This window comes from Xiphias gladius, chromosome 20, assembly GCF_016859285.1.
Source record: "Xiphias gladius isolate SHS-SW01 ecotype Sanya breed wild chromosome 20, ASM1685928v1, whole genome shotgun sequence".
Lineage (NCBI taxonomy): Eukaryota > Metazoa > Chordata > Actinopteri > Istiophoriformes > Xiphiidae > Xiphias > Xiphias gladius.
The window spans coordinates 20559883-20848240 of NC_053419.1; the positions used below are offsets into that span (position 1 = coordinate 20559883).

At 40.6% G+C, this 288358-nt stretch overlaps 6 protein-coding genes and 1 long non-coding RNA gene across 20 annotated transcripts in view; 5 read left to right on the forward strand and 2 right to left on the reverse strand.

Annotated features, from left to right (window-relative positions):
- Positions 1-24846: 24846 nt before the first annotated feature.
- On the reverse strand, positions 24847-32899 carry LOC120806417. 2 transcript variants are annotated; one of them, XR_005709697.1, is made up of 3 exons: positions 32752-32899; positions 27348-27581; positions 24847-25270 (listed from the first exon to the last, which is right to left on the reverse strand). It is a non-coding gene; the product is annotated as an uncharacterized LOC120806417 (long non-coding RNA). The 2 variants fall into 2 exon arrangements; XR_005709696.1 differs by lacking the exon at positions 24847-25270 and adding an exon at positions 27000-27224.
- unc5da (unc-5 netrin receptor Da) lies at positions 31750-182175 on the forward strand. Of its 7 annotated transcripts, XM_040157592.1 has the most exons (20): positions 31750-32097; positions 111986-112099; positions 120139-120345; positions 139629-139772; positions 140007-140110; positions 152156-152330; positions 153492-153659; positions 155627-155791; positions 156089-156121; positions 158197-158382; positions 160679-160828; positions 161753-161971; positions 162998-163082; positions 166544-166621; positions 168347-168518; positions 172667-172897; positions 176343-176492; positions 177947-178111; positions 178366-178544; positions 180702-182175. In XM_040157592.1, the coding sequence occupies exons 1-20, from the start codon at positions 31986-31988 to the stop codon at positions 180898-180900; spliced, it is 3036 nt and encodes a 1011-aa protein (XP_040013526.1). In that variant the 5' UTR covers positions 31750-31985; the 3' UTR covers positions 180901-182175. The 7 variants fall into 7 exon arrangements, with proteins under 7 accessions (XP_040013526.1, XP_040013528.1, XP_040013527.1 ...); XM_040157594.1 differs by lacking the exon at positions 166544-166621; XM_040157593.1 differs by lacking the exon at positions 156089-156121.
- Positions 182176-194956: 12781 nt separating this feature from the next.
- Positions 194957-218493, forward strand: tnfrsfa (tumor necrosis factor receptor superfamily, member a). The gene is made up of 10 exons (XM_040157891.1): positions 194957-195235; positions 206368-206536; positions 208330-208461; positions 213412-213523; positions 214280-214416; positions 214513-214605; positions 214695-214741; positions 214894-215172; positions 215301-215337; positions 215940-218493. Exons 1-10 carry the CDS (start codon positions 195203-195205, stop codon positions 216239-216241), a joined length of 1341 nt encoding a protein of 446 aa, XP_040013825.1. The 5' UTR covers positions 194957-195202; the 3' UTR covers positions 216242-218493.
- Positions 218494-229324: 10831 nt separating this feature from the next.
- Positions 229325-239570, forward strand: trappc13 (trafficking protein particle complex subunit 13). 2 transcript variants are annotated; one of them, XM_040158215.1, is made up of 13 exons: positions 229325-229481; positions 231065-231133; positions 233786-233885; positions 234010-234094; positions 234200-234327; positions 234556-234628; positions 234986-235030; positions 235505-235522; positions 238147-238280; positions 238384-238582; positions 238694-238794; positions 238929-239076; positions 239174-239570. In XM_040158215.1, exons 1-13 carry the CDS (start codon positions 229436-229438, stop codon positions 239279-239281), a joined length of 1254 nt encoding a protein of 417 aa, XP_040014149.1. In that variant the 5' UTR covers positions 229325-229435; the 3' UTR covers positions 239282-239570. The 2 variants fall into 2 exon arrangements, with proteins under 2 accessions (XP_040014149.1, XP_040014150.1); XM_040158216.1 differs by lacking the exon at positions 235505-235522.
- An 811-nt stretch (positions 239571-240381) lies between these two features.
- sgtb (small glutamine rich tetratricopeptide repeat co-chaperone beta) lies at positions 240382-248185 on the reverse strand. Of its 4 annotated transcripts, none has more exons than XM_040156597.1 (12): positions 248053-248185; positions 245501-245613; positions 244970-245073; positions 244280-244355; positions 243677-243776; positions 243322-243426; positions 243096-243234; positions 242898-242960; positions 242337-242374; positions 242130-242213; positions 241334-241454; positions 241104-241237 (listed from the first exon to the last, which is right to left on the reverse strand). In XM_040156597.1, the coding sequence occupies exons 2-11, from the start codon at positions 245598-245600 to the stop codon at positions 241343-241345; spliced, it is 921 nt and encodes a 306-aa protein (XP_040012531.1). In that variant the 5' UTR covers positions 245601-245613; positions 248053-248185; the 3' UTR covers positions 241104-241237; positions 241334-241342. The 4 variants fall into 4 exon arrangements, with proteins under 4 accessions (XP_040012530.1, XP_040012531.1, XP_040012532.1 ...); XM_040156598.1 differs by having other exon boundaries at positions 241113-241212; XM_040156596.1 differs by lacking the exon at positions 241334-241454 and having other exon boundaries at positions 240382-241212.
- Positions 248186-248278: 93 nt separating this feature from the next.
- On the forward strand, positions 248279-255880 carry nln (neurolysin (metallopeptidase M3 family)). 3 transcript variants are annotated; one of them, XM_040156531.1, is made up of 13 exons: positions 248279-248305; positions 248953-249188; positions 249833-249981; positions 250427-250531; positions 250837-250939; positions 251032-251192; positions 252115-252250; positions 252872-253238; positions 253466-253667; positions 253777-253963; positions 254096-254224; positions 254452-254588; positions 254687-255880. In XM_040156531.1, the coding sequence occupies exons 2-13, from the start codon at positions 248960-248962 to the stop codon at positions 254837-254839; spliced, it is 2058 nt and encodes a 685-aa protein (XP_040012465.1). In that variant the 5' UTR covers positions 248279-248305; positions 248953-248959; the 3' UTR covers positions 254840-255880. The 3 variants fall into 3 exon arrangements, with proteins under 3 accessions (XP_040012465.1, XP_040012463.1, XP_040012464.1); XM_040156529.1 differs by lacking the exon at positions 248279-248305 and adding an exon at positions 248323-248442; XM_040156530.1 differs by lacking the exon at positions 248279-248305 and adding an exon at positions 248464-248514.
- A 575-nt stretch (positions 255881-256455) lies between these two features.
- The window catches only part of erbin (erbb2 interacting protein), a 47865-nt gene continuing 15962 nt past the window's right edge, over positions 256456-288358 (forward strand). The window contains exons 1-7 of the mRNA XM_040158091.1: positions 256456-256773; positions 266386-266460; positions 282169-282363; positions 282668-282785; positions 284508-284586; positions 284749-284838; positions 286134-286190. Coding sequence (XP_040014025.1) covers positions 282178-282363; positions 282668-282785; positions 284508-284586; positions 284749-284838; positions 286134-286190 — 530 coding nt within the window. The 5' untranslated portion in view covers positions 256456-256773; positions 266386-266460; positions 282169-282177. The remainder of the gene's footprint in view (positions 256774-266385; positions 266461-282168; positions 282364-282667; positions 282786-284507; positions 284587-284748; positions 284839-286133; positions 286191-288358) is intronic.

The following is a 288358-nucleotide window of genomic DNA, read 5'->3' on the forward strand; positions in this document are numbered from 1 at the left end:
AATCTAAATCATATTAATACCACAGCATTAATATGAATGTAATGGCAGAATAGTTTAAGGTACATTTCACGATATAATGTAACTCATTACTCTTATCCCCCGTCAGGATTATCATTGTTCAGATGAGAACAAATGTGCAGAGTTCATTCTCACTTTTATCACGAAATTTGAGTCGACGGCTGTGTAATCAAGAAATCTGGATGTGCAGCGTCTAACGCAATCAAGTCAAAACTGAAGATTAAGATAATGATTATCTGAAATGTTCTTCTGGGTGCCTTCCTGAGTAAATAAACAAACTTCAAAAAAAGTTACCCACCAACACCATTAGACTCATTATTGACACTGTGATAAATTGTTCACCACCACCACTAACCTTTTCTTCGCCCTCTTCATTTTTTCTTCCCTTCCTTGCTTTTCATTCTTGCTCTGTCTTTTCCGTCTCTTTCTACAGGCAATTTTCCCAATTCACTTTTCCTCTCGTCCTCATGACTCAAGTCACGAGTCATTAGAAAAGCCTGACCTTCTGGGAGAGGTCTTGGGTAAGCAGTGATAAAGTAGGGCTGGCCCATTCAAGAAAGCTATGCTGTAGCACTATAATAGGTGCAGCTATAGTCCAGGGAGCAGACTAATGGTCCTTAACCTCCATGTGCCATTAGCCTGAAATAAAGACTGGAGGGAAGAATACAGACTAGAGGGAGGACAAAAAGTCGTGGCCATCTCCTTTACCCTGTCTGACATGGAGAAACATGGATGATGTGAACGATAAATGTGCCATTGTATTGACATTTCTTTTGATAGTCACCTCATCCTCTGAGGAGGCAGTCAGTGCTAGCTTGAATGACGAGTGTGATACTGTATTGTGAAGATGCAGAACATGATTTGTGTTTATCTCATAGTTAGAGTTGTCAAACTGAGACAGTACATCACAGACACTGACACCTGTATTACCATGGGAATATGAAAAAAATGATATACACAATTTAAGGGGTGCTCAAGCGATTAAGTATTCCATTCCATAAAGTTGGGGGTCAAAATTGAGAGGCCGAGATATCTTGACTTTAATCATTAGTATGGGTCAGGCTCCAAAAACAGTCTTACATTTCTAATAATGCAATTGAATGGTGTCCTTGATTAGGATCTTCTTGCCTGGAGAAAGTTCATTTCAGGTCCACGGAAGAATTATACAACGGTCTTTATGTCTAAAACCGGTGAAGTGCCTCTTTAAATTTGCATAAAAAAATCTGTCTTTATCTGCACACGGATAATGTGATGAGATTTCTTACTAATATAATATTCACTAATGCTTGGAGCAGCAATTCGAATGTGTGAAACACACCCAACTGCATTTGGAAACCCTGAAATAATAAACAGTGCTTCATTGGTCAGATAGCTCAGTAATGACTCATATTGATTTCAGCATAAAAGAAAAATGATAGTCAGTACTTTGCAAAGCAGGCCAAAATCTTGTGAGCACAGAATCTGCTGCAGGATTTTCGTCTAGAAACAATCCACTGACCAAGCAGCTGGAAGCTGGACCAATCAGTGAGCTACGGAGGAGTGGTTTAGGTGATCTAATGACACATCTTCGATGTAACCTAGTCACTGTAGACTTGAGGCGAAGCATAACTCCTTGTATTTATTCAAAGGACACATACAGCAGATTCATTTATTAGAAAAGCTTCCAGGAGAGTCTCCATCTTTCTCCATTGACAGCCAGATAACAAGTTTCTGGTTGCAGGTTTCTTAACATGCTAAACTTGACTACCAGTACTTTTTTTTAACCTAGGTTTCCTAAATGGGCCTAGATACAGCTCCTGAACTATTGCTTCCTGCTATTGTTCTTTAATGAGTCAGTGTGAGCATAAGTCCAGCTATGATGAAGTCAAGATCTGCTTCTGTTCTCCTCAGGCCCTGTCCCCAGATTCTGTTTCTCCCCTCATTTCCCCAGACCTGCCTTCCTCTACTCACCCACCAGATGACCTCAGACTTTCCTACTAGTGCCTATTCACCTTTCTGCCCCACCTATCCACACACCTGTTCTCATTTCCTCAATGAGCCCTGCAGTCACCTGATCTCTACCCCACCTGTTCCTCATTCCCAATCAGCCCTGCACTACTGACTACAGCCTTCTGTTTCTTTGTCAAATTGTCTCTTTTTGTTCCTGGTTTAGTTCCCTAGTGTTCCTCATGCAAAATATCCTGTTGCCCGTTCCTGTTTGTTTACCTGTCAGTTCTTCTATTCATCTGCCTGCTTGTTCTTCCATCCACCTGTAAGCCTGTAATTTTTTCATTAAAAGTTACTTCACTGCATCAGCCTGCCTTCGTGTGTCTGCGATTGGGTCCTTTCCCCTGTGTTCCTGGCTTCAGGCGTGACAGATGAATCACACCAGTGCGTGCTGTGTTCCCCAAAAGGTGCGTGCTCAGGTGCCTATGAATGAGATCATCTGCAGTTAGTGTATATACAAAGAACTTGTATAATATTCTTGGGACAGTGTGAATGAAATTACAGCTGCACAAGGCGAACAAAATAACAGTGCTGGTAGATGTTTGTGCATTCATGTATCTGATTCAAAAGATGAGTTTCATCCCAAGTTGCCTGGAACTAATACACGCTGGTATCACAATCTGCCTATCTATCCAAGGGTAAATATGAGAGGGAGGTGCAAATAAACAAACAAACTGCATATGTGTGTCATACAAGGCCATGCACTAAGTGCACAAAATAATCATAATCACATGACTTTGTTATTAAGTTGAAGGGGGCCATGAATCAGTCTGGAGTGAGCAAGACAGCAAAAATTTCACCAACATCTGACCTGAGGCCTGCATACACTGCAGCCAGTGAAAACGGGACTTTGTATTTCTTTTGTAAAACTGCCATCTGTATGTTGGACTGCATTCCACATGTGAGTAGCTGGACATGAGTAATTGATTTACATGCTGCTGTCCCCTGCACGCGCATTAAGGAGCCACACGCATCGACCTCAGGATGTCACTGTGTACTAACACTGACCTGGAGAGCACAGCAAAAAAAAAAAAAAAAAAAGACTTTCAGCTGGTGTTAAGTTGCCCTTTTAATAAAGATATTCAACTTAATCAATTAGAAATACTCAGTTTCAAAACGTGCAGTAGATACTTTTTAATCCCAAAATAATAGGTAATCACGAATCTGGACGCGCCTGTGAATTCGTAGAGAGTAAAACAGCTACACTCTACAGTGCTGATAGTAAACTGCCAAATAGAAACCTGCTATGACAAACAAAAAGCAAAACGGCTTAAAAATATACGCCAAAGCTGTCTGTTTTGCATCTTATCTCTTCTCACTTTCATCCGAGAGAAGCTGCTGTAAGCTGAATTTGTATCACTGCATATATATTTAATAATTTGCTCTTTTACCCAGTCAAAATAAACACATTTATGTTGTTTAAAACCATCAGTTATGAGTTTATTTCAAGGGATTTTCTGTGGGAATGCCTATGTGGATGGAGAGAGATGTGCTTATATCTGCGCTTCAATTCAGTCAATTCTTTCAAATGAATCGCAGCCCAAATCCCTTTCTAAACAACTGTCATGGCACAGGCAGTCTGTTTAGCATACTACGACTAAGCAATTAACTGCTGTGTTGATTAATTGAAGTCTAAGTCAAACCTAGCAGACCAGAAGTGGATGTTAGAGGCCTGCTCCTCTGACTCCTATTGATCGAATGAGGGTCAACGAACATCCTGCGGGAGCATAATGTGTCACGGTACCGTTCATGGTGGGAGAAAGCACCTTCGTGTGCTGGCCTGCATGCTCTTATTTTGAGGTGGATTATTGAATAGCTGTCCATCATAACAGTGCTGGAGTAGACAGATATCCTGTGCAGAGCACTGGCACAGGCAGTGAGCAGATGGTGCCATTTTTTATTAATGACTAACATCAACATTATGCTGTGTATACATCAAAACAAGATGCACATACCAAATATCAAACCAGTGGGTGGACACAGGGTGGACGCATGCAGTGCAGCCACTGTGCATGAACTATACATACATCAGCTTTCGTGTGCATTACATAGAATCTGAAATGCATGCTGAAAGATATCGAGTCCTTTCCCTAGAACCTTTGAATTTTTACTTTGGGTGTTGGTCTCCAAAATTTACTGCAGAAGATCAAACCCAAAACCTCAAACCTCCAGAGTAGTCCTCTTACTCCCTCTACAATTTGAACAGAGGCACTTAAGCTTTTTTTTTCTTGGAGATTTGGACTCTTTCCATTGGAAATTGGACTTCAAAATTCAATGCACCTCACAGGGATGAAACCCACAGCCCTAAAGCCATAAACCCTCAGGGTTAGGTATTTATATTTGATGTTTACGGCAAGGGGTAAGGAGCTAGGGAATGCAGTGTGTCAATGAGTGTCTTCACAAAGACGTGTGTGTGGAAAATTTGAGTAGACTAAAGAGAGTAGCACTTCTGAGTTTCTCAATCTCTGCTCTGATGTTCCATTCACTGCTGCGAAACAATATGCAGTCTCGTCATCCCGCATTCTCTTTCAGCAGTCACTTGGCAAATCCCATCAAATATTTGGTGGAATGGGAGTCCACTGGCTAGAAGTTGAGATGACTGTCTGTTAATAAACATGGTCACTGCAGCTTGGCTCTGCAAGGGTTTGTTGCTGATAGGATCAGTAAATAGAGAAAAACCCCAGAGAAGCACACTAAGCTTTGACTCTGAAAAGTAACGCACTACTATACTGCTCTATGTGAGAATAATAAGTAGAAGTCTAATCATAATGGTCACAGATTACAGTGTATTTTGAATGGTGAAAGGGGAGAAATGGAATAATTTAGTTTGCTTCCTTTTGCCTCCCACAGAAGAATTTATGAATTTCATGGCAGATTACTTTCTTTGTTGCTTTGTATTACTGATGTGCAGTTAGCTATTGACTGTAGCACTAGCATTTTATTTTTGTGGCAATAATATATCTACTATTACTAGTAGAAGTATTACCATTAATATGTCTTTCATATCATAAATGTAATATGTAAATGTAGAATTATATTGGAAAGCTAAAATGTTTCTTAAACTTACAAAGCTCAGCAGGTAGAGTACTGAGAACTGAGAACACATTGTTGTGAGAATTCAAATTTTTTATTAATTACCTTCTTCTGATAGACAATGGTAAAATCAGTAAGGAAATGTACCAGACTGAATTACTTTTAAGTGATTTGTCTTCATGTGATGAGCAGGCCTACACCAAACAAAAGTGAGACTTTTGAGATTGCAGTCAAAATTTAAGGTACCAAATCCCAGTTGACAAAATCACAATCCCAGTAATCATGTACAAAAATTTATGAAAATGTTGATTCAGAACAACATAATATATTCAGATACAGAAAAATCCATATCTCTTGAATCGATCATTACAACACCCAAAAACACAAAAACTCAAGGCCTGCTCCCATAAATTCGGGTTTAGACAATTTCCAGCAATATCAGGCACCGACTCATCTGTAACAATGACATGTCACACAGAATAGGTCCAATATGTGTTAACTAGTGCAATCTTGGTGACACAAAATTGCTAACAGCAGTAAGCAATGACAGTAAAATTACGTGCCTAAGGTACAGACTGCAAAGCATCTATTAGACTGCCTCTATTAGCAATGTCAAGGCAACTCAAATATGTATCAAATGTCCATAGTTGAATATTTTAACAGATGAATATCTACATGAGTCCAGTTTACCATTTCTTTTCATAAAATGCATTAGCTTGTGAAAAATGCAACACTGGAGTCCAGAGTTATGGAAATGCAAGATCTCACCCCTGCTCTATCAACAAGTCTTATTCTCACAACCCCATAATAACCTTCATTTATGTTTTAACTTTCTGATTTCTTACTATCCAGGCTGACAGCTAAGGCAGTAAGCCTAAAAGTAAATCTCCTATTTATAAAAATAGACATGTTCATGTAAAATCATTTATCTAGATCAAATAAGGAAAGGCGAGGCAAAGGTATTTGCAAAAAGGAATGGAATTAGGACAAGCCATATTCCTGTGGAGGTATAATATGTATGATGTAAGTTTTATCACATAAATGAACTGAAGATCTGTTGACAGACCCACTAACCACCTCATGCCACACATGAAACTAAAAGGAAAGAGGTGACCCCTTTGACTCAATATTTTAATGACCTTTCTTCCTTCCAGTATAGCTGCTAGAGTTAAACAAGACTAAACAGTCATGCTAGTGGCTTTGCAAAGCTGAATTTTTGGTCCGTTGAGACAAAGGCTAAAGCTTACATGCCATCATGCTCACAATGACAATGCTAACATGCTGACGTTTACCAGGCACTGTATAATGTTTCCCATGTTCACCGTCTTAGTGTGTTAGCGTGCTAGCATTTGCTAATTAGCACTAAACAAAAAATACAGCTGAGGCTGACAATGTCATTAGTTTAGCTAAATGAAAAGCAAAGGTATCACTAAATTTCGTATGGTTAATCCTGTTCGGAACATGCAGTGTGTAGACCAACATGTTGGACCAATCTCATGGTGTCACTGGAAGACATTCGGGGGATCACCACAGTTGATAGGGTAGACACAAATATTAAAGCATATAAAGCACTGATTCTTAAATACATGTATATATAAAATAATCCTTATTAGCCTGTTGTCCCTCGAGCTGGATAACAAATGCATCTCTTCCTCCGGACTATAGTTGATAATGTTAAATATTTGAAAAAGAAAATCATTAATCATTTTATCCAAAATGGGACATTGTTAATTAGAACATATAAGGTCTTAATGAAAATTACTGATCAAATGTTGGAGGTCGGTTAATTAGAGCACACATGAAAGAATCTCGATTCTCAGGAGAGAAGCTTCACATCACCATGTAGTTGACACATGGTGGTTCTCAAAACATATCATATAGATCAACCTTATCTCAGATCAACCTTATTTCACTTAAACCCCCAAGATGCAAACCAGTATCCTGCAGAGCAAAATGTTTTCATAAAAGCATGAATGTTTATGACAGTGGATAACCCAATATATCATATTGTGCTCATTCTCTCTTGTCCTGATTTGATAGAATTCCAAGAATGTCACCAGCAGCTTTGCACTGACATTACAGGCAGACATAATGAGTGAAGTTTGCCAACATACAGCAGAATGCAGTACTTTTATAAACAAAAATACTGTAGGTGCTTTCTGCATCAGTGATCAATCTAATGAAAACAAGGTACCTCTTCTCCCCACATGGTTGCCACAAGAATTTATGTAAACTCCATTAAAACAGCAAAAAAGTAATTAGTGTTAGGCATCACTAAGCATCAGCTCAGCACTAATTCACTCCTTTTCTCTTTCTTTCTTTCCCTCCTTCTTCCTTCCCAAATATTCAGAATAAGGAGGGAAGAAATTTCCCAGGGATCCAAGAAAACCATACAATGGACTACACAGGAAACACATAGCTTCTAGCAGTAAGTGAGGCTTACGTTTCAATGCAGCATGTATATATATCCCTCCCTGGTGTTTTGAAGACCAGAATTATAGTAATAAAATATGCACCCCATTGTGCAGTGGTCCTTTAATATATTGTAGCTCTCACAGTGCTTGTGAACAATTTCATTAAGGTAGCTAATATGCAACTGGCAGTCATCAGTATAAAAAGCTTGAATTAATCTTACCGTGTCTCTCACATTGACTGATTGCCTATTCTTCTATAAACTAAGTGAATTAATTTCAAAGCCTCATGTCAGCTTAAGCACCTGAGAGGAGAAAAGGAATTAAGACAACTTATAAAGATGCGTTGTTTACTGTCCATTAGAGTCAAATCAGATTCCCATGATTTCAATTCTATGATTAATATGCATGCTCGTGAACACAGAAATATAAAGGAATATGAGATTCAGTTTTAGGACCTGTGGTGTGTGCCACGTGAATATCAACTAATGACGATCAAACGTTTGGTTGGCAGGACCAAGCTGGTGAAGGTTTTTTGGCATGTGCGTAAACGCATCCTTGCACTCTTTGAAATTCATGACGGTGTTAAGGAACCTGGACTTAATTAAATCAATTCAGGCGCATTGGAAAACTGGATTGGTTTATGCATTGCTGTGGAACAAGGAGAGGCAAACTGGGAGGTCATAGCAGCAGAGAAACCTGTGCTGCTGAAGCACTGAAAAAAAGCATAGTTGATGGAGTTGTGGCACAATGAGAACATGAGAGCAAATGGCACTGAATGTTGCCAGGGAAGGTAAATTTCTAAGGAACAATCTTTGCATATGAAGTAACTGAGTAGTCATTTTGATATATATCACTCTCATTGCTGCATACTCGCACAGTATTTGCACTTTATCAAGTTCCAGCTTTTGTGAAATATTCCCACCAATTCTCAGCCATGCTTAGGTATCCATTAACTCGGCAAGTGTGATCTTACGAATTCACAGGGACACAATTTGGTCATCTTGTCACTCACACAAATGCATACAAAAAATGCTGTCTCTAGCAGCCTTTTTTATTGTTTCCACCTGTCTCGCTTTTAGAATTGGGGGTCCTAAATATGAAGGCTACATACATGACATCTTTTTACTGTAAACTGTAACCCCACAAACTAATGTAGTTAGTAAATAATGTGTTCCTTGGCAGTGCCTAGTTAGTACTGTAAGTAGTAAGCTAGTTAGCCAGGCAACGGTTGCAGTTTATGTTAGAAGAGATAAAGAACCTTTCAATCCATTCCTTGCACTTTTTCTCTTGTGTTTTTGGTTTTGGAAAAGCTAAGGAAAAAAGACACCACCCTGGGCACACTGCTTCAATAGCCTTTTTTTTCACAGCAGACATTTTGACTTGTCATAGCAGGGAAAGCACAGGTAAAACAAATTTTGTTAGCAATGACTTAGTTCCGTCAAGCGTCCCAGTAAGCCATGACAGTGACCCACGAACTAACCCCCCTTAATGAAATGCAGCCTGTCATCATTAACAACTGTGTTTTTCCTAGTGTGACAAGCCAAAAATGTCCGCTGTGAAAACAGTCTATATACAGAGAAATCCGAAGCTTGACTGGCCTATTGTGCTTGGTTATGATAGCTAAGCTCATTGGACAATCACTGTGCAGGGGAAGAGGTTTAGCAAAAAGCTAATTACAATCATTTAACAATCCTGATGTTATGAACTGAACTAACTATGAAAATGTCAGCAGCCACCCTGCAAAATCATGATGAGATTATGGAAAAGCATTAGTTATATCAGCTTTTTTTTTTATTGATCAATTTTGAAGCTTGTCAGAAATTTTGAGAACAGAGATAATTATTACAGTTAGTTATAAGTTTAGAGAACTCACTCCTGCAGCACTGCAGTCTGAAACTTACCTAGAACACCTCTGCTGCCTGAAATTCTGTGGAGACACCCATCAGCACCCGATCATGTCATGTCTGTTTTTACTGCCTTACTGCCATTAACAGTCTTAGACATTAAGTACTGTGGCAGAGAGGTAGTTGATACGAAACATTGCACAGTAGTACACTGATGCAATTTACAGTAATTGCCAGTGACATAATCTGACACAAAACACTGTTTAGCTCCAAACCATTTCAACAGATGTTTCACTGGAGTTCTGCATTCCTCACTTCCCAGTGAAACCTGCCAACTTTATCAAATTACAGAAGGTCATGGCAGGCAGTAAAGGGGTGATTAGAGAAGGTACAGACAGTGCACCGAGGAGTGTTTTTGGGTGAGAATTAAAGTCTTTAAAACCTGTAACTGTCATCATAGGCATGCAGGTTTACATGCACTAACTGTTGCATGACATTGTCTGCAAAATACAGATGTCTTCCCTGCCCAGAGAGTTGAAACCAATCCACAGTCAAAACGAAGGATTTCAGGAATAACTTTCTCATGTTTAAGTTAATGCTTCCCTTATTTTTGGAACACATAAGCCTGAAGATTGCCAATGGCCTGCCACAACAACAACAGCTTATCTCATCCTATAAGGACAGGAGTGAATACTCCGGTCATGAACTCCAACATCCCCAGTTTGAGTCCCGACAGGCACCTTTGTCGTATCTCTCTCTCCCTCATTCATGCCTTCTCTCTATGGTCTGTCATGCCCAGATGGCTTGATGAGCAGCAAACCCAGTGTGCACTTTAGCGATTAGCCAGCATTATTGTACATTATTATTGGAATGGTAAAGGGTTGGCTTCATTAGTGAAGTCAATTGGTTTCTTTTCCAGCTCCTCGAAAAAGCATGTCTGACAGATGTTTTTTATTATTTTGTCCACCCCATTTATAACACTGAGGGCAGGCTAAATAACAGAAACCCCTCTCTGTATAATGCAATACACTTCAACAGCACCACAAACCAAGGCAGATCCTCCAAAATGATCATACAGTTGAATCAGCACCTCTCTGAAACAGATACAATAAAAACTAACATTAAGATTTTAGGCAAGATTTATTGGAGGACTGTTGAATTAGACTGCATTAGTTTCAGCTAGGTGTATCTAATAAACTGCCAACTGAGTGTATGTCTCAGCTGTCAATGGATGTTACTGTTTTCACTGAAGAACACAAAGATAGTAAACTGCTAATTTAGTTAATCTTCTATAGATGCAGGCATGCTGTCATTGTGACAGTTGTTGAAATGCTGTAATATACTGTACGTCTTATATTAAGTGTGTGCTCTATTATTATCTTTCATGTGATGTTACTTTGCTTTAGATAGTTTGATGTGTACATACGCACTCAACAACCTTTTTGATTAGGTACTTAATTTATCTTATTTACTTTATTTATTTCTAACTACAGCAACAGCCATGTCCACAAGATGATGAACATGGCTACTTCTTAACTCTTATTTTTTTAAATCTCATATAATATAGTTCTACAGTTACCTTCAATAATAGTTCTACGGTTTTATGTACATGTGAGATGTATAGATTTTTTTAGTAGGTCTCAGAGGCAATGGGAGATATCCTCTGCAACCTTGGTCCATACAGTACCCGTGCTCGGTTACAGCCTTCCCCGTGACAGGTGAGAGGCATTGCTGAGTGTACAATTTGCATCCTCAAAATGAAATTGTTTTGGCACACGAGGGGCTGGACTCTCCTTCATGCCATAAAGGTGTGCAACGTTGTGGCGGCATTTTTCAAAACAATGCCATTAGTCATTGGATGCCCGGATGACTAATGCTTATGGGCTTGATCTGATTCTTAAATCAGATAAAAGAGGGAAAATGTGACTGGATTTTTTTCATACGGGTTTAAACAAACAATTTTTCTTTTTTTAACTTGTCTATTGTAGCCATGTCAGATTTTGCTTAATCTTTTTTAACTGCTATGCTTTTAATATATTAATGTATTTTGGTATTTGATTTTAGTTGTATAATTGATTATTGAAATATGGATATTATATTAAAATACAATATAGAGGAATGCGTAGGCCTCATGTTCAAAATAAACCGTTATTTTTCTTATTCATTTGGTTAAAAAATTAACTGAGAATCATGTTTCGTGTCGTAAATCTGACCCTCAGTGTGCCTTGTCTGGTGGCAGCATGGGTTTCCAAATATCAGTTGAGAGTGAGCACTAAGTCAATTTTTCCACTGCAGCTGTTGCCTAACACAGACTGATGAGTGTCAGATATGCAGAAGCGAAAGGCGGTGGTCTCATTGCTGCCGGATCCTTATCCTTCCTTCAAAGCCTTGGCTTGATTTCTTTGGCTCAGCTTACATCTCCTACTGGTAACAGCTGTTTTATCATGGGTCTTAGATTCAACTACTTTTCTATTAGCCACCCGCTCTGCATATCAGTGAACAGCAAAAGCTTGCATACTTTATCTGCTGCAGCTGGACAAGTGATGAGAAGTAAATCTATGTGAAAAAGTAGAAAAAAAAAAGTACTGGATACAAGAGAAAATATGCCACGCTTCATTTCAGACTTCATTATTTAATCACCGCTTCTTGCACGTACAGATTTTCATAAATAATGTACATAATTGATTCTTACATTTGATCTGTAGATACAAGAGCGAAGTAGAGGTTTGACAGTTTGAGGCTTTATAGTTTGTAGCTATAATATTCGCATCGGACATGAACACGAACAGTAGCTCACATTGATAGAGCAGAAGGTTTCCCGGCTCCTCCTTACAGCATGTCCAAATGGCCTTGATAAGACAAGGCCATCTCAGTCCAGTATACTGAAGCTATATTGGAGCTCATCCCAATCACAGGCCATTTTCTGCAATGTGAAGATGCTGTAGCCAGTAAAGTCTTGTCTCCAGTGAAGCAAAAAACTTGATTCTTTGCCAAACGTATTGATTTATGTCGTCCAGCACTCTCCCTTGTTCATGTGTAAAATGATAATATGTAATTAATTTGTTTAGGGGGAAAGTGATAATGCTGGGACTGTGTCTTCTGATTTCCTATTTTCCCTTGTTGGGCTTTTGGTAACTGGGATGCCAAGATATTACAAAGCACAATGTATTTCAAAAAGGCATAAAGCATTCACTTGAGTTCCCTTAATTGTTTAATCAACTATTTTAGGTCACTCTAACCTTTAAGCATAACTTCATTTAACTGAGTTGAGCCAGAAACCATTGACACTGGCTAATTAAGCAACCCCTTGACTCTGTGTTGTGTTGTGTTGGGTGGCGGAATGGCGCACGCTTGGCCTGCGTCTAGTTCTGTGCTGCCCTTTATTTCTATGGATAGGAGCAGAATATTTGTGCTGGTCAGGCAAACACTACAGTGCACAGCCAGCTTGTTTGCCAAGTGCACCAATCCACATTACACGACCAATTTAGCACTGTAAAATGCATTACATTCACTTGTTGGATTTCTTACCAGCATTTCAATAAGTCACAGTGCTAGCATGTTCATACAGAGGACATATTGCTCTGAGTAATTCATGAACTGGCAAAGTTATACAGCTACTAGTTTGTTTATATGCCTACTAAGAAATGACACCCATGAATCACTAAACCTGAATCCACTACAGGATAGATATCAAGTGGAATCACACACTATACAGACTCTACTTAAGTCAAATCCTCAAGTGGGCACAGTGTACAGAGTCAGTGGAAGCTGGTGATTACTTACCGGTATGGGACTACAGATGCTGAATATAACGATGTATCTTCCAGAAAAGTGTGGAGCAAAGTCATAGACTGGGAACATTCCCTCTAACAATGTAAGTCTGTTACATTACTCACACACAAATTTCATGTGACAAGGAAACACACTCCCTCTGTCAAGCTGAAATGGAGTCTAGCAAGAGTAACTTACAACTCTAAAAGAAACTACACCATTTGGCCTTAGCTACATCTATCACTACACCTGTGCCAACATTTAACTGTTGGTGCAACTGGTTCAATTCCAGTTTTATATACAGTATTTCTTCTTGATTCTTGATTGGCTGCTTCGCATGTTATTCAGGACTCACTACTCATCATTTGGTTTTAACTCTCTCCATCTTTATGTCAAACATAGATTTTAATCATTTCAACTGTTCACGTTCTGAATTTGCTTTATATGAATATTTTTTTAGAAAAAAGCTGCTGCTAATGAAGAGTTACCTGGTTACTTGGTCATCCAGTATTTTTAACTTCTCATTAGATTGTTGTTAGGTTGTCTCATCTTTCTTTCAACTTATTATTATTACATGCTGAGGACTCACGATGACAGCTAATAAAAAAAGTTAATATTTTCTTAATATATTCTCTTCCTGCACATTACGACGTGGAGAGGTTCCACCACAAAAGGCATTACTGGAATTTGAATTGTCCCTATATGTTAAATAACCTTGACACATTATCTGCCAAATACCATAGTTTGTCAATGCATGGTATAGATACTAAATAGATCAAACAACTCAGTAAATATTCATGTATTCAAATATTCAAGTATCTAATTCAGCATAAGTGAATTCAGCTTGGACACAGATGGAGTTGTTAAACCTCATTTGATCACACTATCTTTTTGATGCAACCTGGCAAAAGTTACTCACTTCAAGGAAAAACTAACAGGATCTGGCAGTGTTTATGTCCTCACCGACAGCATGTCAAGGAAACGTGATGAGCGATTGGGGATCTGCTTTCACTGCTGTTACATACAGTGTGTCAGTCTTTTTTACAAATACATTTTTTTAAACATTTAGGCCAGGGCTAATGAAGTGGAGAACTAGCGGCTGGACACAGAAACGTATTCAAACAATTAAACCTAAATATACTCTCTTTTTCTCTCTCTTTCCCTGTCCCCATCTCTTTCACACACGCACATATACACATATACACTGTACACTCTGGAGCATATGGAAGACAAAGGAGCAAGCCCCATTTTTAAGGTGGAATGCCAGTTGATGTGAGCAGATCCATCAGTGTCTGCCACTGAGATACTAAGATGATGGATGGATCTAATGCATTGATTTAAGCCTCGGCTCCTTGACTGACTGAATAACCGAGTGAATGCTCGCGCAAACTTCAGCCGGTGGGGAATGCATTTATCCGGCACACTTCCTCCACAGTAGAGTTCTTCCATTACTCCGGCTGATAGTCATGCTAGGCTCTCTTAAGGTTATCGTGTGTGCTTATTATTTCCTAATAAAGAATGTATTTGCCTACAATATCAGGGTATCGCTTTGTTCATGTTAACTTCAATATTATAAAGAATTTTCAGAGTTCCTGTTACGGTGACTGATTACGAAGCTGATCATGGAGTATGTGTTGTTTTACAGTCTTACAGCTATGATGGTGTCTGTAAGGGATGGACAGATAAATGCCACAGTAAGCCACACTTCAGTATATTGATACCTATGAGAAAGGTATTAACCATTTATTGTGATTGCACAGTTCTCGAAGTCATGAAATGCAGCTTTTGAACCGTAGTGTATACTTCTCACTTATGTGAAATAAAAGGAATAAGAGGCCATCATGAGACCAGAGTTGTACGTCTTGATCCACCATAAATGTATAAAGCACATTCTGATAGTTGAAACTCAAACTCTGTGCCAATGCAGGTTACACCAAGTACAGTTTCCTGCAATTAGCAATTTCGTGCAGTGCTTATGGCGGTGGGCTAATTATTACCCATGACTCTTTGGCACTGTATCATATCGTGGGAAAAATCAGAGACAAAAGATTTGAAAGAACATTTTCAGTTTCAAAACTACAATTGGATTATGCAGGTTTGGCTGAAACTGACCTGCCTTAAAAGCAATTCTGAAAACTTTGTACATAACACATTTCACCTTTAGTCGGTGGTAGCACTTACATTCCAGCTTGGTAACGGCAATGTTATAAGGGGCTAATATCTTGAGAAAAAAAATTAATAGCGGGATAATACCACGGTAATTACACGAGTAATAGCCAGTAATATGTTGGTAATTACAGATATGTTACTACTTTTAGTAATATTAGGGGTTTTTTTTCTTTGATAGAGTAGTAGCATGGCAATTTGGTAATAACTTGGAAAAAACAGGTAATGCTGGGATAGTACTAAGCATAATTACAAAGGCATGATCGTATTTAGGTAATACCAATAAGAATACCTGCTTCTTGGTAATGTTAAGATTTACAGGACACAGACATGAGAGTACTACTGGAAAGAACATCTCGGTAGGACAGAAATCTAAGTAATAACTGGGCAACAATAGGCTAATCTCACAATCTCTCTCTCTCTCTCTCTCTCTCTCTACATATATATATATATATATATATATATATATATATATATATATGTAGAGATCAGGGGATCAGATAAACTAAACGTGACCAAGAAAATCATCAGATGAGTGAACAAACAAACATGTGAGCTGTGGATCCATGAAGTTTATTACATCTAAACACTGTAGATATTTCACACAAAATACAGGCAGATTAGCTCTGACCTAGAGTTACCTGAGGAGCTCACATGATTTAATCCCATATATGTTCTGTGTTGTGCATCCTGTTCTGGATAGCCTAGCCTTCTTGCTAAGGAGTCTAGGTTTGTATCAGGGAAAGCAACTGGTTGTCTACAACCTCCTAAAACCAACAATGTGGGATTAATGCCAGACCATATTGGACTTATTTCTGACCTGTAAACAGCATTCAACATATAGGTTTTACTTCTGCCTAAGAAACTTGGAATTTTACAAAAGTTTTGATATTCTGACCTGGAACCTGATCATTTGTAAGTACCTGAGAACTATGCAAACATGGATGTCTCATGTCAGCCACAGTCTGTCAGACAGGGTAATTAAAGCCAAATCTAATGAATGTAGTGATATATTGTCAATGCAAACCCCCTTGAGCTGTTCAATGACGGGCAACACTTGCAAGCTGTCATTCTAGAAATCGTTTCAGTCTCAACCATCCATACAATTTAATGGAAACACGGCATAAGCAACAGGTTCTGCAGTGCAAGGGCAACTGGCCATTCCAGGTTGGACAGGTTGATTTGTTGAAAATATCGACAAATCTGACAAAGTACGTATGTTGGTTCCAGATGCAGTGTTTAGAAAAATCAGCCGTTTGCCAAGAGCTAAAATATACTGTCGAAAATAGTAACTTTATTTTCGTAGAGAATCATTTTTTTATTCTGTTAAAGGTATTATTTTGTAGCTGGTATTCTTATATGACTTTTTTATTAATATATGAACACTTCTTCGCTGTGGCTCAGGAGGCAGAGCAGGTCATCCACTGACCGAAAGGTAAGTGGTTCAAAAATCATCAGATGAGTGAAAAAACAAACATGTGAGTCGTGAGGATCCATGAGGTTTGCTACATCTAAACACTGCAGATATTTCCCTCAGAGTTACCTGAGGAGCTCACATGATTTAATCCCATATATTTTCTGCGTGGTGCATTCTGGTCTGTGTTCTGTGTGGACCATATCTTTGGATAGAATAGATTCGTAGCTAGTTTTGAATTTGCACCCAAAATACTATCAAAGGTCTAATCCGTATTTTCCATGGCACCCTTAGTATTTCTTTTCGAGTAAGAGACAAAACATTTTCAAGATGTACTACTTTACTCTCACTTAGCAGTTTCTAGTACTTCATACAAATACTAGTATTAAAATAAATATATGGTAAAGGTATTTGTATAATACGGTATATTGTTGCATACTGTATGCTGGAGATTTTAGTATTTCATTCACGGCATCAGATATATATATATATACATATATATGAACCTGTACAGCTCATAACGTGTGTTGTTTCTGAATTGTGCTTGATATATTCAGTAGAAGCACCATATTATTCTTTAGTAATTTACAATTTGACTTGTAACCTGAGGGTGACGACTTTACATGCAAGATTAAAACTGTGTTAATTGATTTTTTGCCCATTCTGGGAGCAGCACAACAAGCTGCAAACACGACACTGACATTTACCACCTTACAAAGTTGATTACGGCAAAGACTAGCAGTTTATCTATTTATGTGCCCCGCAGACACACAGGGCAAAATTGGCATTCATCTAGAGTCAAAGCTGTGTCCTGAAGAATAAAAGTGCAACAACTCTCCTTTTATCTCTGTTTTGGTCTCCACCAACTAATGAGAGAAATAACTGGCTCATTAGCTGCTAAACCCTCCATTTTCTTCATCAGCTAGTTAGTTAGATTATTAATTTTGTCTCTCTGCTGTTTGTTGCACAGCTGCGCGCTGCATCTGGAAACAACGATAATGCGGTCAGAGAGAAACCAAAACAATAAAGCTGCTTGGCGGCAAAATCAAAACAATGAGCAGAGAGACAATGAAACACTCTGTAGAGCTGATGGGAAATATAGAGTTTGTGATATTATCTGTGGATTTGTCACTACAAGTAACACCTTTCACTTTCCCCACAGTAATTTTCCTCCAGATGTAGATTTTTCGAATTGAATAGAGGCATGGGGTTGGGGCAGTTAGCAGGTGCATAATTGAGGGCCACATGTAGATTTGACTGACATCAGAACAGACCTGCACATCACTTAAGTGCTGCTAGACTCCTGCAGAGTCTGAAATTGCTATCTACATCTCTACAATACCAAAGAATTCTTTCTCACACTGATCACCCACTGTCATTGATAGCTAACACAACCATTATTTCATATCTCAACATGTGTTCAGGAACAACATTTATCTCTCCAGGGACGGTGCATCCAACAAGGGCAGAGGCTTCCTTTAAACCCCTGGAGTTTTTTGGTAAAATCAGCTTCCCTTTTGCTTTGCACTGACACCTGTGCTTTACACGTGTATAAAAACACCTGTATTCACTCGGTACTTTGCCCTTGTTTTAAGAGAGAAAGGCTGACTGATTGGGGAGGACAGATGACTATTCAAGTTTGGGCTGGAGCCAATCCCAATCCCTCCTCTGGTTTTTCCACACGAGGTCGATGGTGGAAGGAGGGTAAAGGGTGTCATTCCATCTCCCAGAGGCACAATTCACAGTGGCAGACGAGCAAAACACCTGAGCTATCGAGCGCTGATTTAAGACCTTGCAATGTACTTGCCATACTTTTTCACAACTTTTTTATTCAGGAGTATTAGTTGGATATTAGTTGATGTGCAGGCTCCTAACCTTTTTGTACTCCAGGGATCATGCAGTATGACAAAACACGTGACAAGATCACTTACGATGTGTATTTTTTGTTTTGGCATAAAAAGAGCAAAGAGGAAGCAGAGAGAGAAAGTATGCATGCATCTTCCATGATTGCGTCAACAATGCTAGTCATGCGCTTTCCAAAGAAACAAGGACTTTTTTCATCACAACTGATTGATTGCAGAATGACACTCCACGAGTCGTACAAAATCCAGCTTCGAGGGTGTGATTGATATTTCTTTGATCATGTGGAAATAAATGTTATGTTTGAAAGAACAGTTAAAACAATTTCATTATAAAGTTTTTTGTACATTTTACTGTCAACACTTCTCAAATATTACATTTCAAAACAAGGAAAGTCCCTAGATGCCTGACATAAAAATCCACTCATCTCCTCACACAATTTCTAACGGTTTTTGTTTTTTTTTTTAATAAAAAAGAAAGGAAATTGAGAGTTGTTCGGTTAAGAAGGAAAAACAGATAATTGGTCTCGGAGGATGTGATAGATGATCTGAACTATGGTTTGAGATACCTTTATGCTGTTTAAAGATGTAAACCGCCAGTGGTGCAGCTGGCAGTGAGCCCAGTTTGATATTCCTTTTTCTTTTCCCACACACACACTTTACTTTTATAACAACCAGTTAAAAAACTCAAAAATACCCAAATATGTCAAAACTTAAGTACATCATAAAAAGTATAATATTTACCAGAAATGTAGCTCTTCTCCACTGTCTTCTCTTAGTGTGTCTGTACCACGTATACATGTGTAATGTATGTTCATGCAATACATGTTAAGAGCTTAATTCTTATAATTATACACATTTGAAGAATTTTAGAACATTTCATCAGTATGGTTTATTTGAGTACAGGTAGTGCAGGAATACAGATTATTTTAATCTGAGTTCTATTTATCTTAACTGCCACAAGAGAGCAAACACCCTTAGTGCAGAAATTTCAGTTTATTTCAGTTTATTTCATGTCAGTTATAGGACTTTATCCCTCACCAACATTATTAACCACATATCTGTGGGCATGTTCTGCAGCATTTTTCCAATCCTGTTTAGATAAAATGAACATATGAATATTATAAGAATTTCATACCTACCACGAAATATGATATAGAATGTTTTGATTTTGGTCTAGATGCATGTATTCATTCCTATTCTGAATTTAGCCTCTTGCTTTTTTCCCTTCCTCTGGTTCCTGAGATCAAAACACACTCGACGGAGAAAATCTGGATCAGAATCCTAGCTGTGCTGCAAGACCGCTGATTGGCAGTTGCTCTAACCCTGAGGGCAATATTGCACCAATCACCATAGACAGTTTGTCTTCACCTTTGCATGAATGTCAGAAGCTTCTGGGCAAGATTACTGGAGAGGCTTTGAGGGAATCCAGTTAGTCAATTTTGACATTTGATTTCCATAAAACACAAGAAGTGCCATATCTTTGCAGACCGACCCGAGTGGAAATGTTTCCGATCACATTCTGGTGTGAGGAACATTATAGCAGTGGGAAGATGTGGTGTGTTTTTATCTGGCCATGGTGGTGTGATTCTTGAGGTGAGTGAAAAGCACCAATCGTAAGATATGTGCTGGTTGTATGTATGTATACACACACACACACACACACACACACACACACACACACACACACACACACACACACACACACATTTACATATATATATATATATATATATACATACATACACATATTTTTAATAATTTTTCATTCAGTGAAATGCTGAACACAATTAAGGTGTATTTAGGGGGAAAACAATGAATCATTCTGGTTCACAACTCTCATTTAAGGGTGGGTGATATGATGATATGCCATATGTTTTTCAATGGAGATTTTTATATTACCTTTTATACTGAGGTACTGTAGCTCTGGATTTTAATCAGATTTCTGCTCCAGTTTGATTAAATACGTTGATTTGTCAGTCATTTAATTCACTTGATTAACCAAAAACAGACATGTCTATCTTGTTGTTATATCCATAAACTATTTCCCAATTGATTGTTCTAAAAAGGTACTATACCACAACATAGTGAATGAATAAATTAATGAATATGGTTGGAAATAAACGATACATGGATACACGAGGTGCCTAGCATCGAAAACTAATCAGGCCCTTTTCCTGTGGCTCTAATATTAACTCTCCAAATAGGAAATTCATTTATTCAGAGTATCCCATATAATAACAGTCAGAAAATGCAGTGTCATTTATGACATAACACATTGAACAAATTTATTACACAGTGTGATACAGGATGAAACATACAGTGTCTCTGGTATGAGGTTTTAGTTCACATGATGCACTGCCAGTCCTTTGACTCATTATCAGGACTTCAGTAATGGAAAAATAACACCGAGGTATAATATTGCTGTAATTATATGAACAAATATTGCAAAAATTACAAAGTTATTATTTTATTATTTAGAGACTGTTGCCTTCCTTTCTCCCAGTTCTGTATTTAAAAATCAGACACTAAATTACCTTAAATCAGTTATAAAATGGAAGGCCACATTCCATTAGCAGTGTACTGCCAATAGTGCTTGTATTAGCATATATACTATAATAATTCACTGTTTTGTCCGCATTCAAATATAGCCAATAATCTGGGGAAAGAGAGAGACCTTCAGACTGACTATATCCCTCTGTGTCTTTGTGTGTCAAGAATCTCCAAGTATCAGCAATAGAAACTGTTGCCTGAGAGCATGTCCCAGAGGTCTGGTTCTCTGGTTTTGAATAGCAATGATGCTGTTACATGATTGTCCAGTTTCCAAACGGTACCAATACTGTACTCCAAAACTTTCTGTGAGCTTTTATTTTATTAGAGTGATATTTCCTTTAATTACAATACAGTGATATGGATTTTTTAATCAATGGATTCAATAGGTAAGTGAAAATATTGCTTGCATGGAATTAGTAGCCAGTTTTTTCAGCATGTTGCATCATGCATGTGACAAAATGCCGAGATAATTAGTACAGAGAAGTGAGATTATTTGCAATTAAGAGAAAACTACCAGCATATGAATTCACCCTTGTCCAGAAGCCAGCTCTCACCCAAAGGTGGATGATGAGCGGGGGGAGAGAAAGACCTTCAGTCTGACTTTATCCCTCTTTGTCCTTATGTGTAGAGAATCCCCAAGTATCAACAACAAAAACTGCTGCCTTAGAGCATGTCCCAGGGGCCTGATTAGTTCCATGGACCCCCGGCCCTGTCATTGGGATGGCTCTCTAACGCTTGAGCCCATTGCTCGAGGGCAATGGCTCTTTGTATTGTACCGAGAGTGTCCTGGTTCCAGCGCAACACTAAGCCACGCACGCGGAGACACATACAGTAAAATACGTGTCTGCATGCATGCGCAGACCTTGAAACTGATGCACGTGACCAGATACTCAGTTACAGGGTACACTATCTGCTCAAGGTCTGAGCAGATACATTTGAGAGGCAGTACGCAACGCAATACAAGGATGCAAATACGGTTTTGATTGAACTCATTTCTTTGAGAGGAGGCTGACAAAAAGTGAGCGCCCTCCGGCATTTTCTTCAGATTTGAACAGACAAAGATGAAGATATGGATGGAAACTCAAAGCAGAATGTTAGCCTTGTTTTCTGTATTATATACTGCATGGTAATAATTTAACAATGGTCAACCAGATGTAAAACCAGATATTACAAACGAGGGAAAATGTTGATGTAAAAGGCTTAGAATTAATTTAAATAATCAATGTTCTTAAAACAGTTAACAAAAAAAAGGTCCAATAGAGTTGTGAAATGGGAAGGGCTATTTTGGGCTCTGTCCTATTCATTTTCCTATAGACAATGTTACATGACTCCCGGTTGGAGCACTTCTACGGCTTGGATCAGCATGAAACTTTCCTGGTTAAATAATCAGTACAAAAGTTTAACAACTGCATTAGAAAATATCTGGGTTTTTTTTATAAAAATTGAAAGGTACAAAACATAAATATTTTGGGTTAGAAGTTCCATTTGAGGAAGAAATTTTCAATCATCAAGTTTAAAATTGTGTTCTGTTTGTGCAGCGCTAAAGATGGGCGGCTGAAATCAATTGACTTTCAGGTTCTGGATCTATTTTGGAAGAATTCTGCAACTATGTTGACTCGTTTTGTTTTAACCTTCAACAACAAAACAACTTTTAATTCACTGGTGATTTGTGCCTGTGACTGGCCTCTTCTCCATAGCAACAGCGGTCAAGGCTCCTGGATAGTGTAGTGTTTAGACCTGTCTTCCATACCCACCTTGTGGACAAAGCATGATTTCTCAGATACAAAGTTGAACTGATCCACACTGATGAACACAAACATAAAATAAATATGACATTACTCTGTTGGGTTCTGTGTTTCTATGTTAAGTAACCGTGAGGATATTGTTTAAAGGAAACATTACAGGGTTACACACTGGGGTAAAACAATAGAACAAAATTGTTTTTATAGAACAGAATGAAAATAATGATTCATGTCGAATGATAATTTTTTGCTGGTAGTTTTGCTGTTTCTTTCTGAATGGTTTGGCAAGTCATGGATGTTGTATAATCTCCATTAGTGTTACAAGACTGAGCCAGTTTGCACTCAGAGCTTATTTACCACACATGAAAGGCAAAACTCCCTTTCAGTAAAACCTCCCACACAATGCCTGTGTGCAATTTTGTATCTATTATTTTGTCCAGCTCCTTTTGCCTGGAAGGCTGGCTGAGCATCGCGGAGAGAGGCAAGGACATGTTGGTTAAATGTTTCTATCACGTCTTCAGCATAATCGCTTTGTGTTTATAAGGACGCAGCGGTCACAGATAACCTGCTGTGCTCTATGTGTGTTTGCTGCCTCATCAAAATAGGACTGGTCTCCCTCCCTCCTTAGCATAGCAAGAGAAATGTCAGAGCTGTTTTATTGGTGCAGAATATTTAGACTAAATGTGGCAACATCTGTTTGAAAAACAATAGTTGCATTCATAGTATGTTTTATCTGTGAGTTAAAGGGATGTTTTGTTTTTAAATGTTTTTGATTTTTTAAATTTAAGGATACCAAATTGAATTGCTAAAAGGGTACAGCACTGTTTGCAATTTGCTCCTTGCCTGTTTGGGTTGCGTCCCCGATGAAAGGGATTGCAAAGAGACCCTGGGTGCTCTCTACATTGGATTAGGATATGCATTCAATATGCATTCAGTGTTCTAACTGCATTTTGGCAAACACGCCACTGCTTGACCATCAGCCAATAGAAACTCTCCACAATACCTGCTGTCAGCTGCACGCTAGTCTCTCGTCATGTGGCAGGCCAGACAGAGCACGGCGATTGGGATCTTGAGAGGCAATAAGCGGTTCTTCTACTGTGAATATGACAGGACAGCCTTGCTGCACCATGTAGAATGCCAACAGTATTACGGAAATGGGTAGGAAAAGTTAACCTTTTAATACTGAGTTCATAATAAGCCCTTATCCCAGTTTTGAGATAACTGAATATTTTAGCTGGAGTACAATAGAAACTGGGATATTGTGGCATTTAAACTCCTCCGTGTGTGACTGTTTCATCAGCTCAAGTTACATAGTAGTTAGTCTCTGAAAGAAATAAAAGAATACGATAGTTAATGATGTAATGATGATCAACACACTGAAATAAAGAGTCTGACTTTGGTAATGCAGATGATTAACCTGTATTGTCACTGTTTTGTTTTTAATTTTTTCATTACTGGGGATCAGATGCAGAGACTAAAACGAGCAGAGCGGTAGCTGAGTTCAGACTGGTTCGCGTGTTCCATGTTGACAGGAATACCCAGAACAAGTCTCAAAAAGCAGTCATGGCATGCAAACGTACAACCACAATCACGCAGTTACAGTCAAGATGCCAGTGTTTTAAACCACTAAAATTAGCCCACACAAAATCTGCACTATCCATGCACTGATCTGTGCATGTTCAAACTGATCCATGCCGGTGCTATCAAAACGGATCATAACAAAGCGTAGGCCCCCTGCGATAAACAGCTGGAAGCCGTCATTCAGACTGCAAAATTCTTCACTTCAGTCAACTGAGTAATGTATCGACAATTTAGTGTGCGTGAAACCCATACGTATTACAACTGACGCCCCGAGAGAGCATCAGCAGATCACCACTGGACATCACTGAAGTTTTTCACTTAGCCAAGTACGAAGTAAGTACTTTAGTCGTGTAAAGAGGATTATATAACAGTCAACATTTACAGAGATGTAAATTCAGCCTTGACAGGAACAGAATCTGCCCTCTGCAAACCTATCTGGGGTGTTGTGTATCCATATTGGGGGCATGCATTCACATTTATGGTGTCATCCTGTATATTTGTGTATGGGGGGGACTCCCATACAGAAACATGGTTTACCTCTCAGGAGAATCTGGTGTCGAATCTCCTTTCCATTACGCCCTGGTGGGAGGGGCACTGCTTTTCCAATGGATGAAAAGTCATGATTTTACTGTCCAGCTCCCTACCACATCCACTGTTGTTGTTGTATACCTCCTCATAGAACTTCCTTACTCTTCACTGGAGGTGGTCATCCTTTGCCCTTGGTGCTGAAATTACCAGTGCTCGTTGACGTCCAAATCAGCTTGTACCGTGTTCTGTGTGTATGCCTTGAGGGAGAGGGCCTTATCTAATCTTGAATTGATTACTGCACATGTTTGCTTCTCTCATCAGTAAAGTTCAGAATGCCCACAGCAAGATTTATAAGAAGAACCTAGAGAAGAAATCATAAAACTTACTTTTAGCTTTGGTGTCGTGACTTCCACTTGAAAAATGACATATACTGTAGAATTTCCTTAGGGTAAATATGCACTATATGAGGAATTTTGCTCAATAAACAGTGCTATGTTTTTGTCTTGGCTCTTCCATTATTGATTTCAGTGACCATTATATGAATAGTGAGCACTGTGCTATTGAATTAGATATACATCCAATGCATTGATTTTCTTCTTGTCTTTTGAAACACAATTGGATCTTTTGACTATTCACATGTTCATAGCTCCTAAACAACAAAGAACAATGGTGAATTGAAAAGTGAAGCCCATTATGGCAGTATCAGTCCACACATGCTGTGTGTTGAATAAGCATTGCAGGACTGCTTAGCCCCGAGAATGTTGGAATTGTGGGCTTATGACTGTTGGGTTCAAAAACTCCCGTTTACTGGAAGGGAAGGCAGATACGTAACTACTATTCAAGTGATGCACTTTGAGGAGTTTTCATTTTACATCTGTATTCAGAATTACCCACCAGAACACGTTGTATCCCTGAGGTCTAAAAAGAGGTTGAATGCATTTCCTACCTCATAAAAGATTTGCAAAGCAGCCGTCTTCTTCTCTTCCTTTTACATTGACGTACTCATACATACCTATTTTAGCACATTACCACCAAAGCTAACACCCTCTTTAGCCTGCAGAAAATGTGGAACACATCCTCTCCTTGCTCATACACATACTCAAGTACAGTTGCCGAACAGAACATAAATATTGGCTGCCTCACCAAAACCTTGGGATACGAATCCATGACATTGCTGTGTGCAATATCCGCGCATGGCACATAAACAGCGGTTAAAGGGAAATTTGTTGTAAAGACATTTGGGGAAATACACAAACTCATTCTCTTGCTTAAAGTTAGACGAGAAGATCGATTCTCTCATATCTGTACACTAAATACAGTATGAAGCTGCCATCTGGCACACAAGCTTAAGTACAACAGAGAGCTGTCATTCATACATTTTGGTTTTTGTACAGAATAAATAAGTGAGATATTATTTGTTAATAAGTGACCTTCAGAGGTGCTGGTGGACAGATTTTGTAGCCTTTTGAGTAACCCAGGTAAGTAGTTTCCCCCTTTTTACAGTCTTTCTACTAAACTACTAAGTTAGATGGCCGCTGGTAGTAGCTTCATATTTAGCATACACACATGAGGATGGCATTGATCTTCTCATCTACTTTAACTCTCAGTGAGAAAGCAAGACAGCACATCTTGTCCTTTAAGGCATGGTTAAGATTAGGCCAATAATACACTTGGTTATGGAAAAATCATTGTTATGGTTACTAAAAATGTAAACGATAATCACGGGTCTGTGACAGGACGTAAACTGCTGCAATCAGACTTGCTGCACACCCACCCATCTGTCCGTCTACATGAAGCAAACATCATTTCCTGTATTGTCACTTAACATTAGCATTATCTGTAAACACCGAGGTGTGGATTTGTTCTATATGGACACAAAAAAAGGGATACTGGGCTCGTCTGTGCATGTGCTGGTACAAAGCAATACAAGGGACCTGGTCATCAGGTCAGGTCAAGTCACATTTATAGAGCACATTTATGAACAACGAATGTTCACCAAGGTGCTTTACAGAGAAACTGGAAATACAGTTGCATAATTAAACATACAATAAAGTATTCAAATATTAAAACATTGCTCTACAGTCCCCATGGTGGCGAAACAAAATCAACAAGATGCCTTTAACCTTCACTTGCTACAAGTCTGACTTTGTGTATCACTACAATTGTGAAGTATTGGGGGTGATGCTGCAAAAGACATGCACACTCAGCAAAACATTGCATGGATTAAAAAAACAATATCATTATCATAGGCAGAGCTTCTATGAGGACAGATTCAGCTGACTGAGTAAATGAGTGACATTTCCCCAGTGGAGGCCCTGCAAAGTTGTGAGAAGACTGTAAATGATCTGACAAACACTGGCAAGACACAGTGAGGAAAATTTGAGGAGTTCCATGATACACACCCAATTCAATATACAGAAGACAATAGGGTGGATTACCTGTGCTTGTCATTCATTGCCGTTCTGAGCCGATTCTGCCGCAGCTTGGTTGCAATGATTTTTTCCGCCTTGTTCATTTAAATGCTTTATGCAAGAAACTGCTTGTTTTGCATGTTTCCACCAGAGACTTTCCATGAAAACGACTCACACTCCGGGTACACCTCCATCAGATGGATAAAGCAAGAAAATCTTTCCGGCAGCAATGAAGACTGTGGATACGCCTTTGGAATGTATCTGTAAGAAAACATGTCAGTTCATCACCATTAGCATGCATTTGAAGGATATTTCCCTACATCTTATTTACAAATTAGAAGGCACAAACCATGCTCTCATCCTCACTCATGTCAAATGAGGACATAAAAATGTTTTAACAAGGGTTTTCTTGCACATAGTATGTTTTCGGTCTTGATTTTTTGACAGAATTTTGACTGAATACTGTACAGTATTTTAGATTTGTAACACATTTTCATAAGAAGTGGACAAAAATCATAATTAATACCCAGATACTCTCCAGTATTGCATTGACTTGTGAATAGCGACGGCCCAAAGACATTGTTACACTGATAAATGAAATAGTCTTGATCTAGAAATTACAAAAACCAACTACAGTAAAGTGTTACTTTTTGGACCATGCCTGCTTTGTACACTGGATGTAGCCTATAAATCATTAAAAGCTGAAAACACCCTGTCTCCCTGACTTCACAGAAAATTGAATTTTTTTATGTATTTTTTTATGTATGTCATTTTTGTCACGAGCTTTTTATTGCTTTGGATTACAGTGACACTTATCTGAACCGTATAGGAACTGCCAATTTTTTGGGTCCTGTGGGTTGATTACAAACCTGCCATTTTAGTAGTCCCACACTAATATGACCCGCAACATTATTTCCCATGATGGAGCACTTGCTAATTCCCATGAGCAATTCTGGGACACTATAACAATGTGAAGCACTATCGAGCTGCCAAGGGGCATTTCGTTACTCATATTTCATTGGCAATCACCGACTTGTGGTTTTCATAACATACACCCAAGGAGAGAGAAAAAGTTACCAATGTTTTTCTGCTGTCTGTCCCAAATCCTGCCAATTCTGTCATCCCAGGGAGAAATTACAACAACAATCAGTTCAAATAGAGTTTACAGTGTACTAGCAAGTAAATGTGTCATTTTGCGACGCTTGATGTCCTCAAAATAATAACACAGACATATTCATTCAACAGAGGGAGAGTATTTGCAGTGTTTTTCTGTTGTTTGTGGTCTGTCAGGTGGCTCAATAGCCTTAAGGCTGTCCCATATTTTTTAATGCACGGTTTATGGCTCCCTTTAGAAATATTATCAAGTAGTTAACCTTGCCTGACAGGCTGACCCCTGGCTACGACTCCGGGAAATGAACCACTGAATTTCTGGTCAATAGGGTAATTATGTCAGAGACGGTCAGACTGTAGTGATTTACATAAAAAATGAATATAGGGAGCCATTCTGAGGGGCATATCCTAACTTTTACTACAGATAAGCTCTGATTTAAAAAAAATAAATACATTTTTGTAACATGACAAGGCTGTATTATCCCTAATACATTTCAATAGCAGCTGATAACAGTGAGACTCATCACGATATTCTCACAGCAAGTTAGGACAGTAGCTCACAAAAGTGGAATTTACTGTAAAAGTACATGAAAGTACTCTACTTAAGGACAATTTTGAGGTACTTAAATTGAGTATTAACTCTTCTGGTTACTTTATACTTCTACCCCACTGCATTTCAGATGAAAATATTGCACTTCACTACACTCCATCACATTCATCTGACAACTGCTAGTTACCCTTCAGAATAAAGTCTTTCAAAATATATCATCAGTTCACACAATACCATGAATTGTTACTGATACCCAACTGTAGCTTATATGCAAAATTGTAAAAAGCTAAGTACATTTACTCAAGTACTATGCCTTAGTACAATTCTGAGGTACATGTACTTTAGCTGAGTCTTTTAATGTTTAATGCTACTTTGTACTTCTAGTACATTTCAGAGGAAAATATTGCACTTTTTACTCCTCTACATTTAGTTGACAGTTGTTATTTACTTTATAGATTTAGATTTTGAAAAGCTGCAAATGAATAAAATAAAATACAATACATTGTTGTACAGTAAATTGACTCACCCAATAGTATGTAAAATAGCTAGAATCAGCATCACTTCAGCCACCTATCACATTAAAATGCCACTTACATGTTAATGCGTCAGAAACAATGATTCAGTATTATAATATATAATGTAATATATGCATAGTGGGTATTACTACATACATTTTGCAAATTAGCCTACACACTTTTACTTTAGCACAGTTTTGAATTCAAGACTTTTACTTGTAATGGAGGACTTCTTCGGGGTGGTATTGGTTCTTCTGTTGAAGCGAATGATCTGAATGCCCTTGCACCGCTGCCTCTAGCTACAGGATAAGGCTGCTCACATTACTGCCTCAGTAATAATAATACTGATATAATGTAGAGTAATGTAACGTTCTGAAAGGGACCATTCAGTTAGTACTTTAAAATACATTTCGCTGATAAAACTGCTGTAGTTTTACTCGTGGTTCCACATGCACTGCTGCTTCTATGTAAACGGACAAACTAAATATTTCTCGCACCACTGCTCATATATTCCCTCGAAGACGAAAATGTTACAGGCTGATCACTTCAATATAAACAATGAGATGAGTTAAACCATTTGAAAGTGGACATTTGGGAAGCAGTAGTCCAGTTTAACTAAGATAATGTCTGCTTAATTGGCAATGGGACAGCAATCAGAGGCCATGTGCTCATAGGCCGAGGATAGGCATTAATTAGTAAAGGGGTAATTATCCAGACAACGCCACTGGCAACAAGAGCTCTAAGGCAAAGATGTCGATTTCAGTGACCAGAAAACATGCTAGGGTGTCGCTGAAAATGTAAAGGAAAAGAAAAAAACCAGGGGGAAGAGGAGCTAATTTTCTTTCAATTCTCTTTCATCCAGTCATTACAGGCGCGTGCACACGTACGCGCGCACATTTGCAGTTTCTCAACAGGTCCACGAGGGTTTGGAAAAAACCTCAGTTACTCTCTCCCCCTCTCTCACCCCCCCCCCCCTCTCTCACCCCCCTCTCTCGCTCTCCCTCTCTCTCTCCCTCCCCCCCCTCCCCCTCTCTCACTCCCACTCTCTCCCCTCTCCTCTCTCTCCCCCTCTCTCCCCCTCTCCCCCACTCTCGCCCCCTCTCTCACTCCCCCCCCTCTCTCACCCCCCCTCTCACTCTCTCTCCCCCTCTCCCCCACTCTCGCCCCCCTCTCTCTCCCCCTCTCTAGCTCTCTCACCCCCCCACTCTCTCTCTCCCTCTCTCTCTCTCCCCCTATCTCGCTCTCCCTCTCTCTCTCCCTCTCTCTCTCCCCCCCTCTCTCTCTCTCTCTCTCTCTCTCACTCCCCCCCTCTCTCTATCGCTCTCTCTCTCTCACTCTCCCCCCCTCTCCCTCTCTCTCTCCCACTCTCTCACCCCCCCATCTCTCTCACTCTCTCTCTCTCTCTCTCTCACTCTCTCTCTCTCCTCTCTCCCCCTCTGTCCTCTCTCTCCCCCCTCCCCCCCTCTCTCCCCCCTCTCTCCCCCCTCTCTCTCTCTCTCTCCCCCCTCTCTCTCCTCTCTCTCTCCCCCCTCTCTCTATCGCTCTCTCTCTCACTATCTCTCTCTCTCTCTCTCTCACTCTCTCTCTCTCTCTCCCCCTCTCTCTCACTCTCTCTCTCTCTCTCCCCCTCTGTCGCTCTCCCTAGCTCTCCCTCCGATCTCGCCCCCCTCTCTCACCCCCCTCTCTCGCTCTCTCTCCCCCCCCCCTCTCTCCCCCTCTCCCCCACTCTCGCCCCCCTCTCTCCCCCTCTCTCTCTCTCTCACCCCCCCACTCTCTCTCTCTCCCTCTCTCTCTCCCCTCTCTCGCTCTCCCTCTCTCTCTCCCCCTCTCTCTCTCCCCCCCCCCCTCTCTCTCTCTCTCTCTCTCTCTCTCACCCCTCTCTCCTCCTCTCTCTCTCTCTCTCTCTCCCCCCTCTCTCTCTCCCCCCTCCCCCCCTCTCTCCCCCCTCTCTCACTCTCTCTCTCTCCCCTCTCTCTCTCCCCCCTCTCTCTCCTCTCTCTCTCCCCCCTCTCTCTCCTCTCTCTCTCCCCTCTCTCTCACTCCCCCCGCCTTCACTCTCTCTCACTCTCTCTCTCCCCCTCTCTCTCTGTCTCTCACTCTCTCTCTCTCCCCCCCTCTCTCTATCGCTCTCTCACTCTCTCTCCCCCTCTCTCTCTCCCCCTCTCTCTCACTCTCTCTCTCTCTCTCCCCCTCTGTCGCTCTCCCTAGCTCTCCCTCCGAAAACCGGAAGGCTGTCGGCTCGCGCGCGCTCCGTCTAATGATTCCACTCTCGCGCAGCGGAGCGCCGACTGCCGAGACCTCCGCGCCACTTTCCACCTCCTCCCTCCGCACTGCGATTCCGCGAGGTGACGGCTCTCCTGGCGGAAACTAACCTGCCCCGAAAACACCTGGAGGGAGCTTTTGGCCAGGGCACGGAGGCGTGTTTTGGAGAGACGCCTCAAGCAATAAACAACAAATGCTCGAGACCCGCGTCCGGTGCCCCCAGACCCGATGGGGAGGGAGACAGGCAGAGCAGTGATGGGACAGTTCTCGGGCGGATGCTACCTGAGTTTTGCCACCCTCGCGCTCCTCGGTTCGCAGGTCCCGGCCACGTTAGCGAGAGGTAAGCCCGGCACAGGCACACACTCACACTCACACTCACTCACACACTCACACACACACACACACACACACAGACACAGACACACACACACTTTCCCTCTCTCGCGCTGTGATGGGCGGATTGTTATGTTGTTTGTTTGTTTTTTTTGTGTCAGTCCTCGAGGAGAAACTCGAGGGGGGGGGGGTGCGTGTGCCTCGACGGTGTTTGTAGTTGGTTTGGGTTCTGAAAAGTGAAACACCAACTGGTGCGAGCAGTTGGTGTTGGCGTGTGTGTGACTGCAGGAAAAAAAAGAAAAGAGGGAAAAAGTAAGGCTTTTTTTTCAGACTGCATTTGAATCGTGCCAAGTTCTTCTTCATTCGTGATGCCCCAAGCGCTGCCCGAGTTGTGCGTGAGAAATGTGTTTTTTGTTTTTCTTTGAAGGCTTTTAAATGAAGCTAATATTCAATTCAAAATGAATTCGAGGATCGGTTCCGCTCGGGCATCGCCGCAACTCCAAGATAACATTTCTGCTCTCTTGTCCTTTGCCATGATTTAGCTGTAACGGAAAGGGGGAGGTCATATTATTCCGCAGAGAAATGTTTGGCAATTCAAATTAAGTTTTATGTTTGTTTGTTTCCTTCGTCCCCACGTTTGCACCTGCTGAACACGCCATACCTGCCTCTGGACCACCGCCCGGGAGCCACACTTCATTCCATGAGCCGTTTCACTGAGAAAGTGTCCTTTTTGAGGAAATATCGGCCGAACTGGGGGAAGCCGGTAGCTTGGCTGTCTGTCATATGTGGCTCGCTTCTGTGGCCTAAGCTATTGCTTCTCCCAGAATAAAAGTGCATCCCCGAGCTTGGTGATACATGGAGATGAATGCTGGAGAGCTGTGCTCACTTGCGCAACTTTTTAAATTGGTCGTTTTTGGTGGTTGCTCTGTTGTCGTGGATGCGATTTTTTTTTTTATTCCGATTTCTCGGCACATGCAAAAATTTCATTGTAAAAAAAAAAACAAGACAGAGGCTGGTTGATCCAGTGGGTGTACGAGTTGCGTTGTTTTAATGGAGGAAACCCCCACTACCAGTTTTATCAAAATGTAACTGTGCTGTAAAAACCCCAAGTCTTTCTTTATGGTAATTCACAAATGTGTGGCTTATTTACCTGATAACAGTTTGTCATGTAAGCCAGGGAGAGTACGGGGATGTCACGCACTGTCTTAAAATGCTTCCATTTGGTCAGTGATTTCTTTTCTTTTTCTTTTCCTCCCCCTCTGGTGAATCTGTCCTGACCTATTGACATCCATCTAGCTCACACGGCAGTGTAACAAAGATGCATTTGCAATTCAATTAGTTAACTAGCCCCAAGGTTTTCATTTTTTTGCATTCCAAGTTTTGAAATTAGCTTCAACTTGGAAATTTGCATGGCATAAATATTAGATCAAGCATATGTATCTTCAGGGCAATTTTGCATGTAGGGATCAGGAAGGTTTTTGTCATTCTTTTAAAGTTAGCCTGAAAGGTATTGAATATAACCTTTCAAAACTGGCTGTGCATTGTATTTACATGACAAGCATTTCCAGAGGCTGCATTTCCATGTGACGGTAATAATGTTGCGAGTGCATAAAAGTAAAATGTGCCTGTGCGTCCGGGATGAAGTTTTCATAAGCTGCATAGGTAAATCTTGTAATACATCTGCCAGGTTTAAAGTGGTGTCTGTGTTCGTGATGGCTCTCTGGCGGGCTGTAAAATAAATATTTATGTTGTGCAATAATATGGATGTCAACAGCCGAATAACTTGACTGTAACTTTACCTGACTAAATAATGTAAAACCTGCAGGCGATGCTAAGTTGTGGAGCACGGCTGAAATAAAAATTCAGTTCTCTAGCCGCACACTGTAGATGTGTAGCCTTTCCTGTAGATGCTAAGTTATCTGTCAATTAGAAGCTAAGCTATAATTCAGAGATCCAAATCATTCTTTATGTCTTCGAGGAGGGGATTCACCGCGCATCTGCAAGCATGCAGTTGAAAGCTCGGCGCACTGAGGGAGTGGAGGGAGCACTGAGTGACAACAAGTGATTGCAAACTAACCGTAAAGGAGAACCCTAGAATCTGTGCCCCGCAGGTGGATTCAGGGAGGAGACAAGGCTGATGAAATGCTGAGCAGCGGCAATGAATATAACTGCGGGTGTTTGCAGCGAGCCCAGTGAAGCGGCAGTGTAAACAGTGACAGAGTGAGCTGGTGCACCACACCTTTGGTATGTTCACACGTAAGAGGAGTGCGTCACATGTGAGTGTAGCCACGCAACCTGAGTCACCCATGTGAGGAACTGCGGCCTCATAGGCTTTTCCTCATGATTTCCTCATGACTGTAAATTCATCTCTTTGTTGAATTATTCCGTTTTTCAGAAAACAATGACTGTGTTGATCCATTGTTGAAAATAGTCCCTTACAAATGCGGTTTTTGATCGTGTCTCAATGTTTGCTTAAAACTACACCGCCCAGCTTTTTAAGTAAATTAATTAATTATTAATTTTTTAATTAATTAATTTATTTATTTATTTTAAATGACACCATTTATGTGTGACCTATTTTTTTTAAGGATTTACATCCTCAGTGGCCTAATAAAAGGGCTCGGGGCTAAGTGCCACAGACAGGGTAGTGGAGTCGGAAATTATGAGGAGAGGCAGTAACATGTTGTTGGTTTTGGTCTTGTTGTAGGATTTGTCAGCAATAAGAAAAATATAGAACAATAGCAATCTTATCCTTTAAGATTGTTTGCTTGAATGACATAAACGAATTGAATAGACTGCTCGACTTAATTAAAATTAAAATATGATTAAAATATCAGCTAGGCCCTGGTGGGCTATATGAGGTTATCAGGGTGAAATCACCAAATGTACCCCCTGACATGACAGAATTGTTAAGACGTGTAACTGGTAAGCCTGAAGCAAGCCGCCAATCTCTGCTCAAATGCAAAGAAGCAACAGCCTGTCATGGTGCATGAAAGACGCCTGGCTGAACTTAGATCAGCATACAGAAGGTTATGTAGGGTGCCTGCCGCTCCAGCCTTCCTGCACCCAGAATGCCACGCAAACAAACACAGGCTAGTTCCCGACGACAGTAAGTGGTGGAAGTGAAAAAACTCGAGAGAGAAACAGACAGAGAGACAGCGAGAAGGGGATAAAGGGCAATGGAGTCATCTCTGCCATGTTTTATTTACCCCCCCCCCAAAAAAAAAAAAAGACTGCCAGACTCTTTCTCAAGCTGCAGCTTTGATTTAAGTGACATTTCACATGAGCTGAATTCATGAGCACAGTTGGGCTGGTATCCACAGTTGTGTCTATTCTGTAGGAGATTGCATGGTGGTCATTGCCCAGTTTAAATCTTGCATTATTCATAGGGAAACCATTTCTCTATCCAACTCACCAACCCCCTCTCTCATCACTTCTTCTTCACATTCAAAGGGAACTAAGCTCACCAGCAGCTTAAAAAAGGGCAGGAATTATTGTCTGCAGTGAAAGCAGAAAGCTATGACAGCAAATATGGGGAATTATTGGGAATGTTATTCAAAGAGAATAAATTTGGCTTGGAAGCAAATATACACACGCTCATTACAATGATAAACTTATGAGAGTCTGGGTTGGAAAGAGCTACAGTAGTAATTAAATAGCTATTGTTTTTTGTCTATGGGATATCGAGACTTTGGAATCTGGTCAATAAATGAGCTTGTGTACATGATATTCCCCAGAGGGGCGGGATTGATTGGAAGAGAATCCCTTTGTTTGCTCCAATAAAAAACAATGCCTTCATTATAAATCTCTTGATGTAACTCCATATTTCTGCTCAATTCCATTGTGGCTATGTATACTGTAGGTGTACGGAGGTCCTCTCTCCCCTTTGCAGTCAAGTTTGGATGCAGTTATTTCTGGCATTATATTGTTTTATAATGAATTTATCAGGGATGTCCCGATCAAGTTTCTGGGCCCTGATCCCGATCCTTTTATATTGCATATCTGCCGACACAGAATCCAATCTGATACTTATGACACAGCTGCCCAGTGCGCACTCAAGCTACAACCTGAAAATGAGATAAAATGGAACTTAATCCATGCTTAACTCCCCCCTCTGTTGAAGTTGTTGGAACTATAAAAAAAAAAACCCAGTCCACTTGTGATTCCAAAGCAGTGGAGTTTCTTACCTCAGCAATGTTTTTTGTTTTTTTTAAATCACTTTTACATTGCGAGACAGGGCATTTTGTGACAATTTTGTCCACATTTGCCCCTTGGAGCATACAGTATGTAGCAAAATGCTTGCACTGCTGCAAAGAAGTGCCGCCCCGCAACACGAGCAGGCAGGTGGACAAAATTCAGTAGAACAAAGTTAAAAAAGGATCGGCGTTTGATCAATTAGCTGATACAGATCCAATAAAATGTGCCCGGATTGGCCCCAATAGCGATTCTGAGGATCGGGCTCAGGACATCTCTAGCATTTATACATAGTTACGTACTCCACAGTGATTATTCTTCCATCATCCGGTAAAATTTATACATTTTTCATTCGTACTCAATATTTGCAAGCATGCAGGAACTGTGATACTGTACATGTTCTTTATGGCCCCTCCCTCCCCCTCTCTCTCTCTCTCTCTTAGTTCCCAGTTTGTACCTATAAGTCGCGGTTTTTGTTTCCTTTAAAACGCTTATTTCATAAATACCCCGTCCCTTCATCCTTTACTGTTGTCCACTCCTCCCTTGCAGTACCTTTTTCGATGAAATTTAGTTAAAGTGGATTGTTGCTTTGACAAATGTTTCGGTTCCGGTATCATTTCTCAACTCACCTGGCTGAAGGTGAAAGGAGAGCTTGAGCTTGGAGAGGCAGAACGAGGGAGCGGGGAATGTTAGAAGGAAAAAAACAGAGGGAGAGAGAGACAGACAGGAGGGTTGCAGTGCGGAATACTTATTAGTATCTCATGTTATCAGTAACTGCCACAGTAGTTAGTCAGTAACAGCGAGCACCTGTCACTGCTCTCCCTGATGAATTCATTTCAAGAGTAATCAAAAGCAAATACATATTTAATGACTTTGGACTAAAGTAGGGTTTCAATGTTTTATGTGTATTGTGTGTTCAGTGTGTCTTCTACAGTGTTTTAACATGCAGAAGCTCACGTGTTCAAACAGCAGTTCAGGTTTCAAGTAAGAAAATACGATGAAAGTAACTTTGAAAGAACACAATTAGACATCAATGTTTTTCCCCTCTTTTTTTTTTTTTTTTTTGATAGTGTTTCCCAAAGGATCTGCCAGTTTCTGAGTAGTACCCCCACCACCATAGTATATGACAATTCTGATGTGAAATTGAAACATATCAACATGAAACATATCAAAAATAAGTGTAAGAAATCCATAGAGATGAACATGTGATTCATTTCCTTTTTTAGTTTGCTTCAGAACCAATATTGCCTGTAGTTCATAGAACATATGCTGTCGTGGTTGTATATACAGTAGTCATCAACCATGTTAGTTTTCACATTATCCATCTCTAATGGTACAGGACCAGTAAGTCATGGCGGTAAATGTCTGAGTAATGGATAGTGCAAGATTGACACAAAAGTGTGCAAAAACACACAGTTTGTTTGAATGCTTGCACTTTCCAGATTGTTGGCATTTACAGTGAGACGAGAAGAAATCTCATTTCATGTGCTGGCCCTGGTTTTTGCTTTGTCTTTGTCCTGTTTCTGTCTTATGAACTCAGTATGCTTGAAATGTTGGTTAGTGGTTGGGAAGCTGTTTGGCTGTCTTATCCACATTTCTTATATCTAGAAAATATATCCCAGGTTCCCATGAGGCTAGCTCTTTCCCTTTCCATCTAGCAAAAAAATTCAGATGACACCCCAAGCTACAGAAAAGGACTATGCCTGACTATATTTCATGCAGCCCTGTCTGTCCTCAATGGCTCTTTGGTGCTTTTGTGACTGTCAGAGATGCAGGATGGGATTTCAGAGTCCCTGTTGGCATTTGAAACCTTCATAATACCTCTGTATTCTTTTATAACTGTATGTTGTACAACCAACAAAGCTCTTTCATTCATAAAATAAAACAGAAAGTCTAATTCCATTGCCCTTTGAAGATGTCTTATGTGTTTTTCCGAAGAAATCCTCAGTCCTGCAGACATGGGGGGGGATTCAGAAGCACTGTCTTGGAGTGTCTAAGAGTGCTGAGCTGAAACACATCAAATGTGAAGATGAACTCGGAGATGGCAAAAATGATTATTCACATACTTTGTACCGCAGTGAACTCACAGCAAACGGACTATATAAAGACAAATGCATTTCCTTTAATCTGGATTTCATGTGTCTAAAATAACAAGAAAAGTCAAAGTCAAAACTAATTGTCAAACTGACATAAATAGCAAGTAAAACTATACATAAACTGCAAAATAATTGGTAATCTTTGCTTATCTCCGAAATGGTCTGTCAAAAGCATCCATCAAGAAAAGAGAGATTTTTATCGTGTGTGGGATTCAAAAATGTCTGATTAGCCCCCCCCCTCCAATTAGGTATTAGCAAAAACAGCATTGTGGCAGACAGCAGGATCTGATTTGAAAGAGACTACAATAATATTTAAAATCTATACATATAAGACTAATAAAAATTACGGTGTATATAGTATAGTTCCTGCTTCTCACTGCCAGAGATTTCAATAATCACGAGTTCAAAGTTCACTGAACAGTGCAGCTCATCTCCCAGCTTGACTGCTATATTGTCCCCCTTTGCTGGCCTTCCTCCATCACCTCTTAGACCTTTACAGCCAACACTAGTCAGCTGTCCTTCCCTTCCTTGGCAATCACTGTGTCTGTTCCAGCTCTTTTCCCTCCTGGCCTGCCCAGTGGTGAAATGTCACTCTTCACTCAGAATTGCAGAGTTTCTTTGCCCTTTCTAATGCTCGAGCTCCGCCTTACTGCAGCCCTCCCTCGCCCCTTAAGGCTCAGACTAGGTTTGGTAACGCTACTGATTGCTTGTTTTTTCTTGTTTATATGTGAACCGGAGTCATGTTTTCATCTTCATGTAGTATGTTTTGCTCTTTTTGTTTCCATAGAAAGGAGTCGGTCCGTTTTATGCTGTTGATTGTTGCGCCTTTTTTCAGTTACATATTGCCCTTGCCCACATTCTTCTGGGTGTATTTGTAGCTGTGTATCCTCGGGGTGGTCTTTGGCTGCTGGTCGGTCACATTTGTTTAATATGAATTTGAGTGAGGAACTCAAAAATCTATTTGCTCTAACGATTTACATTTAAATGAGAGTGAATTAAGCATTTTAAAACAAAAAGTGAAAAAATATGGACATTAAAGAATATATTTACATTCTTTCTGGCCTGTGTTGAATTGGTTTCCTCTTGCATATTGACAATGCTTAATAATTTGAAAATATGAATTTAAATGTTTATCCATACGTAAAGTTGTGTGTTTTCTTCTGCTCTCCGAGTGCTGTCGCGAGGTTATTCATAAGCAACTTAGGTTCCGCTGTAGCCAAGGACTCCCCTTTTGTCATTAAGGTACTGGAGATAACATTTATTCTGTGCATCAGTGTGGTTACAGTCATTTAAAGACTTTTGTTTCACCTCATGTGCAGCGGAATCAATAAATAGCTTTGCCCGTTTCTGCTTCATCTCATCTTGGCTGGTTTAGAACAACTCAACCACTGAGCTAAAGGCAATACAGTAAATTATAAAGTCCAATATACAGTACATGTATTATTTAGGATTTTAAATAATTAATTTTTTTTATTATTATTAACAGTTCCCCTGAAGACACCAAAACCAACAATGCATTTATCCTGACACGTATTTCTGTAGAGACTCAGTCTGAATACTGTACTCTATGCCTCCAAGCTATGGAACTCCACTGTTGTTCGAAAACTGTTAAAAACACGTTAAACAGCCATACTGGCGCACCGGCTGATATGTTACTTTATTGCTATCAACATGGGGAGGGTAGTTTATTCTGAAGCAACTCCACGACCTGTGTAGCTTGGTGTTGGGCAGACGTCATGCTGGTGCCCCCAGTTCCATATTGAAACGGCACCGTTCGCTCGACAAGCCGAGAGGAATAAATGCATCTGGTCCAACATGTCAAGAGACTGAGCAACAGCACCACTTTGTTGTCAAAAGTCACAGCAGAAATAGGTTTGAAACACTGCTTATTAGACAATAAGATATCTAAAGTATTTCTGCCGGATGACTGCAGCAATTGTCAGCCTGTCGCGGTCTCCAACAAGAGCGCGTACACATGTACTGACAAGACCCATATTCAAAGCACTGAATGGTAGAAGGGTCTGAAATTGAAATGTCAGGTTGAAACGAACATGCCTTGAATTAGAATGTGGAAATAGAAAAGACCAGCTATTGTGCCTCAGCATCTCATGTTGACATTTGTGTGCACTGTGTTTACTGACTGTGTCCAATACCTTGATGCTAGATTTGCTTAGAGTGAAAAGCCCCACATTTTCCGCAGAAAATGGTCCAGCTTTTCTTCTGTGGAGTATCGTAATGAGACCTCAGCAACGGTCGCATTCTCCCACGCCTAATCAATTGTCCTGAAATCTGCTAATGTCTATCCTTCTCTTTTTCCTGTGTAGGTGTGTGTTGTATAGCTTTAATCCAAAACAAGGCCTGATGAAATGAGAGGATAAAGTCCAATTACCCAGTTGGCAGTCCTGAGTCATCTCCCATTTGTTCCAGCCATTTTCTGCTCTGTGTACTCCTTTTTATCTCGACCTATATGGTTTACTCAAAGACCACCCCAGCTGATTGTAATCTGTACGTGCAAAGAAATGAGATAATAAAAATGTGAAGAAGAAACTGAGGTGATAGAGTGAGCTAATCGATGCCAAACGGCTTGCACACGTGGATTCTCTTTTCCCTCCAGTATAATCTTCCAGTGTGATTGTGAGGTTTGTGTGCAGGCTTCTTATGGGACCAATTAAGGAATGGAAGGGAAGGAGCCTGAACTTCTGGCGCTCCTAATAGCCTATAGGCTGGAGTGGTCCTGATCCATAGTCAGTCGATAACACAGGCCTCCCTAGTCTCAACAAATGAAGGCTAACAATCAAACTCAAAATGGCAAAGATGAATAAAAAAAAAAAAATGGAAAAAACCCCAACTTTTTGTACCCCAATGCTGAACAAACGCATTTTATCCCAGGAAAGAGTGCAAGACAGCCCACATCTGGCTCTCTCTCTTCTGACCTACAGGTTGTATGATGACCTATAGGAACCGCAGGTTTGTTTGTTTTTTTTGTTTTTTTCCAAGGCTAGGGGAGAACTCTCCCAGGACCTAACATAAACCACTGATGTTATAACCAATCTCAAAGGGGTTCTGTTCACTCGTAAATCTTAGCATTCCCCCCAGATAGGGTAGAGTCAGTTAGTCCATAATGTAATGTGACTGCTTCAATTTAATCAATAGCCATAGATATCTTTTACCAAGTTCTTCAAACACATTAGACTTTGAATAATAGCTCTACGTATGTTCCTTCGGTGGATGTGCTGGACTACATTACATGGATAACTTGGATAACTGCATAATACTCTACTAGACGGCTGCTTGAGAATGATTACCGTTGTTCCTTCCTCTCATCAACCTCAAAATTTCCGTAGCAGCTTCTTAGTCCACCTGCTAGTGATGTTCGATTGCTTTTCAATGACTCGGAACAAGAAATGATGAATGAAAAGGGCTTACTACTCCTGTAATACAGAGAAGAGTACAAAAAGAACAATTGACATGGAAGACATTTATTTTTCAATTTTTTTTTTGTCAATTGAAGGAACAAATTTTGTTATGCCTGTTCAAGCCTAAGGATAGCAATATCACACTATTGGTCTATCCTTTCAACATTTTGGTGTAGAGCAACATATCTCAAAAACTGTGATTAAATTTTGTATGCTCCGTGGCCTTGCAATCTTAATTTCAGAACATGTTGTTTTTACTACCATCCTGTTTTTATTCTACAAGTTTATTACTTGGGATTTTACAGATGAATACAGATAGATTAAATTGTAAAACTTTATTATTTTTTCTATCATTAATTTTTTGCCATTGCTTCTTCTGTTAAGCCAACCTCCACAAAAATTTGCAAACAACTTACATGGATATAAGGTGTTGTGATAATGCTGACCTCAAGACAAAATAGCATTTTTTTTTCTCCCCCCATGGCACTATGTAAGGACCTAAACTTGTCATCAGTGTCAAATCTTTTAATATAAAATAATATGATATGATATGATATGATATATATAAGGAAGTTTTGGAAGCTCTGGTTTCATTGTGCTTGTGAGAAGTACTGATTTGATATTTATGTCTGGTTTCATATTATTTCCATCTGCCCTTTTTCTTTCTTTTCACCAAGACGAATATGCGCACATTTTTGCATGTCCATTCTTCTTTCCACTGGCATTTCATTACAGCCGCCCATTAACTCCCTCTGGAAAACATTGCCTATACGACTTGACCATGCTGTTTTGATAACTAGCAGGAGAAACTGTCCACCTTACTCCAACATATACTGAAATTGTGACCACCAGCTCCTTTGTGAAATCCCGTGCCAGTCTGAAAGAGGGAGCAACAGACAGAAATGCACATTGTAGAAAGGCTACCTTGTTCGTGGTGTTAATGCAGTTCAGAGTAAACATACAGCATAAAGTACTGCAGTGCACAGGCGTTCTCCTCTTTATGCCTTAAATTAAAGTAGCGGCACAGTGGTGCAGTGGTTAGAACTGTCGCCTCTCAGCAAGAGGGTTTCGAGATCTGAACCCTGCTGGCCGGCTGCAGCCTTGCTGTGTTGAGTTTGCATGTTCTCCCTGTGTCTGCATCTGTTTCTTCCAGATACTCCGCCTTCTTCTTCCTGCAGTTCAAACACATGCAGGTTAAGTTAATTGGTGACTCTAAATTGCCCATAGGTGTGAATGTGAGTGTGAATGGTTGTCTGCCTCTGCGTCAGCCCTGTGATAGACCTGCCCCCTGTCCTGGATGTACGCCACCTGTTGCCCAAAGTCAGCTGGGATTGGCTCCAGCACCCCCGTGACCCTCAAGGATAAGCGGGTATAGCTAATGGATGAATGGTGCTTCATTCATCTCTACAAAATTGTTTCACACATAATAGTTTTTTGATCCTTTCTCATTTCATGATTTGTACCTGCTACAGAACCGTGTTTACCAGCATAAAGCAGAAGAAACATGAAGCAATTATTAGTGTTCATCAGGGATGTATGCACCTGTGCAATGTAAATTTTCTGAGTCTGCAGGTTTTTTCAGTGTATATACAAAGTAAGCGCACGCAATTGTCGAATGGACACCAAATTATTTGTTCACCATCATTCCATACATATTTTGACTCTTCGTCCTTCTGTTCTCCACTTGCTCTCTCTGTGTTTTTCGCAGTCATTCCCTTATTTGTTTATTCACTACTTATGACGTATTACGGCTTACCTGCTTTGAAATAGAGCTGCACTTTTGTATGTGCTCTGTATGATGCAAGTGGTGATGACCCCAGATGGGTGTCATGTTGTAGCAGTAAGCATTTTCTGATCCACCACTCAAACTCAGAGCTACGGCTATGTTATGCCGAATAAAAAAACGTTTGTTTCAGGCATTTCAACAAATGACCAATGCTGTCGTTTTTGTAGTGAGGACGGTCTCCTTGGAATAGTTGTCAGATTTAAAATTAATCCAAGACACACAAGGTTTCCATCAAAGATTTATTTGACCTACAATATGTTCCTGAGCTGCGATTGGAGCGCTCCAATATCATGGAATATTGGGATATGAATAGATATATAGAGCATGGATATATGCGCCTTTTATATAGCCATTTCTGTCAACTCTGTCTCGTAGAAATTACATTTATATAACATAGTTTATAATGTCCTAAAATGACATGTTAGCACTTGTACTATTAATGAGCCAAACCAGGCAAACAAATGTTTACTAAAACGGCACACTAAACATGAACAATGGGAGATTAGATTGGTTAGGTTAATAGACCTTTTTCACGACAAACATTTTAACTTCAGAGTACAGGCATAATTAATTGCGTTCAATTCAGGTGTCCCAGTAAGAAAACCAGCATGCGCATGCTAGAACCTTGGAATTGGCAGAATAAAAACGCATCATTAATGTTAGTAATTATACCTGAGTTTTTCCTGCTGTTTGACATGTCAAAATATCTCCAATGAAATAGGTCTGGAGGTGACTGTCAACAGCCACAATGTTAAGGCTGCTTAGCCAATCCGACAACAACACATCTTGTCTCTATTTGTAATTGAACTTTTATGATGGAAAAAATATATCAGAGCCAAATTATTATTATTAAAAGCAGAGTATTTCTTTGTGTCTTTTAAAATATGTCGGAAAAATGGAAAATTAATTAGAGCATTTATTCAGAGCTGTAATTAGTCTGATGACTTTAGCTCAAAGCTGGGTATGTAAGCTTGTGAAAAAATACCACTGCACTTGGTCCTAGACCATTATGTTCACCCGTGGAGTTTGCCACAATGCAGCAGACTTATCAAGTGCATCATAAAAATGCAAGAACACAAAACATATTGTGAATATAAGTAAATATATAATAAAATATTTATTGTTATTTCAACTGCCAAAACTTTTATCTAGTCATCATTTATGCCATGACAGTAAAATGGTAATGCACATTTTGCTATTTTATTAAACTGACAAAATTACCTCTTAAATTAGACAGTTTCCTGAAACGTCCTTGTTCTCTCTGCATCTGCCAAGAGCTCTGTGCAGCTCGGAGGCTCATGCAGATGCTGTTAAGGACAGGTGGCAGTAGCGGATGTGAAACTGAAAACCCGCTGTCAACCGTCAAACCTGGCCGTGGGCATGAGCTGCTAGCAAGTCAAACAGCAAAAAAGGTGGCTCAATCTTTTTCTAAACCAACTGGATCTTTCCTTATTTAACCTCCTCAATTGAGGACAGTGCTTCATTTATGCATTATGGGGGGGCGGCATTGATTACAAGCAGCATAGAGCAGAGGCAAGGCAGCCATTAAGTATTCTTTTTCATCATGGTCACACCTCCTTTGGCATAGTTTGAGCTTTGACAGGTTTATCAGAGATGAAGGAGCTACTCTGTTAGCCGAATTAACAAAATGCTTTGTCAGACTCTAGTATTGTGGAGTCTGTGTCGTCTCAGTCAACTGAGAGCAAGTCATCAAGTAACTCAAATTCACAAAAACTGTTCCATAAAATATCGAGTGTTAACAGTTGCACTTCCTCATTTATATGCGTGTGTCTGTGATATCAGAGGAAAAGTCCCTGTATATCATCTTTTGAAGGAGTAGCCTCTGTACGTAACATGAATCTGTCGGTCCTCAGGGCTGCTGAGCTGCTACACCAAAAAGGGGATACACGTATTTTTAATTATGTAGATGAACAGGTTCTCACGGCCCAGTCAAGAGTGACGGTTATGTTCCTGTCTGCCTAAGAGTAGCAGTGTTTTTACAAAGTTTTCCAGTCAAGTTACCGGTGCTCTGGGACAGACAATGATTGTGGAAGGTTTATGACCATCCAACAAGAGGTTCTGATGGAGTACACTGACCCCTTAAGACTAACCACAGCAATTTTGGGGACCACCAGCCTACGGTGAGGGGAACACCATTGAGCCAAATCATCTTCTGTCTTTTGGTTTGAGGTTTTTTATATGTAGGAAAATGATAATGTGTCTTATTTGCAAAAGGTGAAACATAAAATGTCTGCTGTGGCTCTTGCTGACATCCCTGCTGTCCTCTCTTGTGGGTCAAAGATAATGACATACGCTCTCCTACACTCCCAACCTCGGTGTCAGTCATTTAGTTTATTCAGGACCCTTTTGTAAAAAAGAACAAGAACAAAAGAACTGAGGGGCCAACACATTTTTAACACTTTGACCAATGGCAAACAGGAAAAGGAGTCATGTAGGCAGAAGAAGTGTACAGACGTTTTAGTGGGAAAATTACAATGAGTTACAGGCTTACAGTCAGTCTGGCAGAGAGACAGTATCAGAAATCAGGCAAACTGAATACTGCCAAGAACCTATAGTAGCAGTAGTTAACAGGGCCCTAATAGGGAAATGAGGAGCAGGTGTGCAAGCAGGTGGCCGAATCCGAAGACTGCCAGGCTGGGAAAACAGAACAGGGGTGACAAGTGGGAAAGTGAGGAATGACAGGGTCCAAGGGGACAGCGCAGGCGTCAACATGAAACACTTCTGAACAGGACACACTAACATACACAGCCCTGTCTGACGATGCAGGACAGGTTATCCAAAGCAAGCTGTCAATGGATGCAGGGGACACGAACCTAACCTGACTCACTGCTGTTTTTTTACTTCATCCTAAATATGACATTTTTGTTAAAGTTCCTAAAATTTGGATTTGCAATTATATTAAAAACCTAGTTAATATGGAGGAGGACCTCAAGGAAATTCACTTCATTTCTAAAATTTGTGTAATTTTATGTTTCCTCCATAGCCTTCTTTGCAGTTCAAAAGAGTATTCATGATAAATACTTGTTTCTTAATTATATATCTATAGATAGATAGATATAGATATAAAAAATAAAACAAAACAGCAGACCTGCAGAGCAATCTGCTTGTACTCTCAATATACCCATATCCCAAAGTTGTTTAATTGATAAATCGTCTTTGATTAGATTTTCTACTAGAGTAAACTATATATTTCATAAATGTTTTAATTTGGGAACTGCACTTTTCATTCTGTGTTTACATGTCCTGAAGAAATTTTAGGGTAGAAGCATTAAAAAAGATTATTAGACAGTGTGCCACTGTGTTCACATTCTTTTGTGCTAATTCTGCCAGACCCAGTCTGGTTAGATCAGATATTATTTTCCAAACATGCTGTATATGAATTTTAAATTCCCAGAAATGCATGCCTAAAAGCTTTGATCCCCCTGCTCTATTTTCTTCTCCCTCCCTCTCCTCTGCAGGTAGCGGAGCATTAACCTTTAGCCAGCGCTTCTAAAATGAGGGCTGGGGCAGTGGGAGTCTGGTACCCTTACAGCACACCCCCAGTCTCCAACCTCTCCACTTGTCGCCACTGTGAACCACCTCATTCATGTAAAAATGAGGGCTCAGGAATTGTGGCTTGCTTTGATCAGGAGCCCTCTCTCCTCTGCATGTGCTTTGTGAGCACAACAAAGAAAGTGAAACTTGGATGTAGTGTCAGGGATTTCAGATGAAGGCTTGCTGTCTGGACCTTAAACGCAGAGAGCTCAAACACGTAGTGTACATTGTGTCATCCCTTTTCAAGATCATGAATTTCTTCTTTTTCAGACTTATTTTCCCTTGAATTTCAGATGGTTTGATTAAGTAAAGGAAGTTAAGTTATACTAGATTGAATCCAGGCTATAAGCTTCTATCTTCAGTAGCTTGGGATATGGAACGTGTCAAGCCTTCATGATTTTAAGCCTGAGGTGTCTTCCATAGTTGCTGAAAGTGACGTTGTGCAGCAGGCTGTTGTCTCTCCGTCTACTGTTGGCACTGGCACCTTAATGAAAAGGCTTATTGGGGCTTGAGCCCTGAGTCTCGGACTAGCCACTGGCCTCACTGGAAAATAAAAAAAATTTAAATTGAATTAAAATTTTTATTTGTTGCTTTATTTGTCACGTGAGGCCCCTGCTTGGTTGGAGACACCTCCGTGACAGGCTTGTCGTCATCCTACAAAATGCTCTGCAGTACCCATAGTCCGCGTTTAAATTAGTGGCACCCCTGAATTTTAAGTACCGACTTTAGAATATCTTCAGAAATAAATGCAAATATAGGTCAGGACTCATTGCTGGCCAATTTAAAACAGTCCATCTTTTCCTTTTCAACAATTCTTTTGTGCTGCTGGTTGTGTGCTTTGGGTCGGACCCAAGACCTTTGCCTCAAACTTAGTTTTCTGACACTAGGCAACACATTTCGCTCTAAAATGCCTTGGTAATCTTCTGATTTTGTCATTCCTTTGATACATTCACTGCCTCCAGGACCAGAGGCAGCAAGGCAGCCCCATAGCTATAAACAACTTGATGCACATTAGTTTAGCCTTTTTCTGCCTTTCTTTCAGTAGAGGTGTCCTCATTGGCCTTTGTCCATGGAGCCATACTTGGTTTAGTGTGCGGCGTACGGTACAGGCCGAAACACCACTCGTGGTTGCTCCAGATCAGGCTGAAGCTCTTTAAAGGTCTTGCGTCATGGTTTTTTTCCACAATCGGCATCAACCTTCGTAGACTTCTCTGGTTGAGTTTCTTCTAAGCACCACGTCCTGGAAGCCTCTTACCAGTTTTATGACTGGGAAGCTTCTCGATGATATTACGAACTGTTGAAACAGGGATTTCAAGATCTTCGGCATTTGCCTTGTAGCTGTTGGAATTGTTGTTTGATGTTTTTTGATAATAACATTTCTGATGCTCTCAGACAGCTCTCTTGACTTTGCCACTGTGAAAAAGAAACTGGAAACAATTAGCCCCTTTTTATGCAGTAAAACCAGCGTTCATTGGTTAATTCAGGTCATGTGAACACGTGAAATTAAGCACAGGTGAATTTTATTTATTTTTTTATTTTTATTTTTAATATTGTTCGAGGAACAAGTGTGTGCCAATAATTGTGTCGAGTGTACATTTTATGCCTGAATTTTTTGTTTCACTATATGAAAGCATTTTGTTGGGCATTTTATTAAATATTCTGATTATATAAAATTGGTTAATTTTTATCCATTCATGAACAGATTCAAAATTCTGTACTTAAAATTCAGTGGTGCCAATAATTTCAGTTGAAATTTAAAGTTGAAATCGTTAGAGTAAAAACGAGAGTCACATGATGAAGTTAAGATTGACCAAATGAGTCAAATGAGCACATGCAGCAGCAATAATTTCCAATCATTAAAGTGAGGCTAAGGATATACTGTTAATTAATGCAGGAATTATTATGAAGTTTCTTACTGAGTGAGTGTTTTTGCTCATTTATCTGACGACAAACAAACTATTTAGGATTATGTGTGGCAGATGAAAAATTTTAAAAAATTAATGGTTTCTGCTGCCAAAGTGGAGAGGAGAGAGGAAAAGTAGTTCATGTCTGATGAGGTCAATCTGACTGAAATGTTCATTTATAATCATGGGAAATATTTAACAGTGAGTGGATAATTTTCCTAATAAAAGACATCAGAGGGTTTAGTTTTTATTTCCAATTATCTCTTCGTGTTATTCTGAGCTGTAACCAACAGAATAAGAGTGTAAAAGCATAATCGCGGTCAGGAATCCTGGTGTGAATCAAAAGAATCTTTTGTTCAACTAAAATGAAGCTATAATAGTTATTATGCAGTTATTTAGTGTGATAAGCTCTCCCTCTGTTTGTTGGAAAGCTCTGTTTTAGAACCAGAGTGGACACATGGAAAGCCTCAGACAACAAAACGATTCAAGTGATCTATAAAAATATCAGTTGCTCTTTATTATTTGTCACTCCACTGTGAACTCTTTTATTGCTGTTGGGATCCTGTAGGAATGATTAGCGTTCCAGTGATCTGATTGATAAGCATTTTGGCTGTTGACAGGTTTTGATCTGATCCTCTGACTTTGACCTGGTTAGGTGTGCAGCATAAGGGCGATGTACCCTGGTAAGAGGTGAACCACCGTCCAAACCCTGAAAAACCAGGGTTAAACCTGAAGTTACCTCGCTAACCACAAATCCTGCTTCGTAGTACAGTCCCCTGAGCGACTGATCGGACTGGTTATATTTTGCATTGTTAACTCGGAGAAGTTGACTTTAGAGCAGATCGTGGAGGACTTTGCAGTGCACAAGACTCTCAGACTGATGTTCAGACAGATGAGTGCATCAAATGACTGATTATCGTAACTCACTGTACAGCGAAGAGCATCAACAACTGCTGCGCTGCCTAGCAATGTAGCGCTATATCTGTGTGTATCGGCTGCAGATCCTAAGGAGTTTGTTTATATATTTCCACCTTTTAAAAATGTACTCAGAGTAAATTTTAACTGACCTGCTTTGTACTTTTACCTGAGCACATTTTTTCATAAATACTTGTACTTGAGTAAAATTTCTTTCAAGTGGCAGGACTTTTACTTGAGTACAATGCCAATAACCATGTACCAAGTATCATTTGTAATGATTTAAAACACAGTTTAACTTAAACTTATGTCCATGAACACATCCAAAATGTCTGTAGCCCAGGGACCTACAGTAATGTTGAGGCATCCCTTACTGCACGCTCAGTGTCAGAGAGACTTACATGCTGAACTTGGTATATGTCGAGTACTGAGCGGATCCGAGTTTTCATTTTTTTTTCTCTTTTTTCCCCTAAATTTAAAATCTTTATAACACTCCCTCATTTCTTGAAAAGTCTTAACCCAAAACACTGATCTTTTCTCAAACCTAAACAAGCTGTTTTCTGTGCGTTAACCTAACCAAACCTGAACCAGAGTGTTGTCACATCATAAAACATATCATATTTTTCAGCTTTGATTTCTGACGGTTTTGTAGGGCCACACACATGATGTCGTCCTGCCAACAGTAGCATCAGATCACAAAACACTTCTGTGTGTTTCTCTAAAGGGCATGGACAAACAGTTAATTTTATTGTGTAATCTGGGAGAGTTATTTTGATCTGGACAGTTTATTAGATTGTGTCGTTATGATGCATCAATCTCAGTTTAAAAAAAAAAAATCACATATTATCAACTAAGGGCAGACACTGTCACTTTCAACCTGTCTAATACATGTAACCTGCATAGTTAACCTACAAGTTTCATTTCTGCTTGCCTTGCTTTGTAGTTCAGGTCGTAATTTCCGAACATGCCATCCAGCAACCTTCAGAGAATGTACTAAAGTTGTTGCATCGACCCAGTCCTGGTACAAAAATTTTAATGATAGCAAGAGCAAAACGGTGAGTTGTTCTTGTTAAGAGTAAGTAAGAACTGTGTAAATGTCCTGCGGCTGCATTACAGTATGGTCTATTGAGCCACCGCTAGTGAAGAAAGAGATATCCGTTGCCTTACTTAATGCGTTCCCGGTTTCTTCATGATTCTGCATAAACTTGACCGAGCAAGGGCTGGTATAAAATATTCGAACTCTTGGTAAGAGTGAAAGTAATGCCGCTGCAGTGAGACCGTCTCAGTAGTTTCATATCAGTGTATTTTACTGGCCACAGGAGACCGTGTGCTATTTAATGAAAACTAGCATGGTTCAAATTTAGGATGAGTGTCCCATTGCTGGGTAATTGCCTCTGAAACCCTGATGAACCACCACAGAATTAAATGCAGCAATAAAGTCTCATTCGGAATAGAACTAAAGGAAAGTGGGATCATAACTGTCGCGGGTGGATGACAGCCCACTAATATTTTATCTGAGATAAAAAGAGAATGATGAAATTATGAATCTAGCTCATCTGCCATCTGCTCTCTCTTGTTTCATTGTAAGCCTATGTAACTCTGTGACACATATTAGAAAGCTGATGGGTTGTGAGTGTGAGAGCACAGTCTAACCTTTGGGGAAAGGCTAAGAATAAACACTTCAATAAACCATTTTTGATGGCTGGTAGCTGTTGCTACCTGGACACTCAGACAGTGCACCAGCATGGAAAGGTCACTTGTCCCAAACATATGGGTAATTGGGCCTAAAATCTCACCTGGCATGTTTTCTTACCCACAGGTGTACTGGTTTCCGTCAGCCTTTACAGACACTCTTATATGTCTTGTATCATATAGAATGGCAATGAAGTTCTGTCGATCTACATAGCGATAGTTCAATGTATGCCTGGCTTTTTAAATTTTTTTATTTATAAATTTAGCGGAGATTTTGAGTGTTGATAAATGTGGCCCCTAAGCACTAACACTTGTATAATTTTTGCTACAAGGTTGTGACTCTGGAAAAGACATTTAGGGCTTACATTTTTTATAGCCTTTATATTCAGTGAGGAAAAAGCTAATTTTGCTGGTATGTCCCTTTTAAGATTTAACAGACAAGCTATTACTCACAACTAATGCTGCATTTCTATCTTTGCTAAAGATAAACTTACCACCGTAAAACTAAATTTGCATAATAAGACAGACAATGAAAATAAAATATAAGTAGTTCTGTCTAGTGGTTGACTGATAAACTGGTTTATTATTGTTTTTAGTCTACTTTAGTCTACGATAGATTATTTTTAGTAATCTAGTTTATTATTTCTGGAATATTGGAATCTTTTACAGACACAGACGGGCACAGGGAAACGCGTTTGCAGACTGGAGCAGCTCCGGTGAGCGAGCGGAGCTGTGTGTCGAAGGTATGTCCGAGCCTCAAGGAAGCAGACGTCGCTGAAGTTGCAATAAACATCGCAGTCCTCTACGCTGAAGTTGCAAAAAAACACCACCCTGAGAAATTCGCTAAAAGGAGGAGAGTGTTTGAGCAGAACTAGTGCAATTAGCCACTCTAAAGAAGATAATAGCAAAATTAGCTGGGTTGAGATGGATCAGCAAAAAATGCTAACGGTAACGAAGAAACACTGGCAACCGGAAATGAGACGATGCGCTTACCGGAGCTTGTCAGCACGTGTATGGCCACTCACTACTGTTACTTAAAAGAAATTTTACTCAAGTAGAAGTAAAAATGTACTGAGATAAAAGTACAAAGTCAGTTAGTTAAATTGTACTCTGAGTAAATGTTACTAAATTACATTTTTAAAAGGAAGGGAAGGTGAAGAAAATGAAATATGGTGATGATAGAGAACATTTTTATGCTACCAGGCGTTAATGCATTGATATTTTTCCCTGGTGAAAAACCGCACTAAAGCAATGAATAAATTCCAGTCAGGCAGCCTGTGCATACAACTGATAATTAGAAATATACACTCAACTGGCAGTTTATTAGCTAAACCTAGCTAAAGCTAATGCCATCTAATACAACAGTCCTGCAGTAAATCCTCCATTCATGACGGTTATAATGTTGTTTTAGAGCTGTTGAATCAACTGTGTTATCATTTTGGAGGATGGTGCTTTTGAGCTGTATTGCATGATACAGAGAGGCGTTTCTGTTATTTAGCCTACCTTCATTGGTATAAATGGGGTGGACGAAAATAATAGAAACGCCTGGACACCACAGCGGGTGTCCATAGACTTTATGTGGCAGTAGTTTAGTGTTATAGTTTGTGTTATTCTTAATTTTGATCTATTTTTAAGAATCGGTATCGGAATCGGCCCTGAAAAAAACATATCGGCCGACCCCTGGTTCTGTCATGTGCAGCTTGTCATGAAAAACTGTCTTTGCTTTTTGTTGTTTTTTTTTTTTAAATTGCTGTTGTTATGTTTTGAATATTCCCAAACCTTTACAATATGAAAACCAATAGGTTTCTGAAACCTAAGAGATGTGCATTCATAGCAAGAGACACGGCATATCAAAAGATCATCACGTAGCAAAGAAATTAATGTCACTACGCTAAGGGATCGTTTCATGATTGAACACTTCTGACAGATGGAATCATGTTCTGTTTTTGTCCTTGTACTTATTGTGGTCAGTTCTCAGAAAACTGTCCTTAATTTCAGCGCATTTACCCCAACGTCAGGGCTTTACTGGGAGGTTCCTATGTTTGCAGAGTGAATGATTTCATTTTTGTCACAAGAGAAGGCCGTCAATACGTGAGTCATAGTGGTTTCTAATGCTAAGAACAGAATTGGCCTTGGAGGTGTGGATAGAAAAGGAGGATTTTCACTCTTATGTTTCGTTGTGTGCTCTGTTTTTTTTTTTTTTTGGGTTAAATCAACAGTGGAGCACAAACCGATGGTGCCTTTTGATTTCTGGTTGTAGGTAAAATACAAAATATACTGTAGTTTACGCCAAAATACATTTGAAGCCTTCAATCAACAAATGACAGTTTACTGTTTGTTTGATCTCCAGCGTCTCACTCTCCTGTACTGCAATATAGTAAATGTAATGTGAGTAGGTATATAGTTGTTGAAGCTGCACTGCATATACTGTATATTCCTTATGGATCAGAAATTAGATAAATGCAACTGACATAAGCAAAAACCACCACCGCATGACCACATTGCATAATGTTAAATTTATCAAGATTTTGATATGTTTATTGTCCTTTTTTAATTTCCTTTTATGTCATCATGTCTCATTAGCTGAATTCCCAAAGCACTATATTGGAGGGTTTTTATTTATTTATTTTTAACCTTTTGGATTAATTATTGTCTCCAGATCCTCATTTACAACAAAGCTTTCGAGTTCCATTAGTTTTGATGCTATTCACTTGTGTGGAGGTGGGAAAATGCTGTTCACACAGAAATGCCAACGCCAAGGGGAGTTGTCAAGCTCTGATCTGCGTTAAGGGCGTACATCGATCTGACCTGTGCTTGAGAGTCCCCCTGGACTAACCACACGCAACCCCGCTTCCCACTGCTAGCTGATGGGTGTGGGAGACCATGAGGTGCCCTCTTCAGCTTTCTCCAACTACTACTTGTCTTTCTGTTGCAAGGATGAGTAAGGGCTCTGTCCTGGAGGCATTTCACTCCTAGCGCTCTACACCTCTCTGCTTGTTCTCTCTGCCTGCTTCTCTCAAGCTGTTCTGTTTTTAAAAACTCAAGTGTCAAAGTTCCAAGCTCTCCTCTCTAGACTGGTTTGCACTTTGTCTTAATTTGAGCGGTGCTTTTTTCATCCTGCCATTTGAGGAGCTGCAGAGAGCAAAGGGCAGCTTTGTAGATTTCTGTGCTGTACACCTACACCACAGAGCAACTAATTCCTGTTGTTTGAAGTCTTTTTTATTGGTTACAGTTGGTACAGGAACATGTAGAGGGAGACAGAGGATGAAGTGTGATTGGGTAGCTTTTCAAAGCTCTCTCTCAGCACCCTTTTTTTGAAATAGAAAACTGTGGAATTGAAGTGGTTGCTTGGTCACTTCAGGACCTGAATAAGTGGATACTCACTTTTATTTATGTTCATTAATGTTCTGGCTCTATCTTGTCGTCTTGCGGTATTTAAAACATGCTGAATGAGAGTTCAATTATGTTTCCAATCATAAAGCTGATTTTGATAAGGCCGGTAAAACTAAGTCTCAGTGAACTCAAGTAATGGATAAAGTGAGAGAAATCCTAGCGTGTATCTGCACCATAGGCTCTGAATAGATAATATATATATATTTTTTTTAACTCCCACTAGACTCACGGATAGGTTCTCAGAGATGGAGAGTATCACTTTACTTACTTTTTTAACTTACTTACATTAACAACTGCAAAAGCAGCAACTCATTTTTGTTTTTGTGTACTAATTACATATTTCTAATGCTACAAAATATACGTGATGTGGTCATTTTGACAATACTTGGTTATTTTACTAGAAATGCAAGAATAGGGTTAGAATGATTTATTGAAAAATATGTTAACCTACAATACAGATATAAAGGCCATGCGGTATAACGATCAGAAAATGCACTGTGGGTTTGTTGCATAACTTGGCTGCTTTGTGCTCAAGGCAGGTGAGCGCTGCCTTGCGTTGCTCACTGGGTCAATCTCCAGATCCAACATTTCTGAGTAATAAAATCACATGTATATGATATCTCTATCCTCATGTATGAATAAAGAATGTAGGGCCTGGCATTTAATTGTTGACACTTTTCGAAGTCAGATCCATGTGGTCTCAGGCTGATGCTGAAAAACTGGTTCGTGCATTCATCTCCTCAAGGTTACTCGACTACTGTAAAGCCCTTTTTGCCGGTCTTCCCAAAGAGACAGTTGGACCAAAATGCTGCAGCCAGAGTTCTCACTGGTACAAGAAAAACTGAAAATATTACTCCTATACTTAGATGTCTTCAGTGGCTTCCAATAAAATACAGAATGGATTTCAAAGTACTGTTCACTGTCTACAAATCACTTAGTGGTCTAGCTCCTAACTACCCCTCTGACCCTCTCACTGCTTACAAACCTTCCAGAACCCTCAGAGCATCAAACACTAGTCCCCTAACTGTACCCAAGATCAGAAGTAAATCTGGAGAAGGTGCATTCAGTCACTATGGCCTCACTCTGTGGAACAAACTGCCTGATCATATAAGATGTACCACAGCTGTCTTGTCTTTTAAAGGCAAGCTAAAGACCCACCTGTTCTCTCGGGCACTATGGCTAGCTAGTGCCTACATCCCTTGGTCTGTCTGTCTCTCGCTTTTTCTCGTCGGGTGTATGAGAGTAGGTGAGACATTTGTCTGACTTATAATATGTGATTTTAATTCATTTTCATTTTTCAAGTGCATTGAGATGACTTTGTATGAAATACGCCATACAAATAAATTAGATTGAGTTTGACTAGTTGAGTACAGTGGCCATCCTGAAGGTACCTCATGACCATGTAGTTACTAGATCTTTAGCCAAAGCAGAGTTGCCAATATAGGCTTTTTTTTTTTTTTTTTTTCAACTAAAGTTCTGTGGTTCCTTCTTTTTACGAGCTGTAGATTTATTTTAATTTTATAAATACATTACTGATGTTTTTTTTTTCAATATATCTCACCTGTGATTATGAGAAATATATTATTTACTACCACTGCCAAGTCAGAGTCCACACCTTCAGAGGAGCTGCCCCACACTAAACTCCTATAACAGCCTACATGTCAACTCTCAGGTTTCCCTACAAAACTTATGTTTTAGTGTTTTTGACCATCATCAGTGATTATGAAAACACACGTTCAAAGGAAAAAAAAAAAAAAAAATTTGTGTCCTTGTCATATTGATTTAAGTAATAAAACCCTAGTGCACCAGTGGGTGTGGAAATCATACAAGCTATGCGGCACTAGACATCGAGCAAACTGCAGCTGCTACTGAGGAAGATTTTGAGAAAGAGATTTTTTTTTTCTTAGTTTTACAGTGGCATATTGTTTAATGCCAACATTAAACATTTAAGAGTTTAATGTAAGAGATTAAGCCCCCATGTTTTCCCGCATATATTTCAAGGGGGTTGCCAAGAGTCCTGTTGGAAAATATGTAGACGTTTAGTACCTCCCACAAATAACTTCTTCTCATGAAGTGAAATTGTAATGGCAGTTTTGGAATGGAGTATGGGCAGAGAGAGAGAGAGAGTAGTTTTCTAAGGAGTAGCGGAGCTGAGTCGGAGTAGTGCAGCAATACTCTACCATACTCTAACTATGCAGCATATGTCTTAAATCCTGATAATGACATTGTTAGTGTGTAAGAATTTCTATGCCTGGATAATAATTAACTTGGATCTATTTAATTCTCCGTCTTCTTCCTTACAGTGAGATATAATGAGGCTAGCTGATTTGTTTTTTAGCTTCATTGTCCCAGTTGTAATTTTTCATTGTGGAAACAGTTTGAGCTAATGTAGAAAAACTGCTTCTGTGATGAATGAGGTACTGGCAGGAGATAAAGAGAGCAATGCGCTGACATTTGTTAGTTTCAGATTCGCCATGGAAAGGCTCATTTCCATCTGACCGACAAAGGACCTAGTCAACCTAAATCTCGATTAGATTTAAAAGGGGGCCCTTTGACTTATTCACAGTCTGATTGAGATCGTCATTCAGCTATGGAGCAGGAAGTATGACAAAAATTTAAGACACTTTGCTGCAAAATTAGGAATACAAAAGCTGACAGAAACTGTTTGCACACATTGGCTTATTTCATTTTTTCCCTGACATAGTGTGGAGAGAGAAATCAAGTGAAACACATTGATTCATTCATTGTATAACACTAACCTCAGTAATGTTACCAACTATTAGTTATTTCTATAATTATTATTATTGGGAGAAGTGCTATTAAAGCCATTATTTTTCAGGTAGACTGTGAAACATTCAGGGCCCCAAACAGTATGCTTCAGTGCTGCGCTCCCCCCCCCACTGTTTTCTGTTTTCCTGTTTTTTTACTGATGCTAGATGGTAATATAATGCATGCATATAAATATAGACATAGCAGAAAATTCACTTTTGTTGTTGTATGAAAATTAAGTAACTCTGTTTGGAAAAATATGGATTCACCTAATGCTGTAGTCGAACAGTCCAAGCTTCAGACACAGCAGGATTGCCCAGTGAATTGGCAACTCCTCCTTTGGAACCTCAAATGAATCCAGGGTAGCAGCAATCAAATACTTCACTGTGTGTATTCTCCCTGTTATTTTGTTGTTTTCTGGTAGATGAATTAGAATATGCTGTAATTACAGTCTGTCAGAATAAGGGAAATGCCAAGTCTCCAAATGGAATGAAAATTCAATAATTCCTTTGTGCAACCATTAGTTCAGCTCCAAAAAATCTCTTAGAGTTCACTTAAGTGATTAATTACAACAACAAGAAAGTGTTCAGCCTTGGAGAACACCAGCCTGCAGTAATTGTATTGTACACACTCAACAAAAACTCATTCGGTCAAATCTGCTAATCTTTACTAGTTACACAGTGTTTTTTTTGCGCTAAAATTGTCGGCTGTGCGGCTTCATAGCAAGCCCACGCAGAGTAACCTTCCTGTTTTAAGTCTGATAAAATGCTGATCGTAGCAGACACACTTTATGATGGAGAAATACTGCTTTCATTTCATATTTCAGTAATTTCGTCCATATTAGCCTGTAGGGTTCCCAATAAAACAGACAGTGTTTTCTGCTGACAGCACTGCTCTGCAAAGGCTTTACAAAATGCCAAAAAGAACATCCCATCTTAAGTCTTCTGATCTTCAATCTGCTGAAAGTAATTTCATTCTAACATGTCAGTTTTCTTTTATGCTGTTCAATTAGATTTCATTTTTCTTCTTGTAATTACTTTATTTTCAGGTATTTCCCTCTTGTGTAACTGTGCGTACTACCATATTCTGCCCAGTGTATTTACTGTCACAGATTTCAGAACTTAAAAAAATTACACCAATTATTGAAATTTGTCCAAAAAAACTTGTGCTACCGCTAATAGTTTTTAAATGTCAAGCCAGTTATCTTGTTGTAGCTTCATATCACATTAGACCTCCTTGCGCTTCACCCTAGAGGGTCAACCATTCCTTAGACACTTTCAACATCACAGACTTCTTATCACTTGTTGTAGATGTGTTTTTGGCATGGTGTGCATGCCTCCTTCCTAGTGCTGTCTTGTTATCTCTATGCTTGTGGGAGTGTCATGGCCTTTCATCATCACGACCACCCACTCTTCCATCTACCAGACTGACTCTGATATGTATCGGCACAAAACCTGCTTTTAAATAAATTCAGTCGCCCACATTGGTCACACCTCTGAACCAGTGCAGATGTTCTCCTAATACCAACTGCACTTCAGCATCTCACATGTTGCAAAGTTTTATAAATTGATTATTTGCTTTGGCTTTGGCATTTTGAGTTACGTTTTTTTAATGTCAGGCAATTTAATGTTGCCTTATATTCAAACAAGAACAAGAGGCTACAGCCATGCTATCGGCTTTGTGAGGCTGTACTTGGGCACAGTGGTGCTTAGAGCTAAGTGCTAGTGTCCGTATGCTAACATGCTCACAATGACAATTCTAAAATGCTAATAATGTTAACCAAGTTCATCATCTTAGAGTATTTGGTAGCTTGTTACCATTTGCTAATTATCACTAAACACAAAGTACAAGCTGAGGTTGATGGGAATGTCATTAGTTTTGGTATTTGGTCGTAATCCAAAGTATTGGACAAGTTAACATCTTGACCGGATGATGACGCTAGAGGAAAAGATGGGGATCACCAAAGTCAGTAGGATTCATCCTGTGGGGACTGGGAAGGTCTTTACAAAGTCCATGGCAAATCCACCCAAGAGTTGTTGAGATATTTCCCTCAGCTTAATACTGCCATCCCCAGAACCACATCACTAGTGTGACATTCGTTCATGTGTGACATGTATCAGGGCTTTGCTACAGCTGCATCTGTTAATGCTACATCTGCAACCATTTGCGTGTGTGTGTTTGTTTGTTTTTTTTTACTTAAGTAACCCTTTAAAGTATTTATGTCCAAAAAAAGATTACACCACAGTCTTAAAAGGATTGGCTTCACTGCCTTTGTTTCCCACCAGGAAAAAAAAAGGATTTAGATCTTTGGAGAGTCTGTAAACAAAAAGAAGAATGATAAGCAGAGCAATTAAAGGAGAATAAACATTAGCACTGCCTAAATTCAGCAGAAAGACCTCAGGGAGCTGCAAGGCAGCAGATCTGATGGAGCAACAGAAATAGCTTTTCAGAGGAGGGGTAAAGACTCGTTTTAAAGTTTAAAATTTGATATTCAGTCATTGTTAACAATGTGATTAATCGTTGCCTTGTTAGTGGATATAACACACAGGATGCATAAATTATTCATACAAACCCAACAGCCTCAGCGAGCAGATCATCCTACCTGATGCGTGAAGGAGTGCTTAGACACTCCTTTGCACCCACCGCTGCTGAGCACATTTACTGTCAGCAATGCGGTGTTAAAAATCTATGCTAAAGCTTGAGTAATAGAGAAAAAATGATAAACAACAGTCCAGTTGTAAATCTGTGGAGTTATGTTAAGTCAACTCCCAGAGGTTTTGATATAATTCTACACAACTTTCAGAAGAGCATCATTAACATGTTAGAAAACAACAAACAACATGCAGGCAAGGATTCACTGAGTGTAAGGGTAACGACTTGTTTGTGACTTTACCTCTGCCGCTTACAGTGCAGTGCTGCAGACAGTGAAACAAAAACGCACAGAAAATCTGGTGCTTTTCTGATATTTAAGCGGAACAAAGTGTTATCGCGTTAATGGAGTTTGAGTCACATCTTACGTTTAAGAGAGATGTTGGATATCAAAATGTTTGGAGGGAAAGTTGTTCCTGTAAGAGAGGAATTAAAGCTCAGGTGTTTGAGGTTTCATGCAAAGTTTCTTGGTAATTGGGGTGTCAGTACAGAAAGAAGTCACATGAAACACACATTTGAGTCTGTTTCTCCCACATACTTCAGTGAAGGGAAGGAGGCAGAGCATCAAAACTTAATTACATTTCGGTATCAAAGAGCAGGCAACAGTTAGAGCTTTAGGCCTAAAAAATACAGTCCAAGCTATTCCTTGTTACTTCAGAGGACAGGGGTGGAAGGGTTCCTTTTCATTTTGTGAGTGTGTGTAACGCTGTCTGTCTGTAGGGTGTGTAGTATTCTGTGTTCATGTGTTTATTACGGGCCAGGACTGTACATTTGTGTTTGCATCTTGTTTGTTGACTTGTCTTTGGCAGGAGCCTTTTATGCTTCAGAGAACAAAGGCAATGTTTCCCGTTGTAGTGGATTTCATTTGGTTGATGCATTGTCATGGCTGCAGAGTTGGACAGGTGTTGTTAGTTATAAAATGTATGCGTTAGCTCCCACGTCTTTTTCAATACTGGGACGGCAGCAGTCGGGAGGAGGGGAGGACGGAAGGGATTCTTAGAGGGTTTTACTGGCCTGGGGAACAGCTGTAGCTCACTGTGTTTTTTATTCATCACACAGTAGAAAAACCATCAGTACTCTGTCCTCTAGGGAGTGTTCTGTTCGGGGCTGCTACGGCCTTCAATGAATGTCTGGCATGCTTGTTTGAATATTAAAATACCGAGAGTAAATTGCAGTTGCTGGAATTGTTTCTCTGTGATACAGAGAAGTAAGATGATGGATATCAAATGGAAATTAGCATTCTGGGCCCGGTGTAATGATGACGGTGAGGACTATGCAGACGGCGAAAATATTGATGACTGAAAGTGGTGATAATAATTAAAGGTGTTTAGGACCCTGCTGCTAATAACGATGTAGGTTTTGATGAGGCTGATGGGACCAGTGATGGAGGTCACGGGGGCTCACGAACAAGAACACCCAACCATTCTGTATATATAATTAATCAGAAGCCTCATCGCTTCAGAGGTAAGACCGAGACTTCAAAACTAGATCATAATTGTGTCCTTCTATATTTGACCACTCGTGTATAGAGGCCCAATAACCTTCATTGGCAGGAGCGCTGTTCAAGCAGTGTCAGGGGTAATCAAGCGTTCTATTTTCCCACTCTCATCAGTTACTGAAAGTGGGCCACCTTCTCCCTGACTGGACCCCTGACAGACAGACACACACACACACACACACACACACAGACTGCAGCCTGTACAATTATCATAAGCATTACATAAGGTCACTTCTGCTCTCAGTGGTACCTGAGGTGGAAATTAAAGTTATTGACAAACCTCATATAAGGACATAAACAAAAGAACTAAAGAGGTTCAAGTGAATCTGGTGTTCATTTTTTTTTTTTTAGCTCTATCAATTTATAACAATATAATCTAAGATATTTATTAGACTGCTGCTTTGATATTAAAATGAAGCGAGCACAAGAAAACATTTTTGGACAAAGGGGTAGAGGTGTTGTGAAATTTAAATGACATATCTAGGTTCAAATGAGGTCCAATCTAGTGTTGAATAGTCAGTACCCTACAGACCACAGTACCTTTAGTCTTGGAGAAGAATATTGAGAAGGCTAAAAAGAACCGCACGAGAGAACGAAATCAGTTGGTGACGGTGGCAGAGGAGCGAATTAAAGAATTCTCTAGACATGTCATTTGAGTTTTAGCTATCTTCTTTTTTCCCTCCACTCTATTCGCGTGCTTTCTTTTATTGTCCTCAACAAGGCTTGAAACTGCTCCCCACATTCCTCGAGGCTTCCTATCCCTTTCTTGTGAAAGGGAACGTGTGCAATAATTAAATAAATAAAAGCCGGCGTAATGTTTTATGAATGTTGTACCCAATCCTCTTCGCAGCGGTGCACATGAGTTCTCATTGAAAGCCTCTCGTTAAAATGTGAAGATGGCGGCTTACTTACCAGGTGAACTGATTAGTAGTTATAACGTCCGATAAAACTGCGCAAAGTCTACCAGTCCCATATGCGAATCATGTGTGTTTTTGTTTCGGCATTATTTTTTCATCTGAGTACATCGTGTGTTTTTCATCGAAATTGCGCTGTGAGTCAGTCTGTGTTTACAGGCTCTGTACTTTGTGTTCTCTCATCATGACTGTGTTCTTTGCTTCCCTGCATTGTCTGCCTCACCATAGTGTTTGTACCACCTCCATGTTTCCACCATACGGCTACACCCTCACAGTCTAATTAGTCAGCCGAGAATCTCCACTAGTTCAGGAGTGCGTGGCTTGCCAGTTCCTATCCTATCAACTGTGCATCGTGACCTTGGGAAGTTGCAAAGAATCACTACTCAATCAATGTGATTAATTAATCACGTTTCCTGCAGGAGCACTACAGAGGTGCAGGAACTAGGCAGTAGCCAAACACACTTAACTGCATATGTGAAGTGCTAGGTAACTGATGTCTTGGGCTAAAAGTTGGAGCTATGGCCTATAGCACATCAAGCTGCCAGTCATTAATGTCTGAGTGCCTGTTGAACTCTCCCCTCACTCTTGTTGGTCTGCCAGTTCTTTCTGATGAGGAAGTATTGAGTGGAGAACCACAAACCCCAGGGTTGTATCTCAGCAGCCTGCTGATGTGCTTGAACTGTGAAAACGAGAGAGGAGGGGGAAGAAGAGGAGGAGGAGAAGGAGGAGGAGGAGAAGGTGTTGTGGTAAAGGTGGGAGAGGGGGCATGGAGTTCTCATGCAGGTGGAATTGTTTTCCATCTGCTGAACTGGAAAACATTTCAGACAAAATGTGTGGGAGTATTTTTAGAGGATTGCCAAACCACTGTGCTGCATAGTAAAGCTTCGAAATGCAGCACTGAAATGACTTTGGTGAAATGTGCATTACCTGTGGTTTTTTTTTTTTTTTCATCAATATGAGCAAAGTGTGCATACTGGATATATCACTGGGACTGCAACTAATGAGTGTTTTCAATATCCCTTAAATATTTATTAGTGTTAATAGTGACAAATGCAAGTTCTCAGAGCCCAAGGTGGTGTCAACAGTCTAAAACCCAAAGGCATCCAGTTCAGCTAAGATAACACACAGATCTGTTTTTTAGTTCAATGAAAAATTACAAACATACGCTATGCCCCGAAAGACGGCACCGGGGACTTTGAGAAAGCCTTGATTGAGGCATAGAGCTGGCGTTCTTTAAGACATATCACACAAATGCAGAATTTAACAATGAGCATCAAAATCTTTCAATGTGAAATGTCCTAGAACAAGATGAGTAACTGCATTAAAGTGGGGTATCACCAATAGGGATTATGGACATGAATTCAAAGATGATTGTGTGAGAAATTAGTGAGCGCTTTAACAGCAGTAGACACTGTAAGAGAGGTAAAACATTATAGCCAAGTCATGTAATACACCACTCACTAGCTTGAAAATGAAAATTTCTCATTGGACAGTGCAGCTGAATACAAGCATAGTAACTTGCAGCCGTATGGTGAATTTTGTTTGCTCATGGTGTCTTATTTTCTTCTTTTCACTTCTTTTCACCATCATTTTCACCTTACCGTTTTACTTGCTGTCACTTTTCACCCCCCCTCCCGTCTTAGTCTGTTTTATGTTCCTCTCTCACGTCGGAAACATCTACTCTTTTATGTTCTGTTTGTCTCTTCAAACTGTTTTGGGTAGTGCAGCATATCGGTGGTAATTATAGCGCCTTCCAAAGAGCTAGGATTAAGGTGACTTCATTCAGAACAAAAGATGAGACAAAGTCTTAAAATTGGGTTGCAGAAATTGTATTTTCCCTTGATAGAGGGTGTCAGGGAGAAGAGTGTTTTGTACTTGCTTGTGATTTTTTTTTTTTTATGACTTTGGTGTAGCACTAACCATAGTAGAGATGTTATCGCATGAAATGTTGCATGCCAGCAGTAATTAGCCTCCACGATTGAGGACTCCGACATATGTGACATACGGTGGGGAGTGTATATTTTAAAAAGTAAAAAGGTCAGTAAGCCTTTAACAGAGCTCATTTCCTCAGGCACGCTGTACTGTATGCTCTAATAAATTGTTTAGGTTGCAACCTAAAAGTCTTGTAATCCTACAGGGTTTATGTGTAAACAATTACTGCATTCAATTATTGAGTCAGTGCGTGTAATAACCTCTGCTGTCGGCCCATACAATTCTTCAGGCTTTATGTAGTTAATATAAGTGTATACACAATGCAGAATGAAAACAGCCTACCTCAGGGCTGCCTCAGTAAACTGCTGCAGCTGCCCTTGGAGAGAGTCACCTCCAGCAACACGACGGTTCTGCTGGGCTTTCCAACAATATTTGTATAAACAGCTATTGATCCTACAGGAAGGACTGGCACAAGTCAGCAACTTTATCAACAGCTGAAAAGAAATGAAATTACATTTTTGTGATGGATGCTCCTGTCAGACAAAAAAGAAAAACAAATGCCCACAGCATGAGGGGCTGTAATCTTGGCCAAACAATGACTGTGCAGGTAAAACCAGGCTGTACTGTAAGTTAATGTAATGCCTTTTAGATCCAACACAGTTCTTATTATTTATTTATATGAATAGAGCACCTCTGACCCTCTTGGAGGTTACTAATTTCTCTCTTTCTGCCTGTTGCACCTTCACATTCCTTTAATGTTGCCTTGTTAACTCTAGCCCTGGTGATCGAAATGTAATTCCCCTGAGCGAGGTAGGCTTGAGCAGCAGCCCTTAGACTAAGAGCGCTAATGAGATCCCAGCGAGCTCTTTAATAATGAAACATCTTTGAGGCCAATTGTCCATCACTAATAATCATATGGTAATAACCACTGCAAAAACCGGCACTGAGGAATAGAGTTACACTCATTTACTCTTTTAAGTGCAGGCCTCTCTTCGGCAAGGAAGGGAGATGGAGTGAGAGAAAAAAGAGGTGATAAAAGTTTAAATGGCAGAAGACGACAGTAACAAAGAAGGGAGGTATAAGTGCAAATAAAAAGTGTTTTTTATTTATATGTAGGAGGGACAATATGGAGGTGGAAAATGAAAAGGCAAGGGGGGAAACGGCAAAGCAGTGAAAGGCAACAATCCCACATAATTAATAATGAAAGTGCAAATGACGATTACAAATGTTAAGGTAAATAAGTGATCAATTAAATCAGTTGTTGGTGCGTGTGTGTGTGTTATGGTTTGGGCGGGGTTGCAGGCGGTGTTGGCTAATGTTGGTTTAATGTAGTTGCTAGCAAATGGGCCATTCATCACACATATACACATCCTAATGCTCCTTCCTCACTTTCAACTGGTGCAGGTTGGGATGACTGCATTAGCGCCACCACTGGGACTGGCAAGCAGAGAACGTAATGGAATCTAAATTGATGCCATCCAAAATCACAGTGTGTGCAAGCTGTAATTAGGGATTCAGAGATAGACAGAGAGCAGTTTTGCATGTCATTATAGGTTTGTTCAGTCGAGGCAACAAAGTTCAAAAAAAAAAAAAAAAAACGGTAACGATTGGAATGTGGGCATAGCAATTTTTCTTAAATGCGTTAAACAACCGTAAGAAAATTTTGTCTTCAAAGGATGATCAAAGTCACAGACATTGCATCATTTTAGCAACTCCGAAAGAATAATGAATATGCAGCCACAGACTGAATATTATTACATTTTTTGAATTTTTTTTTTTTTTTTTTTTTTGAAAATACCAAGGACAAGGTCGTCGAAGGTGTGTTTTATAATTCTATCTCCATGGTTACAAGGACAAGTCATGTGACTGGTTTTGAGCAGAAGGCAAATCTCTCTGATGTCCTCTATGATATTTTATTTTTGTATTCCTTTTTCATCAGGGTCAAAATTGCACATGGAATAAATGGAAATCCTGTACAAAAAGCTTTATTTTTTTCAATAACTTTTCTGTTCTGGTCATAACACTATTCAACTGAAACATTAAAAATGAAAACCTTAGTGGAACATGTTGGAAATAGGTACATTAGTGGTATAATAACAGCTCAGCGGAGATGCATAAACCTGGGTTTCCAGAAAAAGCCATTATCTGTGTAGTGTCAGGGAGTGAGGGCCAGCCCGCACTGGACTCAGTGATGGGTCAATAAGAGAGAGAAGAGATGAGCCAGGATAAACAAATTCTGCCTGGCACTGGCACTGGTCACACTGGCCTTACAAGCACACAGTCACACAAACATACACATTTTCTTACAGACAAATAAACATACAAATGCTGGACCACTGGACTGTGACAGACTGTTGTTCTACTGCTGCTGAGGCTAAAAAACAGAAAATAGATATGGCTTGTTGCCCAGCAAACCCAAGACTCTCAATTAAACTCAATGGTATGCAGTGATATACTTTTTTTTTTTTTTTTAAGAAATCAACTCAATTCACTCTGTATTAAGTTACGTTGAAGTGCAACTACACATCAGTTGCACAGTGTGTGTTATACAGTGTCATTTGTTGCCTACACAGTGTAACAAAAGCAGGGACTCAGTACTGATAAAAGAAAAAGATGGTGTTCAAAACTAAATAAGTTATTTCTTTAACAAGAATGTTAATGCATGACACCTAATCCAAAATGTACTTTAGTGTTACACAGCATAGCTTGAATTGCAGATTTATAAAAAAGCAACATTTAAAAAGGAATATGTTTGCAAATTAAAATTTGCTCTAGAAAGATGCTCATTGATTGATGACAAATATTGCAAACATAAATTGTTGAACAAGGGAGAAATAATTATGTTTGTGAATTAACCTAATCTTAGTACAGGTCCAGCCCTCAATTAACAGGGCCAAATCTAATCAAGAAACAAAAGAATTGTAATTAACTTTCCACCTTTGGGTTAATAATAATGAGCACATTACGTAATGTCAAACTGGCAAAGATATTGACACTGGTACTGACTTATATATGCGCCTACTAGATACAGTGTTTACATCTCTACCTCCCAGCGTCCTAATTTACATTTATCAATAGAGATCCACACATAATCAGAATTCTCTAAAGTATTGCCTTTGCCTCTGGGTAGTACCCTCTGGCCGTAATTGAGGCGTTCTTTACCAGGGATGTCTTGCAATTATACAGATACGGTACTTGTTACCTGCTTAAAATAAAACACAGAATGAATGATGCAGCTGATGCGTTGTCTGAACACAGCTACATTGATCTGTTATGTCTGTCTCTAAAGGTTCATTTCAGGTCATTTTAAATTATGTTGTTTGTTTGCCAGACAGGGCTCAGATTTTCCTCTCGTTTGACAAACAAAGTTAAACTCAGTTGAAGTTTTTTCTGGATCGATGTATCCAAATAGTGAGGATACTGAGGCTGTGCAGTGTAGGACCTTCATGGGGAAATAATCAGGAAAGGCTCACAAATGCAAAAACACAGAGGCAAAAGCTTTAGGTAGCATTGGAGATAGACTGGATGGAACAGATAAAGAAAATCGAGGACGACACTATAAAAGCCCCCCTTGTATAGGTCCCACCATTTAACAACACACAGACTGTATATGCATTATAAATAACTGGCATATACCACTGAAAATGGCCCAAAAAAGTCACTGGGCCAGCTTAGCCAGCAAAGCACTCAACACTAATCCAGGCAAACTGTTAAACTACTCACTTAAATAAGCAGTAAACACTATTCTAGAACCTGGTAACAGAGCTGTCTGACCTTGAAGCTTTTGTGTTTTTTACCTCACTGTCTCTGGGCAAAGGAATTCACCACATCATTAAAATCCAGGGCTCTGACCAGACCTGATTCAATTGCCATCAGCGGTGAAAAAGCTGGGAGCCCTTGGGCTCATATTGCATCTTAGTTCATTTTTTATATGAGCTAAAAAGCACTCTCATGTTCTTCATAGTTTGTCAGTGGCTTAACACATACCATAGACCTTAGGCAATGTGTATTTTTAAACTTGCATCAATATGTCTGATAATAATTTTACATCAAATAACTGTGTAATGTGAAAGGGTGGAATACTGTCTCACCCAGTGCAGCTTTTTATCTCTTTCAGCTCATTGTTTTGGTTTTGTGGCTGGCAAATTTACTGTGGTTCAGTCATTCTCATCAATCCTATTGTTTTTAATTAGAAAATTTCTGATAAATCCCCTGTTTGTTGTTCTACATGCACCAAAAACCAGATAGATAAAGAAGCTCAAAACGTACAGACTTTTCCTGGGGTTGGGGGAGACCAAAGCAGAGATAAATGGAGAGTGAATATCTGGCTAAAAAGTGTGAGGCAGTTGGTTACGTAAGCATTGGGTAGAACAAATTAATAACGTTACTCAGGGCTTTGTGCTTGCTTGTTTTGATGTTTTTCTGCCCCTGCCGCAGCCAAAAATAAAGGTTTAAAATTATGGGATTGGAAACATTAGAAATGTTAGGCCCAAAAGCCAAGTCACCATAGCAGTCAGCCCTGTTTCTCACAAATTCTTGCTAGCAGCTGTGGATGAAGTTATTGTCAAAGGACTGGTGGGAGCAGGCAGTGACAAGAGTAAAGTGAAGTGAAAATAAAAAATGCTGTCAAGGGCACAGTTTATTCTCACAACAGTGATAAAGCATTCCTGGTTTTTTAGACAGAACATACTGTTTCCTTGTGCAAACAGAACAGATGCTCTGACAGTCCTGTGACCCAGTTAGCGCATTTACTGTACATTACACGAAGATAAGAATTTGTATATTGTATATATAATTTGTTCATTTTACTTCACTGAATGAATTTCCAACTTCAGATATACACTACTGCCTGGCTGCTTGCAAGTATACAGGTGCAATTTCAGGCACAGGATATATTTTCTTTACATCAAAGTGAAGAATAATGAATCACAGCAATGTACTACCTCATTAAACTTATTGGTAAAACTGCTTAACCCGGTATTGGCACTCACCAGCCATCAATCTGTTCTTTAATTAACCAAAATACTTACTCAATGTACAAGAGATTTCCTTCAGAGAACCACTCTAGTATGCTTATTCCAGAACTTTTTTTGTTTGACCTCCACAACTTTGATGGTTGGAATTTACTCATCTGTATCTTGTTGGACACAATGTAATTTTTACAGATCTTTATCACAAGTGTGCGTCTCACTGAAGGACGATTACTTTGTGGCTTGCATATCTGTAAAGTGCTCTGTGCCGCATTAAGACCAATAAATCATTTTCCTAATATAAACATGTTACAGTAGGTGCATTTGAAGTCAAATGGGAAGAGGAGCACAAACCTTAGCAGGTGACTAAAAAGCAAAATTAAATTTGAGGCCAAATAACGGAGACATGATGCTTGAATATTGCTGACGTACATTGATGGTTATGGTTTAGATCACATGGGAGTTACATTTGCCAATTGAAACAAATTCACGACCACACACAGCACACCCCACATACAAAATGTAAACAAGAGTGGATTATTTGTTTAAGGATTGGCATGCATGGACCCAGGTCTACTTCTAGCCGTTAATCACGGTAAACCCATCTTAATTAGAAACTTTACCTAAATGGGTATACATCGAGATCAATTATATTCAGAGATGCACAGTGAGGGAGCACTGGCAAAATTAACCATCATTTAAAAGCCTTCTGGTTTTATCAGAAATATCTGTCTTTGCAGCATATTGTCTATAACTGTCTCTACAAAAATACACCCGCATCACTTCTTCATGCAAATAAATGCATTTCACACTGCAGCACAGTTTGTTACTTTACTCCCTGTCTGTATCAGGTGAAAAATTGCACTTACACACAGCACATTCACACACACACACACACACACACGCACACATGCACACAGCCTGAGCACAAAAGGTGCGTACCAACTTTGGCATTGCAGCCTAAATGAAAGTAAGCAAGCATACGTAGCTGACCAGTTCGTTTTGATGAGATAATTGGCTAGGAATCATCAGGCTGCGAGATGGCAGGCTGCAACCTTGTTGTACACTAGTGTGCATATGTGCAAGTGTAATATGGAGGGAGTTGTGTGTGTCGCTCGCCAATGCCCTTCTCTCTTAGAGCCAGTAAACTAACCAACCTCGCAGAGCATTACAATAACCATTCACTTCAATTATACAAGGTAAGTTAATGTGGTGATATATTCAAAAATGGAGTATAGGCTACCAATAGATGTTCACATCTTGTTTCCAGATGGTATCATGGTGGTTCATATCTGATGGTTCATATACTGCAGTATGCTGGAAAAATAAGTACAGATGTAGGCAGTGATATTCTGGTCTGAGCTCTGGCAAAACTTCATACCAAATTCATGATTTAGCCAAGACCCCCCCGCCCCAAGTCTGTCCAGCGGTCATTTCCAGGGCAAGTCGCCATCATGCCTCCTACGGATATCCCACAAGAGTGCCCGAGCTCATCATCCACTGTAATGTGAAGTCCCAGGTTAGTGATGGGAACGTCTCCACAATCACGTGCTGGAGGCTGGGAGCCGAGGCCGTAGCAAGGCTACCAGCTGAGGATTGACTCAGGGAGGCAGCACTAAATCCCATACGCTGTGACTGTCACGATGACCAGTGGAACAGCAAACTGCTGTTTTCTGAATGTGAAGACAAGTCTCACTGGTCTCTGGACTGACACATTATCTGGTCAAAATATTTTTGTAGCTCTTATGATGGATATGATAAACTTTATCTGATTATCACATTGATTTTTCTGTGGGATGCCCTTAACCTGAATCAATTCCATGCAACTATGCATCAGTCTTTTTATATTTAACGGGCTTTGATTATCCTCTCAGTAATAAATGATGTGGTAAATAAATCTGAAATGATGGTGCCAGCCTTCAAAACTTTGTTCTACAACTTTATAAACGATTTATTCTTAAGCAATCAATTTTAATTTAAAGACGTCATAAATCAAATTCAATGTCAGTGTTATTATTGTAAAAGATGACAGTAAAAATTCTGCCTCACTGTCAGATATGTTTTACCCAAATTTAATTTATGATCTTGTTTCCTTATTGGAGGATATGTCAATACTGCTTTTAAATACAAGATTAAGCCATGATATAATGACACTCAATAATCCGTTGTTAATGTCACCATCCAGTATAGTTTCAGAATAATAAACTGATTCAAAATATATTTATCAATGCTATGTTTTGATTCAGATAAAAAATCCAACGTACCTTTTATACCTTTTAACATAACATTTATTTAACTCTATTCTATCTATCTGTATTATCTGGAGAGAAAAAGTCAGTCTGATAATTCCAGCCAGTTGGACTATTGTATAATAAATTCTGTACATAGGTTTTTTTCAGGGTGCAAGATGGGTAAGCTTATTCATATACCATAGTTCTGCATTTGAGTTTATGATTGTGTATGATGTATGGGATCTTAATGCTGAAGCAAGTGAAATTATTAATAAAGGAAGATCAACGACAACGTGAAAAGAAAAAAATGGAGGCAAAAAAATACTTAGAAACAGAAAGAGATGGCAAATTGAAGCACAGAGTTAGAGATGGGGGGGTTTCAGAATATGAATCAGGGGTCTTAACAGTGACAGGGCCCCTAAGGCTGCATGACACCTGACATGTTTCATCTCCAGCCGTGTCACTTTCCCCTGCCACAGTCCTCGAGCCATGGATTCCACAGCTACAAACAGAAATAGAAATGACAATACGCAGCAAAGAAAGGAATTATACAAAACCAGAAGCCTCAACACGGGCTGTTTGCAAAAAGAGACTGGAAAGCGGCCGTTTTGCTTCGGATCTATCCATATCACTGATGCAAAGACGACCCCAAATCCATTACAAGCCAATTATATGTGCTGGGCCAAGGCTAGGGCTGGGCACTCACTCGTGAACTGCAGTGCTTAATCCACAAAGAGGAACTAATAGGAAATTTGAAAATAGAATCCACACTTGAGTAACTTTGGAGGGATTTGGTTGGATTAATGAACTGTCGGGCTCACTGTCAACATGCTGGGGAGTGCAATCCTTTACCAGCCTTTGCTAGTCTCTTAATAGTCTCCGTCTTTCTAGTCTCTCTCTCCATTTCTCTCTTACACATCGAATTTTTAAACTGGCATGTTCTCTTCCTCATGAGCAGGATGCAAACAAGAATGAAAATGACTGGTACACCACCTGTGTATAATCTGTCTGCACTAATGTCTCCGTGCTTTTAACTGTGTCTACATCTCATCTATCACACACACACACACACACACTCAGATATATAGGACAGACCACTGTTCCCTCATGAGTGAAGAGCCTAAATGAGCTTCCCCTCCTGGAGCAAAGGCAGCCTCTGCTTTATTCCAAGGGGACACACACTGCAATCACAGGAGCTACTAGTCACACTCCAAAGGCTTAAAGACAGTGGAGGAGGACAGTAGAAGTGGGCTGAAAGCCAGAGGCGGAGAGGTAAAAGCGACAAAGTGTGGCTCACATTTGGTTGACAGCTACACTCACAAACAGATGGGAAAAACACTTGGAGAAGAAGTGAAAGAGGGCTATACAACAGAGCCAGTATGAGATCATGACAAGGATGCGCAGTGAAAATTAGTGAAGCAGAGATACTTATTCAGACATACCCAATCCAAAGCTGTGGCTGTCACATTATTTTGGAGAGCCTTGATGAAAAAGGCCAATGCAGTACCTCTCCACGTGAGTGACGGTAATATCTGAGGCAGTTGGAAGTTTGTGTCATGGCAGAGTATTAAAAGATAATTCCGTCTGAGTACACGATCCGGCCACAAAGGCAGGTAACATAACAAAGTAAATTATCGCTGATGATCCCATTTCAAACAAATTTAACAGGAGACGCAACAACAACACAATAGGTCCTGTGGCTACCCTGAGGCATAATGCTGTAGAGCTGTTTCTGTGGGACCGTGTGTCCAAGCAGACAGTACCACGCAGGAAATCCTCCCACTAAACTGGACGCATAAGCAGAATTGATGGATGAAAGTGGGCTGAATGAAAGAGGAACGACCAGGGTAGATGAGGTGTGGCTTTACGATGTAACGTAAAGCCAGACCTCATCTTGCAAACATGGATTGCAACATTACAGGTTCATAAGGAGACACTAGGTTTACCATAGAATTTTCTCACTTTTAGCTCTGACTTTATGTTTTGATACACTTTTTTTTCCCGTTCCGATTTTTCCATTATTTAGCAGTTAAAGTCAATTCTACCAGGGCTAGTTCAGCATTGGAGTTACAGGAATACTTCACTGATTTTCAACCTTAATTTTGATGTCTTTATCAAAGGAGCAAAGGCCCCACCACACCAGAATGCTGAACCCCAGCCAATAAGCTACAATAGCTTTCTCTGTTTTGGACCCCCCCGACTCTGTTACATTATCCAAAGTCACCCAATGTTTTCTTTATCCCAAACAACCCCAGCTTGCCCGCATGCTTCACGGTTATAAAAAAAAAAAAAAAAAATTCTCAACTACTCTGGAACAAGAGGCAATGGACAAACTGAGAGCGGGGCTTGTGGCTATAGCCATAGTCAAAGAGAGAAATACTATTGTCATGGCAAATATTTTAGTGTGATAACAGTTCTGTCAGAGTTGGGCTTGTCTGATAAATACACTACGTACTTTGCATTACGTTACACTGCCTTGTTCGTCTTTTTACTGGCACTAGTGCCAGCAGAGGAAGATGGAGCAATAAGTAGCAGAGCCTGGCAGCCACCCATGCCAAAACAACAGCGCTTTGCTAGATGAATGTTGCACGGTTTGTTTTGAATGGAGCTCATGCAAAAAAACTCCTTATAGTGACACAGAAAATACCTTAGCAATGATGGTAATCCTTGCCCTTGAGAGCAAACTGTAGTAATACTACAATGGAAAAGCCAATTCACTTTCTGTCTAATTCTGTTGCCAGCACCTTTCGGTGCTGAGGCACAAGAATGCACGACACGAACGCACCAGATAAACAGAAAATTACAGACAATGATGACAGCAACTAGAGAGCAGCATTTTACTGTGTGTTTGCTGGTTGGCTTGTTGTTTGTAATAAATACTGAGTATTGTAGGAACAAATAAAGCAAATGGGAGCTGGATTAGCAGAAAAAATAGATTTTTTTTTTTTTTTTTTTCTCTCTCCTCGACATTACTGAATGTATTTGAATAATTCATCATTGGCTGGACATCCACAGTGGAGCAAAACAACAGTGGAGCATTATTTAAATGGCGGTGAGGAACGCTGCTCTTTATGGTAGAAATGAACACTTGTCACCTCTCCTCCATTATCACTTGCCTCCACCGCCATAAAAAGTCCTCCCCTCACTCAATCCCACTTTTTCTTCTCTGTGGCTGTTCTTCAGTCAGCTCTTCTCCTCATCTACATCTATTCTCTCCAACGTCCACCTCAAACCCCATAATCACCTTTCCCATCCCACTCCTTTTTCTCCATCCTCTTCCTCTTTCATTTCTCTTAAGGTTAGTTCAGTGTGTAGGTGGGTGTGCAGAAAGCAGTCTTGCCCTCCTCTCACACTGTTTTACTTGATTGCCTTGCATCTGGACCACATCTGTCTGCACAATAGGGAGCAAAGTATGTCTTAAATCCAATTAGACTGTCAATCTATCAGTACAGTGTATAGTACAAGTATAGAGAGGAGACGGGCTAGAAGGAATGTGGTTTTGCTATGTGTATGTGTGCGTGAGAACAAGAGACCAATTATGTTTCTGTGTATGTGCGAGTCGTTTATTTTATACATGGTGGATCATGGCTCTATTAAAGCAATAAGAAATGTGTAGTGATAATCTGCCAGCAGAGACGAGACACAAAGCCTGCTGCATCCACACAACAATGGCCGCTACATCCTAGTCTTTATTATTGATTTTTTTCTCAGACATGATCCATGTTTTTCCATTTACTTGTCAGATTTTATGTTCTCAGACACAATAGTGATCTAATAAAAGGCAGTCTCAGATCCATTCCTGCGATTCGCCACCAGCTAACAAAAATGTATTGGTCCATCCCTGTCGGATGTACGGAGCAGTGTGGCAGTATAAAGTACGGCGGTCTTTGGCATTTTGTTTGCATTTGTACGTCCAAGAGACAGCGATGGCGTGGCACTGGAGGTGGTGTGCGTGTGTGTTTTGTGTGGGTGAGATTGTGTTGCGGCGCTGAATGGCCCCTGTTTTCCCCCGGTAACAAAGACGAGTTGCTAAACTTTCGCATTCAAACGAAGTTAAACGTGAAAGTGCAACAGTCCTTTGTTAATACCAACCTTCTCCAATTCAGTAGACAAATGAAACTGCATTTCAGTCAATAAGATACCTTTTTAAAAGTCTGAATGTATGCCCCGGGGAGCTTTATGCATCTTGACACTTCCACCCTGAATGTATATACTGTGCCAGGATGGTATGAGGAGGGTTTGAGGAGGCTGCTGTTTGCAATGAGATGACAGTGGAAAAACAAACAAGTCAATTTGTCTGGGTATTAGTCCAGTACAGGGTAAAGCCTGATTGATGCAGTCATTACAGTTCCTGGGCTGGAAGCAGAATGCTTGAAACCTGTTTAATCTTGATAAAATACAATGTAGAAGGAGAAAAAATAAAATAAGATGAAAAGATATCTGTCGGGGTGGATTATGACTGGTGGAATCAGGTATCAGGAATCAGATGTAAAATATGTTATGCCTCAAAACGTAAACTAGTGAATTCATTTGTTGCTTTTTTTGTTTTGTTTTTTTAATATAAAAATAATTGAGACCAAGTGGTACATGTGGCGTGTTTTCTGTGTGGTCAGTGCAGTTGGGGAAGTATCCGTCCCTTTGCTTCTCTTGTATTCAAGGGAGGATGCATTGCCCTGCGCTCACTGAAGTTTCCTGACATTGCTCCAAAAAGAGATAAATATGAAATATGAGGGCTTTCAGTACTGCTTAGGCCTGCAAAATAAGTCAATTAGTCACGGCAGACAGCAGTCAAATGGAGATTCTGTGTGATGGTCTTAACGAGGGCCGCATAGGACAAGCGTCCGACAGCTCGTTAAATTAATCCTTTGGGTCTGCTGCAAGTGGAATGAGGCATGTGTCTGTGTGACCTGCTTATGTCCTCGGCATTACATTACAGGAAAATGCGCACACGCACTCTCAAACAACAGGCTCTTTGCTCCACATGGACTGCAGAAAGTATTTTCTGATCAAAGTTTCTTTCTGGCCCCATGGTTTCTCAGATTACATGAAAACCCCAGCGAGCGGGAAACTTGGGATTCTCTCTCTGTCTCTCTCTCTCTCTCTCTCTCTTCCCCTCTCTCTTACTCTGTCAGTTTCTCTCAGGTTCATTTTTTTTTTTTTCCCTGTGTTATTATATTTTTCCTTGTCTCTGACTCATTACATCTTATATACATAGTCCCCTGCAAACACAAGGGCTCTCATGTAAGATCTAATGACTATGTTACGTGACAGCTTGATTCGGGAAGCCTGTACTTTCTTGCCTGGTTTATGTGCGATTCATGAACTACACTAACAAAGTCTGACGTTTTTGTAATGTGTGCGTCAGTAAATGTGCATGTATGTGCTCTATGCATGTCTGTAACACTATAGAATGGCAACTTCTTTCTCTCTGTGTGGCTTTCCCTCCTTTCCCTTTCTCTCTTTTTCATCTCTTGCAGTTAACAAAATCCCAGGCCGTTTACCAACTCACATCACACCTCTGTCGTATATCACAGATACCACCTTACTCCCCAGCCTTCTCAAAACAGCCTAATGAATATCAAAGCCACCAACAGGCTCTATATTTGAAAAAGGATATTCAGCTGCCCTGGTCAGCGATCAGCTTTGTCCAATCCATCTCAATCTACCCAGCTTCTCAGACTCTGTTTACCCAACTGGAGGAGCAGGCTTTGGGATCTTGAACAGAATGTGAGGCTTTCTCATACTCGGTACAAACAGTCTTGCAATTTACTCCTCTGTTCTCATTTCCCAACCGTAACAGAGGCCTATAAATTGCCCAAGGGAACTATTCTTGACCCCCCCCATGTTCTTCTGCTTTCAAGGCGCCTCCACCTAAATCACAGTCTCACCCTCTTTGACACCTGTGTGTCTGTGGCACAATTTAAACATCCTTCATGAACTACCCTCATATAGACATGCACAAATACACACACATCCACTGTACCTCAATAGCGCCCTGCAGATAATAAGAGTTTTAACATAATTGGAGGTGGTGTTAAAATTAGGGACTGTATTAATGGGTATTATTAAGGAATGTTTTAACGGATGCAATAATATAGGGCAAAGTACAACTTTGTTAGTGACTAAAACAAGAGATTGAGAATATCTCCACAGTAAATGAACAGGATGAATATGTGAGACAGGCTATTGGAGCTAGCTAGCTATCATTTGTTTTTCCCGGGTGCAGAGATTATCTGGTTGAGTGATGGAGGTGGCCTTGATCAGCCCTCTGCCTGCATACAGCCGTATATCAGACGTCACATTGCTGCAAAACCATCAACCCTTCACTGGCCTGGGACGCACATATTTACCATGGTAAATGGCACACCTACTCAGTAAACACACACCTGTTTTTCACCAACCGTCAGCATGCAGGAAAGGATGATGCATCGCTCGCTGTACATTCTCTGTAATTGCTCACTGGGTGATATCTGGGGGAAAAAATGACAAGGAGTAGTTCCTTGAATGAAATGTTCTGGAGGCAAAGATGGGTTTGAAAAGTTGACCCCCCCCCCTTCAATTATTATTATTAATTTTTTTTAAATAATTATAGTTTGACCTAATTAAGCTGCCGGCATTTGAATTGTACAAATTTATCAAGTCAATCAGAATTAGCTGCAGGTCTTATTTTGTAAAAAGCAGTAAAGGCCTGTCATGATAGAGAGAATGAATCAGTTCACTGAGCAGAGAATGGACCTAGGAAGCTGATTGCAAGGATGGAGGGGAGCGGGAAATATGTTCACCCATTAATTAATCTAATAGTTTTCATGGGACAAAGAGTGCATATCTCTGCTGCCTGCATAATGAGAGCATCGAACGAAGTCACTGACTGTATCCCATTTAAAATTATGTGAGTGTGGGCTAAAGACCGGGAGAAGAGGCAGAATACGAGGCTCTGAAAATCAAAAGGCTTTACCATGCCCTTACCTCTTGATGCTGTTTATTCAATGGAATGTTTATTAAAGACTTTACATGCTAAATCACTGGAGAAAAGAAAATGCTGTTTTGGCTGTGGAAACAAATGTACACTTTTCATCCAAAAAAGGTTACTCTACATAGCTCTAGTCATTAATCAGTTATGAGTGTTTCACATTGTAAATCAACAAATTAATTTTTAGCTATTTTAATTGGTTGAAATAGCACATGAGAGAGTGGCACCAGGATTTGATTGGAGAGTAGGGGTGATATCACAGCTCACTGGTGCAAAACGGTTTGGGAAACAGCCTAGATCTTATTGAATTTTAATTCAGTGGATCTGTGATGCGTAGGATACGGGGGGGGGGGGGGGCTTCTGGGCATCGTAATTTACCTTTCTCGTTCTCAGAGATTTCATATGATATCAGTTTAATCTTGGGTATTTTTTTTCACACCCACAGGCACACACATAGTGTACAGATACGGACACACATGGAAAAGAGGGGTTTATATCGGCTGTGTTGTTTTTCCCTCTCTAGGGACCATTTCTGACTTTCCCATGGAGGTGAGAAGTGTGTGCATTTACCGATAGAATGGAAAGGACAGCTCAACTAATTAATGCTTGACGACGTGCTAAAGGTCTTGAGAGATTTGATTATAATACTTCATTCAGCTGTTTTTGCACATTCACATAGGTATGCTGCCCTTAAGTGGGCTCTTGGACTGACAGATGTAATTATCTCACCCACACATGATGTGGTATTTTGTGTAAGTGGACTGAATATTGATTTGACAGTTGGAATTGGAGCATAGAAGTTGAAAGGTATTCAACTAATTATATCACTAAATATGTTGACTTTTGCTATCTGTAGTTAACTTTTGTATTCCACAATGTTGAGTGAAGAAATTGTCTTTAGTTAAAGGGGAACACCGGCAATGTATAGAAACCCGAAGGTGACACGCGAGCAGCCCGTCGGGAGCACCTTGACATTTCCCGGTGGCCTGAGGGTCGTTTTGGCCCTCCGTGAACAGTCAACTTGACCGGTCGTCACGGTCAGAGGGAAAGGAAGGGCGAAGCAGAGAGGGAGAGGATGAAAGAGAGAGAGAGAGACCCTCGTCATAGACGCAGCTAAATGTTGCAAAGTAGGCGACATGTTCGCCAGTAAGGGACCAGGTCAGTCAAGAACACTAGCTAAAACACAGTTTGCATGTTTTACGTCTTTGTGGAGGAATTTCAGTGAATGTGTGTGTTTTTTGGTACTTTTGATATGCTTGTTGTTTGATTATGAAGATAATCATTCGAACATTTGAGCTAACTCTGTATCTCATTCTCTTTTTAGATAGTGTAGGCTAATTTACATACATTTGCTACGACTGGTGTATTCCTAGTGAGTTTTTGTGGGTTCACCCATAGCCATAGCATACGTTGAAAACTCAGTATGCAGACAGGCTACTTGTGGGTCAGTCCCAAGTTTTTGTATTTTGTAGTCTGGAAAACTTTCCTCCCAGATGAACATAGTGGCCAAATTTATAATTAGCCTGTACCCGTTACATCAACAAATAGGGTTAGCCTGCAAACTTAGTGGTCTGGGGGGTTTGCGTGATCAGGGTGGCCTGGGATGGAGTCTAATTCCCGGTCTTAATTATTGTTTCAGTCCGCCATCATATAAAGTAGTTTATTATAGTTACTGATAAAATTCATTTGGCTGACCTGTTTGAAAGGATCGTTTACCCTATTTAAAATAAGGAAAGGGCTAAAATAAGAGGAAAATATGCTTACATTTGGACAAATAAAGACATCAGATGGCAAACGAGCAAGAAAAAGTATAGAACAAGAAGGAAAGTTTAGCAAAGATGTTTTAAAAAGAGATTTAAGATACCGGGGGGACAGTCTAACTTTCTGAACTAAATCATTCAACACGGGTCCCAACAGAGAGGGTTCACTCACCCTCAGCTGTCACGCTCTCTCAGCTCTCACAACACTTTCATGAACCAGTGCGCACCCTGTCATCCTCTCACAGGAGATGAAAGGTGACGCCAGGGGATAATGGGCTCACTAGTAAAATCAGGACCTAAAATCATTACTTCAGGTTCCTCAGCATTTAACTGAAAGAAGTTACATTTGATGCAGATTTTTAAGTTTGTGAAGGGTTTTTCAAAAGTGCGTCAACCAGTTCTCCGTCATTTACATTAACAGATAGATATAGCTGTGTCATTTGCATGAAAATGACAAGTGATGCCATGACTACGAATATTTTGCTACAGGGGCAGCATATAAATCAAAAAGAAAGCTGGTCTAAGAAAAAAAAAAAAATTCAGTACCCCACTGGACAAACTCGCATGGGAGAAACTGAAATTACCACCAGATAAAATTACCATAAATTACCGCACACAAATAAAACTGCTGAACCATAAATGTAACCCACAGTTTAAGACCTTCCAGCTGAATATAGTGATGGACATTATCAAATGTACCAATGCGTAAAAGAACAAAGACCAAGGACTTTCCACCGTCAGCTGCTGAAAGCGGGTTCCTTCAACACTTTGATCAATATTCATGTAAATGTAGGCTTCAACAGAGCCAGTAATTAATGGGAGACTGAAGCCAGATAAGATATTTGGACCAAATCAAGTTCTCTTGGAGAACTGTCGTGGGTAGAGCACCGGAGGAAGGTTTCATCGTAGAAATTAGCTTTCTGAGGGAGTCCGAGCAGATGGGATTAGAAGAGCAACCGATCAGTAGTCTTTAGAAAGTCTTGTTGGAGGAGTTAGAGGAACAATCTGCAACCATGTTTAGAAAATAGCTGAAAAAGTCTTCATTCGGAGTAGTCAACGCTGACATTTGGGGAAGGATATAGGATCTATAGCTTGGGCAGTAAATAGGATCCCGTAGGAATGTGACAGTTTCATTCAATAATGCCAGAGAGAGACTGAGCCCTCACAGCCTCAACTTCTGCAATTAGACCTTTGACTAAGTCTTAGGTCACAGGTGCAGAGCAGTTACAGCTTGAAGATTTTTCATTGCTGCTCTGCTGTCGACAACATCTCTCTAAGGCCACAGATGTTATTCAGGGCATAGAGGAAAGGTGCTGCTTGGTCCAAAATAAACATTTTTTTTTTTTTATTGCAGAAGGGATGTGACGCAGAACTACACTGTGCTGCGGTTTGTGGCAGATTAAGGCTGTAGTGTCAAATAAATAAACATACAGTACAATATTAAATCCAGTGCATGTGCTAAATGAAGAGCATGGAAGCTGGAACAATGTCAAAATCGAAAACCCAGCTGTAAAAACATAATGAAAATCTTGTGAAAATAAACGTTTTCCTGTGAGGAAGAGATGGACTTAGACCATGGTAATGAAGTTGGCCATTGTATTTCTCAGGACGTTGGATGAATGTGCAAGCTTGAGCACCTGGCAGGGTTTCATCGGTCATATTTAATCTTGGAATAAGATTAAATTAATCAATATATAATTGCTTTTTAACATGTACAGTTTTTAATTGATTTGCCCAGACTGTACATTCTGACTGAAAGTTAATCATAGACACGTAGAAAAAAAACAAAATAAACCAAAGGAGATTTTCAGGTTATTATGCTGATGAGCTCGGTCTCCCGTGAGTCTGAAATGATCAGTTTACTCTGCACTCTATGTACTCGAGAGCAGTTAGCTGGTTTTTGTTTCTTTTTGTTTGTTTGTTTGTTTTTTGAAATGGGATAAAGAAAGAGACATGGCTCAAAACAGGTGGGAGAGTGTCGCTGGAATGATGACGTTGGCATTGAAGGTTACAACTGAGTCAGGGAAATAAGCCGTGAATCTGATTCAAATCAATTGTAAAGTGAAACAACATGACACATGGCAGGTAATTTCTAAAAATGTTATTATGAGCACATTTCCATTATGCTCAACGTCTTCTATACAGTACATTTCCTTCATAGAATTTTTAACCTTTTCACAGCCTGAATATTCTTTCCTCCCAAACAAAGATGGTAATCAGAGATGAAACTTGCTAACTCATCTCGTTCCCATCTTTGTACTAAATAAAAGCTATTTTTCAGCGACTTTTCGTTGCAAATGTTGGATAGCATCATTAATTGCAGTGTCTTTAAATTCACTTAGCTGCTTTATGTGAAATCTTGGGCACACACTGTTTTAATTTAGCTAATTGCTCTGCAGCTTGTGAATGTGGAGGTGGTAAAGTGTGGTCATATTTACATTAGTTCCTCATCACTGCAACCTAAACATTTCCCACTGAGAAACCATAGCAAACCCTGTATTTCAGTTGGATGTGGGGAAAACAGAAATATTTATCTTGACTCTGCCTCCATCCGTTTAGTGGTAGCTTTATATGGACCTATGGTACAGAAGCTCTCGGAGCCCTGGACGGTGCTCAGAGGGACGTGGACCCTGAGCCTTTCCCGAACAGGGATGACAAACCTAAGGTGGCAAGTAGAAAGTAAACCAGTCAGTCTGAATGAATCTCCAGTAGAACTTATGTGGAAAGGGGAGATAAAATAGAGAAAAAGCACTATTGTAACACTGGATTGAAGGCAGTTCCAGGGAGAGGTTCAACATAGCAGGATTTCTTGGCAACAGGGATTTGTCACGAAACCCTCTTTAGGTGCAAAGACGAGCTATGTTTATTGGATATATTGCCCTCCATAATTCCAGCAGTTATTGGATTATTTTTTTCAGGGGGCAAAGAATCTGCACAAATTGCTTGATGCCAAGTCGAACATTTCTGAACTTCAACCCACATATTTGTGCCATTGACTAAAAAGAAGCTACTGACCTTAAAGGGAACTGAGGTCTGGAGAGTCCAAAATTGAGGAGGCTGTTATGAGACAGGAAACGATGGACTTTTGAATAAACAGCGTTAGTGCGTAACGCTTGAGGCCTTGAGTGTATATTCCTCAAAAGCTCTTGTGCTGGGATCACCAGTTGATATATATTTTTGGAAATCGTATGAATATGGGCAGTTGCATGCTGGGCGGCTTGGAGTCTTTTCTTATCATTTCAGTATAAAATAATTATTTCAAAATGATTTAATATTTCTATGTTTATTTATATTTCATATAGGCTAATAAGACTGCCAGGTAGAGTGCACTCAGCGTACTGTGGCCAATTTAGTCAAAGTAGAGATAACGTGCAGTTTTTTTTTTTTCCCCAAAACCGATCAGCTGGTCAAAGATTTGTTTCACTTTGGCACTTTCTGTTGGGACCAAAGTTTAATACGAGAAACATGAAATTAAGGAAACCTGTGATTTTGCATGTCTGGTTCTCATTCTTACGGCTTACTACGAAAGACCATAATGTTCTGTAATTTTTGTTTGGGATTTGAGGAATATTTTGCTGGGAGACATAGCTTGACACCACAGTGATCTGAGATTTACGGTTAGGAATGTATCTTGCTCATCTGTCCATTGATTTTTCTATTATCCTTTATCCTCTCATGCTTGGGTGGGGGTGGGGTCGGAGCACAGTGATCAAAAGGCAGGTAACACCCTGCAGAGCACCTGGAGAAAACCTGCAGAGAACATACCCTTGTTCTATTCCTTGGAGGACAAACTATAACCTTTCCTTCAAGTATCAGTTGGTTCAATGATCTCTAAAACTGATTTTCTTTATCTTTGTAGAGAAAATTTCCTCAAGTGTCTTGAAATCCAAAGCCATTTGAGGTAATGTCAGTCAAACAAAGCATCATGGGAGCACTGTTAGTTCTCCATCTATGTACACTCTTCATTTATTTGCTTGTCCCATGACTGCATAATTTCCATTTGTCACATTCCGACCTTTCTGAGAGATTGAATATTCCAAACACAGGCTTCACTTGATAATCTAGGCACAGCTGATCCTTTGGTAAACCAGGAGGTACAGTAATTGCACTATTTCAACAGACTAACCAACAGTGATTTCACAGATCGAAAGGGTGAACACAGTATAAAGAAAAGCCAGAGAAAAGACCAAGAAAGGAAGTTGGAATGTGGCACAGTGAGCCAGTGGAAAGCGGAAGAGTGTGGGAGAAAGAGAGTGAGTGAGAGGTAATGAATAGCAAATCAGCTCCTTTATAAAACTCCTGCTTCCAGTGTTCAATCAGAGTAGCCTGGATTGGCAATTTTCCACCGGCACAATAGAGCAGGCCCAAGAGTACCCCGGCCTCGGTTCAGAGAGGGAGAAAGAGAGAGAGAAACAAGAGAGAAAGATAAAGAGAGAAAGAGAGACCTTGCTAGTACCCAACCCCACCAACCCAGTGCTCTGTCAAGTTTGGCAGGAACAGTACAGACAACAGGAGATACTCAGTAGTGACTTGCTCTTTGACCCTTGCTGTTTTTTCATACATATTCCTTCTCTTCATTGACGTATGCGGTAATGACCGTGAGCCTTCCGAAGGAGCAGCAGTTTCTCTCCTCCCCACGGTCATTTGCATAGAGGAACTCCCCGTTTCCTCCTGTGATAGGAAATGGCCTCGGGGATGAGACTATAAGGCAAGAATGACAGTCTCTTCACAGTCTGCTCTCCGCTGGGTCAATGGCACACCTTTTTACTAGCAATTTTAACTGCTTGGATGACCTACCTGTGCATTTGCGCACACATCCCCCCGTCTTTACGCCTTTCTGCTTGGATTAGATGTACATAAACGTGTGGGCAGTATGCAGACCGCTGAGGAGGGTGATGATTACAATGATGAAATGGAGAATTTGGAGGAACTGCGAACTGTGGATTTTACTTGTTTTTACCCCCGAAAGAGATGCAGTTAGGTCACTGTACACCGTATTATTCTGTGGAGTGTATTTTCTAGATTTAGCAGCCCATTGAGGGGAGCTGCAGTTTTTTTTTTTTTTTTTAAGATAATTGTTATTGTATGACATGCCAACTGAAATTGGAATAGAAATGCTTGTTAAAAGTGAACTGAGCATGAAAGAAAAAAAGTCAAACATAACTAATTTAGTCCAGCCTAATAAGACCACTTGAGCATTTATGCTATTCATTTGCCAGGCACAATTTTCACTTCTTTTAAACTGTGGTGGTTACATAAAAGAGGGGAAACAAAAACGTCCTAATTGCCACTATAAATTGAGATGAAGTGCTGCATGGAGCGCCAAAGAGTTGAATATCTCTGTTCACTCAGTGCAACCTGAAATCAAAAACAAACACCCATGTGCTCAAATGCACACACACACACACACAAACAAACTACCTGACTTCCAATTACATTCACCTACATAGAGCTGCTTTCACACGTATCACCACTTTGTATGTTGAGCAGGGTGGCAAACATTAGAGGCAACTCTCAGGGGAAATAATTACTTTGGACAGTGGTGGGGCTGAATCCAGATGGACTTGGCAGAGCCATGCGGAAACCGGCTGCCAGTGTACACATCTCGTACCTGCATCACAACGCTCATTGCTAGGCCACCCAGCCCCTCCTCAAACCGAATATTTCCCCCTGCATTAAGTCTCCTCTGGCGGGCCAGCAATCTAGAGAGAGAGCGCAGCCCACAAATGCTAACACTGCCCTGGGCACAGCAGTGTAAAAGTCAGCATTACTAGAAAATGGAGCAAGTTGAAATAAAGAAAGAAAGGAATGCAACAAGAGTATTCAGAAAATAATAACTGACATTGTACTGTAATGGTTATGGATGTGTTTTCATCCATGAATTCTGTGTCCTCCGTGTTTTAGTGTTGAAGTAACCTGAAAAGTGTATATTTACTGTTTTTCCGTGTTTAAGTGTGAGATTCAAGATTTCCTCTACTTTTACTTTTTTTTGTTCAAGACTTTTTCTTACCTTCCTTTAAAGTGCCCTGGTTTCGTGTCATATTTGATGCTGTACACTGCATAAGGCTGTTGGACAGAAGGAGCACTTCTGACATCGATGTCTGATTAAGTGACGCCTGTTTTTTATCGTATTTGTTTTTTAATATTAGTGCACTAATGTGGGTAGATTTTCTAAAGTATTTGCTTAAATAATTATTTAATACTATGATTTTCTCTCTAGTACGTTATGTCATCTTTGTTTTCTCCTATCATATTATATGGACAATAAATAGGTAAAAAGGGAGTATCTCAGCGTCAAATGTTTGGTTGCAACCCCTTGTTTCTACTGGATGTGGCTGTGTTGCATTTCCAGCTGCGGCTATGTCACGGTTGCTGGACACAGTTCCCTGCCATTCTAGCCAGTGTGCGCTGGAAACTGTATCCTCTTGCTCGTTGTTTTAGATCTATTTTTTTTTCCCAGACTTGCTCACCTCTCTGAAGCATAAATTTCACTCTTGAATGTCTGTAAACGTAGATATTTGTTGATATTTGACTGAAAAATTAATGTCGCTGACATTTTATGTACAAATATAAAACAAAAAATTAATTCTGAGGTATGTGAAGCAAGAAAAGGAATGCTACAGTCTTCCTTCAGCTAATATACACTGTCAAGACAATGGAGATACAGATAAGTCACCATGCTGTGTACAGTAAAAGCAAAGTACAACCACTACGTATTCCTTGCCACATCAATTACAAATGAGCTACCAATGTTTGTTTAACATGCTTGTAAAACAAACAGAAATTATGGAAAAGCAACTCAAAACAATATTGGAAGTTTGGGTGCTGGAGAACAGAAGATGCTTCACTTCTGAACTGCCTCTGTCTCCTAGAAATTACGTTTCTGTGCAACTAAAATGCAACAGAAAATACGTTTTGTAGGAAACGTCATCACTGGCTGGATTATGTTCAGAGATTTTTTTTGTTTGTTTGTTTTTGTTTTGTTTTTTTTGAACGAATGAAGCGCTACATTTATTAACGGTAGCAGAGTAACCAGGAGGTGGATACGGTGGATGGCGGGCATGTAAAGCACATGACTGTCACATCAGAGACTGGGTTTGACATCCAGAGTCCTGTCTATGTTTAGGTGTAGGTAACAAAAGCACTTTGGTTATGATTAAGGGAAGATTGTGGATTTGCTTAAATGTAAATAACAGGTCATTTCTGAAGTCACATGGAACTTTTTCTGTATAAAACCAGACCATAATCTTTCCCTAACTTTAACCAAGTGCTCTGAGAGTCTAACAATAATCATTAAAAAGTTTAATAATGCTGTCGTCACTACAAGTGGCTATTGCACTGCAAGATCAGATATTTGTGGTGGAAAACAAAATATATTGTCTGTGAACATTTGACTGATATGTTCAGTATCAACGTGATCCAGTTGTAAAACATAGTTGCTGTTGCAGTTTAGTTGTATACAAACGTAATTATTAAGAGAAAGGGTTGTCTGAAGGCCTCTGGGGGACGTTGGAACGCGGCAAAGCCGCATCCAGTGGACATCCAATTTCAGTAAGCAGAGACTACACAAAACCACCAATACAGTCAAGCTGCTGTTGTTGACTGCCATCAGTTGACTGATTAGAAATATTCAAAGGAAATGGCGCAAATGATGAGCATAATGCTTCCAAGTGGTGAATTTTAGTACCTAAAGTTCACAGGGATTTTTCAAGGGCGTCGACGAGCAAAATATTCATCAGCCTTCTCTATGGAAAGAAGGTAAAAAGTTTCCCCGAGTCTGCACAGTACTGAGCCAAACGCCATCATCCCTTTCTTAGAATACAAGGCAGCAAACAGATGGGATGGATGTAGGGATGTGAGGTTATTGATGATGCTGCGAACTGTCCTCACACACCTGCTATGGATGTCCTTTGAAAGAGAGTATAGGAGCCAGGACCAAGGAGAGAGAGGCAACAAAAACAGGAAGTTACTACTACTGAAAAATGCCTAAGGTGATAATGTCCTCATATCTTGTTTTGTTAAACCAACAGTCTCTAATCCGAAGATATTAATTTTACAGTCACATAACAAAAAGAAAAGCAGTGCAAAGCAAATGTTTGGCATCTTTGTTTGATAATTGACTCAAGATTAACTGGTTATCCCAATTCTTAGATAAATTTTCATCAACTAATTGTCTCAACAATTGTTTTTATTTTTTCCTCACCACTTTTTTGTATTAGGTTTGAAAAGTTATACTTTCTCGTTTGTTTTGTCTTGCTCATCTCACTGCACCTCAAGTCCTTTACGTCTTAACTCGTAGCCCTGGGACTGTGTTCATGTTTTTTTTTTTTTTCAACAAACGAGGTTCAATGCACTGCACCCTGGTTCCTCTAGGTGCAGTGCCTCCTCGTTCATGTTTTGACCACATGTAGCTGTCCCCTTTCTGCTATCAGTGAGGCCCATACGGATCCCTGCAGGGCGGACACGCAGATGGACACAGTGGGGATCCACGGCCAGCCTGGCTGACACGCCAGCGGCTGACCGTCTCATCGAGGCCCCCCCACAGAATGGTAGCACATCACAGGGTCACATCAGGAGGAATTCCGATTTATCCATTAGCATTGAACTGATTTAAATGCTAATTTGCCTTAGCCTCGTATTTGCTCCGGTTGTGTGCTTTTCAGACTAATTAACATCCAGAGTTGGTTGACTAAGTTATCATTCACCCATGGAAGAGGACATAAGTAATGTTCCCAGAGTTACACATAAATAATTTAAAAAGCTACATAATAAAGGGCAACATCATTACATTGTCATATACTCAGAGGTAAACACTCAATGTATTTGTTGAGTTAGTTTGCATTATTTAAGATTTATTCATTTTACAAAATACGTCCACAGAGTCCCAGGATCTTTGTGTGGTGAATTATTGAGCCCCCCTGGTTTTGTATAACACTTTGGCACTGAGAAATTAAAAAGATGAAAGATTAGAAAAGTAAGAAATGCATTAAACTTCCAGCTCTTGTGTGCTGATAATTACTAAGGAATCCAATTCCATCTCAAACAGACTGTTTGAAGATCAAAGCTGTGACTCTATCTCCAAACTAAGTTGAAAGGGTCCAGAAAGAGGGCAGGCAAAGCCAAGACTCTCTACATGCTCCCTGCTTTTCCAGGCGTTCTTTAACCATATTGAGCTGGACTTGAATTTCGCTGAATATATGTGGATTATGACTCTTTACAAGCTCCAAATTAACCATAAAATGTTTGCATTTCCTGCAGAAAAAAGAACGAGTCCCTTTCTGATAACCCAGGCATTATCAGAAGAGTTAATTCATTTTTTGGATAATAACTGTTATTGATTGTAGCGCAAAATTCAGTCACTGCAGTGGATGTCAAATCTGTGGCATCTTATATTGGCCTGACCTACCAAGTAAATGTCATAAAAAAAGTTTGTGGAGTAAATGTTCTCCATTGCTTCCTGCAATACACAGGCTTTGCTGCTATCATTCCATCTTTTGATTTTTGTTTATTAGCTGACGTGTCACTGGATGTCACTTCCCCAATAATAGTCTACAGAACCACGAGGAAGCCAAAAAACAAAGTCATACAGATGGAGCAGAGAACATTAACAGAGAGGGGAAATGACACTGTAAATGATTTTCTCTATGCAATATGAAGGATGGGGTGGAATAAGAGTGTATCCGAAGCACAAATCTGGCTGACGTCAAGTGCTGCATGTTAATGGATGCGATGAGACCGTGTCAACAGAGTTTCGAGAGCTAACAAGTTACTCACATAAGCAAACTAAACCCAATAACAGAATGAGTAGCCTTGGAGTTGATTGTTTTCAAAATATGAGCCTTAGATACAAAATTTTAAAAAAAAGTTATGTTTTAGTAAACTTGACAAAGTGTGTTTCAATATCACAAAGAAGAAGTCTGAAGATATTTAATCAGTCCAACAGAATAACGCTTTTTTTTTTTCTTTTTTTTTCTTTTTTTTAGTGCACTGATACAGGAAGCAGTTTTTGGTATAGTACCATTTGGGACTGTCTCATCCAATGATTGGGAGACGGTCCTGAGTTTCCCATGTTAAAGCTTAACAAAGCTTTTTTTACTGAGGCTTGGGAAGGTAACCAGGCGTACAGTACATTTGCCAAACCATGCATTTAATCCTCATCCGTGAAGTCTTTTCTCCTGTAAAACCAAAACATACTGTTTGAAAACACGTCCGATAAAGCATAAGTCTCACCTTTACTTGGTTAGTCCATGGCCAAGCTTGGCAAAAATATGGTTTTGACGACGCAGAAAAACCGCCCTGCATCATTTTGGAAAGCATTGTGTCTTTTTCTATGTAAACGATCAAGGTGATTGCCTCGCATCAATTTCAGACAGGTGGCAAGCAAGTTTATTTCCGTCGTCGTTGAGCAAATCAAAGCTGGTGAACAGAGTTGTTGGAGTCTCTCAGACAAATATTTAAACATCAATCATCATACTTAGCTAATCACCTTAAAGGTTCTGCATCGGGAGCTGCAGGATTCAGAGCCATGAAGCTGCTGGTTGCCGTCAGTCACTCAAGCAAATGTTAACGTTAGCTTGAGCAACTAAAATTCAGAGCTGTCAAATGTATCATTAGTGCTTGTCAGTCATGTGCCAAATATTGTTAGATGTGACATACAAGCAGTTTGTCATTATAACCATAAAAGGTCAACTCTATGTTATAGGGTATTGTCAAGTATAGCACCAATAAAATAGTAATAATAAAATAAATCCGAGCTATATTGCCATTTTTCTTCCGTGGAAAACTAGTCGGGTCTCCTTAGAGTTGACTTTTCTCAGTTTGTGATAACTCCTGGTACAATCATTCCTTGTTTACTACTATGCAGACTGCCGGTACAGTCCTGGAGTTTGACTTATGCAAAATAATCACAATTTAAATTGCATTTGCAGTATACGTTATTACTCTTAACATATCGTATAAAGTTACTTTACAACACCGTATCCTCACTTGAATAAGTTTCCTTTTAATATGCATCCATGTGGGGCTTCTTTTTTTCCATCTCCTTCCAATCCTTAGCATACTAATTTGCATTTTATACAGTGAGACTCCTGGGGGACAAAGACCTGAAACTTCTTGTAGTTATAGTAGAACTATTTGTTGGAGCAAATTGTTTAAAAAAATCACAATGAGGTGTTTCTTAACGTGGCTGAAATTGTTTTGTTGCCTGAAGGAGGGCATATTGTGTGCTTGTTCTCCTTTTCTCAGAACTTATGTTGGCATTGTGATTAAACATTTGTTGCCATATGCTGTACACCTCTTCCGTGCTTCATTAGGAGTCCAATTTATTGCATGTTTTAGGTGAAAAAGCACACTTGAGATTAATTTTGAGAAGTGTTGTGAAACCTTAATCATTTATTTATTTTAATGGCCCGAGGCTCAGAATATTCATCGGTGTTTTGATGTATAGGTGTATTAATTTACTTCCATTTTAATTGTTGGGAGGCCAGACGTTTATGAATATTTTGTGTGCAATTAGCATTCCAGGCAGTGTTGATGAAACATTTCACTAAATTACAGAGGATGGATCATGTTTTAATTATCTCTCAATTAATCCGAACAATGCTGAGAAAAATGTGTTCTGGGTTATGGCCCCGGCATTATTCAGAAAACGAAGTCCGCGAGTGGTGACAGAGGACTCCTCTCGTCTGTCCACACCTGGGGTCTGTACGAGAGGGTTACCATCAAATTCACTGTCCAAATCAAAACCCCCCGTGATCTCTGCAATTCTAGGTGTGCACCAACTTCAGCTCTTTGTCTAAAAAGCGAAGATCTCCAGTTGGAGCCACCGTCCCTTGGTAATCCCATTAAAAAAAGCCCAGCGTTTGGCTCTTGAGCTGAACTTTTCCCCAGTGGGAAGGAGAGAGGGAGCAGACCTGTGACTTTCATGATAATTGGCAAAGGCACCTGGATCACACAGCAGGAATGACAGACTGACATTCATTACCTTTTAATAATATTTTGCTCCATCACTCTGTCACACTCCCTCCTTTTCTCTCTCACGCGCACTCGCGTACACACTCTCACTATTTATTTTATTTTATTTTTTTTTCCATTTTGTTTGTGTCTCCGCTGTCATCAGCAGTCCCACCATCACGCCGTGGGTCACCATCCAATGTCTCTCTGGTGTTGTTATCCTTGGCACCCGAGAGACAGAGAGTCACTCCCGATGACTGATGAACACAGGTCCATGCAGAGATGAGCTGCAATTTGTAATGCAGATACAGATATGCTTGCGTGCCTTTCATGCGGTCCTCAAGGCTGTGTCTGTACAGCCGTGTCAGGTCACAGGCTGGATCAGCAGTAGCATAATGAAGTACATCATAAAAGTCCTTGTAAGTAAAGCAAATGTTCTTTCAACCAGCACCCACAGCGTGGGCCTTGAAATAGCCAAGTCCTTAAGATGAATAAATGGGAGTTTCATCAACCCTTTGCCTGGACACAGCAGAGGGCTACCTGATTGAGCTTTGAGGGCCTTTTTGAAGAGCTGATTATGATTCTGCAGTGACTGGAGCAGATAATGACCAGCTGTGGGCATCACTCACTGAGCTTCTCGGGGACCTCATTGGCACACTAAAAGATCTCATTATGACACTTTACAGATGTCACCTCTGCTACTTATGAGGTTTGCCTCTTGGCCTCTCATGATATGTGGGTCCTGGCAATCTGGCCATGGTCAGGCTCTGGTTGTGGACCTCTGGGCTGCTGGGCGGGGGAGAAACAAGGTCGCCAGCCAAGTTTGTACTGTGTGAACAGTGAGCGAGCTGCTGCTTATATTTTCTTTTTTAACTGAATTATTCTGCAGCTCTCTTTTAACTTTCTCTTCCCTCAGGGTTTTTTTATTTTATTTTATTTTTTTTTGTGGAAAGGACGGGTAGTGAAATAAGAAATGACTTGAATATAACACACCGTGTTGTATATTTTTAAAGTTAATTACAGTTACAAGAAAAATTACACAATCACAATTTCATATTTGCTTTTTGCTTTGTTTTTCTTAATTAAAAGCGCTGTGTACCTCTACGCAGGGTTTAAGGTGCGTTATATCCAAAAGTTAGTCGAATGTAAATGCAGCTGACTTTAACCACAGAGGTCAACTTGTAAAACCACTCGAATGGAAGAAAATTATCCAAAGTGCAATTTTAATCATATAGCGCTTTTAATCACAAGTAAACTCAATGTGCTTTACATTGAAATATACAGAACAAATTGTGTCTAGAAATATAATAAATACAATACAAAAAAAGGGCAACAAGAAAAAACCACTCACCTACCAAAACACATTAACGACTACTTTATCGCCTGATTTGCGTAGAGGCTTAGTGATGCTGAAGATGGGAGATTGGGGTTGTTATAACCTAAAACATTTTGCCGGCGTTGTCGCCGCCGCTCGAATGTTGTTATATCCACGACCGTGGGTTCATTATTGTAACCATGACGACAAAGGTCTTCTAATCTCAAGGCAGTACTTGTTTTAACCCAAACAATCTCTCGGCGAACCCTTACCACAGCGTGACCGCTCCATGGCGACGCAGGATCGGTAAGCCTGCCGCTGGCACACTCCAAGCGTCGGTATCCTAGGATGGGGACAGGGGACCTACTTTCAAGTAGCCACAAGTAGCAGACTACCAACCAATATTCAGCATGTAGAAGCCAGGAGTAAACAAGGTCGCAGCTGAACTGCAACTGCTGCAAAATGACAAACACTTAACACTAACAAATCCTGTTCTGTGCATGATTGTTTTCTACTGTACCATGGGCTGTTCAGATTCTACCTTGGTATCAGAGTAACACTGGAGAGCCTCTTCACAATATTAGCCTTGTTAAGTGTTTATCTGCAGCCCCATTAGTCACACAAGAAAGACACATTAGTACAGGCAGTTAATGAACTGCCTCAAGCTTTTAATTTGACTGCACGTAAAAATTTGCTACTTTTGATCACCATCATTGTGGTAGCATTGATCAGTATGATTGCACGTTGGACTGCAGCCTGCTAGATGAAAAAGAACAAGCTGCTGTTCATTACAAATGGACTGTAGAATTTGGTCATCGGCCAGAACACACAATTTAGTATTCGGTGTTAAAAGAGAGTGTAGTTTTTTTTTCTGTAATATTAATGTAAACATTTTGAAGGCAGAAATCGTACGCACTTAATTCCTCGACAGCACTTGATCATATACTGTACCACGCCTCTAAGACCGAGGCCTTGGTCACATTTTTGAAGTAATTATGCAATTGTACTGAAAATAATTGAAGTTCGGGGTTATAACCTTGCAATCTGCAGAGATAGTTATAGAAGATGGGACATGCTCTCACATTAAAAGCAATTTTCTTTGACATTTCCAAGAAATCAGACTGTTACTCATCTTCCTGACAAACCATATTGACTCATAGCAGCATCAGGAATTCACTCTGTGGCGAAATTAGAAATAATGCATACATTTGCATAAATGTTTCCTTAAAATCTTTTTGTTTGGACTTTCCCTCCAGTGAATGATGGTCCATATTCCTCTTATGATTGCAATCTGAGCTAACTGCTACACTGAAAGTGTTAATGGATAGTCTTTAATTCACTATGTTAATTCAGTCAGGTTTTGATTTGTAAGTACTCAGCATGGGCAAACACTAATAAGTATATTAACTGACAGTGTTATTGACAGTATTATTAAAATGTCAATATGCTGTGAATATCATTATAGCCTTTAACCACAATTAGAAGCACTACTCAGTTGAATGGCAGCAACTTTGCTACAGTGTCAGACAGAGGCTTCTTATTAACTTATTTCAGATTAATAAAAGTAGCACATTTTTGTTCAATATTTAACCATTGCCTGTCATTCACAAACTTTGAAACCCTTTTTTCTCAAAAGACTCATAAGTGTGTTTTTCTTGCTCTTGTATTGATTTGGATCTAACATAATTGATCCATCTGGGAAACGCTTAAGACTCCGCTGTCTTTCTACTTCTACAGGCAATTCAACGGCATCTCCCCGTTTTTTTTTAGTTTTTTTTATTTTTAATAATTACAAACAAGATTCACCCTCGGGGGATTGTCCATAATAGAGAAACGCAGATGAAAAAGATAAACACTGAAATCTTGGGCTGCATAGAACTGTTGGAAACTTCAATGCAAAGAAAATCAACAGATGAAAGGATTTGAGGGATTAGAGCAAGAAGAAAATACTGTAAGCATGATCCATCCCTCTTGTAATGTACAACTTGAATTTAATGTGTTTATGCATGCATAGCCCTTTCACATAATTAGTATTTTGTTTCATTTCAGTAATGTTGGAAATCATGTTGATTCTATAATGCTCTATTTTTCTGCTACACTCATACTGTAATGATCAAAAGCTCTACATCTTTGCATAAAATCACTCCAGATATATCACTGTGTGTGTGTGTTCATGTGTGTGTGAGAACTTGTAAAACTTTTCACATAACTGGATTGCTCAGGGCTTATATCTGTACATACATAAAGAAAAAAACCTCTTCAAACTGCGCAATTAAACTACAATTATACCCCTGAACAGCCGTGACTGTGTAGCCAGAAATACATTAGGAGTGTTTGGCAGCAGCTTCTGATCAGAGATAAGTGTTTCCTGTACTGTTACTCAACGGTCATGTTTCTTTAATGCGCTGGAAACATTTGTTCACGTGCACAAACAATTAAATACATTTTGACTCAGCTTTGTTTGCCGCCTTCCAGTACACCTTTTTTTTTTTTTTGTTACATTAAATCCCATTTTCCTCTGTTCATTTCCAATGTTTACATATTTGATGCTTTACATGCTTAAGTTGCGTCAGAAAATGTGCATACATATGGTTGTCCAAGTCAGAACACATGATGGCCAGATTTAAGCCCCATTTGCACTGTGCAGTTTTGAGCTTTGGCGACCAAAGAAAGCCTGAGGCAAAACTCAGTTGTGTGTATATATATATTTGTGTGTGTGTGTGTGTGTGTGTGTGTGTGTGTGTGTGTGTGTGTGTGTGTGTCATTTTGCTGAGTATTTGCACATGCAGTGTGCTTACCAAAGAGCCCCAACAGGCAGAATTTGCAAGGTGTGTCTGTGTCTGTATATACATACAGACACACCTTGCAAATTCTGCCTGTTGGGGCTCTTTGGTAAGCACACTGCATGTGTTTGGGGCAGGATGCGTCAAATCTGTGTCTGAAAGACAGACTCAAAAGCCTCGGTAAATCTGGCCCTGAGTGTCTCCTCTTAACTCATTGTTACCTGTGGGGGAATATTCCTAAAGGACAATTCCCCGACAGTGAACAATGAGACGTTAACCACCAGTTTTCAAGCCGTTCCTTTGGCTGTGGGGAATCATGCGACTTCGCCGAGTTTGCTCAGTTGTAGCGGGCATCCTGTCTGATAGTATGTCAAATCTTTGCAGGTTCGTTTCCAGCATAATACCAGCTGTGGGGAGAATGGATGTTCCTCAACTTTTAGACCAAATCCAGGTCATTAAACCGAAGAATGGTGTCTGTCTGCTGCTTCTGTATAAGAACGACATACCTGACCTCTGAGTTTAAGTACTGCTCCCTGAACACACTTTGTGTTAGTTAAAAGGCAGGCGAGGGAGAAGGGGCTGGGCTTTCGCAGCGCCTCTGTCTTACTTAAAGCGTCCAGCCAATTAAAGCACACTGGATATGAAATATAGTTTTCTATATGAAAAGCCATTAATAGACAAAGCCTGGACATTGTCAATGGAAAAATCTCATGACCCCGATGACCCAGAGTGTGGACAAACAAAAGGGCTCCCAGAGGAGAACATCAGGCCAGTGACACAGCCGCAGAGGAGAATTATGATGAAGGGGAAACTGATGGACTTGAAGTGTTTTTGTTCAGGAGGATTGTAATTACAGCCCAGAGAGCAAGGGAATAATTACGTGTGCTCTGTCAGTGAGTGATAGAGGGGTAGGGGAGGAAAATGAAAATCAGAGTTATCGTCCACCTCTCAAGAAAGAGGAACGGGATAAAAGGGGAACATTACTATTTTTCCCTGTGTTGGAAATCAAAAGAAACAAAGAGCCAGGCACTTCTTTCTTCCCCTATCTCTGAGCTGCTTTAATCTTTTCCTGTTCATTTGTCCTCTTCTCCCCCTTTTTTTCTACTTTGACTCTCGGACTTTTCGATCATTCTGTCTCTCCACACTGGTCTGTCTGCCCTCCTCCTCCCTCCTCTCCCTCCTCCCTCTCTGACAGTGTTCCAGGCTACTCAGGGCAATTACAATTTAAAATGACAAAATGAAGATCAGCACCATGTCACAAGATCAAGTGAAATGAAATGGCCCGTGAAAAAAGCCTGCGTATGCTGTCTGTGTGTATGCGCCCGTGTGCGCTGTCCGCTGTGTGCGTCACGGGTGCGTGCTTGCTGTGCGTTTGCCGCGCTTCTAAGGTTGTATGACATCTGCCCACCATAGTGCGTTCTGCATCAGTTTCTGAGTGAATCACCCTCAGATGAAGTCAGGGGTAATGTAGTGTAACAGAAGGAGGGTTGTCCTGGTCTCCTCATTTTCTCATCACCATTACTCCCAACATTCACCTGCACTCATGATAGCAGCTGCATCCCTCTTTTAGTGAGGTCAGCATTTTTATTTATTTTTTTATTTTTTTTAAGCCAGTAAAATATTTCTAAATCCTGCATGTGCTGCTCCTTGATAGCCATGATCCCTAAGTGGGATTTTATTTTGCATCCTGCGAAACTTTGACTCTCTTCAGAGGCTTTTGAAGGAGCAAAGAGAATCGGAGCTAGTCATAAAACACACGTGCACGCACGCACACACACACACACACACTCTCCAGTGGCTTCTACTGTATTCACAATCAGTTTTCCCTCTCTGGCTTTCCTGGAACAGATGGTCTTATGAACTTTAACACGAGTTTCTGGAAAGCAAAAGAGACACTCGGAGGGCATCAAATCCAATTTTCGTTTATTATTTAAATCCGGTTTTCACTGCAGTTTAGTGCTGCCTGAAAACTGCTTATGTTTTAAAATGTGTACCCCTCCACCCAGTTGATACTAAATGTCACATTAAAACCTGAAGTGTTCCCATTTCTACCTGTACACCCAAAGCCCCAGTTCGATCACGCTGAGCTGTAGCTTTTCCTCGAGCATTGTCAGTCCTCTGCTTCCTTTTCCTCAGCTTTAATTACACTATAGTCAGACAAGCCATACAGGCAGCCGCCCCTTCTAGTCGCCATGCTGATCAATATGTGGACGGACTCCAAAGCCATTGCTGTGTGTGAGGAATATGACCAGGGAAAGAGGAAAGATCTTGGCAGTGGAAAGAAGAAATATGAGAAAATTGTCTTGATGGCTTGTCACTGTGCACAGAAATCCTCCCTTTATTCATTACTCAATTTGTTTCATTACCTTTTAAATCAAATTTGTTCCTGGGTGTTGATTTTAAAACATCTGATTAGTGGAATATGGCTTTGTTGCCTTGTGTTGGGCAGCAAATTAACATAAATAGAGCTTTTTTTTTTGGTTTGTTTTTCCGAGCATTGGTTTTCAACAGCACATAGGGTTTTTCTAAATGTACTGTATATGTCAAATATTTGTTTAAAGGCAAAGCACTGACAGACAGAATGAATCGAGCCTTACTCATCCAAAACAGTGCAAGTGTTTTTCTCTACAGCTTTTCCAAAAATGTATTTCTGATATTCAGATATAAACAGAGCCACTCGGGGGACGATGCTAAAATGAACACAGTGGCAGAGAGCACCATTACTGTACCAAGTGCTCCGATCGAAAGATAGAGGCTGGCGGGGGGTAAAGAGGGAGAGGGGTATGAAGTGAGGGAGACAGCGGACACAGGAAGGGCTCAGATGGGTAGAGTGAAAGATTTGTGGGGATAGAGAGCAATATAGAAGAAGATGATTGAGAAAGATGGATAGGAAAAGATGAGCGAAAAAAAAAAAAGGGGGGGGGGGGTGATTTAGAGACAGTAGGAGAGGGCTGAGAAAGAAATGGAGCCGGAAAGCAGCGAAAGGGGGGAAAGAGAGCTAAGGAGCCGGCGACACGAATAGTATAGAGGAGGTGTCACCCTCAAGGGTGTCTCAATGAGATGCCATAAAACACTCCCTCTTATTCCGCTTACTGTCACAGCCTAGACTCAGCAGCCCACAAATAGAGGTGTTAGATACACACACCAACACCCAGATACACCGATGCATTAACGTCTCACTTGTGTTTATTTTCCAACATTTGCAGAGTATTGCAGGGAGAATGGTTTCCCTGCATATCATTTTGTTGAAACAGCAGAAACAAAATAGCCGCTGAACAAATTTGTGTCTGGAGCAGTTTGCAGTATTTCTGTCATGGGTGTTTTCTCAGGCAATGGTAAGAGATTGTATGAAAATTACTAGAGGGGAAGCAGGGGTCAGAATTGGATGAGGGCTATGTATTTTTTTTCTTTCTGGTGAAGGGAAGGTAGTGAGACTTTATTGGGAAGAGCAGGAGATGTTTGCTTTTGTTTTTTGTTTTTTCCACCGCAGGTCTATGTTTTATTAACATGTCCTTTTTTCATTTGTGATGTGGGGGTTGGGCATTAACACCACAAAGCTGCCATCTGTGCCCAGGTCAGTCATTCAGTGGCATTAATAATCGCTTATTCAGGCAATCTTTATTCAAAAAACAAGTGGCAGTAATATTCAAGGTTACTTTTTTTGATTACGTTGTATTCTTTTGCAATTATAAAACCATTTTTGTGTTTCTACATGTTTCTCTGTATAAATGATGCACAATTTTTTTATTTTTTTTTTTAAATGTTATGTATTCAGAGTGGGCCTCCATTGACATGAATATTCTGAAAAGAGACCAACAAGCTTACATAATTTCGAAGAGTGTTTCTAGCTCTCCTGTGACTTTGGGTACATCTTTGCTCTTCTTTGCTACTTCCCGATAATACAGTAGTCATATATGTTAACGAAGGTCATTTGTATAGTGCGTGGCTGATGCTACGACGACACTGCTGGAATCTACTTTCCCATTATTTTCTTTATCAGTAAGAGCTGCTCAATTGGCTAAGTACATATTGTTTATTGATATCCTATGCTGATTAATACAGTAGGGACAAGCTGTTGCTGTATTCACACGGTGGGATTACCTACAGGGTACAACAGGCAACGGTTCAAACCAACTGTGGTGCGATTGCCCGTTTTGTGCATATCATTTTGGCTGGTGTGAAGCTGCTGGTCAAGCTCTGGTGTGGACTCTACAACAGGACTTGGACCGTCTGAAAAGGAAGGTCTCGGTTCACTTCCAAGCAGGTTTTGGTGTGGAAGCAAATAGCACGGGGTTTTGTTAACTTGACATGTGATTTAAGCATGAACTCAAAAGCAAAACTAATGTTAAATCCAACTGCTCACAGTGAACCGTCGAGGAAGAGATCTAATAGTCAATCCGTATAAGCAGCGAATATATTTGTACAAGAACAATTGATGACCAGTGAGTGAGTGTGAGGATTTTCCCTCATCAACCAGGGAGTGAAAAGGAGTTAAGACAAAGGTGTGTTGAGCTTGTTGCAAAAGTCACTGAAACGTAGTGACCACACAGTAACTATCGCTAACTAACGCTCCTTTTTTGTCCTGTTTTTACTTTTGCATCACTATTTATTTTATACAATATGGGGACTAGCTGCAGTCAGGATAATTCATTTCCATCATCGGTTGTTTCTTTGTGATCTCTTTGTGAAAACCAGCTAAGATAAATAAACAGATAAGCTGCTGCCAGACACCAAAATTTCATTTCCTCACGTGGGGCCATGAAGCACTGATACAGCATGACAGTCACCACAACTGTCCAATCACTGAGTTGCTTGTCAGTCCATTTGACTTCATCTTTACTCCTCCTGGTCTGGTTTGTTTAAAAAGCCAGTGTGAACACAAACCAGACCAGAACTAAAAATCAACTACATATCATCTTTTCCTTGGTCAGGAACAAATGAAACAAACTACAGGTGTGAAAGTCTGTAGCTCAACAAGGAGTACAGGTCTGAAACAGTGAAACACTGGAGACAGACAGACACACTGTGGCCAAGGATGTGTTGACCAGCGGGAAATAGAGATGGACCTAATCTATGTCCACAAAATCTGCATATCTTCAGGCAACAGATAAATTACCATGCAAAAAACCCACCTTGCTAAAGGTAGTGATTATTTCTTAGTGGGATAACGGTCATCCATGTATCAGTACAGCGCAAACCCCGCGGAAACACATACCTTCCGTGATCAGGTTGCACTAATGAAGATATTGCTGGGCTGTATGAGCAGGCCGGTCAGCAGAGGCAGAGGAAAGGTCATTCAGGCAGCTGAAGTGACACTCAGCTCAATGTTCCTAATTGCTTTGTTTGAGGAGAGAGTGGAAATATGGACATGTCACACATTCTCACTCGGTTTGGTTCAGTGAAGAGGCTCAGTTGATGACAGGCGTGCGTGTGTGTTGGTTGGGTGTTGTTGTCATTACCAGATGTTGTTATTTGTTAATGAGAACTTTAATTTAAAAAAAAGGCACAAAAAAAAGGCTTGGACCTGTTGTGTACTTCTGATGATATGTCTGGATGGAATACTCCTTAATATGGTTACACACATATCAACTTTTCATAAGTTGTATCCCAGAGCTTGAATGTAAATGGGAACTGGTAATGATTATGATTGGAAGTATGGCTTGTGTTCATGGGTTGGAGGTGAGGGGTCTGTAGGAAACAGGTTCCTGCAGAGTACTATTCCATTGTTACTGACAATCACCACATTTGGAGGAGGTGCTGCTTTGTTATCCTTAGTTGGAACCAAGTTATATATTAATGGAAAAAAAAAAAAACAGTTTCCTGCATAAATAAAGTATATACACTGAATGTCTATACAGCTGAAAGTAGGAACATGAAAATCTACTCACCTTTCATGAATTCGAAAGGCTGCCAAAAATATCTTTGAGACCCAAAGACATTTTTAACATGAATTCAGCACTCTTTTAAAAAGTCAGCATTCTCCCTTTGCTGTTGTAAGGATTTCAAGAACATACCATTAAACGGCTATTCAGTAGACTCCCATTAGAAAGGAATGGCCAACAGGAAAACAATTGCAATTTCCTCAAACATTTTACTTCAGCTTTGACTATTAGTCTGCTACTACAACAAGGGTGCAGCATTCCACGGCGTGCAAGGTGTACGAGTCTCGTATCGTTTCACGGGAGGAACTCACTATTATTCGGGTATTTACGAGGATATCATTGAGATGAGAATGCTGTTGCAGGGGATGAAAGTTGCTGGCCCTTGTAAACGTAAAACGGAAGAGTAGACAGAACATAAAAGTGCAAATATACAGTAGGTGTGCTCTGAAATGTGTGTATCCATTCAAACTACATGCCACCATTTTCAATATTAATTTCAAGAGAACTTCTAAAGATCTACCATGTGCCCTGTCTTTTTCAACTGTAGCACAATTTAGTCACTTAACTAGCAGGGCATGCGGCAGAAGGTGGAGTTGGTAAGTGGATTGCAGGCACCCTAAAGCCGATTTATCTGATAGATGTTTGGACCTGGTCCGTTGGCCTGACCTCTGGGGCAAACTGTAAATGAGATTTTTTTTTTTTTTTTTTTTTCCCCCAGCACAGATTGTGTTGCTATGTCGCCTCTGTTGGTCATCCCTCCACCACTGTCAGCAAGGGGCTCACTCGGTACACAGATATTATGAACTCCACAGTAGTGTCTCACATCTCCCGAGACCAGGCATTGTCGGGGATGGTGTGCTCACGTCAAGGAGGAGAGGAGAATGGAGACAAAAGAGAGGAGGTCTGTTTGGGCAATGAGTGATAGATGGCATGCCTAAGGAAATGGTCTGGAAGAGAATGCAGTGTCAAGCAGTCAACTGGCCAGGCATCGATTTAATCTTGTGCACTCTCTTGATTCGGCTGTGTCACAGTGAGATTGAAAAGCCTAAGTGGATGTGGAGCTGGGTTCGCTCACCTGAGCACACTACACTAATAATCCCACAATGAACCTAAAAGTGGGCTGAAACACTGGTTGCAATAGTATAGGGCAGAACATCACAAGACACAGGGTAAGACAGCTTTTATAGGTCCGCTAACAAGCAGCTAAATCCACTAGAGGGACTGGTCTATCGATTTATTCCCGGGTTGGAGACGTCACAAAGCACATGCAATAGGATCTTTACTATCCAATGGATTCTGACTCCGATATCTATAGAAATCCCTTTGGCTCAAATACCAGTGACTGAGCTACAGAGATTTTTATCTAATGAATATTCTAATTGCTGTCATGCAATGGGGGGTGGTTAACTGTGTGAAGAATGTGTGTTTGAATAGATTTGATAGATTCTAATAAAGCATGAGGATTAAACTGTGGTTTGATGGTTATGTAGAGAAGATGGAAATTGATATTGATCCTGGCGCCATCCCTGTTTCTGTGTTACATGTCACTCCCTCTCTCATCTTTCCTGCCCCTGTACTGTCTGCTGTACAGACGCACAAATGTCACAAAAATAATCTTTAATTAAAAAAGTCCATGAATCCATGTCCATGAATTGGAATTTAATTTAAATGATCACATTTTGACATTTAGCCCACGCACATTGCATTGTGGGATCAGTCGATGTTCAGGATTAGTCGTAATCCCGGGTATTTGGTGAATACATTCATTAATGGAGAAACGTGTTCAGACAAGTATGCGTGCTTTTGCTGACTTACACTCTTCGAGATTGACGCTCACATACTGCACATGAACAAACGGACACATTCCGCCTCACTCGCTCTACTCAATAAACCAGGTCGCAGTTATTCTTCACCTCTCGTTTGCCCGCCCATCCTGCATTGATGCACGAGCACACACGCACATACACCTGACCAGCCGTATAAACAGAGGCCACACAAGCCAACACACCATGGATCTCTCTCTAATGTTTTTTAAGATTAAATTGCAGCCTCACCTTGACCTCCTGTGACCTCGCTGTTAGGCTGTATACCACCATTGCACTCTGGGTTCCCGTTAGATAGATTGTCTGGGACAATCAAAACAATACCAATTTTAACACTTTAATCGTGATCACAGATATGCTTAGCCTCCTCACACCATTTCTCATCGAATCCATTAGCAGATAAAATGGTTCCATTCCTGATAACTCAATAGTCGCACAATGTCGAACCCCTAAAGTAGGATACCACCTGCATGGCCGAAAGCTTATTTAACGGCGTTCTCTGCTGCCTCCTTTACCAATTAGTTGTGTTTCAGAAATGTGAATTAGGCTTTATCTGCGATGAGCTAGGAATGGCAAGCTCACATGGCATTATCCATTAAGCATTGATTTATTCAGGGGAAGGGCACACCATCACTGCTTCACATTGATAGAGCCACACACACACACACACACACACACACGTGGGAGTTGTCCAGTGCAAATCAACCCCGGTCTTCTACTGCTGTCCACTGAGCAGAATATCTGTCCAGCTGGGGGTTTTGTGCTTTTGCTTTGCCTGAAGGTAACAGAGCAGACGCATAAATGAGGTGTTTTTGTGTGCCTGTGTGACAGAGAGAGTGATGGCTGGTGGTTTTGACTGAGGGGTTCAAGCTGCAGGCTGTCAAGGTCTAACTGAGGCGATTTTGCCTTTGATGCTGGGCGCGAACAGCAGGTTTATAGTGGTCTTAACCTGTTAATTAAAGTCCAATTGGATTCCTAATGAGGGGAGAGATGTTCTTCTGTTTGAGGCTGTGTGGTAGACGTAATTCTCATGATATCCATATGGACAGCTGAAGGCGCAACCCCCTCCTTACGGCTGCTTATAGTCTCAACTAGCTTTACTCAGCACTCTCTTTCTTTGATTTCAAACACACTGTTGTGCTGAGATAGCAAACCTTTACGATACAAAGGCCCTGTTCAGCTGAGTAGCCCAGCTGAGATACCCGAGACACTGATTGTGCCTTCTTATTTTTTTTGTTTGTCGTGAGTATTTGCATGGTGTGCACAAATAATCAGGTTACGTAAGGTGAAATCTGGGACACTGTGCAGAGGATGTGCCACAAGGTGCTGAGCAGGCCCCGCTCGTTCGCTCACTTGCTCATTTGCTTGGTTATTTGAAGTGAAGCATCATTTGTTTGACAACAGCAAAGAGACTGTGTTGACATCCTTTTGCCATGTCCATCTAAGCTTGACAAATGAGGGTATTCAGCCTTAAAAGATCTCAATTCTAGTTGTTTTGTTACTTTTTTCTGTTTCTTTAAAGATTCATTAGGAATCCTTGCACAGTACAGTGGGACTCTTAACTTATTAAGGAGTAAAATGGGAAATTGTTCATTAGTCATGTTTTGCGCAGTGAAGCGTTACTTTCATCCGCTCTGCTTGGCAGAAATCATATATATCCTTCTGTCACTGGATGAGCTTGTTAGATATGTTTTTGTGGCTAAATATTTCTTGTCCTATTAAAAACTCAGTGGATGACATACCCAGCAGCAGACTATATATTATCTGATTTAAATACAACTTTTACCTCAACTTTGTTCCCATGTTTATTATTTGTGTTATCTTGATCCCATGCCATTAACTGCAGAGCTTTTTCCCGGGTCCACACTGTATATTCGCCATCCACACAGATTACACTACCTGGGCAGTTGGAGGTAATGTTTGAAGAACTCCACTGGGACACAAAATGCAGGGCAGACTGGGCTGTGATGGTGTGCTTCTTTGAACCACTGTTCCCTGCTCACTGAGAAAAATGAGAGATGAGGTGAGAGAATAGTGCCTGGTGAGACAGGAGCAGGATAAAGTTACTCCCTTTCTTGCTTATTTTAGGGGCTATTAGAGATCTCTCCCTTTTGATAAATGCCAGGATGCTGGGGGACATGGAAAAGCACTGTACAGGTGTTTGATTGTCATGAATTTTAAATGTCAAGAAACCGGTGACTGCTTCCGTGATGGATTTTCTTTTTGCCTTAGAGCCAAGCCATAATGTCACTGTAGAATCTTTTGTCTTTTATTTTTCAATTTTACCATATATTCAAGAATAATATCGTGAGTAAGTCCTTACTGCTGGGTGTTCTTAATTCTCCAGAGGGAAAAGGAAAGTGAAACTTAAGCTGAATGGGTCAGACTCATATTGGCAGAAGTTAACACCTTCCTATATAGTAAAAAGAGTGTTTTCAAATGAGAGATAAGCCTTTGAAAATGTTCAAGGCTTTCATGAATCCTGAAGGCTGATCTTGAAACCTCAGAAAGCTCTTAATCTCTACTGTAAAGCTGGAAGTTACACTGTGGAATATAATGTCCTGCAATCAGAGTGTCACAGGTTGAACGATGATGTATTCTTGCACTGCACAATTCACTTTGAGTTTGGTTTTGACTTAAATTCTTCTAGTATAATGGCTGCAAAGTGGCACGATGTGCTCACTCATCAGTGATTGAATATCCAGTGGACAGGATGTACTGGCTGAGCTGGCAAAAAAAAAAAAAAAATACAAAAGAAACCTGGAGAAAACATTGCAATGTTAATCAAATAAAATTATTTATACTGTAATTTAGTCCTTAAATTAGGCCTTTCTGTAAAATCCATCATTGGCATATTGTTAATATTCATAAAGGGGTTCTCCAGTTATTTAGTACTCCATTTCCGGGAAGTTGCCAGAGAGAGATTTAAAGAGGACTAAGAGTCTACAGTCATACAAGCAGCTATGTGAGGCTGCACACAGGCACAGCAAAGTTTGGACCTAAATGCTAACATCAGCTTGATGACCTTCTCACAATGACAATGCCAACATCCTGGTTTTTACCGTGTTCCCCATCTTATTTTACCTTATTAGCATGCTGATGTGCTAACTAACACTCAACACAAAGTGCAGCTGAGGCTGAAGGAAATGTCATTAGTTTTGAAGCTATTTGGTCATAAACCAAAAAGTGCTGGACAAATTATAATTTTGAATGGATGATGGTGCCAGAGAACGGGCTAAGGGATCACTAGAGGTTTTATAATGCATCCTGTGGGGAACATGAATGTCCAATGGTTAAGACATTTTCACAAAACCACAAATGTTAACCACACATGTGCTAGAGTAAAAATAATTAGGATACTCTGTGAGGGAACCATGACTCTCCATGTAGATGTTGAGAAATTTCACTGGATAAGTAAAAACTTTGACATGCTTGTAGCCTCCCCAGAGACATTACGATTTGTTCTTTTGGTAAACAGCAATCCATCCACTAGTTGTAAAGACACTTCACTAAAACCAAAACTGTCGACCTCGTGGTGGCTCTAGAGGAAAATTCATGAGATCACAAAAGTCAGTAGCCTTCATCCTCTGGAGACCACGAATGTGTGTAACACATTTCATTGCAATCCATCCAGTAGATGTCGAGATATTTCAGACTGGACCAAAGTGGTAGGTGGTGGCAGTAGAGGTTAAGATACTCGGACTTTTAGAATCTGAGATGGGTCAAGCTCCAAAACTGGATCCCACAGTTCTGATAACGCTCACGTCTTTCAACAAACCCATTTTTTGAAGCAGATTTATGTTAAAAATTTTAAGCCCCCAAGCCTGAGCTGAAACCTTTGAGTTTTTTTTTTTTTTTTCAGACTTTAGAAAAGTCCCTCCAGAGCCACAGAAGACATTATGCACCTGTATCCACAGGCTAAGTGGTGCTCCTTGGCTAACTTAACCGATCTTCATGTGAAAAATTGGTGGAGTGCCCCTCCAACATGATAAATATAGATGTAGTGCTTTAGAAAATGCCAACTGAAAAAGCAGTCTATAAACTTAATTTATCAAGTGTACCCTGTACAGCCTCCTCTTTACATCCTGGATTGTTAATGCAAACGAGTTAAAAGGCACTGGGGTACTATGGCTTAATGATTGTGAGGAATATTACATTTTTCATCCAGTGCTGTGGTATTAAGAAAATATCTTCCACTGCTTTCATCACATATGATGAGAAATATCACATTTAAATACCAGTTCTTAAGCACAAAGAAACTGTTTTTGCCCATTTGGAAACGAAAGACTGTAAATGAGCCAATTTGTGGGAGAGTTTCCCTTGTAGGATGATATTGAACTCTGGACTGAGTGCACTGTGGTAAATGTGATTTTTAGAAGGCTGCTGAGTCTCAGCGGTGAAGTAACACTTGACTCATCTGAAATAACATATCAGTATCTCATATTGCTGATATACAGATGTCTCACACACTTTGTTTTTTTTTGTTTTGTTTTCAACCACCAGCTTTTACCGACACACCTCTCTGTGTTCAACAACCATTTCTACTGTTGATGATGTCAAACTCGAGGTAAAAGTCACTTTGCTGTGCTGCTTTGCTCACTATACAATTTGAACAGTCTCAGTAAAAGCTCATTTTGAACTAGACAAAATAAAAGCAGTGGCAAGCGTGCAAGAAGAGAAAAAAGCTTCAAGAATATCACCCTTCATAATCAACCTTGTACATAATGACAGATGATTAATGATATTAATACAGAAGCCGTGCACCCAGGCAGGATATTAACTTTTTTTATTGCATCACATTTTCCCCTGCCAAACATTTAATAAAATGACAAAACAGCACTGTTAAAAATAAAGTTCTAAATAAACTAAATCTTTTCGCACATACAGCCACACAGCAGTAATTTATTCATAAATTCATTCAATAATAAAATCCCACTTTCATTTGTGGTCTATGTTAAAGTTCTGAGCAAGAAATGGAGGGAAAAAGTGAGAAGAAGAGTAGAGGCTAGAGAGTAAAGACTTTTTTTCCTAGGGTTTTACTTATTTATCGAGCCTCCTTACCAAGTAAACTCACATTAGAGTGAGTTGTCAGGTTGCCAGCGTGATTGCAGCCAAGACTGTATACGCCACACAATGCCTTTTAATTATGTCGCTGTCTCTTCTCTGTCAGAAAAGACAAAATGGATCAGAGGCTATGTGGGAAAGACTAAGCAAACAATTATCTTCTTTTGTCTGCTATCGCTGTCAGTCATCGGAGACTTGCTTCCTAAACGACACCAGAGCAAAAGCAGAGCATGGTCGCTGATAGATGAGGTAATAATGGCGCTGCATATAACATGTTAATAAAGGCACTTCATATCTGTATCTGTCATTACTCAAAAGTGACTTGACTGGTCTTGCGATAAGGGCGAACTAAGTGAAAAAATTCAAATGATCTAGTGGAGGCTACCTGATTTTACCCCCACTCCTCAGAGGTGTAGCTGATTAAACTGATTCAAGTGGTTCGCTGAAGAAGAACAGGTATGAATAATTTTATTGCCAATAATAGTTTGCCGTTAATATCTGACACAAAGAACCAAACGAGCTCCTGTTGTCTGAATAAAGAAACGTCTCTGATTTCATGCAGCGCATTGCGTGAGTAGTTTTTCCAAACGGAGCGGAATACAGTGAAAGAGTTGGTTACCTTGCTGAGAAGTTGGTGGTGTGTGGTCTGTCGCTTGCAACTTTTCATCTAACGGCTCACGTTAGCTGCTGGTTCCTGCTTCATTACTCCCTGCAATATTTAAAACGGATTCGCTGTCCAAAAAAATGCAGAAAATGTCTTGTTTTGAAGATGCATTTTTGATGAACCTCCGCTGTCAGCACTAACCTCGGCGACAAAAACATTGCGTGCGGTGAGATTGCTTCAGTCCTTCGCCATGTTGAGTTCTTATGTGAACTGGCAGCGGCAGGAAATGTTCAGCTGGTTTTACAACTGGTGCGACTGTCGGAAAGTGAACAGTAAACGGTGAGGCTGATATCAATGACAAAAAACTACAAACGGCAACAAATCACACACACGTGCTTAACTTGAATAAATGAATCCCTCCTGCAGAGTAGGCAGTTTGAATACTGTGTGGGGATGGTGGACTCTGACGCTAACAATGAGAACAATTAGAGAGGTTACTGCAGAATGTTAATGCACTGGATGGCTATTGCTAAACATAGATTGTATCAAAAGTTGTGGTTTGATTTCATGAAAATATTGGAGGAGCCAAAAAGATGATAAATTGAATGGCTTCGAAGCATATTCTGCTCAGCGGCTCACCTACCGATGAGACGGTGGGAGATCAGGTTGACATACGAAGCAATCAAAACAGTGATGTCTCTTATTGTTTGTCAGGTATAGTGTTAGCAAAGTTTAAGGGAAATATTTTACGCGAACAAAGTATCGAAGCAAAAACAGTCACACAACCAGACATTACTGTTTGTATTGCTGTTTAAATTGGTTCTGTCTATCATTGATCCACGGTCACTGAAAAGCAGAGTCACAAGTTTGAGTGGATTTTCTAGGATTATCCCTGCTCTCTGCACTGACATACATGAGTCTAAAGCTTATTTGTCATATTTTTAGTTTACCCTCCTCATTTCTATGGTGGAGGAGAAGTCTTCTTGTGAATTCTTTGACACAGTGAGTATGTAAGGCATACTCAAATGTTTGTGGCATTTATTTAGATGAGTTTGTTCCCCTCCTAAGATTAATGTGTGTGTGTGTGTGTGTGTGTGTGAGCAAAATCTTAAGGAGAAGTGTTTGATGGGCTAGAAATGGGAGACGTTTTTTGTCAGTTTGACATCCAGGTAACCCAATTTTGCTTCAGCATGTTTAGGCTTTGATTGCTGGGAGAGCCGAGGGGAGCAGTATCTCCCGTCTGCCAAAGCCAGGCTGGCAAGCTGTCAGAAAACCGATGAAGATACATACCTGTATACCACCTAGGTGTTTGTTGGGATGATTTTTGCGCATGTTCAAACACACTCACTCAATCACACACACACACACACGCACGCACAGAGACTTCATTAAACTCTATCTTACTCTAAATGAGAAGTTCCCTGAGAAAACTGTGATTATAAAACTATGACTTGGCATTATATAAATAAATCTGACTTGACTTGAAAAAAAAAAAAATTGGTGGTTCGTTTTCACAACAAAATATATTCCTGTGGTAATTTTACACTCTACATATGTTCATTTAAAATTAAGTAAGAAGACAAAAAACATCAATCTACGGTTTCTACAAAATTCCTGCAACTGCTGTGAAATGCTTCCCATCAGAAATATTTATACCTGGCCAATCTTTAATACATATGATTAATGTTGTTATACATCACATCTTCACTACACCACTCCTGGGCACTCATTTACAATGAGCGCTGTCCTTTATTTTTGATTGATGTTGAGTTTTAAGGAATAGAAACACTGACTTTTTTTTTCTTTTCTTATTAATGTAAATGTACAGGAGCTGCAAGTACGGTAGTCGTCCTCTCAGCATCCTCTGCGTACGGCCCCAGCAACCTACACCAAGAAGATAGCCCTGAATGTTGCCTGAGAGACGAAACCCAGGACAAAAAAGGTCATGTCAGGGTGACCCAGATGAGCATATCGACATGCTGAGCAACTCAGATCTTCTCTATTCCATCAGAAGTGTTACATTTGCAAGCAGCCACTTTGTACAAAATCACTGTAAATACACCTAAAATACAAAGTAACCAAGAAATCTTTCCAAAGGCGAGCAAAGTATCAGACATCAGCTCTTTAGTTCTATTGTCCGTGCTTTGTGTTCTGATAGACTCTGGTGTCATTTTCATTCCACCAATGCTAAAACAACACAAACCTGATGAGATACACCCACAAACACGTCCTGTGCCCCTCCTCATGGGGATGCCAGATAAATCTTGATGGGGAAACGTATGATTAGCGCTTTCCCCTTCATTCCACCATCCAGGTGTCCGTAGACAGGGCTCCTGACCCCCCCGATCTCTCAGTGGGGCTGCTGTCAAACAGATAAGAGTTTGCTCACACTTAATGGCTCCCATGTGTGAGTGTAACTTTGAGTGTGAAGCGGGGTCGTAGCTGCTAAAGAGAAACCATCGTCCTCTTTCAGATGTTTTTCCTGCTTTGTTTGAGCAGAAATTCACCGAATCAAAGCAGGGAAATCAAGTCGTCTGACTGTGAAGTAGTCCATCAGAGCAAAGAGTCAACATTTCTCTGTTCATGTTTTGATTGGACAACATCTGGCATGTGTGTAAGGAGAACCGTCTTTGCCTGGGAGTGCTTCAGTTGTGGCACACACATTATGATTGCGCGCACGTGTGTGTGTGTGTGTGTGTGTGTGTGTGTGTGTGTGTGTGTGTGTGTGTGTACTTGCGTGTCTGTTGTGTCCTGTGAGATGACGGATGAGAGGTTTGCATCAATATTTGAACAAAGTGCTCTGGCATCTCTTTCTGTTGAGGCCACGCTGTTTTTAAGACTCGGAGAGGCAGAGCAGAAATGTCTTGCTTGTGTGACTCCATTTGCTAAAAAATTACAAGTCTGAGTAGATTTAGAGCTCCGGGCATTTCTGCAGTGTAACTGAAGTCTCTGTGAGACTTGCCTGGGGATAGAGAGGAGAGGAACCAGCAAGGAAACAGAGATGTGATTTTAAATAAGATTAATAATATAACTCTGGCTATTTCCTGGTTACCACACAAATGAATCCTACCTTAGTTTAGTTTAGCAAAATTCTGGAGTATCATGGCAACCTAGCCGCACTTGAACTAGACAGTGAAGTCAAAATTTATGAGCACAAGCCGTGTGCCTCCAGCTGTTGTGCATAAAACATGGTTGCTGAGCAGTTCATTACCTGTCAGCTTGTCAGAGGGACACCTCTACTTGTGGGCTGATTTGCTTTGATGTGGTTCAGTCGTGGTCAGTTTCTGCAAGACACCGGGCGCAGTCAAGTCTTTCACGTGTTACCGCCTTTCTCGCCCCGTTCGCTGTTGTGCGGGCAAGTCAGGAGATCCGGACTTTGCCTGTCTACCTTTCCCCTGTGACATACCTGTCATTCAGAAATCCCTGCAGACACAGGGGAAGTGGGGTGTTTGGGGTGTACATCGCACAAGGTTGTGATCCTCCGCTGGGCCAAAGTTGGCTGAGGAGCCAAAAAGAAGTGCTTTTCATTTTAGACTCACAGGTTTAGAAGCATTTCCTGAAAGTGCCGAACATTTTTTTGTCTTCCTGCCGTGCACTTGGATGATCTGAACAGATGCTCCCCAAGTGTTTCTCACTATCTTCAACACCCACCTATCATCTGCTTCACCAGCCTCCCTCCACCCCCATCTCCACTGCTAGCTTCACCTCTGATCCTCAATCTCGACCATCCATCTGCTGCACGGAGCTGCGTCAATACTGCCTATGAAGACAGCTCACACTGGGCATATATAATTAATACAGCTTTGACCATTGCCAATCTGTATTTATTCATGTATTTACACAGACACATTAGCCTGAAAGTCCGTGTTTACACAAAGTCAAAGATACATAGCGGCAAGTAAAAGCCACAAAATTTGTCCCCGTTCACCAACTGACCATGCATCTTATTTCTCACACCTGTTACTGAAATGTGAGCATGGTGAAGTATTTAACAAATGGTTATGTCACTGACTCTTAATTAACAAACAAAGAATTGATTAGTAGATTTGTTTGTTAATTCATGGCTGAGCAGCTGCTTTCAGCTTAACAAAAGCAGTTGAAGAACTTTCTCGTGCTTCCTTTGTTTAGCATCTCAGTAAAATAGAAGTAGAGATGCAAGATATCTGAGTAATATTTTAAAACTGTAGCCAGAGGCACCTTAACATTGCTGAGGACCCCCCAGTTTATAATGTACTCTGACGGTTTGTGTTAAGGGGGGGGGGTAAAGAGGCATTGGTATTTCAATGCATATATGACGATCCCAGGTGAGAACGACAGGTGTCCATAGACTATGTAGCTATATTAAGCTACATAACTCAAATAGCCTTCCACTTCTTATGGAATTAACAGCAGAATAAAGCAGCAGAAAAGGCAGCGATGTATAAAAACCGCAGTAGTAGGCAACGGAATAGTTGTTGATGCTCTCCTCCGTACAGTGAGTAACAACAATCACACTGTGAGTCTTGTGCACCGCAAAGTCCTCCACAATCTGCTCTAAACCGACCTCTCTGCGAGTTCATTCTCAATGCAGAATGCAACCAGTCCACTCAGCCTCTCAGGTCTCACTGCGCTCCTCCAGGTTTTCAGACACTGAGCTGAAAGAGCTCCGCAGTCACAGCGGGGATTATCAGCAACAGCGGAAAGGGGCTGCACACCTCACTGACGGTAAAACTGAACGTAGAAGTCACAGGTGAAAGATTCACCGTCAGTATTTTGGCATTAAGCGTTTAGCCAGACCCAGAATGCACCTCTTGGTCACTCAACATGGCAGGTGTGTTTGATTTGTGACACTTGCGGTGGTTGCCGGGTGGTGCATTAAATCAGCAGCTTCTTCTTTGCTGCAGCTGCTCATTTGGCTCTTTTCATTTGTTGCCTTCTCACACGGTCAATCATAACTTCATCATGTGACTCGTTTTTATTCTGACTTGAACTTTAAATGTTGTGAAGTAAAATTACTTGAGTTAGAAAATACTTAAGTAGGGGGAAACCACTGATTTTTACAAGTACTCCAAAAAGTAAAAATACACAAAAAGTGACTTTGTTGCAGTAACGCGAGTTAATGTGACTTCCACCCCTGGTCATTGATGTTGCTGTTCTGTTTCTGCAATGTTTCTAGTAGTTTAGTCTGCTGTCGTGAGAGACTACATTTTGCACAAGCAGTAAAGTTATGTGCACGGTTAGCACCTTCCCTGCAGTATACCGTAGGTGCGGCGGAGCATTTTGTATGATGATGAAAAGCCTGTCACGGTTGGGCCTCCAACTAACCAGGGGCCTCATGGGAAAATAAATAAATAAATTTTTAAACTCATATCTTGAGAGGCCCGGGGCTCAAGCCCCGGTAAGCTGGTGCATTAAGGTGCCAGTGACTGTAGCGCTTCTGGATATTGAAGGATGGCCAGTTCCTCGTATATAAGAATAATTCTGAAAATGAGATGTACTGTAAAATGTTTTAGGCTTCAAGCTACTGATTATTGGATACCACATAAAGGCAATATGGACTTTTATTAAAGCCATATATTCTCTTCCTCTCTCTGTTTTGCTCCCTTTCTTTTACGCTGACACAAACAGATACAAACACTTTTTTTTTTTTTTTTTCTGTTCATGCTGGTTAATTTGCATACAGTATTAGTGGGAGATTAGTTTTTGGTACCTCCCACCTGTTGGATGTTTGAAATCAGAGGTCACTTATCTGCCTTTGTGACAATGGGTATTTAAATTCAATCTGGTTCAATGAATGCCATTCATAAAGAGCAACGGAAATGGCTGGCACAAAAGGAACACAAATGAGTAAACTTGTATTAAAAACCATCAGAGCATAGAGAGTGGTAGTATTGTAGTTACTGAGCTTGCAAGGTAATTTATATCCACTATAACTGTTTTTTTTTTTTTTTTTGAGTGTATCAATACAACTGATAAGACCTGTTTTCCCAAATCTGCCCACAACCAGGGTTTAGTGTAGGTCACACTCTGCAGGGAGGAACATTGTACAACGTTGTACAACTATTGTACCAGCAGATATGGTATCTAGTAGCGCCATAGCTGCTATAGTGCATTATAGTAATATAGCGATATAAGCGATACCGGCATTGATGTGTAGCACTTTGTGCCATGAATTCAATTCTGTACATGGCTTAAAAAGTGTAGGTTGCTGCACACAGCAACATTTCAAATGGTGACCAAAAAGGTGCCTCCATTTTCAAAAGGTGATCAAATTTAGGAAATAAATCCTAAAATCTTCCTAAAACTACAGCAAACCAATTATAATATTGAAACCTGACAACCCTGTTAGGCAAGTGACATGAAGCCGCAGTTGTGAACCAAGTCTTGCATAAACAATGACCCATAATAACCTAGGACTAATTGTTTTTTTGGGATTGTCAAAAAGCCATCGGTTCGATGTTGTGTTTTCAAATCAATTTCAAAACTGTGTGTTGTGTGTGTTATAACAACCACCTCCCCACCTCCTGTAAAGTGCAGCAGAGGCAGGAGGTTCAGGTTCAGAAGGCAAAGGCCACTTGAACAAAGAGGATCCCGCTGCAGTCAATTCTGCATCCCAGAAAGTGGGACTGCTTACCATACGGGAGCCATTCAGACTCTGCGTACAGGAGGTGGGACGTGTGATCTTGGATTACACTGGCTTTTTGGACTTTTTGTCGTTTGTGGATTGTGTTGGGTGTTCAGGGGTTACAATGCGGTGAGGGCACTTCTTGTTTTTGATATCCGGTGAGCGGAATCAGGCCATGTTCCGGTTGAGACTTAAATTGTTAATGTTAACTCTTGACAGCAAACTCAGCTCACTTTCAAAGATGGTACCCAAAAAACCGTTGCACATTTCTTCCCTAATTTTGAATGTATGTGACACTATACAACTTGTTGTCTTGTGAGATCCACCAGCATGTCCTTATATTTGTAATATTTTCCTTCAAGCATGAGTTGTTGCATCACTGGATGAACTCGCTCTTGGCCATGATCTTGAGTCTGAGATGTAAGGTAGGAAAGACGGTGCATGTCATTTACAAATTTGATGACATGGGGGTTGGCGTATAAACTCTTGTGGCTGCTTGTATACAGAACAAAGACCAGGAGGAAGAGAACACATACCTGTTGGGGCCCAGTGTTTTCTGTAGAGGCAGTTGGAGGACCTACCTCTGTCCCTGATCCTCAGTGATCTGTGCGTCAGGAAGTCAGTTGTCGGATCAGCCGGTGTTTGAGATGGAAACAGGACAGCAGTTTGTCTGCCAGGATATGAGGTTGCAGTGAGCCGCATATGAAGGAGAATTTGGCAAACACCAGCCTGGCTGCTGCTTTCAGTCTCTCCAAATCACTGCGAGTGTGCTGGAGCAGCTGTCATTTTTCTGTGAGAAAAGTAGCCTGGGTGCCACCACCCAGACGCTTCACTAAATTGGTCCAGTCAGGTAAGTGCTCTTTCCTCGTCATTTCTTTTAGATTTTCACTAAAAGCTATGAATACATTGAACTGACATAAGAGACCGCACTTACCCATTGCTTTTAAATTTGCATGTGAATTGATGGAGTGTTTGCTGTACTTGGAGGTATTAAAACATCTGTGTGTTCCTTTACAGGTTGCATCACAGCTGACGCAGTATCAGCAGATTGTCTGTATTTCCAGGACAAAAGTTTGTTTGTGTGCGAGATGGAGAGAGGGGGGGGTTGTTAGATAGAGCCATCACTCAGCCCGTTGGCAGTGATATCTTTTTTTTTTCCTTTCAGACTGGGCTAGATGTGTCTGTGCCCCTTATGTGTTATTGCCGGGATGAATCATTGGTTGTAGATCACTGTGAAAACTGTGAAGCACAGGGCACAGCGGCCTCCTGAGTGACAGCGGCGAAGCATATGGAGGAGAGATTTTGATCTTCGGCGTGTCCTGAGAACACGCAGATGAGCCAATAAGAGCCCTGCACTGGCCACAAGATGTAAATGAGTGGAGAGTGTTAGCCCGTTTGAGCCACATCGCACACAATAACAGCGCAAGTTGGCATTCGTGCACCTACTACAAGGTGCCAGAGGGCCATCCTATAGTCGTTGCTCAGTGTTGCACTTTGTGATCTAGTCCATTCAGCAATTCCAAGAGCAAAGACAATGTCATGCTTTTCCCAGAGACACTTAAGTGCTTGTGTTTCCCCCGAGAGTCGCATGTCCCACCACAAGCCTAAGGTTAAATCACACCAGAGTTTCCTTTTCTGTGTCTTTCCTAATCTGTCTGCTGCTATACGATCCCACCTGCTAAACAAAGAATGAAAAGTGAATGGACGACTAACTCTACAATAAAGCCTGTAATGCTTTACTAAACCCTACTGCTGATGATGTTGATATTCGAGGTATTAGTTGCAATGAAATTAAACTGTCATGTTGGTAAGCATTAATGTAATACCTGAACTCCTAACAAATGACTCATTATGAGGAGGGGTGTGGCTTTGTTTGACAGCTCTGTGTTTGTGTATTCATATTCCCATCTATCATTGTGTGGATGCGCACTCACGTCTAGGTTTTGCATCTATCCAAACACAAACGCACCATGTCAGCGCTCCATGCCTAAAACAAATTGGAGCACTCTGTACAAGAAAAGCTTGCCGGGGGCTACTCATTTTGAAATTACAAGCATGTCTCTTTGTTCAGCCTCAGTTCCAGGAATGAGGAAGAGAATGCGAATGTGTCGCATGGAGGGGAGACGAACACTGAGCAAGTGCTGTGATTTTCACAGCCAGAGTCGCACAGACCCTTTTATCTATTTCCCTCAATCAGGAGACATCCGGCAGGAACGGTAGGAGGATTAGATTAGCTAGAGAGAGGGAGAGCGAGAGAGAGAGTGGGCTCTCTAATCCTGATGGGGTTTTCAGAGGTACACCCGTCACTGTGCAGAAACATGCAGTGTGCAGTGGGGAGTTTGGATCTGGAAGGGCGGGTGCAGGACAGTTTGCCTCACTAAACCCCTCACACTTGCATGAAACAGGTTCGAGCAAACTAGGTGATTAGTCAAAGTGTAATTACACTAAGAAGTAGCAAAACGGAACTGGAACACACCTCGGATGGTCAGACGAGGAAGGGAGTAACGCCTGTTCAGCTGAATTCTTCAACTGAATTATGTGTTTTTAGTGAACAAAAACAAGGCCGTCTTTATGGTAATACTGTTAATAAACCTGATCAACAATCAGATTTCTTTATCTTGTTCAGTTTCATTGAACATAACATTTGTAAGAAGTGGTTATCATGCAGTGTCTTACCTCTCAAATACACACTGGTTGTCAAAATGTATTGTACTGTATCTCTACTGCAGAAATGTGTGTTACTATACAGAGAAAAAAACAGCACATATTGAGGCAACAGTGCAGTTGAGACAACTTTTCACAGTGCCTCCCTTTTCCCAGGGGAGCTAAACACCTCACCCTTCATAACACAATGAGAGAAAAATATGGTAGCAAACAAAAACATTAATAAAATTAATTATTAATAACTAAACAAAACTGGTATTGTTTTTTAATCAAATATTTTTGCAGGTTTATAGAATAAAGTGTAACGTAGCTTTCCGCAAAGTACCATGTAGCAGTGTGTACATCCCTGTGTAAAATATTAAACACCGTGATGCTCAGGAGAATAGGCTCTACATTTTTGCATGGTAATACTGTGGCGGAGAATGGACTGTGGGGATAAAGCAATGTTCTGTTGTGGTTATTTTTCACATTGTGCTCCAGAATGATTTGTTTGAGGGATACGTCACTGGAAGGAGTAATGGCTAGTAGTTGGGTCCGGTTGCAGGGGGGGGTGAGGCATAGTGGAAGCTGGGGCAAGACAGAGAGACAGCTAATTCTTTTTTGTGTTGAAATAAATACCACCATAAATATCTATTTTTCTATTCTCTTTTTTTTTTTCAGTATTTATATTTGTTTCCTACAGAGCCTCTCTTTAATCTCATTTTATTCCCCAGGTGCCCGGGGTGAAGCCCTGCAGCATGGCCAGTCTGGGACACTGCCCCACTTCCTGGAAGAGCCTGTCGACGCTTACATCGTCAAGAGTAACCCCATCAAGCTCCGGTGTCAAGCTCAGCCCGCTCTCCAAATCTTCTTCAAGTGCAACGGCGAATGGGTCCACCAGAGCCAGCACATGTCTCAGGAGCACACCGACCTGGGGACAGGTGAAGCAAACACTGATATGTAGAGACAGACAAACATGCCATATACTCACATGACATACAAACGTATACCCTCTGCAACTTAAACTAAATTCTTTCCCCATCAAGCCTTTTCTCCTGTCAGATTAAGTTATGAGGATAGCATTTATATCTCTATTAGCAAGAAGTGAAGTCTTGAGAATGATCTTTCCAAATTGGGCTTTATGACGGCACCGACGGCTATGTCCAACCCTGCGAATATATTTGCCTCACCTCTTGAGCGCATACTGTGTGCCACATTTGATCTAAACTGAAATGACAACTGTTAGACCATGAAAGGCACCAACTTGTTAAATTTCAGTATTTGACTTTGAACTCCAAATAGTGTTTTTTACTGATGCAACTTGCAGAAATGCTGTTGTTGTTGTTGTTTTAACATCAAAATGAATCCATTCAAACCAGAGACATTTGTCCTTTTTTTTTTGTTTTGTTTTTTTGCTGAAGCTCCCTGTTTTTATTGCATCATCTCACAAAGGAGTATTGATAATTAATAATTCACTTATGTTTGTACAGCAAATTGAATAGGAATAATACAAAAACTGAATTCTATTTTGTATTTTCCCCTAAAATCTACTTGATCTTTGATTAAAATGCATGATTCTCAAGTATACACTATAAAAAGTTTGGGGAAAGTCGGGTTTAAAGCATCAGAATATTTGAGGTTGTCCAAGAAGTGTTGAACACAGAGCACCTGTACTTGGTTGTAGGTACTTGACATTTCACCTGTCGTCCAAGAGGCTTCTTCAGTTCTGACTGTAAGGGGGGGAGTCCCAGGTATTTAAACTCTTTGGGGGCATTATCAAGGCCATTGATGGTTTGTTATTGCTCCTTGCTGTTGTAATGACAGTCATTAGAGTCACTCTAGTGTAACGACTCCAACAAAGTCTGCACTGATCGTCAGATTACTATCATCTGATTGGTGAGGAGAGGTCAGGGTGACGGCAATATGTTCATGAGTCTGCCTTGGCTGCTATTAGTGCTACGGTGGTTGATACTTCACTCAACACACAGCGCCAATCAATATCTCCCCTCCAAAGTTAACAATGGATTCTATATTTTTACTGCCTCTAGCCTGGATTCATAGCTCTGCTCCCATCTGGCTCATTATCACCATTCACATCTGTTTCTACTGGGACAGACAAGGGAGAGAGAATAAAAGCCAAAAAGGAGAGGATCTTAAAAGTCCACCTGCGCTATTATCTCATAAAGTAGCAAGATCTGTCTGGGCCTGAACTGTATCAGGATGTGTCTTCCTAACTACGGCCTGTTCGAAGATGGGAAAAGATAGGGTGTACAATTTTATTAGTCTCTGTTGTAACCTTGACCTTTGCTAAAAATGTTTGAGCATCACAAAAATAGATTGAGAAATAAATCATGAAAGATTGTAAAATTTTATGGATGCATTTTGTAAACTGAAAACGTCAGTACCGAAAAAGGTCGCATTAGCCAATAGTATTTTTCCCAGTCTAGAATGTATGTGCAAGAATGTTCCTCAACAATTTTGTATTTGAGTTGTTGTAGATGTTGGCAGTAAGTTTTGTGTATGCTATTCTGAGGGCTGTTTCCTGTCTGTGAATGCTTCGGACTGTTGCTATACCGCCATCAAAGCTGTGATGACAGTGGTACAGTTAGACAGGCACAGTTTAAATTTAATGAAGGCAGAAAAAAATAGTCATGCTGCTTGCAGAGAGACTGCCTGAATCAACTCATGACTTGATCCTCGTGCCAGTAATATAATTTATCTGTTTTTTTATAGTTATATACTGTATGTACTGGCCCATTTATTAGCAACATTTCTTTTAACCATGATTGCTATCTTTTCTTAACCTTAACAAAGTAGTCTTAGTTGCTTAAAGCAGTTATTATCATTATTTTTTTAATAGCAATGGATCGTATGATTATGTCTAATGTGAAAATGGTCACTGATTGTGCCAAACCCACAGAGAAATAGCACCTGACTCTGCAGTTCCCCTCAGCTATTTGGAGGTTTAGAGCGTCTTTCAGCTTATTGTTGTAGTTTTCCCGCCCACAACTTTACTGTTTCGGTTCACTGTCTCTGGTCTCGTAGTGTTATTTTCTGTTAGTAAGCAACTGTTCTCAGCCAAAAAAAAAAAGCCCTAAAAGGCCACCGTATGCTGCTGCCTAGCACTGAACGCCAGACAGACAAAACAAGTTAGCAATTAGCTGGTGGACAAAGTGGAGCCTTTAGCAGCTAAAGAGCTAGATATTTCTCTCAGGAATAAGCAGAGACCTTTAAAAGAGAGCTAAAAGCGAGTGAATATTGGATTTACATTCACCAGGAGGCCAGAAACACAACACCGAATGAAAGCTAATGCTGCTTTGTATCTGCTGGAACGGTCAGTAGGCAACTGTTTGCTGTATCAATTTAAAAGGTGTCGTGTGCAGAGCTTGTTTCCATTGACCCCAAGTGGCCAAAACATCACTTATTACAGGTTTCATCTTAACCATGTCTTGGCCATAGCACGTTTAGAATGACCACAATGTCCTGCAATACCTTAGCCTATTAGTTTGCTGTGTTTTCATCCTGCTGATAGGGGTGTCAGGTCAGCAAAATCCTGATATAGCTTGTTTTGGTTTGTACTGACTGCAAGCTTTCCTCCCGTTTCGCTACAAGGACTTGTTAGTAATATTAGTCAAATATATTAGCGGTTATGTGTTGCTCACTTCAACTGATTCTCACTTAACAAAAACTAATGGAGCAATGTCATGAAAGTGGTATGGGATCTTTAGTCCATAGTGTACAGGCAAATTGGTAACACTTTACTTTGAGTCCCTTCATTTAGCATTTATAAGCAGTATACAAAAATGTATTTTTGGTTTATAATATACAGTATAATGTAGTTGTAAGCAGATACATCTTTGAGTGTTTATCAATGTAGCATAATTATCAACAATTATAACTTCTCCTGTGAAACATATTTTATATTATTACGACCATGTGTTGTCATTCATTATCTGTTCATACAGCAGCTTCCACCTGGGTGTCCTCAGGAGGAGTTGTAGTTATTAACCAATACATTATAATAAACACTTTATATACTCCTTATGAATGCTAAATAGGGGGGCTTAGGATAAAGTGTACCGGCAAATCTTTCATTCGTGTCGTCTGCTTTTGTACTATCACAGAACAATAGTTGCTCTATTGTCAAAACTTCTCATTAGCGTTCAGTATTCATTCAGAGGATATTTTATCTTGTCCCTGATCATCATCAGTGTGAATAAAGCCTTATAATCAGACACAGGAGGGAGCAAACTCAAAATGAATGGAGCAGTTTAGTGCTTGGGCATACAAGAAGATAAACTACAAAATAAGCATGAAGCGGAGGCCCTCTGGCATGACATAAAATATCTAGAATCGGTTACAGCTATTTTATTGGATGATACCTCAAAAGTAAAAATAAGCAGAGAATAAAATGTCCCCAAATTAATGCCAGTATCAGTTGGTTTTTGAGAACAGTAGACCTGGCCATCTTTTACAGCCCACACTCAGATGTGACTGCAACAGCTTTCCTCTGAAAGTGGTAAATAACTTCAAATATTGAAACCATCATTGCTAGACACATCATGGGCACACAGTGGAGATGTCCTTTCAAGCATGGCGTAATTTTTATCCCCAAATGCGAGATTCCACGTCCCTCCTTTCAATCTAACATTAAATGAGCATGTTGAAAGCTTTTGCTTTCAGAGGTTACTCCAATACGTATTTACATGTACCTCATCATTATTCACACATTTATATACAGTTGCCGGCTTCCTGTCTAGATTTTTTAATTTTTTTATTTTTTTAGCCACATGAGCAGCATGGGATGGCGGTATCAGTCAGTTGGCCGGGCCGGTCTGTCCATCAGTAGGGTCCAGCCTGTTGATTTCTCAATAATTATAGGAAGTGTTTCTGTGAAATTTTGTCCAGACATTCATGGTCTGCAGAGGTTTAAAACCTTAATGATTTTGATGACTCCCTGACTTTTTATCTAGTGCCACCAGCTGGTCAGACTTTACACTTATCCAATATGGCCACATCTATTGATGGAATTGGTTCAAATTTAGTTGACATATTCATTGTTTGTAGACAGTGAATTCTTATGACTTTGGTGATCCCCTGCCCTCTTCTCTAGCACCACAATGAGGCTGACATTTTTGGTTTTGATTTAAATTTCTAATAACAATTGGATTGATTACCATGAAATTTGGTCCAGACATTCTTGTTTTCCTCCAGATGACTTGCAATGCCTTTGGTGATCCTCTGAATTTTCATCTAAGGCCATCATCAGGTCAAAATTTTAATTTGTCCAATACTTTGGTTTATTACCAAATACCTGCAAAGCTAATGACACTTCCATCAGCGTCAGCTGTACTTGCTGCACTACTTGGAAAAAGTTAGCATCCTATCTTGCTAAATTATCATGGTGAACATGGTAAACATTACCTGCTAATCCTTGGCATGTCAGTAGAGTCATTTGTAAAACTGTTAGCATGCTAACTTTAGCATTTAGCTTGGAGTACCATGTGTCTAAAACAGCTATACAGAGCCATTACCTTAACTGTAGACTCTTAGTCTTGTTTGTACACACAAACTGTCAACTTCTCCTTAAAATATGCGTGGCTCTTGGCACAGATGTCACATGATAATGTGTTTTTCTCGCTCTCCTATTTTCTTCTACCCCCCTCTCTCTCTCTCTTCGTCGCCAATATATTCGTTTTGTCTTTTCTCTTAGCCCTTGCACACAAACTAAAATATCTGAGCTCGAATGCATCCGCTTGCATTATAATATGTGTGCTCTGGTTGGAAGCCCTGAAAAGGGTGCCCTGCATGTTGATGTGTGGCTTTGCTGCTTGGTCATGTTTTAGTATTCACAGGTGCGGGATACAGAGGATATATCAGAACCTGGCCAGGGATTTATTGAGTGTTTCGAAACTGTATCTGTCACTAACTGTGTCCGTGCCACTGCACAGGCAGAGTCGGGCCGACGTGCTACATGTTGAGAAAATGAACATCTCGCCTCAGCTGAGACACTTCTGGCTGTCTATCCAGATCATCTGTAGGAGGCAGTTGAACAGCTGTACCTCAGTGCAAGCTATTATAGTCTGACTCAGGTGGTAGAATGGCCCCTGGGTTCAGCAGCGAGCAGGGGGCTGTAGCTATTAAAGGAATAAGATGTGAATTAAATGCAGACAGGCTCAACAACACATGCCCCTAATATTGTTTGACCAGGGGGTTTGAGGCAGAGGACAGAGACCGTGTCTGTCCAGGGGCAGCTAACTCAGCTACGGAGATACATTTTAGCTTTGTGTGGTCCTGTTTTTCTCAGATTCAGTCTATGTTTCGATGTGCCTTCCGGGAGACAGAGTGGCAGACAAGGAAAAGAAATGTAGAAAGCAAATGAGGAAAATATCCGTTACAGCTTCTGTGAAGAGATTCAACTGCTGTTGCCATAAGCGTGAGAAAAGCTGGCACAATATACGGTCGGTCTATTCCAACTGGATGATTTGTGTTGTACTTCTCAGTCTGTTAGATGTGTAGCAGAGTAAAGATAATTTAACACCATGTAATGGCTAAATATTTCATACCTGCAACTCCTGTGCTCTGTGAGCTAATCCTGGCAGCCTAACTTTCCATGACAATGAGCTAAACTTTCCATGAAAATGAGCAAATGTGAGCTGCATTTGTCTTGACTCCTTTAAAATTTAACACTGAAATAAGATGAATTCTTTCCAAAAATGACTTAGTTTCCAAACATGCAATTTCTTACAATGTTTCCCAACAGAAGAAATGTACAGTATGACAGACTGTGTCTAGAACTAAAGGAAACACTGTAAGTGCAATGTCAGTAAATGCACAAAATGTCTTACGCATATGAATTTAAATCCTTATTATGTGTAGGACAGATACTTTAAAAACATTTTGTTGTGCCACAAAGGCAACCTTTTGCACTCGACAGCTGCAAGATCATGTAACTTAACTCTCACCACTTCACTGAGACAGCAACAAATACAGAAGAGCCAGAGGTTGAAAAGAATTGTCTCTTCTCGACGTGCGGTTTATGTATTTCATACTGTTTTCAGCATTGAAGGCTAGTAGTTAAAAAAAAACAAAAAACTTTCTGACCAGAGAGAAGAGAGTCATTCTTAGTTTTTCTTCAGGTACCTGTGTATGACTATTTCAAAGTCATATGTTCAATTCACACATTGTATACAGGCAAAGAGTACAAAGAGATAAACACTGAAGATATAAACCAGAAACCATTGTCGTGTATCACTGTGGGATATAGTGTAGGTTGCAGAATCTCTAATGAATGCCCATTTATTATCATTATGCAGTTATCATTAATATTAACATTGTTGTGCTATTCAAACCATTAACTGAGCAATGGTGTGCTGCCAACCTGAAATATATTGAATCTATCAATCAAAAATTGTTTCATGAGGAAAAAAAGAGGAGACCAAATGTTGGAAATCAAAACTGTTTCTCTCACTTTGAGAATATACAATGCTTTGACTTTTGTCGGTTGTTGTTTTTCTTTCTTATATTTGAGTAGAGTGGTTTGGAAGATGTTTCCTTTATTGTGCAGGTTAAATTGTGAGGACTGCCTGCATTATTGACAATTTACAGAATTAACATACAGTACATGTTAACAGCGGAAGGGTGATGTGTGGTGAGTGAAGTCCACTGAAGACAGTGAAATGCATGAATCAGTTGCGAGCACTTACGAACCAGAATGTTTTCGACAAAATTTGACATTATGGGAAATATGCTTCTAAGCTTGTTTGTGCCAAAAGTCAGATGAGAAGATTGATACCACTCCCATGTCTGCTGGGCCAGTCAGTTTAGCCGAGCACAGATATGGATTATCTCTTGGTCAGGACCAGTTCCCCGGCAACCAGTGGAGACTCAAGGAAGTTACTGGTCCCAGGCAAGAAACAGTCCTGCACCTACCCACCTGTGAAACGGCAATTTGTTGTTTTAACAAAGGAGACTCTATTTGTTAATGATTTTGTTACCACTGGACAGGGCCAGGCTAGCTGGTTCCAGTCTTTTTGCTAATCTAAGTTATCCAGCTGCTGGCGGGAACTTCATATTTAGCGGACAGACATGACTGGTATCCATTTTCTAACTCTCAGTAAGAGAGCGAATAAGCGTATTTCCCAACATGTCGAACATTCCCTTTTTTTCCACTCAGCTTTTTTTTTTTTTTTTAAGTAATATGAAGAAGCATTAAAATATAGAGCAAACCACAAATAAACAATAAGAAATGTACATACACAGAAAGGTAACAGCATTGTGCATCAACAATGTAAAGGCATCGTAAAAGCAGTCCAAACAAGGACAAAAACACCCTGTTTTTTTTTTTCACATATAGATCCCATACTTCAGGTCCACCCACACGTCGTGGCACTTTTGACCTAGCCGTAGTCCAAGTGAGTATGCACGGTGCCAGTATCCTTTCCTGAAGGTTTCCAAAAGAAAGCGGCCTCCAGTGAACTTTCACTTAAATGCACAGATTATGCAGCAATCATAATAAAGCGAAGACTCATGAGGAGCCCAGTTGAGTGTGTTGTGGCGTGACAGAAGTTTTTGATGGGATAAAAGATCAAGAAACACTGACGTAAGGAGTAAAGTATTTAACTCATTTTCTGGCTATGAGACAGAGGGCTAAAGATTGAACTTCTCACCAAGTCTCGTTACTGGTCTCTGATACCTTTTGAACATCAGTGGCAATCAGAGTGGCATTTTGAAAATAGCTCGCTAAAAGGAGAGGGGAGAGTTTCTCCAAGTAGGAAAATAATGTTGATTGAAGGATGCAGAGTTTGTTGACGTGAATAAAACAAGGCACGACAAACCTGCAGCCAATGCAGATGGTGCAGCATTTAAAGACGAATTGTGGAGCTCCTGAAAGTGGAGGGCTTAGAGGTATGTCATGTTTCCTCTAATATCGCCCGGTGATATCTTTCGGTGATATACTGTACTTAACCTGTGCCTGCTATTGTAGGCTTCAATAGTTCAATAATTTGTACAATACCAATAGAAATAAATAATAGAAACAATAACAGTTTGTTCAAGTCATTTATATATGATATGCTTGGATCAATGAAAAACTACATTTATAATTCTGCTGTATTACGTCAGATCACAGCTAAAAATACATTTCAAGAATTAAAAATGAGATGCCACTTTTGCCAGACAAAAAAGGAGGGCATGACGCAGAGGGGTTATTGCCCATTGGTAATTCAGTGCTAATGGGTGAGAAAAATGTAAAAGAAGAGAGACAGAGAGGGAGCAAGTAGAGAGAACTGAGTGAACTTTGAATTGCCTCAGTGTGAACTGTTTGTGTCCAGTGCATCCACAGCATGTCACACAAACTGGCAGAATGACAGAGATCTAACTGAGCAGTCTGATGGGGCCATAAGTCTGTTACTCTGCAGCTACCTGCTGCTGTTTGAACATGATTTAATCTGTGTAAACACAGTGAATCACTGTGTGTATTGGCTCTACCCAGTGCGCTGCTTTTAAAAATGGAGGCTGCGGATTTATCACACATACAGTGTCTGTCCTGCTGCCTTCAAATGATTATAGGGGTTTGATTAAAGTAACTGAAGGAGAAGGCTTTCATATTTTCCGTATAACGCACCTGTGGATGACAGATACTCATATCACCTATTAATTCCTGGAATTGTTGCATATTTCCTCCCAAGGATTTAGTATGCACTCATCACAGAATCCCCAAATTATCAGGTGAGTGAGGTTGCACCGAAACAAACAGAGTTATCCAATCAGTTTTCACCAAAATACCAACACTTTGCTTTGTGCTGCGTCTTTTGAATTAAACTGCGTGCTGTTTGTGCCACCTTTGTCCCAAACAAACGCTGCATTGGGTATGAAAATGCCAACAGAACAACACAAACATGTCAAAGTGCTGCTTGCGGTTGTCTTTGCGCTGCCATGGAAAACAGACGGTTGGTGGGCTAGAAATAAAAGGACGCTTTACCAAATATGTTCTCTAATTTTAAAAAATGGCTACCTCTGTAGGATAAAAAAACAGTAGAGCATTGTACTTTCCCATAACTGACTTTGGCTCGACATCCTCCGCAGCTGCACTCAGTCAAGACAAAAATGGAAAACTGTAGAGGCCAATTCCAAGTCAACCACTCTGAAGACAAAGACAAGTCCAAAAAAGAAGAAAAAACTTTCAGCATTACAGCGCTTCTCTGTTTTTATTTTGGTCTTTCGTGGTTGTCAAAGCAGGTTCTTAGTCTAAAAATGTCAAAAAAACATCAAAAACTAAACTGTTACATTAATGATAAGGCAAGAGATGTTAGGGTTTGGGCAGATTGATAGCTAAAGTATCAATACCACCAGTACTACTAGTAGTAATACAGCTATCAGTAGGATCAGTAGAACTGCTCAATTTGTGAAGGAACACTTCACAACACAATCCTTCAGTTTATCATAAAAATTTAAAATCACCAAATTTGGTAAAACATGGTTTTTACTACATGATGAAAAACTGTTCTGTTTTTTAACCTTTATGTGATTAATTAATTAACAGAAACAGTACAATTCTTAATGTTGGGTAAATCATTTGTTGATCATAAAAATGTATTCAGAAGTCACCTCATCAGGCATGGCACATGGCTCCCCCCTAAATATTAGTGCATTAACCACTTTTAAGACTAAGAAATATCTGTGTTGGTATCAATATTGGTGATTCTGGCCCTGGAACTACTGGGTATTATATCAAAACCAACTTTCTGTTTTTTGTTGGGTTTTTTTGTTGTTGTTTTTTTTTAAACTGGCCCCATTTCTCCTGGCTAATTACTGCAGGCTCATTGAGGGTCCGGGATCAATATATGGCTCAAGCAGTTTTGATGGACTGACGTCAGTGATGCTTGTGAACACCTGAATTGATTTTATTTAGGTACATTTTCACATGCATTTTACAAGTAATGACCTTTGCTAAAACTGAAGTTGTGAACGACAAAGTTTTCCATCGTTAGGGTGTAGACTGCCGTCAGCTAGATCAGCTGCTTGTCACCGTTTATCTTTGAAAACGGTAGCAGAGACTGAAAGGGAGAGCAAGGGGAAGCGGCATGTGAAAGTCGACGGGTTGGAGGCGTGTGGCTGCAGTCCACATCTGTTCAGTCAGAGTGGGAATTTAAGTAAGTAAACAGAATTGAATTGATATTGTATGTTATCAGTTTGGGTATATTAAGCTATTTTCCCGCACATTTTAGAAGCAATTCTGAGCACTACTTGTGTTGGTTGCTCGTTTTCCTGTGGGAATGCACAAGTACGCAGCCCCCCTGGAGTCCACTAAGAAAAAGAAATTACACATCCAAGAGCACAGTTTATAAACTTTGTAAACCAAGAGTAAAGATTTACAAATTGCTTTTCTTTTTTCCCCCTCAGTTGACCCCAGGGGGGCTCCATACACAAGTGTGTGAGGAAAAAGTGTGAACCTGTTTTCAAGTGTATGTGAGAGAGTTTTTCCCCACCCCAAGTGGATGTTGTGATGTTGAGCAAACAGAGTTTGTGGCTTTACAAGCATCAAAATCTGTCATTAAAGTATGTGTGGCCTCGCTGTAGCACTGAAGGGAACTGGCCTAACCTGAACTGCGAAACAAGAGCCTGATCAGGGCTGACAGTAATGGCCGCCCCATATAAACACAAACGGAGAAGCTGTCTGTCAGAACATATTCAAGTCCCTACTTAAGTATTGTTGGGCAATTCCCATGGCTGTGACGAGTTGTCCAGCTTAATGTAAGACAGTGCCTGCAACTGTATCCCGAGACTGAAAGTGAAATGCACCATGGGAGAGAAAGAAAGAATGAGACTTGCGAAACCATGATTCTGAATATTTCTTATGTTCCTTTTTCAAATTCTGTATGAAGTGTTAAGTGGGGCTTCTGAACTAGTGAACACAGGTGCAGACAAGGGTAGATATTTTATCAGAGATGGTAATGATGAAGATGATGCTGTGGATGAGGGTGGAGGCCAGCGGAGCAGGGGAGATGGGAGATGGCTGACAAGACATTGGAGGCTTGAGCTGCAGATCATGGAGGAAAAAAAAAACACGAGGACGGTGGAGGGAGCCAGGAGCTGGAGGCAGAGCAGAGGGAACCGCGGGGCAGAAGAGACGAGGGTCAGCATACAGGTAACGGGCTGAAACAGAATAGCAACTTGCAAAAAGGCTCAAAGTGTAGACTGACTGAAGCAGAGGCTACCATCTGGCAGGGCGGGAGTGGCAGAGCTGGGTATCTGTGGAGGGCTTGATTACGGTGATGATGTGCAGCTGGTGTGGCTCTGCTCTGGCTCCAGCACACCTACTTCCACTCAAACAATCACAGACACCGGCGAATGAGGGAGAGAGCCGCTGGGGAAGTGACAACAAGTTAGGGAGACGGAGTGAGACGGGGAGGTTGGTGTCAGGGAAGGTTGCTGAGGCAGATGTTACATGAAGATAATCTTTCAATCCAAAGTTTGTATTTTGCAAAGAAAAAGGTACATTGTTCAGCTTTTCTGGCATCATGATTATTGCCGGATAGTACAGTGTATCTTCAAATTCAGTGCGACAGCATTTATTTCCTTATCCCTTTGCAATTGCTAAGCCTTTTGATAAACCACAGGCAGACAAGGCTCAGCTGGATATTCCATGTAATCATTGCTACCCAGATTTCAACCTCCCTTCAGGAAAATGGCTCGCACTGATAAACTCCTTAGAATAAATTTAGGGAGCTGTATCAAGTCTTTACAGGCACTAAATCAGAGGTTTAGCATTTCCTTAAAATCCAAAGACAAAATAATAAAAGGGTGGTTGTTGTAAACAAAACACAGACTCCATTCCAGCATACTGTGTGCTCTGACCTATCACAGAAGACGACTATTTTTGTCTCAGTTGAAATTCTGTAAGAGATAAAAATGAGTGATAGAACTCAGGAGATTATTGAAGGACAGAGTGGAAGAACAGAGGAGAGGAAGGTGGAACAGAGGGAATATTCTGTGCCTATAGACTTCAGCTGAAAGGATAATACCCTGATGGAGAGATAAGAGAAAGAGGGGATAAGGGTGAAAGAGGACACTGGAAATGGAGAGGGCGATGGGAGAGTGGAAGAGAGGCTGTAAATGGATACGCTGGTTGTCTCGAGAAGGAGAGGATAGCAGCCCTTGCAGATTCAGAGATGAAGAGATAGTGAAGAGATAGTGATGGAAAGCGTATGAATGCAGGCTGGATAGAGGAAGAATGGATGTCTAGTCCTGTTGATGCTCTGTCATAGGCCGACTCCAGTGTTGTGTAATATGAGCCTAGATGATACCATCAGCCAGGCATGAACTCGGGACAGAGAAAGAAAGGTGGGGACTGGTGAGGGGAAAGCGAGATGCCTCGGAGTCTCTCAGTCACAAACTATTAGTTGAAGAAATGGAAGTGAAACAAGCGAAGTGGCCCACAGAGTGAAAACTACTTGTGTATGCAAAACCGGCTCGTAATAAGCAGACACACATTTTTTGGATAAACATAAACAAGGCGACTGGGGGAATGACACAAATAAGGACTTGCAGTATTTTAATGGCTGAGTTTTTTTTTTTTTTTTTTTTTTATGCATGGAGTAATGCGTCCCTTTGGTTCCAGGATTAAGTATGACACACACAGCTGGGACCAGACTGAAGATGTTGCTGGGAGCATGTTCCGCTTGTCTAGCAGGGTTCATCTCCGTCTGGCCCTCAGCCAGCCCTCACAGCCCCCACACGCTGAGCTGCATGCCGCAATGTCACATCACACAACATTTCCCCAAAGCTTGGTTCACATCAGACAGACGCTCTCCTAAAGCTGTATCCATCCACCTCAACCCGCGGCCCACTCCGCGTCGCCCGCTATTTACACAGCTGCCTCACAAGGATCCCTCACACAAACCGAATTCCGAAAATCTGCCGTTACCCTGATGTTGAGCACGACAGGGACATCCTGGACCTGGTTGAGCTGATCCCGACCAGTCGGGTTCTGCTGAGCGGCCCGGATCAGGAGCCATTCGTAGCTGGCACTGCCTGGCTCCCTTAGGGCCTTTTCGTAGAACCAGCCAAGGCGAAACAATGGGCCAAAGCCGGGAGAAATCACACCACAGGCCCCTTGCCAGACAGACCAAAAGTGACACAGAGAAAGAGAGACAGAAAGGGAACGACGTGGGATGATAAGTGAGCATCAGCAGTGGTATATCTCTTCCTGACTCTGCTACACAGGCTACATTAGAGACATATTAAAGGACATGACTGAAGGGGCAAGTGGAAGCTGCTCCACCTTGAGGTCTGTTGTCAAGGCTTTGTGGCGTTTTGGCATGAGCCTGAAGGGAGAGCAGAGTGAGCACAACAGAAAGAGAGGCACAAAGGAAGTAAACAGGTGGCTTGGGACATGCCTGTGGAAGGAGCTGAATGGAGTTTTGTATTCCTGAATGCAGAGAGGTGGGCGCATGTCATTGTCATGACTAAGTAGTTATTGGATAATTTCTCTTACACCGTGTCACTGAGTGTCAAATCGGGTTACTTGGAAAAGGGACTAAGCTCTTTGATCTCTGCCTAATGTGGGGGAACCTGGGTGTCAGAGTGTCTTTCTGATTTCTCTCCTTTGTTTATCTTCCCTTCAACAGAAACACCACGGCCCTCACTCAAACCAGTAATACCCACCCCTCCCTGTGGGAGTGTATTTATCACCAGTATTTCATGCATTCGTGTTTGAATGCGTATGTGTACAGACATTCAAGCGTACTGAAATTCTTTTCCATTTCACTTTTGCCTTATATGTAATGGGCTGACATGGGAAGCATCACACGTGAATTAAGGGACATGGTGCCTAAACCTGTTCGCTCGTCTCCGTAGTGTTTTAGGCGGTTGTCGCAATCCCAACAAGTTGTCCAACCTAAAGGACCGTATAGGCCGCTAGACCCTCTTTCAGAGGAGGGTACCACCGGCAGGTGTGCCGGACCTTCGTCGTCGTGGTAACAACGATAAACACACAGTTAAAGTTGTGGAGTGGTCGCAGTTTGGTTGGGGTTAGGCACAGAAACTACTGGGTTAGCTTTAAGAAAAAAATGTGGTTTGGGTTCAGATAAGTAGCCAGCTCACGGCTGGAGGATACATGGTCTCGTGTGATCCATCCACCCCAACCTCCTCCTCCTCCTCCTCCTAACGCGGACTTTGTCGCTCGTTATACTACGTTGCCTAACTTCCTCCTTTGCTCCCGTCATAATTACTATGGCTACTAGGGGTCGCCTAACATTTAAACTGTAACTATGGGTGGTAATAAGATGTATTGGCTTGTTTTTTACAGGACAGTCTCTACAGTCAGTACTGAAATTGCCTGTCAAAATAAGTTTACTGAGGTCTCAAGGTTACAAAGACAGATATGACAAATATGAAGGTGTGAGTGTAGTTATTTTTAACAGTTGCCAAAAAAAAATTTAAATTCAAAAATTGACAATATTACGACCGAATCTCTCTGAACACAAACTCAGTCACTGTACAATTAAAGAATAATTGGCAATGTCATGTCCATTCACACTGGGAGCAAAAGGCGCATTAAATACCTAGATCAGAAATTAAAAAGAGAGTGACATATGTATCTACGGTTCTATGACTTCTGAATGACCGCCAGATGTATCAAGGCATATAAATAGGTGATTACAGCCGAAATTTGTCCATGTAGAAAGTTAGGGGAACATTAAAGGGACGCTGGAGCAACAGTCTAGCAGAGCTGTGAAGGTGGAGGGAGTGTTAGTGGTTGTGGGGTATCTGCTGGGGCATGGAAAGTTTGGGTATTATTGCTTTTAATTTTCATTTGTGAAGGGAGGGGGTTCAAGCTGAAATGGGGTGGTAGGTTCCTCTAGAAATAATGTTATTGGGCTGAAGGTAAGAAAATTTCATCCATCGGTGAAGCACCAGACTTGCTGCATTGTGGGGGTGTTACACCGAGCCACTATCTATATTTTTTGCCTCGCGTCATCGGCCATGCACTGAGCCTGGCGTCGGTTTCATGTCTGTAAGGTTAACGAACAGATGCAGAGAGAAAGACGACAAATGAAGAAAAAACAAAAAGCAGCTCACCACTGTCCTCTCGTCTTCCTGTACTCTGTGCTCCTGGCGTCTGCCCTCTGACAGGCTCCTCATGCCTAGCAACAAATCAAAAATGACAGATGACAACCTGCGACTCTGATGCTGTTTATGACTCCAAAATATTTGTGTATTGATTAATGCTGGAAGTGGGTGGGGCATAATAATAATTCTCCATCTACTGCCATTTCAAACCAGGCCTTCAGTCTCAGATCATGGGTTAAAAAAACACCAGACATGGTTCGTCTTTCACTGTCCAACAAATCTGGTGAAAAGCGATGAAAAGTTTTAGAGGACGCACCTTGCTGGATGTCGGAACTTGATGAATTTTGCCTGGTGAAGGTTCTAAGGACCTAAAACATGGTTAATAAAGTGAGCACAAGTAATGGTTGTTCTATACACCTGTCACTTAGACTTTAAGGTGTGAAGGACTTTTTTTTTTTTTTTTTAAATCACCACTTGAATATTGAACTTAAAATAATCTTACACCTCTATGTTTCTAGGCTTGCTGCGTATTTGCTTGCATTTTTTGCAGATTTGCAATACGGAAAGTCCTGCTGCATTAGCTAATACTGTAACAATTCCTGTTCTTACTGTTTAGCCAACGATCACCTGAATAGATTCCGATGCTGAGGGAAAAGTCTAAACGTGATGATGTTACAAGGAGCGCCGTTTTTACATGACTTCTAAACAGATTTATGGATGCTTATCTGACTCCCCTCGAAAGCGTGAATTATGCTGACTGTAGCAGTGTTTGTATGATGCCTGTGCATTTTAATTTGACAGGGTAATGACTGAGAAGAGAATGGCGTAACATTCGTGGCCCATTGTGTCAATCGGATGACAGGTCAGGGGTGGGAGCAAGGGGGGGACGAATTTTTCCAGGAAACTTCAGATGCTGTTTGTGTCTGTTAAGAGTGCATTATCTGTTCATGTCCGAATAATGTCTTCATGTTCATTTACATCCCTACTACACTGAGCCCGAAGAGGTGAACTTCAGTGACGCAGTGACACGACCTGTTTCTCATGACGTGGTGACAAATTTGCCCCCTCACTACAGTGCAATCTTGTGTTTTCGTTTTCCTGCAGCTAGATCTGCCTCGCTCTCACTTAATCAGCCATTTTGTTTTAGTCTCTAGTTGGTATTGGTGGAAAGGAGAAGTAGATGGGTGTGTGTATGTGTGCGTTGTGCATAATGTAAGTCAGTCATTGCAGAGGATTACAGTGTTTTAAGGGAACACTTCTGTTTTGTAGGTATAGTTTTGAACACTTTTGACAAGTTTATTGAAAGCTAACATCAGTCAGTCACTGCAGAGGATTACAGTGTCTTCAGACAACACGTCTGTTTTACATTACTTCATTAGGCCTCCTTTGATAACCTTTCATTTCACATTAATAGTTTTTCATTTAATCCTGACCCATGTCTAAGCTGCTGTCTGCAATGTACAGCATGATGGCAAAAGCCTGTGGAGAGACAGCTCCTCTACAAGAGCAAGGGCTGCGTAATTAAGCAATAAGCCACAAGAGGCTGAGCTTCACAGAGATTTTTGAACAGCTGCTGTGAGATGTGTTGTTATGCACGAAATGTTAGCTCTTCTAAAACACTGTATAAAGGTGAACCTCTGTTGACTCACTGCCTTTAGGAAATCATACAAAATGTTCACAAGGTTCTAGAAATGGATTTTAAACTACTTCTTATTCTTTCCTTTTAAAGGTTTCTTGTTCTTTAAAGTTAAAATCCTCAAGATTTTTTTAGCCATAGTCATTCGATGTGTTTCCATTCTTTAATTAGCTCTCCATATAATAGTTTTATTTTTAATGGCGGGGTACACCATGCCTACACGGCGTTCAAATTGCCTTGGCATTAGGGAAACGATGCAGCATGCAATGTAACATTGCTGTTTGTGATTTTATCCACTGACATCAGCCTCACCGTTTGCCGCTCTCTCTCCTACAGCCGTTTCAGAGCTGTATGAAATGATGATTGCCGGTGCAAACCTAACATTTCCAACTGCTGCTGTTTCACATTGAAAGCTTCTCAATGCCAACACATGCAGTGGCTTTTTCTGTGAAGCACTCGCATGTGTTTGCCACTGAGGTTCGCACTGACTGCAGTTGCTCATCAAAAATGCGTAAAGGCTAAATATGGTGGGGAAAGGCCTCTTGTTGTCTAAACTGTTTATGAAGACAACATGTTTTTGTTTGTCTGTACTGTAAATAGACACACAACCCTTGCTCGTCTGTTGTATTTAAAATAGAGCAGCAGCTCAAGGAGTGTTTTCTGTTGTACTTAACCGCACTCGGTGTTACCCACATTAACCACAGTATACAGTCAGAGTTCAGTGTTTCTGCCATCTTTGTTCATTAGAATTGAGGACAAATTCTGTGAATTTGACGCTAAAAAACTGTTCTGATAAAAAAAAAAAAAAAAAAAGCAATGTAGTGAGCAATGAATGGAGTAAAGCCTGTTAGCTTGCTCAAGCAGACAACTTGAATAACGCTGCCACTCCGACACACGTGACACTCTGCCTGTTTCAGCTGTTCTGCCTACACTGCAGCGTGACCGTAGCACACTACAAACACAACTGCATCACGACTACACATACAGAACCAATTCAGCCCTAGAATCTGTAGACCTTTTTTTTTTCCCCCTCCCCGAAGAAGGTTATGTCTTCATCCGTCTCTGTTTGTGGGTTTGGTTATGTGGTGGCAGGATAACGCAGAAAGCGCTGAGCCGATTTGCACCAAATTTTAATTCTGGTGCCGATCCGGTTGAAGGGGCAGATCCAGGAATTATTTACTTTCCTTGACATGGCGAGATTTTTTTGACATTCTCGTCAATTTCTCAGGAGAGAATGTATGGATCTTGGTGTTGCAAAGTATGAGTTTTTAAAACTTGGTGCGGATCCGGATAATAATCCAGTTTTGATGGAAGAAAATGCTGAATCCGCATTACAAAGTAACATAGTAAGTTTTACTTACTATGTTTTATGACAAATAAATCATCTATGTTATCAGATTACATCCTCTCCCTTTTTATTTTCTGTTATCACAGATGTGTGTAGGATGGTTTGGCATTGGCAGAGCTATGCGCTCTACTGAGTAACATTCTAGTTTTAATAATTTTTGTTTCGCATTTCATGCAGGGGTGAGGCAGACAGGAAACATGGGGGAGAGAGAAGGGGCGTGACAAGTAACAAAGGCGTGTGTGGCATGCGCTGTAAACCCCCCCCCAAAAAAAAAAAGAAAAATCGATACAGGCATCACATACTATGGATGAAAGCCGCAATTTCGTTCAGACCTAATAAAGTCACCCTATTATACATTCATGGTTTGAGGCTGTCATCTTCTGTGCATAGTCTGTCATAACTGAAATATCAGGCTTTTAAATTCACATCAGTTGTCTCAGAAAATGCTCCTCTCACGCCTTGCTCATTACGGGCTGCATCACAGACAATATACAGATATTAACAAATGACCTCCCTGACATTAACTCAAAGTTCTGCTGCAGATATAGATGATTTGACTGTCACAGGAAGTGTCGCTGTTGACACGCAGCGATTCATTGCACTGTTTTTCTACCTTAAATTATACCCCTTTTAAATGCCTACAAAAAAAGGATTGTGCTCATGCTCTCCCTTAAAAATATAAGAGTTGATGTGTTCCTCCTCTCAGATCCCCACTGGAAAGCATTTAGTGTCATTTCTCTAAAAATGGATGATGGTTAGGTTCTGAAAGCGGGTAAAAGGGCTCACTAATGATTTCTTTCTAGTACAACCAGCATTTTGCATTGCTGGCCATCTGTTTGCCAAATGCAAGTTTTAATGAGGGGTTTGTCAAAAGACCAGTAATGACATAGATATTAATATTGAGAATGAAGTGGCCAGCTCTATGTCTGTGAACCGCTTACCGAAGGATACAGTTTAAGTTGTTGTCCAAACAAAATCCCTGAAGTGTTTTGGTGGGTCGAGCAGTCTCTCCTCCATCTCCTCCTGGCAAACGGTGGATCTGTTTACCGCTGATAACCTGATTCATATTTCCCTCATCCTCCTCTCCCTACAAATCTTCATCTCTTTGATTTATTATCTCTGACTTAATGAAAGCTAATCTAAGCAGTCGACCATCTTGTCTGCAGGGCTGAAGATCCGCGAGGTGATGATCAACGTGTCGCGTCAGCAGGTGGAGGACTTTCACGGCCCAGAGGATTACTGGTGTCTGTGTGTCGCGTGGAGTCACCTGGGAACCTCCAAGAGCCGCAAGGCAACTGTCCGCATCGCCTGTAAGCAACTCCGTGTCGCTTCTATACCGGACTGACTCTATTGTCTCTGAAAAGGTTATGTTTCTTCAGACTGGTGGTGTGATTTTGTAGAAGGCATCGTTCCGTATGTCCATGTATGTTTGCGCTTGGAGAGAAGGCCGCGCGTGAAAGAAATCTGACTTTTAATGTGCATGTTTTGCTCCTCCATGCTGTTGTAGTTGTGCTTTAATGCAGGCTGTTTATTCTCTTCCCTAGACCTGAGGAAGAACTTTGAGCAGGACCCCCAAGGCACTGAGGTGCCTCTGAATGGCATGATTGTGTTGCACTGTCGTCCCCCAGAGGGAGTGCCTGTGGCTGAGGTGAGGGCTCCTTACATTTCAAACTAGTAACATTTTCTCCTGTGTTGCCTGGGGAGGAGTGGACATCTGTCTGGTTTACTGACAAAATAACTCTGTTTTCATGATACAGTGTTTTGCAATTCTCCAGCCACAGCAAGACAATGGCACATATGCCACTTTTCTCTTCAGTCTAGTATAAGCCAGAGCCGCGGTTGATGAGCTGAAGACGCCGTTCATCTTGTTTCTCAGGCTCCTTCCGTTCCAGTCAGAGTGATCACTCGTATACTGGCAATAATAACTATCCATGTGCGTTGCTATGTTCTCTGTTTGCTGTGTTCTTGGGTAAAAGGCAGCACATTTATTAATTTCATTCTCACTGTCATTCCCTCTCTCCTCCGTGTGTGTGTCTGTCTGAAGGAGAGTGCCTGTCATTGCCATTTTAAGTTTTACTATGAATGTAAAATGAGGCTCTCACGGACAGTCCTGTTGAGTGGTGCGTGTTGTGAGGTTGTGTGCCTTCGTGTGGAGGCACAGTAGGCAGATATGTCAATATCAGAGCCTGTGTGCCCGAGCATCAGAGGCTTTGCATTTACTTAAAGGCACAGTGATCTATGCGTAAACAAAATGACAGGCCTATCAGCAAATTTCAAAGCACAGGACTGGAACCCTGCTGTTTCTCCTAAATTGATTGGCAGGTCCTTACATACGCTGACTTATACGTTATTGATGTCTTATGAAGCTAATGGTTAAAGCTTTGTTCACATCAGTGATGTAAACACAACAGTAAAACAGACATGTACATTATATGTTTTTTAAAATGTGATCACTGAAGAAACGCACATTGATTTTGCAAAAGTCAGACTTTTTAATTACATTCAAAGCAGTCGGAAGGACCGGGAGACTGACCCATTTTTCATCACTCTGGCTCTTGTCCAGCACATCGGATTTGATATGAAACAGTGACTGAGGTTAAAAGATCTAACGTTGAGCTTTAGGATTATTCGACAGCCTTCACATCCATATTTTAAGCCTTTATAACATTCTGTATTTTCAGTAACTTAGAACCAGTTCCCATTCGGAGCTTGGCTTTGCGGTTATCTCCAGACAGGTGTGTCTAACACTTTATCCACCCCACCCCCTCCAAAAATGCACTGCACTAATTTAAAGCTGCCAAGTTGGTGCTTGTTTAGCTGTTGTTTTTGACTTTTATACGATAAACGTCTTCTGACTCACTCTAGTTGAATGTACTGTGAAATTAGTTCAGAAAAATGCATTCTAAAACGTTATCTAGCTAGCTATCTCGATCCTAAATGTGGGAAACAGTCTACGTAGTCTGTTTTTCCTGCCATTAATCATAAACTCACACATTGAATAGACACATTTATACTTAAAATAAGACTTTTTGTTTCTTACCCTGTTTGAAAGAGTTTTGCTGTCCTGTGGAATCTTACGTTTCCACGCGAGTGAAAATTCGATGCTACGTCACAAGGTTGAGATGCAAACATCTGGGCTTTTCCTGATAGTATTGTTGTGTTCAACCAACAAACCGCAGTTACATATTAGACCAATAAACAAACACACTTTAGACGAGTGACAGTGTTTTCTCAGTATCCAGCCAAGGCAAGAAAAGGGGATTTTAGGGCCAAACAGTGGAATGTTCTTTACCTGCCAGGTTTGTCATCTGACCTCAGCTCACCGAGCATGTGCATGTGTTTCACTTGCTAAATACCAGAATGAAGCCAAAAAGCCCCCGATGCATGCGAGCAGTGAACAAGCACAAAGACGTCTGCTGTACAGATCCCTGGCAGAGCACCACTGGGAAAGACACTCCAGTTTGTAAGCTTCAGCTTCAGTTTTTGATTTCAAGGAATTTTTTTTTTTTTAACAGATATTACACACAGTACAGAATGATTACTCATGTTAATGACTCTTGCTCCCTTAAAATTGGAGGACTGCATTAAAAGGGCTGCAATTCATCATCTTAAATTCAAGCTGAAAGTCAGCACTTGTGTGAGTCTAGTTGAAATTTATATTAAGCCAAACATTTCTTCAACTGACTGTATTGTTGGTTCTGAATTGTTGTATTAATAAAACACTTGATCCCATAAAAAAAGAAAAAAAATAGTTTGGTGCTTTAAGACTCCTCAAAGATGACCATGGATTCCTTCCATAGCACACATAGCGTATGTAAAACTGTGTTTGTGCATTTTGTTTGTGTGTGTGTGTGTGTGTGTGTGTGTGTGTGTGTGTGTGTGTGTGTGTGTGTGTGTGTGTGTGTGCGTGTGTGGTGTAATGAATGATTCAACTCACGCAAATGGAGCATCGGTGTACCACGAGTCTCCCCCATGCATTGTGGTCATCAAATAGGCAACTCCTCATGCATTCATTAATGTGACTCTGGCTAACAAAGAGAATGGTAATTGTAAATAATGCAGAGACAAATCCAGCTCCCTCTAGTAAGACTTGCACTGGGGGGAAAAAATACACACATCCAGAGTTAGAGATGCGTCTGTACTTTTCTCTTTTCATGACTTTAGGAATTGCTGAGAGGTTAAAGCCTTTTTTTGTCACCAGCACTGTGAAATTTGGCTCAGTGAGAAGCCGAGGCTCAGCTACAGTTTGAGTTTCAAGGAATTGAGGTCACGATGCAGTGTGATCTGTTGAACTCTATTTGTACTCTGAGGCATATTTATTTTGGTCTTGACATATATTTGAATCTTTCATACTCCTGTGATTTGCAACAGATCCTGATGGAAATGAATGCTTATGATGTTGAAGAAATGCTAACGGTTCATTTTTGGAGATGACAACAAATGATTGACAACATGCAAATGAAATGAGTTCTAACCCTGCTTGCTGTTTTAAGACACAAATGCTTAGCAGCCGACTTTACAGCTTGAAATCCCCTTATGTCGCTGCTCTGTTCATGTTCTCCGCGGCAACAGTAACAGCGAGAGAGGAAAGAACTTTATCCGCATCTCGCTGTAACTAAGCCACCCGGGAGTTCACTGGGCTGCCGTGTAGGATGTTAATGAAAATCAGAGAATGCCATATTATCTGTCCCAGCAGCGATAGAGGCAAAAATCTATGCACACCGTAATCTAGACCACAGAGAAAGTATCATAATAAAACAGCTTAAGCCTGCTTCAGTTTTAGTGGTGACAAGAGCTGAGATGGCCAAATCTTCTCAGTGGTCTCCTCCTATTATAAACAGAGAGAGCAGATTAAAATACAAATTATGAAGCTGGTGTTATTACATTATTGGCTCTGATTAGGGGAGAACAACATACATGTGCTTTCCTCACATGAATGTTTTTTGTTAAAAAGTGTTGGACATGCTGGAAATCAAAAACAAAAGCATGATCATGGCCGTAATTATGAATTCATAATTAAAAGTAGCTCTAGGACAAACAATTAGAGAGCTATCAGAAACGAAGAGACATAGCTGTCTGGAGAAAAAAACAAAACAAAACAAAAAACCTCCCCATCTCCAGAGGATCTCAAGCAGCAAAAAGGATCATAGGGACTTGGCAGATCACAGATACAGTATGAGCATGAGCCCGACCCTGCAAGGCTTTTAAAACAAGCCATAAAATCTTTACATCAATTCTAAAACTGACATGTAACGAGTAAAGAGCAGCAAGGGTTTGTGTGATGGGGTCACTTTTCTTAGATCGTGTTTATTGCGTACGTTGTCGTTTTTAGATGTTTTCGTCTGCTGAGATCAGTGAACAACTTCAGTCATCTGACTGACAGCATCGAAAGACGGCTCTGAGTGAACACTTGCAACACTATTAGATACGGCTCCCAGACTATATGAGAAACTTTTAATAATGCATGTGCTTTGACCAGAAGGTTAATACAGTGACCTCCAGTTCGGAGTCATCCAGCTATTTATTCTCTGCAAGGCGAAGACATACATGATACGGGACATCTCTGGCAATAACAGACAACGTGTTGGACAGATAAGAGATGAACCAATCCCGAGGCACGTCACCGATGCCAACATAGTTTTTCAGACAGCTGATTAAGACAGCGTGATCCACTGTGTCAAAGACTGATCTGAGATCAAGGAGAATTACAATAGAGCGCAAGGCTGATTCAGCAGCGAGCAGTACAGAGCGAAAGCCAGATTAGAAGTTTGGAACTTCCCATTGTTGTTCATAAAAATCTTAGACAAAAATGGCAGAGGGAAGATTTTCACGCTCCCAGACTGTATTGACAAACAACATAGGTGTAATTATCACGTGAAAAGCATTACTCTGGAACCACACGGTGAAGTTTCCGACTTAGATTTATTAAAATACTTGATTTAGTGGGTATTTGCCGCAACCCAGGCAGTGTTTGCTTCATCCAGCTGTACGAAGGGTTGGAGTTAAAGCCTGAGCCATCTATCATCCAGTCTTCTTAAAATGTCATCCAAGCAAATACCTACTGAGTGCTGCCAGCTCTTAACGAGTGAAGTGAAAACTGTGCCCGGCCTCGTGAGGCGAAAAGTTTATTGGTGGAGAGAATAAAAGGTCTCCTACAACTTGGAGGAAAAAGAAAAAAAAAAACTGTTTTACAATCATTAGCTCCACATTAACCGCCCAAGTATTCTTTACCAAGTGTAATTAATCATCAAGCCTCTCATCCAAAGTCATTTGAAGTGCTTAAAATGTAATTATTCAGTGATAAACATAACATTTCCAGAGACGGTACGGAGATAAACCAAGGACACGACAAGGGTTTAGCCACCGCCGCCCCTAGAATGTGCTGCTGTCAGATTTGGAGGGCTCATTTGTTTAATGTGATTTCATGAAAGTCATTGTTGCATTGAGAAAAGGCCATACATGGCTGAGGGAATGTGGAGAGGGTACAGGCATGAGGGGAGTGAAAGGAGGAGGCTTGTTAATGAAACTCAACCGTAATTGAATCAGATGGAATAAAATCTACTGCAATTCTTTGTAATCGTCTTCATGTCGCTTTCACTTCCTATTTAAATGATTGTAAATGTATAGGTCATTAAATTTGCTTTCAGAATAATTGAGTGTTTAGGCCTGATGCAGGGGGGAATTGGAATGACTTGAGAAGGGCGTACTTTTTGTGTGTGTGTTAAGTTTAAGATGACTTTCCACAAATAAACACACTCCTCCAGGCCTTTTGGCTCTCTCATCTCAACATCTTCAAACAGCTTGAAGCTATCAGAAAAATGAAACTCGGCTGCATGGTACATGGCTCCCCTGCTGACCATTTGATGCTGCTTTCAGTAGATCAGGGCTTCATTTTATTTTCTCTCTCTCTCTCTCCTCTGGCTGGAAATGAATGTTACTAAACAAGACAAGTTACGAGCTAAAACTTTCAGAGGGCCACAGTGCGGGGTGCAGTTTTCAGTTTAACTTAGCTGCTGATTAATGGTCAACGCTGTGACCTTGACGGCACATAACGCCACCACCAGCGGACTGCCCGCAAGGCCTGATCGGCTGGGTTGAGTGTGGTGTAGTTCACTACTGGTTGCCGCTATCTAACTGGAACAAATTTACCAATTAAGCAAATCCATTTCCTGTCCTCCCCAGGCACTGGCTTATCAGGCTCATTTGAGTCTGTCCTGTCCCTGCCTTCTCATCAGCATGTGCATCTCTCTATCGCTTTCCGCCCAAAGGGGAGACTCTAGGTACAATACAGAATGCAAATCACACTCTGGGTTTAAACGCTTCCTGCTTCCAACGCTGGAAAAGAGTAAAGAAGGTGCCGCGTGAGAGAGGTTAATCAAAGCAAAAAGATGAGACAGAAAAACCGACCACGGGACATAGACGGTTATTTTAATTTACTTTAGTGTAAGAACTCCGTGAGATTAGGGCCCTGAAAAATGAACTCCTACTAGAGGGACAATTATGTGGTCAGTTACACTGAATAAGACGATTGTTTAATGAAGTTAAAGTTACATTTCCCACTTCTTTACGCAAATGTTCACGTTAGTTTCCCAGTCATCAATTCTAATTCAAAAATAATCATTTTTCCATAAACTTCTATTTGGGTGGCGGCAGCAGAGGCCCCTGATCCTTCTATGAATGAATACAAACACACACATTATGTTTGGAGGAGCAGGCACACATGTGGCGATTCATTTTCTTACCACGCCCACTCTTAAAAACGTCTGTGGTGTTAATAACTCGGTGAAATAACATAATAATGCACACAAGCTGATTAGATAAATAATACAAATCTAGGCACATACCAAACAAAGACAGAACAAATAGCCAGAGAGCCGGTACTGGGAGCATTTTCTTAGGCACGTAGAATCCTAAACAATTCAACAATACTGCAAAGAAGGCGAGCGAATAATCCTGAGTGAATGGCAGATCGATACCACAGTAACTGATACTTCAACATTCAAAAACAGCCCACTTGTTATCAATACCAACTTAAAAGGATTGATTCGAAAATTGCTGTCTTTTTAAGTGTGGCTGCAAGGCTCTGGCAGACACAAAATGCTCCTAAATAATGCATGTTTGTGCCACTGAAAGGACCTTGTTGACACAAGAATCCCCCAAGTCCAGGGCACAGCTGTCCTCAGTCAGTCTGCTTTTGTAAATACTGCAGTTAGGGGTCCATTTACGTAAATCCGAAAAATGGCCTAATTCATTTTTCATCACGCGGATTAGGAAATCTTTCTTGTTGTTATGAAAGTTCATATTTTCATTTTTGTTAGTGCTTTATTTCATAATTTTTACATTTAATTTATAATACAGTGAAGTCATTAAGTTGGTAAGGGTTCATGTGATTTATGTTACTTTTAAATTCAAATGGACCTTTACTATTTAGTTTTGTTTTTTTTTTAAAGAACTTACTATGACTGTCACTTAAAAGTCATTTTATATTAGATCAGTATTACTCTTCACAATTCTTAGTATTCATAAGTGTTGAGTTTTTTTCAGAAATTGGTGTGAACTGTCAGCTGCCCCTAATGATGCCGGTAGCGTGTAGCGTGTGCTGTAATCTGTATATAAACACACTCGGACAGGAAGGGATGAGCCTGCCAAAAAATCTTGTCCGCATCCTTGACTCTTCTTTTGAAAAATGGAATGGCACAGTGACATGTCATGGGAAGTGGGTTGCCTCAGTGGTTGAAAAGTGGCACACAGTTAATAGTTTTAAAATCATCTAACTTTGTATGCGAGAGAGGTACTTACTAACAGAGATGAGTGCCACTACTGACCTTATTATGCAGATTGGGTAACATGACATGACTGATGCACAATAAATTAAATAAAGCAGTTTCTTTGCCAGTGTCAGTGTCCATAAAAAAAAATCAGTCTCTCTGTTATCAGTTACATTCATTCAGTCACGGAGAGCCACCCACTCCGTTTTTTGCACCACAGTAATTCCTGGCCTCAGATGACCTTGAAAATAACCCCAGTGAGTTCCAGGCAGTGACAAACATAGATTTTAAATTTTGGGAAAAAGAGAGTACCGGTATCCAAAAAAAAAAAAAAAAAACTGGGTCGATGCACGCCTGCCGTCTGGATCCATGAAGTGCTTCACATCCAAGAAAAAGGGATGAAAGTTAGATGGTTTTTTGATATCTGCAAACAATAAGTCTGAAGGCTGAGTAAGAATCCCTTGAAAAAAATACACAAGAACAACGAAAAATTGCACTGATTTCTTGGGTAGATTGAATGAGTAAATGAATGGTGGCCATTTCATGACCATTTCTTAATATATTTCAAGCCACAAGTATAGGAGTATTTTGTTGTCAACACAGATGATTAAGAAGTTTTAAATATTAGCCAGTCGCTGGCCACCTAGTTAGATTTCGGCATATACTGTGTCTGATGCCGCCAATTTGAATTTTCAATATAGAACCAGGGCTTGAGCCAAGGTTTACAGTGAGATATTAAAAGAGCAACAGAGGAGGCAGGCCTGTCACAGAATCCACATTACAGGAGGTAGTAGCAGACTGGGTACCTCATCCAGCTACATACCCACCTATCTATACATATAAACCTACCATCTATAATGTACCTCCATGGAAAATGCACGGGGGAAAAAAAAAACCCTTAAACCAGTTAAGTCAGTTCCTCTCGACAAGTGTAACGAATTACCACAGATGCTCGTAAAAATGCTGTGCTCAAAGCTGGTTGAATGGTCAGGTCTGCAACCTCTGGAGTCACAAGTGCTTCCTCACCGGCAAGGAATAAATCCCGCCGAAAGTCCATGTCCAGCAACTCTCCTCCCCTTTCATCCCTTCTTTCCTGTGGTCCGTGTTACAGTAATAAAAAGTTACGATCACTCACTCTCCTTGTAAAAAAGATACGAGCGGTATAATTTCTGTGACCCCGATTTCAGACATTAAATCTAATTTCACAGATATCTTTTGATAGATTTTTTTTTTTTTTCTTTTCTTTTTTTCTTTTACTGGAATGTATAATTTATTACCTGGTGGGAAACCTTCCGCCAACAATATAATATAATGCCATTCAGTTCCTCTTCAGTAAAACTACTGTAATGACGATTTAAATGTTCAGTCTTCTCTGGGCCTTGTCAGATAGCTATTGATTCAAGTCAAGGGTAATAAGGCAGTGCACTAATTGTATTGTACCACATTGTATTGAAAGGTATCCCTGTTAGTGTATCCACTGGAGTTACCTAGCACACATACAGGTCTATGAGTAACACAAATTTAATGTGCAGCAGTGATTTAGCACTGTCGTTGTGGTACATTGTAAATTAAATCCTTATTGTAAATGAAGAAAAACACCTCTCTGCATTGCTTTAATGACTAACATAAAATTGCTGAGGAATAGATAGTAGTTGGACATTTATCCAACTCATTATTTTTTCATGCTACATTGTGATAGAAATTAGATTTGTCATTGAAAAAATCTTTTTTGTAATACAGTGTAGCCCATCAGAGTTTTTGCTTTGGGCAATGCATGTAGTTTTATTCTGCATTTCCTGACATATTATCCAATAAATGTTGAAATATATTTAATTTAAACAACATAATGGTTACATCTTGGTACCTGTCAAGTTCAATTTTGGCTCTACTCTATAAATGTGCATCCCAACTGAATACGTGTTGGGGAGAGAACAAAGGGTTGGGGGTTAATTTTCAATTCAGTGAATTCCCTACATTATATTACTCCATCACACTTGCTTAGAGCCACCTGTAGGAAAGTAGTTTGTGGGGGGTTTTTTTTCTTAAACAACTTGAAGTGTATTTCCAAGTAATTTGATATCCTATAACTTAATGTAGTAGACATAACAATTTGTGTTTGAATTAATTTACAGTTTTTGTAGTTATAAAACTTAGTGTACAACACTTAAATTTGTTCTTAGATAACTTAGTAATTAATGTGACCTTTTTCTCACATCATAGCAACAGAGGCAGTTAACTTAAAAAAAAATAGTCTGCGTTTTATTTAGAGTGATGATATAAAAGTAATAAGATTGGAACTGCAGTATGTATCTTCCTCTAAATGTATTTGTTGCTTGTATAAAACTGCATAACCTGCCTGTCAGTTCAAAAAGTTCATCATCAGCACAGCATCTAAAGGCTGTGTCTCTTTGTGACATTAGAGATGCCTTTGAGGTGGAATCTTTTCAAATACCACAAACAATACACAGAGAATGTAAAATGTGACCCTGATTTTTTTTTTAAAAACACCCAAAAAAAACCAGAGCTTGCCTCTGTCATCCTTTCCCGAAAGAGGTAGTATTTGAAAAGAGGGTGATAAAGCACAAACGTCCTACTTGTCAAGGTTAATGCCCTACTTCACAGACAGTAGATAGGACGGCAGTCAGTTAGAGAAGGTAACAACATCTGCATACAAGATTCTACCCCTCTAGATAGAGGAATAGATAATCAGTGCTCGAGGCAAATACAAGATTATAATGTGATTGCATAAATAATCCTTTAAAATGCATAAAAACAAAAAAGGAATCGGTATGACAAAACCGTAAGACAAGGTTGGATTTTGTGTGATTAAAGTAAACATTTGCACTATTTTTCCACTGTGGAAGGTTGGAACTGACTGCCTCCACAATTGAGTAGATTGCTGTTAGCAGCTGTGAAGAATATAATACAGCGTGGAGAGCAACACAGGGGTTGATTAGACACTGAAGGTGTGAAATAATGACAGGCAAAAATATAAAGAAAAGGATTGATGAAATGACCAGTGCTGGGCCCCCAGTGCAGTTTCTGGGGTTGTCTTGACAGCTGTGGAGCCAAATGATGAAGAAAGTTAAATTAAAGGCGCATGATGAAAGACTTCTTGAGCAATCGAAAGGATGAAAAAAACACTTGTGACAACATGACTCTTGATGTATTGATTTCCCAGCTCAATTTTTTCATCCAGGGTGCATCGAAAGAGCAAAGCAATCGCTGAGTTTGTTGGCTGTTGTGCTGTTACATTCCCTTGGCAAATGGACACTCTCCACAAACGCACGCACACACACACTGGAGTAAAACCCCATGCACAAACATATGGAGCTCCCAGTGGGGCGGAGTTTTTAATCCTCAAATACACGGCCATAAATCAAACCCCGCTCCCTTATGCCCCAGCTCGTCTCTCTCAATGAAAAGCTCAAGCCCGTGGCACATTAATAGCAATTTACAGGGCCAGTCATGCGAGTAGAGGAGCATCAACAGAACGTCCTTTATTTTGTAATTCCTTATTACTTTCACTCACTACACCGCCACTGAATTGGTAACGGTAGAGGGATGTGCCCTACCTACTGCATCACTCCCTCCAAGTGGATGTCAGTCATTTCTTACTTTTCCCACAAACCCCTAATCTTGCAACAAGGATGTGCCCCTTCACTAATCCTCGATAAATATAGTAATACTGACAGGTCTCTTTTATTTTGTCCACCCCATTTATATCGGTGAGGGTAGGAAACACCGCTTTGTATAATGAAATGCAACTCAACAGCACCACAATTTACAACCTCCAGAATGATCATGAAGTTGAATCAGCACCTCTCTGAAACAGTGTCAACAAAAACACTTAGCTAGGAGTACCTAATAAACTGGAAACTGATCGTATTAATTCCTCGTGTTGCACCTGAGAGTGCATGAAAACTAGTTAGCGAGCAGGCAGAGAGGTTGAATTGGTTAGATCAGTGAGGGATAAATGAAAACAGTTCAAAACAGTTCAAAATAAACATTGCAATAGTTTGGCAGTAATAATATCGAATAAGATAGCAAAGTAGTAAATAATTGAAATAGCTAAACGCAATGGAAAAGCAGCTGAAATAGTTAGGTAGCTATAAGTAATGGAGAAACAATTTATGGATAGTTAGATAAAAGTACTGAATAATAAACAGTGGAAATAGTTTTAAAAGAATGGATAAACATTTGAAAAAGTTGGTTAAAGGTACTGAATAACAGTTTTGACATAGTTAACTATAAGTAATGAATAACGTTAAATTGTTGGAATAGTTAGATAAAAAGTTTAAATATAACTGCTAGTTGGCTAAAAGTAATGGATAAACGGTTTATATAGTTGGCTAAAAGTAATGCGTAACATTAAATTGTTGAAATGGTTAGCTAAACATTTTATATGACCACCAGTTAGCTAAAAGTAGCGTTTAACAGTTGAAATAGTTACCTAGCTAAAAGTAGATAGACACAGACAGATGGCTAAATGTTATTGATAAATGGTTGCAGTGTTAAGTTGGTTAGCCTATATGAAAAAAAATACTCCAATATCCACATTTAGCTATTTAATCAATAGCATTAAAAAAAAATCAATTTATAATGAATTCATAAGAACATATTTGAGTGGTGCGGATGAAGTGGTACTTGAGTTCGTCTGATAGGACTGCGGATACATCAGACCAAAATCAAACTGAAATGCAAGTGCACATATTCACCAAACACACAAATTAGCACAAACGATTATTATGAGAGACTCATACTTGAAAAGGGGAGCATATAGGATCAAGGCGCCCGGACTAGCCTCTGGTCATCTAGCTTCAGTAACTCATCATTTCGTCTTTGTCATCTTCAAATCGGTTTATGTCTACATGCAGACTTGTAGCCTGTTGGGTTACTCATGTCTATACTCTGCTGTTTTACAGGTGGAATGGCTGAAAAACGAGGAGCCTCTAAACTCTGACGGTGTCATCGATACAAGAGGCGACCATAATCTCATCATCTCAGAGGCTCGCCTGTCCGATTCTGGAAACTATACCTGCGTTGCCAGCAACATTGTGGCCAAAAGACGCAGTGCAACAGCCACCATTGTAGTCTATGGTAAGAATATCAAATTCCAAATAAACTTTTTCTTTGAATTCAAATATTTCAGAAGAAAATTGCGTCTAAGGTTAGATTCTGTCTCAGCCAAAAAGGCAGGAAGGAAGAATGCTTGAGGTTTTGAGTTTGGACGATCGAAACAATGTCAATCTGCTTTCTTACCTGCATTAAAATATCAGCTTTCGCTACAAAAGAAGGCCGTCAAATTGGCGCCTCAATCAAATTCCTCAAAGTCATCAATATTAAAAGCACTGCTCAACCACAGCGTGTGGCCTTTTTTCACTCAAGTGTCTAATGAGCAGGTAATGGGCAAGTGATCCCTCATGTGTAAAAACAAGGAGACACAGGCACAATATTTACAAGTACTCAATTATTAATGATGGAAAGGCAGTGACGTGGGCTGTCACAACACCCCGGCTTTTATCTACCAGCACTAAACACCTTGTGTAAAACGCTTTGGATAGCTGCAGGCCAACAGACACTGTTTCCAGCATTTTTATAGCCCTGTAGAGAGCTCTGCTGAGACAATAAGTGAAATTACAACGTCGTACTAGCACTACCTCCTTTCACAGCAGAGGAACGTCTTGTTAATTGAAGTGTTTTAGTGCTCATTTTACTGACCTCTCATCCTGTCATTTTTATTTTTTCCAGGAAGGAAGGGCATTTAGCTTCTGTAGGAATACATCTGATTCTTTCTGACACCCCGTTGCCGAGGCCCATCAATCATTCATTTCCATAATGGTAATGAAGTCTCTGACAGGCTCACTATTCCCAGTAGCCTCAAGACAGATGTGCACTGGTGGAATACTAGTAGTTCTTCCTTTCCTATGACAGTAAATGAGCTGATTAGTCAATCATCCTGCATTATTTCAGGCGACAAACCAGAGGAAGAAGTAGATGGAGGGAAAGATATCACCAACCGTTTTTCAAAGACACCTCTGTGTTTTTTTTGGTTTTTTTCTTTAATCTGATGAGACATTCATTGTCACCGCTGATTAAACTTTTGTGATGCAGACACTCTGGTGCTGTTTTTTTGTTGTTGTTGTTGTTGTTGTTGTTTTTGTTCTTTTTTAATACACAGAAAATACATTGTTATCCACAGGATGTAGACCAGTTTTCCCATCTATTCATCTCTTTCCCTTCAATCTTTGGCACATACAGTGAATGGAGGGTGGTCATCGTGGACAGACTGGTCCCCCTGTAATGTACGCTGTGGTCGCGGTGTGCAGAAACGTTCTCGCACTTGCACAAATCCTGCTCCTCTCAATGGGGGAGCCTTTTGTGAAGGCATGTCGGTGCAGAAAAGCACCTGCAACACACTGTGTCCAGGTAAGCACAAGGACATACTGCAGACTTCACGCTGTTAGTGTTTATGCATACGCTTTAAAGTATGCTGCAGTGTTTGAGATTTTGAAAGTGTCCTCCAGCCTCACAGGTTCCAGTTGATACTTATTTCATGAAAAGCAACCGGGGTTTCTAGTTACTAGTAAAACCGACTTCAGGGGTGCATTCAAGGAAACTCTAGATATATGTGTATACATATACATTTAAATGCATACATAGCTGTATATCTTCCTTGTAAATACAATAGTTTCTTTTTTATTTCTTCCTTCAGTCCTACTTCTACTTATATTTTATTGCGTATTTTATTAATTTATTCTATACTAATATAAAATATTTGACTTGTTTATACATTATCAGTTGTTGTGGGCCGGAGAGGGCTACAACTGCATTTATTTGTGCGATCCTGTATTGTATCATGACAGTAAAGCTGAACCTCGAGCCTTGAACGCAAAGTGTAAAGACCACATATCAGTGGCTTTACGTGCTGGAAGTATTTCTTGGTCCGACGAGGTGACTTCCTGCTGCACACAAACCCCCCCAAATTGTTACTTCTGAACCTTGAACTTTGTACATATTCAACAAACGAGCTATAATGTCTCAATTAATGAGATTTATGAGATGAGAGGTGGATTTTTTATTTATTTATTTTTTTTCAACCTTTGGACAGAGTCAGGTTATCTTTTTCCTCCTACTTCCAGTCTTTATGCTAAGCTAAGATAACGGCCTGCTGGCTTCAGCTTCATATTTAACGGACAGATAAGAGAGTTGTCTCAAACCTCTCAGTTAACTCTTGGCAAGAAAGCAAATAAGTATATTCCCCGAAATGTTAAATTAATCCATGCTGTTTGGCAGCCAACTCTAGGAATATTGACCATCAGCATGTCCTTGAATGCATCCCTGTGGAAAGGTTTGTCTCTGCTCACATGTGCATTATGACACAATAATAAAGTAAATGTAACAAAAAGTAAGGGCAACAAAATGGTCTCTGTGATTCTCTGTATCTAAAATACCTGAAATTAACATGGAGTAGCGACTGCCTGGAGGCCAGGAACCAAGTGTAAAAGCTTGGGGTACGCCTTGCAGTTGGCGGTAGTCTCCTTTGAACCAGTTGCATTTCACCATGAATGCATCGCACGTTTCCACTGCTGATAGTGACAGTGGTTTGTATCTGACATCTAATGCAGTAGACCTTAAAAAACAGCAAATGAAGAGAAAATGTATGGTAAATGGAGAGAGGGGGGTGAAAAAAATCTGAGAGAGAGAGAGAGAAACAAACAGGAGGAGCTTAGGTTGTGAGAGGAAGAGCAGAGCAGCAGTTCCAGTTATCAAAACTGCTGTGTAATCTGCTCTGCCCAAGTGTTTTTTCTAGACAAGCCCAAATTTATGATTTCAACCAAGGCACCACTATAAAGGAAAATGCTCATCTGGTTTAAAAAAAAAAAGAAGTTATCAGGGAAAGGCAGTGCACTCCTCCAAACATTATCTCCTCTTTGCCAACAGCCGACTTCTGAAGGATCCTGTCTCTGCATCTGAGTTTGAACGTAAACAGAGTGCATTTGCGTTTAGATTAGCAAGAAGAAGCAAACTTCGGGAGCGTTTGGATGTGGAGAGGAGACTTGATGGTGTTCGGCATAAGCAAGTGTCTTTATGCTCCCAGTCAGCAAGGCGGCATAATATTTTGGCTCCCTGAGGAAAGACTTTTTTTTTTTTTTTTTGTAAAGTTAGTGGTGCAGCCATTACCTTGAAAGTGCTTTCTCATTAAGCTTCAGAGAACTATTAAAATGAATCAGCTAAGGCTTGGTATTTTAATATTGTTAAGAGAAGTGAAAATTTTTGCCATATCATGTAGTCCACAGTTAATGAAGGGATGACAATGTGCTCAAATCTGCGTATATGCTTCCGCGTAGTTTTAAATATTTTATTTAATTTTTTTTTTGTATCTGATCCCTCAGTTGATGGCGGCTGGGGAGAGTGGAGCCAGTGGTCATTGTGTAGTTCAGACTGCGAGAGGCAGCGCAGCAGAGAGTGCACGGCTCCGGAGCCCAGACACGGAGGGCGGCTGTGTGACGGGGCGGCACTGGCGGCAGACAACTGCACCGGCGGCCTCTGCACACAGAGTGAGTAGCATCACCACCTCTCTCCACTGGTTAACGACGAGAAAAAGATAGTCTAGCATCATCACTGTCAGTCCCATTGTCCATGGTCTCATTTTGGCAGTGCGGGCTAGATCGTAACCGCCATTACCAGCACCCTGAGCCATCTTCGTTATTCATCCATTCCACTCCACATACATAACCCTCGGTGCGCACAGGCATGGATGCATATATAAGTAGTAATTAAGTAAACAAACACCTGTAGTATTCAAAAAGCTCACAGAGAAACTGTCAAATTCTGATGTTTCTCTGTCGTTGCAGATCGAAAGTTGCTACATGATGCTAAGCCACAGGGTGAGTCTCTCCTCAGCTTCCATTTCTTACAATTATGTTATTTTAAAGACATCACAGTCGGCAACCATGGCCTGGAAGAATTGTTTTGATTCTGTTCACACAATGACCAAGGACAGTACTTGATACTGCTTGGCTTGGGGCTGTTCCGTATTCCCAGATAGCCTCACTGCTCTTATTGAGTGTCATCATCACCATAATAAATGACTTACTCTCGGGCTGGTCGTTTCAGCTGTTGCCAGACTGCCCCCTCTGCTATTTGTGAGAGTAGTACAGTAACGTAAAGCCCGTGTTTGACGAGGATGGTGCCAACACAGTGTTTTCATCGAGGGGCCTGACACACCGAACCCTTATCAGAAGCCATTCGGCTGATTAGGCACAATGAACTGGCAGTAGGTGAGAGAAATGTCCGTCTGGCAGTTCAGCATAGAAAATCCGTGATTTTACTCGTAGAATGAAAGCTTCTTAGATTTTAATGGTTGGCAAGAAGCCATTGCATAAGAGGAACAAATAACTCCGACAGATGTGGTTCTGGAAAAATAACACACTCTGCGTGACTCATTTAGAATTCACCCATACTTAAAATAGACAAACTTACTTCAGATATATTGCTGTTCTGATGGACAGGTAGCAAACATCATGTATGAATAATGAGCGTAAAATACAAGTAACATTTCACTTCACTGCTTGAATGTATTTTAGCAGATAAGAAAATAAATGAATTTCTGTTAAAAGAATCCAATTTCCAGGCCGGTTGCGATTCTTGTGTCGTAGAGTAGACCGGACATTTCTGACTGCTGATGGTTCTCTAACTGCCGCTGAAACATTCAGGCAGGAGATTGTGAGAGTAAGTGTTTTCTCCACCGTTGGCATCCATTCCCACATTGGTGTAATGACATACTGTACGTTGGATCATGTCACTGTCACTCCACTAATTGCTGTTAATGGTCTTTAACGGTAGCTGAAGTAAAATACCAATTACTCCTGTGTTGTCAAAATAAATTTTGTGGAGTTAAACTTTATTGTGTTGGTACAATAATATACAGTTATATTAGGGATGATGATCAGTTTTATCAACTGGATAAACTGCTCCCAACTTTACCATTATGACCTCAGTTTTGCTCATGTGCCAATGCCCTCTAAATTTCCACCAGTACCATTGTTTTTGATACATCCGGTATAGCATTTCAAGCCAAGCAGCCTGTGGTTTACCACTGTATTTTCGTCACTTTATGCATAATTGCTGTGTAGGGTAATGCGCCATTCATGTGTTGATTAAAAAAAATCAATGAAAAATCAACTAGATATCTACTAAGCCACAGGCACATGTTCCCCTTACTTGTCCTTTAACACAGTTGTGTATTTTTGTTTGTCAGAAACTGGAAAAAGAATGCAGCCGGGCTCCAAAACTTCCCAAGCCCTCAATTAACCCACTACTGTAGCTGTTAATGCCGCTTTGCATATTTTGTCAATTTCTCCTCACTTGAGCTTCAGGTTACTTAGAGGATTTCTCAGCATGTCCTGTTTCAGCGCAGATCTCATTATCTTTCAAGAACAAGCTAGCAGCCCCTTTGTTTCCCACTCAGTCTCTTTCTTTGTGGAGTTGGACGCTGCAGTACTGGTGGGACTAGACAGAGCATAATCATCGCCGATGAGCTAATTTAATGAATTGGTTTTGTCACATTATCCCAGTGGAACGCAGAGCGCCTCCAACACCAGAGCCGAGCAGTGTTTGAAATGACAGTCAGGTGCGCGGTTGATTATAATCGCCTTCTTCTGAGGGTCCTCATTAGTAGCTTTAACACTCTAGGATGGAACAATGAAGCAGTGCATCAGGAGGCAGGGCAGGCGTGGAATAGAAAAAAAAAAAAAAGTCACTAAAGTAGTTCAAAACCAAGGTAAACTTGCCTCCTGTAAAAGACTTTCACAGCTTTAACCTCAGTTGATAATCCTCAGCAGTACATATTATATTTTGGGAGGAAATGCTTCCTAATTAAGCACAGTAGACTTAGAAAAACGACAACAAAAAGTGTCTGAAAATGTGTCTTCTCTCTCTCACTCACTCTTAACTTTCCAAGGTGTGGAGAACAGCAGTGACGTGGCCTTGTATTCAGGCCTTGCTGCGGGGGTGGTGACAGTGGTGCTGCTGATCATCGCCGTCACTCTTTATCGAAGAAGCCAGAGTGAGTACGGCGTGGACGTCATCGACTCCTCCGCCCTCACTGGGGGCTTCCAGTCCTTCAGCTTTAAGACCTCTCGTCAAGGTGAGCCGGTGACTCTATGTCTTACAAGTCAGACATGCTCTCAAAATAGCGCCGTAAAATGCCACACCCCACTGTGAACATAGGCTTCCTACCACGTGCTATATCAAAACTGGAAAGTAACATGAGCAAAGGGACGGAAAGGGACTCTACAAAAGTTTTGTTTGATAACGTTATGATAATTAATAATCTAATAATCGGATAGAGTTTACGGCACATCCTGGGGAGGACACCTTCCATATTTCACTGCATACATTCAGAATATAAAGAATAGCTAACCAGTGTGGTATGTAGAAAAGAACAGCAAGTTGTGTGGTTAATTTGCTCGAGTGTGGCATCATGTTGGATGATTTAATTAATTGATAAAGAAATGCACGCTGTTTAAGTCGTCCATAATTGCACTTGGCACACACCATAAATTAGGGAGCGGAGTTGAAATGCAACTATGATTCCTGCTGCCATATTATAGCTACAGGTATTTCTCCTGTTATATCTCCTGTAATTTAGCACAGTACAGCCCAGCACAGACTCTGCCATCAGAAGTTTGTATTTGTTTTTCTTATGTTTTAAGTCTACATTTGAAATCTAAGAGGAAAAAACTCAAAATACAGTAAAAGGGTTTATGTGATTTTTGAAGAGGTCTGTTTTTTATGATCAGAAATAAGAAGATTTGATGGTTTTAATTTTTAAGAAATAGCAAAATGAAATGTAGCTATTGCAGTTACCCTGTTTGAATTAGTTTGATGCTTGAGTTTCAAAAGATCTTGAAAAACCCTGGGAAATAAAAAGGAAGTCCTTAGTTTTGCACAATTTTGCCCGGTAGTTCAGTGAGATATAAATTAAGTGTCATTGTCCTCCAAATATCAGAGCTATGTATGAAAGACGAACAAAGTCTAGACTCATCTAAATTTTCATGTGAACAAAACTGTAATGACAGACACACACACACACTGACAGGCTCCAATGCAGTGCAAGTCACCACCTGCATAGAGGATGCTGAATGAAGTAGGACGCCGCAATATACAAGATGTGGTTCTGGTTCTATTACATTATTCAAATACTGCAAATGTACTCTCATATTAATTTCATTGTATGTAATTTAAACAACAGAACATGCAAGCAAACCATAAGGTTTTGTTTATATGTATTCATATATATGTATATATATGAATTATGCATACATTTTTTTGTGTTGTGATATAGCTACATCAATTATTAAAATGCTTTAGGGGCCAGACTGACTGGATTTAATTTTTCAATTTGTTTACTTGAGCCTTCTGGATATTGTTGCTGTCCGTGCTGTAGTGCGCCAAATGTCCAATAACATAGTATAATGTTTAGTATAAAGCTTGATCTGCAAAGCACACCATTTACTTACTGCTTTATCGCAACAACATTAGTATCCCCCTCAGCAATAAACATGCACTAAAAATGTATATTAAGAACCTCTGTTTGTGTTCTAAACAAATTTACAATTTCACTCTCATCTGTTATTACTGAGACCTTCTTTACTAGTGCCACCACTTAAGTAAAATGTTGACTCAGTTTGTGGCATTATTGGCTGTTTTGGTATTATCCCACATACAAAAAATCTTCAATTAGTTATTCATGAGTCCAACATTAAAGATGTGATTTATTGGTGTTTTCATTTGTTTTCCGTTGGGCACCAAGTGGAGCACTTCTGGTCTCATGTCTCCAAAAATCGAAACATCAGAGCTCAGAAGCGATTTGTGTTTTGCCCCACAGATTGAGGCATATTTTTACCAGGCTGGCATTATGAGTCACCACAGCAGCAGCTCTCAGCAGGGCATAATAAAGTTCATTTTGATAACACAGCAGGAGGCAGGAAAAGCTTTAATCTTGGTCCCTGTTCCCCTTGATAGAGGGGTTAAAACAGCCAAACCTCCTTGCTGTAGCTACACTAACACCTATACCGCTGCCTGCAAAACCCTGAAGTTGGAAATATAAATGTAAGCAAAACCGTAAATATTCACATACTAAGCTCAGTTAATAAATGTGTGCTATAATTCAATGGCAATATATCTGGTTTTTCACCAATAATTTTTTAAACCACTGACATGGACGTTTAATTGAGACATTGGTACATGAAGGTGTATACCATCCTTGTTTGATGCTATTATAGCAATAGTCATGACATACTCTTTAGCTTTTTATTGTTGTTGTTGGTGTCAGTTTAGTTTAAAGTGTCGCTCGCCAGAAATGCGATTGTTAAAGATCTCTAATGACAATAATTGCCAATGTGAGAGTAATTTGCGTTTTCTCTTTGTGTGGTTTTCAGCGAACCCGCTGCTTATTAATTCATCCATGCAACCCGATCTGACAGTGTCACGTACCTACACCAGCCCCATGTGTTTTCAGGACTCAATTGACAAGGAGCTGATGGCCGAGCGCTCGTTCCTTGAGCCGTTACCTGATCTCAAGGCCAAAGGTCAGAAAATAAAACTTCTGAAAGCCCGTTTCGGTGGTAGTCAACTTTTCGGTGGCATTTTTGGAAAGGCAGGAGTTACAGAAAAGTGTACAGCTCTACAGTTGCAGTCAGAGGGATAATCCATCTTGCTTTGAACCTGTTTTTCTCGTAAGGCAATCTCTAAGAAAGCTTTCACACAAAGAAAAAAATGGCCATGACCTTGGAGGGCATCGCCGATTGACCATTTGCTAAGCCTCATCCCCTTCAGTTTCTGTTGCTACACCTGTCAAGCTTTTTATTCCCGCCTGGCACATATTTTGTTCACAATGACAACGGTGGCAGATTTACAACTCAAGATTTAATGGTAATTTTTGACACAATGGGTCACTGAATTCAGACGGGGTTCGACAAAAGCAGGCTTCCCACTTCAGGCTGGCGACCTTCAATTTTGCCGGCTGCAATGACAACTGTGACTGACAGCACATGAAGTTACTATTAGCTTCATGAGTTGGTTGAAAATTCTCCGGCTTTTTTTTTTTTTTTTTCTTTTTCTTTTTTTAATGTTTCCTGCTGACTCGTTGGAAAATAACAGTTATGTGAAAATGAGCCTTGATATCATGTTAAAAGACGGGCTAGAGCTGCACGTCCCACGTAAAACGTCAGCATTCTCACCAGTAGTTGATCCATGTAGAATGAAACTGCATTTTTCTTGCATCGCCATGTAGAGGTTGTTAGACCTAGTATCTTGTATTAAAAGTGAAATCAGAAATCTGTTATTTTGATCTGTTTGGCCGCTTAGCTTCATATTTACAAGTTGTGTGTTTCATTCCTCTTTTTTCTGTCACATGCATGAGTTGTATTCCTGTATTTTCTCTCTGGTCTGAAGTTTATGATCTGAGTTAGTTTAACTGCAACAAAGTCACAGCCGTTTCATGGTATGTCTAGGGGTGGCAGAGAGGGCAGAGTACCATGTCATGTCCCAGCCTCAGACATTTCCAAGGGGCCTGGCTCCAGACTATAGAGGAGTGGCAGTGGGGACGACGCTGGACAGAAGAAACAGAAACATGTTCCATCCGCAAGTCTCCCTGGCCCCCAGCAGGCCTCTCCACAAAGCAACTGCAGTGTTTGGTCACGCTGGAGGCCGGCTGGTGGTTCCTAACACAGGTGAGCCCAGTGCGTGGCAATTTTCTTTCGGTATGTTCCTGTGTGAAAGCTGAAATTCCTACAAGGAAAAACTAAAAATCATGCAGAAGCTGAAATCTGTGATTTACCACACTTTGAAACCACAGCACAGATTATATAGAGCATCTAGTGTTGTGTCTTAAAGTTGATTGACCTTGTCATTGTTGGTCTGCAGCGAAAATGTGAAAATGTCAGCGATCGACCAAGTAACACAAACTTGAATATATTATTTACTGAAGTGATGAAGTTAGAAAAAGCAGTGGCATTTTTAACCGACCTGCGGGTCCCGACAAACCCACTCTGCATTTCTCAGAGAATGGAAAGTGTTTCTAACCGCAGTAAATGCATAATTTGGAGTCTTTCACAAAATAATTTGATTTAAAAAGCATTGTGGATTTCGGCTTTAAATTTTAACACACTGTACACTGTGAGGAAAATGTTAACAAGTCCATGTTAAGTAAACCTGTGATGCTCAGTCTTCTACATTATTCAGGCAGCGCTTTCCCATGGCCTACATTCATCATCCTGTCCCTTGAGAGGTTTTATCTACTGCAGCATAGATTGGCAGTAATTGTTTATCATACAGTAAAATTTTGTGTTTCTGCGTTTTCAGTCTTTGTGTGTGTGTGTGTGTGTGTATGTGTGTGTGTGTGTGTGTGTGTGTGTGTGTGTGTGTGTGTGTGTGTGTGTGTGTGTGTGTGTGTGTGTGTGTGTGTGTGTGTGTGTGTGTGTGTGTGTGTGTGTGTGTGTGTGTGTGTGTGTGTGTGTGCGTGTGCATGTGTGTGCGTGTGCGTGTGTGTGTGTGCGTGAAAAAGAGACTGCTGGCAGCATTGATTCACGGGGCCTTCGGGACTTGCTTCCATCACCTTTTTCAGGGGCCATCACCTCTCTGGCTGTCACCTTCCGTAAAGAGATCTGACAGCCCAGCAGGTGTGTGTGTGTTGGTGTGTCGTGTGTGCATGTCTGGCTGTGTGTTGATCAGTTTTTGCATAACTCCCTTTTCTGCAGGTATCAGTCTGTTGGTGCCTCATGGGGGGATCGCAGAGGACACTACCTGGGAAATGTACATGATCATCAACCAGGAGGACAGCAGGTGAGGGACTCTGGCTGAGGTGGCGCAGTCTGCTTCTCTTTTAATCTTTAAACTCGTCGCACCGTGTCTCACATCCATCTTGTTGCCACGACGTCTCCTCCTCTCTTTGCCGAACATGCACCACAAACATGCACAGATCCTGTCATATGGAGAATATGCAGGTACCTGTACTGTACGTATACACACACGCACAGATGCAGAAATACAGTATTCCCACCCGGCATGGGGTCCTTGTTCAGCTTGCAGGGGAGGACATGATGTGTCACAAATACATTGGCAGCTGCAGACAGATACCATTACTTGCCTTAAGCATCTGCCTCAGCAGAGGAAGATGCACTCCACGACTCCGGTGGCTTGTTTTTTGTTTGTAGACATAACTGACAAAATCTCCCTCCACCAAAACTGGTTAGAGTGAACATTTTGAACTTTGTAAAGTCACGATGATAGGTGATATTGATTGGGTTTTTAGTGAGATGGGATGCGATATGCTACGAAGTTTAGGTGACAGGAATCTATTTCTGTAACTTTTCCGTCAAAGCTTTACTCAAGGAGAAAATGGAATCATAGATGAGAACCGTTTGAAAAGGAGTGTAATACCTTTGACTTCTTTGCAACGGGGCTATCAAAAGCTATCTGACACGAAGAAATCATTTTTTGGACATGTTCTTGATTTAGAGTAGGCGGTATCGTGTCAGGGTGTCTGCGTGAAACCCTGCTAGCAAGATGTGAGCCTAACAGCACGGCGCAACTCGATTTCTACAGTCAAGAGAGATTTACAAGTGACATTTAGTGCTGTCTGAAATTCAGCTTTCATGTTACCCCACCTCCGCCCACCAATTAAGTTCCATGGTCATCAGGGTAATGATACAGATCAAAGGTCACATATAGGTTGCGGCTCAGAGCTCAGTTAGCGGGACGGTTGCACCCTCCCCTGCCCAAAGTCTCTCCATTTCAGCCAAGCTGCTGCCCTCCAGGCTCCTGCTCTGCTCTGATAAGCCCGATGCTATTTACTTCTCCTGCTGTCGTTTAAGAAGTGGCAGGAGCCGTGCACCACCGAGCTGTCAGTCAAAGCCTATCTTCTGACAGCCGCAGAGTTCAGGGGAGAAATTGGATTCTTTCTTCCCATTCAAACCTCAGCCATCTACATAAGACGATGCTTTCCTCTGCAAAGAATAGGAATCGATCAGCTCTGGCTCAGGTGTTCACAAGCGCTTTCGTCCGTCCTCTGGGCTTTACAAGGTTGTTTTGTGTGTGATCTTTTCCTGCTCAGCAGGGGGCAGTGGGTAGTACAAGGACAGAGACATAGTCTGTCACAAAGTACGCCTGATATGCTGTGACTCACAAGTTTGAGTGAATGAGTTCAGCAGTTTCATCCTCATTTTTTGAGCATACTTTGCAGGGAGGCAACTACTACTCTGTAGCGTCAGTCATACCTGCCTAAGACAAATTGTGGTTGGTGGGTTTTTTTGATGTCATTTTATTTATGTTCTGATGGTGTTAACTGAGTTTACCAACTTCACCTTGTACTACTTTACTAATACTTTCCTAAGCCACTTAAATCCCTCAAATTCCCCTTCAATTTACCTTCAAGTCTGCCCTAATTTATGGCCACTAGGGGACAGTGCAACAAGCTGTAAACACAACATTGACGTTTTACCACCTTATAAAGTTGTTATAGTTAACGTGCAAACAGTTGCCTCAGTGGCCGCCTAATGACTGTATAATAAGTCCAATATTCACCGTCCTTTCAGCCCGTGTTTGTTTTCACCACCGTATCGGGGAAATATCTCACTCTTTAGCAGCCAAGTGCTGGATAATGTACAGTGGGGTTTTAGAGCTTGCTCACTAAAAACAGCTGCCTGCTGCTGAAAACAATGCTGATGGTAAATGTACTGCAATTATATAGCGCCTTCTTACTTAGCGGTTTACAAAGCGCTGTAATACTTTTGCCTCTCATTTATCCATTCTCACATACACACACACACACACTAACACACCAGTGCCAACAGAGGCGCCGTGAAAGGTGCTGGCCTGCACAACGGGAGCCCCTTAAGGTTCAGTATATCGCCCAAGGACACTTTGACAGGTTGACAGGAGGAGCCAGGGATTGAACCACCAACCCACAGATTAGTGGACGAGCCCCAGCCGCTCGTCCCGCTGATGAAAGTGGTGAGACTGAGTCGAAACAGTACATTTTTAGGCCATGAAATCAAAATAATTCACTGAAAGACGTGGGTACCTGTGGGTGCTTGTGGAGTCTGGGGTTAATTCTTTGCGGATTTGTCACAACGAGTGACCAACTGATTGGCCAGCTGATCCATTGGTCATATAAAAATATTGATCAGTGCAGCTTTAAGAAGCTGCCTGCATTTCACTGAAGCTGTCGAACACATATACTGAGTGGAATATTAAAGGTGAACTCACATAATTTTACACATCAAAGTCTGTTTACAGGTCCTGGGGGTACCACTGCATATTTGGAAAAAGTTATCAGAGTGAGGGAGGGATCTGATAAGTTCCTTCAGGTGAAGTCACTTTTTTTTAATTGGCTACCTGGCTAGCATAAAAAATACTAACAGTAGCTATTGATATTCTGGGGATGCTGAGTGTTATCAGCTGACAATTTATCAAGAAATGAAAGGGCAGTTTTCATAGGTACTATTTCTTGAGTGGAAAGTACTGTAATACCATCACTGTTCAAATAGTGTTCTATGGACTATATCCAGAACAACGGAAACTGTGTTTCAGGAAAGAGGAATGTTTTAATGTAACTTTTCATTGCTGTGAAATCCCGTTCACTGCCGCTGATGATGTGAATGGCTAGGTATCAGTAGAGTTTTCTTTTCATTTGCTTTTTTCGTTTCTTTGTTTGTTTGTAATTTGGGGAACTGACCCTTTAACTAAAACTAATACTACGTTCGTAAAAGTTTTCCAACTCTGAAGCCTGGTTTTCTAGCTGTGCAACTCCATGCTGCTGGGAGAGCATGAAAGACAGATTGTCAAACACTAGCGAGGCATTGTGAAAATGTAATTTATAATTGTGGTCGGAGCAAACAAAAGCCACGAATGTCACGCTGGATACTGCTGCGTGAAAAAGTGAAAGAGGCATGTTGTTGGCACTGCGCATACAAGACAAGAGTTAACTAATGCCCTCAATCTGCTATCTACACTCAAACCATCATCCTGGAGGGATATTTTTTAGTTCTCATAACCACAATCAGAGATGCTAAGTAACCATCTTTAATCTTTGCTCACGGGCAATCTGGCTAATTACCATAGTCTCAGCGGCAGGTAACCTTGGTTTCCTGTGAGCTTGGGGCTGATTAGCACAAAAGTGCAGCTGCAGGGCCACGGTGCTGTCTGGATGTGTGATTTTATTTTTAGACAGCAGATCATAACCCTGTTTTAATTTTTTAGTGTTGATTGGTAACAGCATAATAACAAAAAAAAGTTTCTCCTAGAACTCGGCACCAGAAACTGTTAAAACAACAGGAGCCAGACGACCTCACAATGTGCGGCGTAGCAACGCTGCCCTCTCAGTATGCTCACACACTTACACACATACATACTGTACATCATGCCTGACCTTCCCAATTTTGTCTTATTCATAAAACTATTTTCATGCATCTTACAGGTAATTGTTTCAGAGGTGGACACTAATAGAAAATCCTGCTCCAGTGCTGTTTAGTTGTTTTTGAACTCTACTGAAGTAAAACAAGGCAGCAGCCCTACTTTGATTACCAGTACCTGTCTCCCGATTGAATGCTGCATACTATTAGTATACAATGTACTAATTGTCATAGTACTTAAAGCTAAAAATTTAATTTAATTTAATAAATTCTGCCATCTACTTTGATAATCAATTAATTGTTTCAGTCATTTTTCAAGCAGAAATTCCAAATATTTCAAGTTCCAGCCTCTCAAATTTTAGATTTGATGATTTCTCTAATATCCATCCATTAACTGAATATCTTTGGGTTTTGAACTGATGACATCAGTCACCTTTTGCTGTAGGAAACTGTGATTTTTAATTTTTACTATTTTAACAAACAATTAATTAGGGAAAAAAATGAAAATCATTGTTAGTTGCAGCCCTAATAGTGTACTGTTTTTGCAGTCGGTATACAAAATCAATGTACTCTTACATTATGTAAAGACAGAAATAATGGTAATAATTAAGGTCAGACAACTGCACCTTTTGAATGTCACTGCGGTGACAAACACTAAGACAAAATACAATGTTTTTTCAGAGATTTAATGCATTCATATTTGTTTGTTTTCTGAGCTTCTCTCGGAGCTTTCCCATCACAATCCTGTCTGAGGTACAACAGTGTACATCAGCAGCACACTCAGAAATCAAGCGTATTTGATATGCATACTGAGTTTGTTGAGTGTTCTTAATTTTGTCACTACATACTAAAAACCTGCTTATAAGTTAGTATGGAAGTGGGACACAGCTTTTGACTTGGTTATATAAGTGGTACAGTGTCTGTATGCGTCAACATGAGTAAGTCTAACCTGTAGAAATTGTAATTTCGATGTCTAGCTCATTTTCACTCTGTTGGTGTTTTCCTATATTTGTGTACATACGTCTGTGGGTGCATGCACACTTTCCATATTTGTGACCCATCTGTGCCTGCATGTCAGGGTTTGTCCCCGCTACGCTTGCATTTATGATGCAGAGAAATATGCCTGCTGCTCCAGTGACAACAGCACCAACATCGTGTCCTGCGTATGCGAGGTGTCCAGCCGGGCCAGCTGCATGACTGATGGTGGTCCCATCGATTGCTCTCAGTCTTCAGGGCTTCCAGCCAAGATTAGGCCCTGGGCCAAGAGCAGCTTGGCCCAGCTAATCTGTCACCAGGCTGGCCAGAGCGGGCTACATAAGCTCCATCGACCCACGAAGCTTACACACTGTGTGCTAAAGCCTGTCCTCTCCAGCCCCACTGTCCATTAGTCTTGGTGCTTTAATCTTCCTCTATCTGTGAGTCCATGTGTCAGCTAGTCAGGGATTGATTAATTATGAGTGTCCAAGGATTTGAGTTTACTTTGTTCAGTGGCCGGGGTCATACGCTGCTATCTGAATGCTTGATTAAGCAGTGATTCATTAGTTGTGAGCTTCTTGTTCTCATGTTTATACACCTCTTAAACTTAATGATTTTTTTTTTGCTGTTCAAGAGTGCACGGAGAAAAAACGGACCTAAATGTTTGTGATATCGTGAGATTTGTTGATTTAAAATGTGCCTTTACCTCTGTGTGTGCAGTACTTTGTCTGAGGCGGGGCCAGAGATCTTTTTGAGCCCTGCAGTCACGTATGGACCACCAGGCCTTGACCTTTCCTGTCCCATAGCCATGACCATAGCCCACTCTGGGGAGGTTGCTGCAGATAATTGGACCATTCGGCTAAAGAGACAAATGCAGGACAACAAGTGGGAGGTGAGCAGTTTCTCTTAAACTTCAGCTGTTGTTCAAATTTTGCACTAATGCCAGTGCAGAATGTTAGCAAGTGCAAACACACAACTTGCACCAGCACCCGAAATATCAATATGATCTTATAAACTGCTGCGACATAACTTGATGAAAATTCTCATCCTCCAGTGTAGTCATGCAAGTGCGGAGCTGATTTCAGGGTTGCCAGCTCAGATTCATCATTCTACATAAAATTCAGCCTTTCAAGCTCTACCTCATGCTGTCATACATCCAAAAGAATTGTCAGACCAAATGCAAATGACGACTATTAGTCATTGAGACATTCATTTCTTTTCCAGTTTAATGATAATGGTTTTTTTAAAGTATTAGTCTCCTCACAAATCTGTGAATTCTGAATTACAGCTGTTCATAAAATTTTAACACAACGAGCAAAATTTACATTACGAGGAGAAACGTACACAAGCATCTGTACACACTGCAAATAGTTGCTGTGTGTCTGTTTGTTTTTGTAATCAAAAACAAAGAGATACTATATCTGAAACTATATCTGAATATTAAAATGGTACCACTGTGATACAGCGTGTTACAACTGTGCTGTTACATGAACGCTTGCAGATATAACTTTAAGTGATATTTTAAATTTCAGTGCTCTACATACAGGCACAATATGTAAATATGAAATATGTATCATCTCATTTATCTGTGAAAATAATTATCACACTAGGACCGTTATGACTATGACTGTCAGAGAGATGAATATTTACAGTCCTGGTTAAAATAACTGGAAACCCCTGAATTTTAAGTACAGAATTTAGAATATCTTCAGAAATATATGAAAATTAACCAATTTTGTATAAAATTCGAATATGTAATAAAATGTCCAAAGTCCCTGAACAACAAAAAATGCTTTCATATAGTGAAATAAAAAATACAGACATAAAATGTACACTTGACACAATTATTGGCAAACTTTTGATGAATTAAATTTGTTACTCAAACAAAATTTTAAAAAAAGGACAACTGTGCTGAATGATAAGTGTTCACATGACCTGAATTAACCAATGAATGATGGTTTTACTGCATAAAAAGGGGCTGATTGTTTCCAGTTTCTTTTTCACAGTGGCAAAGTCAAGAGAGCTGTCTGAGAGCATCAGAAATGCTATTATCAAAAAACATAACAATTCCAACAGACACAAGGCAAATGCCAAAGATCTTGAAATCCCTTATTCAACAGTTCGTAATGTCATCGAGAAGCTTCCCAGTCATAAAACTGGTAAGAGGCTTCCAGGACGTGGTGCTTAGAATAAACTCAACCAGAGAAGTCTACGAAGGTTGATGCGGATTGTGGAGAAAACACGACGCAAGACCTTTAAAGAGCTTCAGCCTGACCTGGAGCAACCAGGAGTGGTGTTTCGCCCTGTACCGTACGCCGCACGGTAAACCAAGTATGGCTCCGTGGACGAAGGCCAATGAGGACACCTCAACTGAAAGAAAGGCAGAAAAAGGCTAAACTAGTGTTTGCAAAAACTCTCATAGATAAGCCGCAGTCTTTCTGGGATAATGTTCCATGGACAGATGAAACCAGAGTAGAGCTCTGTGGGAATGCGGTGCTTCAGTTTGTTTATAGGCAATGAAATTAAGCCCATAAGGAGAAGAGCACCCTACCTAAAGTAAAACATGGTGGAGGTTCTATCATGCTGTGGGGCTGCTTTGCTGCCTCTGGTCCTGGAGGCAGTGAATGTATCAAAGGAATGATGAAATCAGAGGATTACCAAGGTATTTTAGAGCGAAAGGTCTTGAGATGGACTGTCAGTCCTGACCTAAATCCCATTGAAAACCTTTGGAGACAGCTGAAATCTGCCATTGCATAAAGTGCTCCTGCAACCTTAAAAGAGCTTGAACACACAGCAATGGAAGAGTGACAAAAAATTGGTTAATTTGCATTTATTTCTGAAGATGTTCTAAATTCTACTTTAAAATTCAGGGGTGCCAATAATTTCAACCAGGACAGTAAGCTTCAAATCTGGATTTATTTGAATCTTAGAAAATACTATGCACCAAATAGATTCAGCTATTTTAACGTTGTTATTTTCATTTTTATCAGAAAACCATTTTGGAAATCCCTAGTATCAAAGGGCAAGAAATCATCCGCCTCTTGCAACAGTGAGTGTTCTAGCCAGAAATAAAATACAGAGATACTGTACATATGTACATGTAATGACTAAAACATAGAGATAATGGCAATTCCTCTACAGGAGTTAGTCGGAACAGATGGAAGTTCTTCTTAAAATTAGGTTCCTGAACCAGCTACTGTATTTACCTTTTTTTTTTTTAATGAAATTTTCAGACACAGACAGATTTCAGTGAAAACTGCTGAAAGGTTAAAGTGCCTGCTCTACTCTGATACATCTGTTTGAGTGGGGGGGGAAACAGATAAAAACCGGCAAGGTTGCTTTTTAAAATATTTAACATTTTATTCCTCTAAATGCATTATAGCGGTATCTCTGTGATTGACGTGATGCTGTGAGATTTATTTTTTCTCACATTTTTTTGTCTTGCTCTCAAAGTAAAATAACACCTCTGAAAAGTCCTTCAACTCTGCCCTGTAGACCTACTTCACAGTCTCACAGAAAACTTGTTCCGACATCTGACTCCAATCCAAACACCCTCTATCCATTTTCTTGTGCCTTCTTGGCAGAGTAGACATATCTAAGATGCTCTTTTAATGTTTAACTAACCTCATCAAAAAGCTTTGGGGACCTTTTCGAGGAAGAGTGACCCCGGTGCCACCGTGTGTGCGTGACCTGTGGAAGGCCCGTGGCTTTCATCCAGCCTTGTCCTTTCACTTTTTCTGACATTTACACAGATGTAATTCGCTAGCAGACGTGTTGCGCAAAAGGGAGCTATCAAAAGACCTATCACTGATGGAAGCTATATGCCGTCGGAGGGGAGAGAACAGCGGGGAGAGTCAGCGGAGAAGGAAGAGGTAGACAGAAAGATACACAAGGGTTCAGGGGAAAGAAGTAGAGATGTTCTCCAAAAAGATGCAACGGCATGACCCGTCACTGCCACTGTGAAATAATGAGCCCTTTATCTCAGGAAGGATGCTTACTCAAACCCTAATCTCTGGAATTAGTGATATAATGGAAGAAGGAAGTCTGTCTTCCCCTCCGTCTTCCTCTCTTTCCCTCTCTCTCCCCTCCTCTCTCTCACTCCGTCTGCCTCTCAGTGCCGTTCCCATCAAAGCTTGTACTTTTGTACTGCTCGAGTTTGACTCCATCATTTCTCCCCGGCTGCCTGGCGGGGATGAGCTATGTCATGGGGATCCTTCATGTCTGCTGCAGCGCTAATGGGGCGGGTTTGGGAAGCTGTGGGCCACTAAATTACATTGCTTTATATTCATTCAACCAGGCCATTTGCAGAGGGGACCTGTGGGTCACACTTATGTTTCAAAGGTGATTTAGGGAGGACCAAGCACGAGATGAGGAGCAATTGGCCACTGGATACAACTGCACCCCGCTAATCCATTATGTCAGTGTTACTGTATCCCCATCTGTTTAGTGAGATGTGTCATTATGCATTTGGCCCTTGTTCAGCTTTGCTCGGTTCTTGATCCTATCTGAGTCCAAGTGTGAGGGGAAAATTTCCAGTTTCCTGTCTGTGAAGTGTCTCAAAAACATCTCTAGCAGCAATACAGTTGCTTTTAAAATTTTAAATGCTGGATCCATGGCTCTCATGGCTTGTTACCTAACTGAATGGCCATTTAAAATTTTCCCCTTGTCTTTTTTTCTGCAGGTCATAATAGATGGAATAATAAATCTTGCCTGATCGATCACATTTGCAAAGAGTAGCACTACTCACACACCACAGGCTGAAGGGTGTGCAACTTTCGGTTTGATGGTTAAAGTAAAGCCTCCTCCTCCCTCTGCAAAGGAAATGTTAATAACAACCATGAATCAGCAAGCTTAGCTCCACTGTGTATAGCTGGGAACTGAATCCTCAAAACCAAAAATCAAAAACCATCAGCAAGACAGCATTTCAGTATGGAACTGTTCCAATGATTAATGCCTAAATGAACTACTGTTGGCTCAGAATATGTGTTTAATGCCCCACAACTAAATCTGGTCTCTCCTGGTGTATCCCGCCCTCCAAAGGAAGTGATGTCTGTGGACGAGGAGAGCACATCCTGCTACTGTCTGCTGGAGGCCCAGAGGTGCCATGTGTTGTTGGAGCATCCGGGTCGCTACGCCCTGGTGGGGGAGCCGCTGAACCAGGAGGTGGCCAAGCGGCTGAGGGTGGCCGTGTTCGGTAGTCCGGATTCTAACAACTCTCTGGGCTTCACCCTCAGGGTTTACTGTGTGGACGACACGCCCCATGCATTTCAGGTACGAGGGAAGAGGGAGGATACAGAGTGCTGCAGGGATGACGTACTTTTGTTAGCATCACTGTGGTTAGAGAAAATAAGCTCCGTGAAAAATAAAAGTTTGCGATACTGGCACATTTTGTTCAGCAAGATAATCTACACCACAGTCACATGACTCCAGCGTCACCACCACTAAGCCTCCAACTTGGAATCTGATTTAGTCCGCTTACCTCTTCTCCAAAAGCCTTTCCTCTTAGAAAGTTAGTAATAGTTTGCAAGAGCACAAGTATAAACACGAGGCTGTAAAGGCGGACTAGTGAGTAGATCGGTTTTTCATGTTTGGCGTGATGTTGTTTAATGCCCCTGACATCCTCTGTAGTGTCATTTAGCCACTTATTAGCTACATCCTTTTTATCAGACACGTAAAAGAAAATCACGAGTGGGGTATTTACTGACGTAGTTTAGTTTGTAGAATAAAATGTGAAAATGTCTTCTTCTTCTTGTGTTAACCACAGAGCTTATTTCAGGCACCTAACCAAAAACCCATTCAAAAAACCCGTCGACTTCGAAACGAGGGAACTGTAGAGGGAAATGATTCAATATAAAGAGAGAATGTTACTTTGTTGCCTCCAAATTAATAGTGTTGTCTTGTCAAAGTTTCAAAAACATCGATATCCTTTCTTTTCATCCTTTTTACATGAGGGGTGGTGAAACATACTATTTTATACAACAGGAGAAAAAGCACAGAAACAAGTTTTCTATAACAAAGAAAGAAAAATCCCATCCTGTCTTCACGCCGCACCTACAAAGTTCTTCATTAAGTCCGATAAACAAGACTGAGGGCCCACAGCCATGTTAGCAGCTCTGTGAGGCTGTGCTTCGGCACAGCGTTGCTTTGAGCTAAATGCTAACCTCAGCGTTCTGACGTGCTCACAATGACAATGCCGTCATGCTGATATTTAGTTGGCAATATTCAGGGTTGTCACCATCGTAGCTTACAGTGTTAGCATGCAAATATATTCAATCAGCAATTAACACAAAGTGCAGCTGAGGCTAACTGGAAGGTCATTAGTTTTGCAGGTGTTTGGGCTTAAGTTGTTGCGACATTTCCCTCAGGTCCACAAAATGTTCATTGTGTTTCTAGAGGGCAACTCAGGGGATCACGAAAGTCAGAAGGACACATTATCTGGGAACCGTTACAAATTTTCATGGCAGTCCGTGTCATAGATGTTGAGGTATTTCAGCCTGGACCAAGGTTCTGGACCGACCAACATTACCATCCATATAACCATGCCGCTCGTGTATTCTAATATATAGTATGCTATAAGTACTGTATGTGAAATAGGAAAGTTTAAATGTAGTGTTTGGTCAGCACGGCTGGTGGTTTTGCCTAGAAGAACTGCTGCCTGGGTGTTTTTTGTGCTCCACTGAAGATCTCTGCCTGTGCAGTAACATTGCCACTGGGAGATGCTTGATGACTTGGAGACAAAGAGGGACTTTTAATTACAAAGACAACAGATGCTCCAAGGTTGCTTCTCTGCCCTGTCTTTGCGTAATTTAATTTGCTCTCTGTTAATTAAATGTGTTTGAACATTGCATTCCGTGTGACAAGTATTTCAACGCATTAAAATGAGAAAGGTTCTCAGGTCCGGCCCCAGTTCATCATTGTGCTCTTCAGCGGCGCTTTGTGAATTTTGCCCTTCTTCTTGCAGCGTGGGCTCACTCAAAATCGCAAATACACCTCTTTTTGTTCAAAGGTTCTTTTTAAAAAAAAAATTGTTTTCTTTCTCAATTAAACACAGACACAGCTTTTGTGAAGTAGAGCTGGTAGTTGTCCCAGAAAGCCACAGTCCTGCTTCACTTGTAGCTGCGTTTGAGAGGTAGAATTGCATGTGAACAAAGAGAAATTGGATGTAGGTGCCAAGAGCCAATTCACTTCACCTCTCCATCAGTCAGACATGGTTATTTTTTCGTTTGTTCTTTTTTTGTTGGCTTTTGTTTGTGCTTCATATGACAATTAATTTCCCCTGTGAGCTTGAGGCAGGAATCGATAAGGTTCAAGCCAGCCTGTGTGCTTTGCATTTCCCTTCTCTCTGTGCTGTGTGACTGAGAGGATAAGCCCCATGCATACAGGACTCACACCCCCAGCCCTCCTTGCATCCCCAAGATACAGAAGATGTAAACACAAACATGCAACTACACATTCACACACATGTTGTTCTTCTGCAACGATCTGGAAAAAGTCCAATATCACATGGCAGGAAGCCAGAAACTACAATCCGGACAGAAAACTGATTTTCTCTGTTTATGTCTTGTCTTTGTGTACAACCAATATGTTTGATAAACAGTTTTTGCTTCTCTCTTTATCTTATTCTGAGGCTCTGGCAGTGTCGCTCATACCGTCTCTCCTTTGATCCATTTTGTGTCTGGTTACCTGTTGAGAGCAGCAGTGGCTCTGGGGGGCCGCTGTTGAACGATTCGGCTTTTAGGGCCCAATCTCTCTGGGTGCATTTTGAAAGCTTAAAGATGCAGAGTTCAGCACTCTGCTTTTATATTTTTATTTATTTATTTATTCCCCCCCCCCCATCATGGTCACAGCATTTTTCTAAAGGTGCAAAAAGCAAAGGAGGCAGACGAAAATATAAGCTTCCAGGGAGCACAAGGAGCACAAACATCACTTAATAAAACCCAAGAAAAATGTTCACTAAAAGCATATTGTTTGTTCTGGGATTAGTATATTATCTCTCTTTGGGCATTAATTTGTGTTTGTGTGTTTTTTTTGTTTGTTTGTTGTTTTTTTTCCAGCAATATTGGCACATATCTCAAACTGGTTTTTGGGAAATATTGGTCTCTTGAATGTTTTGGGAAACGGTAGTTTACAGCCACTGTATTCTCAATTTTAGGGCTCAACTAACTAATTATTTTCATAATAAATTAATCTCTAAATTACTTTGTCAAAAAATCCAAATCCAAAAAACTCATTTGGTCTATAAAATTTCAGAAAATCACACATTAAAATTTCCCTAAAACCCAAACTTCAAACTGCTCATTTTGCCCGACCAACAGTCGAAAACCCAAAGAGAGTCAATATTCTATCACAAAAGACAAATAAAGGCAGCAACTTGTCACAATTAAGAAGCTGAAACCAGGTAATGTTTTGCATTTTTGCTTGAAAATGTAATGAATCATTATGACTAATTGATTATAAAAACCCTTGATAAACTGTTACAGTGAGCCTCAGATTTGTCTGTGTGTGTTTCCTGTGTGCGGATATAGTTTGATTATAAATACTTCTGAATAATCAATCAACAGAAACATTTAGTTCTACATGAAATGCTGTCAGCTGTAGCTGAGTCCTAGCTTGGTACAGTGAGTCTATCGACCGTATAAAAAACCTAACCTTTTCCTCTGATTCCCTAACCCCCGCCCCACCTCCTGGAAAAACAACCCACACCTTTCCTTATCAGGAGGTGGCAGTGGGCGAGCGCAGCAGGGGTGGGCGGCTGCTGGAGGAGCCTAAAATGCTGCTGTTCAGGGGGAATACTTTCAGCCTCCAGGTGTCCATCCAGGACGTCCCCCAGCTACTCTGGAGCATCAAGCCTTTCACCACCTGCCAGGTAGGCGACTTCTAACTGTGAGTTTGTGTCATTTACAGTAAAAGGATGTAAAGCAGCGAGCAGGTTTACTGTATTTGCGTCTGAGCTCTAATTGAAACCGAGCACCACCTTGTCAGGGTGGCAGATCTGGAAAGAAGCTGTGCACCTTCATCTTCTCATCTTCCTCTGTTCCTCCATTAGAACCCCCCCCCCCCCAGTTGCCCTGTTTCTTACTTGGCCAGATCAAAGCCAAAGGACAGCAGCAAGGGCACAGCAGGAGATCTCTAAGACTAGCTATCTCACCCACACACACACACACACACACACACACACACCCTTACAAAATTAATTATGACCACCAGGCAGGCACACACATGCACATCTCATGGTTGTCTTCCTAGGGGTCTACATGCTGCATGTTCCACTCTGCCCTGTGATGTTTATCCCACCAGTGACACCCTATTAGCTGCATTAGCCCAACACAGTGGCTCCAGAACACCAACAAGGTCTTCTTGGAGAGGGAAGAGCCACTATGTGACGGTCCTACAGGGAAGATGACTGTAGGTTTTCATTTAGACACTACTTTTGCCTGAAGGAGGCTTTTACAAGTAGCCATCCTCCTGTCTGATGGATGTGAGGGGAGGATGATTCATCTGTAAAACAGTGTTTTTGACCTGCTCTCACTGCGCCACTGTCTGGGTCACAAAGTAGTTAGCAATGGAAGTCGAAACGGCCATTTTAGATTACTTTCGCTCCAAAGCCCTATTACTTTTGGCCTTAAAGTTGGCACATTTGGGGTAAAATGCAGTGCAAACTGAGTAAATTAAGGCATCTCTGTCCTACTTCCATAATCACAGTAGAGTTCCTGGTCTAACAGATTGGCATTTACGAGCTTCATATTATCAGAATTTGGAAAGGAAGATATAACAAGCCAACAATGTGGTAAATATGGCTTGAGAAGTCTGAATTTAATGCTGTGGGCTGTATTTTTACTAAAGAAATCTTCAGAGAATGACTCTGTCATTACATAGACTATCTCTGCTAATAATGTGGGCTTAGGCCTGTAACATTAGCGAACTAATGATTGCATGTAAAACTTGCCACACTGTAGGGTGTAATGCAGAAGCAGAGTAAAGGAGCTTAATTAATTCTCCCAAGCAGCAGTGAGTAAAATAAGGTCTAATTTATTAAATTTTTGCACGAATGACTCCAGCTTATCAGATGGTTAACAGGATGCATTTTCATCCCAAGGGCTCTGACGGCTGCTGGTGTTCTTTGTGACAGGTAAACCACTTGATTAGGTAACATCAATGACCGGCTAAAGAGGCCACTCATTCCGTCTTAATTAATCATGTGAACAGCAAAGTGGGTGGCAAAGTAGTTTCTTTATCAGGGGTTCAATGAGTTTGTTGTCTCTTCTGCCTAATGCTTTCATCGTTCTCCCCGCCCGCCCTCCGTCTCTCCTCACTCCGCAGGAGTTCTCCTTTTCTCAGGTGTGGGCCAGTAACCAGCATCCCCTGCAGTGTGCCTTCTCTCTGGAGCGATACAGCCACTCCTCGTCTCAGCTCTCCTGCAAGATTAGCGTGCGACAGGTCAAAGGCGAGGAGCAGATACTCCAGGTCTATACGTCTGTGGTGGAGGTGAGTAGCACTCAGACAGTGTGCGCTCGGTGCGTGGGCAGTCATGCGGCTTGTTATTAGGTTTTTTTATTAGACTGAATGACTCTTAATTTGATTTAAGAGCTTGCTTAATGAGCCTCTCAGGGAGCTTTTCATGTATAGATTGCAAATTGTCTCGATACGTCCTTGTCCTTGTCTTCATACTGAGGTGCCGAGATTGTAAGTCGCAATATCATTAACACCCTGATAATTCGTTGCTTCTTTCTTGCTACTAGAACGAAAAGGGAGTGGTTCCCTTTTTCACTCAGTCGGACTGTACCATCACCTCTCAGACAGGGTCAAGAGCCTTTAAAATCCCCCTGTCTATCCGTCAGCGGATCAGCGCCACCTTTGACACCGCTAATGCCAAGGGGAAAGACTGGCAGCTCTTGGCTCAGAAGCTCCACATAGACAGGTATGAATTATAGCACTCTGAGACCTTCATAGATACTATTCACATTCTAATTCTTCTGTTGCCATTTGCCTATTGCTGAGTCATGTATGCATTAAACAAGCATGAATCAGCTGGTATGTTTTGTTTAGGTGCTGATACAGAACCAATGAATAATGACTGGAAAGGATAAATGCTGCATATTCTGGTCTCTCCACGATGTAAACACTGTTCCCACTTTGAATAGTATATTTAATCTGGAATTTAGGCACCATGTCAGCCCTAATCTTCAATCACCAACCAGCCTTCAGTAACACGCCAGATTGCTGATTTCATTATAGATGTAGAAACACTTGTAGAGAGAGAGAGAGAGAGAGAGAGAGAGAAGAGGAATGTAAGGGGTAAGTTCGGCACAGTCATAATAACTGGAGAGGAGATGCCACAGTTTGCAGAAATCTGAAGGAAGGTCTCCGACCGCTGACATGCCAGCCTCTGGCAGCAAAATGTGTTCATGTTAGCACTCCTCATTAGCAGCATCTCCGCATGTGCTCCATCCTCCAACACCTGCTAAGCTCTCCCGAGGTTGTGCCGGGTCAGTATTTGCGTAGTCCGGGGAGGATTTTAGTTGTTTGGTGCTTGGGTGATCTCCGTTTGTGTTTCAGAAGAGAAGTCGATAATCAAGTGCTTATAGCCATGAAGACTTCTCTCTGTCTTGCCAGTTGGAAAAACATGAGGGAAAGTTAACCAAGAAACTGTGACAGAAGCTATTTGATTAAGGAATTCCACTTAAACCGAGTTTGAAAACAAACATCTGTGACTGAGGGATGGGGAGGGATTTAAGAGCTTTTTCAACACACCAAGAAGCATGTAATGGGAATGTCTCTACCTAGTTAAGCTGATTTTCCTAATTATTTCTCTGAATGTATGGGAACATTAACACACTGAGGAGGGAAAGTGGGATAGAAGGGAAAAGTGAGGAGAGGGCAACAAAGGAAACCCCACTGTAATGAAACAGTGCACTCTGTTGGATAGGTTTTATAACAACAGCAGAAGAAGTCTGTAAATGAAATCTCGTTGCAGCGTGGTTTGACTTCACACCTCAAACTGTAACTACATTTTACTGTACCACTATTATTTTCAGCCTAGGGACAAACAGATTTAATTGATTAATGCTGATTATTACTGACTGATTAATCGTTAGATCAGTTGATTTTATTTTTTTTTAACAGGACATTGTACAATGAAAATACAAACATCGTTCAGTCAAACTTTTTTCATAGTACCCCGGCACAATAAGCCATTAATTAAAACATTTTATTAAACTCCTCCTCCACTCAAACATGTGTTTTGCTTATTGTTACTTCACTTGAATGTTTAACCTTCACTGTGCGGAATGATGTGTGTGTTTGTCTGTGATCACCTTAAATTGAAGTTTAAGCTGTGTACATACTAAGCAGAGTTTTGTGGCTCACAAGCCGTTTGAAAGCCAGTTAGGGTCCAACGTACAACTTGTACAAGTGTGATGTGGAAACTTGAAACCTCCAGTACAGAGAATGGAGGTTTCAGTGAAGTAGAGAGCATCTTTTATCCAGCAGTTAAACGTCTGAAGTAAAAACTATTTGCATATTAATTGAGGGAGAAGGAGTAGATGTAATTTTTTTTTTTTTTTTTTTTTAATTTTTTTTTTTCACAATTTTGAAATATTTGATTGAATTTTTTTGTGGAAAAACTATATCAGAGACAAACTGTTATTTAAAGAAGACCAGATGTTTAAAAAAATAACCATGGAGATGTTATGGTGATTTCAGCTTTAGAGCTTGGGCTTGAGACTGAAAACTTCCAACTTAAAGACCGCCTTACAAACAAAACTGGAGGTGTGGGGTTTGCGAAAGACACTGAAAGACGCTATTGAGTTGCATGATGGGAAATGTAGGATCCAGGGTTTTTTTAGCTTTACCCTCACTACTTTTGAATGTGTCTCTTGTAATGTCTGTGGAAGATTTATACTGAATCACTGAGGGACCGATCTAAAAATTCTTGGCATTGAAACTTGTCAGTTCTTTTTTATCATAAACTGTCCAAAGCTATTACTTCATTACTGAGCCACTCATCTGTTCTCAGCAGTTAGTCCATGCCATGTGATCTACTCTAATATAATATTCAATTTTCCCTGGCCTGCAGGAACCTGTGTTACTTTGCATGTCAGGAGAGTCCATCATCAGTGATTCTGAGTCTTTGGGAAGCCCAGCACCAGGACTCGGGGGACCTGGACTCTCTGGCCAGTGCCCTAGAGGAAATCGGCAAGGTCCAGTCCCCAAGGACTGCCAAAATTGACAGCAGCAGAGAAGAGCAGGACTCTGAAATCACTAAACTTGGGTAGGGCAGGTCAACAGCAGATCGAATCACGATGAACGTTTACTGCATGAACATGAACTGATGATCAGGTGTACTAGCTAACCTATGGTGAGGAGAGGAGCTGCAAAGAGGACAGCAGGGAAACTCAGTTTGGGACTGTTGCTAAAGGAACATCTCTGCTAAACAAAACGGCACAGACCCACGGGAATCGTGGAACAACTGAGAGAGAGTGTATCTGTGTTGCCGAGACGCACCAACAAAAACATTTTGGAAAGAGGTGGAAGTATCCCACAACAATCTTAGTTTGAAAAAAAACAACTGCTTGACCCTTCGGAAGACAGATTAGCTAACCTGTATTAAAGGATTATGGGTATCTGTGTGAAGAAGACTCTCCGTGTAGGATGGAGTGCATTTTAGACCGACTGCCAATCAGGCTAGTGTTGTGACCTTCCCAGGAACGGATGTGCTGGCACCTGCCATCAAACAGTGTTCTGGGCTGTTAAAATGTTTGGTGTAACGTCATTATGTTGTCACTCATTTTCTAGATCTCCTAATGCTTCTTTTTCTTTTCTGCACTGTGTCTCTGCTGTTACTGCTGGAGTTAGATGAAAAAACAAAAAGCAAGGAATACTTGATATTAACTTTGTCAGAACATCTTATCCATAGCTATGGGGTCAGAGACACTGACAGCGATTGTCCATGCTGATTAGCATTTAAAAGGATCTGGTGATGTCCACATGCTAATTAAACAAACATAAGGATGTATAAGAAAAGACTTTCTGAAGGCTCTTACATTTACATGAATCTCATAGATAATCATTTTAACAAACACCCTCATGCACACACTGAAGAACGTTTTCAACCCCCTTGGCACAACACATTATTAAAGGCTGCAGAGGAGGATAACTTGCCCAGATGATCTGTGCTGTATCTGGCAATGTAGCCAAGGTTGCACCGCATTCCCTAATGCCATATCAAATTCTGGTTCTTTCGGAGGAAAATCTTTTAATTAAGTAATTTACTTAAATCATTTTCCTTTGTTTGTGAACATAAATTTTGACTTTTAATGTGTGGCTTGACTGGAGCTGCCTTTCTTTTTTGGGGGGGGGTCACAGCTTGAAGCAAATGCTCCGGCATCATTATCTGGAGACACTTTGTGCAAGTAGAGGCTGGCTCTGCCTGTTAGAAGACAGAGGAGAGGGAGTGAGAGTTGAAGAAAAATCCTGATCCTGATCAGGAAGATCCCCACATTCACTTGCTCCACCTTCCCCTAAACATAATAAAGTGATTTTGTGTTGAACTCTGTGTTGGCTCTCTCTTTTCATCTACTTAATGAATTCAATTCTTGAAAGGCCTGACGGTGGAAAGATCGCTTACAGTAAAAACTGTATTCTGCAAAGAGATGAAACAGAGACCCATACAAAGTCCAATTTCCAGAAAGGTGTAGCAGAGCTATGTAAGCACTCTTCAAGTCGTAGATGGCATTGCCAATTTACCATGCTGATGTTGCATTATGTAACTGTTTGAAGTGCACTAAAAGAGAACCTAGAGAGGACTGAGGTAGATACTTATTAAAACTCCTCATGGGTGAGACGCACACGGGTTATGTGCCAAGAGGCTTCTTTCCAAAGTGCCTCAGAGTCTGCTGGTTCTAACCCTTATTATTTGATTAAATTAGAGTCTGTCTGCTTATGTCATTCCTTCTTCAAAGAACTTAAAGGCATATTTCGACATTTTGGGGAATAAGCTATTTGCTTTCTCGCCAAGAGATAGATGAGAAGATTGATACCACTCTTAAAACTGTAGTAAATATGAAGCTACAGCTCCAGCTTATTTTAGCAGGACAGGTAACAGGGGGAACAGCTAGCCTTACCCAGTCCAAAGGTTATCAAAATCTGCCTTCCGCCACCTCAAAAGCTCACTAATTAACATGTGATATCTCGTTTGTTTAATCCATATGAAAACTGGTGTGTAAAATACTTAAAGGTTTGTATAAGGTTTAAAAGGCTTAGCATAAAGACTGCTTCCAGCCCTTATGCTAAGCTAAGCTATCCAGCTGCAAGTTGTAGCCATATATTTAGCAAACCGATATAAGAGTGGTATCAATCTACTCATCTAACTCTCAGCAGTAAAGCAAATGAGCTAATTCCCCAAAATGTTCAACTCTTCGTTTAACTGAGCAGGACTCCCAAGTTCCATCTTCAAGCTGCCAAAGAAGGATGCAGATTCAAGTGTGCTCATGCTGGCTCTACAGTGAGTAACCCAAACTCCTGGACTGATTTTCCAATATCAGCTGAAAAGGTCACAGTGGATAAAAAAAAAAAGACCAAAGCTTAGTATACATTTACGTGTGGAAGATACTGATTCACACGGAGGCCTCTCTCCAGTTGTCACATGCCAAGAGCTTAAGCCATCGTTGTGTTTACAAAAGATTAGAATATGACCTCTGGGCACCGCTGCTTCTTCATCCTCTCATAACGGACTGAGGGCAGACTGGAACTACAGTGACTTACTATCGCAAAGTCGTATTACGAGACAGGACAGGCCGGGGCTAGCTGGTTAGCATACTAACTTCAGTAGAAGACAAGAAGTGTTAGAAATAGAAGCAAAACAAGAGTTAACACAGGCGTTGTTTTCCACCGCTGGAGACAACTCTTGGTGAGTAAAGGAATGAAGTTTGAAGCTGAACTTGCAACCTTTCCTCTAGATCGGTAAGTAAACAGCTGTTAATGCTAACTGAGGCTGTGTAGCAATAGCAAAAACTTACATATAGCACCTTTAACTGAGTATGTAAAGCTGATACAATCTCTTCTCCATATTTTTTTGTTCAAAAGTATATTAACTTGGTGTGTAACTAACGGTTAATTTCATTATTGATAAATCTTTCAATAATTTCCTATATTAATCACTTGTTTTTGTTCATAAAATGTCAGAAAATAGCCCAAGCTGGCACATTCAGATATCTTGTTTTTGTCTTACCAACAGTCCAAAACCCAAAGATAGCTAGTTTAATAATATAGCAGAAGAAGAAAACCAGCAAATACTCTCACCCAAGAGGCTGGAACCAGGGAATTTTTTTGTAATTTTAGCTGAGTTTTCTGTCCCCTGACTAACCAATTAATCAACTAATCATTACAGCTTTAGAAGTAACTACATACTTAATAGTCCTGCCTTTTTCTGGTGCTCTACTTTACAGATGCTAAAACTCACCTTGAGGCAGAGAAGCAGACCTTTGAGAAATAATTTTTCTCTGTCAAACAGGCAATCCAAGATTATTCCTACCAACGTCCTGAATGTAGAAAAGCCTTAAAGTAATCTGCTGTAGCCTAGAGTTCAACAGCTGAGGTGTAGGTGCTAGCGAGCTTACACGAATAAACTTATCAATTATCAACAAGTAGCTTTTGATTCAGTGAAAACCTGGTTTTCTCAATTTTGATGCAACTAATTAGATAAGCAATGAAATTCTGACGATTTGTTTTTTTCCCTTTCTCATCCAAGGGAGCATAGTGAGCTACAGAATCACGGTTTTATTAGAGATTTCAAGAATAAACAACATCAGTACGGACCAATTGTTGTTAGTGAACCTCCAAATTCAAAGGAGATTTTTGAAGTGGTCTGTCAGAGTTACATGAAATTATTTGATGCCACGACAGTGATTTGGACCAGTCGTATTTGTTTCCAGCTAACTTGTTGCATGCTGACGCCTGTGGATGTCTCCCACAGTGCCACCTGGAAGAGCAGCCTTAACTTGCACCAAAGTCTGGTACAAGGCAGTTGCAGTGTTGGCTAATGGTGCCAAACATTGCTTTTCTCTGAGAAAAAGATTGTTATTGCAGCTGATCTCAAAAAAGGAAAAAAAACATCAGAGTCAAAGTACTTCTTCAGTTTTCGGAGCTATTATCCACAACATATCCCACTGATGTATCCCCTCGCTGCTGAAGCACAAAATATGTCCCTTCATCCTCCACAAGGCCCGGTGTGGTAAATCATTTCTGGTAACCTCAGATTTTATCCAAACTTGTTAGTGTGTTTATAGATGTATCTGAGCTTGGGATGGGATCAGTCGGGTCTCCTTTGTATCATGATAAATTTGATACAGCACTCTGTTCCAGCTGTGTACAGAGACATTTTAGGGGCAGGCACCAGGGTAACAAAAAAGTAAAGCCAGCACAATCCATACAGGGAGGACAAGAGGGCACACAAAAATCTATCTGAAGGTTTTTCTCCTGAATTAATAAGAAATAATGCCAAAGATGGGACTTCTCTTAAAGAGAGCACTTAGACAGGTGCTTAGGAAATGTTCCTCCATCCTACACACTACAGGAAATGTGAAAACCCCTTAAACAAAGAAAAACTGAAGTTATTCTAGAAGACGAAAGGCATATTTTTTGCAGCAGTTGCATATAAAGCCATTGAACTCTGAGGCTTGATGGAAATGTTGTCCTGTAGAGAACAGGTATAGCGAAGGCATTATGGCACCACATCAATCTAGACCACCTTGATGCCATTGAACAGCACCCATTTTTCCACATCACAGTGGAAAGTACTTGACAAAGTAGACCACACCTTGCTATGCAGATCTACAACGAACAGCGACGACGTTTTGATTTATGCCACCTCGTAAAGATTTCATGGACACTGTTGGAATTGAAGACTGGAATTAACATTTTTGGTTCAAGGCTTGGACAGCAAGGAGTTGTTCTGCCAAATCTTACTCCAAAAACCCATTTTTCTGTTCCAAGTGCGTCCACAATCTCACATTATTACCTCGAGGTCTGGAGTTTTCTTAGATTTATTGATCATCATGCTTTTTTTTTGTTTTTTCCAAATAGAGAATTTTTTCATCTAATTTGCTGTTTCAAGCCCCGACTCTCCTTTTCACATACACATACAGACATATAAACATACATATGCAAAATTTAAAAAGAAACTGGTACGTTTTTTGGTTTATAGTTACATGTGTTATGCATCACAAAAATCATACAATTTTCTAACTATTTTTGCCACTATGTAGGTTTTGTGTCAACAGAAAATTGGCCAGAATGTTTTCAAATATATACCATATCAAAGAAACTAGTTTGTCATCTGCAACCTGTATCGTACGTTGCCATGCACAGTGCCCACCTTGTAGACACTGCAGAGGTGTTTCGTAAGAATACTGAAGCATTTAATCCTGTTATCCTCCGATGCCAGGAATTTACAGTGACAATGAGCTGACTAAAAATGATGCGACCATCTGTCACCTGAGGATGCTCAGTGTGTCCGAGAGTGTCCTTTACATAAACTCAAAGACTCAGTGAGTGGGGTGTGTGGGTGGGTGGGTTAATGGGTGGGTGGGTTGCTGTGTGTGTGTGTGTGTGTGTGTGTGTGTGTGTGTGTGTGTGTGTGTGTGTGTGTGAGAGAGAGAGAGAATCAGTGAGTGCGTGAAGGAGAGTCGTCTGTAACTTTTAAAAAGCTGTATTACACATCCTTGGAAAATCCAGCCTACAGTAGTGCTGCTATTTGTGCTTATTCAGATGTGTGATGTAATGTGTTTTTCTCACAACATTACTATCTTAAGATCTGCATTGCTTTGGAGAGAATAGAAAACAATGCGCACTTAAGTAAAATGATATCATTTCATCAAATGTGGTGAAAGTTTCATTTAAAACTTTATTTTTTTGGTTTCCCTTTTTACTTCTACTGCTTTTCATTCCAGGAAGGAAACTATTGACTTTAAAAAAATCTTATTCTCATATGACTCCACTTATCAAATGAAACTGCTAGAAATGTTAAATGATTATTATTTTATTCTTCAAATAATGGTGTATACTGTGTAAAGCATTTATGTATGTTTTATTTGAAACATCTCAATACATTCTCTCTACTCCACATTTGATTGAAGTGCTATATGAATGTGTAGAAAAGGTGACAAGTGACAGCCATGCTGCTTATCTCTGGTATTGTTCTTTGAGGCCAAGTTCTTTGTCTTTTCTTTTCTTTTTCAAAGATTTGCAATTTTGAAACTGTATATACTGTACTGTGTTGAAATAAATATACATTGAACGAAATTTGATTAACTGTTTTCCTGCGGTTTATACATCTTAATTTCCTTTCAGATTCTTTTTAGTCTTTTTCAAGTCGCACCCTGCAGAATGGGTGTAGCCAGGCTTGGTATTCACTGATTCTGGCCAACCGTTGGCCAAACTGAAAGAAATCGACTCTTCACCTAGAATGTAACTTACAACAGGAGGGCTCACAGTTTCATACATCTCCATTTTTGAAGATTTCATTTCTTAGATGTATGAGGCATTTATCAGCAGAGCAAAACTAAGAACAACTAGCAAAACTAAGAGTCTACAGCCAGGCTATAGTGGCTCTGTGAGGTTGTACTAAGGCACAGTGATGCAAGCAGTAGAAACCAGTGTATCTGAATGTTTTTCTTTTGAGGTTATAATACGACAGCTGACAGATGGGACAAATAGGACAATACAGTACTAAGCACATGAGGGTTAAGAGTCCCATTCCCACATGGTACACCCATGCTCTCGTTTTATGGTGATGCTCGATAAAGGTGTCAGATATCATGAGAGTTAAACGAGGTACTTCCAGAGTTTGTTTTACAGCAGGAATGATGGACACGTCCATGATAAATCCACAGTATCACTCACAGGGTGAGCGCTTCAGGCAACACCACGGGACAGATTTAAATTAAGATGCGTTATAGATTAGATATATAACACTAAAAATCCTTTCATTAAGTTAATGAACTTGTTTCTTACAATACAGGAATAATCTGAACACATATAATGCAAATATAGTTCAGTTTGAACCTTTATTACTTCACCTTCTATATGTGGATAACAGGGCTGAAAAATCGCTGTTTAATAAAGCAGATTAATTATACAAAATTATACACAGTACTGTCTTTTATGTAAAGCGTCTTGGAGCTGATAAGGAATTGTGTGTCCCTTACTGTAAAATGCAGCTTCCCTCTCAAAACTAATGATATAATAAAAATCCTTTTAAAAATCTTTGAATAATTCACGTGCGAAGATTTAATACTCAATCATTGACCTAGTATTTGTCTTTTCACATCGAACTACTTTGAATAATAGTAGTGTCAGTGTTGTTTTATGAATTAAAATTCAACTGGAGCACACACAGAGCAGCTCGGAGAGGGGGTTTTAGCTAAACCAGCAGGTAGACGCGGGGCCCAAATTGCGGATGACAAGATGTGGCACTGCGCTCAGTGGGCTGCATTCATTTAATACAGTATCAGCATAACCATGAGACGAACTAAACAAACCAGAGAGTTTCATGTGCTGGCTGTGCCTGGCGTTACGCACATTTATGAAACAAAATAATCCACCAGCATTATAAATAACTGGTTGATATTTATATTCAACCATATACAATGCATAGTAAGTGAAGAGTGAGGCAGCTGACAGTAACAATTGAACCCCAAACAGCAGATGGCACTGTATCCTTTCTTCCTAATAAAGGTTATCTTGTCTAGGCATGTCTAGACATTCTGTGTGTGCGCATGTGCGCACACGCACGAGCACAACTGTAGCCCGTTTCCATGACATGAGGTAGTCGCACAGTCTTGCATGTGTGCCCCTTCGCAGTGTGGGTAGGGTCCAATAAGGCCTGGCACTCAGCAGCCAGCTACACCCCGTCTGACAACGCCAAATGTGGCTCGGCACTCACCCACGAGGCTGCAGGAGCTGAGAGATTCTCATTCCAGTTCTGCTACAGTATGCGACGCAATTGTCATTGTGTCATTGCAAAGTCTGCAAATGACATAAAGCACATTACTTTATACTCTGCCCTTTTTCCCAAGGTAGAGCATGAACACTTTAGTTAATGTTTATCTGTTCTGCTTGCTCTGGTTTAGTATCGTCACTCAGCCATGCAAACCATGTCCCAGCCGGATGTCATCTGTCCCAGAAAGGCAAGCAGGCAGGCTGCAGGCTTTCGCAGTAGACCTCTCTCTTCCCCTCCAGACGCTACACACACATCCCTGGCACAACTAGAACCCTCTCACCCCATCTAATACGCCCCACCCCACTCGCCCCTGGACAACTGCTCTGACTCAAACGGATTAAAGATGACTCTCTTCTCTCACTTACTTTTTTTTTTTTTCACCCTCTCTCTTGACTTCTCTTTTCTTTCCATGCCGGATGAAAGGCCTCCCAGACACCCACTCCATGCACATACCATTCAGGCCAGGACACACAGGAAGTCTATGTGCTGCATGGAGAGGAGAAGGGGGGAGAGCGGGGTGGGAAGTGGCAGAGGAAAGAAGGAGGGGAACGGGTGTGGGGGGGGGTTGTTCAGCACAGAGGGAGAAAGGAGGGAATGAAGGGGGGGGTGAAAGAAGGACTAAATGCAAGTCATGTGAAGCTCATGAGAACTAACCTACAAAAGCTGGAATCTTGTTTTTCCCTCACCAACTCTTTACTGTTATTCTTTTGTTTCATTTCTCGATCTCCGTGCTCATAATCTTACATCTGTTTCTTTCCTGTTACCACGGCAACTTCATCTTTATTTTCAAGGCAAAAATCTCTCTATCCTCCGACTGTGAACTTCAACTTGGTGCAGACGGAGAGAACAAAATACTTCTCTGTGCTGAACACTCTGAAACAGAAGTTTAGTTATGTAGCTGCCAAACACTAATTGATTGAGGCGATAAATCCTATTTGCACACCACTGACTGTAAGTGTATTATGATAATTGCATACAAACTTCATTGACCTCTTTTTCTTATAAACTTTGGATGCAGTAAAGCTGAGCTACTGACACCAGTAAGCTGAATTCCTTTCAGTTGTTTGGAGGATCTGGTTCTTGCAAGAGGCGCCATGCTATTTAGTTATGAGATTAGCTTCAGCCCAAATTTGCCATGGAACTGTGAATAATTGCATCCCGTGGAGTGGAGCGCTCAGTGCATTTGTTACTTTTACAGGGAATATTGCTTCAGTGTATGTGTGTGTGTGTGTGTGTGTGTGTGTGTGTGTGTGTGTGTGTGTGTGTGTGTGGGTGGGTGGTGAGGGGGTTTTGACTGCAGCCCCAGCTCGCAGGGAACGGCGTCACGTCGCATGCTTTGAATTACTGTACATTTGCGGCTGGTAGACAGTCTGCTACCAACTGACTCTCAGTGGATCAGACAGCTAACATCAGCACTGTGGGTTGTGCCACGAGTCCTCCTTTAATTCCCACTCACTGCCTTTTTCCAACACAGTCTTTCTGTTCAATTTCTTTGACCACTGTCTCACTTTTTATGCACACACACACACACACACACGCAAATACTTCTCCCTGTCTTGGCTTTTAATCATTTCGATTCACCAAGACTTATCTGTCTTATTATTTATTCATGCCATTTTTCTCTTAAATCACAGAGTTTATACAACACCGCACAGACACTGACAGCCACACATTCCTGTATGAGGCTCACGCAAACACACAGATTTGCCAGTGTTTACACAGTTCGCCAGGCAGCTAATCTTCATGGCACTGCTGACTGAAGTCTGTCCTTTGTGGAAAAACTCTTTTAAAAAAACAGAGTCAGGTGACTAATCAGGCCACATTACAACAGTGATCGCAAACCTTAAGCTGCCTGGCCCCTCCTATTAATCCTGCCCAGGTGGTGCCAGGGAAAGTACTGATGACATCACCAGAAATGTTTCAACAAAGACAAGCATTCCTCACTCAGTCGCAATCCCCTGTGTTAATATGCAGCCCGCCTTCAACCAGACAAAACCAGTCAAGATGCTTTTCTCTCACGCCTCTCCCTTTCGCTCATCTGCCTCACTTTAAACCCTTTCTTTTCTGACTCACGAGCAAATACCTCCAGGTCCTCAATACAGATCTGCCAACTGTGAGTGTAAGGAAGCACTAGCTGATTTGACAATAAGACACTTGACAATATATTTCCAGCATGTTTTGCCAGGAACTCCCACAGCATTTGTCTTCTGCTTTTGTGAGATGACTGTAGGAACTTGGTCTGAGCTGATCTTTTTTTTCTTTAATACAAAAAGGTCATTGCTGTAGAGATTCTCAAAGGTACTCTTCAAAAAGATTTCCATCCTTTACTACTGAGGCCTAAGATTGTATTTTATTTTGGAAAAAAAACAACCAATTTTAAGGATTGGTTCCAGGATACTGGACTTGTATAATTCTTTATGTTGATGCAGAAGACCCAGTTTTCTCTTGCTTTAACAGATCTAACTCTTGAAGGCAGAATAAGAGTGCATGCCTGTTACAATGTTTTTTGAGGGGAATTTATAAGAAATAGAGTTTTTAGCCATGTTAGCATTGTCAGTGTGAGCCTGTTAGCATGCTGATGTTCACATTTAGGCCAAAGCTAACAGAGAGCCACTAGCATGGCTGTAGACTCTTGTTATAATACATGCCCTCCATCTTGTATTGAACCTGCAATAACAGATTTTTGGTCACTTGGGGACAGCGGAAACAGACAGCACTGATATACCATCACCGACCGTTTGAAACTGCCAAACTTTCTAGCAAACATTTGCCTATTTACACATCCAGCAAATAGGAAGCAACGTTAGCAATCACGTGGAGTCGTTTTTCCGGCCAACGGAGAGTTTAAGTCCAATATTCAGTGGCCTTGCTTGTTTTTGGTCTCTATCATCTCTGGAAGGAAATATCTGACATTTAAACTGATAAAAATATTCAACTTGGTCTGTTTGCCCTTTGGCAAGGGGAAGTAGCATATGCAGGGTTTTTTTTAAATGTTTTGTTAGCCATGCTACCAGCATCGCTCCAGGGATGGCAATGTCGGTGTATCAGTTGGTCCATCGCTTTGGTCCAAACTGAAACAGCTTGACAGCTTTTTGATGGACTTTTGATGGATTGCCCTGAAGATTCGTGCAAACATTCATGGATCCGAGATGATATATCCTAATGACTTTTGGTGATCCGCTGACAACGATCCATTGTTAATGTAAAGAAAAAATATTGATTACTACCACTTTAAATTCAGTTCATTTGTTGGGGTATTTGTGATTTATAACGCCACTAATGTTGATGCGTTTTCATTCCACTTGTGTGTCTGTATGCTTGAGAAGGCAGAGGAGTGCACTGGATGAATGTCATGCTGCAGTTCTCCACACAGATGAGAGGAACATAAACAAAAGCATCATCTTCTGTGTCTGGCTACGGCCCCTCATCTCACCACAACATTCACACTGTGACCTTTGACCTTTGACTGTAAACAGGCAGTTCTGACCCTGTGGCTGTTGTTGTTGTTATTTTGAGCTCTCACAGAAACATGTGTCCAGAGGACTGCAGTCATATTAACCCCATTTACAAATATTAACAATTATTTTATTCCAATCTATCTGGCGATGTTGGGAGCACATATAAATGAAGGAATTGAGTTAAGCATCCTGGTCAAATACTTGCTGTTTGAAGAATGTGGACCCATTTATAACCGGTTTCCTGTCCTGTTTTCTGTTATGAATGCATCCATAATGTCACTCCTATGAATTTTTTCTTTTAATTTTAAGAAAAAATTAGATCAAAATCAATACACAGCAGTCAGACAGCAGTAAAATTAGAGATTTGGGTTTTTTTTTTGTTTTTTCAATCTTCCCTCACAGCAAGTGAAACAATATCCAGCAGACGTCACAAGATAAGAAAATGACGCTCAGGCAGGTTTCCCTTCCCTTTATTTTTTTCCCTTTTTCCTCCGCAGGTCACTTGTGTGAAAAAACCCTCCGCTTCACCACCATCTGCTGCACACAGACCCTTCCATACACAAATATACAAACACACTCAAAGGCCATCACACTAATCCCACAGAGGATATGCTAATTTCTCCTCAGCTACACAACATTTAGCAACTAACTTCCTTTAGTAGGTAAAGTCAAACACTCTCTCTCAAATAACAGATGATAAATTGCAGAATTTTTTGTGATAGTTGTTGTTGCAAAAGTCCACTATGTGAACTAATCAACCCAGTTGCCATAAATACAGACTTGTTCAGGATAGGCCTGCAAATAACTCAATCATACACTTCCTGTTTTTGAGCACGTAGTTGGTGACCTCAGAAGGAGGAGCACAGGATGTGCTGCAAGTGGAACATACAGATAGAGATTTCCTAGATAGTTTTAATTGAAACACATGTTTAACTTTGGCAGGAGGGGATGGGATGCATCTGTTGTGCAACTGGACGAGTGTTGTGTTGTTTGTTCTAGATGAAATGATGGATGTAGAGTCTGATCATCTTTCTCCTCTGAGAACATCATTTCTTTAATATTTTTTTTCCCTGTTTGCTTTTTCACCCCAAGCACACTGATGACTTTTTTTTCTCTCTCTCGCTCTCTCTCACTTTTTTTCCCCTTGTTGGAGCTTAAAGTTTGATTGCCTCCATTGCATTCAGCAGTTTACTGTGAGTAAACAACATAGTCGTGTGAGAACTGTCAGTACTTTTCTCAGTTGTCTAGCAGGGCCACAGAGGTCATCCTCTATTTTCAGACACGCTATAATAGCCAGCATCTGTGATTTGATCAGATCACACAGTTTTCATCAACATGGAGTTCACCCAGGCATTTTGACTGTAATTGATGCAATAACTCTAATAATATAACCTTCCGCAGGATCCCTGGCCCTCTGTAATGTCACAATCATGCCTTTGGTCACAAGATATTTAACTAATCATCGTTATGGTTCGTAACACAGTGTTTTCTGTAGAAAGGTGAATGAGAAGTGAGACATAGGCTAGACAGCTTTCACTCTAAATGTGTCTGGATATTGCTCAATCTGTCTTCCATTACACCGCTGACTAAGTGGCAGGCCTGAGATTTATTTATACTAGCTGTTTGGCCCTGTTTGTTTGTTTGTTTGCTTTGTTAATTACCCTCACATGATCTAGTGTAGGTTTGCCCAAATATCTTCCACTTTTTTCCTCCACAGACCGACAGACCACAGAACCACTTTAGATAAGATTTTGTCGACAGGAACCACATTTTAGAGGATGTTTGTCGTTTGATGTAGCTTAGTACAAATAGCTGAATAATGTTATGGTGTTGTTAAAGAATAGCTGACGTCCGTTATATACTGCAGTGTTTCTCAAAGTGCATAAACTTCTCTCTGGGTTAAAATCAAGAAGTAGAAAAAAACAGTAAAAATTAAAACTATTCCTCAGTGTGATGAAGATCCATAGAGTGTCTCTACTCAGGGATCCACTGGCCTGGAGTGTGTATTTGTGTCAGAGGTCCCGCTTTCACTGCTGTTTCAACGTGTGACACATTAGTCTGGTCTGTTATTACTAGTTGGTTACACATTACATAGTCTAGTTAATGTGAATGGAGTGAGTTACCCATGAGTGAATGTAGATCAAAGCGCGAGATGATCCATTAGCTGAATTATAAACCCCAGTGGTGAAAGAAGGACTCAGCAAAAGTAGCAATATATCAATGTAAAAAATAAAGCCCTGCATTCAAAATCCTGATTAAGTAAAAGTACATGAGTAGGCCATTATCTGCTAAATGCACTTAAATATCAACAGTAAAAGGGCTGCTTCTACCCCACAATGGTCCCTGTGAGTGATACATTATTATGTATGACATTGTTAGGTTGTTATTACTGATGCAGGATTTTACTGATCGAGGTGGAGCTAGTTTTAACAAGCTTACTATTTAACTGGTTTTTATGGGAAGTTTGTCCCTTTGGTGGCAATGCTAACACTTAGAAACTGCTTTTATATAAGGGTTCACAAGCCAAAAAAGGTAGGAAATAACTGGTCGAAACTTAATATTTTTGTATTTTATAGGCTTATCATGTGCTTGTTTATGTAAAATCTTTCTTTGTAAAGTAACAATTAAGAATACCTGTCAGATACACTTAATGGAGAAAAACAGTCTATTTGCCTCCGGAGAGTAGTGGAGTAGAAGCATAAAAGAGTACAGTACCTCAAAACTGTACTCCAGTACAGCACAATGCTGCTCAATTGTTATTCTAGGAGCGGCGTTGTGATTGGCCCCTGGGTTGTCTGACGTCACACGCAGCTCTCGGAGCAGGGAAGGGAAAAAAAAAAAAAAAAAATCTTCGCTGGTGCTCAGTGTCTCGCTCCTCTCCCAGAAAAGCGCCACAAAGTTTTGTCACTGAGAAGAATAAACTCATGTAAGCCACCGGATGACGGATAGCTTTAAAGGCGGATTTGTGTGGTTGCTCTCTTTTTCGCCGTAATCGCGTTTTTTTTTTTTTTTCGTTTGGTTTGGTTTTTTTTTTAGCGACTTTAGACTGGTGGTGTTCCTTTTTTTTTTTGACGCGAAGCTCAAGTCTCCGGGATTGCCTCTCATCTCGAAGTTCCCAAGATGAACCTCGATCCGGTGACCGGGAAACTTTTTGTAAGTAAACACGACAAAGAGCTTTTGAATGCTCACTCGGTTGAATGTATCACTCTATATCCCGAACAGTCGCTTTTATTCCGTTATTGAGCCTCCGTTAATGGTTAAAATGTGCTCTTAACTTCGGATAGCCTGTTATCACGTACGCGCTCTCGGCGCTGCAGCCGAACAGTTAAGGCATTTAGCTAGCGATAGGAAGCAACATGTTGATTCGGGCGGTCCGTGCGGCTGCAGAGATGCTGGGCGTTTCATGAAGTTGAAGCCCGGACCAGACAAGCTTTGGCTCTTGCTATTGAAGCCGTGCTGTGACATGGCGAGCTGAACTCAGGAGCGGGCCTGTGGACTTGTGTGAGAAGATGAAACAAGCCCCATCATTGTCCCACAGGAGCACACATACACAGGAAGTAACACTGTGTTTGTTGTTGTTGATTAAAGTGTCTATTCCAGTAGAGACTGGGTGCTCATCTGAAGCTTATTGGTTCCTGTTTCTGGTCTCAGTACAGTAGAGTACATTACATGTGCTGTATCATTCACTCAGTCCGACCCCCCCCCCCCCCCCTACACACACACACACACACACACACACACACTCCACACTACAGCCACCATCTGTGTTGGACATCATGTGGTCATATTGTTCAGACATTCAGCATATGATGGCTCTCGGTCTGTCACAGTGGATGTAGCCGGTTCTACAGGCACTATTAATAAGTGCAGTGCAGCTACGGGGCCTGCCTGCTGCGGAGTGCACTTCTGCTCCATCAAGCTTTAAAACAAATTGTGGGAAGGGTGTGATAAGCACGGGTTTAGTAGGGTGTGTGAAGCTGTAATTAGTTTGACCCATAAAAAGCCAAGAATTCACCTTGCCAGTTAGTCAATTAAAGCCAAGTCTCTTAAAAGTTTTTCCAACACTCAGACCTTCACAGAGACGTCTTTTCATTTCCTCAGCTGTTGTTTTTTCCAACTGTGCAGCACCAAAGCCTGACACTATGAATACTGTAAACTCACTGCAAGTCCTTTTGGATTAATGCAAAGTATATGATTGGGTTTTGTGTGGGACTCTATGAGGACTCTTAATTTCCCCCTCAAGTTTACTGGTTTACATGATAGTATGTGATAAGAAGCGGAAAATAAATCTGAGTTCTTTACGACGGAGCAAATTAGGGCTCGCCTTGTTTTATGGCTGATGAGGGCAGCACTTTTAGTCATTAAACTACGATACAGTGGCATTTAATCACAGCCTACTATAGCTCTGCTCATTATAAATATAGTCTTTTAAAGTAAATGTTACATCTGCTGATGTGCCTGGAGCCATAGTGTTTGTTTTCTGCATTGTCTGAGCTGTGTTTTAAGTCATGCAGTGTTCCATTGCTGAAATCAGATTTACTTCTCCGGGTGGCAAAGTCAATGTTTATCTCTTTTGTAAACCACAGTACATTCTGGAGGCCTCGCCAGCAGGCCTTGTTGCTAAGGGACTATGAGGAAACTCACCCCCCCCCCCCCCCATCCCCTTTCCCCCTTTCTCTAATCCCCCCACCCCTACCCCGCCACCCCTTCAAATTGGCTTGAGTGTACGTGCCTGGTCTCCAGTAAACTTCCTGTCTAGAGTACACAGATATGCTGATATAAGTGGCATCAATTTACTTCTTAGAAATGTCATGCCCATGCAAATGTACACTAGATTTTATCTGTGATTGCTTACTGTTTGTCTGGGTGTTGGTTCACACAGGAAATATCCCTCCGTGTCTCTGTGGACAACACAGACAAGGGCAGGACTGGCATTTGGGACAAGTGGAGGCCAAACTGTGTCACCGGGGACTGAGCAGCGGTTAACATATCGGCCACTCCAGAGTTCTTGATACTGTAACTGCTGCTTGCTGCTCTGCATGGTGACCATGTGAACAATTATAACCGAGCCTGTGGCTTAGAGAAGCTACATGGACACTGAATGATGCAATGCAGTGCAACCCACTGACTGTCAGATACCAGGTGGTTGTGTGCCTTTTTGGGTTGGCATGTCACAGTTTCCAGTCAGGTATTTATACTAGACAGCAGACATAGTTAATGATGTTTTATTGCCGGCGGATTGATTATTCTGAATCAGTCTGTTGCTGCTGCTGCTGTTGTGTTGTTGTTGTCGTTGTTGTCGTCGTCGTCGTCGTCGTTGTTGTTGTTAAGCTGAATCACCCTCCAGTTATCTAAGGTTTACTGACTCACTAAGTGAGCAGGTGCCGCCTACTCAGTGCATACCAGTAGAGGCAAGTCAGTGTTCACACATGAATGGTCCAGCTTGAGATAAGTCGGGATAATTTACTGTGTGTCAAACATCACTAGATAAACTAATTAATTTCACCTAGCTTTATTCTTCTTCTTCAGCTAAGTCTTTGTACTTGACTGTGGTTTCTGAGGAAGTGGCACTCCCACAGATTGATAAAAGTGTATTGTTATTTCCATATTTCTAATTTTTGCTTAATTCCGTTTATGTCCGTAGGTGTATTCTCTTGCCGCATAACAAATTTCCCCTTGGGAGACAAATGAAGTTGAACTTAATTTCACATCACACCCAGTGTCATCAGGAATTTGCAAACTGCTTTGAGGTAGATACTATTATACTGTGTACAAAAGTCATCTGATGGGTTGAGTCACATGAGTCAGGTATACTGTCCTCTTTGAGGACATTACACTAGGGATGGGCACCGGCAAGTGTAATGCTTACTGGAAGGAACACCTTTATATGTCAGAGAGTTATTTGAGTGGGTAGTGTTTAGAGCTGATTTTTGATTAATGGATTTCGATAAACAGTTAGTTGTTCAAATCATTTCTCAAGCAAAAATACCAAACATTCTCAGCCCAGCTACTCCAACATAAGGATTTGCTGCGTTTTTTCTGTTTTAGATAACTTGAAATTAATGTCTTAGGAAATTGGGCTTTTCGTTTTGTCAAAAGATTTACAAATGTCACCTTGGATTGTGAGAAATTGTGATGATTGTTTTTCCCCATTTTTGGACATTGTCTAAATGATTGAGCGATCGGTCAAGAAAAATTTAGCAGATTAATCGGTAATGAAAATTAATCTTACCGATTAAGATCTGGTTTTTTACTTTTGTTTGAACAAATCAAGCAATTTCATGACATCTCCTTCGCCTTAGTTAACTATGATGAGCATTTTTCATAAATGTTAAACTTGTACACCAAACAATCGATTTAATGTTAAAAAAAAAAAAAAAATCAGCAAATTCAATGATAATGAAAATCATCATGAGTTGGAGCCCTGCATTTCAGACTAGGCAACTAAGAAAAGAAAAAAAAAAAAAGAAAAGATGGCACTGTGGGCAGCGCAGACATTTAGACGGACCTCAGAGTCATGACATAACATGAAACCAGACTGGCAAAAGGTTTGCATCAGTGCTATATCGTGTGACTTCCTGCTCTCTGGAATAAATGAACAGATTAGAACAGAAGTGTTGAGTCTTAGAACAAACTCAACCTTTGTCCAGAGAATGGACTTCTGTTTAGAAAGACATAAATCCAACATAAATTCCAGCTATTGATGGTCATTTAAGTCCTTGTTGTCACATATTCTACATTTTTGCTGTGATGTGTTTATAGAGAAGGGTATAAACTCCCAGCACTTCATGGACTTTTTTTCCCTTTTACACAAAGACAAGCTTTAATGGAGCTAATGTGATTGTCTCTAGAGCGAGGTGATGGATTCCTGCACATACTTTAATCTATTAGTCACCCTCTCTTGCTCTTTTCAGTCTCTCCCTCCCGGAGTTGTCTTGTGAGTTGCTGCTCTGCTCCTCTGTGAAAGGGCCTAATCAGAATTTGAAAAGCCGAAGTTAATAGCCCTCCTGCACACAATTCTCTAAATTCATTTTGTGAATGTTTTTGACGTTCAAATTCGGTGTCCTTGCTTATCCCCCAAAAAAATCTACTGTAAGAATCACAGTGATGTCGTGTACACATGTGAGCAGCCAACCCCTTAGGAACCACAGAGACCACCCTGACCTCACAACACAAAGAAATTGGAAGATGTGCGTCATGCTGCACCTGCTTACAACTCTTGAACCTTTCGAACTTTGAGCAGCCCCCTCTCTTTCAGTCATCAAAATAATAAAGGCTATTTTTATGTAGTCAACATAAATGTCAGGGTGTCACTCATTTCACCAACTTGTGGGTAGCTGAGCGGCTGCCAGGAAATTCATTAAAACTGTCGTCATCCCAGATTGTTTTTGTCATTTCTCTTTTTTCTCTGGAATGAAGGTGAATGCCACCTAACCTGCTTGTGACACACTGTAACACTCATCTAATCAGTGAAGCATACCTCCTGAGGAAACTCCAGAATCTGTGTCGTGAAGCTGCTGCTTCCCTGAGTTATAAATATCCAGCCTAGCGGATATGTTGCGGGTCTAATCGGGTGTTGGGCCGGCTCTTAGGCAGGCTGCTGTGGAGGGAACAGTTTGGAGCTGAACCCTGCATGAAGCCTCTGTATTGTCTCAAGCTTCCTGTGCTCCCTGAGAGGAGGGGGCAGCCACTTTTCACACGCTCCCACACATACACTGTATGTGTGACTGTGTACTCCATTGTATGTATGTGTGTTTGTGTGTGTGTGCAATCGTGTGTGTGTGTGTGTGTGTGTGTGTGTGTGCGTGTGCATTTTCTGTCGCTCAAATATATGGTTTTAATACTGTTAGCGCTTTCTCGTCTGTTCTTTTTCTGTCTTGCTTTAATCTGGCATTGGTGTCATTCTCTTCATTTTGTATCATTCAGCTTTATAATGATTAATGTATCCGAGCTTGGCTGAACTTTGGATTTATTTACAGTTTGTAGCAAGTGTCAGACTTCTTTCACTGGAGCTGGGTTGTACTTGTCTTCATCATCTAACACAAAATGTCAGAGTAATTTACCACTCAAGGAAAGTCATGCGTGGTCACCCCGGGCCTCCGGTGAATGCCAGGAATTATCTGTAAAGCAGAGCTCAGAGCGCTTTCACTGTCCTGTCAAGGTCAGCTCGGAGAAATCTGAATTATACTACACTAGTGCAGTGCCCATTCAAAACGTGCTTGTTATCTCATCAATGATTAAATATTTTACTCAGTCATCTAATCATCAACACCTAATTTCCACGCCACTGCTGTTTTGCTTTTGTCCATCCCATTCATATGAATTGAGGTTGACAAAATATTAAGAACACCTCTCAGTGTAATGGCCGAAAAACAACATTAGATGACGCATGGTGTAACGTTACAGTACCATAACAGCAGCAGTGCATAAATAACTTGTCTCGCCTGTTAATAATCTTCATATATCATGTTTGGGCGAGGATTAAAAAAAGTAAATAATACGGTGCTGTCTTGCTGTCCTGCGTCTTAAACAAAGCGCTCCAGGATGGTTTCGCTTCAAGTGACTGTGCATAGCAGTTGTACTGCAGTGATGAGCCATTTCCAATTTGCAGAGCTTGGTTCTCGGTCTAAAATAGTACCGGGATCTAGGTGATCTAGGTGGGGTTCTATAGCTCCAGCATGTTTTCCAGGGAATCCATGCTGTTACCTGGTCAATGACTTATGTTACAGGGAATTGTCACCCCAGCCCTAACCGTCTGTCATTTAATCTTTCCCTTTCTTATGATTCTCGAGAACCGCTCGTTCAAGTAATGGTTAGGCAGGTTAGGTAATGGTGAATACCATAAAGTATCAACCCAAGATTTTTAGCTTTGAAAAGACCAGTCAAGCAGAAAGCATAGAATAAACTGTAAAAGAGCAAAAGCAATTGGTCAATTAATCAGTTCATCAATTAGTTAATAAGCACAAAAATAACCTGCAACTATTTTGAAGAAAAATAAATCGTTTCAGTCACTTTTCAAGCAAAAACAGTGAAAATGCTGCACATTCTTAGGTTCCAGGTTCTCAAAATTGTGGACAAAACAAAACATTTGATGGAAAGTCTGGAAAGTCGTGAAAGGCATTTGTAACTTTTTTTTTCAACATTTTACTATTGACAAAACGGTTTATCAATTCATCGGAAAAATAATATGTAGATTAATCAATAATGAAAATAACTGTTAGTTGCAGCCCTACATCTGTCTACTACATAAATTAGGAATTATTTATTCAATTAGACAAGACAATTAGATAATTAGTCACAGTTAGATAAGGAAGTTTAGCAGTTGTCTTTTTTTTTTCTTCTTCTTCTTCTTATTTATTTATTTTTTGGCACTGAAAAGTCCAGTCAAGCAATCAAAACAAAAATTTGACTTGTTGTGCAACACCAAGAGACAGGGTGATCACTGTGGATTGTATTTGTACAACGTTTGCCTAAACTCACCCCAAATCAGCATCTTAAAAAGTGGCAGCTGTAATGCAGATACTATACTGTCAACACTTCAGTTATGAGGTTGAGGGGGAGTTTCTCTTTTTTGTGGTTGGCGGAGACAGTGGTATTTGATAAAGATTGAACTGTGGTAAGGTCAGAAGAAGGCGCATGTAATTGACATTTGAACTGAACTAAACATTTCATATTTCTTTAAAAAGTCTTCTATGATGCATTACAAATCGGGAGCTGCGGGAAAACATGTTTGTTCCATCCTCCACCCTGTCATGTGCTAGAGTCCTTAAATATCATCAGGGTAAAATGGGTTATTTCCTCAATGCAGCATGAAAATAAAGTAGTAATGGTCGGTAATCAGTGTTAGTTTACGTGGTTGTTGACTTCGGACCCTCCAGCTGCAGTTGATCTTTAATCCGATGAATTGATTAAATTGTTGTTAGATCAGCAAATCACTGTGCAGTTTAGGTTACACTCAAAAACTGGATTAAATCAATGGTTTAAGCTACAAATTGACAACTTTGGCTTTTTAATCGGTTTTCTATAGACTGCATAAAATGAGAAAAGTCATATGTGAATGTATTAAAACTCTGTGCGTATTATGAGTGACCTAAAACGAGAGGTCTTTTGATACTTACAATCTAACATCCTCAGCACTTAATTGTTGCATAGAGACATTTTAAATGTAAACTTCTCAAGAGCTCTTTTATCCCTGCCGTGTTTTCCTGAGAGTATGGTCTTACAATATCGCAACTATTACAGATGTCCAACAATTGATGAAAGAAAAGAACCGGCTAATAAGAAAAGCATGATATGGAGAGTCAGGTCCTGCTCCGGATACAGGAGTATAATGAGGTACACCATGTCTTCCCTTATCAGCTGGCTATGATTGAAATCATCTGTCCAGTATGAAATGAAATGGCTTGTGTCTATGTCTTGTGTATGTGTGCGTGTGTGCAAAAGTTTATTGCATTTTGTTTTTTTGTTTTTCTGCCAGTTTTATTTATACATTTATATATATATTTTTATATATATATATATATATATATATATATATATATATATATATTTTATATATATATATATATATATATATATATATATTATATGTGTGTGTGTGTGTGTGTGTGTGTGTGTGTGTGTGTGTGTGTGTGTGTGTGTGTGTGTGTGTGTGTGTGTATGAGTGTGTTTGTGTGTGTGTGTGTGTGTTTGTGTGTGTGTGTGTGTGTGTATATATGTGTATATATATATGTGTGTCTATATATATATATGTGTGCGTGTGTGCAAAAGTTTATTGCATTTTGTGTTTTTGTTTTTCTGCCAGTTTTATTTATACATTTTTATATATATATATATATATATGTGTGTGTGTGTGTGTGTGTGTGTGTGTGTGTGTGTGTGTGTGTGTGTGTGTGTGTATGAGTGTGTGTGTGTGTGTGTGTATGAGTGTGTGTGTGTGTGTGTGTGAGTGTGTGTGTGTGTGTGTGTATGAGTGTGTGTGTGTGTGTGTGTGTATGAGTGTGTATATGTGTGTGTGTATGTATATATACATATATGTGTGCGGGTGTATATGTATAAAAAGTGGAGCTCACTGTAATCCACTCAGAGATATGTAGTGATCACAGCCCCCCTAAATGGCCCATTGATAACCTAGGTCAACTGAAAGGATGTCCTGTCATTTAGTCACAAATGCATTCTCAGTGTACATGGCATGTGTAGAGTTTGTGCCAAGGCCATTTGGAAGAACCCGGGTTGTTTAGAGGAAGCTACTGTTGTCAGATAAACAGAAGGTCTCTCATTATTTTATTGTAACTTTTATTAGTTTAACTTGCATCCATACAAGGATAGTATTAACCTAACATACATACAGACTGAAAGCATGACAACGGGACACTGTTTTGCCAAATAATCTGCAGCCCGGCTCACTCATTGTACAGAGGATAGAGAGGACTGTGAAGTGGACTGAACCACTTCAGCCGGGGGTTGGAGAGTTTCCAGGCATTGTGGGTTTGGAGAGCTTTCTAGACTGAGGTTATGGTTACTCCAGTCTTCCTTCTCGCTTGGTTATAGAGGTAAAACTAAGCCACATTGTGGCTGCCCATAGTGTTTTTGTATAAAGTACATTTGTGCCTATGTAGTTTACCAGCCTTAGGATATTTTAATGTGAACACATGTTGATGGCCTGGTTCGTTTGCCTTGTGTGCAAGCCGGCTGTGTTTGAGAAATAGCAAAAAGCCAGATTCCCTCAGACTTAGTTGACTGTGTTTATTACAAAATGAAAGCTGGACGGTTGTTTTGGATTGTCACAGTAGCACACGGAGAAGTGGTTATGTACTAGTATGGCTCTGCTATCATTATAAAACAATATCATTTAAACCATTCTCAGTATCAGTAGCAAATTTTCTTCTCTTTAGAGGTGAGACAATTAGTTGATTAATTGAGTAGTCGATCAACAGAAAATGAATGACAGGAAATTAATTATCTCCATTACCTAGTTGCAGCTTCCTCAGTGTGAGGTTTTGCTGCTTTTCTCTGTTTTATATCATTAAAAACAAGACATTCGTCAACTTGGGCTCTGGAAAACTGTGATTGTGACATTTTTCACAATTTTCTTACAAATTGTACACCCAACAATTAATTGCTTAATCGAGAAAATAATCTGCGGATTAATAAATAATGAAAATAATTGATAGGAGCAGCCTTACTTCCCTTGTGGCTGTGGCTCAGTAGTTAGAGCAGGTCGTCCACTAACCGGAAGGTCAGTGGTTTGATCCGCGGCTCCCCCAGACCGCACGTTGAAATGTCCGTGGGCAAGATATTGAACCTCAAATTGCCCCTGATGCCTGTGCCATCAGTATCTGTGTGTGTCTGTGTCTGTGTCTGTGAATCTGACATGTAGTGTAAAGTGCTTTGAGTGATCGATAAGACTATAAAAGTGCAGTCCATTTGCCGTTCACTCTATAAAATACAATTGGATCCTCTGTGCACGAACCTTCAATTGCCAAGCATACAATGTTAGCTACTGAGGTTAGCTGCGCCTGGGAATGTTTTGAATAACAGGCCCTGAAATGAACAAAGACTGGAAATGATGTAATCTCTATGCTGTCTATGCATCTTCACTGTCGAAAAGACACGTGGGTTTTGCCTTTTGATTGGCCATAGTGATTCATGGGCTACTCGCTGCTGGATAAATATATTTTGGGGCAGTGATTGAAATTTCACATTCTCCTTCTGCGCTGCAGAAGTTTAGGATTACCTTCGGTGTAGCTCATTCTTTCCCAGTTGTCTTTTTTTCCCCATCTTTTCTTTCCACTGCTTTGTCGTGCACATGTGCCTATACGCAGATTTTTCTCTCTTGCCTTTTCACACGGCCTTCTGCTTTCTCTTTCCTCAGTTCCATGTCTCTCTACTTCCCCCACCGTGCAGTCATACACATAGTGTATTCAAGTCTAAAGACTCACCCTGTGTCATGCAAGCTGTTAGTCTCCCCCTCTCATTTTATCTCCCTCCCCTTTCCTTCTCTCTTCTGCCTCCCCCCTCCCCAGAATGTTTGGATAGATCTAAATGGTGTGATTGTGACTGCTCTGCCGGCCGTCTGCCCCTCCACGTCTGCCTCTTAGCGTCTTTGGAAAGTCTGACGTGAGCAGAGGGAGAGGAAGAAGGGAAAAGGCAGAGAGCTAGAGAGAGAGAAGGGAAAGTTCTTTTGAACAACAAGGCATGGCGGCCCTCCAGAGACCCAAGTCTAGCGTCAGGAGTTGGTCTCAGCTCCAGCCTGTCCCTCTCTCTCTACCTCTGTCTATGTGCTCTCAGCCTTTCTTCTGCTCATTCTCCCACACTGTCTTTTTAGACTACTTATCCCCCCTAGAACATCCCATCCTCAACTTACTTTCTACAATTTCTCACTTTTAATCGACCCTCCTCCTTCTGTCTCCCCCTCAACCTGGCCCACTCCACCCTAACCTGTTCCTTTTTCTCCTGGTCTAGTAGAGGTGGGGAGGGGTGCTGTTGCACGGGAGAGACAAAACCTCCATATCTAGGCCTCTCATTTACCCAGGAGGTGTCACATGGCGTTTGAGGCGCTTCATGGCGGTGTCGCATGTCGTGGCATTCAAAGAGCTGGGGTTTAAGAATGTGGGTCATTTGAAGTAGAGGCACTAAAGTGTGTTGTTCGCCGATGAATGGGGCCATCTCACATTGACATGGTGAAAGGCGTGTGAATAAACACCAGCGCCTGGGGGCCACACTAAAGTGTTCGGCTATATTCTTCTCAGTAGCCCACCTTTACAAGCCTGTTATTATCTAGCACATGAATGGATTTCTGGAACTACATCAGATATGGGCACTGTGCTGGTGTTAGCTAAGATACCTTATCAGGCCCTTTCTGGTACACCCACAAGAGAGGGAACGGAGTCTCTGCTTTTTAAACCTTTCCTATTAGAAAACCAGATCATGGAGTAATTAAGTTTGGTTGCCTGTTGCGCCACATGCAGTTAGTTGATAACTGCATCGTGCACACACAGGATTGTTTTGCCGCTAGTTCTGACCAGCTGCACGGATCCCTTAATTGCTTTCCCACGGCAGATGTTCAGATCAGATGGTTCAAATTAAGTTGTAGATTGCTCACACAAGGTTTCCTATGAAGATAGACTCTTTTCTTTACTGTCCTTCTATCTAATGAGTTTGAGTGGGTGAGCCTATATGCTGCGGATACACATAATAATGCAAAGCTTTCATCTTTTTTTTTTTCCCCCTCTTCCTCTCTCTGTCTGCTCTCCCTCTTCCTCTCCCTGACCTTGATGATTCAGGTGTTGGTGGCAACACTCCTCACTGGGCTGGTGTGTCACGCGGCAGACCCTCCAGCATCTCAGTGGTCCGGCGACGAGTACAGAAACCTCACCCTTCGACGACACAGAGCCTGCGTCGAGAACAAGCAGTACCTCCACCAGGGACTCTGCTGCCTCAATTGCCAGGCCGGTAAGGAGGCTCACATTAAGTAGAATCTACAGTAGCCATACAGCTCCAGTTAAAACCAAACCTACGAGCAACAATCAACAAATTGTGTTGTTTCCTGTATCTAAAGACGTTGATCTGTGTCTTCTAATATGAAAAGAACTGAGCGTAAAGCTAGAGCCAACATTTAGAATGGCCTCTTTTGTTTAAAATTAAAAAAAAACTGAAGAAAAAATATCAAAACCATAACCTGAGCTGTATCCAAAATGAGTTTTGCAAATATTCTCTGCCCGCTCTGGAAAGAATGCGTGATGGCCAGGAGCAGAAGGCAAACTGCAGATCAGCAGATCTGAATGAAGCACAAAGGAAAGTGAAAAGTGCCAGAGATGAAGCAGAAGTTATTTTTAAGTCCTGAGTAATTAAAAGTCTCAACCTTTTTAATTTATCATGTAAAGAATTTGGTCAGGCTGTTAATTTTTTTTAGCTCAGAACTTATTTAGCCAAGATGCAATTACTGCATGCTGCTGCTAGCTGATTGAATTATTTCATTTACCAGTCTGAATTCTAAGAAATCCTGTTTTATATTTAATCAACCCAGGTTTTGTAATTTTGTTTTTTTCTTATAAGTAAAATTTTAGACTCTTTGGTTCACATTCAGCACTAATTCCCGACATAATTAACTAATGTGTTATTTCTTGTCCTTTTATGAAATGATTTGCGCACGGACATTTAAAACCTTGAGTTTACTTTTATCACATTGTTTTGTGTCTGTTTGACTGAAAAGGCTTCGGTTCTGTATAACTCCATACTTGCCAGCTCTTGCAAATCAACTTGAATTCTTATATCTAAAATCTTTATTTACAGTAACAATGAAAGTGAGGCCTTTAGAAAATCGTCAGTGTTCACAAAGACAAAAGTAGAAAATAATTCACGTGAGCTCATTCATGGCAAAGGACGGATAAGACCGGGCAGGTTGTGTGCTTGTGACACTGGGTTGCAGACAAATCTTGGATTTTATGTTTTTCCCATTTTTATGATTCTGTTTTCTTGCATTCTTGCCAGTTGGTCTGTTTTCACCACATATTTTAAAAACCACTGTGACCACTTAATGGAATGCAATGTTAGCTTTTTACTCCTTTTTTTCAGTGTGAGCTTTAATTCAACCAAACATAATGTTTTTTTTTTTTTTTAGGTTTTGCCTGGGTGCCCTTTGAAAATCAGTTTCACCCAACCTAAAACAAACTGTATTATCCCTAAACCAACCACCTTACCAATACTCTATTTACTGAATATTCAGTGAGTTCAACCAAAGATGTCTTTGCAGTTTGTTGCATTTTTCCCATTTTCTACCATGTCTCTTTTTTTTCATTTGTGCATCAGATAAATCCCGAAAAACATATGAGAATCAAAGCTGTTTTATTCATGGCATGTATGACCTGCGTATAAAAATTCTCAGCATTTGAATCGCCCAGTGGAGGAGGTGACATAACCGTTGTTTCTGTGAATCGGATCGTACCCTTCTTCTAGTGAAATGTGGACTCTAACTTTCTGGAAATTTGTCATCTCGTGTAAAACAGTGAATCACGTACAAGCAAAGCAAACCTCATAATCCCAACCCCTCTGCACTTTTATCAAATCAAACTGTCTTTCTCTCCTTAGCTGATATCCCATTGGTTTACAGTTTAGAAGCACATAACATCATGCGATCCCTTGCTGTGGTATGTCCTGCCCCATCATCCTGTATCAGCAGGAAACGTGTATGTGAATATATGGATCATTTGAGTTGTTTTGTGATTGTTTTCTTGTTTTATTTGCAGGAACCTTCGTGCAAAAGGCCTGTGAAAGAGACCAAGAGCAAGGGACGTGTCTTCCCTGTGAGCATGGGCAGACTTACACAGAGCACTCCAACGGGATGAACCGCTGTCTGCCATGTACCCACTGCCGTTTAGGTAACGAGATTCGCTATGTCTCGACTTGTGTTTTTCGTAATATTGTGTAAAATTTTGTTTGAGTCACTGAGAAAAGATAATATGCCGGGGGCTTTTTGTTTGTTTGTTTGTTTTTTAATTACATACGACTTTTGTTTATTTACAACCTGGGTCTTGTTTTTTTTTTTTCCATTATTTTATAAAACATTCACTAAGATTTGGGTTCGCAGCTTTACGATGAGGTTCATTTGGCCAATCACTGTGAGGGGTCAGGCGATGCGGTTTTTCCTCCATTTAACTATATTAACAGAGTTGCAGCTAACATTCATTTTCTTTATTGATTAACTGTAAATTTAATATTTCTTGAATCTTCTTGTTTGATTTACAAAATCTCAAAAAATATTAAAAAATAAATAAATAAAAGCCCAGACATGCTCAGATGTCTTGTTTTGTCTGACTAACAGTTCAGAACCCAAAGATATTCAATTTACCGTTACTGATAACGGAGAAAACCGGGAAATATTCACATTTTAGAAGCAGGCACCTGTGAATTTTTGCCATTTGTGTGACAAGTTTATTATAAGGGGGGTCTCATGGACAACTTAAGGAAGTATGTCATGTCAGGTTGAACCAGGAAATAGATTTGTCAATTCTGAATGCTGAATATGAGAGAGAAAAGAAATGAAATAAAACCTAACTGAATTGCCCTTTTATTCAATCAATTACCTTTAAAAAAAAAAACTATAAAAGTAGAATCTTCTGTAATCCAGATATATTGTTTGGGAAAGTTAATACCTTTTTGTCTGTGCCCCCCCCCGCGCCTTTCAGATACACTCATGACAATGTGATCTTATGATGTTACAAGGAGTGCAGGGCGTGTCTTTGTTGTTTTGTTTCGCACACTGAATGTGAGCATGCTACCTATCTCTGGAGATTTGCTTGTGTGTCGGTCCTACCTGGGTGAACTGGGTGTGGCTGTGTCTAATTGTCTCCCACACTGGGCGTCTTTGAGTCCAATGAAAGGCTGGAGCCACAGAAAAGAGACTAGTGTTACATAGGATGAGTTTTTTTGCTCTTTCATTGCAGCCTCTAAGCCAGAGCTTTGTGTGTTTTGTTCTAGTTGAAACTGATTTACGATGTAAAAACGTGTAAAAATATGTAAAAAATTAATAGGCACACGCCAAAGGACATGTGAATTAAATTGTAAAAAGTTGCCCTCGCAACTTGCACTTGAAATGAACTATGCTGTTATCTGCAGAACGTCCTGTTGAGAAATATCTTATTTTGACAAGGCTGCTGTTAATTGAATGAATCATGTATGGCGTCATGAATGGAGCTTCGCCTTCTTGAAGTTCAAGCCATGCTTTTGCGTATTGTCTCTCTAAAGCGAAGCCCTACCCTGAACGTTGTGGAGAGTGCGTTTCACCTGTAAAAGTGATCTTGGTTTTCATTCAGAACATGTAATCATTCATTTAAGGTTTGATTAAGGCTAAATAATCTGCCTAAATTACTTAGATTAGACAGGAAGTACCAAGAAAAATCGGTTCATATTCATATTCCCCACCCTCTCCGCCCCCAACATTCAGACGTATACAAAGCACCTGCCAATTTGATAAAATAACAGAATTAATCAGTTGAAGTATATCCTTCAAACCCCAGCTGCCTCGCTGGTAGCGGAGTATTGACTTGTTTCCAATCCTGAAGGTTTTTTAAAGGAGGTTGACTTGTATCCTATTCAAGGGTTTGTTGCTCTCTTCTGCGCCTGTTACACTCCAGTCACCACTGAGCATAATTATGTAACAAAACTGAAAAGAATGATTTCTCACTGTACTGGACTTCTATGCCATTTCCTCTGTACAACCGGCACCACTCGAAATCTGTACCGATGGTATCTTCCATGTAAAAGCTGGCTTCTTTAGCACAGCATGAAGGAAGCAGACAGTGCCGCGTTTTCAGCAGTGGGTAAAATTGCTCCACTGGTGGCAAAACCAGCGCGCAGTAACCAAGCTCGATTTCTAGCTTGATCGAATTATGTAAATGGCAAACAAATGTGGCAAAATGGAGCAGATGAAGTCACTGAACAATGTCGACCGCATGTTTAAAGTCCAACAATGTCAGCTTTGTTTAGCTGCCATTGTAATTTGCCTCTTTGTACAAATTATACTCTCAGACCAAATTATACTGTTTTTTACTTCCAGGCAACATTTTTCATAAATCAGTAGTATCATTGCAAGAATTTTTTTTTTTTTTTTAAACATTTTTCACATGTTTTATGTGACATATTATCACCGTTAATCATCCGTTACTCAATTGTCAAATATTAATGTGTTCCACAATCATCGGAGATGCTAGTGTGCTAGAGGACTGAGCATTTAACAGACATGCAATAAATGAAAGAGTGTTTACATCCCATTTTTAGAAATGAATTAAACAACCCCCGAGGGAAATTGTCTTATATTGGAAAATTGTAATTAGATTTTGATTATTATATATCATTAAAATTACAACAACCAAAACCATTGTCCGCATCACTTGGCAAAAGTAGCAGTTGTTAACTGCCTTTGTAAATTCAGTAGTGGCCTCTGTGTGACAAAGTGTGTATACAGGGAGTACAGACTCCAGCCACAGAAAAGCTCAAAAACAACAATGTTATTAGTTGATTGCTTAAAAATTTCATTCCAATGGCGGCTGAGGTCAAAGACAATAATTTACTACCTAAAGCACACACTGTAAGCTAGTTATGTAAATAGTAATGCCTCTTGTTTGCCAGCCAATTTTTTTAAATTTATTTCTTTAACCTTGTTAAAAAAAAAACTCTGTGTACAAAGATTTGGAAATTAAAAAAAACAAACGACTAGATTAATCACACTTTTGAACATAACAGGAGTCTGCTTGGTGATAAAGCCGTGGTCTGTATATGTGTTTATGTCCATATAATCCAAGCTGTTGCCTCGAGCCGCCAGGTCGCTCCATATATAGTCTTGCATCACGCAAACATAACAAAGGTCGCAGCTGTGATCTCCACAGACCCAGTCTACCCCACGGCATTCAAGTCATTACGATGATTGCATTGATAGTCACTAATAATTAACTACAGGACAGACACAAGGAATTTAGAGTGGAGAGATAAACCTAGAAAGGAAAAACACTGGAGTCCTTACGCTTAACTTAAACTCATCATGCTGGCTGGGATCAGTAAACTTCTTGTAATATTCAACTCCAAATGTACAGAGAGATAAAAAAGCAATTTCTCCCCATAAAATACACAAATCTTTCCGCTTCATCAACACAATGCTGCTGACCATCATGCTGACATTTCCTGTTGAAGGTAATAAAGTGTTCGCCAGCAGATTACTAATTGTGAGCCTGGCAAAGTTGTAATTCTCCCCTGTGGACAAGTTGACGTAACACATGTCCTCATTTAGGTGAATCCAGTCTTAAATTTGCACTAGAAATGAAGGTGTGAAATGCTACTTGACAGAGTTCTAAAAACTCTAAAAAAAACTTTGTTACTTACTAAAATGAGCTGAATTGTCTGAATAAAATTGTTACTTGGGGTGAAACCAACTGAACACTGCAGTTTTTGGCTAATTGGCAAGCATGGACATCAGATTTCTGTGAAAGGTCATCCTGTGGAGGTGGACTGCTGGTTTATTATTAATTCTGATTGTATCTTAAAGGTCAGGACTACTGTCTTTTAGGTCTCAGCTTAATAAATCAACCACGCCAGATTCTCCATCCCTCATTACACTGTTAAAATGAGGCAAAACATTTTTATTTATTTATTTTCATTTTGCAAAAGATCACCACGTATTTGCTAACGGTCCACCATGTTCTCTCTCGTTAACACATTTTCATGGTCACAGGTATTAATATGAGTCTGCTTATTAACTAGGGCTGTTGCGATACCCGCAATATTACAATACCGCGCTATTGACAAGCCAACCGCAGGGGATGGCAAGCAACCAACACCAACGCTGTGTTCATGTTCTTTTGTTTTTGTCTTTTTTTCCATGATGCTAGGCCCTTCTTGTTTTACACTTGTGTGTGTGTGTGTGTGTGTGTGTGTGTGTGTGTGTGTGTGTGTGTGTGTGTGTGTGTGTGTGTGTGTGTGTGTGTGTGTGTGTGTGTGTGTGTGTGTGTGTGTGTGTGTGTGTGTGTGTGTGTGTGTGTGTGTGTGTGTTTTGAACCCCTGGGGTCGCCCCAGTCTCCGACGACTGGAAAAGCTCTCGCCTGGTACTTTGGTTAATATTTCTGCGACGGATTGATGTAGGGACTTACAACGTTTTTCTGTCACGAGCTGTTGTTTGTGATTACTGTCCTTCCAGGGGCTTTGTAATCCGTCGTGATAACTGGTGTCATTTTTGGATATTTTCAGAAAATAAAGAGAAATTTATAAATCAGTGTTTTGATTCCCTATTCATCTTTTATTTAAATTTGTTTTAAAACTGTGTCATCTTTGTCATTTAAAAATTAACAGTAAAAATAATAATAATAACCTACCAATAAAGCTTATTTATATATATATACCACATATGACCGCATTTCGTGCTGTTGAGCCACCGTAAATCACAGCAGGAGGAGTTCCTTCACTGCGACAGCCCTATTATTTAACACTGTACACGCTTCACAGAGTCATATGAGGGCGTAGTTAAAGACAGGCTCTCTGCCAGTGCGTCTGCTTTAATTTCATAATTCAGAGAAGAGCATGTACCGCAATGCATACAACCTCATTGTTCCTTAAAATACACATTGCCGTCTGTCTGTGTGTCAGCTGCTATAAACTCATCTTATCATATCACATTGTTTCATATGTGATCACGTGTTTCATTTTTTAACTTGCAGTTAGACCAGTTATTTGATAAACATTTTCAGTGAGTGAGTAGATTGGTAATTTATTTATGGAAAAACTGCTATTTCATCTCTCTCTCTCTCAACTTTTTGTTTCTTTGTTTTTTTAACAACTCACAGATGAGATTGAAACTGCACCCTGCACCACAACTACCGACACCAGGTGCCAGTGCAGACAGAATACCTTCTGCGTACCAGATCAGGCCTGTGAAGTCTGCAAACGTTGTGCCAAGTGAGAGCAATTTACTTCTTTGCTGAGATAATTTTTTTTTTTATTGTGTAATGACCCATGGTATCGCTGAGTCTCTATCTTAAAGGGGAACTCCGTCAAAACATGCACATCAAAGAACTGCATGTTTGGAGAGAAAAAAGATGATTAAAGCCTTTTTTGGCTATAGAGTGAGCGGCTAGAAATCTGATGAATTGATAAATGTTGGTTGGGGCTGAAGTCTACAAGTCTGAGAAAGAAAAAATTCTGAGGGTGTGGAGCCAGAAAGAAGTGAGTTTACCAGACTTCTGTAGCCCCGGTCCTCACCTCTACTTGAGGCTAGTGGCTCGAGGCTACATCAGCTGCTATTAGCATGACACACCTGAATCTCCAATTGAACAAGTCAGCAGTTTATCGAGTGGCATTGTGGGTAATGTAGGCACCGGGTTTTGACAAGGAAGACAGCTGTGTGGAATAAAAAAGACGATACCTGTGGTTCTGCTGCATCGATTTTGATCCTTTTTCTTTTTTAACTGTCCCTCATGAGTCCGACATTGTTGTGTATAGAAGTGTAATGCTAAATCTGTTTAGTACTCTTTTAACCAGTTAGTTAATTTCATTTATCTTTCAGCCCGATTTAGCCCCTGACTAACAGAAAACCAGAATGAAAATCTGAAGTATCCTGAGTCCTTAGGACCAGGTTTAATTCCTAGAGTTATGCTGCGCTTTGTATGTGCTAATGGCACTGGAAATTTAGTTTATTTTTCTAAAAATTTACAGGTGTAAACCGGGGGAGGAGGAGGTGAGGAGGTGCACCTCCTTTTCTAACACAGTGTGTCGAAAACAGGATCTGTCCCCTACGGAAACCTCCCCGGCCCTACTCCCTACACCCACCCCTTCCTCTCCAGCGGACATTGGTAACTTCACTTCACTGTTTCATGCAAAGCCTACTGCTTCAAATTGGAGAATGTTGTATCTAAAATTGAATTGTACCCCCTTTTTTTTAATTTCAGTTATTCCTATATGTGTTTTCCTGGCCTTAATTCTCCTCATTGGACTGGCTGTGTGGTGGTTCCTGATCAGGCAGCGCTCATTTGAAATACCATGTGAGTTGACATCATGCACTGTACCGTAGCAATGCAGTTTTTTTCGTATTAAGGATGATTCCTAATGCTGTTTTGCTTCTTTCAAACAGGTTCAAAGAGCCGTTGTGATTCCAGTGAAATTGTGAAGATTCCTATTGTAAGTTAGGGTTTGGTCCTGTGTTTTATTTCTTTGACATTGCATTCATTTTTAAAGTGACTTTACAATTGGTTGTTCCTGTGTGCCAGCAGTCACAATTAGCTCAGATAATCGGTGGCACGGTACGTCAATGTTTTCCATCCTCTGGGCAGGACGAGAGTGGAGCCACAGCCGAGGAGAGACAGAATAATCAGAATGCGGGTCTGGAGGGCGAGGAGTCCCGCCCGGAGTCACGACCCCTACTGCAGGAGACCCAGGCTGGGATGAGCAAGTCTGCTCCCCCCGAAGATGAGGACCGAGGACTAGGGGACAGTTTGCCCAACACCACTAGTTCGTCTCAAACTAGCCTGTCGGCCCTGCCCACAGCAGCTTCCTCTGGCAACACTCCACACCAGAGCCCCAATGCCTTCAGAGTGGCCCCTGGAGACATGGTGAGGGGAGAAGATAAAAGGCCTTAGAAAGATCTCAGAAATGTTGCGGTTGATTCCGATATTTCATTTTCACATTTTAATCACCTGTGCCACAGTCCTTCACATTTGTATTTTCTCTCACGTCATAGGATGACCCTCTGCGACGTCGACTAGTGCCATTACAAGGTAAGATTACTGCAGCGGGAGGAGGAGGTTTCCACTCGTTTCATGAAGCTATTTTTCATGCCCTTTGATTAGCCCTGAAAGGCAGTTAGCCGTCCTCAGAAAACCACAGAGTTTATTGCAGTACATGTCAGTCCACAGGGAAGTCAAATAAACAGTATCTCCTCAAAATCTCACATTAGCTGCTTGATAGATTAATAATCTCATGACAGTCAGGTCATATCTAAGCCTTCAGGGGTTTGGAGCATACCGGTTTTTTTTTTTGTTTGTTTTTTCCTCATGCTAAATTAAAACAAGGCTTGGCCTAATAGATTTGTTTGACCCTCTATTAAAATTTTTCTTTATGCATCCCCTGAAGGAAACCGCACCGAAAGGTACAGATTGTTCCTAAACTCAAAGAAATATTATGTATACTGGTACCATGTGAGTTTCTTTAAGGTATTTAACTTAATTGCGTGTGAGTATTAACAATCCATTGTAGGTCCATTGTAAGAGAATACAAAGGGGTAAAATGACAAGATAAACACTCATCCAGATTTTATGGTGAACGGGCCATTCTGTCCTTTACAATCAAAATTTTTCTCTATTTATCTCTGTTTTTAAAGGGTCAGAAAAATCCCTAAAGAAGAGCTTTGATTTGTTTGATGAGTACCTGGACGTGCGGATCCATAACAAGTTCTTCAGGATGATTGGAGTCAGTGACAACCACATTCGGATTGCAGAAAACGGCGCCCCCGGTGACAAAGTGTATGAACTGCTGAAGAGCTGGATGCAGAGGCAGGGACTAAAAGCCGACATCAACAACCTGTTAGACACTTTGCTTAGTATGGACCAGCGACGCTCAGCCGAGAGCATCGCCTCTACGGCGCTGCAGAGAGGCTACTACAAGCACGCAGACACACCCTGAAAGCTGAAGTAACAGGGGCCGCAAGTGAAGTAAACACACTTACTACAAGACAAACTAAAAGCACATAGACACTGTCGGTAGACACTGTGTCTCACGAACAGGCTTACCTCTTCGTGGCTGACCAGCCACATATTCAAAAGCCAGTAGTTTTAAGAAGAAAAACACAAAAAGGGGAAGGTCGAGTCGAATTGATCAGTGCTCTGAGGATGCTGACTATCTGCCAAATAATGAGGTGTAATAACGAACATGAGGAAGAAGTTTCGTGGTCAAACCCAACAGCATTAAAGACGACCACGGAAACGTTTTCCAAAAGAGCAGAGAAAACGTGAAGGTGTCGCCTTCCACAGGCAGAAACGGCTCCGTGCTTCTCGCTCTAATGAAGCAGCCAAATATTGAAAGCTTAGAAGTCTCTGGGCGTGCGTCACTCTTCTGGTCCTCCACCCAGATCATGGTAAGCTACCTGGAGACAAGGATATACACTGGTTTGTAGGAGTGGCATTAGCTGTGTCACTAATACTGTGCCTGTTTGATGCACTGACCTCTAGCACATGTAGGATTTAAAACTACCATCATGCTATGTTTGGGGTTTTTTTTGTTGTTGTTGTTGTTGTTGTTGTTGTTTTGTAGATTTCGGCTTCTCTGAAACCATATGTAACAGTCCATGAGCATTTTCCAGACTAATGATAGGAAAATATTGTCCATTCATTATGGCAACAGTTAATGTGCAGCCTTACTAATGACAAACGTTACCTCTTCAATGCCATTTGATAATCTAAATTAACTTAGGTATCATTTTTATTATGATTTCATTCATTAAGTGTAGTGGTTCAAAAAATGTCGGATTGTTTTCAGTTTTTGTCCATTCTTTTATGTGTTCATTGTTACTACTAATACATGACATTGGAGAAGGAATTTCACAAGCTATTAGAGGCTGTTGGAACAAATGTTGGAACAACTGTTGGTAAAATGTTTCCACAATCTTTTCAAGTAACTTGGAAAACTTCAAGGGTTGTTTTATTTATTGATATATTTATTGTAATGAATAATAATTACATTTTATTATTTATACCATTGCCAAAAGTTACCCTGGAAAACAAGCACACTGTCTATTTGTGTTGTGATGATATTTAGCTACAGGGCAAAATGACTGACATCAAGTTGTTTTCAAGGTGCGGTTGACACTTGTGGTGTTTTGTTAAACTCTGCTCCTGCTCGCTGCACTATGTTTAGCGCAACACTCGGGTCCGCACTGCCGATTTGTCAGCGTTGCGTGTTTGCCATTTCCTCACAAGTCGGCTCCCATGTAGACCACGGTCAGAAACAGTGTCGAAGCTTTCTTGATGCTCAGAGTAGAATGCGTCGAATCGGAGTTGAAATGACGTCGGTCCAAGAAAATGAGGACTGACCTGTCGAGTCCAGCGGTTGTACTGAACCGACTGCTTAAGTCAGCGGTGACTTGAGGTGCAGGTACGGATTGTTTTGTCTTAGTTTGACTCAGACGAGATGAAGGAAGCTTTTTCTGGATTTAGTAAAACGAAGCTCAAATTTATTTCCCCACTTCTGTCCCATGTACATACAAACGTCCAGAGAGCGTCGAAGCCCCACAAAATGTATATGTTTCTGTGTGTATACTGTATGCAGCTTTATTAACAAACTAAAATGAGTATAGTGAGGTATGAATTTATTGAAGACAAGAAACGTACAAACCAGAGTGGTTTCTGTTGATGTTGTGACATTTTTAAACTAGAATTTGCCCATTTTTCTGCAGTCTCTTGTGTATAAAGTAAAGAGTTACAGAGTTATATATTATTGCTGAAGAGTGACGCTACAGTGCTGGCACTGCCATCTATTGACAGACAATGAAAATACAGCCTGCATCAATTTCTAGGGACCCTGTACACTGCTTACCCACTCAACATTCTCACTTAAAATTTTTAACACTTCAGTTTCTCAACTCTTAGCCTTTTTTTTCTTTTAAAATTCCTGAATAGGCTTCAAGTGCATGTTCGTGAGTTTGTATGTCCTTTTTTTTTTTTTTATATACATACTGTGTTTTTACCTTTTACGTGTTTCATTGCAAGTCCTAAACTGTTCAATTAACTCCCCTCGTGTAAAACCTTTCTGTTCAGCATTACCGTTAAGCCATTTCCCCCTTAGTTATTGTTTGCTTGACATGGATTTCAGATTTTAAGTTATGCAAATACAACAAAGCTGTTTTTATGTCAATTTCAAATAAATGTTTTGTACAGAAACCTTTGTTTGAATTGTTTGAAATGATTCATGTTTCCATTGTTTGTTTACACCAGAGAATATATCACCTGTAAATTTTCCACGGTTGTGCAGCAGCTCATGAACAGGGAGTAATGATAATGCCAAGACTGTATAAGGTCAGTGCTGAATAATGCTACATACTCCAGATATCCTTTCAAGAGCTCAGTGATATATTAATAACTACGCTTTTTTTTACACTTTGTTATAAACACGTAAAGTTAATTGTGAACGCGCTGCTTCATTTAATTTTTATTCTGGATAAACTCTGAAAACCTGCTCTAAGACCGAAGAGATGCTGAAAAGGAGGCCCCAGACTTAAACGATCATTTTATTCCGTCCGGTTTTGAAAACTACGACACATAAATGTTATGATTTATTTACCCTTACCCCTGTAAATGCCAAGCCAAAGATATATACCGTATATGTACTAATACACATAATGACTGTACATATAATACAGTTAACCAGAATTTACATGTGATAGAGTAAAGAAATGTTTTTGTTCAAGGCAAATAAGGTATATACGTATGACTCATGTTGTATTTTGGATTCACAGAAAAAAAAAATCTCCAAATTCTGACACACAACAACAGTAAAAACCAGTGTGTAAGAATGTAGAGCCAAACTTTTAAGGTCATAGGAAACAAATTCAGAGACAAAGATTTTTTTTGTACATAAGTGAACACGGCACATCATTTAACATTCACACTGAAAAAATACGGCGACATAAAAACAACAGGTAAATAATCTTGATAAATACAACAGCGCTCTATGTACAAAGACTGTCATGAAGAAATATCGGTTTGTTCTAAGGTGGTAAAGTTATCAATCGTAAATATCCTAATCAGAAAGGATGGTCTGCATGGTTCTAATCGCTCTCTGTGGCCTCACTTTAAATAAAATACACATTGCAGCCTTTAGGCACTTGATGCGCACGGTGCATCAACATATTTGAACAAATCTATTAGGGCTACTATAAACTACATTCAGAGGTAGAAGTTGTGTTTTATGCAACTCTGATGGAGGCTATCAGCGCATAATGGAAGATTCAGCTCGCAAAAAATATAAAGCACAGCTGAATGGACACACAGGGACATTCTAGCTCTGATATAACACCTCCCTGCAGTTGTCTATTCACATATCAACGTGAAGTCTCAAAATGTCAGTATAGTCTCACGCCAACGTATGTACTCGCACATGCCGTGAAAGAAAGAAAACATCAGAGGTTTTGCATGTTCTCTGGGCCATTTCCTCCCTTACGCCCTGTGTGTTGTGAAGCGTGGAGTTGGGGACGTTGTGACATGGCTGACTCAACTGTTCAACCAGGGCGTCGTATTTCATTTACTGGCCAGCAAGGGAAGCTATAAAAAATCAACTTGTCAGTGATTAACTGTGATTTCTGTAGTTTGCATTTTTAAAATTTTTTTTTGGAAGGTTGGAGTCCGTCAGCCACCCTGCGTATTTAATTTACTTTCAAGCATTAGTCTGGTCCTCAGTGCCTGATCCTTTGAACTGGCTGACCTTATTCCTCAGAGTAAGACTCTGGATGTAGCTGAGAAGATCTTCTCCCTGTTGTCTCCCTGAGGGAACCCCGTTCTCTGAGTTGTCGTGGCCCCTGCTCCGTCCTCTTTGAATCTCGTTATAGGGATAAAAATTGTTTTGAACTCTTTTCAGTACTCCGTCAAAATAATAGAAGTGATCGTATTCATCATCGTTAAGCGGGCTGTCATCGTGGTCTCTGACGGACGTGTGTTGTTTCTCTTGTGTTTCCTTAAATGCGTCTGCAGTTTCCCCCGCTCCCGCGAATCTCTCCATGCAGTGTTTCCAGCCAGCTTCACTGCGATGTATTAATAAGCCTCTGCAGAGTGGCACGGTGTCACCTGGAGACTGTGGAGGAGAACCTCCATCAGCACATTCACAGCTGAGTGACGTGGAACAGTGAAAGCTTTCAATTAAAAGTGGATACATTTAATTGAAATTCCTTTTTTGAGTTAGTAAATGAGGGTTTCCACAAATGATATCTTATAATTAGTGGCCTATAATTATGCAATTCACCATTTTTGCTTTTAAAAAATCATTAATTTCTGGATGCTCTTCTCCAAATTTGATCACTTTTGTCTGCGTTTATATTCCCCCTTCCTGTTGCATATGGAGTTTTTTCATCTCTGCGTTGTATTTCGTATATATCTGTGTACGTAATCGTGTACAAAATCTTTTTATACAACACTGTACCTACCTTAAAGCAAAATTTCAGCACTTTGGAAGCATTTCTGGCGGAGACCTAGCAGATCGACACCACTCTCATTTCTGTGGGATAAATTCGAAGCCACAGCCGGCAGGCAGTTAGCTTAGCTTAGCACAAAGACTGGAAACGGGGGGAAGCAGCTAGCCTGGCACTGTCCAAATGTAACAAAATCCATACTCCGGCACCTCTAAAGCTCACTAATTAACACTTCTGTAGGTTGATCCGATTAATTTCATCATTTTTACAGAGGGTTATGTGCCGAAATTACTTCTCTTCTCTGAGCAGTTGCCAGACAACTGGCAGAGACTCCCCGCAGCTATTGCAGGTCGCCAAGAAATAGCCCGGCACATAACCCCCGTGTAAAATGGTTTCACACTTTTTACACCTTCTTGTCGTCTGACCAGGATTTTCTTAGAGGTCTGGTACGGAAACTTGACTTACTTGTGGGAGATTGTTTGTGGCGTGTTTGTGGATGGTTTCTAAAGGTTTAGATGTAAATGAGGTCACTCCTGGGTCAGGAGGGGATCGGGCTTCCTTTCCTGCAGTCTTCAGCCCGTTTATTGAATCTCTTTCTTTATTCTCTGTGCCTCCACGAGGTTTGGTTGCCAGGATGTCTTCCTTCATCCTGAGGCCTGAGAATGACCCTCCAGTCGAAGATTCCATGTTCTTTGTTTTGCATTTTATAAATCTGGGCTCAGTGCCAGTCTCAGGCTCTGGACTTGCTGTGGTTTTTGGGGTCTCCTCTGCGCTTGGCAGTCCGTCAGCTTTCTGTGTGCTGCTTATCTCGACGACTTCCGGACCCGATGTTGTCTGTTTTATCTCCATGTTCGCTGTAGTTGTCTCCGCTATGTGCTCTGTTTTTGTGGTTTCTGTGGCTTTGTATGAGGGAGGTGAAGGTATGGTAGATTCTTCTGATGGCACAGTTTCCTCTTGCTTAGTATGATTTCTGCTCACATTTTCATGAGCTGTATCATTAGTCTCTGTGGGTTCTATCTTCTCTGTCGTTTCTTTGACCTGGTCCTTAGTATAAGCAGATGCTGTAGTTATACTTTCTGCTGGTTTCAAATCTATTCTCTCTCTTTTTTCTGTTGCATAAATGTTTAATGCAGGCATGGTTTCTTTCAAGCACTTACACTTTGAGCTATCTGCCTCAATAATAAAGTTTTCCTCGATAACTTTAGTCACGGGTGGGCGTTCAAACGGCTCCTTTATGGGTATATTTACTGTTTTCCATCCAGCGTCTGTGTTCAGAATGAGTTTTCTTTCAGATGGGGGTTCTGTTTGTGTCTCCATCTCTGTGTCTGGAAGGAACAACATGATTAAGGCTTCTTCTCCCACCTCAGTAAGCACTTGTTTGGGATCAACATCATTATTATCTGTTTTATACATAGAGTCTGTTTGTAAGATGCATGTTAATCTTTTCTGGTTTCCATTTTCAACAGTATTTGTGTGTGATCGCTCAGTTTTACTTTCTCCCTCTGGGCCCCGAAGCTCTGCTTGTTTTGTGATGATCTTCCCATTGAAATCTTCTTTATTATCATCCTGAGCAGCCCTTAGCTTATACTGCGGCCTATTTATGGACTCTTTCTTCTCTCTGGATACCAACAAGAGCTGCCTCTTAACATAAAACCCATCATCATCACGATTCACGCTAGATGCAGCTTTTAAAGAAAATTGTTTATGAAGACTTTTTTGCAAAGTTAAGGCTTCATCCAGGTTCAAACGTTCATTTTTCTTCATAACAATGGCTGCACTTCTCTGTATCCTTAACGGTGATGTATGTGAAGTTTTCACTGAAGAGCTGCGAGAGCGCAGAGTAGCACTTTGGAAAATGTCCTGTTGACTGACTAAAGCTGTTGAAGACCGTTGTCCATCGCACATCCTGAGAACTTTAATGTCCACCGCTCGCCATGTGCTCTCTGTTTGTCTTATTAGGGGCTCTGCGATCTGTTCCGCGGATATTTTTTTAATGTTCATTGCTGATCTAATTTCATCTTCTTTAGGCAGACAGCAGGAAATAAACACAGTTGTGGCAGCACAGTATCTCTTTGTCAGCATTTCTTGCTGTTTAACAGTGGCGGGGGGTGCCTGGCTCTTGGGTTTCTCCAGCAAGAAAGCCTGAAAATTGCGGCCTGAGGCAGCTGTGTGATGATACAGGAACCATGCAGACCCTGAATTACTGCGATCTTTGATTATATCCATGGCGATATGACTGATTTCACCAACTCTGGTCATAACTTGCATCGCCGGTAGAGTATCTGACCTCAGAAAAGCTGGAACACTTTTTCCCTCTTCAAGACGAAGAGAAACAACCTGGACCGACATGAGAGGAAGATAAAATTAGATATAAAACCACTAACTGAAAAATGCATGAGCTATAACATAAATAAAAACAATTTCAAGGACACTAGTCATCATCCATGTGAAAAATGATAGCCATACTAGCGGCTTTGCTCTAGGGATGGCAGGGCTTGAGTGGTCAGTCCACCGCTTTGGCCCAGCCTGAAATATCTCAGCAACTATTGCAAAGAGAAACATTTCGGACAGACATTCGTGGTCCCCTGAGGATGAACCCTCATGACCTTGGTGTTCCCCTGATTTTTTTTTCTTATGCCACCATGAGGTTGATATTTTTAGTTTGGAGTGAAATATTTCTCAACAACGATTGGATGGATTGCTGTGAAATTTGGCTCAACCAAATAAAAGGTTGAACTGTGATCTCTTAACCTTTCATCTAGCGACATCATTGGGTCAAATTTTCAATCTAAATATAATGGCATTCCCATCGGTCAGAATGTTAGCGTGCTAACACACAAAACATATAAAAATGTTAGCATTGACATTGTAAGCAATGTTAGCATTTAGCTCTGCTGCACAGACCCACAAGCATGCCCCTTGATTTCTAAAGCAAGGAGAGACATTTCCAGCTTTTAAATGGTTCTTTTTTAGTGACTCTCTCTCCCTCTCTCCATGCTCAGCCTGTTCTTTGTACCGTTAAAGCATGTGGTTCTCTAAGGACACGAATACACTACATGCACCGTTGACCATGCTGAACATTCATAGTTACCTGTGCAAACAGAGAGGAGGTTGGTTTCTTAAAGGGATTAATTCACATTCCACAACTGTTGAACTGTTTCAGTAACTCAATTTTGGTATGTCTGTTTAACTACAAGGAAATATTATTTTATTAATAATATTAATAATTAATATTATTTTTCATTATTAGTATTCCACTTTACAGTTCTCTGGCTTTTCTGCCCTGAATCTTAAATGAATATGGAGAGGGACTTTCACGGTAAAGTTTCTCTCGATGAGATAAAAGCATCCATTGTAAACTGCTTGAAAAGGCTCTCCTGCCTCATGAAAATTCTAAAAAGTTGTGAAAACACGCTGCATGTCAGATATTCTCATTAGCGGCAGCGTGGAATTAGTAGGAAAATAAACTTGGTTGTCATTGTTTGTGCAATCATCAGCTTCATGCTTTCAGATGTTGTGTAATTTGAAAGACGCTTGCAAACTGTAACAATCCCACCTCAAATGATGATAATTCATGTCTACAGCAGAGAGCAGGAAAAATTAGGAAATGTAATGAGATAAAAATAAACAATGTGTTGATAGATAAGATGTGGATTATAGAAGCAATAGTTAGTAGAAGAGAAAAAACATCAGTGACAACAAAAAGCCATTTGGTTGATTAGGTAACAAAGCAGCCACATATGTGTTTGAGATTCACATCATTATTGACTGAAATAAACATACCAGCGCTGGAATATGAATCCTATGGATTATTTCTGTCAAAACCTGATGAGACAAACTGTGTGCACGCTCATCATGTGCTGCATATGCCAAGTACAATGGGGAGGTCCTTTGTTTGTGGCGCACGGCAGCATCCACGCGGCTTCTCTGGATACACATGCAGGGGTGCTCAGCTTGGGTCAGAAGTATCCCTGGTCCTTTGGGGGTCACCCGTCCACTGATGAGCCCGTAGTAATCCATGACCCAGTCCCCGTCTCCAAGGGGACTCAAATCAGAGACAAGCAGGGACATCAGCAGCAGCCACATCCTCATTTTGCTGGGAATAAGTGCTGGAGGAGCATTAACCCGAAAGCAACGTTCTTATCTTTACGGCATTTTTCCACTTTGTATATGCAAACCACGCAGCAAATTAGGGCTCTGCTCTATCTAACAAGGTGCTGTAATTACAGGGAGGCAACTTTTCTCACTCTCACTATGATAAACCTTATAGAGAAATCTAATGATGCATGTAGCTTCTCCATTTTCATTCCATCTGGTTTCGTATGTCTAATTACATTCGAGCATAACTGAATGGCAGACGCCCAACAGTACAGAAGCACATAATTCAGCCCCAAAACGATTCATAAAAACTGAGTGAGCAAATACCAGTTACCCTTCTTCTAAAAAACTATAGATCTCCTGTCCCTGGCCAGATGCTGAAGAAACTATAAAAGTAGAATTAAACAACATGTCTTCTAAAATTCATACACACAACACAATATGCTCAAAATAATACAGTAAACATTGACCCATGAATAATAATAATAAGACTTTTAGAACAGTTAGGTTCAAGTTTTACTGTTACCATCTCTTCACAGACATCTGCATGCAACAGGAAAACATAGAATGGACTACAAAAAAGTTGGCTGAGTTTGCAGGATGTGGCTTGCTCTTATGAAGCAGGTAGATACAGTGCACATTACGGTTAGAGTTTGCATGTTATCAGACTTTACCCATTGGGGACACACTCCTCAGATGAGGAAGGGAGCCACAGTGCATTATTGTCACTTTGCCTTCGTTGTGTCAGCAGGTAAGAATTCCTTCTGTCTTTAATCCGCAATACAAAGAGACTTAAATGGTAACTGAACCTGTTTTGTTAACTGGTCTGTGTAAATACATCTTAGTGCACACGTTTTTCTCGTCTGTGGAGAAGAAAGAGTTGCTCATTGTGCTCTTTCTGAAGAATTGGAATGTACTGTATGCTCTGGAAAAAAAAAAAAAAACTAAAAGAAAAACCAGACTGATTAACAGTGGAAAATATGACGTAATTGTCACCAATGTCTTATCCTTTCTCTTCCTATACAATTTAAACCTGTCAAATGCCTGAGTGGCTGGTGTTATGTACATATCTAAAACACATTTCTTTCACTAATTTAGCATTGATCACTTCTCTTCAACAGAATGGAAAACGTATATTACTTTGTATTGGTAATGTCACAATTTTCCCTTAAAGACCGTCATGGCTGTAAAATAAAAAAAATGCAGGGTGGCATACTCTTGAGGCTGTGCTTAAAGGTTACTAACTATTAAAGGTGTGTAGGTGGGTTGTTTTTTAGTTCATAAAAAAAATCTAATATGTGCATATATCAGTGTTTATTTTTTAAATTACAGCCTCCGACAAGCTCCGCAGTGTTGGGCGATCGTACGGGTCACGTCGGGCATAACAAAATGGGAAACAGCAACACTGCATGCCAGTTGAGCAACTACAGCAAAAGGAACGTCCGAGTGTTCGTCACGGACAAAGCCCTGGAGATTGACGCCTTCATCTCTTCCGAGTCCGGAGGTGACGGTACGGTCTCGCCTGTGCTTCCCGGGGACAAGAAGTTCAGCTTCAGGAAGGACGTCGACTGCATCCGGGCGCTGGCCTCTCGGACTCAGGAAGTGCCCTGGGAAGCTCAACACTTTGTGTCCATCTTTGTGGAGGATGAAGACGATGAAAACATTTGCTCAAAACAAATCATACACAACATGGCCCTGAGTGCTCCGGTTACTGTGCTGCTCTATGATGTGTAGAATAACACCTTTGTCTAGCTGTTCGTTATTCTCTGCCCACATAAAGGCAAATGATAAAGTGGAATATTGCATTGTGTCATTGTCAAAAGCCCGTCTACATCAACTTGTTGCACCCTTGAATATTATTCAAATGGTGCAGTTCTTACTGCTGTTCACATACCATATCTCTCATGATGCCTTCATGGCCCTCCCGCCTTTGCATTTGTCATTACAAAGTCAAATGAGATTGCACATCCATCCGGCGCCACTCTCCTTGCGTGACCTGCCCACTGTGATCATCTGCTTTAGTCCAGATCCCAGGACTATCGCTAAACTGTGAGGCCTTTATTCGCACTGGAGATAGATGGCGCGGTGAGGGGTCTCTATCACCCACATGGTTGCCTTGGGGGGAAAAAAAAAAAAAAAAAAAAACCTCATAATACCACAAGTTCAAAAACAAAAACTGCCTGAAATCCAGCCTGTCATCTTGAAAAGACGTTACATAGATCGTATTTTTCTCTCAATCATTGTCAAGTTGAATGTTTTGGTTTTATTTTTTTGTTTTTTTCTGGGGGGGAATTGCTTTAAACCATAATTGGTTTCAACTTCCAGAATATAGTTGAGTCCTCAAGTAAAGTAGAGGCCCTTTAATATTAATACTACCACAATATCCTGGAAAGGAAACTAGAGGGTTTCTGTCATCAGTGGCTCACTGACCATGCAATAACAAAATACCGGCATTGACAGGGCACTCCCCCGATTTTACGCATGAATATTAGTCAACTTGTCACGGGGACTACTACGCAGCCTGTGGAAGCAGTTGTTTAATGTCTTCTGTGGCTCTGAGGGGAGAAAAAACAACCCCCTTGGTGCCATAGTGATGCCACCAGTGTTATCTTGGTTTGGGTTTTGACTCTTGAAACGTTTAAGAGAAAGCCTGCGTTACACACTACAGGTGTGGGGTTTGGAATATGTTGGCTTTTTTGCCAGACAAGGAGAGTCTGACAAAGGACGCTATTATCGCTGGAACACCCCTTTGATATTTGAGCATAAATAAACTCATATAAATGCTTATGAGGTATTTTCACTCAGTGAAGCAGCTGGAGCCTTGTGGATTTTGTTATTATTTTAATCGGAAATCATGATAACTGCCCAACTGAAATGAATCTGTGTGCAGGGATCCTTAAATGAGAGTAAGTAATAATGAGTAAAAAGTCAGCAATTTAGATTAAAAGCAGAGGACAGCAAATTACTACCAAGACAAATGCAATAGAATAGAAATGCAAATAGAATTTATTTCCAACCATCGGTTGTTGTGTATCGTGCACCATCCACCTGGAAGCAGAGGGAGCCCACCCGGAAGCTGGTGCACGCTGGCATGACGCTTTTGGCTTTGCTTCTGCGTTTCGTGGACCCATTTTCTTTTTCTTACAGAGTGGAGGTATTTCAATAAATAATGCACGTTTATGTCCTTCTTACCGTTGGCATTATCCCACGTGACCCAGATACCTCAGCTTCGCAAAATGGCCGATATATTGAGCACTCTACCATAGCTACCGTATGGTTTGGTCGATAGAGGTTGAGACAATGTAAAAGACTGGAAAAGGATCAAATAAATTGACCCTATAGAGCTTTAACCTACAACAGCTAAAGTGTTGTCAATCACAGAAGGCCGTTTCAATGAATGAATCATTTTTGCTTTGGTCGACACCATGTCTTCCTCTGTCTTTTCCCCTAGTGACCTTGTCCACCAGTTTCTGCAGCAGCTCATTCAAGAAAACATAGAATGTAAGCACAAAAAAACAAAAACAATTACACACACACACACACACACACACACACACACACACACACACAAACACACACATCAAGCAGAGGTCTATAAAACCATTGTGTTGAACTCAACTCTGGTGAGGGTGTTTTGTACTTGACCCTCCTGTAAGACCTGGCCATTGCTGTCACTGGCCTCCAGAAGAGGACTTTTATTTTATATCATTGATTGATTGATTGATTGATTGGTTAATTAGTGTGGTATTGGTGCTGTATAGGTGTTTAGAAGTGTCACTAAATCGTCACTATAAGTAACAGAAGTCACCTTTGTCATTACTCCGATGAGCTAAAGCTGCAGTGTTGAGGTTATAACCCATTGTAATACAGACCCACACCGTTAGATGTCAGTGTAGTGCAACGTCTAGATTCAGAGGGGGCGTGAAGAGCAAATGAACACGCAGCCACAAGTTAAATTCAGACAATAACAAGGGTGGGTACTTAATATGCGGAGAGAGTTGCAACATTTCCACATACTAGACAGACACGGTCATCTTTAAACTATACCCGCATTTTTTTACATTTTGATTGGTTGAGATATTCTCATAGGGACAATGCTTTTTCCCCCCTTTTCCTTATCACAGGCTCACTTTTTGTGGTGTAAACATACAGTCAAAGTCGTTTAAAGACTAATTTTGACCAAATGGCTTTTAATTAGTTTTTGTTCTTATATAATTCCTTTTCTTTTTTCTTCTTCTTTTTTTTAGATTTTTACTTGTTTTTTATTATATTATTTTGTAACTGCACTGTGTATTTGATGATGATGATGATGATGATGTATATTTTCTGTTCTTACGTCAGTATAGCACTTTGTTGACCTGTTTTTGCTTTATAAAAAAAGGTTATCATTACTATTAATATTATTATTATCTTTTCTACAAAAGAAAGAGGAGAAGAAAAAAAAAAAAGATTTGTTGTAACACACATCCCCTACCTTGAGCGGCAGTGTTACATCTCGATGGCGTCCCCAAATGGAACGGCGAAGAAGAAATCCGTTTCCGGAAGGGTTAAAGTGCACCAGTTAGCATAGTAGCCCCCCCGATTCGCCAGTTTTCTCAGTTAAAATGGATGTAAATCAGGCGAAACAGGAACACCTACTCGCATTAAAAGGTATTTTAAAGTCATTTCAGCAGTATACAGACTGAGACTCCAGACGTAGTTTTAGGGGTTAAACAGACGCGTTGATGTTTTCACTGTAGCAGGTTGTTGTCATTCGGTGATGCTGCTAGCTGCTAATAGCGCTAGTACTACTAATAGTATAAAACGCTGACATTTGATAACTGACAATCAAGGCAGTTTCAGGCACTTGTCAAGTTAAAGAGTGTGTTTCTTGTCGTTGTTGGACCTCAAAGCTGAAAGTGCAAGCAATATACTATACATAAGCAAGAATTACACCATAATGTCAGCAAAGATGACAAACAAAGTATGTGTCAGGCAGCCACTTTGCAAAAATGTTTCTTCTGTTCCTGATGACTAAGTGCCCATTTACAATAACCAGTACTGTCCCCAGACCTTGCTTTGTAAATGTGGATCCAGTGCACAAAATTCTCGTCAGTTGCTGTTAAATTTACCTGTTTGTTGAGTTGACATCCAATGACTAACCAATCTAGAGCTGAAACGATTAATCGATCGAAAGAAAATTTATCAGCAGCTATTACGATCAATTAATCATTAGGTCGATTTTTTTTTTTTTTTTTTTTAATTTAGGCGAAAAAACCACCATCAATTTTGTGCCCTCAGCTTCTCCAGTGTGATACTTTTCTGCTTTTCTGTTTTATGTCATTGTAAATTGAATATCTTTGGGTTCTGGGCTGTTAGTCTGACAAAATGAGCAACGAGAAGATGTCATACTGGGTTCAGGCAACTCGTGACAGGCATTTTTTGCTATTTTCTGACGTTTTATCAACTGAGCAATTCCTTGATTAATCGTAAACATAATCGACTGATTAATTGATGATGATAACAGCCGTCAGTTGCAGCCTTGAACCAATCACAAAGACAGGAGCAATGAATTTGTCATCGTTTTAGACACTTGTAATTCCAGGTGAACTATGTGGCTGAATAAGAAAACGAATTTTCCGTTGAAATACATTATAATATAATATGGTATTTAATATAATATAATATAAATAAGTTTATGCAATACAACAAAGGTTACGTTCACACTCTACAGAAGTTCCTCTGTGTAACCTAAGAGGATGCATTACAAGTAAAGACTATTCTAGATTAGAGCTGCAGCAAGTAGTTGATTAATTGATTAATCGATTGACAGAAAATCAACTGGAAATTCTTTTTTTCATTTTTCAAGCCAAAATGACAAAGATTTGATGATTCCGACTTTTAAAATATGAAACGTTGCTGCTTTTCTTTGTCTAAACATCATGGTAAACTGAGATTTTTTTGGATTTTGAACTGTCATTCGGACGAAGCAAGACATTTGAAATTACAGTGGGTATCATTTCATTGTTTTCTGATGGTTTTTAGACGAATCGAACAATCAAAAGAATAATCAGAGGATTAATCAGCTATTGAAATAATCAGCTATTGAAATAATGACTGTTCTCTGATGACTGAAGTTACTCACATTAGGATATGCTCAAAGAGTGGGATAGATTACTGTAATACTACAGTACACCACAGTAACGGCCTTACTTGTGTGTCCAGTCACTAACCAATGTCACTTTCCCTCACAGTGATGCGGTTAACAAAACCAACACTCTTCACAAACTTGCCAGTGACATGTGAGGATCGAGATCTGCCAGGTGAGCCACCTTAGAGACGCCGGACTAACAAACACAGAGCCTGACGGGAATATAATTCTGTTTTACAGGCCTGTAGCAGCAGATAATTTTCTGCACAGTGTATTGTGTTAGCTAATGGCCTGCATGTCGTGTCTCCTTTATCTATCTGCTCCATGTTGATATTGTCAGGGAATCAGATTTGGTCAATTATTCTACTGAGCGCTGATCAAGTTTAGCAGCAGCAGCAGCAGCAAGCACATGGGACAGGAGGCTTTGAGAATTTGAAGAATTGTTGGAGAAAACCAGAGCACCTATTGAAAAACCCAGACAGACACGGGGAGAGCGTGCAAACTACTCACAGAAGGGCTCCAGTCAGCGGGTTCAGGTTCAAACCCTTCGTCTTCGTGCTGTGAGGTGACATTGACAACAAGTGAGCCACTGTTAATAATTTGTTCATCACAAGGCTCAAGGTCATGTTTAAAAGGACAGGGAAGAAAATAAAAAACATGAACATTAGCATAACAATTCTGTGTCTGAAGTATAATTTCCTGCTGTCTTGTCTTTTTACATCACTGATGTAGCATTGATGCTTTGTTTTGGAGACTGTAGAGATCCAGTCAAAGTCTCAGAATGACAGCTAAAACAATATCTACTTTGGAAGCTTCCAAGTTTTCTTTTCCTTTTAATATCACCACCAAGAAAATCCTGTCCGGTTTACTCACGTTGTATTCCAGTGAATTCAGTCCATGACTGTAATTGAGAAAACTGACAGTCAGGCTTTGTAAAGTTGCTTCAGAACACTAATGTCAAGTTATTAATACTTCGATTTTCAAGAAGTTCGTGTCACCATTTCATAATTATGTGCATAATGGAAAGCAAAATTAGTATCGAGACCAGACTGAGGTGAGCGCCTTGCTTCCGTTTTTTGCGTCTCTGATGGGATTACTTCTGCTTTTCTGAGTGTTCGTCTCCAAAATAAAACTTTGAACTGATAGCTAACGCTCTCTGTAGTTAGGATTTACCTGACATGCCACTGAAGACAGCAGGCCAATGAAAGCACGACACTTTTAATGTTTATGTTAAAAATTTTATTTGAGGGAACAATAGCAAATATCAAAAATTCTTAGAACTGCATTTGTGCTTTTAGTCTGTGCCCCCAATACTTGATGATGTGATAAAAGTAAGATGTAATAAATTAAAGCTGAAGCATTTCGAGTGCAGTTAGCTGAAATCCAGCCTGTAGTGTCTTGAGAATTTTCTGCATTTTTGATTTATTTATTTCTGAATAAAATATTATATTAAAACACAGTTAGCTGTGAAAGTTAAACACACGTAAAATGTAATTAAATGAGCCTATGTCATATACATGTTGAACTCAACTGTATTTAGCATTTGCCTTAGACCAAGTTTCTCTAGTGTCTCAGGTCCTGCTCCCTGATTTAGATGCCTGCTGAGTTTCTAGTGTTTGTTTTTTTCCTTCTGGTTGAGTACAGTACGGAGCACTGGTAACTGAACACCGCATAAACCATAAATCACGTTGGCACTTCTAAGTAGGACTGCTATTTTTATAAGAGTAGGCATACAGTATCTTAAAGAGCACAAGGATGAATTCGTTTAATTTGACGATAGAATCATAAAACCGTTTTCCACCCTTAACCCCTGCACTGACTACAGAATCCCCCATGTAGATCTTATTATTATTATTAATATTAGAGGAACATGTAGATGAATTAGTAGGAGGCATGATGGTAGTCATAGTAGTATGAGTAGTATTAATAATAGTAGTCACTGAATAGATCACAGCATACATGTGGCCAATTTGTTGGACAGAGGGACAGACATTTGAACCCAAAAAGAAAACCCCTTCCGGCTCAGTCTTCTTTGAAACCTGATCTTCAAAAGTATTTCTTCTGTCTCTTTGATCCTCCCTGCAGTGCAGAGAATACTATTATGTCGGAAAAGTGTGTATATGTCGCATATCTATACTTTCTGCAGGCATGCTGGTGTTAAAATAATTCAAGTTTCATTTTAGTTTGACTGATGTTTCCGCTGTTGTCGTTAATGTCCGTAGCATTTCTGTGACATAAAAGTGCAGGGAAGAAAATCTCAGCAGATTCTAGGGTTGATTGGTTGTGTAGGTGCAACATATACAATAAGCAGAATGGTGTTACAAGTAGGTATCACTGATCCAACTTTTTCTCTACTCGATAACAACTCTGGGTTTCCGCCTATGCAGCGTACCGATTCAGTGCTCTATTTTTTTTTTCAAATGTAATATCTGTAAACCCCACAGAGTGAATCTCATTGGGATTATTTTTACCTAAGGTAACATGAGGGTAGGATTTGCTGTGGCACGGTCACGTCATGGCCTATACCCTATCAGCTGCACATGGTCAGGGATCTGTGTATTCCTAGTCGTCAGGTGTTTCTTGTCCCATGGAGTTTCGCAAAATCATCGTATAATTATAGTAATAACTCATGCATGTAAACTTTTTGTTTGTTTAAATTGCTCCTATCTGTGATGCAGGTGTTTCTTCCTGGTCCCGACATAGTGAGCTGCGTGTTGCAAACATTCAGTCCAGTGTTTTCGACAGCTCTCGGCGGAAAGCGAGGCAAATTCATTAATACGTTACATATGCGTGACGCATACTTTACGTTTTTTTGCCTCCACAGGAGATTTGTTTGGTCAGCTTATGAGGGAGGACCCCTCCACCATTAAAGGAGCAGAGACTTTAATGCTCGGAGAGATGCTTACATTACCACAGAACTTTGGGTAATACATGCTAATTTGCTTTAAAGGGTTAAAGAATTAAAAAAAAACTGCTCAAAGCACCTTTTATAGAGCAAACTGTTGATTTCATTGTGATCTGACTTTTTCACACCTTTGCATTACACAGAAATATTTTCCTTGGAGAGACCTTCTCCAGTTACATTAGCGTGCACAACGACAGCAACCAAGTTGTAAGGGACATTCTTGTGAAGGTACTGTAAAAAAACAAAACAAAACAAAACAAACCAATAACTTTCCATCATGTATCGTAACATTTTCCACGTAATTGTCCTGTTGTGTGCTGTGATCCACCACAGGCCGACCTACAGACCAGCTCTCAGAGACTCAACCTCTCCGCATCAAACTCTGCAGTAGCAGAACTCAAACCTGAATGCTGCATTGATGATGTTATCCATCACGAAGTCAAAGAAATTGGAACACACATGTGAGTGCTTTTGCTATATAGACTCCCTTACTTTGTCATAGCCGGCAAATTGTGCTTCCAAAATCTCAACTGTCCTCCCAACTGACCAAATCAGGGAACAAATCTTTTTCTTCCAATAAAAAGTCCACATTACAGAATCTTTCAATACATATATGTATATTGAAAAAAAATCTTGATTGTGTTGGTTGCTATTCTAAACGTTTATTTCCTCTCTTCCCAAATTTCCAGCTTAGTTTGTGCTGTCAGTTACACCACGCAGTATGGGGAGAAGCTCTATTTTCGAAAGTTCTTCAAATTCCAGGTGAGTTATATTTGGGTGTTCTCATTAGACGGCAGCGGTAAACTCACGTGTAGGCTTGGAGGAGGCCTGAGAAATGTCACAGGTCTACAACAGAGCAAATGCAATTACCATCCGTGCCGTGCACATGGTTTAGTATTGCAGTCTTCTGGCCCCAGTTTGTGACCGACTTGTAGCCCCGGGCCCTTCCTTGTAGCAACATTTTCAGAAAGACCTGTATTATCTGTCAGATTTCCGTTTCCTAGCCGAAACTTTTCCAGTCTGATCAGACATTTTTACACGGAAATATTTTGTCTCTGCGAAATGGAGCTACAGTGTGAGAAAACTACAGCGTTCAGTTTACAATCTATTTTCAATCAGGTATTGAAGCCGCTGGATGTGAAGACAAAGTTCTACAATGCAGAGGTAAGTTGGCCACTTTCGAGTACCACCGCCGGCTGCAGGATAATATAAAGTGCAGCTGTCAGCACACAGACTCTCTGCACTCATATCTCTCACCACATCGTTCTGCAAATGGAAGAACTGTATTGTATGACATGCAAGTTCTTATGTAGCGTACAGTACATAACATGCTTCATATCATATTTCATTTCATTGTTGGAGACATTTCCAGATGCTAATGGAGGGAGTTAGCATAAGACAGATCTCATGGAAAACCCTTGTTTTCCGTTTAACAGAAAAACACAAGTCATACTGTAAATTCTTGCTCTTTCGATGGCTGGAGATTAAGGGTTTTCCTGGTAGAGACAATAAGCTTTTTCCTTTTTCTCATTCTCATACCAGTAGCTTTTTATATTAGGCTGCAAATATTCATTGTCATCATCTTTGGCATGTAACTTCATTTGTTTATTATGTCTTGTATTTTATTTTCTCCATTAGAGTGACCTCAGTTCTGTGGTAATTGTTTCTTCTGTTCTCATCGCTGAACGTTAGCGTCTCCTAATCCTTTTGGTGCCGCAGACTTTGTCTTTCTGGCGCCAACGGAAAGGGGCAAAGTGGAAAAATGGAAAGAAATGTATTATACTGAAACACTTGCCAGACTGTTAAAGATAAACAAGCGTTAAAACAAAGTGCCTAGATTCATTTTCAACATGTTAGTCCTCAATAGGAACTTTCCATTATTTTTCTTTGGCCCTTTCTTTGGACGCTCATGCTTTCTTGCAAACTCATCCTACACAGGGCTTGGACTTTTTAATTTAAGTTTTTTTTTTTTTTGGTGTGAAAATGTGGTGGGGCGGGGACTGCATTGATTATACAATTTATCATCATTGGGGAAATGATCAGTTTTCCACTACAATCGTTTGCATCAAAAGGTTTAAATGATTATGTTGCAGACATGAATGACGTGACTCAAATGCTTGTGAATCTATTTTTCTAACCTTGTGTATTGCTGCTTTTTCGGTTAACGTATGATGGAACAGGCCGGTTACGGTCTTATTTTCAGTGATACACTCATTTACCATTTAATCGCTTAGAGTTAAGGAAACAACTATATTTGATCATGTGTAATAAAACGTGAGGATTCAGGTGTTGGTTGGAATGGCTTTGCATGAAACAGAGATGCTAAGCTCTTTGATTTAACATTAACCTCATTCAGAATGGTTCACGGTCAGTTCTTATATTTTGAATTGCAGGCATGAACTAATCTCCGCTTCTCTCTCATTGTATCTCACTGTATGGTAGAGGTTGCACTGAAAATGACCACTGAGGGCTGCTCTCCTAAAGCATCAACTAGGTACCCACATAAAAATAAGAATGACACCATATACAGGCCCCATGTCAAGGCCTGTAAAGAGCTTGATAGGTTTTTGTTAGATACCTTTACAATTTTCTTCCCCCTCAATAGCAACGTAACAACTAATTATCTTTCAGCAAGGTTAAATATTGTTTGAAAAATTTGTATTGTGATGAGTAAGTAATTATTGTAACATTATTTTTCTCCGCAAGTAAGTTACTTTATCAATTACTAGTACTCAACACGTTGTTCGAATGCAGTGGTGGATGAAGTACTCAGATCTTTACCTTAAGTAAAAGTAGGAATGTCGCAGAAATAGAAGTACAATTAAAAGTCCTGCATTCAAAATTCTACTTAGTTAAAAGTACAAAAGTAATGGCATCAAAATATAGTTAAAGTACCAAAGGTTACTGAAGTACTCATTATGCAGACTGGGTCCTTTTTCAGAATCATGTATATTAGATTAAAGGATTATAATTATTGAAGCATTGATGTTTACATCACTTTAATGTTGCAATTTTATCTTGTTTTTGTATCTTTATCTTATTTTAACCTATAAGAATACATCACAGTTTATTTGTTGATTATATTTTGTATTATCCATCGGAATCAAAGTAACTGAAGTTGTCAAATAACTGTAATGGAGTAAAAAGTACAATATTTGCCTCTGAAATTTTGTGGTGTAGAAGTTTAAAGTAGCAGAGTGTTCAAAATACTCAAGTAAAAGTAAGTCAAAATTGTAATGAAGTAAAGTAATTGAATAAATGTGCTTAGTTACTTTCATCACTCCTCCATATGGGTTTAAGTCATTGGTTAACGATAATAAATGTAGTGAATTAGAAATCCTGTAGACAGTAATACTAGTGTTGTTTAGCTCTGCACAGGCCTGGCGTTTGCATCACCTTATATTTTTGAATACCTAAAACCACCTCGGTGAGTAGCAGAGTGTCTAAAGTTGACTTGAGTAGCTGCTCTTCGGGGCTGCCGGGAGCCTTTTTCAGACATTTTCTAAATCTGTTGGTTCCACGACAACCTGATGATTGGGACGGGAGGGTGGGACAGTCATTCAGTTCCTCTACGAGGCTCCGATCCAGACGACATGGCTGCTTTAAACCACGTGATCGGTTAAAAACACACAGCTAGTCTGGGTTTGAGAGACCTCTTTGAAGGACTCGTCGAATCAGTCATCGTGCAACCCCTACTGTACGCTCTGCTGGTCAGCACTTGTACTAACAATGTCCTCAAAGGCACACTGAGCAAACTTAATAGAATGAAATTTATGCAATTAATGTTTATATGTTTAAATATGAGTCTGGTATATAAATGTTATCCCTCACTTCACCTAAAGAGTAGTTTAAAGGATAGGTTCACATTTTTTCACTGCTCACATGGCCATATGTGCATTGAAAGAGTTTCAGCTGTTTGTAATCATTCCTCCTGTTATTACTGGCTGTGAAAAGAAGATCATATTCACACCGGTTAAACTTAAGAATGCAGTTTTTCGGGCCGTGGAGTTGAACTGACACTGAAATCTTTTTTTAGGAAGGTATCTCTGGAGGAAAATTGCAGCTACCATTAACTCTCGAAATTCACATTTGGGCATGTGAACTTTGCTTTAAGATGGACTTGAACAAAATGTGAACCAATCCGTTAAGGCGGTAGCCTAACCCCTCTTCATACCTAGTGAAGGAAGTTGATGTGTTGCTCAGTTCGCCTCGGAGACTGTGTACTTGTACTTAATTGTGAGCGACAAATATTAGTTGGACACCTCCCTTCTCCGCTCCAGACAGATGAAGTGTTCCTGGAGGCTCAGATCCAGAACATCACCACCTCGCCGATGTTCATGGAGAAGGTCTCTCTAGAGCCCTCCATGATGTACAACGTCACAGAGCTCAACATGGTCACAGGCGGAGATCAAGGGTAAAAGCGCATTTTCCTTCCTGTTGACGTCACTGCGAAAAGTTGTGTTTTATGTAATTGTCAGCTTCTACGCTGGCTCTCATCTGCAACTTGCCTCTGCCAGGGAGTCCACCTTTGGGAAGATGTCCTACCTGCAGCCCATGGACACACGGCAGTACCTGTACTGCCTGAAGCCAAAGCCGGAGTACGCGGAGAAGGCCGGCGTCATCAAGGGTGTGACGGTGATAGGCAAGCTTGACATCGTATGGAAGACCAACCTCGGGGAGAGGGGGAGGTTACAGACCAGTCAGCTACAAAGAATGGTATTAGGATACTGTTTTGATGTGTTCGCTATTGCCAAAATCAAAGAGTCTCATTGTTTAAATTCTCTTACGTTTATTTTTATCATGGTCCTGTTCGTGTGTGTCCTCCAGGCTCCGGGGTATGGAGATATCAGGCTGTCTTTGGAGGTGATTCCTGACACGGTCAACCTTGAAGAGCCCTTTGACATTATCTGTAAAATCACCAACTGCAGGTGAAAATCCCCCCGTCCAATAGCCTTAGCCTTGCCGTTGCCACTTGATCGCTAACGTACGATGAAATGACTGAATTACAGACATGACCCGGCAGCGCTAACAAACCAGCCTTTCTGTGACCTTCGTGTTGTAGTGAAAGAACCATGGACCTGGTGCTAGAGATGTGTAACACCAGGTCGATCCACTGGTGTGGTGTATCCGGGCGACAGCTGGGAAAACTCAGTCCTGCTGCCTCCCTCTCTCTCCCCCTCACGCTCCTCTCATCTGTCCAGGGCCTGCAGGTAGGATCTAGACTTTTTGAAGAACTGTGATCAGTCTGCTGAAACCTAAGGTTGTTGCTGATTTAGTCATGTCACATTCTTCCCCTTTTTGTTTCAGAGTATTTCTGGACTGAGACTCACAGATACATTTCTGAAGAGGACGTACGAATACGACGACATCGCACAAGTGTGTGTGGTCTGCCCGTATACGAGCAACAAGTGCTAGAAATTTTATTTATCGTTTTGCCTTTTAGATACGAGTGGACCAACTGTGGAATTCGGACGCTGACATTTCACTCTTTTTGCAACCTAAGGGGATAATGCTGTATTTTAAAATGAATTGTGAATAATATAAATCACTTTCTTTGAAAATGATAATGTAAATGTGCATAAATGTTAATAAAATCTCTGTAATCTTTGATTTACTATTGCTTTTAAAAATGTATTTCATGGTGTCCGTTGTGGTTATTGTCATTAAATCCTCTAGAGACATAGAGAAGAATATTTGATAAAAATGCTTATTTTATTGTCATTTTTACACTTTCAATGGAACCTTTGTAGACTGCACTGAGAATAGCTTTTTTTTTTTTTTCTATTAGTGCGTGGACTGTAGGGATCTTTGATGTTTCTGCTTTTATTTCGACATTTTTGGATCCTCCAGATACTTATGACCATTTTCAACTATCTCAGTTATGTGTAACATTTCCCAAGTAATCACAATCAGGATGCAAAAAATTGTATACTCTCTTATTACAATCCTTTATTTCTGTTTTCGGATGAAAGTATCAACATTTTAGATGTTTTATGGCCACTTTTAGCCTCATAAGTCCCACATTTCTTGCATCCTGACACCGGTCATAGTGACAGCGTCTGTTCCAGGTGTCAGGTCATGGCTCCTTCAGGCTGCAGATACTAAAGTCAACTTTAAAAAAAATTCAAAGTGTAGGATGATTACATTTCTGTACAATCAACAGAAAATAAGATCATTTGGATTTTGGTAAATAATGATGAAACTTTAACTTAATGTGGCTGTTTATGACAGAAACAACTTCCGAATCGTTGAATAATGGCTCCTTTTTAGAGATTAGGAAGATTTAGGAAAGTGGACAGCTCTACTGGTCACTTTGTGACTTTCCTAGTGAAAAGAACGTAAACATTCTGGTTAAAGTGCAAGACTGGCAAACTGCCAGAACCTCTGGGAGCTCACGTGGCTATGAGCATTGCCCACCACTTCACGAAATTATTTAACATGACAGATGTCGGTTAATAATGACACAAAGGCAAAAACACGAGCACGAGTGTGAATAATTGATCATTGTCAAGACATTTATTTGCAGGTTTGAAACAAAACATTGTGCTGCCCTAGCATACCTATTTGTTTCCGTAAAGCATCTGATCTCAAATACCAGATGTAAGAGCATGCAAAATGAACAATCTGAATATGTTGTTACTAGTTAACGAACAATTAAATAGGCTTAAAGGGGGGACAGTTAGTTTTGCTAAAGTGCAATAACAACATAATGCAGGCTGCAAACACTGCTATACAATAACACAGTTGTCTTAATCAAAAGTTAAGTAGTAGTCATTGAAAAGCAGTGATGAGAGTCCTACATGATCAAGGACCGAGTGGCCTATATCACCCAATACACAAGTGAGAGCGTGTTCCGTCTACAAAAATAATATTACACAAGATGCAATATAAACAAGCTAAACCTGATGTCCTATGTGTATTGTGTGAGAAAAAGCTGAGATGGTCCCTGCAATGCTGTAAAAGTACATTCCTCCCCTACCCTCTATTTATCACGACTAGACAGAAGGATCCTTAACTCATAACATGACGAGGGCAGTATTTTCAGCGCATATAAAACACGGTCTCTGCAGTAAAAGCTCTGAGGAAAGAATTTACTCATGTCCTGTCAGTAGGCTGAACGCGTTCTTGGCTCTTTTTTATGATTAGGTGTTCACAATATGTTTTGCCCTGTATATGTGGGATGCGTCATTTCGTGGTCCGGTCTCCAGGCCCCTCGTCTCTCCACTACAGAGCCTTGAGTTACAGTAAAGTGCCTTCGACCCCATCCTCGTCTCTTCATTCCAGCTCTGCCGGGGACTTTAAGAAATGGGTGTAGAGATTGTAATCGCGCCATATGGTTGCCCTTCCTTGGGGGGAAAAAAAACATGACGGCTGTAATAAAAATAATCCATGTTAGTGATACAAAAGTATTCAATTTTTTACAGACAGTGCGGTTAGCTAGGGGTTTTGGTTTTAACTTAAAGGTACCCGAGTAGATCATGAGTGCTCCTCGGCGCTACCGCTGAAGGAGCGGCTCCGGATGTGGTTCCTTAACTGCTCGATCAGCTCTGGGTTCTGCTGCTGGATCTGCTGAGCAAACTGTTGCCCCCTGACAGAGAGACGAGGCAAGCGCTGTTCAGCGGCTACATCGCGTTCTACCAGGGCAAACAGCTCACACCGAGCCAGATGAGAAATAGCTCGTTATTTAATAGACAGTACAATAACAGGAGTCCCCCCTCCGAGAGAACGTGGTGAGACATCTCTGATCCTATCACCTCCTCACACTGGTGATACTTAATCAGAAATAATAAAAAGCTTCTCGTGCTGGGTCTCCTGGGATAAAACATTATCAAAATGTGTCTGTCTGGGCATCTTTGTTTGGGCACTAGTTTAAAGGTTAATTACACGGACTATTTCTGCCTGTCTCCACCTGCAACATAAATTTGAAAAATGCTTTTCCCGAATCATATTTTCTCCATTTGATGCCAGAGTTAAATTGTGCACCTTTGGTATAATTTGGCCATATGACTTTGTTTCAGAAAGGTGAAATAATGCCACATTATCAAGGAACAGATTGACATTTTGGGAAATATCATTTGCTTTCTTTACGAGATCGATTGAAAAAAAGGAATGTAAAAAAATCTATGTAAAAATGACACCTTGTTGGTTGTACTGTTTTCTGGCACTAGAACAGTCCATGACTTAATCCCATGCAAAACCACAACGTGACGTTGTAACAGCGTAAATCCAACAATGCTTTTATTTTTGAGTTGAGTGTGCTTACGCTTCAATCAAGCTGGAAATGTCTGACAGTCCGCCCACACCTGCTGCTGGACCCCCGACTGCGTTGGACATCATTCCTGACATCCTGACCACACAGTGACACAGTGACAGCGAGTCAGAGGACATTATGCTCAGCGTTTGTTTCCAAACTGCACTTCACACTTCACTTTAAAGCTACGCTAAATCATCGATTCAGTTTGACACTTACAGCTGTTGCACTTGTTGGTTCTGCATCACGCTCGCAGCCTGTAAAAAGAAACGAAGCTGAAATCTATCGCGTCTCTCTCTCTCCCACATGTATTTAAAGGATGATTTATTAGTGACTACATTGGCAATTTTTCCGTGAGAAAAAGACTATCTACGATCTGGTTCTCCGGGCCCTGAACGGACCTAAGCAGGGATCTGATTTAGATGTGTCTTGTGATTGTTGCAGCAATAAAAAACTCTGGCATGCTTGCAGAGGCATTCTTGGCCTGGCAGGCGTTCCCATGTGTCATCGTTTAACAAGACAGGATTTCTCCATGCCCACACAAGGTCCTTTCCACTATGCAATGACTCCGGTTGATTTTCGGGGGCTAACTGCCACTCGTGGGACTGATTAGGGAAAAAAAAAATGTTTGGCCTAACCTCGCCAGAGACAAAGCGGGCATACGACACCTGTCTCCGGCAACAAACGGTAGGTTTCAGGAGCAGCTGATAACCTCTGTTGTTATTATTGCACAGCCAGGAGTTTCATGTACGGGGCTCATATTAGGAGCCATGTGCTTACCATGCTAATGAAGGCAGGGTTGTTGATTAAACTAGCCATGTCAAATCCCAGTCCAGCTGCTATCTGTGACACACATTCATAGACAGAACAAGGTCAGGACGACCATGGCGACATAATACAGTGTACTGTGTCTGAGCTTTAATGGGATATACATTATGTTACATAACAAAATAAGGGCTCACGGGAAAATGCACTTACTGGGCTGGTTGCTTCTTTTTGCTTCTGCTCTGCAATCTTCAGGTTGGATTTGTAGGTGTCATTCTCGGGGTCTAACACCAGAGCTTTCTTAAAGTAAGAGATTGCCTCTGGATACTTGTTCATGGCTGTCAAAGCCAACCTGGAGCCACAAAGGAGAGGGAGAGACATTTATTTTGGAGCTCCAAAGCTCCAAACTGGCTTTAATAGTAAATGAAATCAAACTCACCCCATCCGTCCGTAAGCTTTACTGTAGGTAGGATCGATCCCGATGGCTCTCTCGCAGTCACCAGTTGCCTCCGTATAATTTCCCAGTTTACTGTGAGCTGCGGCCCTGAAAAAAAAAAAGTCTTCTATTGAGACCCCAATGCATACCTTTATCGCGGGCTGGTTTAATCACGTTTAGATACATAGTGACCCAGCAAGAGATCGAGTTCGCTACTTCGCCAGCAGCTACCTAACAACATCTGTTCCCACTCATCTCTGCCTGTCTACCGTGTGCCGTCGTGTAAAGATCTGTCGCAATAGCAGAACAAAGTGTGGCTCAGGACGACGACGGTGTGAGATCACGTGGATGTAAATACCTATTGCAGTAGTACACAGCGTTTCTTAGGTCCAGATCAATGGCCTTCGTGTAGCACTCCACCGCACATCTGTAGTTCTCTTCCTTCATATGATTGTTCCCTTAAACAAAAAACAAAAAAACAATACTGGAAGGACTGTGGTTACAACACCAGGGTCAAAGATGGACAAGAAATGGATATAATTTGGATATAATGGATCCATATCTCTCAGTGCTGAGAGATAGTCAGGGCCGTGGTAAAAGACTGAGAAAACATTAGAATACCGGAATAATAACAGACAATAAAGTCATTCCACACTGTGGAAGCAGCTGCAGAGCTCCACGAGGCCTGAGCTCTCTAAACAAAGTATCTACCCGTAGCCGTGAAAGTGTACTTTTACTCGTGGGTTAATCAAGGCAGTGTATCAGCTTACAAATTTAGTCCACTGAGAGACATCTGAGGCACATTCAGTACCGCACGGATCAGCTCTTGTGCAACTGTCCCCGCTCTGCTCCCTTTACCCTCAAATGCAAATGCAGGTAAATCTACACCTGGGTTCTTCCTACTACGACATGCAAAAAACTTCTGCTAGGACCAGACGTCCACTGAGAGCTTTAGCGTTACCTTCATTCTTAAGCTGCTCGGCTCGCTCGATGTCTTCTGGGGTTGGGGAGGTCTCTGGCATGGTGAGGTTGTCATTCTGAGCAAACGCAAAAGAGAGGAATCACTGACGTCGTTTTCTTCAGAGTGAAGCTAACCCAGGACAAACGGAGACTGTATAGTATTCAGCAGACCTTTCTTATGGTGGCCATTTTGACTTGCTTGCAGGAAAAGCACAGATGTAACCAATAACATTAACACGGACCATTCTGGTGCTCTGGTGAGACAACCATCCGTAATATTATTTTCACACATCCCGACGATGTAAAGGCTGAGTAGCTAAGGTTGTATGCAGTATTATATGTAATAATAAAATGTTTATCCAAAGTTTGGTACGGTTCCTAAATCCTCATTTGGACCAATAGCTTTTTCTGTTTTAGTTAATCAACATGTTGACGTCTTTGCTCAAAAGAATTCAAGATGGATCATGACTGGGATCCAAAAACTTGTCGTTTTACTCTGTTTTATTGTATCATCATGTAAATTGTTTGTGATTCTCGTTGGGTTTCGTGCTTTGTGCTGTTCCACGGGCATCGGAAACTAGCTCGGGCTACAGACGCTGTGGCGAGGGTTCGTGCTATATACTTATATACCACACAAATAAACACAAGACCGCGCCCTTGTCCTCGCTCCCATGTACTGAGCAGTACCCACCTTGAGCAGGGAATTGAGGAATATCTCTGTCAGAGGCTGTGGCACAGCAAGATGGCAGTCGCTGGAGCTGATCTTAAAGGTGGTCTCCAAACACTGTATCGCAACTGTAGTGGGGGATCGGTGAAATACGACAGGATCATTTTGATGAGATTGATTGAGATTTTTTTTTAAAGGTAACAGCTAAACAAACTGTCTTGGAGTTAACAGTGTTATGATGGTTGGTCAGAATTTGGCTGCACATTCAGAGTGAGGCATTTCCACTGTCCTGTCCATCTTTCATACCGGATGAAACACACACACACACACACACACACACACACACACACTGCACATCATAACCTGATTTCTAGTCACTTGTGATTCTTTTTTGATGATAAAGCCTGCTCCTGTTTATCCTCTCCACGTTGAGACAGCGAACTAAGACCAGGTATTAAGTTAATTCTGAAATGGACAGGACGGGACGGGAGCAGCGTCCTATGCTTTTGCGGAGGTGCTTGTCCGAGGCTTGAGGGGCACGGTGAGTCCACCCACCTTCCAGGCTCTCCTGCTCATCAGAATTCAAAGCGCCGCAATGTGTTTGATCTCGTAGGAACTGCACGATAGAGAATGCCAAGCGTTTCTCCACTGCCATTTTTACCTAGAAACTGTTGGGCACAGGAAGTTGTTTGGAGACAGACAGAGAGACACCCACACATCAGTGACTATACGGTTAATTCATCGGGTGACACTCTGTAATAAGGGTACAGAACACGTGCTTCAGTAATGCATCGCTAACACATGACTCCTGGTGATTCAATGCACGGGTTGATGCAGGATTTTACATGAACTGAAATGGTCGAGTCACTGTGAGCTTTTGTGATCAGTCAACACAGATCTACCGTCTACATGTTGCTCCGTGACCCTTCGCCCAACAGAAGCAATCTCTTGTTATGTTGACGAGTCACAGTCAGATTCCTGACACAACATTAATTCCCCGCTTCTCTGTCTTCCTTCGCTACAATGTTCAATGCTGACCTGAGCTCAGACATGGCTGTCTAGCCTCCCCCTTGGATCTGTCAACCGGCACCAGCCAGATGTTTTGGTTTTAGTGCACCCCTTCTCTTCTGTGCTACACTAAAACACGATCTTAATTCTAGCCCCCGGCTTGTAAGTGTGACACGAACAGACGCCGTTGTGTCAGGCAGTAACACGTAGATATAGGGGCTGCTCTGCTTTCAGAGTGACTGATCAAATACTCACAGATGGCCCCTTTCTATGTGACTGGTCTCCAGCTAATTTGGTGGCACAAGATGTAAATTAATGTATGAAGTTAACAGTCGTTAATTGACGATCCATTAAGTGCCGACTAATCACGTCAACCCATAGTGTCTTGACCCGTTGTTATTGCTGAGCGACATGAATTCGTGAAGCTCTTTGTATTAAAGTCTTTGAAAACTTGGCGTCAAAGTATTTGTCTGTTACATTGAATATTCATGACTAAATAAGCAGAAATCAAGGTTTTTTTTCTAATTATACTATTTTTTTTATGAAGGGTGGGTGTTCTACCTGTTCAAACGTTGGCACAAAACGGTGTATTCATGTTGGAGTCCATCACTCGTAGCAAGAAGCTCATTGAGAAAATATGTTTGTGGGGCCTTTAATTCAGGCAATAAGTCATGATGAATCACGTATTATTCATGCACTAGTTAAGCCTATGTTTTGTATCCTTATTTCAAAGTGTTACAATCCCTGGACAGGATTACAGTGTGATCTATACGGTATAATACGTGTTTACATTGAGGTTTTCATCCTTTCCTTAAATGTCGTCACATCTCACTCAGCCACGTGAACTGTGGTCCTATAACAAAGTCTTGGATTATTATGTCCTTATTATCAAGTGGGCCACAGCCCGCATGCCCCAAAAGTCCCAGACTCCCTGCGTGTCAATTGATGACCGGTAATTTAATTCACTGTCAAGGAATTTGAACCACTAATGTACGATCAATTAGGGCAAACCCTGCAGGTTTAGATCATTTTATGGTCCGTCCGTGGAGACGGGCCCTGCGCTCTCACGGAACATACCCCCAAATACGGTAGTGTTAATCACATGACTATAGCAGGGGCCCAACAGCAAATTTTTGCCCCCGGGTGGGTGGGTTCCCCCGACAGGTCAATCCAGCCATGTTATTATCTATTGCAAACAACGACAACAACCAGTATCCATTACAAATCACAACAAGGGCTACAAGAAATAATGCTGACGCTGGCACTTGGCTCTTGTTTCCAAGACAACTCACAGGAGGATGAGATTCTAATAATAATAATAATAATAATAAGGAGCACTAAAAGGCAGGCTACAGTTGCAGTTTGTTTTTATCTCCCTTTTGAATGGCTGACCAAGGCAGTTCCATAGTGCAGGGGGTAAAAATAAATAAATAAATAAACACGTCACGTTTGCTGTAATTTGTGTGTGTGTGTGGGGGGGGTAAAAAAAAAGGTGGGGGGGTGTTCGCGAGACACAAAAAACATTGCCTCATATTTTCCCATCACGTGCTGCAGCCATGCGTTGTTATGTTCATTGGGGTCCGGCCAGCACCGCTACTCCTCCCTCAAGTGTGTGTTGACACACGTACATGCAGTGATGCAGGAGCTGTGATGTAATACCACAATGGGACCCGAGAGGTGTTGTCATTCACTATACAGGCTTTACACGTATGTAAATACGTGTGCATATATGTGTGGTGTTTTTCTTTTAAATGAAAAAGAAATACAGCTTATTGAAGCTAATCCACCCGGTGACACTGGTTGAATTAGCTGCGTGTGATTTCTAAGGAGCCTCTCTGGTCCTTGCTAATGCGCGTCCGCACATCGGAGGCTCGGCTGCGCAGCCTGCGCGATGCCGGTCGAAACCGTCACCATCCTGTCGTCAAAGGGGCCAGCGAGACAACGCGAGGGGAGGAAACAAAGGTCAGCCTCGGATCCCCGCAAAGCCCCCCACGATAGCCAGTTTATAAATAACATTGTGTCAAAGGATGCTATTCAGAGTCCCCCCCCCCCACAGACCTCCACCCTCGACACCGACACCACCACCCCCGCCCACCTACCTGAGCTCTTATCCAGCTGTCTGCCGCTACCGCGTCATGAGGACTTGTGTCGGATTGAAGGTATCCTCCTCCTCCTCCTCCTGCTCCTGCTCCTGCTCCTGCTCTTCCTCTTCCTCCTCCTCCGCCGCCTCTTCCTCCGCGGCGCCTGCGCGTTGACAGCGGAAATAAGAAGCGTTCTGCACACGCGAGAGAGGCAGAGCCGGGACCGCTGCTGCTGTTGCCGCTGCCGCCAGTGGGACTGAGTCAGAGTACAGTAAGAGGAGCCAAAAAAAAAAAAAAAAAATCATAAATTAAAAAAAAAAAAAAAAGTGTGTTCTGCGCGCGGACACAAACGCATGAAACCGCCGGCATGTGTGCGCTAAGAGTTGCAGTCAGCCGCACGCTCTGCAGGTAGGCTCCGGTAGAGGTACGCTGCTCTTTATCTAACACCTGGGCGACACTTGAGTCCTGCACTCATAACTCGTAAGTGCTGTGTGTTTCCTTTCCACGCACACCTGGTGATCGACATGCTACTAACAATGATAATAATAATAAAAATGTAATAAAAAAAAGGGATATTAAAAATGATACTGGGAAGTAACTGAGCTGTTTGCGGGTTGTGGCTGCGGTTCTTCACAGCTGCCTTAGGATTTATTCCACGCTTGTTTTTTATGGTCCTGTTTTGAATGGCTTCCGCTGCCAGGCCATGAAGCCGTAAACCGAGTGGACGTGGGGAAAAGGTCAGCGCAGCGCTTAGCGGGGGGGGGGTAAAAAAAACGCAGAGCAGGTTTCAAGTGTGACCTTGAAGAATTTAAGGCCTTATAGTAGTGCCACCTGTTATGTCCAGTCGCTCAGTGTTGGTAGGAAATGTAATAGCCCTTAATTTAAGCTTTGAAATTAAGTGGAATATTTCTTTTACAGCGTGAGAATGACCATCCAGAATGGCTCTGTGATGTGTGCCAGAGACTGCTCTCAGGCAGCAGGCAAGAGAAACACACTGGGATGGGACCTGTCTCCAGATGAGATCAGGGCCGCGACGGACAGCCTGATCGACAGGGTGAAGAAGGTCTACGATGACATCGGATCTCTGAACATAGAAAGTGTCTCTGTTGAAAACACCCTGAGAGCCTTGGCTAATGCCAAACTGGATTACGCATGTAAGTTTTTTAAAAGGTGATATTCTGCATTTTTCTCGCCCTCATCAAATCCCGTGAAAGGGCCAAAAGTAGCAATGAGTCAATGCTGATGACAAGCGTTTTCACCCAGTGCCTGGTGTGTCTTATTCCTCCACCTCATAGACCTCCGCTGTTGTCCAAAAACTGATCGCTGAGCCTCACGGATGCAAGATGATGAGCGGCCACTATAGTTTATTTTGAGCCCATCCCTCATATCTCCTTGGTGCCGTGAAAGCAACAAACGTGTATTCATCCGCAGCTGAAAATAGTCCCCGACAAATGCACTATTTAGTTCTGTTTGAACGAAGTTTGCTAAAAAGCTACAGTGCCCAGCTTATTGAATTACTGGGTCTATTTTTTTTTAAAACAAACAAAAAACATTTTAACATGTTTTTAAAGATTTTTGTCCTCATGAGGAGTGCCACAGAGAGGGCAGGGAAATCGGAAACTATTTAACAATTTTAGTTTTTTTTTTCGTGAAATTTACTGACTGGAAAACTATATGTTGACACCTGCCTTACCTTTTAAGAAACGTATCAGGCTGTTTTTCTTTATAAAATTTGTGAAATTTGCTCAAATCTCCGTTACGATTCAGTGCGTCCTCTGTGTTTATTCTGTTCCCCCAGCGTCACGCCATATTCTCGATTTCCCCCAGTACGTTTGTCCCTCTAAGGAGGTTCGGTCGGCGAGCACAGAGGCAGACAAAAAACTGTCTGAGTTTGATGTGGAGATAAGCATGAGGGAGGACGTGTTCCAGCGAATTACCGCCTTGCAGGTACGCCTCACGTCACGTCCACTTAAAATACACACATCGCTCACAACATGAGGACGGGGAGGTTTGATGTAAGAACTGTCCTTTAATCAGGCCGCTAGTCCGTGATGACAATAAATGAGGTGCTAAAGTAATCTTAACCAAGAAAGATGTGGATTTGAAGCTAATTAACTCTAGAATGTGAAGATTTGATCTGTTTATCAAGCTAACTATGCCGATGATAGGTTTATTTCCACATTTTATGCCAGTTTCATGTTAAGATCAGTGATACTATGTCTTAAACTACGATCCCATCACTGGCTCTTTTTTAAGCCCGGGAAAGAAATTTGAACTGTCGCAGCGAATGTTATTCCGCACAGGACTGATAGGTGAACACATTTACCAAAATGCTCTGAATTTTTGCCCATATGAAGCAGCGCGTTTGTCTTCTGTGGTTATGTTGTGACAGAAAAAGCTCCGAGACAACCTTTCACCTGAAGAAAAGAGATTCTTAGACAGACTCGTTACATTGGGCAAGCGGAGAGGACTGCACCTGTCTAAAGACATACAAGAGGTAATGCAGTACATGAGCGGTTTGCAATTCTGTTTTTGTTAATATTTCATATTGGAAAAAAGTACATTTTAGCATTAATAGAATCAAAATGCATCCTTAACTCAAATTTTGGTTTCTGCTGTTAGTTTGTGCATTATAAGACAGATCAGTCATTTTTGAAGTGATAGCAGGTGCCAGTCTTGTGTTTTGTAGTTTGATTGTGGGCCACTCTTCTGTTTACATTTTGATTTACAAATTCTGGTCATTGTTCTTGAATGATGAATATCACATCCTGGAAATCACATGCGCTTGTTTTCTCTCTCAAGGAAATAAAAAGAATGTCCAAGCTTATTAGTGAACTCTCCATAGAGTTTAACAAGAATCTGAACGAGGACAATACGTTTCTTGTTTTTTCTGAGCACGAATTGGGTAAGCTTATAAAACATAGTCTGATGGACCGTCTGGTATTATTCATATGCTTTGACTATTTTGTCCTTACGGCGTTGTCCTCTTCTGTTAAGGTGGGCTAGCTGATACTTATCTCAATGGACTGGACAAGACAGCGAATGGGCAGTATAAAGTGACACTGGAATATCCCCATTACTACCCCCTGATTAAGAGGTGTCACAATCCTGAGACCAGGAGGAAGATGGAAACCGCTTTTCACAGCAGGTGTAAAGAGGTAAGTAGAGTCTGATAATAAATCTGCGTATCCTGCACTTTTCCGGACCACAGCAAGTCCCGTCTGTTTCGCACTACAGTTGGTGCATATGCACCTGCAGCCCTATTTGGAGAAATAATGGTGTTACTTTCAAGTCAGTATGTTTTAAATATCAAAACCCAATTTAGATTTTTTTATTATTTTTTTTCCAGCAGTAGCCATTCGAATTGTTTACATTCAGTAATTACCTCTTTATATTGAAGTTTCCATTGTCAGAGTGTGCCACTCCTGTGCGGGGTTCAAATTAACAACCTACACACGAGGAATTCAGAGAAAAAGATGCATGTATGTATCCAGTGATACAGTTTTTTAATCTTAACGATAACAGCCTCCTGTTCACTACTCCCTCTCTTAGGGCCGTATCAGACCTGAATTAAACTACTACGAATGCAAAACAGAGATTCTCCTACTGCTGCTAGTTCACATTAAAGGTGTTGAACTGGCAAAAACACAAGGTGGCTTTTATCGTGAAGCAGTCACGGGAAACGTATTTGTTACGAAAATAAGCACCAACAGCAACCGTTCAGGAAAATTCGTATGTCAACTTTTGGCATTTGTTGACAGCAGATCAGTCTTAAAACTCCTTAAATAGGAGTTTTTTCTTGGCTGCACTGTAAACCGATACACCAGTCGCTCTGCTCTGCTGTATATCTGACAAAGTAGCTGCTCAAGAAGTGTTTCCGCCCCCAGAATTCTGGACCCTGTAGTGTCAAACCTCACTTGCTGATACCACCGGTGACCACAGGTGTCACCAAAATCAACCGGGACTGAAATCTTAATGGTTATAACTTTAATGAGCCTCATTAGATATTTTGTAAAATGTGATCATTGTTTACATTGGCCGATCTGCACATCTTATTCTACAGCCTCTCTTTTTTTCCAGGTAAACACAGCGATCCTTGAACGGTTGGTACGGCTGAGGGCAAAGGTCGCAGACTTACTTGGTTACAGCAGCCATGCAAACTATGTGCTGGAAATTAACATGGCCAAGAATGCAAGCAATGTGTCTGACTTTCTAGGTATGACCGCTTCGAACGGCTCGGGCACATGCGCTCGCACACAAACATTCTGTGTCATTTAGGATGAGGCCTCACGCCAGCTGGTAACGGCTTTGCAGTAGAAAAATAAACTTTACTGGACAGATGGATGGGAGAGTAGAAACAGACTCAACTAGAGGAGAGAAATGTGACACCCATGCCTGTCGCATGTAACGTGGCGCATGTCTCACAAAGTGCCTCCTTTAGGCAGCGTAACATACAGTAGTTTACGGCTCGTGAAAGCAGGTGGCACACGTGGTCATATGGAAGGGGTTAGGTGTGTGTGGCCAGTTTCTTGTTGTTATTCTGCAAAACTGGACTTTAGTATAACCTCTGTGTAGAAGTGACAATTTATAAGGATGCACAGAATTGAATAGTGGGAGTCGTGAGTTGTGTGATTGGTCTAGAAGAAAAAAAATCCTGCCGTAACTGTTGTAGGTTTAAAAATATCCCGCTCTGATCTGTCGTACGTGAGAAGGGAAGAAGACTTTGTGCTTTCAGATGAGACATCTAGGAAAAAAAGACATGAAATGACATGAGGTTATGAAAAAAAACACACTGTACGTCTTGAACTGTGTGTCAATCTTTTTTCCCACTTTACAGATACATTCTATGAAACACTGAAGCCCATTGGAATCAAGGAGAGGAAATATATCCTTGCACTAAAAAAGAGGGAGTGCTTGATGAAGGGCTACCAGTTTGACGGACAGATCAATGCCTGGGACTTGCCCTACTACATGAATCAAGTGGAGCAGTGCAAGTTTGCGGTGAACAAGGACAAACTGATTGAGTATTTCCCGCTGGATGTGGTGACAGAGGGACTGTTTGGTATTTACCAGGAGCTGCTGGGTCTCACATTCGCAGAGGTGGAACATGCCCACGTGTGGCATGAAAATGTCAAGCTTTATTCGGCCCGCGACACCGACACGGGGGAGGAGATTGGCCGGTTCTACCTGGACTTGCATCCCAGGTAGACAACGTGTCGCTTCTTGTATAGACAGAAAAATCTTCCTCATAGCCCTCCATGCATGAAAATGTGTGTGGTAAGATTAGTTTATGCAGCATCACAGAAAACTAAAGGGGAATAATAATAATAATAATAATAATAATAAGATTGAAGCATTCAGTGACTGCCATTCATGGTAACGTTCAGAATTCAGCCTCACTGTGTGACATTGCAACCTTAACTTCCACCAGGGAAGGAAAGTATGGCCATGCAGCCTGCTTTGGGCTCCAGCCTGGCTGCAGAGGACCTGATGGAAAACGCAGGCTTCCGGTGGCGGCCATGGTGGCCAACTTTACCAGACCCAGAAAAGGCTGGCCCTCTCTCCTCCAGCACCATGAAGTGGAGACTTATTTCCACGAGTTTGGTCATGTAATGCACGAGCTCTGCTCTAAGGTAGGCCACTGTGTGTATGCTACCAGCAGTTCTTATTATAGTTGCGTACTGTGTATGGTGTTTTTTAATTAGAACGAGAGAGCCTGAACTCTTGCTGTTTGTGTGTCAGGCCACTTTTTCAGAATTCAGTGGAACCCTGGTGGAGACGGACTTTGTGGAGGTGCCCTCGCAGATGCTCGAGAACTGGGTCTGGGAGAAGGAGCCTCTGAGAAGAATGTCTCGCCACTACAAGGACGGCAGCCCAATCCCAGACAGTCTGCTCGACAAGCTGATTGCCTCCAGAGTAGCCAACACTGGTCTGACACTTGAACCCCCCCCCTCTCAAAATAAAGATAATTTAATCTCTTAGCACAGATCAAGTCTCTGTTGATGCGTTGACCTGTCAGCATGCTAACATGCTCACAATGACAATGTTTATGCCCCCTCAGGTCTGATGAACCTGCGCCAGGTGGTCCTCAGCAAAGTGGACCAGTCACTACACACCGGCCCTGGTGCAGATACAGCTGCGGTGTTTGCAAAGCACTGCCAGGACATCCTGGGTATTCCTGCTACACCAGGTCAGTTGCAACATTAGCGTCAGTGGTCGGGCGAGGCGGGTGTTTGCTATTTAGCATGCATGCAGAGAATGCGTTCACAAAGTATTCTGTTGTCTCCTGTGAGAAGGGATAAATACCTAGATTGTTAGATTTAAAATACAACAAATGCCCTTTCTTTTTGGGACCTAGGTCCGTGATTTGTAACAAGAGACCATTTTAATATGATGACAAAGATTTGTTCTCTGCAGGCACCAACATGACTGCCAGTTTCAGCCACTTGGCTGGAGGATATGATGGTCAGTACTACAGCTATCTGTGGAGTGAAGTCTATTCCATGGACATTTTTTTCAGTCGTTTTAAAAAGGAGGGCATTATGAATCCAAAGGTTGGTCTGATAGGTTACCTTTAGACATTAGATTGTTATTATTCATCCCGTTTTTGGTAGGAAAATGTCTTTAACAGTGCATCGGTGCCTTAACGCAGGTTGGAAAGGAGTACAGAAGGGTGATTCTGGAAGCTGGTGGCTCTGTGGATGGAAGGGACATGCTGGAATCCTTCCTCGGACGTGCACCGTGCCAGGATGCCTTCTTTCAATGCAAGGGACTGACAAAGTCACCGGAAACACAAACCTCTTAATTTGTTACAGCCTTTAAGAGTCATTTCATCAGACCTGGGTAGATTTCTAAATGTCTGGCTGCAGGTCCATGTCAGTAGAAAAACGACTTTGCGCTTGACGGTGTTTAGGGTTTTGTATTCGATGTCTCTACTTGCAGCTTCTCCAACGTGAGGATTCGCTTTTTTCTCGGTTTTATAATAACTGCAAACTCAAAATATTCAGTTAGAATATAATATCCTTAGGTTTTGGACTGTTGGTGGGACAAAACAAGACGTTTAAAGACATTGGACTCTGGGAAGTTGTCACTGCTTATTCCATTTTTTTCCTGAAATTGTATTGACCTAAATCGGTCAATACAATTAATTGTTAATTTATTAACCAAAATAATGAAATATGTAATGAAATAATGAAAATAATTGTTAGTTTGTTAGTTCCAGCCCCAGTCCTATTTTGCAAACCCCTGAGGTTGGTGCAGACAACACGTCACATTTACAAGTAACATCTGTCCCACAGGTAGAAGCTGAAAAAAAGATTTGAAATGTTAAAACCACTAGGCCTTACATACAGTAATGGATGCTTTGAAATGTATTCAGGCAAACTGGCTCACAAAACCTCATTGTGCATGGCTACATGATATAGACTGGAAAAAAAAAAATCACAGCCCCCAGCTTTAAAGACATTAAGGCTCGTGTAATGAAGCACCTCTGAGACATCCCCACAATCTCTCTTCCCAAAAGAAAAAAAATGATGAGGAAAATGTGTTTATTGACATATTTTGGAAGAAGGGGGTTTGCATGTTTTTTTGATGACAATTCTCCTGCAAGTGGAAAAAGTTATATATTTACACCAGGGGGCGCCACCAGAGTGGCAAAGGCCGGTTTATGAGTTTAATACGGTAAAGAAACATTGAATTTAATCACTGGCGTGACTATTTTCTTTACTTGAATAAAATGAAATCCTTTCTCCTGTGCTTTTACTGCCGCCAATGGTGAAGTTGTTGTAAACTGTGCTTCCTGGATACGTGTAGATGGGTTGAATAAAATGTCTTATTTTTATTTTTATTTTTTTGTCTGGTCTGCACACTCGTTGTCTGTGGTCCCTGCGAATACCTATCCCGGCTCTAATCGGAAAGGAGAATAAATGTCGTCGAGCCAGCGGCCTGGGGGGCGGGAGATAGGCCGAAAGTGTCGGGCGAGATAGCGAGAGCAGCATCACCACCACCGGGGGCTCGGGGGGTGGCTGGAAAAAGCGACTTCTGGCGGACAGCCCCACTCCTCCTACATGCAGGCGCAGAGGTCGCGGAGAAGAAACCCACCGCCTTTCACGCTCCCTAACAAGCCTGGATGTAGCGTAACCCGACTCGGCCAAGGCTGCGTGCACCGCAAATGATTAAACGAGAGGAAATTATGAGTGAAAACATCTGGGTGCGGCACACTTCAGAGGAAAAGGTTTCGCTCCGTCGGAGGTCGTACGCATTTTTGCCTTTTGTATTTCCTTGCTGAATGTCGTGGACATTTTGGATTTTTTTTTTTTTTTTTTTTTTTTTTTAAATGCTCCGTGTCATTAAGTCTTAGCAAGTAAAGACTTTTTTCTTCTGTTTGTTTTTTTTTTTTTTGGTTTTTGGTTTTTTGCTCTTACCTTCTCATTCGGTTGGTTTGTTTGAGTAACATCTGGAAGATAAATACTTTTTAAGTGTGAAAACAAGCGGGGACGACAACGCTGAGCAACTTGAGGACGGCTCGCTGAGGAGACTGTGTACTGGGCCAGCTTCGACTTGCTCTTTAAGTGAACAACATTAGCTAGCTGCTAACACTAGCGAAACCCCACGGAACTACCGTCAGGAAAATCCCTAAAGCTAGCTAATGTCCACTTCTCGAAGTATTTTTTCGATAGTACCGCCTCGCCCATAACCCGGACATCATCATAGGAGACACCTGACTCGACATTAACTTAGGTAAGTCTCTTTGTTTGTGCAAGTTACTGCTACGGTCTGTGGGGCCCCCATACAGCATGCTAACGTTGCCGCTAGCTGCAAGCGTAGCGCTGAGGGTCCCGTCCTGATGCTCTCCGAGTCGTTACGCTAATTCAGTCAGCTTTGACGGTGGAATTACTAAAATTACAGCCCCGTATGAACGCGGCCTGTTTATTACCGGTTGTGACCACATTCGGGTTATGATACAATAGCGGGTTTGTGACGGCAACGAGACGCTTTCAGCAGCTGTCTGTATTTCACCATCAACAGCTGTACATGGCTACATATTTTCAGTGTTGCTCGACTGGCTCTTGTCTTTCTGAAATCAACCGAACATCCAATGCATCGCAGTGTCATACATTGAAAAGGCATAAATCGATAACATGCACATAATTCTGCTGCCATTTCCAGTGTCATTGAACGCAACAGCTGCACCGCAGCAGCAGCAGCAGCCGCATCTTTTGTTGCGGAGCACCTTCAGCGCCTCGACGGACGAAGGATTAGTGTGGCGTGCACTCAACATATCGGCGTTTTCATTTTCTCACCGCTTCACTAATCAGATTACCGTCCCCCACTTAACTCCAGTGTAATTTAATCCTCTAAGATTTCAGATAGATGCGGATATGATCTCTTGGTTTTTTGTTTTTTTTTTCTTCTTCTTTTTTTTTTTTTTTTTTTTTTTTTAAAGAAATTTAACAGGTCCATCCATACCCTTCGACTTGTTTTTGTTATAGTGTTTTTGTGAGTCACCTCTCAGGGAAATGCTGTCAAAAGAGAAGCAGCGCAGAGAAATCTCAGGAAACCATGACGCAGACAACGTTCAGGTGAAAACAGCAGCACGTATGTGGTGGTATCTTTTTTTTTTTTTTTTTGTGAGCGACCTGAAGGCTTTGTGGTACTGACAACACCAATGGCAAGCATCACATTATGCTTGCAGTGTACACCTTGTCCATCTCGGTTGAGTAGCTAATCTGTAAACCCATACAGATTGTAAACTGAGTGAGACATATTTATGCATCTCTGCAGATTATCTGACATTGTAATACAATATAAACTTGACCCGGCCGAACTAACCCTGGAAACTGACAGGATGCACCCCGCTTTATGTTGCCAAAGAGAGAACATCATTTAGCATGGGAAGATACAAACACTGCATGTACTTAAACAGTAGGGCAGGTGGATGTCCTCCAGCCTGCTTGCTGGAACACAGAGAAGGCTTCTACTGCCTTTTAAAAGTCAGACCTTGAATTTGATGGCCTGCATTGCCACGTAGTAAATCAAATATGGTGTCTGATCAGCCTTCAAAGGTCATCCTTGCTGTAATAATAATAATAATAATGTAAACAAAGACTGGGACCTGTCAGCTTCCATTTATCATTGTAGTTGGCCCATAATCTAAGAGCTGGTAGCCAGCTGTTTGTTGATTATTACCCAGGTATTGGTGATATATTGACAGGTGGTATGTATATTGTAATTTTCAGTGCGTCCAGCATTTTGGGTCATTTCCCCAAGCTATATGCATATGCTGTTGCATTCTTCTTGTGCCCACCTTTCCACATTGCAGTTTTTGATCATTCATTTAATTAAAATCAAAATCATCTTCAATATATATATCAACTGCATGAATCAGAGGGACATGCAGTCTTATTATAGTGGTATGTCTTCACTGAGGTGTTGAAATCCAGTGTTGGTTCATTTATCAAGTTCTACATGTGATCATACACAACAGACCTTATCTAGAATCGGGGATAAAGTTCACTCTACCAAAAGCCCTTCACAATACTGCTCTTTTCTCACGCTAGTGCCAAAGTAGTGCTGTTAGAGATACATTTGCCCAGCTATTTGTTGTGCTACTTGGAGACCAAAAGAAAGCAAAGATTCGACAATAGGCTTCGACAAGCGCAGCAAAGCCATGTTTCCTTATCTTCATTAGACACCAAAAAATGTTACTCTGGCTGCATAATAACCAATGCTCCATAATGCTTCAATAGTGAATTTTTCCCATATCTCTGTATCATGCTTTGGGTTGGACAAATAAAACTCTTGAAGGATTAGGCTTAGGTCAACCCAGGTTAAACCCTTTTTTTCTTTTTCTTTTTTTTTCTTTTAAACAGCTCCAGACTGTCTTGCTCAGCAATTCTACACTGATCATTGGTTTTCTTTGGTCGCAGTACATTTAAAAACCTAATGAAATGGTGTCTTTACTTCTTGAAGTTGATGTAATTCCTGTTGAAACAGGTCACAGTGAGTGATCATCCTGAACTGTAAATTCAGTTGAAGAGAGAAAAACGGTTTGATTTTATAAGAGGGTTAGAAGGGTGGGATTTCCTTTTTTTTTTTTTTTTAATTAGTTTAATTAGAACAATTCCTAACACGGTTCTTTGAGCAAGTGTATTGTTTGAGTTTCACTGCCACTGCAGGTGTATTTATCTAATGACACTTTATACAAGATAGGAAAGCTTTTTTTTTTTTTTTTCTTCTTCAATCTTCTACTCTTAATATTCCTACTTGTGTACACCATACAAGTGCACATTTCCTCTCCCAAATTCAGCAAATCTAGCCTTGAACAGATTCATATGCATTTTCTACCTTTGTGGTGAATAGGAAAGAAAAATATGTTTGATCAACATGTAAACAATGAAGTTGTTGACATGGATCGAAGAAACCATGATTAATGACTAAACACTCGTGTGACATTGACAAATTGCAGGTTAATGTTTTGTGATAGCGAACAAACCTGTGAGAAAAATTTTTAAAGTTAGGAAGTGAGCCGATGCCAGGCGACTGAGTCTTTGTTTCACAGTTTGGTTTGCTGTTTGGCAGAGTCGAGGGAAAAAAACTATTGCCAGTCCAAATTTCCTTCATGTCTTTTTTTCTTTTCAGCAAAAGCTTCAGTATAATTAAGGCTGTGTCTTAATAGGTTACCATGAGATGGTTTTCAGGTTGGCATCACTGTTTTCCATGGAGATAGCATGTATTTAGTTGGTGCACTTAAATGGATTTACCTCATTTAAGGTTTATTATTTGTTTGTTTGTCCTTTTTTCTTTTTTTTTTTTTTAAAAAGAGAGAGGAACATTTTGCAAGTCGTTTGAATTCGTTTTTGCCGTGTTATCAGCTGTGGCCTCTTTCTTCTTGTGGAAGAAGAGCAAGGTGTTGCGTGTTTTACATTGACTTTCAATTAATGGGTTAGCTTCTGAGAGCTTTCTAAGTGTTAGCTCTCCAATTGCTAGTGAAATTTACGGATCTATTCATCAATTAATACTTATTATTTATTAATGCAATTTGTTTTAAATAAACAACATACCACCATAAATAAATTCTCAACATGTGGGAACCCGTGCCTCATTGTGGAGATGGGGACACGTTTGCGCTACTGGAAGCTCCATTTTAACATATCTATCAGATGATGTTTGGTGGAGAACCACCTAGGTAATCCATTTCAATGATTTTAAGTTCAGTCCCCAAAATCTGCAGTGTAATGGTCTTTCACAAATGTTATCATATAAGTCTGAGCGTCCTGTGCCTAGTGTTGAAAATGTAACTGGCATTTTTCTCATCCATGTGGTCATACGTTTTTGCTTTAGAAGTCAATGGTTTGAAGACAGTACCCACCCCCTCCATTTCTGGTTTGTGTCACATCTATTCCAGTTTGGCTACAACAGAGAGAGAGTAAACATGGAGTTGACATTTTCAGCCAACTAATTCTACAGAAATCCACTCTGCATACAGTTTCAGTTTTTGAACTTTTGCAACATCTTTGTTCACAGTATTAGTAAAATTTGTGCATGTGCTCTGACTGGGTTGGGTAGAAGTTTGTCTGTGTAGTGGTTTTCTGTGAGCCTTTGGGTCTTTCCATCGATTTTTCCATGAGCCCTCTGACTCTCTGCAGGGGGCGGTGATGGGACAGAGTGTTTGGCTGCCGAGAAGTGCTTGTCCTACTCCTTGAATCAGGTGAAAGCATGCAGCAGAGTGCGAAACAACGGATGATTCAATTGCCAGCAGTGACTATAGTCTTGACGTTGGAAGGGTGATGAAGCAAGGTCATGGGAGTAGTCAGCCGCCCGAGGAATACTATTTGTAGTCAAACCGGTTTCATGTCCATGTGGATTAAAAGAAGACTTGGGAATTAGGTGGCAGTGTGCAGGTATTTTATCGTTGTCTTGTGACGACAAGTGTTACCAAGCATCTGCAAAGATTTTATGAATTTGCATGTGCCTTCTGATGATGACAGAGGATAGGTCAGCTAATGTTAAATGTGAGACCACAGTGGCGCTCACTTCATAAGGGTATAGATTGCCATGCTAACTGAAGCAGCACAACTAACTCTATCTAGAGCAGGCTATATTCAGAGTAGGGATGTCCCGAGCTGATATTAATAATTAATGGCAATGTATCAGTCCCTATGACGTACACAGGCTGTATAAAGAGCACTGACACACTTCTTTGTAACAGATTTGAATGGTCTTTAAGAGACACATTTGTTGTGGTTGTTCTTGAAGATACATCGATTGCTTGTGTCATTTCACCATTTTTCTTCCTAATGTTACTCATTCAGACAAGAAATTTCTACTCTGATTTAGAATTCATTTTGTCACCACACTCGTGGCAGGTGATTTTTGATTCACAAGCTCAGGAAAGCTTGTGGGATCAGCAACATTTTAAAGACCACTTTGTTTTTCATAACGATAAATCAGTCAGAGAGAGGGCCTACGTCTATAGATTTCTGTTTTCTTTCTTGGTCCGTTGCCCGCTGGCCATTAAAACTGGCTTAACAAAGAGCAGGGAATGTACACTTATTGACTTAACATAGATATCAGGATTGAATTGATAGCCTGATAAGTACAATGAAGGCCTTTCATACAGCAGACGGATGGTCTATAACAAGTTTAGTGAGTCTGTATTTTGACTCATTGACACATTTTATGGAAAAGTGTAAATTTACATAACATTTGACATGCTGGCCTATCAGTCTTATCATACATCTATGCATTCAGCTTCTCCTTAATGATTTCTCGATTCTGTGACCCAGTTAGAGGAACATCTGTCTATGCCTTCAGTCTTGCTGTCTATTGGCAGATATGTTCATAAAGCCAAATCCTTCTCCAGTGTGGTGTCTACAGTCTAAATAGGACACCACACTGATATGAAAATATGACATTTCTGTAGAGGAACTTATGTAATGGTACAATGTTGAAAGGTCATGTTTATGGAAATGGAGAAGAGGAAAGAAAAGTTCTTAGAAGTAAAGCCTGTAAGAAATGGTCTGTTGTAATATCACCTACAGATTAGCTGCCGCCATACTGTAAAGCCTAACTGATTTTATGTGCAGTAGGCTGGGCAATGCATTGTCCTCAGGCTGTCTGCATAAGATAAGAGGTCTGAACACTGGGTTAGGTACAGTATTAAACTAGAATGGCACTTAGTAGAGCGCATACCTCCGCCAAGGCCAATGTCAACCAAAACACACACCAGACTTCAGAGAAAAAAATTCAAATTCATAGTAAATGATAGGGACCTGCCCCCAAATGTAATGGGTTCATCCCAGGTCCATGCCCCATCCTTCCACCAAGTTCGGTGAAAATCCGTTCAGTACTTTTTGCGTAATCCCTCTGACAAATAAACAAACAGACAAACAAACCACCTAACAGACACAGGTGAAAACACAACCTCCTTGGCACAAATGTTGATACATCGTCATGTATTTTATATTACTTTATAATTTACAATGTCCACAATTCATGCTGAAGAAAAGTACAATATCCTGGGTCAGTGCGACCTGTGGCAGGTACAAGGAAGGAAAACCATAATAGGAATAGCATCAAGAATGGGCTATTAGCAGGCAAAATGTTTAGAGAATGCTAGAAACAATATTTTATTGCATAAATACTGTAGCTATGTTTTTAGGCAAAATCTGCATACGAAATTGGGCTTCTAACAAACTACAGTTGGCAGGTTAATTTATATATGATATTATCACTGAATTTTATGTACTGCTGCAAATAAAATGCACTTAGAATTTTTTATTAAGTGATTGGGCTGAATCGAGCCTTGTTGATCCATATTCATGTACATTCATATTCATTGCAGAAGAACATGCTGCCAGAAATCTTTTTTTTTTTAGACTTTCACTGATATGATACAATAGTTTATAAATATTATGTTATATAAAGCACTCCATTGATGAGGCAGTGGTACAATCTGCAATTTTATTTCACTAATCCTCACTAGTCTTGGTACCAGACTTTGTTGTTTTCTATTTGATTCTTTTGTGATAAATTCTAGTTTTGTCCCCCCCCCCCCCCGGCTACTCGTAATTCTTTTGCCACACAATATTTCATCTCCTCTTGGCTCTCAGACTCAAATGCCCCAGTAGAAATGATAAATCTTGTTGGTACTTGTTTCACATATTCAGTGACTAGACTGACACAAAAAGGAAATGTAAATCTACTTAGACTTACACCTCAGAGTAATCGTCATGGCCCTCCAGTGCGGTAAATGATGCATTTAACCACATACATGTATGTAGACACATGCGCTACTGACTTCCTCCAAATGTTGCTTAAACAAATGCACTCACGATTTGTTTTGTGTTGAATTGTCAGTCAGTTTGTAAAAGGATCGCCCGTGGTGAAAAGCTCCCCCTGAGCTAAGGCTGGTGGTATTATTAAAATGAAATAAAATCTGGTTTGTGTACGCAGGCAAAGTGGTGGGTTTGGGACCCACTACGATGTGCTGCGATTTTAAACAGGCTGAACAGACACAGGCTTGTCAGCGCCTCGTTCACTGTCCCCAGTACACCATAGCCTGCCTGTGATGTCATGTGTCCTGTTGCAGTGTGGGTACAGCTCTGTGTTTACATCTGTTTACCACTTCTGCTGAAGGACTCGCCGTGGACTCCCCGTGTCCATTCCTAGCTTGACTTGCAAGCACCTCCTTTCACCGTTGGGGCCGTTAAACGAGCACACCTTGAACTGCAGTGAGCATAGTAGACTTTGTTTGCTCACGGTGTCGCAATTGACAGCAGTCTGAGAACAAGCCAAATTTGATTTTTAGATTACAGTGTTCTGCGGTGTATTAACAGAGCAAATGAACAGACTGGCCAGAACAAGGACCAGGGAAACCGGTATTTCTCATACTCAATTAGCCCATTAATCAAAAATAATGTCATTATTGCCTTAGCAAACAAAACAAATAAGCAACTGTATTACTTGGCGCCATCAAAACAATGGAGCCAAGTAATATTAATGAGAGAGGCCAGTTCCATTTTTAATTATACCGTTGGGTGATTTTATATCTGAGGTCTCCATAAGGTTGAAAAGGACATACATATGTATGAGTTATCTGAGGAAGTCTTAAAGGTGGCTTTTGGAGCTTGAAGGGGCCACTAATATATCCCCCCTTTAACCTTTTATCTTTATCAAAATTAGCAAGTTTGGAGTAGAGTAGCACGAGATTGTTTTTTAAGAAAACATAAAACAAGCTACTGGTCACTATTAGTTTGCAAAGCTTACATGTATAGTTTATAACATTTCATACTGTTATTTGTAGCTTATAAATTCAGACTAAATTTATATTTAAGTTTTTCTCATCCACCTTTAAAAATTTTCACCCTAGAGTATTATGCTTTATAGAAGCTGAATGCATTGTCATTTTGCATTAATATATACAGAACGAAAACGTAACATGTTATTTTTATCAGCTCCACTTTTTAAAAATAGTAGTCATTGATTTATCAGCACAAAATTTCAGATGCAGATGCACATAAATCTTAATTGTCCACAGGACGAAGTATTTCCTCATTTTAGAAAGAGCTCATGTAAATATAACATGTGATTTCCTTCATCCAGCTACTTTTGGTTTCATAGTATAGCTGCGGAGGCGATGGGGCTGTCTGCAAAGGAGAAGAGGTCCCCTCCCCCACCGCTAACACCCCCAATTTGAAAATTGACGCTTCTCTTGCTTTATTCCAGTGTGTGACGGAGGGAACTTTTGTTTGGCAAGATTCAGTATCCCAAATAGATGTGACCAGGATAAAGGCACCCAAGAGGAAGTGGAGCAGAAACCAATGAGTGTCAGTGCAGTCCAGTGTGTTTGCAGCTGATTGGGAGACTGTATGAATAAGTCAAAATCTCTCTCTCTCTCTCTCTCTGTCTTTCTCATCCTCTTTTGTTGCTTCTTTCCCTCTCTCCCTCTTCCCTGCTCTATAGCTCTATTGTGCTCGACGAGGATAGTGGAGTGGATGATCCTATCTTTTGGCTGGCTCAGTTTGTCTCAGATCAGCTGGCAAGGCTAATGCTTTTCCAGACATGCACGGACAATACTGTTGTGTTGTTCTCTGACCTGAGAAGCGAGATCATTTCACATTTCAAGGCTGAGTCTTGTTCAGGTTCTTGTTTTTTAGACAAGCTAGATATATGTTGTTCTTTTTGCTTTAGCAGTACCGTCTTGATCAGTTTGATTATGATTTCATTCAGATTTTTGTCAAATTGTTGATTTACCTCGACATGTTATACATTTTTTGATAGCACAAAATGAAAAATTGCTGAGGTGGGCATGGTGAAAATTAATTCATAATTTGTTGCTACCTGTGTTTCGTATGTGTCCTCGGGCAGGACTAGCTTAGAACGTGTGGGATGAGCTTTTCTATTTCAGCGTATCCTAAATTTACTAAATTCCCACCTGCATTCAACAGCTCTCTGTAGTTAACTGAAATATCTGCTGACAAAACAGATTTTTTTTTTTTTGTCGAACATACTGAACATTAGCTTCCACAGTTGCAAAGCCAACCCCGAACAGGCATAACTTAACATGATGAGAGAGAAAGACAGAGGTTCTTTTGACCTAAATATGACTGCTAATTAATTAAACATGCACCATGGAACGTGGACCTTACACAAAATAATCTAATCTCATTATTCCGTTTAGATTTTGGTAGTTTTTCATCTCCTCTCGCAAGGAATTAGACAAATGAACAATATGACAAAATGTATTCCAAGTCACTATATGATAAATAGTCTCTTGTATCATTAAACTGGCACCAATATCACATTCTCTTGGGAACGTTTATGAGTTCTGGCTGTTCATATTCTTGTGCCAGTTTATGGATGTTTTAATATCACATGTGAAACACCATCAGTAATGTTCATCAGTAAAACATCCATCAATAATGTTCCCATTCAGTTGCATTTATTGTGATGTTAAACAGATGATTCACCTGCAATATACTGCGATATCATAATCATGGGCAACGTGCACTATTATGGTGGTGTAGTGCTGTAGTTTACCATGTAATTCCTAGCACTGTCTCTCACCGCTGAAGGGAAGAGGGCAAGGAAAACTGCCATAAAACACAACCATAAATGGACCATAAATTTGTAAAGGTTATCAAAGTTGGCAAATTTCAAGTTCTCCTGGTGCTAGCTTTATTAAGTTACTGCCACGTCATTCCATAGTTATTCTGAGAGTTAAGCTATGAGAGTAATTTATACTTTTCAAATGGGGCTTAAGCAGTTGGAGAATTGTTGGTGTTTTTACTGCTGGATTTATACTCGGTTGCTTATGTTGTCTTTCATTTTTGTTATTTTTTTTATTAGATAAGCAAATTGTCGCTCTTGGATCTGACATCTGCCATCCACTGGGATCCAGGCGCTTGAGTCCTAAATGACAAGGTATGTAAGGCATCCCAATCATTTCATGTAATTTCCTTTTGCTAGAATACAGTTCTATATTTATTGCCCCAGTGACAACACCCTGTAAGTAGTGCAGCCATAGATTTGTGATGTTAATTTGTGGTATTTAATAGTTCTGCTTTTCGCAGTTAGGTTACACATCAAATACGTCAGCAAATAAGCTTTTTATTTTTTATTTTTTTGATTCAAATTTAAATTTCTGTCTCTTAAAACAACCTCATCTGTATGAACAGTTTTGCTCTCACATTGGTGATGTATTTATGTCAAACACTAGTCAAACTCTAACAAGAAACAACAAGAGAGCCCCACCCTGTCGTCCTGGAGGGCAAAGAGACACGATACACCTGGCAAACTAGCTCTGTTTGCAATCAGCATCCTATTTCATCTTACCCCTTTAGATATAGTTCAGCCCACTTTCAAAATATTGCACGACCAGGACACAATTCGCAGCAGGATACAAACTTCTGACGTCTGTGACGTTTATCCAATATGGCAACTGTACTGCTAGAAGTAGCAAAGATCAACATATCACATATACTGTACATAATGTAATGTGAGATTGACAGCATGGCAGTTAAGACTGACTTTCAGGTGTTGTTATTGTGCGGTCTATTGGAACAAATGTCGCTTAGCCTCTGCTGTCAAAGCAAAAGCACCTTCTGCAGCGGCTTCACAGTTAAACTCTGTCAGAGGAGGGAATTATTAATTGTTTTACTGTGACAGGCTGTCAAGAGCTGTGAGTTTGTTGATCATGAGCATGTAGAACATCTGTTCCTCGGTTCACAGACTGCCTGAAGGCCTGCATTTTAGGTGGAAAGGACAAAAATTCCCCCCAGGGTGAAAAATATTCTGTCACTTTGTCCACGTCAACTTGGAAAAAAATGAAAAACAAACCTTAATTTCTGACCCTCCGAGCCACAAAGCTCCCACTGAGCTCTGAATATGATGATTATATTTTTATATCAAAGGTAATCAACGCCCGGTGAAGAATTTTAGATGGCTTAAAATTCCTTTCCTTCAGTCAGTCAGTCATAATTTAGTCGAACCTATGCTGCCTGGGTTAGCACAATATGTCATTGTGATTGGATAACTGGATTACTTAACTTTACCATTTGGCCAATGGGCTCAAAACAGTGACCGTAGATAACGCATTTCTAGACGTCTAGACAATCCCCATAAACCATAAAGTCAGTTTGTCTTGAGGACACTATGGATGGGGATGTCTTGTGACCCGTATAGTGAGGACAACAAAACCGAATGACAGGAGGCATGTTATGCTAATCCACTGCTACTAGAGTCAGCCTTGTTTCTTGGCTTTGCTGACAGGAACAGGTTTGCTTTTCAGAGCTGAATGATTTTGCTTTTTCTGAAATGCAGTATTTCCACATTTACTTGTTTGACTGCTTGGCATTTCCCATAACTCACGGCCACTTTGCTTGCATAACTTTCACACTGCCAGGGGCTTATTAGGGTCTGTTTGATACCTGAATCTAAACCAAGGTCGACATACTAGTCTCCAATTTCCACAATTATTATTTTTTGTCAATAGCAGGGATTTCTTTATTTTTTTTATAAATCAACACCAAAATCACATGGGACAGAAAATCATTGATGCACTGCTACATGATGATTATGGGGCTACAGTATGTGAGCACAGTTTCGGCACTGTGATCAATACATGCCAGTTTAATGACTGTTATTCATTCACACATTAGCAGTGGCGGTTTGCTGCTTTTAACAAGTGAGTCTAACCATTTCTGTCATTGTATGTGAATCGTGAAAACATTGCAAGTCATCATGTATGACACAATATTTTTCATTCTTTGGAAATGACAGTCTATAATTTTCCATACCATAATATTCCTGCTTTACCTGTTTTCAAACACACCTCCAGCCTTGTCTATCAAGGCCAGCGCTGGTGCGCAGGACCTTTCAGCGTTGGCTGCTCTTTGTGGTATTATTTGGAATATCTGTCGCATTTAAGATTTTTCTCATAAAGTTGAGGGGTTTTTTTCCAGTTCTTTCTGTGACAAATTATCTTTTCATTGACAGAAACAAATGTATTTTCTCTGACATATATTAACGTGCTCCAAGAGAAGGGATATTTTTGTGTGATCTCTAACCTTGCATCAAACTCGATGAAATTGAACTGGTATTACAGCTGTAACGAGTGATAGATTAGTATCTACAGATTGAATTGACTCTCCTTAAGCATGTGATCTAATATCTTAAAAGAACATCTTATTGACTTTTCCATGCCCACAGTTGTAGCCGACGGTGGCTCTGATACAATTTTGTGATTTTTAGACACTCAGATTTGTCTAGATAATCCGGTACCGTCCATTGTCTTAAATTGACACCTCTGCAGCCAACTTTTGCTCTGTGATTTAAAAGGAGAAGAAAAAAACAGAAGCCAGGCTGCTTTTTTTTTTTTTTTATGGCGTCATAGGGGCACAGGTGGAGCCTCCACAGGAGAGGTGGTGTGTGATTTGTCAGCTTGGGCTCCTTGTGTTCTCTCCAACATGTTGTCAATGCAGATAGACATCGCTGATAGTGATGTTAACATGGAGCAAGTGTAAATTACAGTAGTTCACATTCAGCTCGTTTTTTTTTTTTAGCACAGCCACTATTAAAAATGGTAACTTAAGCTAAATATAGTGCTTTCTGGTTATCTAAGGGCTGTAGTTTTCTAATTCATAGAGGCTATATTTGTGAGTGGGAAAAACTGTGCACTGTAATTTGACCCATTTTTACATACAATTTTTCATTGTTAACTGTTTTTAAAACCACCGTTAATTAGCAGACTTTATGACTTCACCAAGGCATTTGGGGACCGTTATCCATTTCTGTATTCTCTAGTAGGGAAACAAGGGAAATGCGGCAGTTGTCTGCATGGATACATGGCTCTGACCTGAATGTGCCTGACCTGGTTATTGAAACTTGGCAAATTGCATCTCGCTCCCTCTGTCTTTTCTAACTCACACTGACAAACAGAGAAGCAACTGTACCTGATACTTAGTACCGTATCGCTCTTCACTGGAGAAGAAGCATCTTTCAAACGTTGATATCACTGTGAGGTTTTTTAGGAACTTCTTTTAATGTCTAAGAAAATGTCCATTTATTATTCAAGCTATAGTAAATACACTTGAGATGACTTCTTTGTTTAATTAATTACCACATAAAAGCAAGATATTTACCCTGACTGTGTTTAGATTTTATATTTCTATTGCTCTTTATGTCTGGCTTGCGAATTTACTATCCATTCCGCTGCTTTTTCCATTCTTGGCCATCTGTGGGAGTAGCCTAATTCATGAGCAGATAGCCCCCCGGGTCCTCTTGAGCCCTGTGAGTTGGAAACACGACAAGCAGCATTGGTCTGTAGCACATACTTGGTTCACTGTAAACACTGATCATCTGCTTCCCTTGTACTTCATGGTTCAAAATGAACTGTTCAGTGAATACGGTCACTGTGTACATTGGAAGTGTCATGTGCCTGTACCTTTAGTGCAGTGGGTTACAGTTGGTGCTGGGTATTGCCTGCATTAAGATGATTGTTTGGCTGCTTAGGAGCACCGGAAACTTTTATTGGATCGGTTCAGCAAACTAATATTACTTTACCGTTATGATGATTTGATTTAATGATATGTTATGATAGAAATCAAATGGCCATATGCTTTTAAGAAGTCAAGTATGTGTTTGCTGCTCGGGCCATCATGTTCATATGACATCAAGCCAGCAATGCTGTTGCAAGGAACCTGAGTGCTATGAAACAGACTCTACTCCATAACCGCTATAGTTACTGCAACATTGTTAATAAGAGCTAATGTCATTGTTCAGGTCTCCTCTCTGCAGAATTGAATTCCAGGGGCTCATATTTAACCTGATCTCATATTTAATTAAGAACTTACCGGCAGAAGGGATTTCTGAGCAGACGACTATTTATAACCAGCGAGGCTCTTTCCTTCTTTGCCCTGGTTTTAATTAGAAGAAAAGACTTTACATAAATCCAGTTCGCTTTGAGCGACTTTTGACCTTAATGTGCTGATATTTTTATTTTTTTTTTGTGTTTTTAGGTTTTTTAACATAGTGTGTGCAAAAAAAAATAAATTATAAATTAAATGAGCATCTAGCAATGCTTCGGTCTTTCTTAGCTTCATTTAGGTTGTAACTGAAGCAAGCTTTTTTTAAAGAAATCAATTCATCCATTTTCCATACTTTCAGGGTCAAGGGAGCGAAAGGGGGAAGTTTAGGAATCGCCAGCCAAATTATTTAAAATGACAACTGGCCCACTATAGTTGATGCAACTTTTATGCAAACAGTTATGCAAACCCCAAACCCTGCTGAACTAGTGGGTCTGCAGTAGACCTGTTCATCATGTTGCAGCTCTTTGCTTATCACAATTTTTTTAAATAGATGGCCTTTCTGTGTGTTTGTAGCACTCTTTGTGTCCATAAAGGCCTCTCAAGTATTGGGAACATAGTGGAAATTGGACATCATGCTAAGAGAGAAATAATAAGAGAAAGGAAGAGGAAAAAAAAGGGCACGAAGAGGTTGAGAGGGAAAGGGGGAAATGATGAGCAGAGTGCTTTGCTACAGAAAGCAGCCAACTCACACTAGATAACGCGACTAGTTCATCCGACAAGGCGGCTCTGCACTCTGTCAGGCACAGAAGTCCAATATCTGCTAGCTGTTGTCGATAAACAGAGTTTTTCTGACTACAAGTGTTTCTTCGGTTTCACATGGAATACCAAGCGGGTCAAGTTATTTAATTAGCCCTATCTGACATACATTTCGAAATGCTGCACACATTTAATGGGCTTCTCTGCAGCTGTGGCTCAGGAATCGACTTTTCTCTCAAAGTATTTGAAAATTGACCTTTACCTGCAGCTAAAACAGTGTTTTAAATAGACTTTCCTCCTTAGTTTTCTTATCTTATTAGGCTAGCCTACCTCCACAGGACAGACATTTACAAGATGCTCTTTTCTGAAAGTAAAAACAGGATAACTTGTTGTTGCGTATGTCTGCAGAATTGTCGTCAGTCTTCATGTAGACAGGAAGTGGCTTTCAGACACACCAGGTAGTTATAAAAGTCATAAAAGGCTGTTGTTGTAGTTCAGATAATGAAACGGTGAGGAAAATTAGTATTCAGCTGTTTATACAGTTCATGGATAGAAAAGACTTTGTAACGCAGTAATTCACCAACTCCTAAATTTAAAAATATATACAGATTTGGTAATGTATCGTAGCTGAGGGTCATGAAATATTTTGTCCATCGCAGAATCATTCGTACTGTTGGCAGCAAATCATGATCAAAATATAGCAATTTATTATGTGACCCAGTATCAGAAAAAATAAAATCAAATAAGCTCCTTATCATACTGACCTTTTTATCTGTGGTTGTTGACGACAGGTAATTAGTCATGTCGCCCTTGCTCTGTAGTAACATAAATAAATGTAGGTCCTGTAATTATTTCCATACAGTATTCAGTTCAGTTCAGTTCAGTTCAAATCAATTCAGTTTTATTTATATAGCGCCAAATCATAACACGTTATCTGAGGGCACTTGAGGTAAGTGAGTTATCTCAGAGAGGGAGAGGGAGAGAGACAATGCAATTGCCCCATAAAAATGTATAATGATGATGATGATAATAATGATGATGATAATAATAATGAGACTAACTATAAGAATAATCATAATAACTGACCCTCCACTAAGCACTGCCTATTTATTGTTAGCCGCTGCCAGTCCGTCGAGCCATTGGCACCCACACTGTCACTCACTGCACTCCCTCAGGAAATATTATCCAATTTTTGGAAAAAATGAAAAAGCAATTTCAGATAGGAGCAGACAGTTTTTGCTAATGTCCCCCACTTCGAGTTAAGGCTGTAGCAAATTTAGTTTCACTATATATTGGCCTATCAACTATTTTTTACATTATTAAAGTAATGACCATACCCATCACAAGTTGTTCAGGCTCAAGTTTTTACTTTTTTCTATTTTAACATAGTGTGATTAGCATTCGTCTTTAAGATATGAAACAAAAATAAACAAAGCAAACTAATCTTGGTGTGCTTATAAAGATTCCCATACATTTTACTCGTAAGTAAATCCTCACATTTTTTGTTAATTGCCAGTTTTATTAATCAAGTAATTGTGCCAGCATGGTTATGCAGTGCTGCAGGAAATGCCAAGGATGCTCTACACATTTTCTACATATTGACATTTCAGTTCTAAGTGAATTGCAGGACAGACTCTTACCAGCTTGCACAAAAGGTCAGAAGATAAACATGCTTATGAATCACCTTGTTGCATGGGAGAGAGGACATAACCTTTGGAAGTGGACTGTCTTTATTCTGGGTCTTTGGTTGTCTGGGGGATCCGTGACATCTCTATAACCTCAGAGTTCTGTGGGCCTGAACAAATGGAGTGAAAATAAGACTGCATTAATTTGCCTCAGGCCCATCCGTGTCTAAAGAAATAACGTGGGAATAATTCATTAGCGTAATTATGATAGTCATCTCAGAGGGAGTCGAATTGAAGACGCTCTGGATTCAGAATATTTGAAATCTCATGCACCGTGAGCCAGGTTGAGTGTTTTTAGAGGAGCAGTGAGAAATAAAATGTATCCCACTACAAGTTAAGTTGGTTTCAGTCAGATGTGACATTAGGGCTGGGCGATTACAGCCAAAAATATTACATCACAATATCTTTTTTTTTTCTTTTTTTTTTTTCTCATATTGATCGATAAAGATCATTATTGACATGTACATTTAATACAATTAATGGGGAAGGAAACACATTCAACATGTTTGCTAGACCTCAGTGATATATGCAATGCCTTTATGATGATTACCACTGAATGTAGACATGGTTGTTTTCAAGAAATCTCCACATGGTGCCTTTTTTTTAAAATTTGAATCCTGCAGAAATCACAAAGTTTGTTATGGTTCTAAACAATCGCTTATTTTTGAATCAGTAATATGATACTCTCCACAACCAGCACAGTCCAACATTTATGCATGTTAGCACATAAAGCGCTGCCATGTGGCTAGACCACATGTCAGTAGGGATGGAAAAGTGTGTAAGGCTGCTCCTCCACTTTCCCCATGCATTAAAATTGTTTCCGTCCTGGGACTTGAAACCCAACCTTTCATTAGATTTGGAAATGGTTTTTCCACCTTTTATAACTGGCATAAATTATGAAATTTCACTCGCTTGTGTCCCTGCTTCTTTTTGAGTTCTTATCATAAGGGGTAGTGACTGAAAAGGCAGACAGGAGGGACTGCTGCTGGGGTTTGAACTAACTCTACCACAAGGAGCTTGTTTGTTAGCTTGTGTGCTAGTGCTAGCGGTTTGGGAGCGCAGACATTGGCTTTCTGTATACTGGGATGATAACGTTACCTTTTCTGATGGTGGAAATGGTTTGTTGTGTTTCCCGTCTTCTCGTGTTGTTGTTTTTTTGTTGTTTGTTTGTTTTGGGTTTTTTTCCCCCTTGTTTTGGTCCTACACATGTCAGTTATGTAATCCTATCACTGTAGGCCTAATAGGGGGATTGTGCAGAGGGTTTGACCCAAATGTAGAAGGGACAGCATTTGTCGAAAATTACTCATTAATTATTGTTAGTGTGGGATTTTTAAACATTTTTTATTTATTTATTTTTTTGTGTGTAATAATTATTGAGAGTGGCATAGTCTTCTGTCTCGATTTACAGCCTTATGTGATAGCTAAATTACATCTTTGCTGGAATATGTACATTATTATGTACATGTTATCAGTCAGTTGCATTGCTATCACTCCATGCCACTATTTTAGAAAATCTTTAAAGCAGGCCCCTTTTTATATACCATTTAGCAACATAAGCATTCATCTAAGTATATCATATTTGTACACTTGCATATTGTTCCACACACTTTATCCATTTTGCACTAGTTGCATTTCACAGACTTGTCTTTATCAGTAGCTGTACTGAATCAATAAATTATAACACAAAGCTGCTGCGCTTGCTCCATCACAAACATCAACATTTTAAACAAATAGCCAAGTGGACTTCGCCGGGTTGGGGGCGTGTAGCTGTGTGTCATGGTGTGCGGGAGAACTGCATCTTTAAACACAGTATGTTGATAGTCAATACTGGGTATTGTAGGAACGGTTAAACCAGATAGTGGCTTGACTGTCAGCAGATTTTTTTTTTTTTTTTTTCTCCTCTGTGAATACTGAGTGTGTCTGAATTCTTCCTCGAAGTACAACAGTACTCTGTACTTTATGAGCTGCCCATTGTTTCAGTGTGTTCAGTTTTATGATGCTACACAAAGAAAAACAACTGCTAAGTATCCCAAAGATAAAGAAACTTTTCAAATAATATGCATATTAAAGTTTCTCTAGAGCTTCAGCGTTTAGTACATATACATATATATGAGGCACGGTGGCCTTGTGCTGCAACAAGACAGTGTCATTTTCAAAGAAATTAAATTGCAAAGCCTGACATAAGCATGTTTTGATATAGAAGAATGTGTGTAGGTTACATGTAAATGTTTAAATAGATGTGAGTCTCATGATGAATTCAGTCTATTGGAGCCAGTATGCTCAGGGTAGAAAATTGGGAAGATGCTGTAAAAGGCACTTTGTCTTTGTCACAGATCAGATTACTTACCCTCATTTCACCACTAATTCAAAGAAAACAATCATGGTTTTGTTTTGTAGAGTCACACAAGACCACTGAGACCTAAGAACGCTGGTGAGAACCAAAACCAGAGGGAGAGCAAAACTGGAACTTCAGGTTCCACTAAGCTCCAAACCCCCGCTACAGATACTGACAACAGGGTTGTCTTCCTACCCTTCTCAGCCGTAGTTTCCTGTCGCTTAGTTTTTGTGTTCATGGATTGCTTCCTATGTTTAGTTATCAGGCCCAGTTGTTGTTGTTGGGAAAACAGCACGTTGACTGTGGTAAAATAAGAAAGAAGGCATGGATATGGATCTAAACTGTCCCTGGGAGTCGTAGGTTTTGAGAGGGTGGACTACGGAGACTTGGATCTGCGTGTCTTAGTCAGTTGCTGAACTGTTGTCCTCTTAACTCACTATCCCGCTACATTATTTAGAAGCAGCAGTTCTCCTGTTGTGCCAGCTGGAGTTGAATGTGATGATATTAAGGAGGCACCCAGAGGAAAGACATCGCCAACGGACTATGTTACAAACCGCTCTTCAGTATTTCAGCGTTCAGTATTTATCCACCTCTCTACATGACTACACAGATATATTATTTCTCAAATGTACTTAAAATATGTGATTTAAAGACACTTCATTGTAAATAACAATTACTTCAGTAGCAACAGTTGATGGATAATATAACTCAAATTGAAAGATGTTTTTTGAGGTAGTTGAAATTTCCCTGTGTTTTGCTTAACTTTTCAGGTGGCATCTGTCATGTCCCAATTTGATATAGGACTACAATTATTATTCAGCTTCTACAGTGTGTCGTCTATGTAAAATCACAAATTTTATTAGTAATTCTGCACTATCAGGTGTAGGCAAGCACTAAATGTACTTCTTAGAATTAAACAAATCTTAGAGCAGTCTGAGTTGACTGCAAATGGAAACTATATAAAGATAAGAGTTGTTTGCTTCTTTTTTTTTCCAAGTTGCTTTCCACAGCAATAGTCTGAAATATACTTGAAATATACTTGAACTGTATTAAAATATATAATTTTAAGCTTGTGTAAATTTGACATTCGATATGTAATAAACAAGAAAACAATTAATGTGTGAGTCCTACTTGGAAACACAGAGCATTTGAACTTCTGTCTCTGCAACGTTTTTTTGATTTGTCAGTAAATAATAAAGGGGGTCTCCACGGTAAAGTACAGGATCCCATTTGAAAGAAGTTAACGCTGCATTCTAGCATGCTGTATAGCCCGTTTGCACTCCACCCTTCATTGAGGAAGTCACTTTTTCTTTCCTCTTCCTTCACAGACAGAGCCAGTTCAAATGTATCCCACAGGCTCTGCAGGCCGTTACGTGTTGTTGTGCTTTGTTTTTGCTGCTGTAATCTCTGATATAAAATTTCAGCTGCGTCCTGGCAATCTCGTAGAAGTCCACTGCAATCTGGTTCAAAAGCTCCTTTCATAAGGCGAGAGCTAGCCTGCACTAATCACATTCTGCCATATCAAACCAGACGAGTGCTATTTGCTATAAATAACACAAGCTGCTTGCTACTGTCAAATGGTGTACTTGCGTTTCTGCTTTACACATTACAAACAATACCCACTGGATCTATTTTAAGTGTTGGATATTTCATGTCTCCAGACGCTCCACTTGGCTGGTTATGGGCTTTGACCAGCTCAGTGAGCTAGACTAGACATACATTGGAATTGGAATTGGACTTTTTGAAGCAGACAAACATTAGAAAACTACTAATTTGTTCCGAACACATTCTACAGGATAAGCTAGAAGTAGGCCAGTGAGTCCTGGTTGGCCACAGTGGAAGGACTGAATGACCTTTGGGAAACACACACAGACAGCTGAAGTATGAGAGTGAGTGTAGTCTAATTAAGTCAGTCTGTTTCTTTCAGAATTTACTTTCAATAACGTTTCTTTCGCTTTGACTGCCTTTTGTGGAGCCTTCTGTGCAGCTCTTCTGTATTTTATCAGTCAGTAACTTTCACATACGCAGTCAGGCAAGCTCAGCTGTGTTTTGCGTATGACTTTGGGGGTTGGAAAGCTGATTCTACCCTTGACCGTAGTCTCTATAGCAACAGCACTGGCCCAGGAGGCACTTAAGTTACAGGGAGAGGGTTGTGACAGGGAAGTGGTTTCCTGGCTCCGACTGGGAGAATAAAGTGGGAATCTGTGACTGGCCTGCCCTCTGGACTATTTCATTCACTGTTGCACAGAGGAAGCCCCGAGGATCACTGCCAGGCTGCGGAGTCACATGTCTACCATTCACACATGCCCACGCATTTTGAAATTTCTGAATAAATACAGCCAGTGTTTTTTAGGCTTTTAACGATTTCACTGCTATCAGGCCAAGCTCTTACTAGCACACTTATTAAAGTTAAATGTGCTGCCTGAATAAATAGGCTAAGAAAGAAAATCTCAGCTCAGAGCTTAACATGTCTGGAAATCTGTATTGCATGTCTTGAACTTCCTTAGTTTAAAAGTCAAATACTCTTGGACTTAAACTGAGTGACTGTAGGCACTCATCATTCCAGTAACATCAGTGACATGTAGGTCATTGGATAAGCCTATCTGTGTTGTAAGGCAGTGTGGTTCTCATTACTGTGCTGCCTTCCAGATTACTCTTGGGGGACTTCAGCCAGACAGACAGCCAGCCTAGCACCGCCACAGTTATCCAGGCCATTTCACCCTCTCTTTAGCTTCCTTTTGGGGTAAACATTCTTCTAGAACAGAGTTAAAAACAACACATTAGTGGCACAAACAAACATCAATCAACACTGCCATAAAGGAGGTGGGAGACAGATATACCACAACACTAGTGCAGTACTTCCCTCTGTCATCTACCTATGGAAGAAATGCTTCAGTTGTGCAGCAGTTAAACTCCAGTGTGATATGCATTATGCAAAAGCATCAGGGGTAATGCATGGTCTAGAAAATAACGTTTATACATGTTACTGTAGATTTGTATACTGGTTGTCACAAACCTCCGACCTACTGAGAGCAGCCGAACTTCCTCCTGTAAAGGTTGTTTATTTTGAAGGACTATGGTTCCAAGTTGGCAAAATCCCTGGCTCACAAGGTTATCATTAAAGGTCACCTGTTGTTTACCTTTCATCTTACTTGGCATGTTAAGAGCATCGTGCAACATTTTTTTTTTTTTTTTTTTTTGGTAAGGCTAAGTCTGATGATATTAAGAATCTTTGTTACCGTCAACAAAGCACCTGAAAACACCAAACCAACAATGTGTTCGCTAATCTCTCAAAACTTTCTGACTTCCCCACCCTGTCTGTGGCTCTCAACCCTAGGGCCCCTTTGCTTCTGCTGAAGACATAAATCATTAAAAACATTTCATAAATATATACTTTTAATTTTTGAAAAATGCTTCTAGCTCGCCACTGTACTTTTTAGCCTATATTACTCAAACAGGAGTAAACTGTGTGTATGCTGGACTGTTGTCAGCAGTGTACATGCAGTGATTATGTATCCGGCATGACATAGTGTACATGTGATTGACTTTAAATGACTACACCGCAAATATTCATGGTAATGAAGAAACTTGTCACCCAAAGTGTGGCTCATTTATGGTCATGTATTATTAATAGTTTTTGGACAACAATGCAGCTCTGTGGCACAGAGGAACAAGATATATATCAGATTTAGGATACACAAACAAGTCATTGTTAGTAGGATCAATTCATTGTCGGCTTGGGTGTTTTTCGTAAGATTTATTGACAGTAAGAAAAATGTGAAAAATTAGTATCACCAGACTTATGCTCTAAGTTAACCAAAAACGAGGTAACCAATGCTCCAGTACCGCCAATACTTTGGTTTATGACCAGATATTCAAAACTAATGACGCCCCCATCAGCTTTAGCTGCACTTTTTGTTCAGTGCTAATTAGCATGCTAACACGCTTGAGATGATAAAACGCCATGCCTACTTAAACATCAGCATGTTAGCATCGGTGTGGCTATAGACTCTTAGTCTTACTCTGTATAGTGGCCAACGGTCTGATTTTCTGGCCGTTTAACATTATTAGGAGTGGTCAGTAAGACTCCATCCTTTTGTGTGAGATTAAATTCTTCTACCAGCTTTAACATGTTCACCACATCCATTTCTCCCAATTCCTCTTAATTGCTTTTGCTTACATACCTCACTATAACCCACACCTACCCGATTCTCTGTTAGCGCACACTCCCTCTTCTCCCAGTCCTCCCACTCCCCCCCACTCTGCATAGCATGCGTCATTCATACGCTCAGTGCTCGGTACTCGGGGTAAATGGAGCCAAGCCCTCTGTTATTCCCTCTGGTGATAGACCAGATTACTCGGTGTATTTATACACAAGATGCCTGCTGCTATAGCGAAGCGTGTGGGAGGGTGACAGCCTCTTGGTTGTGCATACCTCATGTGAGTGTGGGCATGTGCAAACATGCACCCATTTTTAATGAGTTTTAGATAGAGGGATCGTTGACCGGTCCTCCATTGAGTCAAGTTTGGGCAGATTTGAAGTTCCTTCATGAAACTTTAGTTTTTATTGTTATGAAATCAAGACATCTTGAGTTTGTTTTTTGTTTTTTGTTTTTCTTTTCTTTTTTTTTCATTATTTCCATGACTAATGTAATGATAGGCTAATAGGTCAAATTTTGAGTATCTCTAAAAATGGTCACACCTACTTTGCATCGTCCAGAGAAACCACACATGCAAAAATGTGTACATCTGATAACAAAGACACTGGTCTCCAAATTTAACTGAATTTCACGGGGGAGAATGACATGGCGTAGTTCCTTGTAGCAACCCGTATGGTGTGGGTCAAGGCTATCTCAATTTTACAGCTCAGACAGTCTCAGGATATGCAGTGAGTGAAGGACTCAGAGATTATGTGCTGCGGCGGCGCTCAGATTAAGACAAGGGGGAGGAAAAGTCACATTCTCTACATGGTCCAGAGAACAAAGCCTCTGTTGACCAGAGCACATTCCGTAGTGGATACTGTATTTGGTGAAAACCTGTGTTGACCTGAGATTCAAGCTATAAAAAATTATACACACATCCCTGTGGCAAGTTTAAAAGACAGGTTTACAGCTCCCTTCACATCCGCCCCGTAAGCTCTTCCCAACCAGACTGAAAGCTGAAAGGATTTTTTTTTTTTTTGTGTGCCATTATTTTGTAGTGGAGAGAGTTCTGGATAAAACTAGTCAAGGACAAGGATTTCCAAAGTGATGTCGTATTCATGGCCTACTTCTTCACGCCCCCCCCAGCTTCAACCCAGAGGAGGCTACAGCATACCCAAGATATTGAAACAATGCTCTTTTTTTTAATACCTACTGAAATTTCAGAACTGGAAAATGGCTTTTCCCACAAGTGAGAGAAATGGGGAACTGAAAATTTACATTTTATATCAGGCTCAACTGGGATTTGCCTGTTTCTATTTTTGCTATTTCTTTTTTAGTGAATTTTTGAAAAATGACATACAATTCATAGGCCTGAAAATTCATCCACTGATTGATTGACTCACTGTCAGTGATCATCTGCATTCAATTTTTTTGCAAATTTGAGAGCACTTTGGCAGCACAGTACTTTGGATGAAATAACAGGATTGAGTGTGCATGATGAAACCCATTGGCTGTTTTTGAAAGGTCCTTCTACAAAGGTTCCTCTGGACTGAATAGCTAGAATAAATCTACTCATGCTGTTGGAATGCTTTCACCCTTTGAATGGCTCCTATTAATCAGGTTCTGAATTACATATTTATTTTTAGGTGCAGGTCCCCAGAAATGCATCCGTTAAGCCTTTGTAATTGAACAGTAATCCCATGTTAAGGGGAATTTTCAGTATTTGACAACAACATGACAGTTTATTCACCACCTTCATTGTGGAGATTTCGGAATCTCAGATTACGGCAAGATCAGTGTTGACTAGAAGCGCAATCCTCCTGCAGCTTTCCTCCATGAAAGTTAAACTTATCAGAAATCAACCACTCAGACACTTCAAGTCCAACTGAAAGTAGCCTACTTGGAATCCCTTTTACTATTGAAAGAAACTGGATTGTGTTGTAGAGAAATAAACTGCCACTACTGCTTCTCTAGACAGTGTTTCAACCACCTCCACAGTGGAGCTGGTGAGTAAAACGTCGTCATGACTAATAATCATTTTGAACAAAAATTATGAGAATAAGAACCAGGTTGACAAATACCGAAATTTCCCTTTTCTAGAAGGACCTTGAGGGTTTTTCTCACAACGAAGGCTGGTTATGGCTGTTGGATCAGATCCCCTTTCTAATGTATTTTTTTTGTCTGACTGTTGTCTGACTAAACGTTTTGAATCTCCATCTTAAAACTACCCTCTTGCTCTCTCATGGCTAAAAGCTGAGTTATCAAACAGAATAGATCAAGTTCATTGTAAAAAAAAAAATAAAATAAATAACATTAATAATAATGTTGTATGGCCACCGTCATACAACATTATGCCTTTTTTTGTTGTTGTTGTTGTTGTTGTTGACACTGCTGCCGCATGATTTGCTATTTTTTTGCTAAAATTGAAAAATACTGTATGCCCCTATGTAGTTTTGACTAACTGGAGGCATTTTCCCAAATTGAATGCGTGACTTCATCATTTCATTTCTTCTTCATCAAAGCTTGAGTCATTGTTCTCCATGTGTTTGTGGGCACAGACTGCTGACAGTGATCTGTCCCATGGAGAGTTTCCAAAAAAAAAAAAAAAAAAAACAAACCGCAACATATGTGCGTTCTGTTCTGACAATTAAGACTGCCGTCACATGGTCATGGATCAGATGCACAAATCGGATATTAAAATCAGTGCATGTATGTTTAAGTGAGTGTTTATTTTTTTACAGTGCACTAAACATGTTACATAGCAGGAATTTAAAAAATAAAAAAAAATTCTGAATCTGGACACTTAAAGCTGAAGTCTGATAGTAGCACTAGACAAATGCCTTCCTGCTCAAGTCCTCCTAATCCTCCCGACTCCCTTCACACGTCTCTCTGTTTTCCCTCTCTAGTAACTGAGGATGTCCAAGCGGAGCTTGTTTGTTCGTCTGGTGCCGTGCCGCTGCTTGCGGGGTGAGGAGGAGACGGTAACATCGCTGGACTACTCCCACTGCAGCCTGGAGACTGTTCCTAAGGAGATCTTTAGCTTTGAGAAGACCCTGCAGGAACTCTACCTCGATGCCAACCAGATTGAGGAATTGCCTAAAGTGAGACGCAAGGAGTTATATATAGAAACTTGAAATTTTCTCTCCGTGTTCGCCATCTACAATTTATAAAACCTTTTTCGAGGCATTACTCATGAGACCTAGTTTATCTTCTTATGAAAATCTGGCATTGTGGACATTCATTCATATTCATTTTGAAAGAGGAGCCTTTGAATGATGCAGTTGAATTTATAATCATGACTTTTAAAAAATATAATATTTTACTGTATATTCTTGTTCAGTCGTACACTTTTTGATTTTGGGGTAAAAAAAACAAAACCTTTTCTCTCTTCTCTATCTCCAACAGCAACTGTTTAACTGCCAGTTACTGCACCGACTGAGCATGCCAGATAATGACCTAACAGTGTTGCCAGCAGCGATTGCAAACCTCATCAATCTCAGGGAGCTTGATGTCAGCAAAAACAGTAAGCAAGTGACCACTTATTTTACCATATGCCTTTGTTTTTCTTCAGAGATGTCCCTCAGGGTACAAGTCTTTCTGACCGGCTGTTTAAATGAGTCATTTAAAACTGTCCATCAGATCACGTTGCTGAGACCTGAAAACTGACCACAGCCACAGGCTCAGTGACCTGTGAAGTTCGAAAGTGTAACCGTCCCAGTTGTCCTTGTCTTGTCACGACTGCTATCAACACCAATCGGTGAAAGGAAATCGAAAAAAATGAAAATGAAATTGCCAGGAAAGAGTTGCATAAATGATACCGTGTTTAGTGTGCTTCAGATATATCCTGTGGTAAGATGCTACAGCATTTTTCATTTACCACGTTACTTCACAAGACTGCGTGACTCAAAATCCCTGATGTGATGGATAAAAGAAGTGGACAAGCCCGGACCCGTGACACACTAGTTACAGCGCAGCGTTGCAGCAGGGACAAATCAGAGCTAGGTGAAACTCTGTTGAACTGATTCTCAAACTATGAGATTATCTGTACAAAGCTGCTCAACTCAAAGTGTCTTGTCAGCAGTTTCATAGAGTGGGACGTGACCACATTTATTCGAAGTGTGCCATTCACCTCTTTTGATGAAAAACATTCACACTGTTGAATAAAATTAAGAGCTTTGCGCTAGAAGCCCACTTGATGAAAACTTTTTGCACAGTCAATGTTGCTCTAGCTTGACATTTAGAACAAAAAACAGTCGCGGAGTTAAGTGTCTGAAGGCTTGACAGTTCTAATAACCAGCTGCACATAGGATCAATCAGGTGACGATGCTATTTTTTGAAATTTCATTATGTTCATAACATCCTGTTGCATATTCTTGACAAACGTGTTTTGCTTCAAACTTGTAAGTCAGCCTCACTACCTGACATTTTCTTTGCGCTTCCCAAATGGATGTTAAGCACTGCGAGTGCAGGTTGCTGTATAAGATGGTTGATCACCATCACTTTACGTCCTTAAAACTAAGTAGAGCTGAAGACGAATATGCCTGTTCAGCAAAACCCTTTCATGGCTAGAGAAGGGTTTAAAAAGGTCATTCTAATATAAATCAGCAAGTGCAGAGACGGCCTAGATTAAACAAATGTTGAAGGATGTGGTGGTGTTTTCATGAACCAGAGCTTCATGTGCCCTGTTGACATTAAAAGTAGCTTATCCTCCTTTACAAAGCACTCTGTGCTAAGTGTTGTGGACACAAAATGAAGTGGGTGGAAATAAACCTTGAGACTCCGTCACGTCCTCTTTCATGCAGTTTGCACATTATGGACGTTTTTTGAGAATTTGCAGACGATCATTCAGTGGTCTTTCATTTTTTTTTTTCTTCCTTTCCTTCTCTTTTGTTATGTCACCTTTAGCACTCTTATCTGCGGTTGTTTAGAGAGGAAAGTTGCAGAGCTACTCTTAATGGTACCTTGAGCATGCACAATTCAGGCAGAGAGCCTTTCCTGCTTGTACTCGCGACCCACGGTGTTCTCACAGACCACCTGTGTTTAACATTCACAGAGCTTCTCCTGCTGAACACGAGCGAGATGGCTTGCATTATCCCTCGTCTTTTTGGTTCTGACATGAGTCATTTGTTTTGTGCCAGCGGTAATAAAAGGGCTGAGATACGACTTAACAGATGTTAAATCGTGTTTTGTAGTTGTCGTATTTTTAAACCAACTATGGTCATTTGCACCTGGTATTTCTCTCTAGGTATCCAGGAGTTTCCGGAAAACATCAAGAACTGCAAAGTCCTAGCTATTGTAGAAGCCAGTGTGAATCCCATATCCAAGTGAGTACAGCACGCCCTCGTGTAACAGCCGTTCACCCTTGATTAACTACATTTTGGCTTAATGTGGCAAATGCATTTTTATAGATTCAGTATTCCGGCCTTGCAGTAGCTTTGTCAGGCTTTGTGTGAGTGGTGTGATTCCTGTACGTTATGTCTTTTCAGGCTCCCAGAAGGCTTCACCCAGCTTCTGAGTCTGACGCAGCTCTACCTGAACGATGCCTTTTTGGAGTTCCTACCAGCCAGCTTTGGCAGGTCAGTTTGGAGTGGGGGGGGGGGGGAGTAAAAAAAATAATAATAATCTTTAAAATCAGGCTTTACTGTTTGAGGTTGACTGTGGTATTCAGTGTATTTTCTGTGTGAAGCCACATTCAGTAGTTGATCGGGTCACGATGCTGACAAAGTTGTGATGGTGTACGATTTATCTGATCGTGAATCTAATTTTAGGATTACAAGAAAATTGGTTAGCATTCTATTTCTAGGAAATTTAAATTTTGTAAAGGCCTCCGTTAAAATCTTGGCACCAAACTTAAAAAAAATATTTCTTGCAATGAAACTTCAGAAATGCCAAAACAAATCGCATATTTGACAGAACGGCTATCTTGATAAAGTTAGACCAAACAGAGAGACTTCCTTTCACTGCCTAATCTACAATACAGCTAAATATTGATCATAATATTGATTATGACATAAGACTTGTTTATATCATCTCCACATTTAGTGATTATATTGATGCTAAGCTATTTGGACACAGAGTTAATTTTTTTTTTTAATATCACTAAGTCCTTGCATACAATAAATATGATGCATTAAAAGTTTATTAAGGCAAATACTGAATATTGTAGGACAACCCCACAGCCGAGGTAGATGATTTGTTGGTTGTTGACCATATTGTAATAAATGTTATTTGTTCTATAACACCAGGCTTTTACAGCCATTTAGGTTTAATTGTATGCCTCCATGTCCAAGTATTTTTTTTGGTGCACTTAATTGATCGTGCTTAACAGGCAAATTCGCATCTGTCGTTTTTAAGATGCAGTGAATTTACTTGAAGGCGAGACAGGTTGTTTCATCAAGCTTTTATTGTTTAGGTTACACAGCAGTTAGTGTTGAGCCTCCTGATTACACAAAAACGTGTGACGCGAGGAGCCCGTGTGGGTGTTAGGTCCATAGGCCTATTTCCTCTCACTAACACTCCTGTTCTACTTTCTGCATGGCCACTCAATTGTATCGAAAGAGATTCTTTTTTTTTTTTTTTTTCTTTTTTAAGTGAAGTTACCAAAAAAGTTATTTAGCTACTCAACATAGCTGGTTAGTGGCAGGTGAGCCAGCGAAGTACTGAAGAATTATCGTTAAAACTAAAAGTATGGGAGTAATCGGGTACAAACTAACAGGTTGACATTTCTGATGGACAAATTTTCAAACTCAAGTAATTAATGTGAATAAAGGTTACTACAGTATGAAGGTCAGATGTGGGACAGTGTCATTTAAATATTAAGTGTTGTTGCAGTACTTAGTGATTTTGACACTGGCTTTTTACTTGGTTGCAGGTTGACTAAATTACAGATCTTGGAGCTGAGAGAGAACCAGTTAAAGATGTTGCCAAAGTAAGTGCTTTTTACTTCTCACGTGTTCCAAGCATCATATTTTCAGAGAAACAAAATGAAGGAGCAGTGTCACAGTGAGCGTGACGTTTGCGTCCTGAAGCGTGTCATGAATTTTTACCCTTACTTCCTGTCTGACTCCTTGTGCTGACAACCCCAGCAAACGTCTCTGCTGTGTCCTCCATCCTGCCCCCCCCCCGCTCCTCGATTCAATCCCCACACCTCTAACTGTAGTATTAAATTCCAGTGTGTTACATAAGAGCCCCCACTCTGCTGCTTGCTGTGACAGGTTTTATAATCCTCTTCTGAGAAAGTGGTGAGGGTTATTTCACCATTTGAGAAGGTTAGAGTGCCACCGGGAGACTAAACGTCCCACGAATATTTTAGCAAGCTCCAGGTGGCCGATGGGGGAGCTACTTTCTCTTTCTCTCTTCACTCACGCCTCGCTTGCTGTACTGTTCCATTTTCTATCCTTCACATTTTCTCAGCAAAACTGTTTCCCTTGCCTTTTTTTTTTTTTTTTTGCACCCACCCCCCCTCTGGCTGAGTTTCCTTTTGTTGTTTCACTCATTTTCCTTTTTCTTATTTTTCACTGGCTGACTGACGGGGCCAGTCGGTGTACAAAGTGCAGTGCAGCACTGGCGCTCGGAGCGGATCCTCTCTTCTCGCCGTGTTTATGTGACAGAGGCCAGACCTGTTAAAGGCTGGAGCCCTGACAAAGAAAAGGACTAATTATTGGGAGCGTTGCCAGAGCAACACACAAGCATTTCAGAGATGTAAACAAATGTGTGCATGCACAAAGGGGCTCAGTAGAAGTCCTTTCAGAGCTTCCACATAGAAAGTGCGGCGTCTTTTCTCTCAGTGCGTAGACACACACCACACACATGCATAAACCACGTTCCTCTGTATTTTAAAGGACCATAGTGTTTGTAATTTTTTCACTGATGAACTCACTTCCTAGATGAGCCAGCAAAGCTCATTCTTACCACTCTCAGCTCACACGAAGGTCTCTGTTGTTCTTGCCAACTCTGAGGTAAGAATGTGACAAAGCTGGCTAATGCTGAAGTGCATCGGCATGATTGATGTTTTTCATATTGCACCCAAAAAAAAAAAAAAATCAAATCACCAAAGGGCTTAAATCGTAATTTAATTTGCACCATATGTCTGACATTCTTATTTTATGAGGATCACTTAAAAACAGACTACACAGCGGTGTTGGTGAGGCGCTCCGCTTTCCATTCCTGTGCTGAATGGCACTTATGGTTTAAGCAAACACAGTTCATCCCTGCTGTGAAAGTAACATCATATCTGTTCCCAAACAGAACTCAGAACATCTGTCTTTCTTTCATCTCCAGTTGTGGGTTCTCGCTTTAGCTTAGTGTGTAGAATTTTTTATTATTATTATTTTTTTTTTATTTGAAACAACTATTTCTACTCCTTATCTTGCCTAAAGTTGATCTGTTTATCACAATTCTTAATCATGCCAGAATTATACAATTTAAACACCTGACCCTGGTGTATTTAATCAGTAGCTCAGACAAATGTTTGTGTTTTATTTTACTCCTGCAGATCTTTCACTCTTTTTCACTTTTTGAGACTTGGGGGTGTGTGGGGTGTCATTTCACTTCAAAAGAGGATTTTTGTATAGGCTTGTGATATCTGCTATTCGCGGCCGCCATTGGAGCTTAAATTCCCTCAAAGGCATCTTGTCAGTAGATTATGAGTAATGGGACCATGATCATTTTTCACTATTGCTCCTCAGAATGTGACTCGAGCCTTTTATGAATATTTTACCTCCAATTTGTCTGGCACTGGTGATCATTTAAATATAATAAACAGTTGAATAGTCCTGGTTTTTATCTGCTTGTTTACAGTGTAGCAGGGAATGCGCGGCTGTGACCTGAATGTGAAGAGAAAATTCTAGAGCATGGCTCAGGGCTAGCATACGTCACATTTTCCATTATTCGGAGCATATTTCTGTCACGCCTGAGGTCTACATGGTATTTATTTCCTCATAAAATTATTCAGCGAAAGGAACAAAGGCAGAGCATGTGTGCTATCCAAAATGTAACCTGAAAAATGACAGATAATGTTAAGGAAGAAAAGGAAAGTTTCTTTTGGCTTTCTTTCCGAAGCACATGGCCAATGTTGCTTGTAATCCTGGCCGATGC

Coding starts and splice junctions, on each gene's coding strand:
- unc5da (XM_040157592.1), top strand. CDS start 31,986: ATGGGGAGGGAGACAGGCAGAGCAGTGATGGGACAGTTCTCGGGCGGA. Junction 156,122..158,196: donor ACATGATGCTAAGCCACAGG/GTGAGTCTCTCC, acceptor TAACTTTCCAAG/GTGTGGAGAACAGCAGTGAC. Junction 178,112..178,365: donor TCTATACGTCTGTGGTGGAG/GTGAGTAGCACT, acceptor TCTTGCTACTAG/AACGAAAAGGGAGTGGTTCC.
- tnfrsfa (XM_040157891.1), top strand. CDS start 195,203: ATGAACCTCGATCCGGTGACCGGGAAACTTTTT. Junction 206,537..208,329: donor CTGCCTCAATTGCCAGGCCG/GTAAGGAGGCTC, acceptor TTTTATTTGCAG/GAACCTTCGTGCAAAAGGCC. Junction 214,742..214,893: donor AAATTGTGAAGATTCCTATT/GTAAGTTAGGGT, acceptor TCCTCTGGGCAG/GACGAGAGTGGAGCCACAGC.
- sgtb (XM_040156596.1), bottom strand. CDS start 245,600: ATGGCAGTGGAGAAACGCTTGGCATTCTCTATCGTGCAGTTCCTACGA. Junction 245,074..245,500: donor TGAGCAGGAGAGCCTGGAAG/GTGGGTGGACTC, acceptor CCCCCACTACAG/TTGCGATACAGTGTTTGGAG. Junction 244,356..244,969: donor TCCTCAATTCCCTGCTCAAG/GTGGGTACTGCT, acceptor GCGTTTGCTCAG/AATGACAACCTCACCATGCC.
- trappc13 (XM_040158215.1), top strand. CDS start 229,436: ATGGATGTAAATCAGGCGAAACAGGAACACCTACTCGCATTAAAAG. Junction 231,134..233,785: donor TGAGGATCGAGATCTGCCAG/GTGAGCCACCTT, acceptor TTGCCTCCACAG/GAGATTTGTTTGGTCAGCTT. Junction 233,886..234,009: donor ACATTACCACAGAACTTTGG/GTAATACATGCT, acceptor TGCATTACACAG/AAATATTTTCCTTGGAGAGA.
- nln (XM_040156529.1), top strand. CDS start 248,402: ATGTGTGCGCTAAGAGTTGCAGTCAGCCGCACGCTCTGCAG. Junction 250,532..250,836: donor TGTCTAAAGACATACAAGAG/GTAATGCAGTAC, acceptor TTCTCTCTCAAG/GAAATAAAAAGAATGTCCAA. Junction 253,964..254,095: donor CTCCAGAGTAGCCAACACTG/GTCTGACACTTG, acceptor ATGCCCCCTCAG/GTCTGATGAACCTGCGCCAG.